The sequence below is a fragment of the Drosophila nasuta genome, chromosome 3 (assembly GCF_023558535.2).
Source record: "Drosophila nasuta strain 15112-1781.00 chromosome 3, ASM2355853v1, whole genome shotgun sequence".
Taxonomy (NCBI): Eukaryota; Metazoa; Arthropoda; class Insecta; order Diptera; family Drosophilidae; genus Drosophila; species Drosophila nasuta.
In genome coordinates this window covers 16456766-16745123 of record NC_083457.1, presented here as the reverse complement: position 1 = coordinate 16745123, position 288358 = coordinate 16456766, and the positions used below count along the sequence as shown (strand labels likewise).

Below are 288358 nucleotides of genomic sequence, written 5' to 3'. Positions count from 1 at the left end.
TTTAACAGCATCTTCTGACATCGAAAATCAATGACCACGCCTTTTTTCGATGATGTGCGGGTATAAAAAGAAGTCAAGTCAGGGCTGTACGGCGGATGACCCATGAATTCCACGTTTTGACCGCAAAAAAAGGCGCGGGTTTGAGCTGGTGTGTGGGAGTTCGCGTTGTCATGGTGCGGAATGATCCATCTTTTCTTGTTCGTTTTTCGAATTTCTACAAGGAGTTCAGGCTTACAAATTATGGTGTACCACTCAGAATTGACCGTCCTACATTGCTCAAGCGAAACAGTCGCCACATGACCAGTTTTACCGAAGAAACAGGCGACCATTTGCTGAATAGTGCTTCCTCCACGAACAAGGTTCGTTGGATTTGGCTCGTCTTCAAAGACCCACACGGTCGATTGCTGTTTTGTTTTGGGCTCATAACCATAGATCCATGATTCGTCACCTGTGACCATCTTATAAATGTCTTTTGAAGCACAGGGAATGTATTTTTTCAAAATTTCTTTGAACCAATCCACACAAGCCTTTTTTTGAGCAATCGTTAAATTGTGCGGGATCCAATGAGAACAATCCTTTTTTACGACCAGGTGTTTATGCAATATCGAATGTATTCTGGTGGAAGAAATGTCAAAGGATGCCTCTATCTCACGATATGTCACATGTCGATCTAGCATTATCAGTTCACGCACGGCATCAATGTTTTCTGGCCCAACGTCCGTTTTTGGACGACCTTCACAACCTTCGTCTTCTAGCGAGCATCGGCCACGATAGAATCCATTAAACCAGTATTTCACAGGGCTATAGGATGGCACTTCATCGCCTTATAAAGATTTAAGTTCATCGGTGCACTCTTGTCGTAATAATCCAAGACGAAAGTTGTGAAAAATTATTGCTCGAAAGTGTTCACGAGTTAATTCGATTTTTCTGCCGAGGTAAGTTTTTGATTAATCGTTTATCGATATCAAACGTGGTCGCACATGAAAAAGTTGTATGGAGCTTTTATCGGTAAAAGTCCAAATTTTTTTTGGGAAATAGCCAATTGGTCCTAATATGGCTAAAAGTGACCTAGGCCAGAAACTTAAATAGCAACCCTCGTATGCAAATGAGTTGACGCGCTTGCAACGATCAACAACGGCAGCAACAGCAACAGGAGCTGTCAGACCGAAGCAGGACACAAGGGCGTCATCATCTTGCATTCATTTGCGGTTCATCTGGATAGCATCAGACGCGCTCTCTCAGCACTTTCGAGGGTCTAGATTTGTGGGCAATTTTTGTGGCGCGTGACCTGCATCCGCGTTCGCATCCACTTTTAAACAACGAAACCATTTGAAAGCCCCAAAATAACCTGTTAATTGCATTAATTGACAGGCAATTGTGTTAATTGTTACTCATCGAATTTCTTCATTGTTTTGTTTAATCCCTTTTTGAGTGACCCTTCCGCGAATTAAAAGTTTAAAGCTTAGCCATTTTGTATCATAAAACAATTTGTTAGCCATCAATCTTTACATAAATTGATTAGAGCACAATATAATCTATTCGAGTATCAGAATCAACTAATTTAGAAGTCTAATGGATTAGCAGATGAATTGCAGAGTTTGCTTTATCAAATCTGTATATATTACATATATTTTTAAGAGTCTGAAGTGATTTTGATTAGATTTTGCCAAATGGCAATGGTTTTGTTATATTTCGAAAGTGTTACGATATCTCTATCACTCTTAGCAGATGAAAGTTGCTATAGAATAAAATTTAAAAACATTTTTATACCCGCTACCCATAGGGTAGAAGGGTATTATAACTTTGTGCCGGCAGGAAATGTATGTAACAGGTAGAAGGAGGCATCTCCGACCCTATAAAGTATATATATTCTTGATCAGCGTCAACAGCCGAGACGATCTAGCCATGTCCGTCTGTCCGTCTGTGTGTCTGTCCGTCTGTCCGTCTGTCCGTCCGTCCGTATGAACACCTAGATCTCAGAGACTATAAGAGATAGAGCTATAATTTTTTTTCGACAGCATTTGTTATGTTTGCACGCAGATCAAGTTTGTTTCAAATTTTTGCCACGCCCACTTCCGCCCCCGCAAATCAAAAAAATCAAATAACAAGCGTAATTGTAAAGCTAGAATTGCGAATTTTGGTATATATAATAACTACTATAGTAGTTATGATTCCTGAAAATTTGGTTGCGATCAGATAAAAATTGTCGAAGTTATTAAAGAAATACTTTTGTATGGGCAAAACGCCTACTTACTAGGGGTCTAATTTGCTTTGGCCGACAATCTGGTATATTGTGCCGTCTATGGTATATTTTGAATGGTGTACTATATCGATATACCAAATATACCATTTGGTATATTTTTAGTATTTTTAGTATATTTGGTATATTTTTTATAATAATACCCCAAAATATATTTTTAGTATTTTTGTAGTATAATTGGTATGTTTTGAGAATAATACCGCAAAATATATTGCTTTTATTCAAAATGGGTAGCGGGTATCTCACAGTCGAGCACACTCGACTGTAGCTTTCTTACTTGTTAACCTTGGCTTACACATCTAAGGGTTTGGTCACAAATCTAATTTAAAGAATAAATAATAAACTGTTCGTTATATTTGTAGAATATGTCGAGCACACTAGACTGTAGATTTCTTATTTGTTGTATTTTCTCCTCTACTTTATTTTCAATATATAATAATATACAGTTCCTCATACACATACATGCATCAATGGTAGAGCTTTTAAATTAACAAATTTGTACATGGTCTGTAAACTGACTTCTCACATATGTATAGCTGCTGAGTGCAAGCGCATGTACTTGCAGAAAAACGGAGAAAAATATAGAATAACCCTAATGAGAAGCAAAATATAGAATAAAAAAAGAAAACTGATATACAAATATATAAAAAAGTAGAAAAAGTTGTAGCCTAAAATTCAGAGTTGTCAGACAACAGCAGCAATCAGGCCATCGAGAGGTTAGAGAAGCGGAATCTGAACTAAGCAACTGTGGAGCGACCAATAAAGCAAAACAAATCCACTTAAATGTGCCAAGTGACGACAGCTAAAAAGCGAGAGATACACAGAGAGAGCGAACGAGAGAGAGAGGGGGAAGAAGGGTAGGAGCAAAAAAGTGACAAAGTTAAATTCGAAACTCATAAATTGGCTTATCCACTTAACTGTTAACGGGTTTTTGCCTGGCCTGGACCAAGTTTGAGCGCCAAAAAAAAAAAAAACACAAGAAAAAGTGGCAAAAAGCATTGGCTAATAATGGCGACGGCCCAAAAACTCTGTGGCCACCACTCTCATCGATCAAGGGCCTTAGTCCAGTGCCCCCCGTGCTGCACATGGACATAACTGTGCAAAGGACATGGAATAGAGAGCGGAAGGGAGGGGAAGGGAAAGACATTGCAGCTGGCCGAAGCTCAGGAAACTGACCAAGTCTTTGGTCCTGCTTTAGCTTGCTTCAGCTTCATTTGACAGGAAAGTTTGTGCTGTTGTTTTCGATTTTTGTTGTTGCAACTGCTGTGGCTACTGCTGCTGTGACTGCGGCTGCCACTGTTTGTTTGAACTTTTCGTATCATGGCCTCAATCAGCGTTAGTCACTGGCTGTCGCTCGTCCTTCAACTTTTGCTTGTAACGAGTCCTTGTGTATCGCATATCCTGTCGCTGCTTCAAACTATTTGATGACTTTCTTACGCTCGGTCGCCCTTTGAGTCATGTCTGAAGAGGCTTTAATGGCCTCCACCATTCCACCTTTCCACTAGTCTTACTCCATTCGACTGGCTGGGCACACGTGTCGTATGCGCAACTTTAATGCAGAGCTGCAACGCGGACGACACATGCCACATTTCAGCACTGCACAACGAACGCCAACGCAACACCGCTGCCATTTGCAACAAATTGCACCTCATTAGTTAAAAAATTACCAAAAAAATACACCGAACGAAGAGGAGAGAAAGAAAGAAAAATCGCGAAAGAAATGTTGAGACAAAAGCGTGAGACAGAAATTGAATGCACATGCCGCCGCAGTGTAAAAATTTTCAACTCTACATTGGACATGCACAGTGTGTTGAAGTCTGTAAGAATTGCATTAAATATTAACAAGTTATAAGAATTATAATGTAGTTTTCTATAAGGAGGCTTTGCTATTAAGTATCCTTATTGCTGTATTTATTAAATCATGTTAATCAAAATTTCTAATATTACAAAAATTTAGTAGATGCTTGCATTATATTTGTTTCCATATCGTTTTGTAATAGTTTTTTGCTGGAACAAAGATATTGACTGCAAAAATATTGATGGAAGAATACGAATAAAAACGAAGGGCGAAACCAACACTTTAAGTTGAAAAACATGAAAAAAAGAAACATATTTGGGCATTTGAGTACAAATATTTTAGAACAATAACATAAAAATATTTATTTATACATTATTTTAATTTTAATCACTATATTGTTTAAATTTCAAAATTGTTTTAATTTTAATTTTTAACCACAACAAATTTTAATTCTTTCGTCGTATTAAAGTTACAATCTGAAAATGCTCCTGGTTTAATAATAAATACATATGTGATCAAACCTTAATATGAATAGTAAATTTGTAAATTTTGTAAACTTAAGATAAAGTAAACCAACCACAGAACAACAAATAGGATTCCAGATAGACACATTTTCTACAGGTTTTCTAACCATTTTGTCCCACTGTGCATCAGCTGGTGTCGTAGACGACTAGCAAAGTCCTTGCGCAGCTGCAACTTATGTGAATTTCTGGCAAAAATGTTCAACAAAGAGTTAAGGACGCCCAGCGGAGCTGAGTGTCAATAAAAATAAAATACACCTGCCGTGCCGCACAACCAAATGCACACGCACACACACATACACACACTCATTCACTCATAGCACTTAAATGTATGTAAATACTTTCCAATGTAATTATTGGAATATTTGAATGTTGGCGGCGTTTCTGCAATGACCACAAGAAGCGCTGCTTTTGGCATAATTAATTAGAAATTATAAACACTAAACATGTGCCACGTGCATGTCGACAGTAGAACTCAATGCTCAGCGTATCTGTGGGATGAGACTCATCCCACACCAATTATTAAGGTCGTCACTTGCATAGTAACAAGTACTACTGCAATTCGCTAAAACATACAAAGACAAGCTATTAATGCTTTAATGCGTCTCTGCAGTTTCTATAATTTGAAGTAATATTAACTTTAAGCTTGGCACTGTTAATTAAGAGATTTAAAATATGACCATGAAGTTGTCACAGTTCACTGAGTTAGCCTAATAACATACTTATATTAATTTAGTCTTAGGCAAACCAACACCATATGGTGTTATTTATATCTCAAAAATTACACGACAACCAAGATAATATCATAATAAAGCTGTGCTGTGATTTGATAATTTTAAACACCCAAAAATGTATATGACAAGAATATTCCAACTACTTTAATATTAACTTGAGGATGTCAAGTGCTCATGTGTTCACATAAATATAAAAATAAAAATAATAATAATAATAAAAATAAAAATAAAAAAGGGTTTCTCTACGCGACCTTATTAGACATTAGAAACTATTGTTAGCTAGGATCTTATAAAATAAACAACAGAATTCAACTGAGTCGTTGCGTCCATTCAATGGGCATACCCATAAGTAAGTAACTAAGATGCCGCAAATTATTGTGCCGTGTAGTTGTTGGTCCTAGGCTCAAACTCTAGTCTGCTCATGTATAACAAGTAAGAAAGCTACAGTCGAGTGTACTTGACTGTGAGATACCCGCTACCCATTTTGAATAAAAGCAATATATTTTGCGGTATTATTCTCAAAATATACCGAATATACTGCAAAAATACTAAAAATATACCAAATGGTATGTGTATGTGATATAGTACCGCATTCAAAATATACTATAGACGGCACAATATACCAGATTGTCAGCCAAAGCAACTAAGACCCCTAGTAAGTAGGCGTTTTTGCCCATACAAATGTATTTCTTTAACAGCTTCCACAAGGGATCATGGGATTATGAGGGATCATAACTACTATAGTTATTACTGTATATACGTAACTCTAGCTTTAAAATTACGCTTGTGATTCGATTTTTTGATTTGCGGGGGCGGAAGTGGGCGTGGCAAAAATTTGAAACAAACTTGATCTGCGTGCAAACATAACAAATGCTGTCGAAAAATTATAGCTCTAACTCTTATAGTCTCTGAGATCTAGGTGTTCATACGGACAGACGGACAGATGGACGGACGGAGGAACGGACAGACGGACAGACGGGCATGGCTACACCGTCTCGGCTGTTGACGCTGATCAAGAATATATATACTTTATAGGGTCGGAGATGCCTCCTTCTACCTGTTACATACATTTCCTGCCGGCACAAAGTTATAATACCCTTCTACCCTATGGGTAGCGGGTATAAAAACGGTCAAGTGTAATAATTATTTTATTAATAGTCAAAAACAATCAGGCAACATGATTGGTATAAATATTGTCTTTAAAAGAGCAACAAAACGTACATATATCAGATATAAAAAAAATCTTAAATCTATTTTCTTTTGTTTTATTTTAATAACTCTTTATTTTACAATTTTTGATCTTCATTTAAGATTTTGCGTTCTTTTTTTTTTTTTTTTTTTCGTTTAATTTTTTATTTACAATCTGTCTTAAGACAATAAGAAAATTTTATGACTAATATTTACATAACAGGAATAGCAGATTTCCAGTGAAACCTGCTATTAAATATAACATCTTGTTTACTTAAAATTTACCTATCAGGGAGATCAAGAATGTGAAATCTTTTAAGTCTTCTAACAGTTGAGCTATTGTCTAAAAGAGCTAGGGCTAAATTATTTTCATGATTGTGAAGTCTGTCTGTGTATTTTTTACTATATTTCTTAATCTCTTCTTTTATAGTTGGAATATTTAAATCTCTGTGAATATTTGCATTGGTTACATAAAATGGAGCGTTAACAATTTGTCGCAATGTTTTTGATTGGTAGCGCTGAAGTATTTCAATATTTGAATTGCTAGTTGTTCCCCAGAGCTGAATAGCGTATGTCCAAACAGATTTTGCGTTCTTGGTTCAGTTTTAAGATTCTTTTTCTCGAGAAAAGATTTTCATTTTGAATTTCAAGATTGATAATCTACAATTTATGTAGAATTAAACTTCTTAGTTCAATTTTGTTATCATATAATCTTGATTTAAGATTTTATTCTTAACTTCAGCAGTTATAGGCAAAAATGCATAAAACAAAATTATAAAAAAGATTCTGTCGGTTGTGTTGCATATGCTTTGTTTAATGTAACTTTAAGACAAATATTAATCGAAATAAATGACGGAAGCAAAACAAAGCAATGATCAACTATTAACAAAGAGTGACTATGCAATAAAGAAAGTGCGAGAACGTTATTTTTGTACTCACACATTTTATTGTGATTTAAATTATTATTATTACTATTTAAAAGGTTAGTTATAATTAAAATTAATACTACGACTATTGGTAAAGCAATGGCAGTGAAGGCCTTCAGCTTAAGTGTGATTTAAATAATTGATATTAAAGCCTTGACAAGATAAAGTTGTGTTCCAATTATGTAGAAAACAGTTTCTAGATGTGCGTATACGTAATTTGTGCTGTATATTGTTTATTGGTACATTTTAGTGACTCAATAAATCAATGTGTCTATCACTCAGTTAAAAACGACTTCATTAGAATAATACAAAAATGTAAACTTATTATATAAAACTAAATATTATTTTAACAGAGTTGTTTATTTTGTCAATACTTTGGCAGTTTATATTTTCTCTAAACTCCCATTGGCAATTGTTTATCAATCCGAAAGCCCTATTTGTCTTTCAGTCTTGGCAAATTAAACAACAACAATGCAACACGAGGAAAACTCTCTGCCAAATGCAATTTTCCACTTGTACGCATTATAATCGAGCGACTTTCGATGAATACGTTTTGTCATTTTTCGCTTGAATTGAATTCAACGAGTCTTAAATGCTGGCGCTGACTCGGCGAAATTTGTCGAATCCGAGATGGGAAATACACAGTGTATGGTAGTGTGCAGTTTATTTAGAGGTTCCACTCTATCGAAGCCCATTTAAATTGACAAGTATTCTATTGCGAGCTAGCGAGCTGTTGCTGCTTAAGCAAGCAGTCCTCCAAAAACATCCAAACAGTTCTCTAAAAGACACCCACTCAACGACTTTTTAAGTATCATTAAAATAGCACGAAATTCGTGACAAACTTCGCGACAATCCCGTTGAAAATAAAAAGAAACGAAACGAAACGAAAAACACAACAAATAAAAGAGGAAAAAGCACGTTAAGAGCAATAACAACAAGAGACCGACGGGGTTGTAACTAACGATGCGCATTTGTCAAAGGGGTGCGATGCGGTGTCCCAACACCCTTTCTTCTACTTCTTCTTCAGAGTCAACCTCTTGTCCAACACAAGTGCCATCAGCTGCGAGGCATTGAACCAGACCGACAAAACCCAATCGAACCTCAACCCGAACCTTAAGTAAAGTTTATCTGATAGGCGCGTGCGACGGTCCGTAGTTGAGTTCTAATTTTTGGCCCTTAACACCTTGTCGCCACAACTCATAATTTATTTAGTTCGAAGGGATGAGAATAAAATGGAGAGACCGTAAAAGTATTTGTGTTTCGAATTTCAAGTTCTAGGACAATTGTCAATTCCTGTGGCATATTACACAAATTGAAAGCGAAAAAAACTTGTTGTTATTGGTTTAGCGATAACTTTGAAACTGTCATTTCCACCGTCAATTTGTTAATGACGAAACAAGGTGAAGAAAAGCGCCACGGAATAAATTTCAAAATTGCCCACTCAGAGCATAATTTTAATTAAGTATTCACTCTCCACTGCGATAGCTAAGCACCTTAACACACACCTCTGCTGCATAAATCTAGCTTGGCCTTGGGCTTGAAATTTAAGCTTATTTGATGGTTAATCTCGTTCACCATCTATAATTTCTATGGGGAGTAACTATAAATAATCTTTACTGAACACAAAGCTGGCAAAAAGACAAATTATATAATTAAATGTAGCGCAAATCAGCGCGAATAGCGAAACTGGAAAATTATTTATGCCACAACGAAAGGAACAGGAAAGCAGCCAGAATCTTACACAGCGGATGGGCGAACAGCAGCAGGTGAGGTAATAAGTTACCACTGCGCTAATGATGATGAAGTGTGCCAAGTAGATTGCGGATAATTGGTGTGGGGAGTTTTCCTACCTGACGGACAAAGTTTCAAGTTATCAAAATACAAACCAAATTTATTAAAGTTTTATTCATGACAGTGGGAAAGAAGTTTTGGGGGTTGAGGTTGGGACTCGAGTTGTCTAGACTAGCTGCTTGCTTAATAATAATAATTTGCCAGCCAACAAGCAAACAAACAAAACTCAAGTCATCTCATGTCAGAGGAAGAACGCGACGGCAACTCGGCGTATGCGCAATGTTTGCTGTAATTTACACCAGATCGACGCTTCGTCGAAGGACAGTCAGAGGAGTTAGGGCACCTGCTGCGTGCCATGCTCTGCATTTTAAATACATGCCATGCACATATCCCACAAAGTTGTTAGAAAAAAAAAAGCAAAAACAAAAACAAAAATAAAGTAACGCACCGAGGGACAAAGAGACGGGAAAGTGAAAATAACATCGAGCATCGAGCACTGAGTTTGGCTTTTCTTCAACTTTGTCACATTTTGCATAAGCCAAGGCAATTTTCATGTGGATTACATTTCATTTGGTTCCCCCCAACCACTTCCCTTTGGCGTTATGCGGTTTGGCTTTAAGCAGCGACATTGCGACGCAGCGTCTTAGCGAGAGACGCCATCTAGATCCAGGCGCTCGAACGGAAGTTTTGTGTGCGTGCCCCAAAAGGAGAACCGGAAGAGATGATTAATTCAAAGTTATTAGAAACATGACTGAAATTTATAATGCCCATTCAGAAAGGTGACTTGCCTTTACTTGACTCTGCTGCACTTCTTCCCTGTCCATCCTCTCATTTACTCTGTTGTCCCTCCGTCTATTTCTTGCCACTGCACAGGCAAACTGACTGGCATACTGTGGCATATTCAAACATGCAACACCTCTTGTGGCGAGAAAATTAGAAGTTGGAGAAGTGCGAGTTGAAGAAACAACAGAAAATTAAAAGCATAGATGCAACACATTTAACTTTCCCATGGTATTTAAGTTGCAATGTGAATATAATAATAATAATAATAACAATAATAATAATAATAATAATAATAATAATAATAATAATAATAATAATAATAATAATAATAATAATAATAATAATAATAATAATAATAATAATAATAGTAATAGTAATAATAATATATATATAATAATAATAATAATATATAATATATATATATATAATAATATATATATATATATAATATATATATATATATATATATATATATATATATATATATATATATATATATATATATATATATATATATATATATATATATATATATATATATATATATATATATATATATATATATATATATATATATATATAATAATAAAAAATAATATATATATATATATATATATATATATATATATATATATATATATATATATATATATATATATATATATATATATATATATATATATATATATATATATATAATATATAAAAATACAAATAAAATAAATATTGGAAGTAGGCTGAATTATTTAGACGCTAGTGTTGCCATACTGGGGACAGTAAGCGAAGCACATTTCAACTCCACTCAAACTGAGTGTACACAGACGCTATTCAGCAAATGAGTTGCAATTTTGAGTAACACTGTAAAGCGGCAGCTAAAGAGAGCGTGAATATAAAGAGAAAGTCATCGTGTTACCATGGTGAACTCTTTGGAATAAAGTGGCACAACAGAGCGAAACTTTGTTGTCGTGAGGTAAACAAAACATATGGCAGGTTAAGTCTGGTCAGAGCTACGCAATTGAACATGCTACTGTATATAAAGACGCTATTTGTGCAAAAATTTAGAGGGTTCCAACTGTGTTACAGTGATAACATAAGTTTGCAAACCTAAGTTGTTTGCTCTGAACTGTTGACCGAACTTACTGAATTTCATAAGGTTCAACATTTTTTTATGGATACGTCATTATTGCATTAGTTCGTAATTTTTTTCACTTTCACTATTCTGCACAGTTGTGCTCTTAAAAAGCGCTCTTGCGTTGCAGCAAAGAGTTGACTGCATTTGTTGCACTTCCGAAGTTTATTTCCTGCTTTCGTTAACATTTGATAGTCTCAACTGTTAAGTTAACATTCGTCAGCTGTCGGTCTGTTAAATGTTCCATAGGCTTTGCTCTTTGCTCCGCCAACATCTTCGCCGAGAACGTGTCTTCTTCTACATCAGCCGCGACCGAACATGTTAGTCCTTGCATCTAGCGACGACACCGAAAAGCGTCGTCGCTGTCACCGCCATGTAGTATGTAGTAGTTGCTAGAGAGCCGAACAGACAAAGAACAAGAACAAGAGCTGTTCGGCCGAATAATCGTTGAGTGCAACGACAGCGATGACGCTGACTGCAAACTTCGACGCTGCAGCGCAGTCGCTGGCGCTGACGTCGAGTGCAACTATTGGCGCTGGCGCTGCTTTGGCATCGTTGTTCTTAGGATAGCGCATCGTGTAGGTGGTGGATGGGGGGGAGCCACAAGCATTTAGTGTGCTCTATTCGCATAAGAAGGGAATTTCATTGCAAGCACTCTTGCTGCTGTCGCTGTCGCAGTTGCTGCCGTCGTAGTTGCTGCTGCTGCTTCTGCTGCTCTGCTTTTGCTGCTGCTGCTGCTATTGCTTCTGCTGCACCTGCTGCTAGGTCTGGCTTCAGTCTCCATTTGACATTCTCTACGTGCGGTTCCCGTTCTCGCTGCTGCGCCGTTCTCGTCGTCGCGCTTTTAACTTTATCGCCCAGTAGCAAGCAGCAGAGCACAATAGCCCTACAGACATTGCCCATTGCCCAAGCAGTCGCATTGCCATTTGCCATTGCCTAACGGAAAAAAAGCGGAAATTTTGTTATAATTTTTCGCAATCGCTGTTCTCAAGCTTACGCCGAATTTCGCCCAAAAGCTTTCGAAGAGTCGCTAGCGCAGGTGAATTGCTTGCGTTTCAGTTGCGCGCGCGTTTTTTCTAGCTTAGCACGAGATTGGTTGCCAGCCGTTTATCGCAGTGTTGCTTAGACTTGACTGATCGGAAGAAGAAAAAAAAATATATATATATAATATCGAGAAATTAAATTACAATTAAGTGAAGTTCAAATGCGGAAATAAGTTGGTAAACTTTTTGCAAAAAATTCTGAGCAAAGTGTCGTCGAAATAAATGAGAACTTGTGCATTCAAATTTTGTATTCTTATTGCAGACAAGCAAAAGGTATTCAAAGCAGTGGAAATAATTTAAATCTATACTCATATTAAAAAGAATGTTATACAATTTATGTTTATATAGCATAATTTTAATATAAGCTTTATGTGTTGCTTTAATTATTTGTGAAAATAACAAAAATTTAATATTATGGCAATAAAATCTAAAATGTTTAATCGCAATATAATTATTTTTTGTATTTTATTTTAATCTAAAAATATTATTATTATATAATTTGTTGCTTTTCTTTGTGTTGTCTCAGCGCTTTGCATTTTTGAAAGGTTATAAATTGCTGTCCACTTCACATGCACCGACATGCACCGACTTCACATGCACCGACATGTTACAAAATTGAAATTGTAATTGAAGCTGTCGCCATCTCAATATTTGGGGATTGGATGCAAATTTATTGTAACATTTTAAGTTGCAACAAATACGAAATGCGGAGTTCCAACTGTGCTTCAATGCCTTTCCCTTTAGTCCAATAACAATAGCAAAACTAACTTGGCCAGCAACAAAATGCCAACATTTGCGGAATCCGAACTTCTCATTCAACTTCTGTTGCTGCTGTGTCTAGTGCTGCAGCCACTTTTGCTTCAACCTTAGACCTTCAACCCCCACACACCGCCCCCCGCTCGACCCGTGTGTGTGTGTGTGTGTTGCTTGTATTTTGGAACCAAATATCGTAACCGAAACCACAACATTCGACGTCAATCAGCAAAGCAGATTTCAATAGCTGCAGCAGAGTTGAAAGGGAGCAGCCTTAACTTGCTTCCTCTTCTAGTCGTTGTTGTTGTTGTTGTTGTTGTTTTTGTTTGTTGTTGTTGCTGCTCTGGTGTTGTTCGACAACATTCGCATTGCCGCTGGCCCTGGCATCTATGGTAGTGCACTTTGTTGTAGCTGTTGTTGTCGAAACATGTTGCCACTTGAATTTGTTGCCTTTGACGCAGGATCAGTTCAAATGTGCCATGTGCTCCACCTGCCCCAACAACGTGCACAGCCTGCTAGCCAGCCAACCAGCCAGTCAGCCAGGCGCCTGCTGTGCAGACTCTTTCCGGCCAAGTCAGTCCTGTCCTGTCGTGTCGTGTACTGGCCTAGCTTCTCTTTAGCCATCCTCCCCTCTCCCCTCAGCCATTAGCCAGATATGGATCAACGTATAAACTTCAGCTCGCCAGTTCGATTTTGCCTCAGCATTGAAATAATCCCAATCAAAATTGTTAACTCGAAGCTTAAAGGAGAGCTTGGATAAACAAAATAAATAGAAAGTGCAGAAACAATAAAATAATTAAATTAGAGAATTTATATTGTAAATAAATATTCATTTTGAATATCGACACTTCTAAAAATATATGTGTTCATAAAACATTCGAATATAATATATTATATAATGCATTTTGGATTGTGAATTAGAAGAAACTTTAGTTAGATATAATTCAAATTAACACTAACGTATTTCTAAAGCACTGGCTACAAAAGCCTTCGGCTTACCAAATAATTTAATTAAATAATTTGTATTGTAAATAAACTTACACTCTTCAAAAATATTTCACTAAAAATGTCTGAATATAACTTTCGAATTTAATTAACACTTCATTAATGAATAATAAGAAACATTCGTTTTGTGAACTTCAAAAGGAAGTAAAAATTAAAATCAGTGTTTTTTTAATTATAAATTAACGAATAATAAATCTTTGAAGTACTGTCAAAAACACAAAACACAAATGTGAGTTGAAAGGAAAAACAAAAACTGTTTTTCGACAATTGTTTCTCTGCACTGCACAAAAGTGAAATTCATTCCCAGAGACATTTAATAGACGTAATAAACTTAAACGATTGAAATTGAATTTCCTTTATTTTTATGCAAATCTTCTTATCACCTTCTTGTGTTAGTTGAATTTGCTGCTGCTTAATGTTCGCCTTAAGTGGCAATTAATTCCCTTATGTATGCTACATCGAAAAGACATGAATATCAATTTGTTTATTTTATGACTTTTACTCACCTCGCCATTAAATCCTTCACACATTTTCGATTATGAAAATTTCGTGCAGCAGCTCCTTGGCCAAGCAGTTCGGTGTCTTATATAAATCGTCAGACAATTTAACGCTACATGTTCATAAATAACGCCAACTGCTTTGAGTTTGTAATTAATCGGCGCCAGTTGACCAGCTGTCCACCTATCGACAACAACCAGTCCAGTGACTGAAATAAACACACCTTGCCTAGTTTCCTCAGAGACAACAACATGTTTCGTCTGATATTTAGGATTACAAATATCGCATATCAGTTGACCAGATAGTTCCGCAAAGTTAATAAACAAATTAAATGGTACAACACTTAATATTTATTTTTTTCAATTCTTCCTTGTATCATGTTCATTTATAGTTTTCAGCAGAAGCCTTTAGGCAATTCGGCAATTAGAGTTCCAGATTTATTTCACAGCAGTTTATAAACCATAAGGAAACATTCGCTTGCTTAACATAAACTATAAACAATAGAAATAAATACTATATTGCTTTTCACACAGTAGCTAAAGTGCTTTTTTATTTTATACTCTATTATTATATGCTACCTGTGATCGAATGACAAGTAAAGTCTCCGCTTTTCGCTCTCCGATTGGCTGTCAAAAAAAACTCTGCTAATAATAATTGTTTCCTGCTTCTGTCGATTTTCCATTGAAACTGTCAAGTAATTAAAAGTAGCTAAAACTTGACGTGGGCTTGCTTTTAATAGGCAATTATACATTCGATTTCGATGCTGGCTACTGTGCGTATAAGTAACTTTTGCATGGATAACGACACCAATCGAAATTATATTCGAAAATTTGACACATTTATTTTGCTTTAATTACAGTATTCTTGGACGCTTTAGTTGCTCAGGTAAGTTGTGATTAACCAACAACACTGAATGTTTTTCACTTCGATTTTCATTCGGTTCTCTCGATTATTTCTGTGAATCCGACCAACTCGGGTAAAAATTGAAAAAAGCGAGATAGTAAAAAAAAAATAGAAGAGAGGGATTGCAATGCGCTTTTATGATAAATGATTTGCGATTTGTGTGCATTCGTTTGAGTTTTATAGACGTTTCATTACCAGCCAACAATTTCCCCAGCGGCTGTTTGTGAATCGCATAAAAAAAAGGGAAAAAGACTTTTTAGCAGCACAAATGAAAATGCATGGAAAATTGCAGCAACTGCCGAGGGATTGATTCCGAATGGTTGGGTGAATGGGAGGTGGGAGTAAAAGGACGAGCAAGAGACTGCGAGGAGGATATTTGCATGCGTTTTTAGTGCGCACTAGGTTTTTAATGCATTGAAGTGCACTGAAAAGCGAGGAGTAGACGAGCAGACGAACAGACGAACAGACTATGTATATGGGACGACAATGTTGCCATAGAATTGGCATTGATTACAGTGGAAGCGTTCAATGTGCATTCAATATCCAGCTTCAACTCTGCCTCCAAACGCGATTTGCAGTAAGCACAGTTGAAGAGTTTGCGTCGCTTTAAAGCGAAACATTTTGTTTAATTATATCCAACTACAAGTTGGAAAGCTAAATTTGAGTAGAATGAGCAATACCCTTTTTCAATAAACGTCAAACAGTGCGGTATTAGTCTTAAAATAGATCAAATTAATAAACCAAAACAAAAATACTAACATACCATAGGCTATATTTGGTATATTAATAGACTATTACTTTCCAAAAATGATGAAAGTGAAAAATTACATTAATTTAGAAAAAATACGAAAATATAACGAATTTTATATTTGGTATATCGATATACTATTGCAATGAATTTGAACTTCAACTCTGCATCCAAGTGCGATTTTCAGTTTGCGTCGCTTTTAGGCTAAACATTTTGTTTAATTATATCAAACAACAAGTTAGAAAGCTAAATTTGAGTAGAGTGAGCAATACCCTTTTTGAATAAACGTCAAACAGTGCAGTATTACTCTTAAAATAGATCAGATTAATATACCAAAACAAAAAATACTAACTACCACTTACTTTCTGACAATGATAAAAATGAAAAATGATATTAATTTACGAAAAAGTACGAAAATATAACAAATTTCATATTTGGTATATCGATATACTATTGCAATGAATTTGAACTTCAACTCTGCATCCAAGTGCGATTTTCAGCAAGCTCAATTGAAGGTTTGCAAAGTTTTAAAGCTAAACATTTTGTTTAATAATATCAAACAAACATATTATACCCAAACAAAAATACTAAAATATACTAAATAAAAACACCGAACAGTATATTTAGTATATCGATAGACTATTAAACTGTTGCCATGGAAGTGGCAAATTATTCAATACAAATTAATATAGAAAAAATACCAAAACATACTAAGATCTATATTTGGTATATTTATATACTATTACATTTTAAATATACCATAAACTGAAAAATATATTAGATTGTCAACCAAAGCGACTACACTATATGTGTAATAAAATAAGGTTGAACTAGTTAACAAAAACCCAAAAACAATATGAAACCTAAAGATAAATTCAAATGCCAGCAGAGTCAGTCAAGGACCTAAAGGATATTCTGTTCTCTCTTGTGTTCGTGTCAAGTGTTGTCCCTGAAAGTGTTTGTCTAACCTACCTAGCTGAGACACCAAGACACCAAGACACACAGCGGAGAGCTGAGGTGGCGACGGGCGAGGAGCAACCCTCAAAAAGCAGCCGAGCGCAAATGTCACGTTATCCCTTTGAAAGGACATGCCACAGCGCAGAGTGCAAACGTGTGCTCAATGCCTTTTCAATTGCATTTAAAATGCAGCAATTAAACCGCAATTTCTATAAAAAAAAAATATATGAAAAAAAAATTACGCCTCAAATGCGAAAGAAAACAATTAAGGCGTGCAGGGTGAAGAGCAAGGAGTAAAGAGCGTAGAGCGTTGAACGTGGAGCAACATACAGCATCCAGGATGAGCTTGGCAATGGCAAACTGCGTGAAGGGGCCATGACAACAATTACGAGATCCATTTAACTTTGGCAGGATACGAAGAATGCGACTGCGAATGCGACACATGTCGCAAAACGCAGCAGGAGGCGGCCAAAGGCGACGTCAACAAAACTGGCGACATGCCGACTAACATTCGTGCACACACACACAGAGAGAGAGGAGTGTGCCAAAGAGTCACAAAAGACACGCACACACAGACAGTAGAGATAGAAGTATATTTATATGTATATATATATGTGTGTGTATGGTATTTATAAAGGGGGAAAAACTTGAATGTCGCCTCGCTAAAAGCGCACAAATCTTGGCAAACGTACCGAATATGAAACAGGACGAGTCCTGCCAATGCAGACAATCAGCACAGGATGCTTTTGCGCTCATTATGCGCCAGCTGCAGCAACAGCAACATCGTGTCACATCGTGGCACACACATCATGTCAGCGTCTTTGTGTGTGTTTTGCTGCGTCTTCACACATAAAAAACAGAGTTAAATAAATGAAGAAAAAGATGGGGGAAAGCCAAAGCATCTCTAGGCTGAACTTCAAGGAAATCTGCTAGCAAAGTAAATACGAAATAAAGGTAGAGTAGCCAAGGTGCGACTGTCTGCTATAGCAAAGGATTTCTTCTGCCGGCATGTAAATAAATAAAAGTGATGTATGTATGCGTCTCTGCTATCTAGTTAATGCACGAGTGTGCGAGTGTGTGTGTGTATCCTTGCAGGTGTAAGTGTGTTTGTGTGCATAATTGAGTTTCCCTTGATGCCTGCCTGACATTGACTTTACTCGCAGCGATGCAACGAGCGACTGCTGCAAAGACAAATAGGCACAAACACAGACAGTCGAACAATGCCAGAGCTGACACAGAGGGAGCCTGAGAAAGGCTCACATTTTATTTCATTGAAGTGCAAGTGCAAGAAAATCAGCATCAGAAGTCTCAAAAAGGGCTTAATGCACTCACGAATTATGTGAGGCATGCGAGAAATAAAGCAACAAAAACCAAGCACGTGTGTTTCATTGTGCATTGCGGCTCTGTCGCTTAAGCTTCAAGTATTAAACGTGTCAACATGATGGCTTAAGCTAAACAATTTCAGTTTGGTAATCCAACAGTAAAAGAAATAAATGAAAAAATCACAGCTGACATAAAATTACTTAGCATGATGATGATAACTATCTTAACTTTGTTAAACTAACCTAAATAAACGAAAGCATCAGACGTACTTGAAATATCACAACTGTCAGAATATGATATCAATAAATATGACATATTTACTATCTTTATAAACTTTATTTAAGAAAAGGAGCTTAAATAAAACAAATTAACATCGAACGAGCAAGCGATAATTAAACAAGTAAGAAAGCTACAGTCGAGTGTACTCGACTGTGAGATACCCGCTACCCATTTTGAATAAAAGAAACATATTTTGCGGTATTTTCTCAAAATATACCGAATATACTGCAAAAATACTAAAAATATACCAAATGGTATATTTGGTATATCGACATAGTACCACATTCAAAATATACCATAGACGGCACAATATACCAGATTGTCAGCCAAAGCAACTAAGACCCCTAGTAAGTAGGCGTTTTTGCCCATACAAAAGTATTTCTTTAATAACTTCGACAATTTTTATCTGATCGGAACCAAATTCAGGAATCATAACTACTATAGTAAATATTGTATATACCAAAATTCGTAACTCTAGCTTTAAAATTACGCTTGTTATTCGATTTTTTTGATTTGCAGGGGCGGAAGTGGGCGTGGCAAAAATTTGAAACAAACTTGATCTGCGTGCAAACATAACAAATGCTGTCGAAAAAAAAATTATAGCTCTATCTCTTATAGTCTCTGAGATCCAGTGTTTCATACGGACAGACGGACAGACGGACAGACACACAGACGGACAGACGGACATGGCTAGATCGTCTCGGCTGTTGACGCTGATCAAGAATATATATACTTTATAGGGTCGGAGATGCCTCCTTCTATCTGTTACATACATTTCCTGCCGGCACAAAGTTATAATACCCTTCTACCCTATGGGTAGCGGGTATAAAAACCACAATTATATCTTAACGCGATGGCAATGATAACCATCGCAAGTTTATTTTTAAAAACGGTTAATAAATTTGTTTTGTTGCCAATGGCTACTCTATAAAAATGGACGTGCCAACTAAACCTAAGCAATTTTTTATCTCAATAAGATAAGAAATATTTGCAAAATCAAAAATGATTTAACATGATTTAATAATGACTATCACAAGTTTAACTTGATGGCTTAAACTAAACAATTATCCTGAGCTTAAATGCGAAATATCTTTATTCATCGACTGTAGCTCACAGCTTTAATTTAACAGGATCTGTATTTACTTACATAGCATTATCATTAAGTTTAATATACAGTGTAATCAACATTAGCATTATGTGAAATATCTATGTTGATTGATATATTTTATGTTGATATATTTAGTATCTTAAAATCACAAGAAATCATTTCAAATTTACAACTTTTATAAAATTTATCACTACAATGAAAATGGCAGTTGATAAATTTCTAACTTAAATTGAGTAAGAAAATTGCGAGATACTCGCAACTGATTTTGAATAACAGCAAAACAGTGCGGTATAATTCCATAAATATACCAAATTGATATACTGCAGAAATACCAAAATATAGCGAAAGCTATAATCGGCTATATCAATATTGTACTACATTCAAAATATACCATAGACCACAAATTATACCAGATTGTCAGCCCAAGTAATTAAGACCCAATTTCAGTAGTCGGTTTTTTGTGGTACAAAAGTATTTATTAAATAATTTGTAAAATTTGTACTTGAGCGAATCCTTTTATCCATCGCTTCTTTATCTTTAATAGTCTGAGATCATGAATATATATACTTTATAGGGTCGGAAATTAGTCACTGTTAACTTTGCACGCACAAAGTTACCCTTTGTGTAGCGGATATAAAAACAAAGTAACAAATTAATGCTGCAAAGCGAAAGAAATAATTGAAAAATCGCATCTGATAATGATAACTATCGTTACTTTATTTCCGCTATGTTGACAATGGCAACTTCACAAAAAAAAGCGACTCTGTAAATCATTCAGTTTGTAGAGGAAACTCACTAATATTGATAGGTTTAAAATGCTTGCATAATTGTCGAGTTATGTAGAATGTATTGAACGGTTTACTGTCAAATGCGAATGACAAGCCCACAAATAAACAGCCACACACACACACGCATACACACAGCTGTGTGCAGCTGGCCACACAAATACATGGACAATAGAGTGCTGTAAAATAGCCACAAAATCCACACAACGCAAACACCACCCACAACACAGACAGAGACAAAGACAGAGTGTGAGATAGAGAGAGAGAATGGGAAATATGGGCATTTTTGGACTGCAGCTGAATAAGTGATTCAATGAAGTGAATAGTGATTAAATGCGAGTGAGTGAGTGAGTGAGCGAATGAATGAATGAATGAATGTACTCGCTTCAGCTTCTGCTCTTGCTGCTGCTCTCATTTTGTGTGCTCGCATCCTGTGTGCGATTGCGATTATGGATGCCTTTTGACAATGCGACAGGCGACAGGCAACAGGACGCAGAGCGTGTTGTTCTACTGAGGCGCGAGTTAAAGATGCACCAAAATAGTTAAAGAGTAATTTATCGATAGCTTTTAGATTATTGTTTGGCTTTTGAGTTTTGCTTTTTGCCCAGCTAATTTCACATCGCGCACGTCATCAATCGTCATCAGCTTGGCTCAGCGATGCGGCAGCCTGGCGAACAACATGCAACATGCAGCCGTCAATGTGTGCTCTCCTCTTCCCTCTTCCCTCTCCCTACTCTCCACTCATCCCACTTCCCTTTTGTCGCCTTCTCTTCCTGCAGTCGTGTCGCTGCATTCACTCGTGCATACATGAAAGTCAATTAAGCGTATTAAGTGCAACTGTGTATGTGAGTGACTCTCTGTTTGTGTGCGAGTGTGTGTGTGTGCTTATCATGACGTTTCTTGGCAGCAACAACAGCATCAGGCATCAGGCATCAGCATCAACATCAGTATCGGCATCAAACAACAAACGCCAACAACCCTTTTGCAACTTGGGGAGTTGCTGCAACCCTTTTGGGGTAAGCGCGCGACAATTGTCTGTCATTCGATTTCAGCTTGGATGAGGTTTGTGTGTGTGAAATGTTTGCGGCTGATTGCGGCTCTTAATTTACTTTAAGGTATTCTCCCTTCCTCCCACTCTCTCTCTCTCTCTCTCACACTCTCTGTCAGCAAGTGTTGCTCTGCAAATTATAAATAAATACTGCCAACTATTTGTGGAAAAATATTTTGCAATTCGTATTAACATATTTTGCTAACGTAGAATTTAATAATAGAATTTGTGACAGTTGAAATTACCAAGCAAGCAACACACACACACACAATTCTCTGGCTGCATGTAGCGAAGAAAATAGCTTTTTCAATTCATAGCATTTACATATCTCAATTCTCTCCCTTGTACCGTAAACAGCACTTGCTGCTGTTGCTGTTGGTCTTGTCAGTGTGGTAGACAACATCACGTATACGCAACGTCGTAAGGGGAATGCCTGCAACGTTTGTTGCACTAGCTCAATATGCAGAATAGGCTGCTCACATAAGATACAGTTGCTGTTGTGGTTGCTGTTGCTGTTGTTGCTGCTGTTGCTGTTGTTGGTGTTGCTTCTGTTGCCACCCTTAGACACAACGACGCCTGACCAAGAGCAACGCCCTGCCGCGTGTCCCTTCGTCGCCCTCATGCGCGCCTTTTGGAGTGTTAATTGTCGTATGCAAATTTTTGCGCATCCACAAAATGTAACAAAACACGATTTTGAAAGATGCAAATTGGGTGTTACTGTTGTAGCTGGCGTACTGGAGTTGGAGCTAGGACTCAGACCCTGCCCAGACCCTGCCACAGGCTGTGAGTGTCAAAATAAGCTTTAAATTACGACATCTCTGCCGCACACATACACACACACACACACTCGCATACCTCGCATTGGGTGAACGTGCGGCGTAATTTGCAACTGACAAGAGTGAAAGTTATGCAAAGAGCTGGCAAAAAGTGGCACTGCCAGGCCAACTCCCCTTCGCTCCCCTCTACAGCCCGGTAACACAATGTCACTTTGGGCCAGGATGCGTTCAGGATTCGGGCTGAAAGGCAGGAAAGCAAAAGGGAGCGAATTGCGTCCAGGCCAGGAGAGAAAAGCCGCATGCGTGATTGTGACATTTGATTAGGTTGCCTTTGTCGAAATGTTAATTTGTCTATTGAAGGTGCGTTACCAAAAGTGTGTGAGTGAACGATTGAGTCTGGTCTCAAATTGCAGCATATTGTTTAGCTGCGAGTTGCCACAAATTCCCGGATTATTATCGATTCGAAGTGCAGTTTGCAGAATGTAGAATGCACCCAAATGCTGTCATGCAATTGAAAGACTAATATCACCGAAAAGCCAAGAGTAAATTCTCGATTTGATTGCGAAGCGTTATTTTCAAATTGAGACAAATTGCCGCTCAGCATTTACTTAAGGCAATCTCACTTACTACAAAATTGACAAAAGACAAACGCATAATTGCCATATAATAATCATAATCCGCACAAAGCAAACACTTGCCTCAAAATGTTCTGCAGACTGCTGCATGGCAAAAGATATCACACTCATACACACACAAACCCTTACCCATACACTTACAGAGCTCAGACAAAGCTATTCAATTCGACAGTCGACACAAATATAGATATAGTTATAGACACAGACACGGAACACGGACAGAGTTTGAGCTTTGTCTGCATCTTCTTTAACTTGGCCACTAATTAAGAAGACAAACTCGGAGCTCGGGATACATTTTTCGAACAAGGACTCGCTTCAAGGATTTTCAGCTTTGCATATGCCTTCTCCTCCTCACTCCTCCCTTAATTTCACAGTTCTCACTGGTCTTGGCATTTTAAATGTGAGTTCATTTTGATGAACTTAACCTACGAGGTTTATTCAAAGTTCCTTTATTCAACATACATTGAATGTGGCCCATTCTCAATAATAGAAGCAAAACATATCGAACCATAATCGCATTTATTGTATAACGTTAATAAAATACTATCTTCTTTTACTATCAAAATATATGCATCTGCCCTACAAAATTTTAAAGAAATATGAAATAAACATAAATAACTTCAACAATATGTTGCAATTCGGCCCTCTGTATTTCATACTCTACTTTTAGCATATTTCCTTCTACTACTGTATTATTCTAAACATTACACATTTTCGTCATTTAAACCTTCTATATTATTATCCAATTGTTACGAATTTTTAAGAATTTGCACATGGACAATTTTATAATGTCACATGGAATATTCGAACTAATTTAACTAAAAGAAGTGAGAAAACTTTAGTGTACTTACATATATATATATATATTCATATATATCATAAACATTTATGCTGTCCACAACAGCAAACAATCGATTGCAGCTGCTTATGTATTTTTTTTTTTTGAATAGCTTTGAAGTTTTTTATCCTACCAGATATTCAGAAAACGTCAAAACAATAGATATTATTGTGTCTCTTATGCTGCATTTATTTTGATGCAAAAGTAAATGATATTTTTAGTTTTAAGCTTCACCATGTTGTACAGAACATTTTATATTGGAATACAATTAAATGAAAAGTTTATTTGTATTTCGCCTTTTCGTGCAAATGTTGTTGGTAAATAAGTTCTTGAAAAACAGAATGAATAACAAAAGTATATACATTTATTGTTTGGTATATTAGCTTAACAGCAACGTATGCATGTATGCATGTATGTTGTATGTTATATCTTATGTTATGTTAAAGTCAGTAACTATTAAAACTTTGCACAAACCACACGAAATGGTCACAATTAGTCCTATATTAATATTGATCGATTAAAATTTAAGTGAAATACTTTTAGGATAAAATGACCCGAAACTTTTCTAACTTTAAAACATTTTTTAGTTATACATTTTTGTATACAAACATATTAAAAATAACATTATGGACAGTTGTCAGATTCTACTCATTACTCACTTTTCGATGTTGACAAGCTAAAAAAACCTTTTCGCTGGTTTTTGTAGCAGATACTATATACATTATCATTACAGATTTAGCATAATTCGTAACATAATAATGTAAATAACATAATACTTAGTAAATAATCTAAATAACTTAATACTGTGAATGTATGAGCGGCTGCAAACATTACGAGAGTGAGCAGTTTTTTTAGTATATTAATAAAAGAGAGTTCGAATTAACATTAAAAATTCTTGGGAGCAACAAACATAATGCATTTAAGTGTTGCTATTTCAGTTCACTTTTATAGTATTAGATATTTATAGTATACTCACAAAATAACAATTCAGAATAATTCAAAACAGATCGAAATGAAATCAGTAATCCATTTACAAAAATTTTTCGCATATCTGAAGAGTATTTCGTAGTCGACTATAAATGTTTTGAGTGTGCTCAATATGCAACCACGACAAATTTTGACAATTGCCGCTTAATTTGTAGTTTTATCACACACACACACACACAATAGCTTCTTTGCACTTTTATTTCATAGTTCTAGTTTTGTGCTTGTTATTCTGGTTACCCGCAGAAAACGCTTGCAGTCATAAAAGTAATGTGCTGACACGCACACACACACACGCACCCACACAGAGAGACTCACACACACACACACAGACACATATGCCATGTCCTGGAGCAACCGTGCTCAAACGCCCACAATTGCCATATCATGCAGTATTTTTTATTTTATTATTCAATTTTTTTTGCAATTTCGCCAAAAGTCAAACAGAAAATTTATTTATGGCGCTGATATGGCAACGCCAGCGAAGTGCAGTAGGTAATGGTCCGACTGTGCGGTGTGGTGCGGGGGCGAAAGTTGGAGGGGTGCTTAGACGTTTTTTTTCAACTGTTGCGCAAGGCATTTTATGAGGCATCAGAGAACACCTTCCCCTAAAAGGAGAACAAAAAAAAAAAAAACAAAATGGAAAAAATGAAGAATAAACGCCGTTTGCCAAATGAGAAAAACTGTAAGGAAAAACGCATAAATTTTATTTCCACTATGAGGAACAGACTGAATGAGGAAGAGACATGAGGAATGAATGCTGGATGCTGGGATGCCGGGATGCTGGCATGTTGGATGCTGGGGCTCTTAGCTGTTGCACTCAAATAACTGTATAGACCGCATTTTCGCACAAAAAGTGCGCCGAAATTTTCAACTAAATTATTCATTGAGCGCGCTATTGAGCTGGAAATGTGCACACCACGTTTCCACATTTCAGCAAGTGCTTCTGTCTGTCCTTTTGCCGTTCTGTTCTGCTGCAGAATTGTTGGCTATTTGGCTTGCGGAAAACGTTTAAAAACAATACGAGGAAATATCATGTAATATGAGCTGCGTCATTTAACTAAGCAGGCACAATAAGCGACTCGACTGGAATAGAATGACGACGAATTTGTTAGAAAAATCAGTTGTAATGCCATGAACCGTAATTTTAGATGTTAATATGTATTTTTGTATTATAGTATTTTCGAGTTTTAGTATTTAATTGTTTTAGGACTTTAACATTTAAGTATTTAAGCATTTTATTTCGGTATTTTAGTATTTTGGTATTATAGGATTTTAATTCTTTGGTATTTTAGTATTTTATTGTAGTATTTTGGTATTTTAGTATTTAAGTACTTTGCTTTGACACGACTGGAATAGAATGACGACGATTTTATTAGAAAAAAATGGTTGTAATGCAATGAACCGTAATTTTAGATGTTAAATCTAATAATAATAAAATACATTTTTGTTTTATAGTATTTTAGTGTTTGACAATTTTAATGTTTTAGCAAAAATAATATACATTTTTGTATAATAGTAATTTAGTGTTTGACAATTTTAATGTTTTAGTATTTTGACATTAAAGTATTTTGTTATTTTAGTATTTTGCTATCTTAGGATTTTAATTATTTTGCATTTAGTATTTTATTATTATATTATTATAGTATTTCGGTATTGTAGTATTTTAAAAAAAAATTTTTAAATTCTTTAGCATTTTAGTATTTTATTATTATAGTATTTTGGTATTTTAGTATTTAAGTACCTTACTATTTACTTTATAAACAAAAAAGAAAATATCAAGTTAAATGAGCTAAGTCATTTAGCTAGAGCTTAGCAGGCACAATGCGTGACACGACTGAAATAGATTGCTGAAATAATCTGAGTTTTCTTTTTAATCTTTAATAAATTACAATGAACAAAATACTAAAATACTAATACTAATATCAACATCTTTATTACGGTATCTCTCTTATTTTCATTTAATCAGAAGATTTATTATACTCACATTCTGTTCTTCGTGTGGATAACTAATCCAGCATACACATTAAACTAAACAAAATCTGTTGATGATTTTCAAAATGATGCTTTTGCACTAAATGTTGTTCTAATAATAATTTATATGCAAATATATTACTCATTTCTAATGATAAATGAGTTTCAGTGTTAGTATTTATGGATTTTTATATTTTATTGTTATAGTATTTTGTCATTTTTTTATTTTAGAATTTTTGTATTTTTAATAATAGTATTAGCATTATTTTGGTATTTTGTATTTTAGTATTAACGTACTTTACTATTTACTACTTTTAAAAACCAAAAAAAGGGATAATACTAAGTAATTTGAACTGCGTCATTTAGCTAAGAAAGCAAAATAAGCATCAGGAATGGAATACAATGATAAAATAATCTGAATAGATTCCATTAATGCCTTTAATGAATTACAACGAATAATCTATTATATGTATATTTAGTCTGTTTATATCAACATTATCTTCTCTTTCTGCATTGACACACTGATTAATGTTCATACCTATAATACATCATTTCCACATAACGTCTTACAATGGCTCCGCGTCTTTTAAATATTTGATGTAAAAGAATGTTACGACTAGCGTGAATGCAAAAATTCCTGAGTGAATCATAGACATTATTTTGATATTACAAGTAAGCGTTAAAGGTAAATAAACTCACCTGTAAATGCCGTACAGAGGACATAGGCCAACCAACATTTATGTTCTTCACCTTCGCGCCAGTCAATCAATTGGAAAGCATTAAGTATTAAAAAGATTATATTAGCAATTCCAACGAATATAAAAAGTATGAAAAACCCTTTCAGTACGGTTCTATGGTTCTGCAAGTTAGAAGAAGATTCTCATTAAAATTATAATTTGCAAAAGAAAATGACAGTCACCATCAAAACTCCAACGAGCAGCAAAAATGCCATAAATATCAGTATAACGAATACTGCAATAGCTACCCAAATAGAAACATCGCTTTGGTCTGAAACAAAGAAATATTAATATTAAAAGAACTGATAGAAAATCATCTTCACTTACGTGCATGGATAAATTGATAAAGTATAAGAATAGCCATTACTATTTGCAAAATTGCTGCATATCCGCTTGCCCATCGCGATAATCTAGTGTTTGGCCAAATATCATCCCAAGCACATACACACATATTCTAAATAATTTTGAATGATTTAGTTGTTTAAATTTGGTGCTTGAACTGAAAAGCAAAACATTATTTGAATGAAAGTAAGAAAGCTGAAAATTTCACATTTGCTTTACATTTAAAATATACAATATATTTAATACATTCAATAAATTTAAAAACTAATTGTCTTAATGTAAACACATTAAATAAAATTTTGTAAAATATACTGGTTGTTGTATAACTTTGAGCTTTTTTTCTTTGACATTCTAAAACAACGCTAACATGAAGAGAAAGTCAATGCAGTATACAAATATATTATTTGATTTACATTTAAAATTGTAGATTTAATGGATTTAAAAATGACGTCATTTAATATTAAAATTATTTAATAAAATATGTTAAATGAATTGCACATTGAACAACTCTTTATCTGTCTTTTGTTGACTTCCCAATGTGAAGTGAAAGTCAATCTAGTATATTAAGTCAAATTGATCATTCATTATTTTCTGATCTAATGGCAATTTAATACATAATATCATAAAATATAATAGTAACACATGTAAACTATAAAATTACGTTTACAAGCTTTACTTTGGTTTGATATTTTTTATTGATCGTTACTATTACTCAATATATTTTATGACGAATAAGTTAGATGCGAATAAATGTCTAAAATAAATGTTATAGCTGTTGATTACATAAACATATACAAAAGTGGATGGAGTCCATAAATTTTATTTGTTAGTTGCTGAGATGTTTGACTGGGCTTATAGAGCTGATTCTTTGTGAGTTCGAAGATCTCTTTATCTTTGTGTTGCGTCCATTTCGATTTGGACTAGCGGAAAAAACGTTTTCCACTTTTCCTAGTTGTATAAATACAGTGTCCATAAATTTATATTTAATGCAAATTGAGTTGTATGAGTTGAAAATGTTAAGTACCCAAAGCATTTTTTAATGCAGCATTAAAATTTATTTACCTCGAGTCAACTACAGAAAATCACTTTAATACTATTAATAAATATATATAATGCACTTATAGATTTATATATATTTATGTATATGCAACTAACTCTTACTCTAAGGAGGATATGAAATCTTTATTATTTCATTGTAAGCAAACTTTCTCAACCCAAACGATATTAATAAAAACTTTGCCTTAGCACATCAGACAAATTCACGTTAGGCAATGTTTTGGATTTCTAACTTACGTTTGTGGTTTCTGCAGTTGACTTTTAAAGGGTGCAGAATTGAGGTGATTACATCAATTTGCTGTGGTCTGACAGATTGAAGCAAAAGCAGAAGATGTCATCGTCACATCCTCGCGTCCTCATCGCATCGTGGCGTCGCCACGTATCCTCATCGCATCGCTCATAACTCAGGGCTCAACTCTTGCCAATGGCTGGCCATTGGAAAATTGTGAAACTCATTTATCAAATGGGCAGGAACGCTGCTGACCTGAACCTGCGCTCACTGTGTTTGGACCAATGGCACTGCCACAAAAGTGCAACAATTTCTGTGGCGCCACTTTAGGAAGGCATGATGGAAAGGGGGGCGAAGTAGAGAAGCAAGAAAAATGCCTTCACCCTCGGCTCACTCCACAACAACCCCTTAAGCTCATGTCTGCCAGAACGCACTCATAAATCATAAAATTCCATAGCCAGAGTCCAACAACAGAAGCAGCAGCAAAAGCAGCAACAGCATCAGCGGCGCCATCGTCATCTTTATAATCTGGCAAGGCGGCTACGTTTACACCCCTCCGCAACTCTCACTCCCCCTTGGAAGTCGATGTCGATGCGGGCGAGAAGAAATCCGTTGAACATTTCGACGTGTGGGTGTAACCGCTGGACTATGATGTTGCAATTTGTAGCTGGTAAAGTGTGAAATTGCGTTGGCAACGCGAATTGTTTTTCAGTCAACTGTCTGGAAGTTTTATTTGTAGTTCCCCCCGCATCCAGCTCATACCTTTAAAGGGGAAAGCTTATATTTTATACTTAAATTCCGAAATGCAATTGGAAATTTAAAAAAAACATTACGCAGTTACATAGTCTATTCCCTGTTCTTTGAGTTTCGCAAATAAATCAATTAATATACTTACCCACGCACCTTTGTCACATCTGTGAGCTAGCTCAGCTTTCCATTTCCTTTTTATCCTGCATCACCCAAGTAAGGACTCAGCATAAGTGTCCGCAGCCCAGTGTATCGCGTTGTAAACTGTAAACTGCTCGCTCGCCTCTTGCCGTTGGCAGACGGGGCGGCTAATTGATATAAACGACTGTCTCCTACGGTTTACGCTTCGCAATACTAACAGGAAAAACGCTGCGCAGCTTTCACTGACTTTGTGGGTTTATTAAAATTTATGTGATGCCCAGCACTATAAGAGTTGCACTTTTCCCTTTATTTTTTAATAATATTTATTGTGTTTTTTAAGCTCAGCCCGTGGCATTTTCTGAATCTTACTCTTACTGATCTCATTCAATCCGTCAGCGTAATGCAATTCACGGCATTCATTTACACCTGCTACCAGATACCAAACGTTAACTGCAACAGATTGTGGCAGAAACGGCTGGTATATCTAAATTAATCTTACTTGATATGACAACTTTGAAAGGCGACAAAATTGTGCATTATTAGATGAACAGGAATATAGCATTCGTCTACAATAGAATTATTTCTAAGCACAAATAAACCTGCTAAAACAAGTAAAGCAGAAAAAAGAAAGGCGTATAGTATTTATTTATTGCAAGTTTTGATGAACAAAGAAATTTGACAAAACATAATTTTTATAAGTCCAGCATACACTAATATGATTTTACATGTTGTTCTAAATATAATAACCTTTATAAAAAATATATAATGTAAAATAGTATTTAGTATTAGTGTTAGTAATGGTATTTTTGTATATTGGTATATTATATTTTTAGTATTTTAGTGATATTTTAGTATCTTACTTTTTTAATAATTCAAAATTATAATACTTTAGTATTTTGGAATATTAGCAATTTGACTTTTTACTAAAATGCTTTTAGTATTCGGGTATTTTACTATTTTGTATTTTTCCTTTTTTTAATATAATATTTATTGTGTTGTTTAAGCTCAGCCTGTGGCACTTCCTGAATCTTACTCTCATTCAATCCGTCAGCTTAATGCAATTCACAGCATTTATTTACACCTGCTGCCAGATATCAGCTACAACGTATTGTGGTAGAATTGGCTGGTATATCTTAACTATTCTTGCTTTATAGTGTTATTTTTAGTATTTTACTATTTTTATATTGGTATTTTAGTATAATACTTATTTAATTTTCTAGTATTATGATATTTTAGTATTTTAGTATATCAATAGTATTTAGTATTAGTAATAGTATTTCAGTATTTTTTATATTTTGTACTTTGAAATCTTAGTATTTGTTATATTTTAGTATTCTATTAGTAGTATTATTATATTATAATATTTTAGTATTTTTATTTATTAGTATTTTAATATTTAAGTATTGCACTATATAACTATTTTGGTATTTTTCCCTATATATAATATTTATTATGATTTTAAGCTCAGCCTGTGGCACTTCTTGAATCTTACTCTCATTCAATCCGTCAGCTTAATGCAATTCACAGCATTTATTTACACCTGCTACCTTGATGCCTTTTACCTGTAAGCCGCCAGTTGCCATCTGCTAACTGCTGGCTGCCTGTCTAAGCCTAGCGAACGACTGACATGCAACAGAATTTATAATCTCACTCACATAGCTGTTGCTGCTGCTGATGCTGGCATCTGCAACTGTAACTCCGACTCCAACTGCCCGATAAAAACCCACAAATTTTGCGTGTGATAGTTTTAAGGGCGTTGTGTCACTGAGTGGGCGTGTCGATTGCAAAACCCTCTCCACCACACTCCCTATCTCCTCTGCATGCATGCACGCTGTGCATCCATCGTTGACGCTGTCTAGCAAAGTGCGTGTCTCGATTTCTACATAATTAAACTACATCAGCCATGCCACTTGCCGTGGCTGCAACGACGCTTTCTCCTGCAGCAGTTGCCACTGTCACTGCCATGGCTTCAGCCCTGTTCCTGGCCCTGACTCATCCCGGCTTTTGGGTTTCGTGTGCGTGGCACATGCCGCCATCACCACTTCCGGTTTGCGCCGGTTGCGTCCGGGTAACAGGCAACTGGCATCGGTTGACGGGCAGCGGGAAACGTGCAACGGGCAACGGGCAACGAGGACCCACAACTTTGGCGCTAAACTTTTAATGCACGTGCCGCATCCACACATAAAGAACAAGGGAGAACGGGGGGAGTAGCGCAGAATAAGTGGGTGAGAGAGAGATGGGAAATGCGAGTGAGAGGGACAGACGTTAGCTGCAACGGATTGTGGTAAAATCGGCTGGTATCTCTTAACTGTTCTTGCTTGATATGGCAACTTTGACAGGCGACAAAGTTGCTCAGTGTGTTATATATTTAATAGACGAAACACTTTTAAAGATATATAAAATAAATTATAATATAACGATTTCTAAACATTAATATCTATATTAGCTCAAGTAAAGTTAAACAAAAAGCGGTAGTGTACTATATTCATTTTGTATTTTTTTCAAGGTTTGCTTAACATTTAACTTAATTTTCTACTCCTTTACTTCACATTGTTATATAGTAAATGTGAAAAGAATTTCGCCAGGGAACCGACTGGTTTAACGTATTACTTTGAGTTGCTCTATTGGTTAGTAAAAATATTGCAGCTTTATATTTGTATATTTTTTATATACCCATTTATTTGATGTATAATCTATCATACACATATCTAAATCAAATCTATTGATGCCTTTCCATAAGACTCTACAATTTATAATTCTATAATTCCCAACGGACATACTTTTGTTGGACATCTCAAATGTGAAGTTGACCAAAATACCTGAACGCAAATTTCAAATGTTATTATAATAATATTAATTACCCATGTACAAATATATAATATTATACATTTGAAATATTAAATAGTATTAAGGAATAGTGTTAGTATTTCATTGTTAGTAATATTTATGTATTTTAGTATTAAAAAATTTAGGTAATTTACTATTTCATCATTTAGGTATTTTATTAAGTATTTTATTTTATTTTAGTTGTTTACTTTTTTGTCATTAGGTATTTTAGTAATTTACTATTTAAGTATTTCCGTATTTTGTAAATATGTTTGCAGTATATTTGTATTTTATTATTTTATAGTATATTTTTAGTATTTTGGTATATTCGCAAATTTATGGTGTATTTTTTAATTATTTAAGTATTTTACTATTTTGGTATTTTAATATTTTGGTATTTTAGTATATTAGTATTTTAAATGTTTTACTATTAAAGTATTTCAATATTTTCGTATTCAAGTGTCGGCGGGGAATTCGAATGTGACATTCTTGCAGGTTGACAGAATATTTCACGTGCAATGTACTTTGCGTTTACATATGCGTGTTGGTTTGCCTTGCTTGTGTACACTGTACAGTGTACACTGTTATTGTTGTCTTTGTAGTTGTCGTAGTTGTTGTAGTTGGCAAAACTGCGTCTGCATCGTTTGCAGCAAAATTTGTTGGAATTATTTCGAGTAGTTCTAAATTTCGCAATAACGAGCCGCATTTGAAGGGTATACAAATTGCATTCGCCTCTCGCCTCCAATTTTACTCCACTTCCTCGTCCTCGTCCTCGATCGCATCCTCCGCTTTAGCGTTTTGTTAAAGCCATGTCAAGAAATTGTGTATTTGTGTGTGTGTGTGTGTGTGCTTTCAGTTTCTTGGTTTCGGACTGACTTAGTTTAACATTTTGGTCGGCCCGCTGCAGGGCAGCCAAGTTTTGCTTGGTTGCCCGGTTGTTGCTGGTCGAATTTGGCCAAGTTGCAGATAGTACATAATTAAATAGCTCTAAAATGCCACCATGCTGAAAACATGATAGCCGACAAAACAAACAACAAAATAACAATCATTTAACTTGCGTTCGCCATATTTTCGTCTTTGCCAAGATTGTGTAGCTTAAGTGGCAAAATATTTGTGCAAACTTTTCAATTTTTCAGCAGATTTTTTTTTGCTCTTCCATCCTCCTCCTTCGTTTTTTTATTGTTTTTCACATTGTCCTGTTTAGCTTCTTTTTTTTCTTGTGTTGTGGCAATCTTTTCGATTTAGCTGCGGAGCCATTAACACGGATTGATTGCCCCACGGACCAAACGACGCCAAGGACAAAACCCTGTGTGCTGCTGTTGCTGCTGTTGCTCATGCTTTGAGGCAGGATGTTCCTGCCTGTCGATGATTCAAGATGATTTCTGATAAATCGAGAGAGTGTGGGCGGAATGCCTTTTTTTCGCTCAGCATCCGCGGGCAAAGAAATTGAAAAGTTGCCTCTCGTCTATCTATTTTGCGCACAGCATCAGCTACATCTTTCCTACGATATGCGTACTTCAAACTGTTGAGGTGGTTTTTCTTTTGCTGCCTCATTGTTTCTCTTTGTGCGCTGACATTTATCAACTGATTTGATCTAGGTCTTCATGCAGATGATGCAAATTAGCATTTAGTGCTTATTGATATAAATTTCGCACAATTCAATGCGTACTAAAGCTGCATGGCAATAAATGGCATATTCGAAAGTCTATTAAAAGTCTCTTAATAGCTCCATAAGTAATTCAATTAGCAAAACAAAAAAAGAGGAAGAAATAACATTAGCAATACGAGTTGTATAAAAAAATTTTACTGTAGGCGTTCGGTGAGGTTTGACTGAAGTTGGCGCAACCATAAAATATCTTTTACCGGCAGATTTTCCTTATTTCCCCAGTCTTGTTAAAGCATAAAATAATATAACGCAAATCGTAAAACGGCGCTCAGCTGGAGTTTTACAACTGCAAATGTATTTTCATTATTATTAGTCGTTAGTTTTACGAATGTAATTGAATTATTCAGCAACAATTTTACACATTTGCCAAAGGTGGTAATTTGGCACAATATTGATTGGCTATGGATGGAATTGTAAATGTTTGTCGGACATAAATGGTGCACCGAGGTAAAGTTAATATTAAAAACTTATCGATTAAACAGTCGTCTCAAAGAAAAGGCCTCTGAACCCGTCTCAACCTGACTCTGCCTCCCTCCTCCCCCGTTTGCTTGCCATGCTAATAAGAAACGCTTTGTTATGCATTTCCATCCGCTTACGTGGCCTGACTTAAGGCGCATTTGCAAAATTGAAGACGAAGTGCAAGTGCCAGCAAATTGTGGAGCCTCTCTGACGGACGGAACCAGAACCAGAAACTGAACCATAACCCGAACAGCAGACAGGAGACAGCAGTCGGTAGTCGGGAGTTTTGAGAGAAGGGAGAGAAGGTAGCCAAGGGCACAAGCCTTAAAAACGTAAATTGAAAACTTTGCCCTAGCTGTTGTACCACACTGTTTGGCAGTTGGTTTTGGGCGTGTGCGTGCTTTGTCAACATAATTCAGCAGTTGATTGAATAGAGAGCCACGGGGGCGGGTGGCAGACCGAAGACCAAAGAGTGAAGAGAGGAGAGCGAGAGTGCGAGTGCAGAGAGTTGGCCATAAAAACGCCAGTCGGCGACATAAAATACTAACTGAGTCGATGGCCCGTTATCCGTTTTGTTAGCAACTTTTACGCTGCGCCAGTTTTAAAATCAAATGCCTCATTTGTACGGCTTACGCTCTTATGGACATATTCGGAGTCAGAGTTGGAGTCGGAGTCAAAGCTCTCCCAGTTCCGGTTGCGCAAACCACAAAGATTAATTTGTTATTGCTGAATGTCGTTGTCGTTGTCGCTGCTGTTGTTGTTGTTATTGTTGTTGTTCCCTCTATCGCAATGTTGTAGTTGTAGGTCTTTTGCCAGCAAGTTGTGTGTCGACGCTGGAATTTTTAGCGCAGCACTAAAGGTGCAAAGGAATTTAATTAAATGTTCTTCTTACTGCCATGGTAAAAGTTTTGCAGGCACTGCAGCCTCATCGCCTCATCAGCCTTACATTCGGCCGCACAATGTAAAATTTGTTGTTTTGGCTTAGGATGGCGGCATTTTTGGTTTGCCTTCCGCCCCCGGCCCCCGTCCTGTGAGGTAAGCTGTCCTCAAGCGCGCAGCTCAATAAAGTTGACAAATTTGTATAGCCCTAGCCTCCGCTCCAAGTGCAGTTCCCTTCAGTCTCTTTCCCATTAAGTTACTAACAAGACGTGAAGGCCGCTTTGACAGCCAAAGTACTAAAGAATAGCGCAGCTATGTGAATCACTTAGTACCAAGGAACAGTGGACCAACAGTCGATTAAAAATGCAAACTTGACTGAGCTTAAGCGTAGAAACCCTTTAAAGTTCAACCATACAAGTTAAAATTGAGAGAGAGAGATCATTTTAGTTAAAGTTGGCAGAAAATCGAAATCAGATTTGATGTATTATTGCATACTAATATCGAACGCATACACAGGACGAGCCAGACAGCGTTCAAAATCTGGGAAAACAAACTGATCAATGGCATAATAAGACAGACAGTGGGCGAATAGACAGAGCAAAGACCAAAGGCAGGACAGCTGGCATGAAAAATTGTTTACTGCAAGAAAAATCGCATGCAACATTTTTGCACCGAGGACGAACAAAGAGCCCAGTCCCAAACGGCAGGCTCAGGCTTTAGACCGGCCGAAACGATTATGTGAGAAGGGAAAGCAACGTATTGGGATTGGGATTGGGATTGGGACTCGACTCACATAGTAAGCGTGAGCGGGTTATGGTAGCCAACGATGACCAGGGACGGCTGTCGGCAGTCGGCAGTCGACAGTTGGCAGTCGCATGATGAAGTTACCAATGATGATGATGGGCCATGGTCAGAGCAGAGAGACTGAGGGACTGAGAGACTGAGAGACTGAGAGACTGCCAGACTGTGAGACTGAGAGGTTGAAAGACTGAAACAGTGAAACACTGAAAGGCTCATGCTGATGCCGACGATGACTATGCGCAGGCGACACAATAATGCTGCCATTAATCTTCTGGCACGACTGATTTGTTTGACTTACGGCTCACGGCGACAGGCAGAGGCAGAGTAGTTTGAGCGAGAGATGGATAGACAGATAGACATATAGATAAATGGAGAGTGGTAGCTGGAGCAGCTTTAAGCCTGGCCAAATTCAGCAACATCAACTTGCCAAACGCACATTACAAAATAATTTGTGTAAATCATTTCTGGCATTATATAAGTAAAGCGCGCCTTTCGTTGTCGTTGTCGCAGTCGTTGTCGCTATCGCTGTCTTCGCAAACCTCTCCAAAACTTTAATTGTGCAGCAATCAACACCAATCATCCACAGTTTCTGACAATTGTCAACGATGTCAACGTATTTCGGCAGAGTAATAATTCGCATCTAGTTAATGAAAGGTTTACCTATTCATATCATACAAGTGTCACTGTATGATTTTGCTTGCTTTCAAAATGACAATCTAATTACACTGGTCAACAAACAATCAAGATATATTTCCACGAACAATTTGCAATGTATCTGAAGAAAAGCTGTCGATGGTTTTTCAAAAGATAAGATCAATGCAGATCTGTCTGCATTTTTGTTAAACAAAACAATTGAAGTGTTGGCAGGAAGTGCCAGAACCTCAAATTAATGAAATTCCATGTACAAAAATATATTTCAAATTTATAATATTTAGATTTATAATATTTTAGTATTATATATATTTTGCTATTTTAGTCCATATTTTAGTGTTAAGATTTTGGTATTTTAGTATTTTCGTATTTTAGTATTTTCCTTTTCAGTATAATAGTATTTTTCTATTTCAGTATTTAGATGTTTTAATATTTAAATATTTTACGATTTTTGTATTTTAATATTTCAGTATATTGGTATATTGCAATTTTAGTATTTTGGTATTTTCAAGTTTAAGTGTTTTAATATTTGGGTATTTTAATAATTTTGTAGATTTGAATTTCAGTATTTTGGTATTTTACTATTTTTGTATTTTAATATTTAAGCAGTAAAATTAAAGCCAAAAATAATAAGACAGACAACTGAAAATCGATATCAATCTCTATGTCTATTATTTGTTTATAGACATTGTAAATAATAGCAATAATTTTCCAATATGAGATATCTTCTATGTATATACTATATATACATAATTTCGTAATTTATTTATTAATTAATTGTATTGAATAAAATAATGTTTCATAATGTTAGAATAGTTTTTCATTTCTTTTAAATTCTCATAGTTCGATCCATAGCATAACATTTTTTAATTTAAATAATCAAATATTTGTGCTCAAATTTAGATATAAATATATCTATTAAATTAATCATAAAACAATTTCTTGTAGTTTTACTTCAAACTCGAAGATCAACACTAAAATATATACTAATCAAATTGTGTTAACATATTATTGCCATGTATTAAAACTCTGGTTGGTGTTACTCAGTGTGTGTCTAAAGTTGTCTACAAAAATGTTATAACAAATGTTTACCGCAACCATCATTATGTCATGTGCATCGCCCCGTCCCCGTCCCTCTCCCTCTCCACTCCATTTCCATCTCCCGCCTCTGTCTCTGTCTCCGTCTCCCGTCACGATTAGCAATCACTCAGTCGCAGTCGTTGCAGTTCCAGTTGCAGTCGCAGTCGCCGTTTCAGTCTCTCCACTTGAGGCTGAGAGTTAGAGCCGCACAATCGGTGTCCAATACAGCGTCGAAATGGACTTGTTCAACTTTCGATTGGCCGTGCTGTGCCGTCAAAAGCGAAAACTTTGGCAGATGAATGTGTTAGGCTAGCGGGTAGAGGGGGGGGGGAAGAGACAAGGTGCGAGGAAGGGGAAGCCAATTCAAACAACGACCGCAAATTACTCCACTTGAGTGCGAAAATTGCATGGAGCCAGAAAAGTCAGTCAAGTGAAAACATTTTTGCAACTTCTCTTTCGGTGACTAAATCGCCAATATTTGGTTTTTGATTTGGCCATCTGATGCATTTTCGGCTTTGGCTTCGACTTCAGCTTGGACTTGGACAACGTCAGCGTCAGCTCTGAGTGCAGTTCATGTTAGCTCACTGGTGATTGCGTAGTGCAAGAAGATGAGTTTGAAGCCAAAAAGACAGCCAATTGTGTGTATCATCTTAAAGCAATTAAGTTATGTCACGATTGGTCAAGATACACTTTCAATTCTTGACATATGAGGATTGGTTTTGAAAGGTTTTTGGATCCAAATATACCGCCAAAGACAACAAATTTATCATTTCTCTCAATGCATAACTGAATATGGAAATGCAGAAAGTGCGTGCTTAGTTTTTTATGGCTCATAAAATCTGTCATTTGGATGGACGTCACTCACTCAAACTTCGAGCTCTAAATCCACCGGAATTACGAGTACAAGCGACTGCGCTCTGCCACTAAACTAGCCAAGCAACCACTTAACTAAGCGCAATGGAGTGCGGCTCCCGAAATGATGTTTTTGATAGTGCTGCATTCAAATCATCGTTAAATAAATTGCACGTAATTATCGCCGAAATTAGACTGCTGCAATCTACCGTAATGCAAAGCGACGTCCCTCCGCAATCCATTTGTCTAAGTCCGTTTTTTTTTTGGCTAATTTTGTAAATTACGTATACGCCCCAGACGGAAAAGTGGTCACAAAACTAAACCTCAAGAGACCACTGAAATTGTTGAGGTTTTTATACCTTGTAATGCACTTTCTACATTGTCCACAAATCATAATTCGTTCAATTTTTGGCCTCTTTGACCGCCTTTTTGATTGCTAAAACTACAGAGTGTATTCAAGTCGATCACTTTAATTTAATAATTACATCACTAAGTGGGCGGCTTTTCGACATGAAATTTTGTTGTTCATATTTTTTATGAATTTTATTTGATAAATGAATAATAATTTTTAGCGCGATCACGCCAACAAAATCAGCGAGAGGCCAGGCTGGTAGTTTTACTTCCTGCTCTGACAACTGATGAGTGAAACCGATTTGAGTTCTGTTCAGCGTTTATGGTACATTTCATAAATTTATGAATGCTCTTAATAATATTTGGAGATGCCATAAAATGGAATGACCATTTACGTAATAATCTGAAATCGTAAATATAAAGTTATTTGTCCTAAAAGGTGATTAGTGACAGGCTTTCAAAACTCCACGTAAAAAGTTCATTCTTTCTCAATAATTTTAAAGAAAATTTAAGGCGCTCAGTAAAAAGAACATTTCTTCTTTCTGTAGGTATAAATACCTACATAGATCTCTGGAACAATGCTCTAATTTGATTTAGCTGTGTTACTGGTTATACGCGCTATCCATAGGATAGAAGGGTATTATAGCTTTGTGCCTGCTGGAAATATATTTAACATTCAGAAGGAGTCGCTCTGACCCTATAAAGTATGTACATATGTATATTCCTATCCATCTGTATGAAACACTTGATCTCAGACGCACGCAGCGCAAGTTATTTTTCAAAGTTGTCACGCCTACTTCCGCCTTCTCAAATCGAAACAAATTGAATAATAAGCGTAATTTCGAAGCTAGAGCCGATTTTGGTACATATATCTATAACTACAGTATTTAAGATTCCTGAAAAAATTGTTGGTTTGATCAGATAACAATTGTAGAAGACATATTGTGTAAGAAATACTTCTGTATGTTAAAAAAAGGTGGTTGCTTTGGCTGACAATCTGGTATATTATGCAGTCTATGGAATGTTATGAATATAGTAAAATGTCAATATACAAAATATAGTATTTTTATATTTTATAAATATATATTTTTAGTGTACTTTTATAACAAGGCTTTACTTAATATGATTAGCAGGTACCTAACAATTAACTTGTTCTTTTTTTACTACAAGCATGCTTGCAGCTTAAACACTTAAAAAATTTGTTATGCTTATCTCTTGAGTCTCTTTGTTCAGCGTACTAAACGATGTGTGTATAGACATTTAGACATTTCCCATATGTGCAAAGAGAGACTATAATTTTCACATAACAATAAAAGCTCATCGAAGACAAACATCTTCTACCGTTTTGAGTATTTAATAAGATATTTTTATGATGTTGTTGCAAGTTAATTTTGCAATGCAAAAAAAATGAAACAGCCCCGATTGGTTCCATAATTTCTTCCAAATTAATACCTTTTGTTAACGACTAAAATGATTAGTCAATTTAAATTTGTTGTGGTTAATTTGAAATTGCAGAAAGCCAACTTAAATTAATGTATTTGTGGCTTGTCTTGACAGTTTCCGACAATTAGATTGAATTTGTATGACGATTCAAATTGAAATGAATAATCCCATGCCAATAACTATAAAAATTGTTAGAACAAGCTTGTATTCTATTGTTTGTATTCGTGTTCGTTAATAATTTCAATTAGTCAGATGCCAATATTTTGGAACTTTATTGATGAAAACGCAAAGGTGAAATGATCCATTTATTGCGAAACTGGTAAAATGTGATGCCCCAAAATTTAACAAAATAATCAAAGGTTCCAATTAGACAAATGCAGTGAGTTGGTCAATAAAACGTTTGTGATGGAAAGAGTCAGAGGTGAAAGAAGTGTTAAATTTGTCGAAATTGTTGTTGCAACATGCCATGGCATGGATTTGTTTTGATGTTTTATTTTTTTGTTTTTGGGTTTTTGGTTTTTGCTTTTTACAACAAATTGAATATTTTCATTGAATTTAGTTCTTTGGTGCAAGGACAGCAAGAATTATACACACATATGTATATATCGAGGCACATACCATACAATAAACACACAAAACAAAGAAAATTCGAGTCCAGACGATGGCGCGACGTTGTTGGTGTTGGCAACGCCAGCAAATCCCGTTCGATAGAGTTTTCTATTGAGTTTTGCTCGCTGGGCACATTCAATTGTAATGCCCAGGAGAGTGATTCAATTGAATTTGTTTGTTTTAGTATACGGTTCATTTATTTGCAAAAACGAATGAAAAACAGCCAGCATACGCATCGACATACACACACACACACACACGCAAACACTCATACCCACACATAGCACACACACGAGCCGACTTATGCTCCACTGTGTGTGCGCATATAATTTGAACTTTGTCGAACTTCCGGTCAAATGGCGAGCGCTGCTTGAATCCTCTTACTCCATTGGCAACGGCAGCAGCAGGTTTGCTTTATAACATATGTGTAGTTGTGTGTGTGTGTGTGTTTTGGGGGGCATACAAATGTGGCATTGTTCAAGTGCTGGAGTCAAGTATGAACTCCTGAATTCAGGGTGTAATTCTGAGTGTGTGTGTGTGTGTGTGCGAATGCGTGTCTGCAGAACTTCTTACATCTCTGAGTAAGTTGCTGAGGCCTCGGGGGAGCGCTTAAGATTTCATTGTGTAAATTTACTGCGGCTCTGCTCATGAGATTCACTCGCTTGTGTTCGTTGCTCTGTGTTTGCCTCAGATTGTTGTTGTTGGTGTTGCTGTTTTTGCTACTGCTGATAAAGCTGCATATAAATGCAAAAGAAAATTCAAATCGCGAGCTGCTTAAAAATGAACAACAAATGAAAGTCCCATAGGTAGCAAACGATGTGCCCCAAGCATGGACCCATGTGGCGTATGCGCAACTTGCAAATACAAAAAAAGAAAGGAAAAGAGGAAAAACGAGAAACGCAAAATCGAAACGAAACTCTTCATTCGGCTCGTTGTTAGCGTGGCAAAAGTTTTACTTAACTGCAATGCGTTGCTCACCTGTTTCTTCTTCGTCTGTCTGTCCGTCTGTCTGTCTCTTGATATCCCGTCTTTTGCTTCGCCTTTACTCGCTGAGTATCTTCTAACTGCTGCGATGGGGAGCGACGGCCCATCACACAGGCAACATTTAATGTCATGTTTGTAAGTTTCTAGACGATGCCAACATGCTGCCTCAGCCCGTCGACTCAACTCAACTCGACTCCGTCTTCTGATTCCTTCCGGTCGCGCCTGGCACTTTTCCATTTTCACACTTTGGTTCCATGGTGGCTTTTGTCTTGGTCCTGATCCTGCTCCTGCTCCATCTCCTGCTGCTGCTCCTCACAGACTGTTTTGGCCTGTCGCCCGTGTTGGCATTTTGGACTTGAGGTTAACTTGGGGTTTAGGTTATAACTCGCTTTGCTTTTGCAGTTCAACCCAAGATGCTTTAACTTTCTTCCTGCAATGTTTAATTCAATGAGCCATGAGCTGGCTTGATTTGTAATAAAGTTTTTCAATCTCATAATTTCATTTAAAGATTTCCTAGACTCTTGCAACTTTTAACTAGAATCTTATCTTTTATACATTCCTATAAATATTTCTAAACTTGATAGTTAATTGCTCAAGAGTTGACAACACATTTCCCTCTCTCTTAGCATGTGTGCTTGATTATTTCACCAGCAATCCTATTAATATTGAGCAACAATACGTTTAGAAATGCAAACTAACAAGAGGAACACATCAGCTTAAAGGCTATTGTGATGAGATGGGGATGGGAGAAAGATTACACATCAATAAAGAAAGGGGAGAGAGATGGAGAAAGAGAGAGGAGTGTAGCTATGCATAACGTTCTCTGTCTTATGACTAGATGACAAAAAGGATTTACCATTCGCTTGTTGTTTTCGATGCTAATAATGCTGATCTGATTAAAGACAGCGACAATGAGCCGCAGGCCACGTTACGAAAGAGGCGGGGGGAAAACTTATAAGTGATACACACACTCGCACACACACTAACACACACAGATAGACATTCTAGACAGTAAGAGATACATTTACATAAGTTTCAGACACTGCGCATAAATTATGCTAAATACAAAATGAAATCATGAACAAAGACCAAATGTCTGAACTGCCTGACGGATTTCCAAGCTTATTGACATTGTCTTGGCAGGCAGACAGCCAGAGAGCGAGACTTGCCTCATTAGCCCACAAAATATGTGTCATAAGTTGGAAATTTTGAAGTAATTAAATTTAAATTGAATTCAGAAGCCAAGAGATTTTAACCAAAAGAAAAAACACATAGCAAAATAGCTGAGAGCAGGAGCAAAACTTTTTTAATCCATTGCTCATTTGTTTTTTTCTTTTTTCGGCTGCGCAGAAGGCAAAAGGTCGCAGTAATTGTTAAAGAGTGTTGCTCCTGGCGCACATAAGAGGAGGTTACTCAATTTTCTGCAGTCTGTGTAATTCCCAAAAATTTAAAACTTTTAACGAGAAAGTTTTTATGCACTCGCATAATGCTTCATACTATGCTGATTAACTTTATTCCACATGCTTTCAGTATTTATATATTTCGGAATCTTAAAAAACACAAAGCAAATAAAATAAGCAAGAAAGCTTCAGTAAAAGCAAAATAGTGCGGTATTATTTTTAAAATATACCGTATAAATATACCGAAAATACTAAAATATACCGAATGCCGTTTTTGGTATATCGATGTAGTACAACATTCAAAATATACTATTCTAAAATATACAGAATTAATATATTGCAAGAATACTAAAAAATACCTCAGGCCATATTTGGTACATCAATGCATTTCTACACTCAAAATATATTATACGGTATAAAAATATACTAGAGTATACAATTTACTAGTCAAAACAGCAGACAGACAGACTGACATGGCTACATCGTCTCGGCTGTAGACGCTGATTAACTTTATTCCACATGCTTTCAGTATTTATTTATTTCTTAAAACACCAAAGCAAAAAGAAATGAATTGTAAATTGGTAAATTAAATGATAAATCATTGAGCCTGTCTCTTTCGACGTGGCTTAAACAAATCACAGAAAGGTTTGAGAAATGGCTGCAACGTTAAAATATTATAATTACAACCAGATAAACGACGTTTAGCTGCTAAAATAAACACACATATGTATGTATCAATATACTATTACCATACACCATGCCACATTTCCGTCTTCCCATAAACACACACACATAGATAACATATGTAAGAGCGTATCGAAAATAATTTCATATAAATTGCATCCGCTGCGGTCGCTCCAAATGACTCACAATTAAATGCGATCCGCATGAAGAAAAGTAATGCCAAGCGGCCGCGGAAAGCGAAAGCGAAATAGTTAGTTATTTTGCCACATGCAACCGCAACAACAACAGCAAAATCGACTGTGGCGTCTCGCAATAATTGCGAGCAAATATTACATGAAAGCTAAGACATAGTCGAAGTCGAAGTCGAAGTCGCGACGCGACGCGCTTGAAACTTGTTGTTGGTGGCCAAAAGCGTCATTCGGGGACTGGCCTCACCCAACACACTAACTGCACATTATCGAGGCTGTCGATGACGATAACAGCAAGTGCATTAGCCACAGCAACAACAACTGCCAAGGCTGACATCATAATTATTGTTTGAGCTGCTGCCGCAGGCTCCAGTAATTATGCCAAAAGCGCGTTTGTTATGTGTGAGTGTGAGTGACTTTTTGTAACGAAAGCAATATTAAATCAAAATGGAAAAGTTGAGGAAAGACGTGAGCAAAATTGATCAGTCTGCACTCACAATTTATGGTAAAACACTTTCAAATACTCTACAATATTTATTGTAATACAATTTGTTGTACATTTCTTATTGTGATTTACAAAATATTCCGCATAGAACCGCATAATCTAATAACGTTGCCTATAAATAGGTTTAACAAATTGTGCAAATAGTTTATGGTGTCCGGCAAAGAAAAAAGAAAAACCAAGCAAAAAAGTGGCGGCAAGAGAAAAGTGGAAAAAAATTGCTGCTAATACTTGAGCTTTGGTTTTTAGAGCGTTCAGCGTCAACATGTTTGTGGCGTGTTATGAAATCGATGGTAACATAATTACACAAGGCAACAACAACAGCTGCACAACAACGCTGGCAACGAAGGAAAAGAAAAACAAATTGCAAAAAAAAAAGTAGCAGAAAAATGCAACAAAGATAATTACACCATCATAAGTAATTCATATTCCTAACAAATAATAAATGTAAGTTATATATAACTCGATTATGATTTTTTTTTTTGCACTTTAAGCGGTAATTATAAAATATTTAATTTAAAAAGAGAAGGAATTCAATAATTATGTGAATAATGGGTTGTATGCGTTAGGTAATATTTTTTATACAATATACAATTGTTCAGATGTTGAGTCTGTGCTACTTATTATGTAGTTGCTAGCAAAGTTATAGTTAATTTTTATTATAGTTGTATATTTTTAAAAAAACAATTTTATAAATAAATAACCTATTTTATTTTATTTTTTCATCAAATATTTCTTAAATTTTCTTTCTTAAAAAAGCACTTCGAACTTTCAATTTTAGAATGTCTTTATCAAATTGCGTTTCATCTCAGGTTCATTGAATCATTGCATCATAGTTTCATCTGCCATAATATCAGAGTGATGGTAGGAATAATGGTCCACAGGTTATAACAAAATTGTACAATCGCTATTCCTGAGTTTTCAGGTGGTCCTTCTGTCATTGGGATTGCCTCATCTCCAGCCATGATAAAATAAGTTTCGAACTTAAAAAAGTCTTGATATAATTTTATGATAAACTGAACAAATTATATTCATACATATATATTGACCTACTGTCAAGTTTTGAAGTTCAATGAACAGGTTGCGTAGACAAATTCTTTTTGTTGTTAACAAAGCCAGAACTAAATCTACAATCGAGTGTGTTTAACAGCCATATACACTGTACCGATTTTTAATATGAGAAAAACAATGCGAAAGCATTGAGAAGTGTTATCAAAAATAAGCAGGCGTATAATTTTTAAAATATACCGAATAAATATACCGAAAAGACATAAATATAAAATATACCGCAATTTATATTTGGTATATCAATATACTACTATTTTTAATATACATATATCATAGGGTACAACATATATACCACATTATCAATGAAAGAAACTAATATCCGACTGCAGCAGTCTCGGCTGCTGATACTTTATATGATAGGTTCGGATATGTTTGATACTTCCTGTTACATTTCCTGCTGACACAAATTTATAATACCCCTTCACCCTATGGAAAGCAGGTGTAAAAATATATCATTATTGGAAACTGATGAAGATTTTCGCTTTCAGAGTAAATAGATCGAATGTTGACAACCGTCACACTGTGCTAATTGACATATGCATTTGGTAACGCACGCTTCCTCTCCCACTCTCTCTCTCTCTCTCTCTCTCTTACTTTTCCGGCTCTTTCTCTCACTATTTCCCTCTGCAGATTGACAAACATTCAGTCGAGCGGCCATATATAGTATGTGGTATGTATGTACGTTTGTATGATAGCTGTCGTGAAAGCGAAAAGTAAAAGATGTCGACCAACGGGTGAAAGAGTGGCGGGAGAGAGAGTGAGCGAGGGGAGGAGAAACAAACACTGTGACTGGCTTCATTTCATGTGATCCAGTTTCCCGTTATCCATTGCCGCCGTTGGCAGCGATTTTGCGGCGTTTTTGCCCCTCTAGCATGACATAATGACGCGCGGTGCGTTTGCGAATTTGATTGATTGATGGTGCTTTGGTTGTTGGCTGCCTGGCTGCCTGCATGTGCTCTGAGGCTACGCAGAGCTGAGCTGAGCTGAGCCTTGGCTGAGAGCAAAAATTGATGAGGTGTCAACCGGTTGCCAAACGTGTTACAAATTAATGCAAATGCAGTGGGAAATAATATTTATGTTTGACCGGCCATCAAGTCTGCACTCGGCATATATTTACAGATTTGCAAACTGAGCTCCACAACTGGTCCACAAGCTTCACCCATTTGTTTGTATATTTGCCAAGTCATTATCACGATGTCTTCATTCAGCATCACGCTAAGCATGTTGATATTGTATTTACCATTTGTCACTCGTTTATTTAGGTTATGTTTTTATGCAATTATAGTTTGCTTTTTTCTGTACCAGGTTAATGACATTTGTGGCAATGTAAATGAAAACAAACACTTATGTAATTATACATTTCGTTTATTAATATTTTTGTAATTTGTTGCATTTGAACTTGCAAAACCCAAAACGAGTGAAGATTTAGAAAAACAAGATAATCATTTATGCATTGTGCTAAATGCAATTTTCAGTTTCTTCGCATTTCGGCCTAAATTACATCAACATCCAAGACTTGCAGCTTCGATTCAATCTGCTCCTCTTCCGGCAACTGCGATTCTTGCTTCTCAGCAATCTCATCCTCATTTTTGGATTTCTTTGATCCCAGATTACGCAATTTTAGCCACAAGGCACGAGTAGAAAATGCAGCCACAGCGGCGGCAGTTAGCCAAGCATCAGCTTGGAAGAGTCCATGAGCACCAGAAGTGGTCGTCTTTGGTGGTTCTGGAGTGGCAGCAGCTTCATCACCCATTGTTGAATACTATAGAAGGAAAACTGATTTCAAATTAAACTTGAATTTCAACAAGAAAGTTTCTTTCAGTTTTCCACTCACTTAAAATTGGAAAATGGAAGAGAAATTTATAAAAATTTGATTACGTTGCTTTCAGATCGGAGTACTGAATGGGAATGAAAAAGTATTCTCGTAACAATACCAAAACCAAATTCGAATCATAGGAAATGCTTACTTAGATCTACTATTTTGTTTTTTTTTTGTGAGTGTATTTAACTTTCACAGCAAAATTTCTGTCCCTTTGTAAGAAGTTTCCGAAAAATTCCTCTCAAATTGATTTTCTTATGGGTTGCGCAGCTCCGCTTCTATCTAATTTTGCAAAGCGGTATAGTTAAATATATGTTTATGTACGTATTTATCTTATTTGTAATTAATCAAAGAGATCCCCTAGCTATGTGATCGTCAGCCTTGGCAGCTGACACCTGTGTCAAAAAAAAACACACAAAAGGTGCCAAAGAATTGAAGAGAAGTAAAGAATGGAATACCAGGATTATCAAAACAACAAAATAAATAAGAAAGCTACACCAAATAGATATACTAAAATATACTGAAGGTTTTATTGGGAGTATTGACATACTACATAAAAAATATTACAGAACACAAATTAATTTAATTTCTGAGATATGAACCCAATTAACTTAAAATTGAACGAACATAACAAAACTAAGCTTGTTATATAATCACTAGCTGTTTGGATTTTTAAGCTGCTTTCAAATTTGAACAGCTATAATATACAAATGAACAAAAATCAGCAAAATTATAAGTTATATGTATTATAAGATTAAGATATTTACAAGAATAATCTTTAATGCAAATTTTTTTATATTACAATTAATTTTTAGAATCATTGGTTTATCAATGCATACAAAATGCTTTTATCAATTGAATTTTTTATCTGCATGCAATTATATCAATGCTTTTATCTAATATAGGTAACATTGCATTTAATTTATACAATAAAATAAAGTAGCATTTATCAGCTTTAAGCTGAATTTAGCCATTTTTGTTCATCTATGTTAATGTGGCGTAGATCTTAAGACTACGTCACACAATAGTAAAATAAGAATAAGAATGAAATAAGCGTTTTCTCCATATACAAAGTGAATGCCACTCTTAATATTTATTTATCAGCTTATTATGTTTGTTCAGTTTCTACACCTCACTTGTCATCGCAGCACAAACGACATCTCAATTAAACAATTAGGCAACAGCAAAATTTAAGACAGCGTTCTAATAACTTGCGACCCCCCTAAAATCGCAAGAATTCCAACGTGTTTTTTGGTCTTCCATGTCATCAGTGTCCTTATATACAATGTGTAGGTACGCAAATGTGTATTGTTGTGTTGTGTTGAGTGTAATCCGTTTTCCCCGCTACATGGGACAGACGTCAACGGTCTGAATCAGACCTGGAGGCATCGGCTGCTCCTCGAGCTCCAATTCATCATCATCAGCTTCATCCTTTGATTTAGTCTTTGCCGCTAGCAACTTGCGCATCTTCAGCCAAAGGGCACGAGTCGAGTAGGCAGCCACAGCAGCTGCAGTTAACCATGCGTTGCCATGAATGAGGCCTTGAGCTCCCGAAGTCGTGGTCTTCACTGGGGCAGGAGTGGCAGCTGCTTCATCACCCATTCTTGAATATTAATACTGAAATTAGTGTACAAAACAAAGTATTTGGAATTAACTTAAAAAAAAAGAAAAGAAATATTTTTCATACCGAAAAATTGGTTTAGTAAATTTGAAGTTGAATTTGAATCTTGTATTCCGTACGAGCACAAGGAAACGAATGAGGAATAAGAAAGAATCTAGCCGGAAGGTTCAGACTTTCAAATCCATAGCCAAGTATGATCTAGAATAATGACTGACAAATCGTTAAAGCTTCAAGCCAACTAAGATCTAGCATTTGTTAATTCTAAAATAATAATAACTGACAAATCATTAAGGGCATCAAGTTGATGTTCTCATGACTTGATTTCACATTTGACATTAGAGTCCATTAAATTAGCTGAAGTGTATGCAGTCTGTATATAATTTATCTTACTCTGTCCACGCAGTGTGTGTGGGACAGAGTCGAGGTTATGTATATTTCATAAGTTTATGAATTTTGTAACAAGTTGTCGCATTTGAGTGTACGAGCTCTGTCTCCAGCTAGCTCGAGCTACGCATCGTCAGTGCTGCCAAGCGACAAATGACACAACGCAAACAAATGCAATTTGCATTTGCATTTCGTCTACGTCTCCCTCACTCTACTGTCTGCGTGACAGTGTATCTGTGTGCGAATGTGTATCTAAGAGTGCGCTTATTCGTTTGAGCTCACACATGTCACTTGCTGCATGGTGTTAATTTCATGCGCATACATACGCAATCTGCAACCCACATCCGTATCAGCTTCAGCTAACAGCCAACAGCTCACAGCTCACAGCCAACAGCTACCAGCAGCAGCAGCAGCAACAGTAACAACTCCAGCTCTCAATGTAAGAAACTGCTACTGTTCCACGATTTTGTTGGCTTTTGGATTTGCATATGACCACAAAATATGTACGCTTCTGGCGGGAGCTGAAGCTGAGTTTTCTGATTGGGCCACAGAGCTCGTGGCTGCTCAAGTTGTTGTCAGCACTGGGATTGAAGCAATTCGCAGTAAATCGTGCAACTGTTGCTTTATGAACTTGAATTTTCAACTCTTGGTGTCTGTGTAAAGATTTAACAACTAAAGCTGCATTTTAAACCAAACTAAGTTTTTCTTTATGCAGCTTTTTCGGCCATAACGCTAACATTCTGCTAAACAAACATTCTCAAAGACGTTTCTCAATGTTATCTAATAACTATCGATAAGAGTCTAGTTCAAAGTTTACGAGCCTTAAATAGAGAAGTAAGTAAGAAGTAAAGAATAATATAATATATTCAGTGCGTTTGCATGGCTGCAACATATTTAATAACATGAATATCAATGGACTGAAGAACATCGAATTTAAAGAAAATTATCATTTGTGATATTTTGAAAATAAAGAATGCATAAAAACTAAATAGTAACTATTTGATCAGTAATAATGATACCGAATCACTACCTTTTCCATTCATCAGGTAAAATTTGCGACAATAAATCAATTAAAAAGTTGTTTGGGTACAAACAAAAGAGTATTAAACAAATAGTCCTATATCTGATAATAAATACTGCAATTCGAAGTTTTCATTTTCTAAATTCGATAAATTCAATTCCGATTGAGATTTCTGCATAAGCGCATTTGCTTTAAATATTATTTTTAAATAATAATTTAAAATATATTTCTATCATCCCAACCAATTGTTTTATTAAAAAGTGGACCCATAGCTTGATATTTGAGGGTATTTATTAGCTATTTTTCGACTAAATAAGTCATGATTTCTGATTATTATTATCTATTGAATTCCCTTTCGCTTATTGTTCTTTAATGCTTTGAACATTGAGCAATCAATAATGTGTGTTCATATGTCCCAATTAAACACTGGGTAATCCGAAAGGAATTAATTTTTAATTAATGATTCCAAGTCTGATTTGGATCACTATTCGTTCCAAAATTTCATGTTTAATATAACATACCCAAGTCCAAGTCAAAACTAAAATCCTTTGGGCTTCCACTTGCCACTTGCAAGTTTCGAGTCTACAAAATGCCTTTCAGATTTAAAGGCAACAAAGGCAAACGCTTTTCTAGTGAAACACGATTTTGTGCAGAGCGCTTCAAGCTCAATACAGCAAAATTTCATTGTTTTAATGCATTTGCTATAGCAATCGTGCACCGCCCGAAAGTTTTGAGGCGTTGCAAAGGGGCGCTGGCAGTGGGCGTAAACTTTTCGTTCGCTCCCACTGCCAATTTTCATTGTGTGCAATTGGAAACTTTGTGTAACAATAAAATTTTATGCCAGGCCTCGGCAAAAATAAAATGAACAAAAGGGAAAACGACGAACAAAGCGACCAGCGAGCAGCGAGCAGACAAAAACAAAATGCAACTTCGTGTCTACTATAGCCTACTTATGGGCCCAACAAAATGATGCTAGTGGCGACGAATGCGAATGGGAATGACGATGGGGTGTGAGTAAGGATTGTTGGAACAGCCGCCACGTTTAACTCACTGCATCCGTAGCGACTTCCGTCGTAGTAAATTATGCCCAATGTCTCCTTTTTGTACCCTGTACTAAGGAGTAAATGCTTGTCGCAAGGTTTTGGTAGAAATTAAAAATAATACAAATACAAAAAATTAAAAAGTCGAGTGAACTCAGTATTATGTTTTAAATATACCAAATTAATATACCAAAATACTAAAATATACCGAAATACATGTATGTATGTTATTTTGATAAGAGAAGTGCTCTCAACAAAATTATATAATTGCACTGAAAACATACTGAAATATACCGAAATGTTTATTTAGTATATTGATGTCACAAGTGCTCTAAGAATGGCATATAAGTAGCAACAGTAATAACAAGTAAGGAGATTCAGTGTGTTACCTAAATATACCAAACTAATATACAAAAAATACTGAATTATACCGAAATGTTATTTGTTTATTTTTCATAAGAAGTGTATGCATGGTATATTGCTGTCACAAGTCCTCTAAGAATACCATATAAGTAACACGCAGTATGAAAGTCGATTGTGCTCGCTATTATATTTTAAATATACCAAAAAAATACTGAAATATTAGAAAATTTATTTTTTTTATTTTGATATAAGAAATACGTTTACCAACATTATTCAATTATACCGAAAAAATTCTGAAAAAAAACCGAAATGTATATATGGTATATTGCTGTAACAAGTGATCTAATAATAGCACACAGGTGTTCATATCACATGTATAGAATCAAACATAAGTTTCAAGTGATATTCTCCTATTCTCCTTTTGTTTACAAATTTTAAATATATTTTAACCATTTTAACGCAGGGTATTCGATTCATCGAGTTCCTTAAGAACGCCATTATTTTTTTGTAGTATTACTTTTTTACTTTTTATTCCTCTTTTGAAGCTCATAATTGTTTTTGTTTGCTTTTGTTGTGGCCATTGCCTTTGCAGGCGCCTAAAAACAGCAACAACAGTAACAATAACAACAACAACAACAATGGGAGTAAGAAAAATGCAACTGCAGGCGCCAAGGGTTTAATTTATGAACTTTGGCCAGCGTGCGTTTAATTTATTGAGTTGCTGCTGCTTGGGCGCAAGTTTAATTAGCAGGCAGGCAATAAATTTTGCATCTGACCTTTTGTGAAATGCGAAATGCGAACAGCAGCCAAATGGCGGAAGCCAAAACCATGTCTACAGCTGTAAGCGCGATGATCGATATGCGGCAACAGGCTGCCATCGACCATCGACCAACGACCGATGCAATTGTTGTGTGCAACATTTCGATTTGAGTGACATTTTGACATATTCAACACACTGGGCACAGATGACAAGAGAAATATGCAGAAATGCAAACAGTTACCAGTTACAAGATTGCAATATTTATAGTGAGAAATGAGCATCGATCAAATAGAAAACGATTTAACATAGCGAATTGCAGAATGAATTACAAATACGTCACATTAACTCGCTGTAAATAATCCGTATTTCTAATGTCATTAAATTTACATAGTATACAAGGCAATTGCACGGATTGACATACGCCATTTGCACCATAATGTTGCTCTAGTCCTTCTGCCAGCGACGCGTGTGTGTCATTCGATGACGATGACGATGACGATGACGATGACTAAGACACACGCGCCTCATTAGCTATCAGCAGTCATCACCTCAACTGCTTCGGAGTCCATTCGATCCATTTCGATTTATGGCCATTCACTGCTCAACTTTATCCATCGCCCTAATGCCATTTTAGTTATCAACTTTTCCTTTCATTTCGCTGCAGCAACAATGCTACACGCACACACACACACACGGAAAAACCCAATGAAAACGTACAAAGCACTTTTCGCACGCAGTTTTTTTTTGCTTTGCGTTTGCGTTTCGCTTTTGGTTTGGGTTTGAGTTTGAGTTTGAGTTTTATGCCTTAATGCCGATGTCGTTGCGTTGCGTCTCCACGTTGTCTCGGCGTCTTTTGCCTTGAAAGCGCCATAAATCTTTTTATGATTTTTGTTTAGCACCAAATGACTTTGTTCCTTGTCTCTTTTGGCTCTAACTGTGACGCATACAAATTTCTATGTGTGTTTGCTAATACGAACGCGTCGCCTCGCGTCTCTCTTGCATATTGTAGTATACTATATATGTACATATATTACTCGTAGTTTATTTAGTTAGCTCGCTGAAATTTTTAACAAACATTTTGTGGCAGCACGCAACGCCATTTTGGCGACTGCCATCACGAGCACAGCACGCGACCTCAACACACACACACACAAATACAGAAACAGAAATAAAAACAAATACTAATACTACAAATACTATGTATATATATATACATCGCACGCATTCACTCAGAACCTGGGCTGAGACTGGCTGGGCTTTTCCAAGCATGGCGCCGCAGAGTGACACCGCCGAATGAGGCAGCAAACCGATGTGATGACGAGCGCGCCACAGTTGGTTTGGGTTTGGCATAAGTCAGGCGCCAGCTAAGTTGTAAAATTTCCAAATGGCATATAAAAATCGCTGGAATTGTTGTCGTCAAGCCAACTCCCTACTGTTGTTTCTCCTGCAGGGCCAAAGAAGTCAACACACTCACTGTTAGGGGGCTAAGCACGAGCTTGCTCGCGATATGTACGCGGAAAGGAAACCCAAAGCGGAAGTGTGGCTAAATTTCCTTTTCCATTTGTAGTCCATTGAACAAACTGCAGTACACTTATATAAAAAAAAACATAATTACAGGATTATTCAGACTCACATTTTAAAGTCACTAAAATTAACGATGCCGACACAACAAAAATTTTAAATATCCCACATTATAATCACCTTCTATTTAAGGAAATGGAATGCTTTTATTTTAGTCATACAAACACTCGACTTTAATCTTACAATTTCAAACATCGCATTCTTTTAATTTCCAAGGATGTAAAACGTCTAAATCATTATTAATTGATTAATAACTATTAAATTGTTTTCTTAGTTAGTTACTTTAAATATTAGAAATAGCTCAAAAATTCTCGTTATCATTTCTTGTTTATCAGTAATTTCACTGGCACTTCAAATCCTTCGAATTTTATCACTTTACTCTCTATATGTCAGATGTGAGCAGTATACAAATAAAACTACATGTGATAAAAACTCTACCTTCACTTTAGTTTCCTGACTTCGTTCTACAAAATATGTTAAAATTCGAAAAAGCCATTAAGATTATTAAGATAAATCCTTTAAATTTATTAATTTGTAAATTAAGTTTCTAAATCAATTTGATTTAATTTTCATTTCATTAGAAAATCATCAAAGGTAGTTAGCAGACAAAAAAATGATAAGATGTTTTGTCATTGAAAACCTTTTGGTAACTATTTACTTAAAGCGTAAGAATGAAATTTTAAAGAAAATGGGAAAACTTTTGTTAGCACCATTTAATAGTAGTGGAAATTAATTTGCTTCGAATAAATTTTGGCAATCACGCATCGTGAACACGAAAAGCAAAGGAAACATTATTTGTCTTCATATACAGAATTATGAAAGTCTATGAATTTTGGCAATTATCATATATAAAAGAATTTATTTGTACACAAAAATGAAATATGCAATTTTATTATGATTTATGATTTATTTATTTATGAAATTTTCATTATGTATTTGTTATTTATTATCATTATTTTTCATTTGTATTTGCATTTTTCGCTGTTTTGTTCTAAGATCTTGTAAGAAGTCTTATATTGTGTGCAATTAAAAACAAAAGAATCCATCCGGATCTACTAAAACTAAAAGGATTAGTCTCATCATTTAATAGGTAAACTAAAACAGAATCTATTGTAAAGGCTTCCCCTGTGAATTTTGAGCACTAACCACATTCATTTTATTTTTTTAGGATATACATTAGATAGAAGCTATATATGCATATCATACATAAGTATCTACATCTAAAAATACAATTTATTGATTTCACCATGCACCATTTTTGTAGAAATGCATGCACATGAAATGCATACATATTGTATTTCTTGCGTTACATAATCAATTAGCATCTATGCATAGTTAGAAATAATTATATTGATTACCAACTTCAACTTTTCATGCTCTTAAAATAATTTGCTGCTTTAAAAGGCTTTACACTTACCTTGAGTGGCCTTGGACTTTAACGTCACGCAATTAAGGTCAATGAGTAATAAAGTTGTGAGTTTTCTCCGCCAATAAAAGTGTGCTAAAATGTTGGAAAAAGTTGTTATAAATTGTATTACATAAAGCAAAGGATACCGAGGGGGGAGAGGGGGAACAACCCCCGTTTGCCGTAAGTAAAATGCGAAGCTGACACAAATGACAGCACACAAGAGTAAACGGGCGATGACAGCGGCCACTTTACATATATGAAATGTACATATGTATATACATAATGTAGTTATATATGTGTACACAATGTCACAAACACTTTTACATACAGACCTCTGCTATACAAGAGAGACTGTCAGAAGCCAGCAATGCAAATTAGCGCCGCGTTTTATGCAATGCCGTCGAGTCATTAACACATTGACATAGGCGTACTATGCGTGTGTGTGTGTGTGTGTGAGGGAGGAGTGTTGGAATGTAGGTGTGAGCTCCGCAGACCTGTGTGTGTGTGTGTGTGTGCTTCGCAGTAAGCATTAGTGTCATCATCATTTCTGCCTGCACATTAGCGTCACCGGGAATTCACTCAGAAAGCTCAACGCTCTTTGGCCCATAATTGAAATTAGCCAGCTCATAAAAAAATGCACAATTAATTGCGCATTGCCAGGGATTTAAATCCAGGTACAAAAGCATAAATATTAAGTATACGACACAGAGGTACCCTGGATTCCCCATTTAATATTTATTTCAAATACACACATGAATGCTTTTGTATCGGTATGCCAATATTCATATTGAATAAAATTCTCAACACTGTTATCCATGTATGACAATAATTAGACTTTATAACTTTTCCAGGATAAACAAAGTAAATAATGTTTCGCATTACTATACATATTTATTTGTTCAAAAAGGTTAGAAATGGTTAAAATTAACACTAACTTATTTCTAAGTGTCCCACTTTTAGTGTGACCGTTTTTTACAACATTTGTGCCTTGGCAATGGTAAAAAAACAAAAATTTTATGGCCACACCAGAATTATTAAAAGAACCCAATAAACTCACATACTTTGCCCATTTCTATGGTGTCAATATCACAATCAATTTTATTTTTTGTCCCGCAACTGCATAATTTTAATTAATGATACTTTCTCTACACGAGAAAATGCCTCCACCCTCTTTTTTATTATTCGTATTTTGCACGTGATCGCTTTGCCCATATCATTGCGATTTTTGTCTATTATTTCGTCTGTGAAACAGCTGAGTTGACATTACAGTATCAATACCCTTTATATATTTTGTGCTGGGATTGTAACTACGAATTTTTAAGATGAGCGTTTTTTGTATATGGAGTTGCGCAGAAATATAGCGTTTTAGTTTATCTTCTAAGAAGATTTTATCCATCTTTAAAATTTACTCTCCTGCGTTCTCTTAAAAATAAAAGTATTTTATTTATTTTTCAGATTCTGTTGTATTTTATTTTTCTCTCTATTTCCTTAATTTATATTTCATATTTTATTTTAATTTTATTTTTACTTGGCTAATATAGCTTTTTCATTATTTTTATTACTTTCTTTTTTAAAAGTCACTCTTAAAGTATAGGTAAAACGGCAAAAGCTATTTTCACTGAATTCACAGTTTTGTTTAGCATACCCTATACTCTAAAAAGTGTTGTCAGTATTCACCAGCAATGTGGTTATTTTTATGCCTTGCGTCAGAATTGAAATTTGAGCACATCATTATCAAGAGACGGCAAGCCAACAGCTCGGGGAGCACAATACCTATTGAAAAATGGAAGCTGAAAACTCAGCACCCGCTCTTTGCTCTCCTCGCTCTCCTCACTCTTCACCCGCTTACACACTCACTTGAACACACATTTAAAGTTGATGTCAGTTTTGTGAGGTAACTGCTGCAGAAGTGCATGGCCCAAATCCGGCTTCAACTTAATCCTAGTGCTTGGCATTGCTTTGGATCAACTACTACTGCAACAACTACAACTGTAGTTGTAGATGTAGATGATGATGATGATCATGATGATTATGTGGAGAGAACGACAACGTTGACAATGATGCCATTGAAAGCACTTTTCGTTGCATTATGTGGCAGCGCCTCTAAGGCACTGTTTACAGTTGAGGCTGTGAAGGAGATTGAGGATGAAGGCATGAGGAGGGCTTCGAGCAGCGACTGCTTTCGGGCTGGCAATCAAAAAGTCATCAAATATGAATTTTACGCTATAATTTTTCACCTGTGCATGTGCGAGTGCCATTTTTATGGCTTTTTTCCCCCTGACATGTACACACTTTTAGCTTACTTCCTTCAAGTCAATTGCATTCTTGCGCATTTCTTAAAGCGAAGAAACTTCTCGCTTTGTTTTTTTTTTTGTAGCCTTTAATATATTACTTTTTGAACGGTTTTCTTTCTTGAATATGGTTCAACAGAAATGTAATGAGCATAGAAGTTTAAGCTATACATAAATGACATCGAAATTTAGGAACAAGTAAGAAAGCTACAATCGACTGCTATTACTTGACTGTGGGATACCTGATACTCATTTCGAATTAAAGTTAGACAGTGCAGTATACATTTTAAAATATACCAAATTAATATACCACAAATAAATATACCGAAGTATATATTGATTTAGTGGTACATTTCAAATATACCATAGATGTTTACCAACATGCTAGGAATATACCAAGGCCTTTATTTGGTATATTGATATAGTACTACATACAAAATATACCGTAGATATTTACAAATATACTAAAAACATATCGAAATTGATCTTTGGTATATTGATATAGTACTACAATCAAAATATACCAAAGTTATTTATCAACATACGAACAATATACAAAAGGCCATATTTGGTATACTGACATAGTACTACATTCAAAATATGCTATAGATATTTACCAAAATATTTAGTATTTTCGTAAATATCTATGGTACATTTCAATATACCAAATAAAAACTTTGGTATATTTTTAGTATTTTGGTAACAACTATGATATACATTGAATATACAGATATATCAAGATATAAAAAATAGCTTTGTATTTTGGTAAATATCCATAGCATATTTTGAAAATATATACCATAGATATTGTTATTGATTCAAAATATACCATTGCCTTACTGAAATGCCTTCAGCGTAAAAAAATGCATTTATTTTTTTATTAGAAAAGTCGAATATAAAAGTCTATCAGAAACTTCAGAGACTATTTCTTAACTTATTCCCTCTTAATAAATGTTTCTAGAGCTTTGGCACAGTCCATTTAACTATAATTATTCAGATATGAAAAAGAGCAGCTTCAAAATGTATCCAACTATTGCTTTGGCATTGCAAATAGACTCTCAATTTAGCATGTACATAATTTAGTACTTTAATGCCACCTGACTTTCATTCAATGCATTTCACTTGAGCTGCCTCTAATCATTTTCGACACTTCAAAGAGCAAAGTCTTGTAGCACACAAACAAAGCTCATGAAGTATTTTGAGTTAGAATTGAACATGTTTTTCTTACTTTTCCACCATTTTTTGTATATACAATTTCTTTGTTTTATTTATTTATTTTTATTTTTGTGCTTTTCATTTTCCCTTTGCTGTTTCATGTGAAACGCTGTTGTGCTCTTCGCCAGTGTTCGGTGTGCTGCAAAATTAAATTAAAGTTTATGCAAGCGTAACGGCAGCAGCAAAAATCATTTGCCACAAAATCCACTAAAACCCAATTTTGTGCAACAAATAAAATGAAACACGCACAAACAAGGAGCCAAGAAGCAGCAATGGCAGTGGCAGTAGCAGAGGCTGAGTCTGAGTCTGAGGCAGTGGCAGCATGTGTGTAGAATGCGCAACGTGCAACGGAATGAGACGCAGGGCAAGGACGAGTCTTTCAAGTCTCTCTCTCGGAGGCAAAACTAGAAATAAAGGCAAAAAACATGCCTCAAGACGATGCTGCGAGTCTGCAGCTGGTTGGATCGACCATATCTGGTGTGTCTCGGGCTGGCGAGAGAAGTTGCTGCCTGGATGCTGGGTAAGGGCTTGCAGCTGTGGTGCAGATAAGCAAAGGCAACGGCAACGGCAAAAGCAAAAGTTTCATTCTTTCATGGCTGCAGTTTGCATGCAGTCCTTGCCAAGAACATCCTTGCCATCGTTACCGTCATCCTGCGGCAAGTTCTTGAGCTGAAGTTGATGCCAAATCAGAGCTGAGAAATCATGTCATATGGCAGCAAACGCCGCAACATTTTGCCGCCTTCACTTTTAGCCAACTGTCAGTTGGAGTACTCAGTCTTTATGCTCTGTCCTTCCCTTAGTTATTCTCTCTTTTTCTCTCTCTATCTTAGCTGTCGCTTGTTGTTCCACTGGCAGCGACATAACAAGCTGTAATATGCTCTTTCTCTGTCTGCAACATACTCCTCCGATTGCCGAAGCGAAACTTACAAAGATAAAACTGATGGACAAATGCCACACTCTGAGGTGTCAACTACAAGTATATTACGGAACAATTTGAGTGGATTCACATGTTAAAGCAGTTCCCTTTTCCCATTACGATTACCCAACATGGTAATTAAAAACGATGCTGCGCATATTGAAAGCATACAAAAAAGAAAGTAGCCAACAAGCAATGCAACTCCGTTTCGCTTTGATAATAACGAAAGTCGAAGTCAGGCAGCAACCCGACACCAACTCACAGAAAAGTTAAGGTTAAGGTAAGCCTAAGTTGCGACTGCTGGAGATAAAAGTGTAAATGTGACCAAGGAGGAAGGGCTGCTCAGTGCTCAGTTCGTAAGGCGACACTCTCTACACAAAGAGGGAAGAGAAAGGCAAAGAGTAAAAAGTAGTGTAAAGAGGGAGAGAATGAAAACTCAAAAGACTGCGCTGCCCTTTGGCCAAATGTCAACGACTGTCTTCGAATGACTTTTGCACCTCAAACACCTTCAACTTTCGTCCATTGTCAATCGCTTTTGCAAAACCTTTGACAGTCGCATCGAACTTTTGCTTGACTTTGACATTGCACTCGATGTTCGAACTAACAGTTTAAGGAAGTGTTCTACGCTAAGACAGCTTTCTTATATGTTTGTTGAGTTTTGATTTGTGTCGCATTATTTCATCAAAATTACTCATACGTCACGTTGTTCAGAGAATGAATTTTAGTTGCATAAAACAGACATTGATGGGCCAACAATAATGATGCTTATAAAATTCTATTGCGTAAGCAAATCTTTTAGTATATAGAACATAATGCAAAGTTAGTTCACATACTCCAAGAGCTTCTCGCTGGCATCACAAGTGTAATTCATTTCGGTTATTAAGGAAGTATTAGACGCTAAGTCACCTCCTTAATACATTGATTGCATTTGGTTAAGCGTCATATTATTGCTTCAGAATTGCTCATACGTCGGGTTGTCCACAGATCAAATTTAATATAAATAAAGCGAATTGTAGAAACAATTGGCTCACAATAATTCCTCTGATGATATTTTATTCAGCATATGAGATCTTGTTGTATATAAAACAAAATTCAATATAGAATATAATGAATATAGAATTTAATACAAGTTTAGTCGCATACTCCAAGAGCATCCCTCGCATTTCAGCACCATTCTTATAAAATGAAGTCACTATTCAATCTATCAGTTTTATCAGTATGCTAAACCTGTTAAGTTTAACTTCTTAGTATCTTAATTGCATTTGGTGTATTGATTAGTGTGTTATTTCATCATAATTACTCATACGCCACGTTGCGCAGAGAACGGACTGAGTTTCATAGATTAGATATTTGATGAGTCGACAATAATGCAGCTGATGATATACTATATACTATATACAGTTGAGCTTGCGTTCTTAATATACTTATTGAGATTTCTTTATAGTCATATTACATCATTAAAATTACTCATACGTCTCGTTATCCAAAGTTAGAATATTATCTGCTTAGACATATTAATGTGATGATATTGATACTGCTTCTGATGTTCTATTAACTATATGAGATCTTTTAGTAAACAGAATGCAATTAATACAATGTTAGTTCACATACTTCAAGAGCATCCCTCCCATCTGTTCGCTGCTCTCATTTTCTCTGTTAGTTCTAAAATCGACAAGTCTACTTCATTTCACTCATTAAAAGTAATAACTATTCGATCTATCAACTTAAGAAATTATTCTATGCTAAGTCAGTTCAATTAGAGGCATATTATCTCATCACAGTTACCCATACGTCGTGTTGTACAGTGAACGGACTGCGTTTCGTAGATCCGATATTTGATGGGTCAACAAGGATTAGTATGCTGATATTCTAGTGACAAAAAGCCAGTTAAGTTTGCGTTCTTAACATTATTATAGAATTTTGTTTGGAGTTAAATCATCACAGTTATTCATAAGACCCGTTGTCCAAAGATTGAATTTTATATACATTGATAGGATGATATTGATACTGCTTATGATATTCTATTAACTATATTAGATCTTTTTGTAAAATCGAATGCCATTTTTTGCTCACATACTCTAAGAGCATCCCTCGAATTTCTGCCCCGTTCGCTGCTCTCATTTTCTCTGTCAGTTCTGTAATCGACAAGTCTACTTCATTTCACTCATTAAAAGCGCACTCAGTGACTGCCTCCCGGTAAAAGGCAATGATGAAATGCCGGCACATCCACACCCGGAATTCAATCAAACTCTCTCTCCCTCCCTCCTCTCTCTCTCTTTCTCTCACTTCCATCGCATCCCGGCAAACCTCGAAAAGAGAAAACAGACCCCTACACAAACTCATCATAGGCAAACAAGCAGCCATTAACGCGTGTGGGTAAATTTAATGGCATGCGAGCATTTTTACAGGTACGAGAACGATGTATGTTAAGCATGGGCCTCGTCATCTGCTTTGGCAGATGCCCTAAAAAGGACTCGGGCATTGCCTGGAAGCAGCAGAAGTTGCGAACGAAATAGAAGGGGAAGACTTATTCGGTTTGTTTGCCTCGTTGTTGCCAATCTAGCATCGCTCGATGTCTGTGTTTGAGGGCAGCTCTTAATCACAGCGATTATTTAGCCAGAAAATTGAGTTTGTAGCTTTGTCTAAGAGTTGGGGCACTTTAAAAAGCTTGCCACAATTATCACAATGTGATTGTGAGAAGCAGAATCATGTGGATTAGATTGTAGTTAACTTTTTTTGTACGTATAATTTTCTAAATTTATTTCAATTTGTAATGAAATTATGTACATTTCATTTGATAAGATTCACAAAAGGGCCTTTATCTACATTGATAAAAAAAAATAAAATCAAAAACCCTTAGGTGAACACTTTTAAAGTTTGACAAATGTTTTAAATTTCTTTTTATAGATCTGAAGAAAATTTCCAAAAATGATTAGAGATCTACGGTCGGCAGCTCCTATCTATACCTTACTTTTGCATTTTCCATAGAAACAGTTTATAAACACTAGATAGATTCTGATTTTTCGCCTTATTTAAGATGAAACATAATTTTCACTGTCTCAAGTTTCACTTAAATATAACAGGATAAAAGAGAAATACGTGCTTAAATATTATACGAGAATAATGAATTTTCCCTCAACTTTCTCAATTACGTTGCATATATAGTTTATTTTTATAAATCTCTTTTTTGCTACCTGTAGTTTAGCGAAAGGCCAAAGCAGCCAGCGCCAGTAAATTTATGCTAGGTTATAAATTAATTTATAGTCTATGCCTTTAATAAATAAATAAATACATGTAGTTTTGGGATCGATATATTTGAAAATAGGTATTTAACATAGTTCCCTCTTCCTGCTTTGATCAGTAACCCGAACTCATATTTTAATGATCTTTTACATTCTACTAAGTTTGGAGCAGCTTTCTATGGCTTTCTATGTAGCTTTGACTTTGACTTTCAATGCAGCACTTGGCCAACTATAAAAGGCAGCTGCATTTCATTGTTGCAATCAATCAGAATGAACTTCCTATTCAAATTTTTGTCTTACTTGTGGCATTTGTATTTACGTTTACTTAATATATTAGATGTTATTAAACTTCACTAACAAACGTTTTACTTATTAACTTTAAGGCGCCAATAAAGGAATTTGAAAAATTTTAATTTTGTAATTTGAAATGTGTAAAACGCAGTTTAAAAGAAGTTGAATGTAATATTTGAGAGCTGTTCTAAAACCTTGTAAATAAATACACTAAAACATCACTAAAAGCAATGTGAACGTAAATTGTGCGAATGATATTGGGTATCCGATCACTTGGCTGTTTGATAGGCATTACAAATATTGCATTGCAAATGACATTTCATGGTTTTAATCTGTTTAAATTCGTTTTATGTAAGAAGTGTAACGTAGATGTTAAAAGGCATTCGTAAGAGTTCGATTTTACTTCAGTTCTAAAGCAATGGATGCTTCACTAGTGCCGTACACAGGCTTAGCACATGTGCCCCAAAACGCGGAGCTTCCACTGTCCGTGCCATCCGTATCAGAGTCGCAAGGAGAATTCGACTTTCAAGAAGAATTATCACCTCCTTGTGCAGCAGATTATATTTGGAATGATGAATCATCCGAATGTGTGCCTCAAATTAGTGCGCGTGCACCGAAATGTCCTCATGGCTTTTCATTGAATACGCGATTGAACGAATGCAGACGAGGAAAATACGGTGCAGGGCCGCAGAAAGACGGAAAAATCAAGAAGTGGTGGGATAAACATATTGCCAAAACTAAGGCTAAATCAGTTACCAAGGCTGCAACAGTAGCACCCAAGACGTCAGACTATACCGATGGATGGTTTGGCTATGGCTACGACTTTGGCAAGAATAATCCTCGATATTGATGCAGGAAGCAAAAATGATTGAATTTTTTTCTAATAAGGATCTGACATGTAATTGAGATGTGTAACAAATCTTATATTAAACTACAGGAAGTCGGCATTAAAATACAAAAAACTCTTTTATTTTATTATAAAAAGTTCATTAATAATACGTATTTAAATGATGTATGAGCGAGAGCTTAATACCTGCTTTGATTGCTCCTCATAATCGAAATTTCTGTTAAGTAAGACTATTATTATAAAATTCTTGTCGAAGTATAAAAAAGGAAAAGAAATAGACAGCGGCTTAGGAAAATGTTAAAAAAAAAATCATCAAAACGATCAATTTGACTTCTTTGTATAGAAATATGATATGATGATATGAAATTTCTGTTAAGTAAGACTATTATTATAAAATTCTTGTCGAAGAAAGTGCGATATCAATGAAAATCTGCTGATTATTGCACTTGCAAATATTAACGTCTGAATATTATTTTAAATTACTTTCTAAAGTATAAAAAAGGAAAAGAAATAGACAGCGGCTTAGGAAAATGTTAAAAAAAAAATCATCAAAACGATCAATTTGACTTCTTTGTATAGAAATATGATCATTGGAGAGCAAGTTGCTTATTATGATGTAAAACGGAAATCAGTAGAGTCAAAATCATGAATAAAATTTATATAAACTTATACTTTTTAAATGCCGTCGTTGAATTTATTATTGCCTTTAATATTCTTCTTCTTCCTACAAAAATTTCGTGTACTTTTTCACCCTGAAACAGGGATTTGGGTGATGCGACTTTTGTGTAAACACTTGCATCATAGAGTCGCATCTTTGAAGCAGATGCACTTGGTGTAAATGGGCTATAATAAAATTCGTGTTCTTTCTTCGAATTTTTGCTTTGCAGTGACGCTTAATAGTCGAATCGATCTTTCCTTAATGTTTAACATAATGTTGGTTAACATAGAATAGATCAATATATCTGATGTTATTCTCCATTTAATATTTTAAGCATTAATTAAGTATTTTTCGATCAATAACATTAATCAGACTCTATTTTGTTATATTTCTTGTACATTGCAGGTACGTTGCGTTGATTTGCCATCAAAAAAGTGAAGAAAAGGTAAGAAAATAGGAAATAGTTGCCAAAAAAACAAAATGTCACGTAAGACAACCTTACAAGAAATGCTTTATTTATTTTTTTTGTTTTTATTTTATTATCTTTTCATCAGCGCAAAGCTAACACATAAACATATTTGGCTACACTTTTTCTCGATTTTTTCGCTTTTCCGCAGTTTCTGTCGTTTCCTTTCGTTTTATTTTTCTATTTTTTGAGTTTATTTTTAGTTTCTGCTTTAGTTACCTCGACTTGCCTTCACTTGGCCCATGAAATTAGAAATGGGGACTAGAGCGAGAACGAGAATGAGAACGAGACGCAGGAACCGAGACCTCGTGTGCAGCAATGCCAAACGTAGAGAGAGCCAAATCACGTAAGTCGCAACTTGGTGGCTTAAGCTGGCAACGTGTGGCAAACGTGGAGCGGGGATGAGGGATGAGTCATGTGTCTACGTTTACTTTGCTCTGATTACAAAGCCAACAACAACGACAACAACAGCAAGAACAACAATAACAACAAATGCTAGACGCGATTTGTTAACGCCCAAGCGGCAACAAAAATTTTTCGCCATTTTTCGAACCCCCCCGTTTTTGCCTTTGTCCTTGTCATGTGCTTTTTCTCGGCATGTGCCAACTTTGTTTTAAGTGAAAATTGAAACTCAGCTCAGCAACTGTCCATGCAGGCATTCGCTTTTTATTTTCTGATTGCTTGGCCGGCCAAATCTTGTAACTGAAAACTCAAAGCAAACTCTAAAGTCTACGTGACAGGCAAGTGTGTGTGTGCCTCATCGCAAGCTGAAAAGGAGGAAAACATGGTCAAAAAAAATAAAAGAGAACCTCTAAAAAATCAACTGCCCAGCTACTCTAGTTTCTTTTACCAAACTCACATATCTGTCTAATGAATATTAAAACTTAATCATTTATATTCAAGACCTTTTTAAGTGTCAACAAAATACGCATTACATTATTTCCGTTTGAAGACCAATAAAATACTACACATTCTTAACTCAATGGAGTCTTTCGTTACAATTTTAATTTACTAAATAGTGATTTCTCCAATAGCTCAGTTAGCAGTAAAGTCTTCGCGATTCGGTGATTAAGTATTTCATAAGTAATATTTGAACAAATACATTAGTACAACTGAATATGATAATTTTCAATAGAAAAAGAATAAAATACATATATAAAGCAAAAAAAATACCATTTTTTAAAGGATCCTTTTCAAGTGTCACCGAAAACAAAACATAAAACAAAAGTACCAGAAAAAGTGTAGCCTGAATTTTGGAAGTATAAATTGATGATTACATTGTTAAATTAATCCAGTTTTTAGTATAGAAACTATAGATTTTGGGACGCAAAATGATTTATTTAGTAATTTGCTCTTTCGTTCATAGCTTAGTTGGTTAAGCTGTCGCGAGTCTTTCATCATGTGGTCTGAGGTCCTGGGTTCAAATGCTGTGCGATTCGGTGTCAAGTATTTCATAAGAAATATTCAAACAAATTCATATAACATACAATAAGTACAACTGAAAATTATAACTGCCAATTGAAAAGGAATAAAATACATGTGTGCATATATAAAAAAAAAATTTTTGACATTTTTTTTTTTAATTGGTTTTTAAAAAGCATGAAAACATCTAATTACAATTAATGACAATTGCATAATAATAAAGATATATGTATGTAAGGCCAAAAGAAAATAAAACAATTTTATGCTTTCTTTTTCAAATATCACACCGTTTTAAAAATACTATATCTTTTTAAAAAATCGAGTATCTTCATCGTACAATGAAATAAATTTATGATTATCCAGACATAAAAATCTCCTCTTAAGGCTTAGCTCAGCGTACTTATTCCAGATCTTATTACTACTTTTTCTATGCATAATCAAATTTCGAAATTAAGACTCATAGTTAATGTTAAGTTAAGCACACTAAAATTTATTGAGACATTCATTAGTTGGTACAGGGAAATAAACTAGTCTTCAGTTCCGTTTGGAGCGCCTTTTGGAGGTCTTTAAGGTTGACTCTTTGCCTTGTATGGAGCACCGCTTTCCCTTGCCCGTTTGCCTTTGGCTGCGACTCGTTTACTTGATCGTTTCACTTTCGATCGAGTAGAATACTTAGGCGCCAATAAGCAGCTGCATTTGGAATCGCTGCAGGGAATTGAACTTGTGCCGAATTCTGGATTCCTATAGACAACCTCAGCCAAGCAATTGGGTAATTTATCCTTTTTGGTTGGAGGTTTGCAAAGTCGTCGTATAATGCTTAGCTTCAATATTTTCCTAGCTCGAACATGCGGCATTTTCTTCTTCATATTTGAACTCCGCATTTTGCGTGATTTTCGGATCATGTTCGTCACTTCCTCCGGCTGAACTGTTTCATTGTTCATTAAGGACAATTCGGCAATGTTACAACCAATCGCAAGATATTCATTGAAAATTTCTGTCACACTTCTAGCCATATTGCGAATTTTATTATGAAGTCAAAAAATAAAATATTAAAATAATACAATTTTAACTACGACGTAAAGAGAAAAGTGAAGCTATTGCCAAGATAGATTTACTTACTTGAGTTTTATAGCCTGCTTTGTTTTTGGGAAAATTAAAAATGTAGAGTAAAGAACTGTAATTGATTTTCGATCTATGTAATTGCAAATTAAGGAAATATGTTAGTTATGATTAAAATTTCTATTTGAGTCAAACAATCAAATGTTCTTTCCACAGTGAAAATGTTGCTTTTTCTTTTCCAACATCTTTAAAGAATGCGCATTATTTATCAGTGTTAAGTGTCGAGACTTTTCATATCTGTTTACATAAAAACTTCAATTAAAAGCACTTCAAAAGTAAAAGCTATGTACCAAATTTGTATTTTTTTTTTATTTTTTATTTTTTTTTTTTGTATTAATACTTATTTTATAGAGCAACAATCTTTCATTAGATCACTATCACAAATAAAGTCTATTTTAATTCTTAGTATTTCAGGACAAAAATATTTTTAAAAAAAATGAGTAACAGCTAACGTAATTAAAAGCCGACGTCGTTAAATTTACTAGGCAAAACAGCTTTTAATTTGTATAAAGTTATTCCGAAAATGATTATATATTGCAATAACCGAGTGCTTCAGCAGGTCATAGATTACCTCGCTTAACATTCTGATATGTATTATATATTCTGTGGTATATTTAGTATATAATGATATACCATATACCAAAAATACTTCTTTTTTAGTATGTCTCATTTACATATTACAATAACCGAGTGCTTCAGCAGGGTATAGATTACCTCTTTTAATATTCTAAAATATATTACATATTTTGTAGTATATTTAGAATATAATGGTATATACCAAAAATACTTTTTTTAAGTGTATGTGTATATTTTACATATTGCAATAACCGAGTGCTTCTGCATGGCATAGAATGACTTGGTTAACTTTCTGATATATTTTATATTCTATGATATATTTTTAACTTTATGGTATATACCAAATACATATTTCTTTTGTATATACATATTTTAAGCCTCACGTCACTTTTGCATCATTTAAAAATGGGTATCCGGGTATCGCAAAGTCAAACATTCTCGACTGTAGCTCTCTCACTTGCTTTAGTTTATTTTTGTAAATTGCTTCCAAGTGTTTTATTTTTATTTAAAGTAAGTAGCGTGTATCGTTAATTATCGACATGTAAATACTTCGCTTTGCTGCGATGCTTAAATTAACAAAGAAAAAAACTATCAAATTTGCATTTTTTCGGCAATATTTGAATATTTAATAAGAACGCGACTTTCAATCTCAGATGTCCTTCGATTAGTGGTTTAACTTTCAACTTCAGAGCAAGTTTGTGGTCACTTATGCGTCTACAGATCCAAATAGATTTTCACGTCGACTATGTTTAAGGAATTCCAAGTGAAATTCAAAGGAATGAAGCGGAAACTTGGAACGTGAGGGATAAAAATGTTTTATGCTGTGCACGGTAAAAATTCACATAATTGCAGTTGGAATTCAACAAACAACAGCAGCGTATATAGAAAGCACAAAGTCAACAAAACAGTGGAAAAAATAACAAAAAAACAAAACTAGAAATAGAGAAAAATACTTGCTGCAATTGGGCGGGGCACACTGCAAACTCGAAACCGTTAGATATAGAGAGGGAGAGAGAGTGTGAGAGTGAGAGAGGAAGACAAAAAGAGCGACGACAACAAGAGCAAGCAAGCAAGCAAACAAATAAATGGCCGCCATCGTCGCTAACCTTTAACCCGACTTCCACTTCAGGTGCGCCAAGTAATTGCAACTGAAACTGAAACTTGGTAAAGTTGCAAAATAATCAAAAAAACAACAACAACAAAACCAAAAAGAAAACAAAAATAAATAAATAAGGAAAATAGAAAACTACACAGAAATGAAATGAAACGAATTGCAACTAAAATTGGAGTAGCAGAAGCTATTAAGATAGGGGTTACACGATGCTGGTAAAGTTACCGTCAGTGTTGCCAGTTTAGAGAATTTCAAGCTAAATCTAGCATTTTTTAAAAAAGGAAGTTTATTGTTTATACCATTTTCTAATTAGTATATTTAATATATAAATAAATTCTGCGCTTTAAGATCATAAGAACTTAAACTATTTGAAAAAAAAATTTTGAAGCAAAAAAATTTGGAAAACAAAATTTAGAAAATTTTGTAAAAACTTAAGAACTTAAATTAATTGAACAAATATTTATATGCAGACAAGTTAGTAAAAAAAAATGTTTTGAAAATGTAAAACTTATGCATTTTTATACATATACACATATATTTTTATTTTAAACTGACTTAACTTATTTGTAGTGTAGGAAAGCAAAAATTTGGATAAATAACTAGCAAACATTATTTATAAATTTATTTATTCATAAATCAAAATTGCAAAAAAATTGCAATATATTTAATAAATTAAATATAAAGAAAATTCATAATAGAACCTCTTCTTTCCCTACAAATGTTTTTTCTAAAAAAACAGTATAATCATGTTCCCCGCTTTAACATTTTTTGCAATGAAAAATAATTAAATCATATGTTAGTATGATAAACAACGTTTTTGAATATTATTTACAAATACAATTATTTATGTGATCAACAAAAAAGGTAGAAATAAAAGTAAATGCTATTTTTAGTTTCATAATAATTTCATTTTTATACTCTATAAATTTGTGTTTTTGATTCCTTTAGCTTGTTGATATTGCTTAGCTTGTTTAGATAAGTAATAATAAATATGATATATAAAAAACTGAAAACAAAGGTAAATATTGCAATACATTTTTAATTCGAATTGCATTAGCTAGTTTCCCGTGCAGATCTATTTCAATTGCGAGTTCGAGATATGTCAACACTGCTTATCTGGGGTGGCGGGGCGTATACGCAATACGGTAAAATAGTGGGGGAAAAGCAATGCCAATGACCACACCAGGAGGAGGCAACAGCATCATTTCGATGCAGGTCAACGCGGCTAAATTAAAAGAAATCGACCGGGTGTCACCTTACAATAGCGTTGACAATTTCAAGGAGAGATAAGGAGCAGCTGGAGCGGACTTTGTGCACCGGAATCAGCGCAACTCGTAACGTGCAACGTGCAACTTGCAACTGTCCTCGCTGGCTAGTCTGTTGTTGATTTTAATTAAAATCTTTTAGCTGCTGCTGTTGCTGTTGCAGTCTTTGTTGATTATTAATTATAATGCAACGGCAGCAGCTGCAGGTGATAACCAGTTGGCCAATGTGAGTGATAAGATTACACAGATTATTAAAGCGTCCTCTCGCCAACTCTTTCTCGCAGCCAGCGAACGGTAACTCAATATGCAACCTCTTAGTTGTCCCGTGATTAGATTTGCAACATCGCTAGCTGATTATGGAAATGAGTAAGGAACAAACGTTGTAACACCTTTGGAGGTTAGATAAGTTTTAAATTAAAAAAACAACTGACTAATAAACACTTCAAAATTCCATTCCGTAATAATAATCAAAAAATGCTTTATTGAGCGACAAGTTCAGCAAAACATGTAATTTTGTAGATTTATAAAACTTATCCGTAGTTTAATGAATATATTTTATATTTTTGAGTACTCCATAGTTACAGCAAATAAGAGTTGACTCAAATGACATTCTTTGGGTATCTCATTAATCAATGTAATCCAAATATGCTTCATTTAAACAAATTAAAATATATTTAATAAAAAATGTATTTCTAGGCAATAAAATACTTTTTACCCTTGGAGTATTTGTCTCAATAAATTCAAACAAAGTTAATAGATCAATTCGCTAATTTGGAGTGTCTGATTTTTAATCAATTTCGCAGCATAAAAGGGAACTGTCGAACTCCAAACAACAAAATATACATTTTCTTCTATGTCACATTTAAATATATGGAAAACTATCCACCTTATTTACAAACACGCTTAGAAAGATGAAAAACAAATAAGCTACAGACGCTCGAATAAAAGCAAAACTGTGCTGTTTTATTTTTAAAATATACTAAATAGTATACCGTATAAAATGCTAAAATATACCGAAAGCCATATTTGGTATTTCGTTGAACATACGATATATACCACAGAGGTCAAAATAAACCAGATTATCATCGAAAGTAGATAAAAACGAATGGCAGTAGGCGTAATTTGCCATACCCAATTTTTATCCGATCGTAAACAAATTCTCAGAAATCATAAATACGTCAGGTATTGTAGGTACCAAAAATCGCCGCTCTTGCTACGTTTGTTATTCGATTTTTCTCGATTTTCGGTGTAGCAAAAATTTGAAGCAACCGGACAGACAAACAGACAGACAGACGGACAGACAGACGGACAGACAGACGGACAGACAGACGGACAGACAGACGGACAGACAGACGGACAGAAGAACGGACAGAAGAACGGACAGACAGACGGACAGACAGACGGACAGAAGGACGGACAGAAGAACGGACAGACAGACGGACAGACAGACGGACAGAAGGACGGACAGACAAACGGACAGACAGGCGGACAGACAGACGGACAGACAGACAGACGGACAGACGGACAGACAAACGGACAGACAGACAGACGGACAGACAGACAGATGGTTAAACATGTCTAGATCGTCTCGGCTGTTGACGCTGATCAAAAATATATAAGCTTTATAGGGTCGGAGGTGGCTTTTTTCTGCCTATTGCATACATTCCCTGCGGGTATTAAAACGGAATAGGCATTCACCAGAAGCAGGGGTTAGATATATGAACTTTAACATATATGTATTATTGGTATTGTCTTCAAAATGAAGCACTGCGAATATCATCTTATTAACTAACTTAACTAGTCTATGTATTTCATATTATCCAAAATGTTTTACTATTCAACCCGATGGCTAGAAAGGATTTACAATTAGCTATTTTTGATAAATTCCAAGCAAAGCTGCATTTTAATTTAATCAAAAATTGATGCAGAAATAATAACAGCTTTTCACAAATAGTTTACCTTTCAATGCTCAATAAGATGGCAAGCAAAATGTTATTTATCGAATTTGCCCTACAACTAAATTGTGTTAGTTCAATAAAGAGGATATCAAATATATATCACAGACTAGTTCAAAGTGAAAAATCAAATATATCAATTATGTGATGGTCGAACACTTTTGGCTTACACTTAAAAAGGTTTATCGAGTTTGATTACTAAACATTGTGAATTGAGATCGAATCTCTAGTTTATTTATTTGTCTCGTATTTAGTAAAAATTCAAAGTGAGTAAATTCCATTTGAAATTGAGCCCGACTCATGAATCATGATTACTTAAAACGATTGCAATTTTCAAATGGAGGAATATTGAAGTTGTATGGCGACAGGTCAAGAGAGAGAGAGAGAAAGATGGAGAGTGTGCGAGAGAGTAAGAAAGAGAGAGAAAGAGTGGAGTACAGACTCAATTTCAGTTTGCTCTATTTGCAAATCCATTTTGCAAATTATCAAACGGCACATTTGGCCAGATACCAGATACCTGATATCTCCTTTTCCTCCCCCTTTCCTCGCTTCTTTCCAGTGCAAAAGGTCTTTTGACTTGCGCTTGAATGGTGGAAATTCAGAACTGGAGCTAGCGGCTTTTTCACTTGGACTTGAGGCCAGAGCAACTGCATTTTGTGCCAATGGCCAGCAACAACAACAACATCCGCAACGTTTACACACTCATCTTTCAATTGTTGTTGTTTGTGTTGGTGAACTTCTTTTTTATACCCGCTACCTATAGGGTAGTATGGTATTATTACAGGCAATAGGAGGCATTTCACACCCTATAAATTATATACACACAACAAAATATTAGATCGTATTCAATTCGTAATTTAATAGGATTAATATATTATATTTAAAGGCTATTTTGAATTTTATTACATTTTTCTTTTAAAACTGCTATTTCAATGTACTGCAGACTTTTGCTTTTGTTATTATCCATATTTTCTAAAATTCTGTGTTTCAAATGCAAAAATTTTTGAATTCTTTAAAAATAAATACATTAAATTCTTATAACTAAATTTTTATCCCGAAGTTGCGTTTATAATACTATTGAAGGCATCTCAGACCCTATAAATTATATACACATAACAAAATATTAGATCGTATTCATTTCGTATTTTAATAGGATTAAGTTATTTTAAGGCTATTTTGAATTTTATTCTTTTAACACTGCTATTTCAATGTACTTTATAATGCAAACTTTTTCTTTTGTTATCCATACCCATATATTCTAAAATATTATGTTACCAATAATGGAAAAGTTGTTGAATTGTTTAAAAATAAATACATTAAATTCATATTACTTAATTTTGTCCAGTTGCGTTTATAATAGTATTTTGCAATTTCTAATGTGTGATGCAAGTACTGCTATTTCAATGTTCACAGCTGCATATTCTTGATCAGGGTCAACATCCGAGACGATATAACCCCGTCTGTCTGTCTGTCCATAAGAACAAAGACCTACGTACTACGAGTCTTAGTTGCTGAGAATTTGGTATATTTTGCAATCTATGGTATATTATTGAATGTTGTACTATATCAATATAGTATTATTACATCAATACACCAAATTGAATCTTTGGTATATTTTTAATATTTTTGCGGTATAATAATTTGGTATTTTTATATACTATATCAACACACCTAATTTAATCTTTGGTATATTTTTAGTATTTTTGCGGTATATATTTGGTATTTTTGTATACTATATCAACACACCTAATTTAATCTTTGGTATATTTTTAGTATTTTTGTGGTATATATATTTGGTATATTTTAAAATGAATACTGTACTGTTTTGTACTTATTCACAATGAGTAGCGGGTATCTCAAAGCCGTGTATACTCATCGGTAGCTTTCTTAGTTGTTTTTTTTTTAGTATTTTGTTTGCTCAAATTCTGATATATTCACGTTTTGGCTTTTTGGCCACAGTTCTTGCCACGTTTGCCTCGCTTTGGCAACCTTTTAACGCTCGTTTTCGCCATTCGCAATTTTTCGCCTGTGGCCCACACACACACGCACACATACAGACACAAACATAGGCCATTGAATACACACTCGTATATTTTTGTTTTATTTTTTGCCAGCTCCATCTGCTCTCTACTTTTTAGACAGGAGGGAGGGGGGGAGAGGGGCAGTGTTTGTGTTTTCCGAGTACTTGGTTATGGTAATCGAATTTCAAATTATTGCCATGAGCTATATGCATGTCTGACATGCAGAATAGACAGGACAACATACAGGACAATGCTGCACGCAGGACACGGGCCCATGTCAACTTTTTTTTTCGTTTCGTTATTTTCACTTTTTTTCTCGTCTTTTTTTTTTGTTTTTTGTTCATTGTTGTTTTTTCTAACGCGCCATTTTCCTGAAGCTTCTGACGCTTTCCCTCTTCGTGCTTTCGGGCGAAATTTTCTGGCTCTTTGCGTATTTTCATTTTTACGATTTTCTCAGCTTTTTGAACAGTTCAGTTTTCTTTCTTTTCTCTTTTGCGCTGCTTCCCCTTCCCCGCTCCCTGGCTTCATCGTGTTTCTGTTTTTGCGGAAGATGAATTTGTTTCGCTTCGTTTTTTATAGTTGTTGTTGTTGTTGTTGTTCCCCTCAGTGTTGTTATCGCTGTTGTTGTTGCGGCAGCGTGTGTATGTTTATATTGTGGGTTTTTTGTGTCCGGTTCGGCTTTCGGTTCGTCCTTGTGTCCTTGCGTCCACCGTCCATCGTCCATCGTCCATTGTTCATTGTTGTTTACATCTTGTTTTTGGCGCGTTTTGAATATTTTTGCGGTGCATGTTTTGTCATGCAATAATTTAATTGTCGGATTTGGCAGCTTAAAACACACACACATACAGACACACATACTCCCTCCTCACTAACACACACACACTCTCAAACACTCTCAACTTGCGGCCAATGAATTTATGAGGGCGTGGCAGGTGGACTATTTTTCTGCTTTATGTTTTTATATTTCTTTATTAGTCACATGTAAATTCGTTACCATACTCGTAAAGTGCTACTGCATAGAAGCCCATAAAGAACACAGAGTGTGTTCTCCTAATACGTCTTCAGTGTTGTTTAAACAAACTTTCAAAAAAATATGTATATTCTTGATCAGCGTGAACTTCCGAAACGATATAGCCATACCCATCTCTCTGTATGAAACTATTGGAGATAGAGCTAAAGTTTGTTTTAACAACCATCATATACCAAATATACATTTTGGTACATTTAAGTTTTTTTTGGTATATTTTATGCCCATCTCAGTCAGTTGGAAACTTTTAGATATAGTAGTATAATTTGATTTGACAGCCCCTGTTATATCATATACCAAATATACATTTATATTCTAATATACTAATTGGGTATATTTAAACAAACTTTCATTCTTATTTTTTCATGACGCAGAAGAAAAGCGTTTTGGACCCAATGAAGTATATATGTATATTCTTAAACAGATACAAAACCCAAGATGATATAGCCATGCCCATCTATCTGAATAAAACTATAAGAAATAGAGTTATAATTTGCTGTGACAAACCTTGTTATGCCATAAACCAAATATGGTATACATTTCGGTATATTTCAGTTTGACGGTATTCTAATTTAATATATTTAAACGAGCTTTCTTTCATGTTTTTTCTTCAATGACACTTTTTTAGCCGCTAATCATAGGGTGGAAGGACAATATAACTTTGTATGTAATAGGAAGACCCTATAAGGCATATATATTCTTGATCAGCGACAACAGCCGATACGATGTAGCTAAGCCCATCTGTCTGTATGAAACTATTGGAGATAGAGCTATGATTTGTTTTGAAAGCCCTTGTTATATCGCATACCAAATATACATTTCGGTATATTTTCCATTTTTTGTATATTAATCTGGTATATTTAAATGTTAATACCTCTCTGTTTATATTTTATTGGAAATAGTAAATGGTTCGACTATAGCTTTCATTTTTGTTTTTTATTGACACTTTTTTAATCTAGCTCTTCTTTTGTATTCAATACTCTTTTTAAATTCGCATATTGATACTTATCCATAACAATTATACTCAAGTGCACTTCTGACAATTAAAATGTATTCAAAGTGAAATATGGAAAAGACTCTGTATAAATTAAAAAAGTAAATATGAAAATATCAAAATTAAAGTATTGAATTATTTTGCTATCTTTATTTTAAATGATCTTGAGCTAATTTTAAGTTAAAATTTAACATAATATAACAAAAAAAATTTTAGTTAACTTTTTTAATCCGTACTTATATAATCTCTTTAATTAAAAAATTACTTATAAGGGAATATCATTGAATTCATAAATACTATATTTTTGAATTATCTGAAATTTATAATTTATGATGCCATTTTATTATTATTATTTTATTATAATTTATGATTTATTTAATTATTACTAATTTAACTTTTTTGATTGATATTAATAATTTTTTGTGGTTATTTTTGGTAAAAGATAAAAGTTGTAGGTTTTTTAAATTCAGACAATAATAGAGAAGTTTGTTAAAAAGATAAAGTAAATACCATATTTTTAATTATTTGAAATTTATAATAAAACAAAATTTCTTGTGCAATTTAATTGAAATATAATATATTTAAATTAATTTCTAGCTTTTGCTTCTTGAGGTCTTCTATATCTGATGTTCTTATCAGTTTTTTACGTCGCACACATCTGAAGATTTTTTTTTGCTAGCGTCTTAGACACGATTGAAGTTGAAATCTTGGGTGAAATCAAGTTTTTAGTTACTCTCTTTTTGTGTGTTCGCTTTGCTCACTCCGCAAAGTGATTTCAATTATAGCCAATTAAGCGAAAAAGGATTCGCGAAAAGAAAAACAAAATCGAGAACAAAACGAAAACAAAAGCAAATGCAAGACGGAATTACTGCACTTGCATTGCAACATTGGCAAAAGCCAATGGATGCCACCAGCTGCAGACAATCAATATGCCTCCCACCTCCCCCTCCGCTCCCCCTCCGCTCCTCACCCCGCACACTTTCACCCCCTCGGTGTTTGCACCTTGACTGCGTTTTTAGTGCCTTCCGGGAGCCGGAGCGCCGACAACGAATAAAACTTTTTATCCACTTTCCACTTTCGGTGGCTCTTCCACACCACCCCCCCACCCCTCCTTGCCATCCCCTGGAGCCGTATTTTAATGCGGCAATGTTAAAGCAAACAAACAAATAAATTAGTGTTCAATCAGCGTAATTTCTTCAACTGTAGCACGAGGCATGTGGCATGGGGCAAGCTGCAGGCAGCAGGCAGCAGGATTTAGCAGACGATATGCGATTTTGCTATTTACGATTTGCTGCTAACTTGGCTTCAATTGCACAACGCATCGTGGCAGCTACGGGTGTGCGGGGAGGGGGAAGCAAGTAGGGGGCGGGACTGTTTGGGGTGTTTGTATTGACTATCCAAACTTTTCGCCCACTTGATGCCGATAGTTGTAAGTAATTAAGGCAACAAGAAGCAGACAAAAGGAGACGAAAGATGAGCGCCGCAATTTTCGGTAATTTGCTTAATTTGAATTCGAGCGCAGTTTTCTAATGAGGGCGCCGAGAAAGTTTCAAGTGTTTGATAGCTATGTACTTTAATACTGCACTTTAAGTATTAATCAATTACTATTAATTTACTAGTTAATAGATTAATTGTTAAAATTATACTTCATTAGCTACAGAAAATCATTTTGTTAACACTGGGAACAGTTTTCAATACGCACTGTTCCCACACACACTCGCACGCACTCAGTGAGCGAACGGCGAGTGAACTTTGCGAGTTCCACTCAAGAGCAGCATGCGGCAGAAATGTCACTCAAAAATGAGCGCAGTGTGAAACTTTGAGCGTGTTGCTTTCATTCAACGATCTCTGATCTCTTTCTATGGGCGGCAGTCAATTTGGGTGCACATGTGCGAACAGCAGAAGAGTAAAGAGAGTTCAAAAAGAGAGAGAGAGAGTGATCTCGTGGCGTCTGGAAGCTGACTCACATACTGCACACATGTGAATGAATGTTTTGCATGTGTGTGAGGTGCATATGTAGATATAAAAAAAAAAGTAGACGGCGAGGACGACGTCATCAACGTCTCGCCTGGCCCGTGCCACAAGCTTGTTATTGCTTCTGTTATTCATTCTGATTTTGTTTTTGGCTAGTTCTCTCTCTCTCTCTCTCAGTCTGTGCATTCGAAACAGGTTTACTGCGACTTTTGACTTTTTTTACGCAAGTCCAATTGATATGCAGGCGATCATTTAGCCGGTCTCTTTGCTATCGCGCGTATGCCGTCACCTAATGACGATTTGCACTTGAATAACATTAGCAGCGAGCATTTACCGTTAGCTTCCAATTAGAATTTATCTGCTCTTCTGTCTTGAAAGGCGTCACCCAGAATCTCGCTCTCACTCGCGTATTCTCGCTCCCTGTTCTGCCCGCCTGAATAGCCAATCCGTGAACACCCGTTTTTGATCTACCTTTTGCGACCTCCTTTTCCTTTTTCGGTTGTACTCGAGCACACACATACACATACACACGCACCCAAAGACTCAGAGACACACAGACACACCCTGTCAAAGCCTTGAACACGTTCTTGGAACAGGCACAAAAGGTGCAGCGCAAAACGGGTTTCAATGGCTGCTGCCGGTCAGCATTCGAGTGATATACTTTTGTGCCCAACTTCGACTTCAACTTCAGCATCAACTTCCACTGGAAACGCAAGCAGCATCCAACGATCAGCAGGCGAAACTTTTGCTTTACTTCTCAACTCCTTTAACGAGTTGTTGTTGTTGTTGCTCTGCTGCTCTTTCAACTACGAATACACATATTCAAACTTCAGTTTAGCAAGCAGCTGAGGCGAAGACTAAAACGGAGACACCGAGACAGAAAAGTCTTGAGACGTCGGCATCTGCGTCGGCGTCGGCGTCACCGTCAACGTCAGCGTCTGCGCGCGCAACTTTTGATTTTGCCTGAAACCGGTTTGCCACCTCACTTCTCAATTCCCAGTTCCAGTAACCGTCACGATGCAAAGCGAAGTGCCGACGGAGTCTGTGTCTATCTTAATATTTGAATATGTATTTATGTTTGTATGTACATACATACGTATCTACGACTGACCCGCTGATCAACCCACCACAACATTAACATAGCTGACAGCCGACAAATTTGTGGTAAATGATTATTAGTTGGTGGGCGTTTTTGTAGTTTGAAGAAAATCCTTATAATCAAATGTTGGTGATAGCGATATAATATAGAAATTATCGTATCATTATTTGATTTTTATTTTCACAAAATCTCACATCTTGAATGCACGGAGGCAAACCAGTTAAAACCCAGTTATTCCAGAAATACTTTTGGCAATTGATCTTGAAATCGAATCGTCTGAACAGCTTTGCTGCCTGGACAAGCAGCTTCCAAAAAAAAGAGCGCATGTGTGTTAGTGTGTCTGCATTGAATGCTTTTGAGTCTGAGGCGCTCCATTGTACTCCACTTTCTATGCATGTGCTTGCGTGCATAGGTGTGTGTGTGTGTGTTTGCTCTCATGGCATGTGCCCAGCAACAAAAGTGGGATAACAAAAATCTTCGCTCTCTTTTATTTTTTCTTTCGATTTGCATAATGAATAAGAGTGCATAGGTGGCCTACGACACACACACACACGCATACGTATGCGGAAAATAAATATGTGTGTATGGGTGGCAATGCATTGAAATGTCGAGTTGCATTTGAGCTTTTGCTACACACACATACATATCCATATGCTTGCATGTACACAGCAAAGACCAAGAGAGTGAGACAAAAACCTTTCACTTGCCCTCGAGCAGCAGCCGTCTCATTCCGTTGCCCGCCCAGCTTCCATGTGGTCCGCCACAGCGAACTTAAATTTCCAAACGTTTTTTATTTAAAAATAGCGCAGACACACACACACACACACACACATACAGACACAGATATGTATATGCGTGCATGTTTAGAAGAAACTTCTAATAATAATAATAATGAAACTAGAAAAGCAACAGCAGCAGCAGCAACAGCACTAAAAATCATTGCGGGGGCGTTCGATCTCGCTCTGACTTGACTTTGCTGGAGCTCTCTTTGTATTCTATTTCGCCTGCTTTCACATTGCCTCTGTTGTGTTGTTGTTGCGACTGCTCTTTAAATCGCGTGCGGCTTTTCTTCTTCTGCCCCTCTTTTGTTTTTTTTTTAGATCTCTTCTTGTTGTTGCTTTTCTAATCCAATTATGTATATACATTCACCTTTTTAAAACCTCAATAAGTGTGTTTGTGTGTGTGTTTTTTTTTATTACACTTCCTACTAGGACTTGTTCTTTGTGGGGGAGAAATATCGATTAGGTGTTAATTATAATGGATTCAATTCTTTAAAGACACTTTTTACAATGCAGCCCACTCAATCTCTTTTTTCGATCAAACTTAAATATAATTTCTCTAATCGACGATTATTCAAATTCTTACGAGCCCACAGACATCTATCGAATAAAACAACTATCGATAGTTGCCCGCCTCTAACACGACCAAATAAAAATACGTTGGGCGGTGAAGATGCCAAATTTATGACATAGAAATGTCAAAATTTCTATGCACCAAAACACCAAAAATAAATGATACTTTCAGTCATTTGTGCTATTTTTGGGTTGCAAGTCGATTTTAATGTGCATTCAGTTCGGATATTATGAACAAATTTGACCAATTTGAAGGTGACTTTGAGGATATTTAAAATATTCAGACGCGAGGCAAAATAAATGTCATTACAAGCAAGTATATACAAATTTAAAACGAGTTTTAATTGTTTCAATTTGCTGTTTAAGTTTAATTCAACACTCAATGCAATTTCGGCTACTTAACCCTAACTGAATTGCCAAGACAGTTTCTATTAACCCCATGTATTGAAAGTCAAGCGCTCAACATAAGTTGAAAAACACTCAAAACATATTTGAGAGACTCAACAGGAAAGTGCTCAAACGATATGAGCTCAATGTTAACAGCTCTCTCGCTTGTCGTCGTCTCGTTCTGTCGTTGGCTCGCTCACTCAACAACAAAAAACTCCAGCGGCATAAACCAATAACAACAACAGCCGCCACTGACTCAGAGCAGAGCAGCGCAGCGCAGAGCAGAGTAGCACAGCTCAGCAGTGCTGAGCAACAACAACAGCCGATGTCGCGACGCGATAGCATGGAAAGAGCGTAAGAGAGAGTTGCTCCCTTTGTGGCTGCTAGCTGCTGATTGGAATTTTTGGTGCATAACAGCGGCATAACAGCCAGCAAACAGAAGTAAAAGCAACACCGAGCAAGGCGGACGTGTGTGGCGCATTTTGTTGATACAATTTTGATTATAAGAATTTCTTCTGTGTGAAATCTAATAGCAACAACACACCAATAAATTATACTAAAAAAAAGAAAAACAAAATTAAAAGAAAACAGTATATCGATAAATCGTGAATCAACTGTCAAATTGTATCGTTCGTGCAGAGTTGCCTTATTCCGTAACAATAACAATAAATCGAAGTGTTGCAAACAAAGTATGAAAGAGAAGCAAAACAAATCAAGTAAAAACAGTTAAAAATACGCATAAATTATGCAACATTATTACAAGGAGTAACGAACAAACAGTGAAAATCGCGCGCGCAACAGCAACAAACAGCTGTCAACAAAAAATATCTCGTATTTTTTATCAACAGAGCAAGCGGCGAATTGCCTGTCAATTTTGACGTCTACTCCTCTCCTCCTCACATGTGCATGTGTGTGTGTGCGGCTGTGTCCGCCTGTGAACGTGTCTCATTCTCATCATTGTCAATCTCGTGCTCGTTCTCTCAGTGTGCGTGTCTCTTCTTGTGTCAGTCAGAAATAAAATCGCAAAGTTCGAGTGTCCAGTAATCCGGTGTTAAGGAAGTGTTAAAGCTTTTCTGCATACACACATCCACATACACACATATATTTCTACCTACCGGCATATTAATGACGTCACGTCACGTCAGGCAGCAACAGCAGCATCAGTATCGGCAGCCATCACAATAACAACAACAACAACAGCAACAACCACAACAACGCCCGCGCAATAAAAGGCTAAAGAAGCGACAATAATAACAGCAGCAGCAGCAGCAGCGGCAGCAACTGCAAAGTCAGCAAAGTCAAAGTAACGCCACAAAAGAAAACCAAAAAAGAAAAAATAAAACAAAAACAAAAGCAAAACGCGTCTTTTTCGTCAGTTGCCATTACGTCTTCGTTCGCTTCTTTTGCTCTCTCAGCTGTGCGCGTGCAAACAAACAACGCAAAAGAAGTTGAAAATTACTCCAACGACAATAACAACAACAACAACCACATCAGCAACAGCAACGACAACAGAAAAAGCTACAGCTACAACTACAAAGACGTGTGAGTTTTGTGTATGAGTGTGTTTGCATCAACAACAAACAAACAAACAAGAAAATAAACAAAAGCAGCCTCAACAACAGCAACAACTAAATGAACATCCCCCCTCTCCCCATCAGCTGTAGCACAAGGTGTTTATCTAGTTTATAAGATATTTGTACCAGCTATGTTAGTATTTTATTTTTCGACTACTTGACATTCCAAGGAAACTTTCAACATTAAATATTTATTTAATGTACTTCATACGAGTTAGGATATTTTTCGTCATCAATTTGAAGGCTGAATGAAGTATTCACAAATCTTAATGACCACTTGATTATTATATATTGACAATTTCTTATAGATTTTAAATACTTTATCGCTCCAAGTTATGGTCATTGTGGCCAAGGCCAATGAACCGCAGACCATTAAAATGTATTTTTTGTGTGATCAGCAACAAAATATAATTTGCAAAAGTTACCTAAAAATCGCTATCCACAATTAGTGCAAACGAATAATGATTAGACTTATAAAGATGTTTGTATGAAGTCATCTCTATAAGTCTCTGAACTTTGGTGATTAATTAATCTCGTGTATTACGAGTGTTTACGTATTAAAACTTCCATTTCTGACATAACTTCGTGTATGAAGCGCTCTAGAAACTGTCGAGAATTTTAAGTTGGGGCCCCACAAGCTCCTCCAACAAAACTCATACATGTATAACGACGCCCACATTTACTTTATACAGCACACACAAACACAAACGCAAATCATGCTTAAATTTAATGCAAATTTAGCAATTTTTATTCCTAATGCCAGACAAGGCCTAGGCAACAAATTCGTCTTGCCTCTACTCCTCCCTCTCCCACTCCCTCTTCTTCTTACTTTATTTTGCGCTAGATTTAAGCACAAGATATTTTTTAACCCCCTCATTCTGTTTTCTGTTTGTTATGAAAAGTCACGTTTTTTTTTCTTAAAGCCGGGGGCTTCTGTCCTCAGTTGTCGGAATCGGCTCGAGTTTAAACTTGATTATCGGGCAACATTTCTTACTTACGTCATTAATATAGAGTTGGTTTATGTTTTGGAATTTGTTTTGCATAGAATTGCAATCGTATTAGCTAAAAAAGAAAGCAAGAGTTGAGTGAATGATTGCATGATTGACAATCTTTCTTCTTTGGGGACTTCGGTCCCCAGTTTCGGAATCAGTTTTAACTTGATTATCGGGCAACATTTCTTACTTACGTCATTAATATAGAGTTGGTTTATGTTTTGGAATTTGTTCTCCATAGAATTGCAATCGTATTAGCGACAAAAAAAGAAAAAAGAAAGCAAGAGTTGAGTGAATGATTGTATGATTGACACTCTTTCTTCTTTCGAGACTTCTGTCGTCAGTTTCGGAATCAGTTTTAACTTGATTAGCGAGCAACATTTCTTACTTACGTCATTAATATAGAGTTGGTTTATGTTTTGGAATTTGTTCTCCATAGAATTGCAATCGTATTAGCGACAAAAAAAAGAAAAAAGAAAGCAAGAGTTGAGTGAATGATTGTATGATTGACACTCTTACTTTTTTGGAGACTTTGGTCCCCAGTTTCGGAATCAGTTTAAAATTGATTATCGAGCAACATTTCTTACTTACGTCATTAATATAGAGTTGGTTTATGTTTTGGAATTTGTTTTGCATAGAATTGCAATCGTATTAGCTAAAAAAGAAAGCAAGAGTTGTGTGAATGATTGTATGATTGACACTCTTTTTTCTTTGGTTACAAAACAAACAGCAAACAAACCGAAAACCTTACGAAAAGCAACTGTCAAAATTTAATAAATGAAGCAACGAAATCGCTTGGAAAATGCCACATAAATTGCCATGTCTCTGTTGAATGTCGATATTCGTCTTACAAACGCCACTGACAAGTCATTCGCTTTAAAAAAAAAAAAACAACTCCAAAGTACCAAAAAAACAACTTCAACAAAAGCTCACACAATGAACCCCAAACACCACGAAAACCAAAAAAAAAAAAAAAAAAACTCAACTAAAATGTGAGAGGTGAGGCCAAGACTTTTGCGCTCGGAAACCAAAACTGAAGGCTGAGGACTTGGCATGACTAATCGATTCGATTTTTCGCCCAAAAAGTCATGCCAAACTCTCGACAAAATATTGGTCGGCAATCGCATTTGGGGCTTTTTGCGTCTCGTTGATCTCTTCTCTGGTGTCTTGCTTCTCTCTTCTCTCACGTCAACTCTCACACTCCCTACGTCAATAAATATAGTATATTGTATGTAACCCTACATACATCGATAGCAGCTTCAGCGTTTTGTCTTCGCCGCCTTTGCTCGGCTCAAAAAAACATGAAAGTCACTGGACAAATTTTTCGGAATTTTCAAGTGCCAACGACGACATTTAAAAATGCAATTGGAATGATGCGCCAACAGCGATGAGTGCAGAGCAAAAAGTTGTCAGAGAGGTCAGAGATATTGCAAAAAGAAATCCGAATGAAAGGAAATAATAAATAAATATACATATCTTTAAAAGTTAGTTAACATATTATAATAACATATGAGCTGATGTTTTTCAAGAATATCTTCTCTATAATAATAAAAAAAAAAAAACTTTTCATTGGTTGCAAAAAGTTGGCTCAATTTGAAAAAAAAAATCCCAATGGAAGCAAATAATAAATAATAAATAAAAGTTAGTTAGCATATTAAAATATTCTTATGATATAAGCTGAGGTTTTTCAAGAATATGTTACCTATAATAATAAAAAAAAAATTGTCATTGGTTGGAGTTACAATGGTGATAACAGAAGTTGCAAAAAGAAATTCCAATGAGAGGAAATAATACATAATAAAATTTATATATATATCTTCAAAAGTTAGTTAACATATATGAGCTGATGTTTTTTCAAGAATATATTCTCTATAATAATAAAAAAAAACTTTTCATCGGTCATCAAAAAGTTGCCAAGATGTCAATTTGTAAAAAGAAATCCTAATGAAAGGAAATAATAAATAAATATATATATATATCTTCAAAAGTTAGTTGGCATATTATAATATTCCCATGATATATACTTAAGGATTGAATATTAATATTGTTCCTATAAATAGTAGTAAAAAAAAGAGTTATCAAAGGTTTCACTTACAAGAAATTCAATAGATACTTTAATTATGTTATCTTATTAAACGTGAAAGAAATAATCTGAAAGCGTGAAGTGAAATAATGCGAAATAATTGTACAACGAATGGAAATACTTTCAAGTTCCCACGTTATGATATTGCGGAATTCAAATGCAATGTTTCTCAGATAAATATTTCTTGATCAAATCCACAAAAGTTCTAAATTCCCAATTCAATTTGGAACTGCAGCAGTCGTTTAATATCAATGTTCGCCTTGTCGAGAGTTTTTGGTTTTTTTGTTTTTGTGTTCCGCTTTTTTTTTTCTGGTTCGGTTTTTGGTACATAAACATTTTGTTTCTCTCATATTCATGTGCTGTTTCCTTCTTAATCATTTTTATTTTTATATTTTTTTCTTTCAAATTTTCGTTGTATGCTTTTTGATTTGATATTTTGAAACATGTGCTCGTTCGTTTCTAAAAATATCACAAAATTTTGCCTCTCAACGGCGTGGCAGCAAAAGAGTTTATATAGTAGACGTGAATGTTGAATGCTGAATATTGTTTTTCTTTTTCTTGTTTTTTTGTTGTTGTTGTTTTTGTGTATTTTCTTTTTACTTTTCAACGCATCTGGAAATGAAAAGAAAAAAAGATTATTTTATTTAGTTTTGCATTAATCGAGAGTTAAATTCGGATTCTACTAGTATTTGTTTAAAAAGAAATATGAAATTTAACGAACGCATCTCTCTCTCTTTGTCTCTCTTCGTGTCCCGTTTCTATCATACTAACAACGACAGCTGTTGTACATTTCTGAATGTATCCGCAGCTGTGTGTCGCATCGCGTTGTTGTCCAAGAGCCCCAATCCCCCAGTTTTCATTGGCAGCCAGAAGCAGAAGCAGCAGCCGCCTTTTGGGCCATCATCATTTCGCCCATGGTACACAGACATAACGGTTCTTTCTGTATTTTGGAAACGTCGCCACCGAAAATAAGTTTTTCGTGCATGAAATTGTTGGCAGGCGTTGCAATCTGTGACATCAACAACACAACACAACGCAACAACAACAACAACAACCTTATTTACATAAGAAGTGCAACGTTAACCCTTGGCTGGTGCAGCGTATTCAATGCGGGACGGCTGTCGCCTTAACCCCCTCGCTGTACCGATTCAATGCTAAATTGAGATCAATTGAAAGAGAAATTGATTGTTTAACCTTTTCTCTTGGGCAGTTAGTTGGCTGCCTGGGTCAATAAGCATTGCGTCTGCTGTCTGCAAGCTGTTTAAACAAATTAGTTCAGAGTTTAATTTCATTTGCTGCTGCTCGCTGTCTCGCTCTCGCTCTCGCTCTCTCTCTTATTTATTTCTTCACTTTCCAGAGAATGTGTTTTGGCTATTTTTACATAACAGATTATTACTATTAAAATGTATTGTGCACATGCAAAAAATAGAAGAAACACATTAGGCTAAAATGTATTCACAATTTTGTTCATTTCAAATTTATGCCGCTCTCTCTTTACGCTCTTCTTTTCAAAATCCCTCTCTCATTCTCTCAGTTTCTTCTTTTTTCCGCTTCCTCTCTTGCGTTGCCTTTGTGTGCGTGAAAGTGTTTTTAGATAAGCAAAGTTTATGAATATGCCGAAATTAATTATATGACTACATGTTTCATAAGACTTTAAAAGAGGCGAGAGACGAAATAAGCGTTCGACTCTTTTTTCCCTCTCTTCAGAGTTGTTTTGCTCTTTTCTCAGATGTTATTTGTGTGTGTGTTTGCGCCTCCAAAACAGATTTTAGACTCTGATATAATTAGCTGCCTTGAAAATACTTATTCAGTAGCTGAATTTGAATATTTGTTTTGTGTTTTGTGCATTTTACTAATTGAGAAACGTGTCAAATGGAAATATCAAAAGACTATTTCGAATATATCAATTTGAATTTAGAATATCATCCGATTAGATTGTTTATTTATCTGTGCAACATTAGTGTGAGCTTCCTGCCCCCAATGATTGAATTCTAATTAATTATTTCAACTGATTGCAATTCGAAATAGTCAGAATACAGATAAACCTCTACCATTGAATTAATTAAAAGCCAAAGCACATTTCATATAATTTTCAAAACGATATTTCACAGTTACACAATTGATATGATGAATATAAACAATTTCGAATTGCTCAATTGACAGAAGTACATTAGGAAATCAATATCGAATTATAAAACGCCCAGAAATTTGCATTTCCAAGAGTTTTACGCTTCACTCCATCAAAGCTCATAAGTCTTTTGGCACGTTTTATTGGTTTCTTCCAGTTTAGTGACTATATAAGGCAAATCTATTGATTGATCAAACACTTTTGTGTGTGCGAGAAACTTAATACAATTTATTCATAACGCAAATGCTGAACGACTTTCGAATGACTAAATACCAAAAAATAAAAAAATGGTTAAAGTAGAACCTAAAATCTGAACATAATGAACAGTTATAAAAAATATAACCTTAAATAAAAACAAAATATATAATAAAAAGTAAATAATATAATATAATTTAAAAATATAATAAAAATAAAAAAAAAATACAACATATTTAGTTACAAAAATCTTATATTTTAAAATTTTAAAAATCTTGAATTAAAAAAAAATAACACTTAAATAACATAAAATCTGAATCATCACAAAAACATCTCACTATAAAAATAATAAAAATATATTATACTTAACAAATTTTGTAAATCTTAAAAATAAATAAAATCATAGTAAGAATAAAAAAATATTATATGAAAATATAATAAAAGTAACAAAAAAATACTACCTATTTAGTTACAAAAATCTTATATTTTAAAATTTTAAAAATCTTGAATTAAAAAAAAATAACACTTAAATAACATAAAATCTGAATCGTCACAAAAACATCTCACTATAAAAATAATAAAAATATTTTATACTTAACAAATTTTATAAATCTTAAAAAAAAAATAAATAAAATCATAGTAAGAATAATAGTCATAGTCATATAATTTCTTAAAATTAGAAAAATCGAAGCAAAAAAATTGTTAAAGAACATTTTTAAACCTGATCATCATAGAAACATTCCATTAAAAAAAGAAATATATGTATAATACTGAATAATTTTTTAAATTTGAAAACTTAAACGTTAAATTCACCGTTCTGCAACGTTGTAGCGGTTAAATCTAATAGACGTCAAGAAATCAGTCAGCGACACAAAGAGATTTGACATAACGTTATAGCCTGACAAGTTTTCGAGAGATTTTAGTGCAGCCTACGCTTTGTGAGATGCGAAATTAATTATGCATGTCAATGAATGACAATCAGAATTAATTAGCCTAAAGTCAACCGAATATTTAGTTATGCTACAGTGACTCACAACAAGCTATGCCCACGAAATGTCACCTGCGAGTTCAGGCCCCCAAAAAGGGAAACACTTTAAGATGACGTTGATGAGGAGGAGCAGTAATATAATGATGATGATGATGATGATGATGATTGTGTACCTGAGTCACATAACATTTTATCAGTTGCCATTTATAGAGTATGGTTTCCTACATTGCATAGAGAATCGAGTGTTTTGCTTTAAGTTGCTTATCAGATGTTGTGAAAGAGAGAAGAGGGGAGAATTCTCAATTCTCCGTTCAGTCTATTGCGGCAGCCATACGAGTATAAGCTCTGGTGTTTAACTTTTATCTAATCGCATTTATTGATAGCAGCCAGTCGAAGCCGAAGCTCGAGTGTCGAGTTTTCCTCACGCCCTTTCTTCAGGGGCTTCGATGTTTGAGCTTTTTGCGTTCGCGTTTGCATTTTGCTTTCACATTTTACTATTATTTTTTTTTATGGGCGCTTCGTTTAATATATGTGTCATACTAAGGTGGGTCGGTGGGTTCACTTAGTCTCAGAGCTTATGTTGTATACTGTTACAACAAAAGCGGTTACTGACCGACCCACCTATCGCCTTGCTACGGCTTCCAACTCAGAGAGCGTGTTGCGTGCCTCTTGCCTGAGTTGCCACACGGCATTTGCCTCATAGGTTTCCCATTTTTGTTGCTATTACGCGCTTGTTGCGATTATGTGAGGGCTTTAAAAATAGCCGAGAGCAAAACTGTCAACAGTCAACGAGTCTCTCGGAGCAACTTTTCGCATAGGGGCTATTCGGAAACCTGCAATAGCATTGTTACTCAGCTTTATGGTTGCGCCTGGAGCTTCGACCCGCCAGCTAATCATTTGCCAATGCGGTTCGAGAACTGTGAAGAGAAATATACATACTGTGTGCATATCTAAACTACAATACACATATCGTTTGGCCATTAAAGTATATATACATATGAAAATATATATATAACATATATACGACTTTTTACAGCAAACTGTGAATTGTTAGTGAATGGCGTAAGCGAAGAGCGAGGAGCGAAAAGAAGCGAGGGGCCGCCTTATCAGCTGAGCGTTCTCAATAATAACAAGTGGGGCATGCGGGTTAAGCGAGACAAGTTATGAAGTTGGTTGATAGAGAAAGTTTGTTTTATATATTTCGGGACAATTCTTAGCAGTCTAAATTCCAAGTAAATCACTCAGAATAATATTGCTCTTGTTTGCAATATAAATTCAAGCATTTTTTTACTCTGATTTCTGACCACAAACTTGAGTTGTGACGTCATCTGAGTGACCCAAGACCTTTTGTAGAAATTATTACCGGTTAATTGTCCTCGTATGCGAAACAATTTTCGATTCATTTCAGCAGCTGCTTTGCGGTTGCTTCTGTTTTCTTTGTGTGAACTTGTTAGAACAGCTTCGATAAATATATAAATACAATGTCGAGTATGTATCATGGGCAAATATTTGGCGATTGTGCTAACTGTTTATGAAAAACTAACAGTTTTCGATTTCAATGTTTAGTATTAGCGGCAGATGGAACTCTCTTCCTCTCTCTCTCTCTGTCTCTTTCTTTGTCTTTCTCCTTCTCTCACTCTTTGGTGTTTAGCATTTGCGTTTAACCTTCACAGCTGAATAAAAAAAAGCGTTCACAAAATTTAATACCTGACCAAAAAAAAAAACTTGTGGAACTCGTTTGGTTTCTTTTTTTGGATTTAATGAATTTGTAGTCTGCGTCTAAATCAATTTGCATCTTCTTGTTTCGCTTTTAAAACTAATTTTGATATTATTTATATATTTCGTTGGAAGCACATTTCAAATAAAATGATTGTGTTAATTGCAGTACAGACTCAATTAGCAATAAATTCTATACAAGTGCACATAATGCATATTTTCAATAATTACGAGCATGTGTTGAAGGATGTTTGTAGGTCACTCAGAAGCGGATGTTAATGTCATCGAGAATCGATAAATCGCTGAAAATCGCTTCGATTGTTTTTGGCCCACATTCGGCACTTAGTTTGCGGGGGCAAGTTTATTTTTGTAAACGCTTTCCACACTACATTCGCTCGCCTCTGCCCATAAATTTTCACTCGTTGCCCATGTATCCAGAACTGCGTCAATGACACGACTATATGCCTAGCATTAGATGTGTATCGTAATCTGTATATATACGTATATATAGATGTGTGAATAACTATATATATTTTATCCACATTCTGGTCGGTACTTCTTCCATGTGTGGGTGATGGTTGTAGCTCAAAAGATGTTCAATGTGTGAGTGGGACTAGAAAATGTTTCTCAGTTCTCACCAAAAACAAAAAAACCAAAAAAAAAATAAATAGAGAGACGTACAGGAATTATTTAAATACACGCTATAAACATTAGCTGCAACCCACACACATATCAACAACAACGCTTTTTTCTTTTTGAAAAATCCACTAAGAAATTAATTTAGAATTTATACGTTTTATTTAGTGTTTTGTACACCCGCTGCGCAAAGGGAAGCAGGGTATTATATCTTTGTGTCAACAGGAAATAAATTATATATACTATATATTCTGATCACAACATTTTTGGTTGCGATGGGATGTAAAACTTGTCGAAGACAATTTTTCTGTTCTATAGATTTGCCTAACAATATGACCGTGTTTAGTATATTGCATACTGTGTGGTATATTATACTTTGGTATTTTTTTTGAGTAGTAATCAAGTTGTTTAAACTTGTCAAAGAATCTTTAGCAGCTCTGTAGCTTCATCTCACAATGTCACCATGTTTAGTATATTGAGTACTCCGAGGTATATTTTATGGAGGTATATTTTTGTGAAATGATGAAGTCGTTTAAACAAGTTTAAGAAACTTTTTCAGTTTTGTAGCTTCGCCTAACAATATGACCGTGTTTAGTATATTGAATACTGTTTGGTATATACTGTGGTATTTTTTTGTGTAGTAGTCAAGTCGTTTGAACTTTTCAAAGAAACTTTAGCAGTTATGTAGAATCGTCTAGCAATATGACCGTGTTAAGTATATTGAATACTGTGTGGTATATAGTATTATACTGTGGTATTTTTTGTGTAGTAAAAGAATCTTTAGCAATTTTGTAGCTTCGTCTCACAATGTGACCATATATTGAGTACTGTGTGGTATATTACTGTGGTATATTTTTTTTCAGTGAGCAACTCGTTTAAATTTGTCACAGATACTTCACTGCTCTATAGTTTCGTCTAACGATGTGACCGTGTTTAGTATATGGAGTACTGTGTGGTATATTTTACTGTGGTATGTTTTCGTGTAGTGATCAAGTCGTTAAATACTGCAAGTAACCTAGTCTCAATACAAGTTAAGGGTATCGCAACGTCTTGCAAACTCGACTGTAGCTTTCACACTTGACTATTTATTTTTTTTTTTGGGTATCCAAGTTGGATATCAACTTGAAATACGGAAAAGCAATTTGCAGCTGACATCATGCAAAACCGACCTCAACAGCATTTCAGAGACAGAGACTCTCGGACAAGTATACAAAGTTTTATATCCGCAGATTGTCTATGCGGACAGCAGCAGCAGCAACAAGTTGAAATATATACAAAATTTATAAATTTATAAATGCGTTTTGTTCTTCATTTCTATTTTTAATGGCATTTGCTTTTGTTTTTATCTTTCGAAAATAGCCCGTAGATAATTTACTGTAAATGTATTGGCATTATATACTATATAAATACTAACAAGTGTGTATATCTGGCACACTAAAAGATAGGAAAAAGGCCAGGCCAAGATAGCACATTATGGAATTTGGTAGGAAATTTAAAATACTCTATTTAGATATTGCACATTCGAATGTTGTTCAAGGTTCTGTGTGGGCAAATCTGAAAATGATTTCAATCATTTCATAGTTTTCTGTTATATTTATATTTATGAAATTATATTTGGTTATTTCTAGCTTTCAATCAAATTGAGTTACATCAAATTATTTGGAAATAATCAAGTACTTGACTCTATACATTTATATTCGTTTTTGATTTCTCAAACATCATTAAATTGTTTCGGTTTGCTTTTGAATGAAAAAATTGATTCATGTACGCGGTTGATAAGATAAGATTGTGTGCCTTATGACAACAATAAGTAAAATGCCAAAATGAGAGAGAGAGAGAGAGAGATAAAACAATCAAACAAGATAGAAAGCCAGGCAAAAAGCAGAATATCAAACGCTAAACGTTAAATTTGTGTGGCGTCATCGATGATTGAATCATTTGTGGGTTTTCTTAGTATATGCCACATAGTATATGATATAAATAAATATTGGCGCGAGAGCATTGCTTCCATAAGTATTTTAATTTACACAATAACAAAATGAATTTTATTACGTGTCAAAGTTAACATCTTACTAATATCAGTTTTTTACAGTACAGTATTTGTTGAAATGTAAAAATTCATTAAACAAAAATCGTTAAACTCAATAAATCAGAGAGCGGTAAGTGCGTTGAATTCTTTCTATTCGCTTTTGCTAAGGACGCGTAGAAATACGATAGAAATATGAAATATGAAATCGAAAGCATACAATATAATCTCTATAAGCCATTTGCCGTGCAATCAATTAAACTTGCTCTAGTTATGCCATCAACAAAAGTGAACAAAACTCCAGTTCCCCCGCGGTCTACTATCTACATATGTATATGTGTCTCTTATTTTATTATCTATTTGTCTATGTTGCTTCTGCTATTATATGAAAAAATAATGCATTAGTTTTTAGTTTTGTATAATTATTTTTGATTGTTGTATTTGAATGCTACAAATCCAAAATGCAGATGAGAAAGGCAATCCCAATGGAAATACGAAAAACGAAAAAAAACCAAAAACGCACTTTATTTGTAGTTTTCCTAAATATGAACCGTGTCTTGAATGGAAATTGCTCCATAGGCTGTGGGCTGCGGGCTTCGCATTATTGTGGCTGCAAGATGCTCTGTTACTATATACATATATATATATATATTTATGCTATAATTTTGCAATGAGCAGCGAGCACTGTGCGGACTTTATAGCATTAAATGCATATTCTTTTATGTTGTAGTTACCTTTTTAAGTTAGGTTAGCGATAAATACAAAATACTAGAAAATTATGGAAACATGGCAAACACTTTTTAAGCTTAACAAACACCTAACACATTTTTTTTTTTATCACACTGAATTCGAATAACAAATGCTCTTAATAATTGCGTGCTACTAATAAACACATTTAACCATCATGTCCAATCACACTTACACTCACACTTTATACTCACTCGTGCATATGGTATTTTAATATACTATATCTAGTATTTAAATATATGCATAAAATGCGCTGTCTTCTGTCTCTGTCTCTGTCGCACTATAGCATATTTGATCTGCCTCTTTCTGTCCATCCCAGTGTGTGTTCTGGTCAATTATTTAACGATTTGTACGATATTTCAATACTTCTGCAATGAACCAAGTATTTGGTATAAGCCTAAACGTCTATTTCTCTTTTCTATTCTCATTTCAGATAATGTAAAATCAGCGTATGCTCAATAAAGAAAGCTTACCCAAAACATAAAGCCGCTAAACTTGCAAAAAACAAAAAAACAAAAAAACAAAATCAATGAAGTTATAGCAGCGTATGTGCAAAATACATAATACGTATCTATATATATTTATATAAACGGTCGTTCCAATCAAAATTACAAAAAAACAAAAAAAAAAACCCCAACTCTTGGCCAGGAAAGGCTTTAAGTACCCAAGCTATCAACTATCAGCTATCCCCCAGCTTTGCAATCCTCAAATAAAAAAAAAAAGAATACCAAAAAAATAAAACAGCAGCAAAAAATACGCTATTATTTATGCTACATTGATCTGTATACCTTATACATAGGTGCTGTGCTCTGTGCTAAGAGCTGTTGAATTTTTGTGTGAACCAGAAGCGAATCGCAAAGTCTAACACTTATAACAATAATAATATATTATATACGTATAAATATATTTGAAAGCCAACGTCATACAGTAAACGCGCAAGACAACACAACACATCTAGTCGCCAGATAAGCTATCTATAAAGCATCCCCAGCTAATCGATAAAAGATATACATACTACTACTACTATATACTATACTCTATATATATATAGATATATAGTTTAAACTAGTACCACATACCGCATATTATACTACTACTACCGCTGCTGCAATGGCCAACGTGGTGAACATGAACAGCCTGCTCAATGGCAAGGACTCGCGCTGGCTGCAATTGGAGGTTTGCCGTGAGTTTCAGCGCAACAAATGCTCGCGTCAGGATACGGAGTGCAAGTTCGCCCATCCCCCGGCCAATGTTGAGGTGCAGAACGGCAAGGTCACCGCTTGCTACGATAGTATCAAGGTCAGTATCCCGTCCAGTCTCCCAAGTATCGAAATATACCTTATACCAAAGTAAACTAAAACACATGAGTTCATTACCAAACAACCACCACAACTTTGCTTTTATCGTGTCCAAGAATATGGAATGTAGCTTGTAAGCTTTTACTTGTACTCTTTAATCTGTAATCCATCATGACTCAAATACTATATGTATATGTATATCCTTGCCTCCCCTTACCTTCTCTCTGTGTAAGACCAAAAACCTTCCAGCCATCTATCAAATTGCATCTGAGGACAAGCCCGATCAAGTATTTACTGATCTCGCTGCGCTTCTGCTGTATGTGCTTTTGTGCTTACCTTTTATATATATTTTTTGTTTGAGCTTTTATCTAAGTATAGCTGAAGCTTAGTGGATGCTTTCTGTCTTTCTCTCTGAACCACTCGCCCCGCTTGAGTGTCGCCTATTATTATACTATATATATTTAACTGCCTTATAACCAACACTGCATTGTGCGAATGAGCTTCCAACGAGCTTTCACCTTAAGCGTAGCAGGCTCAACGCTTGAATGTGAATGATTTTTTCTATTTTTTTTTTTTTTTTTTTTTGTTGGAGTTGTGTTCGAAGTAGACAAAGCGCAACATCAGAGATTGCCAGTATATTGCACTATTCCAGGGATGTAATACAAATTATATATAACTAATTGAAAACGAACGAAACGAATCGATTAAGTAAAATAAACAAATAAATAATTTAATGTCACATTTGAGTGATTCTAGGCGACGCTTCAATTAGACATGGATAACTTCAAGGTAAACCTAAAATATTAATAACACTTTGCAACGTAGTATAATTACTTTATTATTACTATGTGTACTTTTACAATATACAATATACAAAATTCGTTCTTCCTTTTTGCCATTCAAGTCGTGCCCAACTCGCATCCAACAAAGTCCTGTTCATTGAACAGTTCCACTCCATTCAATGCCCATTTCGATGTGTCCTTTTTCGATGTCCCTTTTACCATGCAATATTGAAATTTTCCTCTTCTGTAGGCAGCCGAAAAAAAGTGAAACTGTGTAAATTAGCCTCCTAGTGGAGCCAAAAACGAAGCAAGTAACAAAGCAACAGTCGAGTGTGCTCGACTGAAAGATACCCGCTAACCATTCGAAGTAAATACAAAACAATGCAAAAATGGTAGAATCGTCAAATATGTTACATTGTTCACATACCAGAAAAATACTACGTTATACCAAAATCTGTATTTCGTATATTGATATATAATTAATATACCAAAAAAATATTAAATTATACCAAAATCTGTATTTTGTGTATTGATATATAATTAATATACCAAAAAATATTAAATTATACCAAAATCTGTATTTCGTATATTGATATATAATTGATATACCAAAAAAATATTAAATTATACCAAAATCTGTATTTCGTATATTGATATATAATTAATATACCAAAAAAATATTAAATTATACCAAAATCTGTATTTCGTATATTGATATATAATTAATATTAAATTATACCAAAATCTGTATTTCGTATATTGACTCGCTGCTATTTTGCACATATCATAAAAATATTTCAAAATAATATACTTAAAAACTAAAATACACCAAATATCCTATTTCGTATATTTATATACTGCTAATTTGGAAATATGAGCTTAGAAATTGTCAAAATTATATACAGAATATACTAAAATATACCAAAAACTGTATTTCGTATATCGTTATATTACTACCATCAAAATATGTGATACCCTTCTACGATATGTATAGCAGGTATAAAAGCGAAGCAGAATAGCAAAAAAGAACTTCGATGACTGCGACGCAGCTCAGATTTTTTCCGTTAGAATTACGACTAAATTCGCTGTGGCGTCAGAAACAACAACGCTGAAACAAAATATCTAGACAATGTGCGGAAAAATTAAGTTTCCCAATTTTTTTTTGGTTGCTTTCCAAAAGCTTTTCCTTTGTGTGTGTGTGTGTGTCTCGGTGAGGACATTGTTGTCAACGCAAACAACGAACGAGGAGCAACTATGTAAAATGGCAACATGAAGCAAAGTATTTTACTTATACTTGTGTTTAATATTGACAAAATGCCGCCCCCATTATCATTATAATCATCGTGATTAAGTTCGTCATCATCACCAAAATTGCGAGGGAATAAAAATGATGCTTGCTAAATTTCGTAGCCGCCTTTTAGGTGTCCGTCGTTGCCACTTGTTTGGTTAACGGCTGCGGCGAGTGGAGAATGGAGAGCGGAGAGCAGAGAGAACGAAGAGTAGACAGTAGCGACTGGCGGAGACTTTTGTTATTTTAACAAAACTTTAAAGCGTGAAGGAATCGAGTGGGGAATCTCTCCGAGCACATCCCCGCACTGAGTTCCTGGGTCCCTTCGAGCTTCGAGTCCTTCGCTCTCCTGATGGGAGATTGGCTGAGTGTGCAAACAATAGTTAAAACTGATGTTTGTAAGTAGTTCGTTGTTATTGTTACTGTTGTTGTTCTTGTTGTTGTTGTTGTTGCTGCTGTTGGGGTGCCTCTTAGTTATTGTACTTTTCACGCCTGTCCGCATGAGAGTGGAGTCCTTCCTAATTGAGCCACTGCCTATTGTCCTATAGTCCACATCCTGTTTCTTCTTTTTTTCTGTTTACTTTGACAGACACTTTAATAAAAGAATTTCTATTGGCTTTAAAGCGAGGATTTTCAGTTGTTTCTGGTTTGACTTTAGCTCAATTTTAACCCATTTCGAGCGGAGTGAATATTTTGTAAAATGTTTAATATATTGTCTGAAGATTATTATTAATTCCAGACACCGACCATACACAATTGTGAGTTTGTAAGCTTAATTTACCCCATCTTGTTGTAGCCATTAAATCTCTAAAGCCTTCGCCAATTAGGGGATTTGAGTCACAGCTGAGTAAGTTCTTGGGCTTGGGCTTGGACTTTGATAGTAACTACATAACATAAAGTGGTCAAAAGATGAGTCAGCTTTAACCCTGTAACAGCTGCGCGATGGAAATGAAAAGCGAAAGGCAGCGGGGCAACCACATACATATTCGGTATACTGAACGTTTTATAGTATAAAAAAATATCCTTCAGTTGCTATGGGAGAAAGTTTTTGTTGCTCATGGTCGGTCGGACTGGTAAATAAAGCTCAGACATTCATTGCCCACAAATTAATTGTGTTATCCTATTAATTAACTATGCAGTAAAGTTGCCAAGCAATTTGGTTCGCTGAGCGAGTTTTTCTGCCCCAGCCGCATGACGTGCACAGTTTTCCTTTTCTTTTTGTCGTTTTTTTTTTTCTTCTTGTTTTGTTCGCTCCTCTTTATTTCCAGGCTTTGAGTGTTGTAATTGTAGCTGAGTGTGTTTATACTCATTTTCACCTCTTTTTCCCTAGCGAGTGCGTGTGTGTGTTCGAGTGTGTGTGTGCTTGACACACAAATCGGGAGGCGTGCGGCATGTGTTGGGTTTAAATGTATAACGAACTTAAACGTGCAAGTAACCAGCATATAATGGACGTCAACCAGTTTAAGGACACGAGGCCTACGGGTCCTTGCTTGATACGTATACACACCCGCCTGTGCCTATTCAATGTGTGTGTGTGCACACCACGACACTAATTTACGAGCATAGTTGAGTTAGAGACTCTCTATTGTAGACGCTCTAATGAAATTTACTTTGGGGTTACGAGCAAGAACACAAGTGTGTTTAGAATTTCAAGCCTAGTTCCATTTAAACTCAAATAGTCGAATGATTACCGAGAACCTATTAATTGTCCTTATTTAGGAGATCATTTCAGGATTACGCAACTCATTCCTCAACCCCATTCGTTGTTGACCTTTTTCGCAAACGATTTAAAGAAAAAGGCACTCGGAAAGGAGTAAGGCAAAATGCAATGGGCCCAGCGTAAAACATTTTCCGCTTTATAATTTTCTTGTCACAACCATTTTCACGCTATGCTTTGGCGCTGCCAATGTCACCGCTCTCTCCCCCAAGAGTCGCCAAGAGTTAGCCTGGTTAGTTGGCTGCCTGGCTGGCTGGCTGGTTGGCTGGTTGGTGCCACTTTATCCGGCTGGCTTGGCCGCATTTTGCGTCCTTTTGCCTTTCGCGCGCTTTTGCTACTTAACCAACTGTAAAGCTCTCGGCCATATTGTGTGGCACCTTATTTTTCTATTATATTTTCAACACTGCCGCTGGAATGAACACAGCACACACTTTCCACACTTCTCGCCTCCTCTCTCTCTCTCTCTCTTTCTCTCTCTCCTCTTCCTCTGAAGTCTCTGGGCAACAAAAGTCAAGTTCCATGCCATGCAAATTATGAGCTCGTACTACAAAAATGAAAAAAAAATACAACAGAAAAAAATGAAAACAACAGACTGAAATATAAAAAATAATACGGCAAAAAAAAACAAGAATATGGCTTCCTGCAAAGAAAATGAAAATGGCAACTCTTCCGCCACAAAGCGTGAGAAGCGCGTCTCGTAACGGAGAAGAGAAGAGGAGTGAGGGGAGAGATGAGAGGTTGAGGAGATCAGAAAGCCAACAATGTGCGCCACTTTGAAGTTATTTTGTTTTAGTTTTCAACGTTCAGCGTTGTTTATTTCTATTTCATTTTGTAGTTGACGCTTGAATTTCCTGGCGCCTTGCGGCTGTTGTCAGTCGGAAATACTTGGGTAATTAAATTTGAAAGACAACCGGAATCCTCGAACAGAGTTTCGCTCTCGTTCTCGTTATGGTTTCTATTCCAGCTCTTGCCTTGGTTCTAACTCAGTGTTATCAAATTATTCTTAATTATATCTGCTTTTTACAACATCCCAAATTATTCATAAGTATTAACTTATCATATTTGTCGAACGAAAAGCAAAACAGCAGAACTTGCAGCAGTATTGAATTTCAGTTTAAAATTGCGGTATTATTGATAAAATATACCAAATTTATATACTAAATAAATTCTCAAATATACCAGAAACTATATTTGGTATATCGATATACCGAATATGCCATACGAAAGAAATACTAAAACACATCAGAAACTATATTTGGTATATCGATATACCGAATATGTCATAAGATACTAAAGTATACCAAAAGCTATATTTAATATTGAATTCTAGTAAGAACTGCGATACTAAAGCTAAAGTATCCCAAACTGATATATTGAAGAAATACTAAAACTATATTTTGTATATTGATATACCGAAGATACTAAAATATACCAAAAGTTATATTTAATATTAAATTCCAGTAAAAACTGCTACATTGTCGATCAAATATACCAAATCTATATATTGAAAAAATACTAAAATATACCGAAACCCATATTTGGGATATATTTAGATATGCCGACCATGTCATAAGATACTAAAATATAAGAAGCTATAGTATATTTAGATGAATTAAATTTACAAATAATACACAAAACTCAACTAAAAACGGGTATGAAATTTGGAGTTTCTTATATACAATAAATATATTCTCATTATTAAAAAGATTGAAATTCTCTTACTCAACATAAAGTACAACTCTATACAAAGTATTTCTTATAAATAATTTAATCAAGAATCTATTGCTTTATTCATTTTGAATAATCAAAGTATAATTTTAAAATATAACAATGTTATTTGTCTTTTAGTGGAATAATTATAGATACCCTTAATACCCTTAAAATAAACACATTATGTGGTGCAAATTGAACAATGTTGACTTATTTTTGATTTAAAGCATCTTAAATTGGTTTCTTTACTCTTCACTCTGCTGTCTGCATTCACCATAATCCTTGGGTATTGGCGACACCTTTTAAGCACTGCGAAAATCTGTGTTCAAGTGGTCGTTGGCACGCAGGAGTTGTTGCTAATTTGTTATGCCTTACACACGTTGCACTTTGAAATTCCGCAACAAAATTCAAGTCAATAACTCAGAAGCTGGTTGGTTGTCAGGAGCTTGCAGGAGCCAGCACTTAATGCATTATGCAGCAGCAAGTTGTGGCATGTCCTTGCGCAGCTAAAATACGACGATGGGTTGCCTTTCGGAATGGGGGGTTCTGCAATTGGATTGCAGCTGCAGCAAGTTGCTGGAGCACATGTGCAGTCGCAGTTGCTGAAACCTACACAATTCATTCGTCCTGGCTCTGTGTCTGTGTGTGTGTGTGTGTCCTGGGCTGCGTCCGGAACGTGACTGCAGCAATGTCGGCGGCAAATCGAGCGGGCATAGCATGTCTTAAATAAAATAAATGGCACATTATCAATATAAACAAGAGGAGGACGTCGCGTACGCGAGCTGAAAGCGTAAAGTTGTTAAGTTACTTAAGCCAACAAATGAAGCAGCCCAAGTCGAAGTCGAAGATGAGACCAGGGTGCAGGGAGTGTAGAGAGTGTAGAGCGCAGCGAAAGACTAGCTAAACACAGTCACGAGCCTGACAAATTGCTGTCTGACTGCAGACATCCAGACAGCAGGACTTGCATCTCTAAATTCCACTCAAACTTCTCTCTCTCTGTGTATGTGTGTGTGTGTTGTCCTAACCAACAAACAAACGTGGCTCCTCTGTGGCGCCATTTCTTTTCATATCGTATTGCTGAACGTGAACTATCATGGGTGCAAGAAACTTGCCAAGCAAATAAAAACTAATGCTCCACAGCGATGAATATGAATGTTCCGACTTAAGCTCAACTCAACTCAACTGAACGAGCAGAAAAAAAAAAAAACAGGAATGGAGTAACTGTAAGTAAGAGAAATGCGACAACTTCTCGTATTTCTCAGCGAAAATGTAAAGTTTTAATTTGCTGCCACCGATTGACAAAGAGACAAAGTGTCAAAAGTTCATATAAAAATAACTTGATAACTTTTTTTGCAGGCTTTCTTTCACTTGTCAATTGCGAAAAATGCATTTACTTTATGCTACGTGTAATTTATTCATATGATTGTCAATCAAAATCGACTTGTGATTTATGCCAGTCGACAAAAGAGAGCCTGTCAAATTTCACAAAGCAAAAAAACTTCCCTATGGATTAAATGCAATTAGATTAGCTCGAAATTCCTATGAATCGCAGGAATCTGCTGTGGATGATGTAATAAGTAAATGGATTTATGAAAATCAGATTAACAAAAATCGATTCAGGTTGCCTGCAATTTTAAGATTGTTTTTTTTTCCTGCCTCGTTTTTATTTCGAACCGCAAACAGCTTTCATTGTCTAACAATACTTCCTGCAGCCTCTACTCTGCTCTGCCTACTGTCTTTCGTCTTGCGACTGTCTAGAACGATGGCCAAGCGTCAAAATGGGTAACTTTGTGGTGGAAAAGATGGGAAAAGCGCTGTGCAGAGTGCAGTGCTCAACTGAAATCGGGATCAATAAAAACGTCATTCAATTTATTTTCAATTTTGCGGAGCGTCACGGAAAATGGTAGCGAGAAAGGAAAGGGAAAATATAGAATGGCGCCTGAATCGTGGAGGGAAAGGAAATCGAAGCGTGTGGAGTCTTCCTTACAAATAATAGCAGTATAGAAAACCCAATAAATTTAAAGAGGAAAAGTATAAGAATTGTCTGAGTCTATGTCTGTGTGTGTGTGTGTGTGTGAGCAGTGACAAAGTGCCAACGAGAAAAGAATTTTTCTGTGTGTGTGTGTGAAATTGGAGTTTAGGTATATCAAATAACTTTGACTTTACACATTATTAAACCGCACTGTCGACAACTGCAGCAGCAGCAGCGAAGAAGAAAGAGAGAAATAAATCGAGACAAACAAACAAAGCAGTTGCTGCACATTTGTAAGGACATAAGGCTCAAGAATTCGCATTCGCATTCGCAGGACGAGCTCCAGCTATTCCTGTTGCATTCAATGTCTCGGGCCCTGTCGCCAACGGCGTGTCGACTTTTTCTACTTGACAAACTCAACAAACAATTGTCAGCCTTGTCGTCCTTATTGCAGCAACAGCACAGTTCCTTCGAGGACTTGCATTCATGGTCCTGGCTCTTGAATTTTTGAGCAGAAATTGATTAAAGCGGCCAAATTGTTTGCAATGAAACTTTAAGTTCACGCCACGCCATGCCACGAGTCTTCCTCTCTTCCTTTCTCCCTCTTTAGTCTTGCTGTTGCTTTTCTTACATCGTTTTCCTCGCTTTCTTATGCTTTCGTTATATCAGCAGCGACTGCAGCATTTTCTTTTGCCGCTGGCGTTGCGGCAAAGTCAATGAGTGGCAATATGCCACCAATAATTCAGGTCACGCGACTTGTCGTCGACAACGACGTCTTGGCCTCTGGCACAGTGGGTCACAATTGCATTTTCGCTGATCGATAATGCAAATGGGGAAGCGTTATGAATTTCATTTTCAATTTAAGTTGTTTTTGAATTATCTTTACATAGTTTGAGTAAATCTTTCCATTACCGGATAAATTTAGTGTTTGCTTATGCTCTTTATTGTTCCACTGTGCCGCTCTCTGGCTCCACATCAGCTCCGCTCTTTCCTGCCACACACTGCGGGTATATTGTGGAATTTTCTATTGCCTTTTTCTGGAGGAGAGTAAAGCACGCTTTCGGCCTGCTGCCTGCCTTCTTTAGCTCCTCCACAATCAACATCGACAACGACAACGACATCAACATCACAAATACACACACACATACACACTCACACACACGTTGTGTGCTCGCCATTGTGTGCTGACATCGTTAGGCTATTCCACAACGTCTCCTACGGCTCCTTCTTTTCATTTTGTCCCAATGCTGATGCAATTTTAATGAAGCTGCGGCATGCGGCAGTTGCACGCGCTATTGGCGCAACTTGCGCTTTTTATGCTTCATTTTTGCTGTTGACATACTAAAAGAGGCCTCTTCTCCCATTCTATTGTGAAATGGGCCATACATAAGAGAAAAGCACGAGGTCGTAGTCTAAATAATCCAGCGCAGCTAAATTTGTAAATACCTCCGATACGAAGGATAAACTCCAAATTTTGATTGGTCAAAGTCTGAAGCTCGAACTCTGTCTGTCAATAGGGAGTTAAGTTTTAGCCTAATAAACGAATGCATGAATACAGACAAAAGGAGGAGGAGGAGGAGAAAAAGGAGGCAGTCCAGGACATTCGACAGACTGTGTCTGTCTGTGCTGGTGCCTGACCAGAGAGTCATGTCTGACCAGTCTGCAACTGAGCGGTCAGGGTTTGCCTTTGAATAAATGCCATAATTTATGGTCAAAAGTTTGCTTCTGCACACATTTTGTGGGGATCACTTGAAGCGTAGCTATTTAGTGAGCTTTCTCTTCTCCAACTACGAGTATTTATTGATGCAACTCCTGCTGTTACTCCTCCTCCTTCTCCTCCTCCACCTCCTTCTGCTGCTTATGATAACATGATGATGATGATGATGATGATGCCCAGATCCTTCAGTTGCCTCAAATGCCAATGCCCAGTGCAGTTCATTTGAAAACTTTGCTCGGTTACATTTCGGTGTCCATTAGTGTAATTTAGAACTCCACTTAACTTGCCTCAGACTGCAAAATATTGACTACAAATAAGAATAACTGAAAAGCATAGACAGAGCTTTTCAATTTACTTAAGAGTTGAGAGAATTCAATTACACAGCGACACATTACATCGACAGGTGTCGTTGTCTAGGGATGCAAATTAACATATTCATAGCCAAGAATTTTAAGTCGAACTTCCTTTATCCGCTTTTTATCACTCCAGCAAAATTAAACACAAATGTAGCCAAGAGTATTTAGTTCTCGGCGTTTTAAAGCAAACTCTACTTTCATGTTATTGTTTGCTTTCGTCTTCATTCTAATGAAAAACGAGCAATCGCACCACACAAAAATGCTAATCAACAACGAGATCGATAAATGTTTGAATAAGTGTTTGAATTTTGTTTGCGAGGCGACAATGCACACAATGGATTCGAAGCTCGAGGCCAGACCAGGCCAGGGAAGTTGTGGCTTTTGCCAATCCAATTTGCATATTATGAGAAAAGTAGCCCAACAATATATACAACTAAAAGTGTCGATGTGTGCGTGCTGTGTGTAATTGGCAGGAAACCTGAGCTTGTGGATTTCTTGTTCGTCTTGATAACGATGAGTCGAATTTTTATACCCGACATCTATATGACAAAAATTATTGCAGCTATTGGTATTCTATGTGTATATTTTTAATGTAGTAGTATAACGACAAACGTAGTCTAACTTTTGGTATAATTTTGGTAACCTTTCAGTGTATTAATTTTAACGAAGCCAGAGTTTGTGATTTGATTTGATTTAGTGTTCGTCTTGATGAGTCGAATTTTTATATCCGATATCTACTTATATGACAAAAAACGGTTGCAGCTGCAGGTATTCTATAGTATTTTTTAAATCTTGTAGTATATCGTATATTTTGGTATATTTAAAGTATTTTTTATATATTCAGTTAGTAAAAAACGGTTGCAGCTGTTGGTATTCTACAGTTTTTTTTTAATTTTTAGTACATCAATATCTTTTATTATATTTTAGTATTATTGGTATCTGAATTCGGTATATTTTAGCGATAAAATCGTACTCCTGGTATTTCATTTACATTTGGGAACGTTTAAGTTTCGGATAGGTTTCGTAATCTTTAAGAATCTTTAGATAACTCTTATTCTTACATCAGTTAATCCGTATCCTCCCCCTACACATGTATTCACCATATATCAATAGCATTTTAAGCACACTCATCAGACCAATGACAAACAATTTTTACACGTGCCTGTGGAGCAGAAATCCAGTTGATAGCCCCTAGATACGAGAGTTTGTATTCGCACACACACACACACACACACACAAGGTTTCTCTTTCTTTTTCTTTTTGGGTAAAGGACGTGCAATCAACGGATTACTTCCGCTATGCTTACTCAGATGGCCAGCCACGAAATAGCAACAATAATTTTAGCTAGGCAAACAGAAAAAAAAGGACAAAGCAGATTTTACTTGTTGGGTGCGGGGGCGGGAGGGAGTGTTTATATGTTTATGTTGTGTGTGTGTGTGTGTGTGTGTTGGAGGGGAACGATATGAAATCAATATGCTTGTTAACTAAGCCAAAAGCAGACCATCATAAGTTTGTCATGGCAAAGCAACAAACAACTGCAAATATATTTATGTGTTGTACTCTCATAGAAACAATAGGTATATAAATAAAATTGTGTACATCGGTTGTTGAAAATTGAAAATGCGCGAAGCGAACGAGCGACTGTTCAATTGATATCCATCAGTAAAGTGGCACGACAAAATGGCGAGTCTACACAGTGTTGATATAGATATACTATATACAGACTTATATCAATATATATATGTATATTTGTATGTACTATATAGAAAAAGTAGAAAATCAATTCAATCACGCTTATCGGAGGCAACGAGCTGAGTGGACTACACAGCCGGGGTGGAGGGGAATGGGTGAAAATTGGGGGGTGTTACAAAAGCGAGAAACGTCAGCAACAGCAGCCGGGTAGAAAAAAAATTACGATTCAGTATGTTTACTGTCGCAGCAAAGTAGGGAGAAGTGAAGAAGCATTCTTCAGAGAGACAGAGAGAGAGCGAGAGGGGAGAGACGCCAGTGGGAAGTGACAACAACAATAAAAATTGAAATGGAACTCGAGTCAACGTTTTGATGATTTACGGCTGGCGCTTGGCAAGAGCGAGGAGCGAAAAGCGAAAAGATGTTTATCCTTTTTGAATTGTGCCATCAGTTTTTTGACAGTTTTACTGTTTATAACTATGCACAGTCCGCAACCACTAAACTATATAGTATATCTAGCCATATTCCTATTCATCAAACTGGCGCCACACAGTCGCTGAGTTGTCGCCAACAAAAAACACACAAAAATAAAACGCAAAGATGGCCGCTTATTTATATCCCGCACTGTTATTGTGTGGGTGCCAGAAACGCATTAACTTGGCATTGTTGTGACAGCGGCTTACTTAAATGTTGGCTTATTGATTTCGTTCTCTCTTCTTTCTTTTTTTGTATTTCGCTTTTGTTCTCTATTTTTTTTTTTGTGGTCTTTAAGTGCGTCATGAGCTGCACTTTTCAGTTGATTGTTCAAGTGTGTGTGTTCAAGTTTCGAAGCTGCCTGCTATAATACTCGCAGCAAACAGCAAAACGGCAGACAGCTAAGCTGCCTGCTAAGTAACTGCACAAACAGCAATGCAATGGAAGTTACTTGATATTTACCATAAATAAACAACAAAGTAGAATGATTCTGCAGCTTTCGAGATGTATTATTGAATATCTGAATACGAAGTGTTTCTTTCCATTTCAATACAAGATAGATCTGCTCACCATCGATAACCATTTTCACTCTCACATTTTAGCATATGCTAACTGGCTGTCAAGCTGGTTACACTTCACTGACTCATTCACATTGTGTCCCTATCTCCTCTCTGTGTATTATAGCCCAAGTCCTATACACGTAACGAACAGCGCTCTCTGTGCTATGTGACGTCAACTTTTCAATCACTTTCCAAGCGATTAAACAATCAGCGACATTATAATCTCTGCGCAAAGAGTCATGTATGCAGAGTTGCATCGCTGTAACTATGTATGTCTGTATGTGAGTCTCTAACTCATGTGGATAGCTCATTTGTTTTCTTTTTTCACGTTTTTTTCCTTGCCATTTTGCGCTGTCAAACACGATTTGCATTCGCTTGTGGCTGCTGGTGGGGATTGCGTCTTTAGCAAAAGAGATTTAAGATTAGCTACTCTATGATTTCTAGTTTGATCCGCTTGTAAACTTGGTTCGCCAATTAAAACATGCTGGTAAACAGGAAAATTATCAATTTGGCCAAGATTGTGTGTAAAATCCAATTTAATTTTGCATCTTGCGTAAAGTAATGTCGCTCGATAATTCATAATCGCTGCAAAACTGACTTCCGGCTTTCGATTTCAGCTTCAGTTTATTATCTAATAAACGCATATTTACAAATGCGGCCAAATGTTAAGTGTGAGTTTTAATTCAAGTGACTTATTATGCATTCATTTAAATGACATTTATTGTTGGGACGCCAGACACGAAGCTCACGTGCCCATCTACTGGCTGGTGGAAATGGGCTTAAAAAGCCATTACTGTCAACATTTATAATAGTTTCAAGAGCCTCGAAACAGTGGGAGAAGCAGAGAGGCAACTGTGTCCTTTTCTTACCTTTCCTTTTCTTCTCTCTCGTTTCGTTTCCTTTCCTTGACTTTCCCTTCGCTCTCTCTCTCTGGCATTGTGTCTATGTTTGTTTACCTTACACTCGAGTGGCATAAAAACAGTAACACATACTCACTCACACTCATATGTACAACTTACACGTTCGTAGATGCAAACACCTGCTTTCAGCCCCAGACAGCCTCAAGTGCCAGACCGAGCTCTCTTGCGGGTTGAGCTCCCTCATTGAAAACAATTTGGCCTATGCTGCGTATGAGTAATATATGAAGTGTGCGTTTGTTGACTGCCTGCACAGAAAGAGGAGGAGAAGAGACAGAGCAGAGCAGAGCTGGCATCATAAATGTCAACAGCTGCGCGTGCTTATGCCATTGTGTATGCTCGTATGCTGTGTCGCAGATGCCAACTGAGGCAATGAGAACACTTTGTTAAGTCATTTTACTTAAAATGCCTTACTCAAAGATTGAAGTCCCTGTGGATTATTTCTTTTTTATCGATTTCACAATACAATCGGTACTATGCTGTGTAGGTTTCTATACTACATATGATATTTTTTGAGTGTAGTAGTATATTAATATACTATACTGGTATATTCTTAGTATTTTCGTTATATTAGTATTTTATTATCTTCGGCATATTATTACAATACAATCCGTACTATACTATGTAGGTCTCAACTACATAGGTATATTTTGATTGTAGTAGTATATTAATATACCGCATATAGTATATTCTTTTGATATATTAGTATTTTATTAATAATTTATTATGTTCGGTATATTGTTACTAAATAATCTATATATACTATATTGTCTAGGTTTCTATACTACTTATGGTATATTTTTAATGTAGTAGTATATCGATGTATGCAGTATACCTTTTGTGTATTAATATTTTATTAATAATTACCTATTTTCGGTATATTATAACATTCCTTACCGAACAGAACTACATTTTTTTCAAATCTCTCATTATTGGCATACCTTCGCAGACTTATCTTAAATAGGCGACGATGTTTACGAATTAATTTCAGCATCACAAATTTGCAGCCATCCATTAACAATTCCATTCTATGGCAGCTTAATACCCATTGGTCTATCTCTCTCTCTTTCTCCGCGACGCCTGCTCCGTGGTTTTACTACTTTCGCAGTCACTTTGACAACTTGTGACAATCTGTCTCTCACTCATAATTATTATTATTATCATTATTTTCGGCTTAAATCCTTTCGTCGACTTCATAGCGCACAGCTTTGAGCTATAAGCTTAATGGCAAGCGTCAACAATTTGCCCAAGTTCGTTCGTTTCTCGCCCCTTTTCCTCACTTCCCCTCCCACTCTCCCATTAGACGTTGATAGCGGCGTTTGTTTCTTCTCATTCCTCAATCCTCCTCTTTTTAATCGCACTTTTTAATTACTTTCCTTTAATTTTGGCAACTTTTGCTGCTATTTATCTTGTCACATCTTTTTTTTTTTAATTATTTCTGCACTTTTATTTCAACATTTCACATTGCGAACACACACACAAAAAAAAAATGTAATAATAATTACATCGAAATGAGGCAAGTGTCAAGCGAAGGAGAGAGAAGTTGACATCTTTTAAACACATATGAAAAATACGTTTAAATAAATCTGGAATAGTTTAAATATTTGTGATATTTTCAGTACTCCTGCAAATTCTATTTTAATTGCATGAAATTGCCTGTTCATTCATTTAGAGGGGAGTCCTTAGGGACCTCAACTGGAATGTCCCTCAGCCTACAGTAAAAATAATTTAGGTCTTGCACAAAATGAAATTTAATTGTCACATTAAACGTCACGGAATTGAACGACAGGTCCCCAAAGATGCCAGCACACACACACCCACACATTCCCACTCACACCCACACATTCACACCCACATACACTCACACATAGTCTCAGAAATTGTAAGAGTAAATTCTCCTGTGCAGCTGTCGCCTGTTTTGGGGATATTGTGTGTGCCCCGAGGAGTTGCGACCATGCCAATGCTTCTCATGCGAGAAAATTTAACCTATTTACACAGTAATTTATTTGCTTATAAACATAAAACCACTTTCGCTGAACAATGGGAGCATATGTTAGATGGGGAAAATGAAAAGCAGAAAGGAAAGCAAAATCAAGAGCAAACGCAGAAGGAAAAGGGCAATGGGAAAGGCAGTTACTTAATTTAATAATTTTTACATTTATTGAGACAAAGCGGAGCAGAAAAGAAGCAGCAGCAGCAGTCAAGGGAGCAACAGATCGTGTATAGACGAGGCAAAAACAGAATAAGGACTTTGTCAGGCGTATCCTTTTGCTTCATTTGTGTCGGTTTTTAATTTTGCTCAACAGATGTAAGACTCTCTGTGTGCGTATGTGTGTGTGCATGGGTTGCAAACATACTTAAAACTCAAATATTTGCATACACTCGAGCATTGTTTGCATAAAAATACCAAAAAAAGAGAAAAATAAAAAGGCACAGACGGAGACGGAGACGGAGACAGAAGCACAAAATGAAAGGCAGTAAAAGGCAGCAGCAGACGAACGAAGTTTTGGGGGGAGGAGTAGCACACTCTGTATAAAGAGGGGGTATGGGAAGGCGAAGGCAAGGGGTCTTTGTGCAAAGGAACTGAAGCTGCAATCCCCCAGTTGTTGCCTTAGACCAAAGCAAATTTATTATCACACAAAAGGCAAAAGACGATGCAGACAAGCAAGCCTCTCTCTGCTCCGCTCTGCCTTTGCCACTCTCTTCTAACGTCGGCAATCTATAAAAAGTAGCAGCCCAAGCTTGGCAGCTTTGCTGCTTGCCTGTTTGCCCGCTTGCCTCTGTCTCTCGTATCGAAATAGTAGCAAGAGGGAGCACAAAATCAAACGAAATGAGGCAAACATATACACGATGTGGATGTGGTTCTAGATGTGGATGTGGATGTGGATGCGGATCCTGGCGCGCAAGCTTTGTGCAAATAAAGCATTTTAATTTTCCAAGACTGGGAGCAAAAAATTTTCGACTGAGGGTAGCTCTAGGGGACCGAACCGTACCCGAACTTGATTGTAACATTTGCCAGGGGGTAATGTATGCCAATGCCTCATGAGACCAGAGAGAGAGTCCTTGCCTCCTCACATCGCTCGCCTCCAATCACACGAAAGTGGAAAGTGCTCGGCAGGTGTGCCATAATTTGCATAGCTCTAGCAACAGCAGAGTTGCCCTCGCTTGCCTTGGTCATGCTCATGGGGAGAAGGCTCAATTCGGTTGGATGGGGCAGATAAACAAAGAAACTCATACAGAGTACATTGGTAGCAAAAGAACGTGCCACGGCAGCAAAATAGCAGCAAACAGCAGACAGAAAAGACGATAACAACCAAGCGAGCGAGCGAGCAAAGAACACGTTAAGTTTAGCGCAAAATTAAACAATCTTATTACCCGGATTAGTGACAAAAATATGTAACAGCCGAGACAACAGCTCCAGCTCGCGGAGGGTGTGAATACTGCAGGTGTTTCTATTGCCAGCATTATCAAGACGTTAAGTGTGACTGGAACAGGAATACAGGAACACGGCTATGGCAATTGTGAAAAGGGATTCAAATTAAAGTTTGAAGTTCTATTTAAACGAGGGATTGAAAGTGAGGCAATATTTGCTTAACATGTTAATTATACAACTTGAGTGATGAGTCTTGAGATTTTGCAATAAGTATCATTGATCACGCTTCCGATGTGTGGCCCTTAATTGAGTTTAATTCAAATATTTAAGCGCAAAATTTAACGCTCAATTTAAAATATAATGACACACACACTTACACAGACACAGATCGCAAGCAAAGAGGAGGCAACAATAATTACACAAATTACTTGGGAGAGAGAAAGCAAAAAACAAACATAAAACACCATGCGATGCGATAGTATCAGGCAAATGTGCTTCTCATAGCTTCCACTCGACATCTGCAGCTGTCGGAATTCGCGTGCTGCTGCTGGGCCAGAAAAGCTGAAACGCTGAACGCTAAAAGCGGAAAGTGGAAAGCGGAAAAGTGCATAAGCTGTGCGTTGACGTTGCGTATACGCCGCATGTTGCAGTGAACATAACTTGCGACTGATGAAAAAACATTGGCAAAAAAAAGTGTCAGCCAGCTAAAAAGAAGCCAGGAAAGTGGCCCATGGAGCACGGAGATGTCAGTGCCGCCTGCGGTTTTCATTTCCTTGCTGCCATGATACGAATGCACACTCGAATGGCCAACCTTTACTTCCCTTCCCCCTCCGCCTCACCCACGCACCCACACTTTCTTGCTCTTGCTTCGTGATTTAGTACAAAACATTTTTCTTGATTATTTTAGTTGTGCAGCGTTTCTTGCGTGTCTGCCTGGCAGCCTCAGGCTGCCATCTTTTTCCTGGCCAGTCTTGGGTTTCCATACTTATCTATGTGGCCCGGCATCTCTTGCGCTGCGTGAGAAGTCATAAAGCGATTTGTCATATTTATACAAGTTGATAAAATTATAAACAGCGAGCGTCGTCATAGCAGGACACCCGGTTACCAAGGCTCTCTGATACATCCTGAGTTCTGTCTGCGGTATTCCAAACTCAAGGCGTTAAGCAACTTAATGTCTGAGCTGCGTAAATAATTTCGGTATTCCTTGAAACTATTTGGAAGTCTTTTTTTTTGTAATTGGAACACCTAAATCTAAGGACTCTAAAAAATAGAGCTTTGATTTTCATCTGACAGCAACTGTTCCATCAATATACCAACATTTCGGTATATTTCAGTATTTTTTGTATATTAAACTGAAAACCACAAGTTTTGCTTTTATTGTTTATTCATAAGCAGAATACTTATCATATTAACATACTAACTATACATTTCGGTATATGTCAGTAATTTTGTCGGTATATTAATTTGGTATATTTACCAGATAATACCGCACAGTTTTGCTTTTGTTGTTTATTCATAAGAAGAGCAGTTGTTAATATACTAAATGTACATTTGGGTGTATTTCAGTATTTTTTAGGTATATTTTAATAATAATACCGCACAGTTTTGCTTTCATTGTTCATTCACGAGTAGAGCACTTGTAATATCAATATAGTAAATATAAATTTCGGTATATTTCAGTATTCTGTGGTATATTCAAATGATAATACCACACAGTTTTGCTTTTGATGAGAACGTTTAGCGGGTAGCCTTCCTACTTGTTTATTCATAAGAAGAGTCTACTTTACTTAATGGAACATGTTTAGTGTCCTTTCAAGTAACTAGGCGCATCAAATCTTTAAACAATTTTCAGTACCCAATAAAGACTTCGTTCCTACTACTGTAAGGGACATCGCAGTCGAGTTGCTTCTGATTCGAAGCAGAGCAGCAATCAAATTACATGGAAAATTACTGTCAGTCCGCTTAAAGCGTTTACGAGAAAGGCGACCCGGCGACATTTGTCGCCCATTCCACCTGCTTTTGGCGTTCATCTAGCGTGTCTGCCTGTCTCGCATAACAAATTTTATTTTAATATTTATTGTTTTTCACGGAAAGCTGAGAAAAGCACAGCGCAGAGTGAGCTCTTTCCCCCCTCAGGTTTACTCAGTTGGCCTAAGCAGCAAAGCTGCTAAAGAACCGCCTGCCGCCTGGTAAAGACAATGACAAAGACAGCGACAACGACAACGACAACGACAACGAGAAAGACAAAGTCGATGGCGATGGCGATGACGATGGCGATGATGAAGCGAAAGGACACGAAACAAGGCAACCGACGGCAGCCAAATTGAAAACGAAAGCAATGCCAAATAGAAAATGTTTTTCGCGCCCAGTGCTCGCTACACCCTCAGGGGGTATCCTTCCCCCCTCGCTGCCTCTTCCTCTGGCCTTCTTCCTTTTTCGTGTTTCGTTCTTCTACGCTTTTTTTCTGGGCACAAACGACATTGTCAGCATTGTCGGCATTATGTGCTGGGAAAATTTGAGTTAACCTGCGCCCTGTCTCGAGCATCCGGCTTGCGGCATGCGGCATGCGGCATGCGGCAGCCTGTTGTCTTATGCGGCGCATAATCATTGCCGTTTTTCGCACATTTGTTGCTTGGAGGAGTTTACTGGAGAAGTTCTTTCCTCCTCTCGCCAATGGAATGGGTGAGACAGCCACATGGAACTTATTACTTTCATTTGCCTGCCACGCCTCCCTCAAACGCTACATAAATTCATAACAAATTCATTGCGCGCAACGAAGCATCGAAACAATGCTGTGGCAAACAGGACAACAAAACAACAATACAAGTCCAACTATATCCAACTGTCTAGCCAATCCCTATTTACGCAATAATAATAATAATACTTCTAACATAATTATATTTATATATACGATGGCATAATAGCTTAGTGAAACCCCAAAATGTATTTAATTAATAGATAAGCATTATTGATAATTCTTTCCTTACGATACACTAAATACTGATGTAATTTAGTGACTAACTTAAATAAATATGCAAGAATTCGTTAAAAAGTTTTTCTTCGGTCGAACTGCTATTTTAAAGAGCACATCTCATATATATTTGAGACTCTTTATTAGTCTAAATTTGAAAAGGTAAAGTCGAAGTTACAAGATTTGAAAGCGCAGAACAAGTTTGACATTTAACAATCTCGTAGTCACTAATCATAAGAGTAAAGGACAATTTCATATAAGATGTGTTCTTGCTCTCTTAAAGTTGTTTACTGCTCTATATAAATATATCTAACATGTTATAACACGATATTTTAGGGACTTTTCTTTGACTTTAGCAATTTTGGTACCTATTAAGAAAATTGGAACAACAATGTCTTAAATATACTTACTTACTTAACTCTAACTGCTTATTACATTTCAGAAATTCTTCTACTCTAATAATATTTACTTATATGATAATAGAGAATTATCAATTTAAAGACTCTTATACTTTAACTTTCAGTTAATGGCATAAACCTATAATAATTATAATTATATTACATATACTGAACTCAAGACCTCTTGCCACTTAGCTAAGCGCAACTTAAGTAGTAAAATTTATTAGAATTACCCAAAAGCTGACAAAACCAACAAAATTCATGAAATTGCTGATCTCGCATCTTGCAAATGACCAACCCCAAAAAAAGGCGATTAAGTCTCCTCCTTCTGTGTTTGTTGTCATCCTTTTTGCTGCTTCCATTACACACCGAGTTCCTTTCGGTTACACGCCCCATAATTTCAAAGTCGAGGCCATTTCTAACGTCATCTGCTGTTGTTTATTATTATCTCAGACGCTAATTCAAAATTTGAAAATATTCTATTTACTATTTTGTGTGTGCAAGAAAGCAACAATCGCATGTTCTCAACTGGTTGATACCGAAGCTGAACTTACTAAAAAGAGTAATTATCTAATTTTAGCTCAAATTTCGAGTATATATTCACACTACAAAGAGTGTCAACAACAAAATAAAATTAATTATAATTAGCTTATTATAAACCAATTTAACAAGTAAAACAAAAAAAGTAAAATTGGTAATAATTAGATAAATTGCGTATAATCAATACGATTATTAAAGCAATTATTAAAATTATTAAACTTCTAGTGTTACAGATTCAGAGTGAATGTCTGCAATATTACACTTTTATAGTATAACCCTTTAACGCTTTTCTACCGGGTATAAACATGATTGTAAGCAATTTCATTTCCGACTTTGTCTCCTTGTCCGTTTTCTGCTCTCCACACAGCGTTGAAAAACTAATTACAAACACATAAAACTCAACGGGAGCTCAAACTCAAAATAATCCTCAACTAGCTGGGAACATTTCGGTGTAGTCCCATAAATGTTGAGGGAGGAGATACTTACATATAACGCAGGCAGTTTGGATGCCAGATGCAACATGTGACGACGGAGTTCCGTTATTACCATTACCATCGCCATTGCCATCGGGGCGGCGTCTGTGACACGCCCACCAAACTAAATTACTCCGAACGGAATTGGGCGCATAAAAACCAAATGCAGCTTTATCTAAACTGTGAACTGAGATTCCATACACCAACAGCAGGAGAATTCCAACCCTGTAACATTGCGATGAGTTGCTCATCAATTTGTTAGACGTTGAAGTTCAAGTCCTTTTTTTTCTTGGATTTTTCTTCTTATTTTGCTTGGGGGCACATTAAGACAATGCACGCCACAAAATTGCGTTTTAAAGTGTGCCCAAAACTTTGTTGTTGAGTTTTGATGCTCGACTGAGTGGACGTTTAACTTTTTCAGTCTGTTTTTTTGAGTTTAAGTTTAAGAAAAGGTATATGCTTGTGAAAGATTTAAAAAGATTCTTAAGTAAGCCTTTAATAATTATTCAAATTATATTATAAATTTTCCATATTAAGTTTACTCTGCAGAATGTTGTAAAACTCAATAGAAAAGTTATTTAAAGGATTGATTTAAATTGATTTAAATATTACTGATTTCAATTTTGTATTTCAATTGATTGCTTCTGTTTGTCATTTAACCCTGTACCACATACACAAATCCAAATCAAAAGAGAGACTGAGAAAGTGTGACCAGACTTTATTTCTTTAAAAAATACTTAATACATAATATTAAATAATCCTATTCTCGTTTATCGATACAGGGTATACTAATGTTCAGTTTATTTTCCAACATTTAAAGCCATTCGATTTTTATGACAGTTCTTAAAGTTTTCTCAAGTGAATTTTGCGAAAGTAAATGCGAGGCGTGGCAAAAGGGCGTATCAAATCTAATGATTGACACCTGGGTGGGGGGCAAAAGTTGGGCAACTTTAAATGGCGCTCGAAAATATGCAACGCGCGCGAGAAATGTCATTAACGTGGCCCACTAAGCTGAACTTGCTGCCATTATTGGTCTGTTTTGTTGCCCCCCGTTCCTAGCAACATTTATTAACGGTCCCAAAGATGTTTTGGGGCTGCTGCTGCTGCTGCGGTACTTTTATATATATATAGTATATATATATGAGTGGGCTATGCTCTGCGCTTGTGTGTGGCTGGGTTTGAGGGCGGGGAATGTGGCTGTGTCTGTGTCTGCTGTAGCCATGTTGTGGAAGTCGTTGTCGACAGCAGCGGCATGTGACCGCAGCAATTACCAATTTTCTTGTTACAATTTAAAGTGAGCGAACTCTGGCCTAGTTAAGCACGGAGCGGACAGACCGCTAGATGAGCGGTATAGCGGGTACTTGAGGCTTTAAGACCCAAATAAAGAATGAAGCCAAGTCGCGTTGGTGCTGATGACAGCAGCAAAGAAGTCAAGGGATAAAGGGATATAATTTATATAGATGCAGCGTAGGAGTTTAATGTGAAATTAAGTCAACATGCAAATAAACTCTAAATATTATTTCAAGGCATGCTAATTATGGGAATTCTTAAATATTGATGGTTTATATCCATATGTATATTTCAGATTATATATAATATCTAAAATAATATAGAAGTGTTTATTTTTTTATAACGTTTGGGAAACATATTCAATAGGTTTTAATCTCCTTTATTCCCTAAAATTTATATACACACTGTTTTATTTTCTCAAGACAATGATTTATTTTACTATTTTGGTTAAGAAATGTAATAGATTACTATTATAATTAGAAACTTGTTCTAAAACAATTTTAAAATAATGTTTAATATTTAGTTTAAGATTATGAATTTACTCAACTTTTGCTTTTGATTAACCGATTCTTCCTCTTTCTTTCTACTTACAGGTATGTTATGCATCCAGCAGTAAATATAAATATCGTAAGTCTATGACAATTTATTAAGCATACGCCACGTTGGTGGTGTGAGGTAGAGACACTCAGTTGAAAGCAGTTGAGATGAGTCTTAACAAGACACGAGTGCAAAGTGTGAACAACGAAACTAATGAAGGAGCAAGTAAAAGAAAAAGACTCCATCCAGTATGTAAGTCCTTTCAGGCACCGAACTGACTGCGACTATGAATGGGCTGGGTGTAAGCTGGCAGTGCAACACTTTGCAGCATTTCGAGTAGTCGTCAAAAGCTGTCAAGTTTGGTTTCTCTGCCTTCGCTTGCATCCTCGCTTCACTTTCATTTTTGCTTTGCTATTTTCACTAATTAATTATGCAATAAAAGCAAACAACAGCAACGACAACAACAACAACAGATACAGCGGAAATAGCTCAGACAAGTGTCAGGCTGTCGTTCTCTAAGGACGTCTCGTGTGTCAAGAGGAAGCGCGCAGGGTTTGTCTGTATGACATCACAAAAATGTGTGAATTTGTGTGTTTGTGTTTTTGTGTGCATCTTGTTAGGTCATGTTTACAAGCTTCAAATAGCGTAGTTATCATTTTCAATTATTATTACTACTTATATTATTGAAGTAATCAAAAGTAATCAAAAATGTCAAATCCAGTTATAATAAGCGATGAATAAGCTACTCGGTTTTTAGGATTTAAATATTTGAAGACCTGTGAGCAGTAAAAATGAATTTAACAACGTCTAAGCACGAAAATCTTCTTTACGAGGACTAACGAGTTTAAAACACACACAAAAAAGTTGTAAAAATGCTAATTAAGTTACAAAAAATGCGTCTACAAAATGATGAAAGCGATAGACAAAGGAAAGATTGTTGAAGTCTGTGGTGTAATGTGTGTGCTTCATAATAACACAAAAGCGAGACACAAACGTTTTTATTTTTTGTTTAACTTTGCTCATTGTTTTCAATCTTTATTCAGCTCACGATGTGATAGGTGGCAAAGGACATGTTTTATTGCAGTAAAATGTTTTAAATTTAACATGAAAGAAAGCTTAATTTGAGTGTGCTCGACTATGATATAATCGCTACTCATTTTTCATAAAATCAGTGCAGTATTTTTCTTTAAAATATACCGAATAATACTAAAATATACCAAAAATATATTTATGATTTCAATTTGTATTCATTCAAAATTGTGCAAAATATACCGGATATATATTCGGTATATTGATATACTATTACATTAAAAATATACCATAAAATATAAAATGTACCAGATTGAAATCAGATTTGGGCACGAAACGATATATTCAATTTGTTTAATATAGGTAGAGATATATAATACCGTATAAAAACAATTATTTTTAGCTTATAGGTTATAAATTGTGATCTTACATAGATAGACAGCAAAAAACGAACATTGTGTTGGCTAAATTAATGGGAGTGAGCATTGACAGACTGAAACGAATTGAAAGCAGGTGCATCAATTTCTCTAATTGCTTGGCAACCCTTAAGTATATTTGAATACTGTCAATTTCGATATTCAACATTTATTAATGTTTGAATGTTTGGAAAAGCGAGTCCTAGAGTCCTCTTTAAAGAGCAAGGGCGAGAGCGAGAGCGAGAGAGGTAAACAACCCTCCAGTGCAATAATTTAAAGCTCTTTTGCGGTTGGACCAAAAACCACAGACCATTGAAAACAACATACAGGGAAAATTGAGGCGACTGCCGTTCTTTTTTTATTGCGTTTTTCATGTGTCTCCTGTGGTTTACTACAAATTGATTCTATTATAGAGTACACACATTTAAACATATACATTTTTTCCACGACTCTTCCCCCCCAGATAAAAACCCCCAATATCATTCGTTTGCTGTCGCATCGTTTGCTTTTAGGTTTTGCTGCTGGCGATTTGAAAACTGAAAACTGATTGCAAACACACATTCACATATCCTTCCTCCCTCTTCCCCGCCATAGGCCTAAGTTGACTGCAATTTCCGTTGGTTATAGACAAGCAAGCAACCGAGAGAGGGAGAGAGAGAGAGAGAGAGAGAAAGTCGAACACACAAAACGAGAGAGAGAGAGAGAGCGAGAGAAAGAGTGAATTGTTGTTGTGCATAGAATTTGCAATTACAGTCACATTTGTTGCCGTTATGTGGCTCCAATCAATTGTTTAATTAATTTTATAATGAGTTAATTTCGCAAAGCGCAATCATTAAATTTTTGCTTGCACATTTCGAAAAATCCATTTATTTAATTGTTGTTGGCCGCCAATACTTGCCACTGATTTTATTCGCACTAAATTATAAGTCGGAACAGAACAGAATCGAACTGAACGCAACAAAATAAGCCAAACATCCTCCGCCTGTGAAATTCAATTATAAAATGCTTACATTGCATTTACATATTTGTGGTCTGTCTGTTTAGTTTATAAATATTTGGCACGCTCAGTTAAATGCTGCCTAATTTCATTTGTAAGGTCGCTGCAAATTTAGTTCTCCTCTGTATTCTCATTTCTCATTTCGTGTGTAAAAAGGTCTCTTTTTATTCTTTTTGGTTTTGTAGTTTCAAACAACCAACAACAAATACATATTTGACAACATGAAATACTTAACTGAATAAATTCGTGTCAAATTATAGATCTCTAAAGTCAAATTTCTTGGCTTCAAGCCAGAGATGGGCGAAAAGCCGACAATTTGTTTGCTTTATTTGCATCTCTGTTGTATGTTGTTTATAAATACATTTCGTGTCGACAATTTAAGATGATTTTCATGTGTAATTGGCAAACAAATGGAGACATACAGTTGGCATTTTTATTTATAAATATTTCAAGTTACAAAATTTATTTCATTTGCATTTTGCTGCTTTTTAAGCCGCAAGAACTTAATGAATTTATTTGGGTTCACACCGAATGCGGAAGTACATTTAAATAATATTCTAAAAAACCCTTTTAATGGCATAGAAATATGTACATCGCATCTGCAGTCTTAACGCTGCCAAATTCCAATTGTCATTTGGAAGCATTTAAGTGTTGTATTTACCACAGAAGTCACGCCCACAATGAAAAGAAAGAGGGCAGCGGAAAAAAGCGGCCACACTTAAGGAATTATTGTAGTTGAGGAAAATGCTGCAGGCTGCTGTCTGCCATTTGCTTTAAGCGCCATGAAGCATTCCACAATTTTTCATTTAGCGCTGCTGTAAATTCCAGATGCTCTGAAGCTCTCTCTCTCTCTCATTCCCTCAGTAGCCCGAAACCTAGCTCCATTCTTTCGGAATTTTTGCAGCCAAGCTGTGGATGGGGGGAAAGGAGAGAGAGAGAGGGCAAAACAAGTCGGTTACAAACTTGGTCCTTTTGCACCGTGCGATTAATGCGACAAGCGCAAGTAGAAGAAGAAGAAGAAGCAGCAGCAAAGAAAGAAAGCAAAAGGCGAAGACGTTGCTGGAGCAACTTTCAACCATGGGATACCAAATTTGGAAGCATTTCTTGCTGCAAGCTTGCGCGGTAATGGGTGTGTATATATGTATGTATGTGTGTGTGTGTGAGAGTGTCTGTGTGTTTTTCTTGCTCAGTGTGGAATGCCTTAAGGTGTAAAATTGAATAATTGAAATGAAGCGAGGAGCTACGACGCTCAACGTCGTAGACTCAGCAGGAGCAGGAAACAGTGGCAGCCGCAAGGATACCAAACTTGAGAAAATTGTTGCAACAAAGTTTAGTTAATTGTGGTTAATTCTGATGGATTTGCGCGTAATTAGTGATTAATTTAATTTCACTGTTCTTTATAAACTTTTGTCTAGCCATGCGATACAATTAAACCAATTTTCGTTTTGGATTCTATCTATTTGAGCATTTGTTTTCGTAATTTCACATTTTGAATTGCCATAAGATGTTTCGATAGTCTTATTAATATTAAATTATATTATTTATTTATTTGTTATATTATATATAATATTTGATTTTCATATATAACTACTTTGGGTTTCAAATTCCGATACTTATAATCGTATTTCAAAGGCAATTCTTGGTATAGTTTTCCAGTCATGACTTACGAATTTTGCGCCTCAGAGTATGCAACACAATTTCTTCACTTGCCGCCAAATCTTATGCTCTCTTTTTTGTTCATTGGAACTTGATAATTGCAGCAATCAAATCTATTAGTCAGTTGTGAAATAGTAGAGTCTAAACTGCAGGTCCATTAGGTGCTAATGCCAAAAAAATATCGCAAAAAAAACAAATCCAGTCTTTGACTTTTTCCTTTAAGGTCAAATGGTTTGTACGACATGAAGAACAGGAAAAGTCGCGGAAAAATTAAAAAAATCTGTAGAAACTAAGAGAAATGAAGACGCAAATGAGTTCAGCAAAAAGTTTTAATTAAAAAGTTTTTCTTAAATCTATGAATTTGAAATGATTTGCCTCACTTTGAGATAACTTTTCGGTTATAGGTAAATTGCATTATTCGGTAAGGTCAGACAATTTGATCTAATACATATTTCATATTTATTTTATTCCTTTTAAGATATGCGTAGCTTTCATCTAGTTACTTTAAATTTCAGGGCATTGGACGTAAATTGAGTTGTTTGTGTTTTATTTATGAGCCATGGGCAGTAAAACTCACGCAAACAAGCCAAAATCCAAACAACAGCATCAAGTTTAAATGCAATTGTTTTCCACACACATACACACACATAACACTTTAGTCCGCCTTCGTCCCCCAGTGTCGCATATAATATGCTTGCATTTCACGCTGCGCTGACATGCCGAGGGGCTGAATTGTCCAATGTGGCGTATGCGTAATGTACGCAACTAGCAAGGAATTGCTGTCCAGTGCCAATGCGATAAAGTGTGAGCCCGCCCATCCTTCGCTAATAAATTATTAAACGCATGCAATAAATTTCAAATTAATCGCTGATATTTATCTCTCAATAAAACGCCAGTGCAGGCCGAGCTCGCTCTGCATATAATTATGTTGTCCAACTCACACCTTTCCACTTCCACCTTTGCTCTTCTAACTAAAGAGCAATTGCAATTTTAATGCAATTTAAGATTTAAATCAATGCTCCAGACATATGTGTGTCTTTTATCGAAGGAATAATTTCAGAATATATAGTATTTTATAAATACTGACATTCAAATGTAGTGAGTTATTGGTACTTCAGTTGTACATTAGTTCATTGTCGAACGAATAATAGTAGAGTAGAAGAGTATGTAGTATTTTTAAAATACTGAGTTTGTCTATTTCATAAGATATTGGCTTTAGTCGAACGAATTATAATAGTGGAATAGTAGAGTATCTAGTATATTTAGTATACTGATTTTCATTTAATTTATTCCAACTCTCTAGTAATTGCATTTTAGTGCTATTTAAGATTTTAATTAATTCTCTATACATAAGTTTGTCTTTCATCGCAAGAATAATACTCAAGTGGTAGAATATTGTATTTTGAAAATACTAATTTTCATTTCACTTATCCCCATATTTTATTTTGAACAAATGATGATTAGAATACGAAACAAACAAGCAACAAATAATTCACATTTGTTTTTTTAATTATATCGCGCAAAATGGCAGCAATAAAAACTTTGTGGCAGTTGTCATATGCCCCGTAAATTCAATGGGCATACATATGGCCAACAAACACACACACACACGGACACACAGAGGCACAGAGAGACACAAAAACACACACACAATGGCGTCTGGTAGCATCAACTTGCAAATTAACACAATAATAGCTGGCCAGAGCAGCATCCAGAGCACACAGCACACAACACAAGCAATAAAATCAAAAAAACCAAAAAAAATACAACATTGCCACATATGCAAAAAGCATAGAAATTGACTGTATTCTATTTTCCGCACAGAGTGAGAAAGTGAGACCAAATAGATACAGAGCGAGTGAGAGAGTGAGAGAGAAAGAGAGAACTGTGGAACGAATATGCTTGCATATAAATTATAACACCGGCGTGTCTATTAAAATGATTGTATCCGCTCGATTATGCACACAGAAAATGATAGAAGGAGACAGACCGAGAGAGGGAGAGAGAGCGATGGCGATGGAAAGAGACGAAAATATGGCAAAGTCTATGGACAAAATGAACCTGACAACTTTTTGACTTTAGAGCTTATACAGATACCAAACTCTGATACAGATACAAGAGATAGAAGAGGAGATAGACACTGGCATGTAATTCGAATGTGTGTTTTGTTGACTTTTCTTCTTCTTCTCGATACATATGTAGGTGTATGTGTGTGTGTGATGTACTGGTTTTCGATTTGTTTAATTTTGCAGAGTCAACTATTCGTCCCATTTCTCGACTCTTGATCCTCCTTGCTGATTAAACAAATTGTACACATACACATACATATATGCAATGCTTTGCTTGTGCAGTATTCGATACAGTTTCTGGTTATTTTCCTCTCAATTATTGTGCGTCTATTTGTCGACTGCCGACTGCTGAAATGCAGTTGATAGTCCGTAGTCTGCTGTTTTGACAGCTAATTAGTTGCATTTTAATACACTAATGTCAGCCAGTCGGACAGCTGGCAACGTGGATAAAAAACACAATCTGTCATTTAAGAAGTTGCATGGTTTACAAATTTACATTTACGCTTTTGTGGGAAGCAAGCAACTGTGGAATATCTGGCAACGCTGTTCAACATTCAAGAGATAACTGCCAGGAAACTACGCAATAAAACGATATGGTAACGCTGCTCAGCATTCGATACTGCACATAACTATTGACAATCGGCGTCAAAGCATCGATAGTAATAACTATCGAGAAAGGACTATCGCAATGTAAAGTATTCGATAAGCGATGCAATTAAATTGAAATGAATTCTAGGACATTTAATTATTGTAATTTCTCTATAATTACCTTTTGCCTAAGACTACACAATATAAAATTCTATAAAATGAATTTTTAATTACTCGCATTGAAGATGTAGCATAAAATTGGGGACTTAAAAAGGTTTAAAGCGTTGTATCTATTGTGCGTAAGCAACCGCGCTGAAGGTATTTAAGATACCCCATATATGAATGTGTAGGTGAAACTGCAGGACAATTGTGAAGCTGCTTCAGCTGTTGCAGCAGCAATTGAAAGCCACAACGCTTGGCTGTTGGGGTGTTCGGGTGTCTGGTTGGGTGGCTCGTCAATTGTGGGCCAATTTAAATGGCAGCTAATAAATTTGCAGCAAGCAACCGCAAAGTGCGAGATGTGCTCGGTATAGATACCGATAGAAACGACAGTTAAGATACGCACCTAACTGCATCAGCCAAAGATGTACATATATATATATATATCTTCGATATCTACGTATGTGTGTGTATGCGTTAGAAGGTAATTTAAGCCATTTATAGCCAGAAATTAATGTTGCAAGCGTAGAAACTCCTGGCTACGTAGCCTGGCCGCAAGTGCATCCACTTGCCAAAGCTGCCATTCAAAATAAATGAGCTAAATAAGCAGCCTGACATGTCAGACACCAGACAAAAACTACAACAACTAAACAGCAACAACAACGACAGCAAGGAGGAGAGAGGAACCACAACCACAGCTTCTCCTATCACAACAGACATTTATAAACAAGGACAGAGCAAAGTTTTCAGTTTTCTATGTGCGTGTGCGTCAATGTGTGTGTGTCTGTGTATGTGTATTGTTTGGCGTTTGTTTTAACTATCAATTAAAGCACCCGATGCTAATTATGTTTCATGTCGCTGTCTCGTTTACGCTTATTGCAAATTCCATTTTCAACTTACCACCTACTCCCACCCACCATTTGTTCGGTGCTGTGCTGTGTCTGTTGTCAGCAGCAGACAACAACAGAAAACAGAAAACAATAACAACATTAATATATGAGCAGCTTGTGAATGAAGTTTACTTGGTCTCTTGTCCTTTTCACGTAAGATTCAATTTATCTGTCTATCTATCTCTATCCGTCTATGACAATTCATGTTTGTGTATTTTATCTGCAATGCACCCATTAATATATGTATATATATCTCTTTATATCTATATCTATATCTAGTTGTTGTTCTTGAAATTGCACAAATACTATTTGTGTACTCGCCTCTTCTGTTGTTTGTTGTGTCCGTGTCGCTCAATAATAGTGGATGTCTATTTGTTGTTGTTTTCGCTGTGGTGATATGCATAAATCAAATGCTCAGAGACAACCGAAGAGGCACAGAGAACGAGAGGGGGAAATAGATAATCTCGCAAATCGACGCTTTGCTCTTGTAATGTCAATAATGAATAGACAACACGCATATGTTAGTTTATCTGATTATCCTGCAAATAGAGTGAAATTTACAGAGAGACAGATACTACAATTAGACACAGCAATCGAGCAATGGAAAACCAGTTTAAATTATTTCAAATAATTAGGATAATTAAACACAACAAAAGCCTGTTCGTTAAATTAAATGCACATTTGTTCGAAATTAAATATCTGCTCATTTTAAAGTGCTCGCTTCTTAGTGAACTAATCACTGTTTATATGTGAAAGAGTTCTAACTGGGTTTGGGTTGGGTTCATGAACGAACGAACTAAACTATTCAGTAAAGCGTTTTTATGCACTACTTCACATTTTATAATAATAACAGTCATTATGATAATTGAAAATTTTATTGCTATCAGATAAAAACATAGAAATTATTAAGAAGATCATTTTATATGGCATCAGAAGGCAATCTGGTAAAATTTTGACTGGTATATTTGAAATATTTTGAATTTATAAGTATATTAGTATACCAAATATGGCATTCGATATATGTAAATATGTTTCGGTATATTAGTATGTATATTTTAGGAGTAATACCATATTGAATGAAGAACTATATATACATATACTATATTAGTATACCAAATAAAGCTTTCGGTATATTAATTTTTATATTTTAGGAATAATACCACATTGAATGTAGAACTATATCAGTATACCAAATAAAGCTTTCGTTATATGCTAGTATTTTTTTGTATATCAATTGGTATATTTTAGAAGTAATACAATATTGAATATAGAAGTATATCTGTATACCAAATAAAGCATTCGTATTTTTTCGGTATATTACTTGGTATATTTTAGGAATAATAATACCACATTGAATTTAAAACTATATCAGTATACCAAATAAAGCTTTCAGTATATGTTAGAATTTTTTGGTATATCAATTAGTATATTTTAGCCGTAATACAATATTGAATATAGAAGTATATCAGTATACCAAATAAAGCTTTCATATTTTTCCATTACATTACTTGGTATATTTTAGGAATAATAATGTACTGCTATTTGTAATTGTGGGAAAACACTTGGGTCGGTGTTTAAAATTAAATTGAAATGGATCATGAAATACGAGAAGCAAATTCAAAGAAAAACTCAATTTAAATTATTGAACATGATTGAAAATATGATAGTCTGACTTTAATAAAATGCGTCTAATTCTCTAATCCACAACCAAACATTTGATGTGTACTGTGTGTTATTCTCTCTCTCAAATTCTGACACTGCAGCAGCAGCAACAGCAACAGCAGCGTGACATAACAATAACAACAGCTATGGCAATGGCTATAGCTATAGCTATGGCTATGTGGCTATGTGGCAATAAAAATAACAACAACTGGAAAACAAAAACAATGAGAGCTGTGCGTATTATGTGCGAAAGGCAACAAAGTTGTGCGAGAAACATGCGTAAATTTATGCAAAAGCAAATTGTTATTTAAAACACTAAAACTAAAGTCAGTCGAGGATAGTTGAACACAGTTTCACAGCCAGAGCAAGTGAGACAGAGACTGAATCAAAGCCTGTTGGTCAACAGTGCGTGCAACGTACAGTGTGTGTGTGTGCGTATGTGTGGCTGTGTGTGTTGTAAAATATAAATGTACATCATTTAAATGATTGCTGCAATGGCAACAGAGCAGTTAGCCAAAAGGATGGCCAACCATAACCAGGCAAGCTGCAAGGGAGAGGTCAGACTGTGATGAACTGGCCTCTGCAGCTGGCGCCGCAGTCGCAGCTTCGACTGCTGTTGCTGCTGCTGGTGCTGCTGTCGTGGCCACACGCAATGATCTGATTAAACATGGTAATGAAGTAGTCAAAATGTGGTGCTCCATGGCGTATGTGTAATTTCATAAACACACACGCACACACACAGAGAGACACCATTGGATGTGCCATGTGTGCGTGTGTGTGCAAGTCTCTGGTGTTGCTGCTAATTTAAATTTACGCGCATCGGCTGTCCACTGTCCAATGTCCTGTGTCCTGTGTGTCCACATTCACTTACCAGAGAACCGAAATGAGGAGGAAAAACGAAATCCCAGAGGGCATCGTCACAAAAATAAACGAATACAGTTTAATGTGAAATGCAGCTTTCGGATTTTAATTTATTCAAAAATGCATTAAATTGAAGAAAAGTGTTGGCTTTAAAGAGCGGAATATATGTTGTGTATATAAATCTTGAAAGAGTATTTCACGGGATGCATATTTAATTCGTTTTTCCTGTTGTGTGTGGATGTCAAATACTCGCATCGTATTGTTTTATGCATGTGATGTATTGATTTTTACAATTCTGATTTTTTTTATAGCATATGCTATGGTCAACTCTTTTGTTGACTTTATTATTTTTCTATTACGTATGAATTTCAAGTGCATTATATGCCGATGTCCTTAAATCTCGTTTCAATGTGTCTGTTTGTGTTGGGTTGGGAGTGGCGTTCGCTATTTGCATTCAACATCCACACACACACACCCACACACACACACGTAGCTCACAATATTTGGGAATACGGCACGTTATGCCATTATTTGCTTTCGCTGATTGCATTTGATTTTTTGGTAAACGATTGCCGCTTGTTCTTTGGCAAGCAAACCTGCAACGTGGATAGAGAGAAAGAGAGAGGAATCATCCCACTCGCCTCTCTAGCTTATTGACTTTAATAATACCACATTGGTCGCAGATAAAAATAAAATAATAAAAACCGAATTTCATATTATAAATCTGTATATATGTTTCAAATAGAGTGCTTATTAATATACAATGGTCCAGAACAACATGACTTAATTGTATGGACCCCAACTATTTTATTGCAGTCCAGCTTTATGGCCAAGTGTACATTTGTGGGCAGCCAAAGCAGGCTTCAGTTAGCCCATAAACCAACTAATTAGGCACATGTGCTGTTGCTGACCCACAACCTGAGTGCGCTCCACAAATGTTGACCCAGGCAGCTGCTGCACATGAGTTGCCATCATGGCCATAAGGTCAATAAGTAAAGTTAATGCTAAAGTTCGGCACGTACAGTTGTAGTTGCTAGACTTGGCATCCTGGCAGGCCAGTCGACACCCTCAGTGATGCCCTTTGCCAGGTTGCCTTCACGTAAATTCGCAATTATTTAGTCATGCTATTAACTCGGGTCTTCACTTGATATGATTAACCGTTGCACACGTTGCTTATGTGTTGATCTTGGACTAATTTGATTTGCTTTTGCGGCGACCTAATGCTGCCTTATTTCCAAATTTGAATATCACCTGTGGTCAGTTGTAAGTGCGCGCTTGAGTTCACTTTGTTTTTATTGTGGTAAACTGTGGTCTCATATCCATTTCTTGCTTCGATTTCTCTTTTATGTTTATAAGCCCCGAGGAATTTTTTAATATTCCTGCAAAGCATTTTTTTCTTTCTTGGTTTTTTCTATTCGTCTCTTCTTCATCGCTCTCGAACCCCCAAAAGGGAAACAGTTTTCAAAGCAGTCAAGTTAAAACGACTTCACGAAATTCGCTTAAAGCAGCAAAACGACAAGAATAATGATATTTGGCCAAAATGCAAGCCACAGAAGGGATAGCAAAAAAATAGAGAGAACCAACCGACAAAAAACATAGAAAAAGAAAGAGTGTAGACATTCGACGACGTTGCATGGGGCGAGGTGTGAGGTAACTCTTAAAAAAAGGACATGCACCCCAAGGAAAACTTTTACTGCTTTTACACACGCACATACACACACACAAACACCCACTTACGCACACACACTCTTAAGTATTGGTTATGCTTGTGGAGGGGTGTAGCAAACTTTGCGCTGATTTTCTAGGAAGAACAAAATATTTTTTTCTTCTGCGCAAAAGTCACGAGTGCAAATAAAGAAGAAGGAAAAAAATAAATGTATAAGTATGTATGTAGAAAAACATGTTGTAGAAAAATGGCAAAACTTTAAAGTAGATGAAATAAAAGTGGCAGACATTAAGTTGCACATGGAGCCAAAAAGCATTAGCGAAAAGTTCATAAGCAAAACTTTGCCCCTCAGGCAAAGGAAGAGACGGGTGGAGGGAGTGCGAGGAGGGGCAGAGGCAGGGGGCGAAGGCCATGTTTGGGGAACACGACTCTTAAAAAGATGGCAGTTGAACTTTTTGTCACATTTTGACAAACTGCACATTTTGCTGTTTTTTTTTTTTTTTTTGTTTTTGCCTTGCTGCCTTTAACTTTTTATAAATTTTAGACTCCAGCCACACATTCTACATACGAGAATATCGTGTAACACACACACACACACACATTCATCTCTTCAGTGAGAAGCATCCCTTAATCAAAGTGACGTTCTTACCGTCATGCTGCATACTTTTAATACATTAAGTGAATACATTCGATACGAAAAGTTATGAAATCATTTTACTCACGCACGAAAAAAGTTCAACATATATTTCTACCTTTCCTTATTCATAAAGTAATTTAATGGTAATTGGAAGTGCATTTCTTCAGTCGAGAAATGCGGCTTCCTTTTTATTGAAATTAATGTGTTATACGAAAAGATGAGACTTTTGGAAATGATGTAACTAAGTATACGAAGTATGTATATGTGAGACCATTTATCAAAAATGAAATAATTATTATAATTGAAAATTGTGGAGTGTATTGTGTATTCAACATGTGTCACGTTCTGACAGCTGAAGCAAGTATCATTGTAAATTACAATTGCATCTCTGTAGGAATGTCAGATATAACAAGTGAGAAGGATTCAGTTAAAAGTGATTGACTGCGAGATACCCGCTCATTTTGAGTAAAATTTTATCAATAAAATATACCAGATAAATATACCATCAACTGAAGTATATACCGAAGAGTATAAAATATATAAAACACAAAAAGGTGTTTCATTAGATCATACCAAATATATTTATCAAAAACCTTCTGAAATATATACCAAATAGTGTAAAATATACCATAATAGCTGATATTATCAGCAAAAGAAAAGCATCTGATTTTCACCACAATAAACAACACAATAAAATATATATTTCATGCTATCATATAGACCAATATACCAAATAAATATACCAACATCCTCTGAAGTATATACCAACGACTATAAAAAATACTATAATTGCTAATTTTATCAAGAATAGCAAAAATAAACAATCCAAATATATACAATATATAAATATTTCATGGGATACCATGAAAATATACCAACATCCTTTGAAGTATATACCAAAAAGTGTAATATATACCTCAATCGGTCATCTCTTCAACATAAGCAAAAACACTTGATTTTTGCCATCTTCAATAGATTTGCTAGCCAAAATCGACAACACAAAAAAACATATATACCACGGGATCTGTCTCTTATATTTCATGTTGACACAAATTTACTACAACTTAGAACTTTTTCCCCATTGGTGACGGCCATAAAAAGCATGACGTAACATAAGAATTCATATTTGAGTAGCGTACTAGAAATATTATTGTAAATTTTGATTAATTGTGCTGCCAAAGAAAAGATGCCTTTCCATTTCTGTAACCATTACTAGAACGTGCCATTGAGAAAAAAGGAAAATTCGTGGGGTCTTAACAGTTAAACGAGTTGACGGTTGAAGTTTTGAACATTTTCTTGGCATTCTCGTTTTTGTTGGGTGACAACAATTTAAAAATATTAAAAAAGTTTTCACTTGACATGTTATTGACTTGTTAAAATGTTTTCCTCGCTTGCTTAATGTAATTTCTTTTCCCTTCTTCAGTTCTCAGTTCTGCGTTTTGCTTTACTGTTTTTCCCGACTTTACCCCAAAACGAGTCTATTGAGAGGGTAGATCTAAGCTGGCCTTTTCATTGTGCTGCCTCGATGGTTGGTTGGTTGGATGGCTGGTAGCTGTCGGGTTGCTTATTTATTTATAATGTGAGACATACTTGGATATTCGAGCCACGTTTTTGCGTCATGCACGAAAATTGCATTGCCTCATGCTCCCAGCTCTCTGTTCCCAGTTCCAGTTGCTCGAATTCAGTTTTATACTGGGGGTCGCAAAACGGATCAAACTGTGTATAATTCATGGAGGGTTGCGAAATAATGTCGACTAGACTTTTATTAGACAAGCTTCTCTGCGTGTTTTTTCGTGTCCTCGTGCCCAGCATGAACCCCAGCACTATGCATGTATATGGCGAATTATTTCGCTCTTCGAGTCTTTGAAAATTGGCAGTAAGTAAAGCGAAAGCTTGTCCACAAAAAATTGAAGAAAAAAACATAAAGAACTGTAACCTAGGCACGATTTTCTTTCGTCTAGCCGTTGAAAAAAATGCTCCCTTTGTGTGTGGTGTGTGCTCCCTATGCAAATACATTCTGTGTTTATTTGACAAAGCATGAAAAATGCATGTAGATTTAGTGTGATCAGTGGCTTAGGCTCAGAAGGATGAGCTAATGATGCATGTAACTTTAACTTCAACTTCAAAAAGCACATCGAAGTTTCTAATTCATAAAATAAAGAATGGAACTTAAATTTAAATTCATATTTTTAAAATCCACATTTCTTTGCATACTTTTTTTTTTTTTTGTTAGTTTTGCCAAGCTGCAATTCAGCTTTATGCTTGTCAACATATTTTCTAAGCCACTGTGGCAACAAAAGCTGCCAACAGAATGGCATCTTATGGCACTCAGAAGGCAACAACTGCACTAAAGGCGGGCGATACCATAAGTGTTATCTAAAGCTTTTTGTTTTGCTCCCAGAAGCACATCCAGTATGGTAAATGGAAGAAAGAAAACCGAAAACAATACGAGGAAAGACGTGGGGGAGGAGAAATGTGTAAAAAAGTAGTAAATTTTGCGCGCATTATTTAAATTTACTTGCGTCTAATGTAAATTTACATTTGTGCTTCAAGTTGTGCGAAAAGGTGAAAAATCCCTTCGAGTTGCAAAGCTTCTTTCACTCTGATGTGTGTGTGTGTGTGTTTTGGCCACAAGGGGCGACTAGTTGAGGCTTTGGATGTTGCATTATTTTGCCTCTGTAGCTTTTCTCATTTTTTTGTTATACACACACAAAGACACAGCAAGCTAGAAGCTAGAAAAAAACGATAAGAGCAAATAAAATACAACTAAGCAAAACAAATCTCCCGAGACTTGGGTAAAAGGAAATGAATTCAAGTGGATGTATTTGCAGGCAAGAAACAAGCAAAATCGCTTCACTCGAGAGTACTTGACTATGAGATACTGTGTGCTAATTTGCTAAGAATCAATGCATCAAAAGCTCGAGGAGTTGTATTTGTATTTTAGATTGCATTAAAGTATATGATTTAACAAAAATATCTGCTTACATAACGAAGCAACCCACATTTTAATTTAAAGTCTTATGTTTTCAAGTTGTCGAATGATTTGCACAACTTTGGAATACTTTCTTTGCTTTTTCTAAAAAGCCGGGTATAAATACAATACTCATTTTGATGTACTTTACTTACATACTATACGAATACCTCATCATTGGCATCGTACTTTACTCATTTACCTGTTTTGGCATATTCTTAAGATAGTTCTAAACTTACTCTTGTTGCTGACAGGAGTTAAAAGCAAGTCTTTCTGTACTTATCTATTATAAATTTACCTGAATATCAGTGCACACAATATACATATATATTTATAGACAAGTACGAATGTATAAATTAAATTTATATCCCATAATTTATATACTATCGATTATTCTAAAACACATTTTACTTCATTTATAAATTATGTCTCATATTAGAATACAGTTTATTTCCATTTAAATACCCTTGAATAATGTGCTTCAAAAATATATTAACAACTTGTCTAGGGTACTACAAAGTGTATCTCTTGATTTTATTTGAAGCTGCTCGTTCGTATGCTTTTTCTGTGTTACACTCAAACAATATTGTAAACGATGGATTCCTATTACTCAACCATGGCTCGCTCCCTCTGCCAGGCAGGCACAATTGCTGATTGCTTTTTTCGTGTATTTATTTGGCATGTCTACGTACACATTAGGATGCAACTGTCGAGGGTCATTTCAGCCGACGAAGCTGTCATCTTAAAGCCCCCCCAAAACAACGCAAATTTCGACTATTAACAATTCAAGTGCGGTTGGAGCATTTGGCCACACAGCTCACCATAAATTCTAATAACTCAGAGTTTAACATAAATTACCAACCAGCCGCATAATTAAAATACACACACTCTGTCTCTGTCTCTGTTTCACAATAATTTAGTTGCAATACGTATGTATGCAAGTAGTGCAGAGTAATTGAAATTAAATGACATGAACATCAACATCAACAGAAAAACAAAAAACGGGGAAAAAAGAACTATAAATAGCAGTTGCCAAAAAACCCCAAAAACCAACATTCCAGTTGCATGTAATCCACACGAAAAATAAAAGTAAATTAAACTGTCATATGTTCAAAAGAGACACTACGACATATGGCACACACACACACACACACAAGGAAAAGTACTGCTGGACAGAGCAGAGTCTATAGTCTGCAGTCAGAACTGGGAAGAGAGTGGACAACGGAGTTGGAGTCTGTTTGTCTGGATGTTGACTGATCTGTCAGTGTGGTGGATATGTTGAACTGTGCGCTGTGCTCCGTGATAAAGTACGACGAGTGAATGCACTGTCTGTGTGTGTGTGTGTGTGTACAATATCTGGGAAAGGGTCAGGAGCGATGCGCAGGTAAAACGGCGAACATCTAAAGCGTCGCTGTGTTGAGGAAAGCTGAAAACTTGCAGTGCAAAATAACAAGGAAGAAGCTATGTTACAGTTGAGAGTGTTCGACTTTGAGATATCCTTTAAACTTATTAAGAGTATAGATTATTTTTATAAATGCTTTGCAGATGTTATTAACAGAATTTTAACATTGCAGAGTTGAATGTTATTTAACAGAGCGGTTAAACTTCTTTTGTTGCTAGCCAATTATTAATATTCAACAGTTGAATATTATTTAAGAGAGCTGTTAAACTTATTCTTTTGTTATTAACAGAGTTTGAACATTAAACAGTTCTATGTTATTTGAGAGAGCTGTTAAACTTAATACTTCTTCTTAAGGACTCTTTTTCCCTAATAGAAAGTGTACTTGATAGCTAAGTATAAATACAAAAATAATTTAAAACGAAAAAAATGCACTAAATGGCACACCGACAAACGAGAGTGTGAATACACCAAAAGTTGCATGTCTGCTCCAACAAGAGACAACAACTTGATTTGTTGAGTCATCGTCAGTCGCAATTTCAGTCGCATTCGCATTCGGAGTCCGCAGTTTCAGTTTTCTCTTTCGCTGTTCACCGCATTTTTTAGCTGCTGCTGTGGGCGTTGAAACCAGACATCAGCACTTTTTTAAATGCTATTACGTGTTTGGCCACTAATGTTTATTTATCTCTTTAATTATTTTGAGAAATAAGAAAAGAAAAAAAGAAATTTGTCTTATTTTGAAATTACCTTTTTTAAATTACTAAATTTGTTCACTACGAAAAAGTAATTTTGCAAGAATATTTATTATTTCAATGCTGATTGAACAAAAGTTGATAAGCAGAAACATATTGTATTTAACGATACTTTAAATATAATATTCAAATGATTAGGCAATTTTAATAAAATTGTGTTTTATAAACATTTTCTTAAGGCTACTCAAAAAAAAAAAAGATTATTTTTCTTGGTCATTAGAATAGACGCATTTCAATTCTAAAACAAAACATTTCATCGGTGTAAACTTTTTAATATTCTCTTCCATAGCTACTACTTACACTTCGATTAGCTAAAAAATTAAGAACTGATCATTAAAACTTGATTTTAAGTCTTTTTGATATATTTAGTTTTAGGCTTCTAAAACTATTCTTCTTCCATTTTATAAATGATTGGAAGTCGCAATAATTTGAAATCAAGGGAGTCCCCTTGAAATTCATTTGAAGTTGGCATGTTGCCAAAAAATCAGCAGTAGCAACGTCAACCACAATAAAAGCCAAAACTGAGTAAACAATGGTGGAAAATTAAAGAAAAAATCAATCTTGTACTCCAAATAAAATAGACAAGAAGTGGAATAGAAACTAACAACAAATGAGACATTATCAATGTCCAACTTCTGAAATTGGAACACAGACAGGATTGAACCTGCATTTTACGTTTCTTTAGTTGAAATTGTAAAAGCGAACAATTATAATAATTTATCGATGAAAAGAATAAACGAGGAAAAGTAGAAGCTTCGATTTGCAAACTTATTTGTTGCCATTGCTTCTTTAAAGCTATCGAACTGTGATGTGAAACTCAGCTCTGCTTCCCCAATAGCCGTGCGCATACTTTTGTAAGCCAAAAAGTACTCTTGACATTTTTGCGCGAAAATATTTGAAATGCGAGAGACCCCAAAGCCCAAACCACAAAACACTTGAGAGTACTGGAACCAGAGACAGAGAGAGTGAGAGAGAGCTGAGAACTTGACTGAACTTCCTCTGTGATGTTGTTGCCTATGCGCCACAGCTGCTTGGGCTTTATAATAACACAGCAGTCATAGCAATACATAGTAATAAAGCAAAGCGTTTGTGCAAATAAATATGCAGAACTCGAAAATACTTAGGATGAACTGACTGACTGACGATGACGACGCCAGCGATGTGAAGTAGTCGAAGTTTAAGTTGGCATTGCCGATGGAGGGGGAAGTGGAGAAACAGTACAGAAAAGAAGAAGAGGAATATCTAAATAACGCGTTGCCTGACCCAAACTCAATTTTCACGAGCCCGCAACTCAATTGTCAATGAATAAATTCACTCGCTGCTCGCTGCTTGCTGCTCGCCATCATCATCATTGTCGGTCGTTGTCGTCATCGTCATCGTGTTGTCCAGGAGCGAAATTCCATTATCCTTATCAGTGGGCGGCCATCGGCGACTCGTTCGCGAAACTTTTGCTGCTCCATTATTTCCTCGCTCTCTCGCTTACTGAATGCCATTCGATTGGTTTGAGCTTGTGGCCATGCCTTTTTCCAGTTCTCCTGCTCGTATTTTGTGTTTCTTTTCCTTTTTTTTTTTGTGTTCTCCCCGTTAAATTTTTGTTCTCTTTTGGAAATTAATGACGCAAACGGCCGGAAAATTTAGTAACTTTTAGTCATGGCGTGTGGATGATTCGCACACGATATACGACGATTCCTCTTTCTCCATCTTTAGTTGTCTTCCTCCACTCTCCCCTCCCCACCCCTCCGATCATTGTCCGATAACCATGAAATGTATGCGTTGGTAATGAAATCGATATTTATGACTTTTCGCCTCGTTGCGAATGCTTTGTCCATGTGCGTGGTTGTGTGTATGTGTGTGCGTTGTGTGTGCATTTCGAATCTGATTTCGGGGCATATCGAGTCTCGAGAGGTTAATAAATTAGGCTAACGAAAACTTTTGCTTCTATTAAAAAGTTTAGCTTTGAATTTGTGTTTGTCTCGCATTGTATTTCTTCTGTAGCAAGGAATAATTTTATTTGTTCACTCTGTTATAGTTCATTGATAATGTACAATGCTTACCTTATGAACAATACAAGTGTGGAGTTCAGTTCAACTGAACCGCAAGGCAAACATTGCAGTTTAAAACTCATTACACACAAATGAAGAATGAATTGACCCACTCGCTGCACCCTTTGGTAGAATATCAAAAGCCAATTAGCATACCGACCCGCACTTGGCCAAATCAAATAAGACCAAAAATGTTCAGAGCACTTGAAACGTATTCATAGCGTCCACAAACAGAGACACACACACACACATCCACCTTGATGACACCCTCTCATCATCCATTTTGCAGTCCTTTTCCCAGTCACAATATTTTGAGTGGCGATGGCGACATCCATGGTTTGTCAACAAGAACATTTTCATTCTGTTTGCTGAGAAGCGAGGAGCGTAGAACAAGGGATGAGGGGCGATGGCATTCACAATGTTTATATATACGATTGTAAGTGGACAAGTCAGCTCAACTATTTCTGCTTCCCATCTATTTGGCCATATCAAATTAACAAAACAAACGCAGAAGGAACCCAAGTTGTGCAGAAACTTGCAAACTACTTCAAGCAGCAAAATAAACTAATAGGCAAAAGGAAAGAAGAGCACACTCTTCTTGTCCTTGCCAAGTTCAACAACATAGCACAGCAAAGCAAAGCACAAACTATAGTGAGGCAAACAGACAACAGGCAATGCGCCACGCCCACATTTCAGCGTTAGCTTTTGGCACCCAAACAAGCTGGTCGGCATCATCTTAATAAGATAAATAGGCACTTGAGTGCAACTTCTGTTCCGTTGTTGTTGCTCGAGCAGGCGACCAAAAACGAGAGGAAAAAAAAACCTCAACTTGAAATGTAAGCCACGCTCTCTCTATGAATAGTAGTTCGGGTATTCGACTAGCATCCTCACTCCAGTCCGAGTCGAGTGAGGCATGTTCAATATTTTGTTTTGTTAATGATGAGCAAAGTTTGCTTTGGGATTCCTTTTGACTCTCTCTCTCCCTATCAGCATGTGCAAGAATAAGCAAATTTGTGTGCTCCCTAAATTTGTTGAGTTTGAAATTTTCAGGACATTTGGGTCCTGAGCACATTAAAGTTCTGTGTATTCTGTACGTTGTGCACAAGCACAAGTGAAATGTAATATTGCCAGGCTCTGACTTTGATTTATGGCCTATTATATGTTGCAGAATTCGTGACTCTCTCTCAGAAACTAAGTGAAAAGCTTAAATATTTTCTGGTACAGCTCCCAAAAAATAATCATTAAATTTCAAGTTGTTAATCAGGAAAATACCTTAAAGTCGTGTTGGTTGAGGAGCTTCTTAAATATCAATATTCCATTGCAAATTGTCACTTCAGTTCGTCTGCTCTGCTTCTTTTTCAATTACAGATGGACGCTGCAGCAAATTGCCGTTACTTTTGTGCTGTGATTTACACTTCAAAAGCGGCTGTGAAACCCATGAAAGCGTTTCTTACTTATTGCACGCTTTATTTCACTTGCTTTCCTTCTCTGATTCTTACTATCTCTCTTTCTCTTTCGTATCGTTTCCTTGTCGGCCTTTGTCAATTGCATATTTTCCATTGATATGCAACGAACATGGCGGAAAAATTCCACAAGAGAAAGCATCATTTCACTCTACAGCTTCAGAAGTCTATTAAAATCAGACAAATGTGATAGAAGTATATAAATATTTCTCAAATCTGCATCAATTAATAACACAAAATACCTTAAGTACAATTTCTGTTTTATTTTGCAAGTCACAACCCAACTCTAAGGTATTTTTCTCTTCCCAAATCCAATATTAAGTATACGACTATGTGCACAGTTAAGCATGAAGAATTAAATAACAATTGCGTATAAGAAACAAAGTTTAATAGAAACTTTCGTAACTTAGTTAGTGCACATGGATAGAAAAAAGTGTATGTTCTCCAACAGTCAATGGTTGATTGAAACTTTTTATTGATGCTAAGACAATTGGAATCTCCTCTTTTTGGGGGCAGATTCTTTTACTAGTTAATGGTCAGAAGATTGTGGTCAGGGTCGTAAAACAGAGTTTTGTGGAGCGGGCGGCAAAGTAGTTGCAAAAATATTGGCATAAATTATGAGGAGCATTTCGTGCCGGGCTCGCACGAAGCCAAAAGGCGAAATGTTTCCGCTTAATAAGGCTTTCCGTTTCCGCTTGCGTTGCGCTTCCGCCACCGCCTCCGCCTCCGCTTGCGCCTCCGTTGTTGCCTTCCACGCTGCCACGCTTTGCCATGTGGCCTGCTGGCCGCTTCCTTCCGCTTCGTGCACCAACAGCATCTTCTTCACTTCCACTTCACTTCAGCCTACTTGCTATGCATCGCGGCATCGTCGGCTTTGTGGCTCGTGGTTGAGTCTCTGTGGCAGCGACTGCGACTGTGGTTAGAGAAACCCAAAGAGAGAGTGAGAGAGAGATTGAGGCGAGTTTAGGTTTGAGTACTCTCTCTCTTTCTGAGTGTCTGTGTGGCTATTGTTAAGCTCGTTGTCAGCCCTCTGCAATTGATAATGATTATAATGGTCGTCGCTTGTCGCCAGCTAACCCCCATCCTCATCCCTGTCTCTGTCCCTGTCCCTGTCCAAGAACTACTTACATTACAATGCAAAGGAGTGTCCCTCGCTCTCACTCCACTCTCATTCTCTCCGCTGACACTCCCGCAGTGAGCCAATTTCTTTGGGCACCCATTCAAAGCGCATGCAAATGACTTTGGATTTTAATTAAAAAAGCAAGTGGCTGTGGCTGTGGCAGTGCATTTGATGAACTGAACTGAGCTGAACTGAACTGACGTCGTTGTGGCAGCGCGGCTAAGAGAATTCACTGGCGGGATGCTCTCTATCTCTCTCTCTCTCTATATATATCTTTCTGATATCCCGCTGCCTTCTTCGGCTTCTGTTAGTTGCTTCTGTTCCTGCTTCTGATCCACTCTGTTGCCACTTTGTTTGCGCTGCGTGTGTCAAAGCGTTGAAGAAAAAAAAAGTACTTTGCATTGCTTTCCTTTGTATTCATTGCGAGCCTAAATGCTTCCAAAGAGAAGTCAATGAATTTCCCCCCTTTTTTTCGTCTGTGGGCAACTCTTTCATTTTTTGAATTATGCTAGCAATTATGCATCAACAATGAAAAAAGGTTCTGTTACATTCCGGCCCCTTTCTATCTGCCATCCTTCTGCAGCGAAAGGCAGCAAAACTGAGGTCCTTATTCGGTGGCACTCAACAGCCGACGCTCGGTTTATTGAACTTGTTTAATTAGGCGTAAAATATGCCATTATTTGTCAGTTTTGTCGCAGTTTGTGCGACCAATAAATATTTACAATTAATATTTGGGTATTCCGGAACTGAGATTTATAAATATTTTTTTTGTTTATGTTTTGATATTAAAGAGATGTTTATTTTTATATATTTTTGGGAAAGGAAATTATTTTTATGAAGTTCAATTTGTGGGTTAATCTATCTTAATAATATAAAATATGAATCTTTACGAATATATATAGATATGTATAATAATTTTCCTTTTTCTCTTCTTGTTTCAGGTAAACATATGTTAACAATATATATTTTCACAAGGTTTTTATAAAGCGCATACATATATTTATATGTTAAGTACGTAAGTTTTAAGAAATAATAAGAACAAATAAACTAAAATTTCGATTATGTCTGCATTATACTGTTTATATAACTACGTAGCATAAGATAGGGCGGAAGGAGGAAATTTATTTGGATTATATTACAAACAGGCAAAAGTTATCCAAGGGAGAGCATATACTACCCTTAGGGAAGAATAAATTTGGGAAACTCCCGAACTTTTTGACTGAACTGCGAATGAACTGAATGAATGAAAAATCACCTCTGAAAATTGGTCATATCCAAAAGAGGAACATTGAAACCAGCTGAATCTTAAGCTTCTATTGTTGCAAAATGCGTTGCCTTGGTTTGGTTCAAAGCAGAATCGTTAGGAATCATATCCTATATCTAGATGATACAGCAAACCTCAAACATAATTTTAAATGCTTTAATTTGCACAGGCAGATAACTATAACTGTAGCTTTCGAAGTGATATAATAAATTGAATAGTTCTCACTAGGATTTTTCCCCTCACATACTAACAATATTATTATTTTAGTAAATACATATAGTATCATAAGAACGAGTTGGTATTTCCAAAACAGGACTCTCACAGCGAATTGCCGTGTTGACGTTGTTGTGGTTGTTGTTGTTGCACTTTATTGCAACGCGACATGCGATGCTGTGCTTTACCGACCCCAAAACACACACACACACACACACGGTGGTAGAGTCAGCATTTTTCTGCAATAAATAAAATTAAAGGCACACGCGACTCCTGCGAAGTGAGCGTTGAGGTGAGGAAGGAAGGGAGCGAGGGGAGGAATCCGCAGGAGTTTGCAACGTAGATCGACTCTGCATAGCTGGCAAAATGTAATTAGAATTGTACAGTGTGGTTAATATTTCCGTCTACTTGAGCCCCTCACTCTGTGTGTGTGTATGCGAGGGTGTATGTATGTGTGTGGTGGTGCGGTTTATGAAACAATGTTCCTTGTAAAATGCAAACACGTCGCGTGTCAAGCGCTCGTTTCAATGCCACTCTTACACTCATATAACACAACGCACTTGAGTCCAGACATTTGCAGCATTTCTTTACTCCGCTTGATTATACCCTACATACATACAAAAATGGAGCAAAATTATGGTTTACCGTTGGTGTAAATAATTTGCTAATTTCTCTTATGACTCACTGACTACAGAGTGACTTGCAGTCGAGCATTCCTTCTTCTTTTTTTTTTATGCTGCAAATTGTTCTCATTTTCGTCCTTATGCTGACTTCAAGACTTAGGACTTTGGTGCTCTTTCGGTTCTGGTTTCTGCTCCCTGTTGGTGTATAAAATTAATTTTATTTACGTTTCTTTTCTTTCTTTCCTTCTTTCTCTGGCTTTGCCTACGACCAGCACTTGCCCTTCAAGTAGCTACTTTTATTGTCGTCTTTGTTGTTGCTGCTGCTGCTGCTGTTAATTTCGGTGTGTGTGGGCACGTAATTAGTGTTATTTTTCTCAGACTAATTGGAATATTAACATATGAAGTGTTTGTTTTTATTGCATTAACAATGGAGAGCATCAAATAAAAGTATTAAGGCAAAAAACAAACTCTTGGCTAGAGGGAAGTTTAAAAAATGTTAATCTGCATTGACAGTTGAATCGCATTCAATAAGAGGAAATCATTTCGGAAGTGTTAAAGAAGGTGTTGAAAACAGAAACTAGAATTGATTGTTTGTGTTAATGAAGGTGTTGAAAGGTTAGGTTTGGCTAATGACTGAAACTAAAATTGTTTTATTGTCAAGACTTTAAATACTTGATTATCCTTCATATTATAATTAGATTATTAAACTCTTTTAGTCATTTAAAAGCACAAGTGCAACACTTTGATGTGTTCTTAAGTGAGACCAAATTATATATACCTTACACAATGTTAGAAAGATTCCATCAGAAGTTGGATTGACTCAGAACTTCAATAATGATCCATAATGTAGATTACATACTTTTCAAGGCAATAATGTGTTTACATTCTATTTCAATATTATACAACTAATTTACCACAGCTCTAGTTTGTTAAAGTTTTTATTTGAATTTTTTAATAGAAATTCCTTTTAAATGTTTGTATTATAAAAATACAAAAATGTGAAAGAACATCTTCATGGCTGCAGTTCCTCTATCCGTTTGTCGTGTCTAAAATATACAATTTCTTGTTGCGTCGAGTTTTTTTTTCTCTGTCTATTGTTCTCTCTATATCTCTCTATCTCTGCGGCATTTTATCATACGCGTTCTCTTGAGAGTTTGCAACTGTTGTTGTTGTTGTTGTCGTTGTTGTCGTTGTTGTTTTTGTTGCTGTTGCGGTTATCATACTTGTTGGCAGTCGACGACATTGTCTGCGGCATTTGAGTGGATGCTGTCCATAGACCGCTAACCACACATCCTCGCACCCGCCACACCCACCTCGTTATTCCTTTTGTATGACATTATATAAAGCAAATTTTTATGAAGAGCAACAAGGCGACAGTCAACAAAATGACAGCTAGCTAAGCAGGAGGGGAGGCAGGGCAAACAGGTAACACATTTAGGAATTTAATGCTCTGCACAGAATTTAATAAGAAAGCAACCGAAAGTTGCGACTGCGACTGCGGCTTGTCCATAAAACACAACGAAGGCGGTAGGCAGAGCTTTTGCCTAGCTATTCCTTGATATTTATTGGTCTACTAAGTGGGCTCTTACTTTAACTTATGCGTTGAGTTCGTTTCGTTACGTTTCGTTTTGTTTTATTTCGCTTGTTTGCCGAGCGAAACATGCATAAATTATGCGACACAGGTCATTTTAGGCACATTAAAACAGGTTTACGAGGCCAAAGGCAACCCACTTGTCCAATAATCGTCCCCAGGATGCTTAGAAAGTTTCGCCGACGCGTCGTGTTGGCCGGCCAACAGGGCCTAATAAAATCAAATCAACGTGACGACATTTCAGTTTCGACTGCTTTTCGGGGCTATTAGGTCCAACTCTAAAACAGGCCATAAAACTGAGGCATTTGAATTAAAAATCAATTGCTTTTTTTGTATTGTTAGTATTATGGGAAAAAGAAATCGAGTAAGAAGAGACTATTAAAAAAACAAGTGAAAGACACGAGTGTAGAATATATGAAGACATTTCGCTAAATGCATTATCAATTCGTTTTTAAGAGCACATGAGAAAACAAGTAAAACAGCTACAGTTAAGTGTGCTCGACTGTGAGATACACATTAGAACATTTTTAATTAAAGCAAAAGCAGTGAAAGATTATTTTTAGAACATACTGAATTAATATACCAACAAAATACTATATACTATTTATATATGTTATATACAAATATACCGCATAATATATTTAATAGATTTACATATGTACTTCTGAATCCAAAATATATCATTAAGTAAAAAAGTATTCAAAAAATATACTTCTGCCTTCAACATATACCATAGAGTACAAAATATACCAAATCTAGACTCTACCCTTACGCATTCCGTGTTTATTTATATATGCACTTCTGCAGTAAATATATGCCATTTAGTAAAAATACCAAAATATACTACTGCATTCAAAATATACCATAAATTACAAAATATACCAAATTCAACTTCTACCCTATGTGTAGTGGCTATAAATAACATATATACGTCAATATATACCATTTAGTAAAAATACCAAAACATACTACTCCACTCAAAATATACCATAGAGTGTGAGTATTGGGAACAAATTACATCTTGCCCATTGTCCTTACGCATTACGTGTCACATAAAATGTCAGAATAGATTCTATTTGATCAGTGTGAGGCAGATGAATCTAAATTTGATTTTGTCTTAAATGCCATAGATATTTATTCGCTGTCTAGCTGACTTCATCTACGTGTCTTCAGCATTTGCCGCGACTGACAGTTGTTAACCGTAATTTAATGCACATTTAATTTAGTCGTAAACACTGGCGAGAAGTCGCAGCACAGTTAGTAAAAGTTTGACACTCATCTCACCGCCCCCCGCAACGCGACGTTGTCCATTACACGTCGACCAAATGATACGCGAGGGAGCTAATTTTGGTTCGCTTTGAGCTCTGTAAGACATAAAATTTGAAAAGTCGCCATTGGGCGAGGAGCTCCGCCCGCCCGCAGGATGCTTTGTCAGTAATTAACTAAACACAGCTTGCAAATGGGCGGGCGTCTTTGTGGACGGGGGCGTGTCTCACAATGCGTGTGAGTGTGTCTGTGTGGCTATTCGACTGGACTGGAGAAGAATTTACGCACATGTGCAGCATAAATCAAAGCTGCGGGCATTTGTTGATTTTTGTAATTAAAGGCAAAAAACAAGTTGTCGGCCCAAGGGTGCACATTGAAAGTTCATTAGTTTGTGTGTGCCCAAAATCGATGAGTGGACTCATTTCGCTGAATTATCAAAAGCACCCCAAAAGCTGGCTAATTGCCATGATACTTTTGCACCCTTTAAGAAATTCCTCTCCTAAGCCAATTGCAGCTACTATATACGAGTGTGTTGAGACTGTATCATCGTTGTCGTTGTCGTTGTCTTCGTTGTCGTTGTGCTTGTCGTTAAGTTTCTTGTCCTTCGCTACTTTGCTGGAGGCAAATTAAAGAAGCCGACGACGTGAACAAGAAGAACATGGTCAGAAGACAGGACATAGTAAAGGGCAAGGCGCCAGCTGGCAACTGTTGCCGGAAGTGCCGGCGGATGTCCTCGCTAAACCGAATGGCATCGCCGCCTGCCAGGAAATATGGCCCAGTATGAAATTAAAATGCTGAACAGCAGCCAACCCCGAAGAGAAGAACATAAAATGTCCATAGCAAAGATTAGATAATTCCCATTCACTCGAATTGTTTAAGATTAATGTTGTTTATAATTATATTGCTTTAATTTTTCGAATATTAATTTATTACATGATTTTTCCATTTTTCTCCCCCATTTTCACATTAGTTTGGTCTGAGCTTTAGTTAAGCCGCAGCAAACTCAATGAAAGGAATTTGTGTGAGAAGCTTGGTTAATTTCACCTGAGCTCTTGAATCAAAAAAGGATTATTTACACTTGCTCAGTCGGCTCAGTCGGCTCATTCATATTTTATATTAGCTGATAATGTGCATTTTACTGCCACAAGGTGTGTGTGCCTCAAATAAAAAGTGTGTGAGTGTGAGCAAATGTGTTTGTGGGAATTCACACAAGTGACGGAAATTGCTGCATAAAGCGCGCTTGATTGGGTTGACAAGTTGTAATTTCGTTGCCGGGCGCATTTCATCTGCCTTCCACCCGCTCCCGCTGCCCCCGCCCATGACTGCGAATGCGAATGCGGTTTGAATAGCGGAGCGGAGAAGAAAGACTAATGAAAATATGGTAGAGCTGCCAGTGGGTTTGGTTGGTAGCTCTCTTGTGGTGAACTAGCTATGCGTGTATGTGTGTGTGTGTGTGTGTGTGTGTATAGACTGTGAAATTAAAGTAGCATCTGTGGCCAAAGCCGCAAGTGTCAGGCCAAATGGCAGCTCAATTTTACTAGAGAAATTCAGGTAATCCTCGGCAATGATGCGAGTCCACAGTTCGTTATCTTTTTTCACGAGTAACAAAACGCAAGCAAAAATTTGACTATTTCTCTCTCTTAAACAAGTACATTAAAGTCAATTGCATTTCGATGAAATCTTAAATTTTAAGGTATATACGTTTAAAGATAAATTTAAAACAATTTAATAGAATATTATGAAAAATTTTAAATAATAGTGAAAAAAGTTGAAAGGAGAGCTTAAATTTCAAAACAAATTAAAGTAAAAGTAACAAAATGATAACCAGAAAAAATACTCACTACTCATTTTTAGTGAAAGCAGAACGGTGCGGTATTAATTTTAGAATATACCAAATTAATATACAATCAAAATACTAAACATTTTATAAATGCTACATTTGGTATATTGGTAGTACTAAATTCAAAATTTACCATAGAGTGCAAAATATACTAGATCGTCAACTTAAGCAATCAAATCGCCAAAAAGATGATGATGAAGTCAGTCTCAAAACTTATGTTTGATCCACATTTATGTTTTGCATAAGATTCTTCATTAATTAAGTACTATATAACACTTAAACTAAGTTATTGTTATGTACTACTCAACTCTTAAATCAACTAATCATTGTGTATTACTCAAGACTTAAAATATGTTATTATTACATAACACACACATAAAAGGAAACTATTGTTAGGAAAGGGTAGACATTAGAAAATCGTCACTAAATAAGACCACAAATTAATAAAATTAAAAAAAAGAACATAACGAGAAGTAATAAAGAAGATCTTCCTTTTCACTTTTTTTTATTCAATCAATCTGTGAAAATATTATTATTATTATAATACTCAAGCATTTAAGTTATTACTAGATTTGGAATACATTACGTACCTTTTTTTTTTTTGGATATTTTGAATGTGCCAAAAGGTATGAAATTACCAAGGTCGCATCTATTATGCTCATTTTCATAAAATTTGTTGTGAGGAAGTTTCGCTGCTGTCTTTCGATTTGCTTCGCTTTGTTCGCTGAACAAAAGTTCTTTGAACAGGAAGCACCTGTTTTGCAGCAACTTACGCAGAAATCAACACTTTCGCTTATGGAAAACGAAGAGGTTTCTAAGGGCAATAGAGAATATGAACAATAAATCCGAAGCAATAACAAAAAACACAAAAAAAAATTCAAAAAAGGGGTTCTGAATTCCGATGAATGCGCAATGCTTAAAGGTTTCCATAACAGTCGCTGCCGTTGAAAGGTAAACGCATAAACAATTAGAGAAGCAGACTCTCGATTATTTCATTGGACCAAATTGATTTACTTTGCTTGGGCCACTTGTCGGTCACGCAAAGGAAGCTGCGGCAACTGTTTAATGTCCTTTCAATTTCTGTGCTACTCCCTTTTCCCTTTCCCTTTCTCTCTCTCCTTCCAATCCTTTCCGGCTGCGGAAGCTTGGGCTTTGAAATTGACAGCGGATTCTAGACGAACAGAAATTAACGTGCTTTGCGCTTTGTATTTGCGCAGAGAACTTTAATGCTTTAAACTCGAGCTTATTAGCGAGATATGATAGGATTTCCATATCACATAGCAGCTGCTTTTGGGCAACAAGCTATTTAATTAGCCCATTTGTTGACTTAAAGTCGCCTCATATTCAATTTTTGTGTGGTGCCAGTTTACAAATTGCGCAACACATGTGGCGAGTCCCTTTTTCCTTCCTTCTCCCCCCCCGTTTGAGGAAGTCAAAGTTTGTGTTAACATGACGCATGATTTATGTAACCCTCATCTGAGCCCAAACTCAAGCTGAACATTTTAAAAAGAACAAGGAAAAAGTCTTGCATCTCTCCAACGAACTTTATAACAAACAAAATTAGCAACATGTTAGAGCGCCAATAAACCAACTTAAATTTGTTGCTACACAAACATACACACCATATATGTATGGTATATACATATATATTTTCTTCTTTCTTTTTTTTATTTTTCCTTTTGTGTTGCCTTTTTTTTGGGCGATAAGGGAGCGAGTGGCGATTGAAGCCCGCCGGCACTCAACACAATATTGTTGTGTTTAACATATCCTATAACCCAGAAACTTATTAAATTAAACTTCTACACATGTTTTACCCTGGCGCCCTATCGTCTCGAATCGCATCGCATCGCATCGTATCGGAGGATTCATTTTGGCCGGAAATGCTCAATGTATTGTGCAAAATGTCCATTCGCTACACTTATCCGAAAGTATTGGAGAAAAAAAGGACTAAGACAACTCAAGGACCCCAAAGAACGCAGCGTTTCAAGTTACGCTCTTCTTGCGTTCATCGAATGGAAAATAAATCATTTTTTCCTTCTTCTTTGTATATGTGTGTGTGTGTGTGTGTGTGTGCGTGCAGCATTCATTGAATTCTCAAAAGTGGTCACAGATTATTACGGCACACAGCCTTTGCTTTGCTTTGCTTTGCTTCGTCTCGCAGTCACCCAACTCTCACTTCTTTTCCGTTCATGTCTTGCGCTTTTATTTTCCTCCTCCTTGGTTTGGTTTGGGTGCTGTAAATCTTGTCATTGTCAGAGGGTTTCCAACTTGGCAATGCGATGTTTATCGAGCACGAAACACAAAAAAGAAAATATATATAGAAAAAAGTATAAATAAATAGACGCAATGTTTATCAAGAACTTGGATTGTGGCTATCAAGAGTATTTCTTAAAGATGCGAGACTATTAATGAAAGTGTAGTAATGTTATTTGTATGTGGCACAATGTGCAAAGAAGTCATAACTTTAAGCGGAGCATTCGCTTTATTAACAGCAAATAAACACGGGGCCAAGCGAGGGGCACACAAATGACACTCAACACTATTATTTGCAACAGCACCAACCCAGAGCGTATTGGCTTAGGTACACACTATTCGACATGTAAATGTATGTACTACGTATATACCATATAGTATTTTATATAGTATGTGAAAAGGATACAACAAACGCCACATGCTACGCAAGTAGACAAAACCCAAATCGAAAGGGACGCCAGACGTGGCGACATTATGGCGCCAGTCACTCATTTTATTTTATTTTATTTGCATGCCTGCGAACGTTCGAAGGGGGGAAACTCTGTATGTGTGTGTGTGTGTTTGTGAGGGGAAGTCGTAAGTCTGTCTTTTCGACGGGGTGGAACACTAAAGCACTCGGCACCGTTTGCCCTTTGTTGGAACACGCCAATTCTGTTATTTCTCCTCTTTGTAGTCACAACAGGTCAAATGGCGTCATTTGACTTGCTGGCGAACCTTAAAAGATGGTTCAATAAAAGCTTTTGCACCCATTAGATTACAGAACACAACTTTTGTATAACTTCATAAAATTAGTCCAATGCTATAAATGTATTATTATTTATTCTTGTGCTAAGTTAATACTTCTCTTTGCTATGTAATTTGTAATGGGTAGGTAATCTATAATTTGCTGCAATGCGGTATCAGAGTTGATTTTCTGTGTCATCCCTAAAGGGATTTTGTTGTTTATTGTCTATTTTTAATGGTATATTATGTATTCTTTGGTCAATTTGGAATGTAATGGTATACCCATATACTAAATATAGTTTTTGGTATATTAATTTGGTATTCCGATTTATTCTAAAAACATAAAGAGACCTATTCTATTCTATCTCTAATATAGAATATAGTATATCCATATACTAAATATAGTTTTTGGTATATTAATTTGGTATTCTGATTTATTCTAAAACTTATAAAACATAAAGAAACCTCTCGATTTCTATTCTATCACTAATATAGAATATACGATTCTTCCTTGGTACATTTTGAATATAATAGTATATCCATATACTAAATATAGCTTTTAGTATATTTTAGTGTTTTTTGGTATTCCGTCTAATTCTTAAACGTAATTTTTGTGTATCTCGGTTTCTATATTCTTTACCATTGAGTACATTTTGAATGTAATAGTATATCGACATATGGCTTTTAGTATATTGTAGTATTTTGCGGTATACTAATTTGGTATTCCGATTTATTTCAAAATGTAATATTTTAAATATATAAATTATTTGATTTTTAAATAACTCTTCTCTTTTATTTCGCATAGTCAAACGCTTGAGACAGAAACGTTGTTCAATGTTTTTGTTTTTTGTAGTTAAACGAGGGTAAACGAATGAAGTATATGGATAAACAAATATATATGGTAGATATATATGTGTGCGTTACAAGCTATGGTATATAAGTATGTCCTTATATATGTATTGTTGTATTATATAGCATATGGTTCGGCGGGGATCTGGTTGCGCTGTGCCTGTCGCGGAAATGTACCGCAGACATGCAAACAAAACTTTTTCGCTCCTTGGACGAGACACGCGAACTCGTTCGAGCAACAGCAACAGCAACAATAACTAGAACAACAACAACAACAACTGTCAGCATTCGGGATCCGGCTGATTTTGCTGTAAGAAATTGCTATTTGCCTGCCAGCCAAGAGAAATAGAAATAGAGAGAGAGAGCGTATTTTGCTCGCCATTTGGCTATGTTTTATTATTACTTTTCTGTTGGTGTCGCCTCGCACCACTTAATGCACACTTGTTTATGTACGTGGCAACGTCCTTTTCCATTTCCAACCATCACATCGCCTTCTTTGTTTAGCTGTTGTTGCTGTTGTTTCTGTTTCGTCGCGGCTTGGCTACTTTTTTGCACTCACTTTTGTTGTTATCGTCGTTGTTGTCCTCTGCTGCTCTGGGCTGTGGCTCTGTGTTAGGTGTGAGCTCCAAAGTGCTTTTCCGTTTTTCTCCTGAATTATAGTTTAATAAATTTATATTTTTATTTTTGTATGTTTGTGCGTTGTTCTTCTTGCTGCTACTTTGGGTAGCGAAATAATCAAATGAATAAATTGCACTTAGTCGCCAGCTTTTTGTCCATAATTGGAGTTATGGCTCTTTGTTCTATTATTTGTCGTATGTTGTATATTCTATCTGCTGCGTGTGTCTTAAATATGCCAAAAAAAAAAAAATGAAAAGAAATAGCGAATATTCGAATTAAAGCTGCATGTCCAGAAAACCCTCGTCAAAATTTTTGTTAATTGCATTCTCGCCACACTTATCTGGCTATAAATAAAATTATATAATTACCTTGTATTGTGTGAAACAATGCCTGCAAATACACACCGCCCTTTACACATACACACACACACACACACACACATACACATTCGCCCAATCCACTTAACGGTTTTGTGTGACCCATTCTTTTGGCATTATTTAACGCGTTGCCATGACAAAGTTGGCCACAACACGAAACCTGCCACACACCACCTTCCTCCACCTGCCACCTGCCACACTCTCGACACTCGGCACTCTGCAGAAAGCTGAGACAAAAGAGGCACACGAAATGCGCACAAAAAACTAACGGTTGGCCCAACAGTAGATAGAGAGGCAACTCAGTTGCCAGTTACGACGTTTGTACTACAAAACATAAAGAAAGAGCATGCCAGACTCATTTTGCCACCTCCCTCCCACCCCCTTTTACTGCTTTGCATGTGGCACAGCGCTTTTCTAGATTTTTATCCTTGTAGGCCAACAACAATAATGGAAAGCACAAACAAATAAACAGCCACAAACCAACAAAAAACCAAGTGAACAAAAAATGCGCATGCGCTTCTTCCTGGCGAAACGTTGAAAAGTGCCGCAACAAAGCTCAGTGTTCATTTTGTCAGGTATTTTAATTCGAATTAGGTCTGTGCTAATCACTCTCCATTCAAATGCTGCCAGCATAAAGATTGATCAGATAAAAAGAGAGGAGAGAAATTAACAAATTCACTCAATGTGGGAATTTGAAAATACGAAATACGGACAAAGCTGCTGTAATAAAGTCGAATCAGAAATAAATTTGTTACCTATTACACATAGGAAAGAAAATTATTAAAACTTTGTGTCATCTTGAAAATTTGGTTGTGATCAAATAAATAAAAAACGGCTACTGTAGTCATGTCTTAGTTAATTTGGATGACAAAATGGTATATTTTGAAAGATATAGATATACCAAATATAGCTTTTGGTATTGTTTTTAGTATTTTGCGGTATATTAATGAAAATCTTATATGTTCAATGTTATAATATATCGATATATCAAATATAACTTTTGGTATACTTTCAGTATTTTTCGGTATATTAACTATTATATTTATAGACTAATATTTTAAGCTTACTATTCTATTGTGCTTTCATTGAAAATATGTAGAGAGTATCTCACAGTCGAACACATTCTACTGTAGCTTTCTGACTTGTTTTTGTCAAATTTAGATTTGTTAAGAGACTGAATCAATACAACCAAGTTACTACAATAACAACCCATTACAGTATACACATATATTTAAGTGAGTCTCTTTTATATACCATATTGCTTACATACCACTATAGGAAATTTGACCACTTTCTCTGGCCAAAAGTCATTTTTTGAAAGTTGGCAGATTGAACTAATTTTAGGTGCAATGTGTTCACAATAGATCCTTCATCAATGTTGCATACCAGAATTTTCGATAGATGGCGCCACTCAAGAAATATCAGCTGATAAAAAACAGCTGTGTGAATGGCAGTTTACGTGTTTTTGCATATTGCATTTTTCTTGCAATTTTCCAATTGTTAATAGCGAAAAATTAAAGCACATTGCTAAAATTTTTGAAATGAGTTCTATCCACAGTAGTTTGTATTATGTGTTTGTGCTTGTCAAATGAGTAAAAAATTCGTGTTGTCCCCTGAATAGATTAAAATTGTTAGTAACCTAAAAAAATTGATATTTTTGATGGAGTTTCATTTTTCGAAAGCTGTGTAAAGTGAGGGCACCCGAGGGACTCGATGAAATGTTTTCTATGTTGTAGAGTATTTCATTCTTGTTCAAATGAGAGTAATTAAAAAGATCACAAATAACCACAAACCCCTTAAATTTTAATTTTTAGAAGGTAATCTAACTGCAAAAATTTAGAGTTTTAGGTTAAATGAAAATTAATGTCGAGAAAAAAAAAACAAAATTGATTTTTTTTGTTAACTCTTATATGTAGTATGTGATATAAGTAGGAAAAAAGCGATTTTACCACAAAAAACAATGAAAAATATCAAACAACAAATTGCATGAAATTTTTTTTTTTTGTAATTTTTATTAAATTACGGCGTGCCACGCCCACTAATGTTACAAAATATATAAAATAATTATTATAGAAACATTTCTTGTATATTAAAATAATATTTTAAACATTTTCGCAAAATTGCTTAAATTAAAAAAAAAAAGGGGGCGGTGCCACACCCATTTTTTTTTATTATTTCAATAGATAATGGTTGTCTTAACCTAATGCAAAAAACCGATTTGAATTATCTTGCTCCGTTCTTGAGATATTAATTTTGGCCAGAGAAAGTGGTCAAATTTCCTATAGTGCATACTCTCCTGATTGTGCAGTATTTCTTACTCAAGCGAACTATCGAATGAGTTCTAAGACTATCGATATACAATCTTATTTAGAACTGCTTAAACAGCAATAGTACTTACATACTACAATATTAAAAACCAAACTTCAAACTTGAATCATGAGAAGATTCCATAAGAAATGATATATCCACAAGTTTCGTTTATGCTGAAAAGTGTGCTAGCATTTGTTGCCTGTGAATTGCTGTAACAGCTACATGGAAGACGCATTAAGTCGTATGTTGTATGTCCGCCTGCAGCATTTCTTGGCCTGGTCATAAAGTGAAGCAACCACCACAATGCAGTTTAGAGAACTCGTATCCTGTTTGGAGGCACATCAACTAAGTGATGTGAATGTGCCTGGCTACAACATACATACATACATATATGGAACTCTATACTATACTTGATAATATGCTGATTTCCATGGGGAATACGACACATGTGCATGTCTCCACAACGAACATATTTCTCTGTATGTGTGTGTGTGTGGGTGTATATGAATGTGTAGCCACGTCTCTCTACTCAATTATTTATGCAACATTTTCTATTTTCTTTCATTTAGCAACAAGCTGCACGTTTTTTATTGCACAATTTTCCATTTGCTATTTTAGTGCGCAGCTCTATTTTTTATGGCGACTTCGTGTTTAGCGCATTTCAATGAACTTTAAGTAATTGCAAATTGATTGAAGGCCGAAAGTGGCTCTATCTCTCTCTCTCTCTCTCTCTCTCTCTCTCTTTCAAGTATCCTTGACTATCGACATCTACACACACAAATGGCGTGCACATACACATATAGACATCAAACACGCTTCTATATTGTTTACGTTTAATGCTTTCAATTAATTTAATGCATTGGCAATGCAATTGCAAATGGCTCTCTCTTCTGCTACTCGTTTCTCTACACTTTGTTGTCGACTGATATATACGACGATAACAAGCCGCTTTTGCAAGCATCTATGCCCTGATGTGGTAATATATGTATATGTGTTTATTTGTGTGTGTGTGTGTTTGTGCACTGCGCACTTAATTGCTTGTAATTTGCGCTAATGACGCCGCCAATTACAACAACTACAAGATTCTTATGGCTGTGCATGTCATTAAATTCGAATTATAACAGCGATTCCTATATTTTTTTTTTTGTTATACCTTTTTAGGTGAGCGAGCTTTTGTATCCTGGATTATTCATGCTGCTCCGAATAATATGAAAATCAATAGACTGCAACTTACGTAATTCAATGCTCCCCTCTTTCCCGCTCTTCTCTCTCTACCTAATTCTTTTTTGCCACTTTTCCACTTTGCCACTTGTGTTCCTCTCTCACTCGCTTGTACTGTAACTCAATTAAAGTGGTAAGCGAAAAGAAATAACCAAAAAAGGAAGAGCGAACGAACGAAAAAATAAAACAAATCAAGCGAAAAACTACTTAAAATAGCGGCAAAAATAAAACTCCACTTTTGCAAACTCTGTGGGCAAGTCCGACACGGTGCAGTGTTTATCTCTTCTCTGTGTATCAAACTCCAACTTAAAGTTCAACTCTTATCTCTCTCTCTCTATCTTCCACTCGGCGTCTCGCGTCTCTGTCTCTGTGTCTGTGTGTCTCTCTCCTTCACTTTCTCTCAATTGCTTTGCTATTTACGCCATTTTTAATTGCTGTATGAAAAAGTAATTACAAATTTTCTGTGTGCCGGTCGCGTAGTTTTTGGTTTGCAGTCTGACCGAAGGCAAGCAAGCAGTGCGGGGGAGCGGGTGGTTTTCTGTTTGCCCTGGGGTTTAGGGGGCGTGGCATTGCAACTCAAACAAAATTATAAGCAAACACGCAAAACTGCCACAAAACTTGAAAACTGCACGGCCGCAGCACACATACAAATAGAATTAAAAAAAAGGCGAAAATATTTATGAAAAAAAAAATGGCAGAAAAACGCGAAATGTTTTGAATGCTGAGGCTGCTGTTGAAGGTGGTTTGGGGCAGTGACGGGTAAATGAGTGCTTTATATGAACTAGGCAGACTTTCCATTGACTTCATTGCGGTCTCGGGTTCCTGCTCTCGGCAATGAGAGCTCCCATTGCCGTTGTTTGTGCAATCTGATCAGAGTGCGAGTTCTTTTGGCCAGGGGAACGAGCAATGCTTTCTAGTTGAAAGCAAATAAAAATAAAGGAATATGGTAAACGATTTGACTTTGCTATTTTTAGTATACTTATTAAATTTCAAAAGTATTCTAAATTTAAAGTAATACTTTAATATTTGCCTATGAGTTACGCATATTAAATGTTAGGTTTTTGATAAATTTGTATTTAAGTGCGTCGATAAGCGGCTTTCGCATTGTTTGCAAACACACTTTTGTGTGAACTGTCTGGCAACGCCGAACGTGGGCTCTATCGATTACAGCAGCGATACTCCTATCGATAAGAGGAGGCACGAGTATCGATCGTGAGATGAGGCACGAGAAACCTTTGTGACGATAACAAGAAGCAAATATTAAAAACATTCGCATATTAAAATGAATTAAAATAAAGTATTTATTAACATACTTTTATATAATATATTTGTTGTGTTAAACTAAGCTGACATTTTTACTTACATTTCCCTAACTTTTGTTATGTGTCACATAACACTGTAACTTTATTATTAATTAGTAAACGAGCAACTTGAAAAGGCGTAAATCCATTTAGTACTCATTAGTTTGAGATGAATAGTCGTAAAGTAATTTACGACGAAGATACCTGCGTTGTAATTGACAAAATTATAAACAACCTACTCTGTGGTTGCGAGTAGTGAAGTAAATTGAATTAGAATAAAGGCACGGGAGTGAATTAAAATAGGTGAACTGAACGATGTTTAATAGACAAAGTCGCAAGTAAATGAAATTCTTCTCTGTCTGTCGAGCATTCCGTATTTATGAGCAAACTCTGTCGTTGCAGCTTCCCTTAGACCGAACACTTGTTGTTTTGGTTAATTACGAAAATCCTCTACAAAGAGCCAAAAGCATTGCTGTAACCGAAAATTAAAAATAAAAATGCACAAAAAAACTCTTTCCGGAAATTGTGGCGGAGAGTGCGGAGTTTGCGGAGCGAGTGGTTTACCATATTTTCGAGCTGCATTGCGATGATTGTGTGCTTCCGGCTAATGCAGATTGCAGTCACACATGTGCGCACCTTAAAGCCAAGCAAATGACAACAGTCGTTGACAGCTTAAAGATAATTCAGGCCAATGCGCAATTTGAAATAGACTCTGCTCACTGATTATTTTGCTTTGTCAGAGAAGCAACAGCAACATCAAGAGCAGGGCAAATAGTCATTGACATATTGTTAACTATAGAACGTACAACAGCAGCAGCAGCTGGCGCTTTGTGAGGTTTTATCCCGTGACCACAAAGCTCCACTAATAACTTGCATAACTCCGTCCGTCGTCCGTCTGTTGAGCTCTGAGCTCCAGCAACCGGAAGCTGCACAAAAGTGCATAAAAAACTTTATATTAGTGATATAATGAGTAAGAAGCGGAGGCAGAATGCTTTGACTTTTTTACATAATGGACCCGTGACCAAAGTCCTGTGCTCTCTCTGTGCTCCGTCCTTAGTCACTGCTAATTAACTTGTTGCGTTACGTTGTATACTTAGCCAAGATAAGCGAGAGAGAGAGAGTGAGCACAAAGAAAAAAGAAAACTTTACGCTTAAGCGACTCGAGCTTTTGTTCTCCTGTTTTATATATTTTAGCTCGTATCTTGTGGTGCGGTGCATCTAAATTATAAAAATTATACAAATAGCAAAAAGTTGTTTAATTAATCGCCAGTTACTTGACTGCTGCTGCCTGTCTGTCTTTCCTCCCTAATTGTGGACCAGCAAGCAAAGCAAAAGAAGGACAACAAAATTGCTGTGGAGAAGCTAAAAGCGAATGCAAATAAATTTAGCTGTAATATTTATGATTGCCAAATGAAAAATGCAATTTTCAATTTGCACAGCTGACACTTGGCACACAAATCGAAACTAAAACTGAAACACAAACACAAATTATGAGCGAGGCTAGCATAAAAATAATTCGGCAACATTTCGTAATTAAATTGCCCAAAAAGTGGAGCATTCACCGATGATGATGACGATGACTAAAGCAAACGAAGAAGCGACAGTTGTCATGTGGATTGCGGATTGGCAGGGGTTGATGTTAGCCTCCTTGCAGCTTGCTGCTTGTATAATTTAATTCATTCGTTCATTTGTTCATTCATTCATTCATCCATTCATATGCCACGACTATGGCAGTCAAGTCAAGTAGTCATGACGCCTTCTCTCCGCCGTGTTGGCATTCTATAAATAATTGCAAGCGAATTTGTCAAGCACACGCCAAGCGACAAACGACAGGCGAAAGACGAAAGACGGCAGCAGAGTTGCGTATACGAGTATCTTAAAGATGCATCCTCTGCATCTCGACTAGAGCTTTGCATGCCACGCGTTAAGTGCAACACAACGTGAGTGCAAATGTCGCCTTATTATGCTCAATGATGAATGAAAGTATCTATGGCAAAAGTATCTTTAGTAAGAATATTCGAGTAGAAATTGAGTTCGTTCTTGATCAGCATGAATAGCTGGCATATCTATGAAGACAATACTTGAATTAAAATGTTCTTTTAATTCTTAAGACTTTATTCAATGATTAATGAAAGCACAAGTATGTTGAAGAAACTTAAGTTCATTCTTGATCAGCATGAATAGCTGACACATCTTGTAGATTCTTGAGTTGAAATGTTCTTATAATTCTTAAAATGTTTACCTTTGTTAACGAAATTCAAGCATGAATGAAAGTATCTATGGCAAAAGTATCTTTAATAAGAATATTCGAGCAGAAGTTGAGTTCATTCTTGATCAGCATGAATAGCTGACATATTATCTAAAAAGACAATACTTTTGTAATGCCTTGAGTAAAAATGTTGTTTTAATTCTTAAATCTTTATTCAATGATTATTGAAAGCACAAGTATCTTTAAGAAACTTAAGTTCATCCTTGATGAGCATAAATAGCTGCCGCATCTATGAAGACAATATTTTTGTAGTGCCTTGAGTTAAAATGTTCTTTTAATGCTTAAATCTTTATTAAACTAGTTCAATTTATTCTTGATCAGCATGAATAGCTAACACATTTTGTAGATTCTTGAGCTGAAATGTTCCTACATATCTTAAAATGTTTACCTTTGTTAACGAAATTCAAGGATGAATGAAAGTATCTATAGCACAAGTATCTTTAAGAAACTAGTTCAGTTCATTCTTGAACAGCATAAATAGATGATAAAATGGGCTTCTAGGTTTCTATTCTTCAAATGTTTACCATTGTGAACATAAATCATATATTTGTGGTAATCAAAGTTGACTCTAATTCATTTTAAGTACTTTTGAGATTTCTGCAATCTAATCAACTTCACATTCCTTAAGTGTGGCTAAAGATTTGCCGCCGTAGACTGATTAAAATCAATTTAGGGTATAGTTTTAATATTGTTAAGCCAGCTTTTCTCATAAGGCATCAAACTTTTCCCCAAACAGACGCACACAAACAACACAACACAAAAACAAAACAAAAACAAAACAAAAACAAACAAAAAGGTTGTGCCAGCATTTTCATCCACACGCATCTGTCGCAGGTTTTGACATGTGTCAGTATTTTGTATGCGAATATGAAGGCGGAAAGTGGATTGAGCAGGGGGAGGGGGAGCAAAGAGTGCTGGATTGCAGGTAACCAACTGCAGCAGGTGAAATTCTTGCCTGGGCTAAAAAGTTGAAAAGCGGTAAGCAAGCAGAAAATGTCGCGGCTGTCAAAACTCTGGGGCGGAAAAAAAGGATGTTTCGTGCTGGCTAAATTTCGCAGTTCTCTCTCTTTCTCTCGTTTGCTCTCACTTCTCACTCTCGCTCTCTCTCTTTTTCTTAGATACAGATTCCTTCATATCCTGCTGTTGAATTCTTTGCAAATGTCTGTCAAGTTTTGCTTGGCATGGAAAGTGTTGCTGCCAATTTATTGCAGCAGTTAATTTGCATGAAATATAAATAAATGGCAAACAACTTGAGACAGTTTCGTGCACTTTTACTAAATTTGAGGTAGATGCAGGAATCCCTATTTCTTCCCGTTCTCTCTCCTCTTCCACTTCTTAGGTATGCCAAATTTAAATTAAATTAGAACTTATCTGGCTCCTTGGGTCTTGGTCTCGGCTCTCTCTCGTTGTGTAATTTAAAACTATTTTACATGCTGCTAAAGTGCGTTGTGCGATGTGTCAGTGTGTGTGTGTGTGTGTGTGTAAGTGTGTGTGAGTGCTGTGCGCTCTGTACGTGTTTGAGTTAGATAAAAAAAAAGGTATTTTCGCAAGCTTTTTGAGCTGCAGCCAACTTAAACTTGTTAAGCTTCAGGGAATTTCATCTTCGCAAAACAGCAAAAAGTGCTAAAAAAAAAAAATATCTAAAAAGCGAAAAAAAAAATTCTAGAATATTTAAACTTGATATGCGCCTGGGAGCTTACTATGTCTTCTAACTGTCTGTCTGCGTATATGTGTATGTGTGTGTGTGTGTCTGTGCGTCTGTGTGATTTATAGTGAGCTGGGATTAAGCTGCGCAAGAATGTTGTAGAAAATTTTTAGTATAATGCACATAGGAAAAAACGAAGCCGAGGCCCTTTCCATTGCCATCGCTTCTTGTGTGTAGGACAAGAACTTGGAATTCCCTGAAGCGGAAGTCGCAGACATTTGGGATTGCGATTGGCATATGGCATATGGCAGGGAAAGGCGATTGCGATTGCGATTACGACGGCGACTGCAATAAGGATAGCTCAATAGACTCATAATGCATATGGCATTCAATGCTGTTGGCCAAATTGATGGGCATTCGCTTTAAGAGTGAAAGATTAATTAGTTATTTATACACAGAATGATCTCAGTTCAATGCACTTTGCATTAGCTTATTAGACATTGAGACCAAGCACAGTGCGTGCAAAAATCAATATTAAATTAAGGAATTAAGCAGAGCATGCCAAAAGCACAAAAAAAAAACCGAGAGAGAGAAAAGTATGACGTTGCTTGGTAATTGGCAGCCGGAAAATAGACTGAGGGAAATGAAGAATCAAAGGCGATGACGTCGCCGCCACCGCAATTGTTAATAGGATTAGGAAGCACAACAGCCAACCAACTACGAGAACTAGTACTAACATAATACGTACTACTAGCGTTCTCTTCTTTCTCTCTCCTTTTGGCCAAATCCAATGGCGTTAGCAACGACAAGATCCCACAGCAACAACAACAATAATTAAAAGCAAATCACACTCACATACACCAATCCATTCTGTACTACTCGTACAATAAAAAAAATAGAGAAAATCATTTATACTCGTATTGTTGTGAAGCGAGAGACATAGAAAAGAAAAAGGCAAAGCGAGAGCAAAGCAAACAAAAGTAAATTAGATTGTGTGGCCCATTAAGGCATTAAGATTTCATTGCTGTTGCTGTTGTTGTAGCTGTTACTGTTGCTGTTTCTTTCTTTGCTTACAACACAGGAGTGACGGCGCATGAGACTCTTGGCATATGGAATATCACTGAAAGAAAATAGTTGTGAATACAGAATTGAATTTGTATTTGTCAACAAAGACAAATAAGGAAGCTAGAGAATGGTGTTGAGTGTGAGAGAATTCGTTATCAATAAATCAAAACAGGCATTTAAATATACCGGAAAAATACTGAAGTATACCGAGCTGCATACATGGTATATTAACAGCTACTGCAAACAAGTTCTGTATCAAATTTAACTGTTAGTTAAAAGTGTTTTTTGAGTATAAATCAATTTAAATTCCTTTTGGATTTTGGCCTTTTTCCCAGTGAATGTGTAACTACCCCCAAAGGTCTCTTAATTGAGCACTTAAAACGTTTGAAAGTGTGACATATCGGCTACTTTTAAATATGCCAAAAAATATACCGAAGATAAATTAAAATTTATCAGTATACCGAAGATAAATTAAAATTTATCGAAGTGTATTTTTTGTAATAACAAGTGCCCAAAAAAAGTCGTGTATTAAATTTAACTATTAGTTAAAAATAATTCTTGAATAGAAATCCATTTAGATTTCTTTTGGTTTTCGGTATTTTTTTTCACAGTGAATGTGTAACTACCCCCGACGGTCTCCAAATTGAGCACTTAAAACGTTGCCATCGCCGTCACCAGGCCAGGCACTTCAAGGGTTTCTCTTAAGACCCCTCCAATGTTTTAAATAGTGGGTGGAGATGAAGGTGGAGGAAAGGAATAGGCTGTGTGCTTCTGTAGTTTGTGGTCTACACGCATCATACATAACACTGCTTTCTCAGTTGGGAGCACATGAGTAGTTTGCTCTAGACTTGTTAGGACTGGCTGGCACTTTGGCTCGACTTGTGTCGCCTTAACTTACATCTCATCGCATCATCTCATCTGGTATCACGAGTCAGTGGATACGTGACTTTTTGAGGTTGACTTGGATTTGACTGCTAAAAGTGCTAAAAATTGCTGAAGCTGCTCTTGCTTGCTTCTCCCCTCTCTGGGCTGAAAGTCACCTATTTTATTGTGACTATTTGGTTGTTTGAAATGAATATCGAATCTGGCGGATATAATTATTTAGTAGGCCAAATTTAATATTAAATTTTTGTGTGAAAAGTTGTAAGTGTCCTTTTTGAATAGTCGTGGTTACAAGCACACTTCTTTTCAACTATCAGATCAAATCTGTTAATGAATTTGATAAGCGTCAGTAATTTTATATTAAACCGTGTATGAAAACTGCAGTCATAGGTGCTCAAAACACATACCTAATATACTGAAATGTACAATAACAAGTGATCAGCATAGGTAATTGCAATATTATAGTAACTAAAATATTATACAACAAATACTGCATTATATACTGAATATAGCGAACAAATACACTAAAAATACATTATATACAACAAATATACCAAACTGATACCGAAAAATACTACAATATACTGACATGTACATTTGGTATACGGTAATTCTTCTGAAATCTAGGCGTACATATGGACAGAATGACAGACGGACATCGCCTACTAACAGTGAATAAAAATATCTATACTTCATGAAGTCAAACAAGGATTCTTCTGCCAGTTAGATTCCCTGTCTATAACCTCTTAAATATACGCTTTAATTAAACTTTGTCTATGATAAATCATTTACTAATACATTTATTTATGGTCTATCTCTTTGCAGGTAATTATTCATTTTCCTTTTATGCATAAAAGTCTGCTTAATGCATAACGAATGACCGTAAGTAATTTCAAGTAGGAAATAATTAAATTCCATTGATATTCTCACACTTGATAAGAAGGGAGATGACAATGTCAGCATCTGCCTTCAAGATAACACACATTGAACGGTCAAACCAGAATTGTTTATAACATGAAATTTCGATGGTCTATAGAACAAACACACGCATAAATTCCATAACAAATAAGCCAAGCCTGCCTGCCTGCCCACAAATTGTTTGGGGGTATATTTACCATAAACTCTGATCATCATTAACGAGCCCAAATTGAACCCTCGGAGAAAATCAAACTCGGCGAGCAAGAAAAGTAATTTATGTATGTGAAAATGCAGCATACGTAAGAAAGAAAGGGTTGTGAATACGTTTTTTGGGGAAAACTAAACACCAAAAACATTTCCAGTTCTATGGCCTCAAGATGCTGAGTCTGGACTGGACAACTGGACGACAACACATGAAATCATTAATATGCTGAGCTGAGCAGACCTGAGCAGCAGAGCTGTGCATGTGACAAAGGACTCTCAAACAGAAGGCAGTCGTCAAGAGCAACAACAACAATGCATTATAATGTGCTTATAAATATATTGTTGTTCCCGCCGATGATGTTTAGGATGTTTAGCATCTTTGAGGTTCACTTCGGAAGCATCCCGAAGGGTTGCTGCTTGGATTTCCAGGCGAAATTTCACGAAAAACTTGTTTAGAATTCCATCGTTTTTTAGGTTTTCTTCTCAGCTTAATGTGCTTTGTGTGTTGATTTGCGTTGATAACAAGTTCAGAGTCTCTCAGTTGTTGAAGGTCAACCGAAAGTCGTTCACACGTTTCACAATTAGCAGCTGCCATTGAACGCAAAGTTCATAGAAAGTTATTTCATCGACTTCTAACTACACCATCGACTTATCTCTAGTAACTTCACAAGCAATCCACAAATATATAAATATACAAAGTTAGATAGATGGAGATAGATGTGTACACGCATGTGTTTACATAAATTAACCCATTGCAACCCCAAAGTTCATAGAGCAGATCCCCTATATGGTTTTTTTATGCGCTGCGAAACTTATTTGATGTCAAAGGCCAACAATAATTCCGAAACGGGACACGCGCCATCCACACACTCACACACACACACTTATTGGGCAACCCTCAAGCTAGATTTTTATCTCTGTTTATGCAGTGTCTGGGAATGGTCGGAACTATGCTAGAACTCAACTGAACTGAACTGGATTCGAGCCTACACATATTTTATAGTTGGCGGATTTGCTGTGTGGATATTTCACATTTTATTGAGATGAATTACATGAAATATACGTATAAATGAGGGTCAGCCACAGTCTCTGTCTCAGTCTCAGTCTGAGTCGCAATCCCAAACTCAATTCAAAATCGACGTAGTCGCAATAAATGCTCTGTCTCATATGTATTAATGATTTCGGATTTCACTTGATGTACGGATGTGTTCGTCAAAGTGGCTTAAGTAGGAACTCAGCCCAAAGACCCAAACTCAAACTCAAACTCAATGTCAAAAGAACACAACACATTCTGGTCAGAATCAGAAGGAAGTTCAGTTTCGAAGGTCACTGATGCTAGTGGCGCACAATTTTAATGTACTTTTGCTACGTTCATAAATTTTTATTATGTAATTGAGTTTATGCGCTCACCCCAAGCGAGCGAGCGAGGGGCTTTATGGGGAATGGATGTGTTTGGTTTGTCTTTTTGTTTTTTTCTATCATCAGGATATCTTGCAGGGCATTGCCATGTCTCCAAATAAAATAATAAAAGCAAATGGCATAATGGTGAAATGTTGAAATATGAAAAGGGGACAAATTAATAAATAAAATGGGGTAACTGACAACAATTCGATGTGTTGCATTTAGGGGGTGTTCTTGCCAACGTATAATCATATACAATGCGAAGATACCGTAACGCGATCAATAAATGTAAACACAGCTGCAAATGTCCTGTAAATGCTGGAATAACAATTCAAATATTTGTAAAACTATATTGGGCATGGAAATTGTTGGATCAAACTCAGTTTTTTCTATGTAAAAGATTTCCTTTTGAGTTTAGGAACCAACAAGAAATGAAAATAATTAGATTAGTGAATGAAATGTATAAGTTCAGGAACGAACTAAAGGTCAAAACAACAAATGATGTAGAGTAAACGAACTCATTTAGTAAATTGAAACAATGTTTACACAACACTTCTGTTCTTGTCTACATATAAACTTCGACATGTGTTTCAATTGTATCTAATCTATTAGAGTTAATTATCTACTATTAATAAATGGAGCACATATACTTTGAATATCAAACTCAGTTTGTTTTATGCAAAGGACTTCTTTTTTAGACTCTATTTTTAAGTCGTTTTCGAGGAATCGAACAAAAACGAACATATTTATTAAAATGAACAAACCGAATAAGTTCATAAATGAGCCAAAGATCAAATTCTAGAAACTCAACAAGAACGAACTAAATATCTAAAGTGAACCACTGAACAAAAAATAACCAATTAACTTATCCATAAATTGAACTATGTTTACCCAACACTATTTCCCATCTCAACATACAAACTTCGACATGTGTTTCAATTACAGTCAAGCTATTGCGGTTTACTCTCTATTATTAATTAATTGGGTATTAGGACACTGAACACGCGCCAAAAGTGCTCCGTCCCAGGTCGAGATAAAAGCACAATGCTCGCATGAATGCAAATACTTGTAATGCCTCAAAATGCGCAGCAATTCAATAAGCATAGCGAATGAAAGGTAGAAACCTGAATCTGAATCACATGCGGCACGCTCCAAACGTAACCCGAAGTTTGGGCTTACTTTCAACGGGATCTATCGGATAACTGATGAGAAAGAGAGGAAGAGACGGAGGGACAGGGGTAACATGTCCCGTAAATAGACGCCGAAGTGTTCGCAATTAGCATGCCAAAGAATCTGCCTACCAACCAAGAAAAGAATAGAATGATAAATAATATGACAGAGGCATGAAGTCGGACACACGCCCATAAATCTTTAGCTCTGCCTCTTGACACCTCGGTAAAGTACCGGTTTGGTGTCCCATATCCGGAGGAACCCTTCTCAGGTATTGTTCAACTCGGGGCAAAGACAACAGAAGCGCTGAACCGGTGAAAGGTTAAGATGTCATCCTCTTTTCTACTTTTCTTTTAGACTTTTCTTATTTTGTTTCTTGTATATTTTTTTTATCAACAATCAACAAATTTGTTGTACTTTCCTTTTTACATTCTGACTGCTTTCTGTTATTGACAAAGGAATGTTAATAATTTATGTGATATTTTGTGATAATAATTTCTATTTACTTTACTCACTTTTACAATTATATTTTGTCTTCATCTAATCTACCTTTCTAGAACGCTTCTTTTTTTCGATTCTATATTTTCTATTGCCTCCAATTATCTATAATTGGAGTTTATTCTCATTTATTATTGGCCTGTCAGTTTTCTAATAGGTGAATTATGAGTCACACCAATTAGACAAACTGACGATCAACCCTTAATTCCCCTACTCTCTTCTCTATGCTCTTTTTCACCCTTTGTATTCAACTCAACTCCCAATTCTCTTTCACTCAATCCAACACTCAAATGCAAAATTATAATACTCTTAAGAAAACTTCCCCGCCACTCACTTATTCTCTTTCTCTCCCTCCTTTGTTTAGATATTTTATTGGACTGTTAGTGATACGCGTTTCTTTGCCACATTTCTTCGCTTTAAGTTGTGCATAACCTTTGCCCCAACGCGCGGCGTTAAGCTGACGTCATCATCGCCCTTTTGCGAGACACAAAGTCACCCTCTATAAGGACAAATCCCTCGCTAAACGCAACAAATTCAACCACTATCCGATTTCAGACCCTTTTTTCTGACCGCCGCCCACATAATTGCTTCCTGCAGATTTTGGTCACTGCACAAAGTCTAGAGGCTAGAGTGAGTTCCATTCGTTGTTGTTGTTGTGTACTGCATAATTAAACAGTCGACGGTATTTTAAACCACTTAAAATTGGCAAACGGAAGTCGCTCGACTTGTCACGCCCCGCAGTGAACACCTGTCAGGTTTAGCTGGCAAATGCTAAAATAAGAAAACAAACAGGCCAGTAAAATGGGACCAGCATAAATCCAATCACAAGTGTACGACGCAGTCCCCAATGCCAATCAATCAAGCCAGAGGTGAGAGAAGATGATTTGCCTGCTTAGACTATTATCTAGCTCTGTCTCTTGCCTTGGGGTCGCAGGTCAATCGATATAATATTGTCATTTCATTCATTTATAGGCATTACTTATTTGCCAAGCGGCTGTCTAAATGGATTAGTGGGAGGCAAACATGCCTACCTAAGTGATTCCACCAAGCAACGACAATAACAAACCAAGTGTTTCACCTGACTGAGTAAAGCTAAGAAATAAACGCAATTCATGACGATGGAATAAGAAAAATATTCTTTCTATATTGACTAAGAAAAGCTCAGAAATATAGATATATAATATAGAAAAAATATTCTTTCTATTCTCTTTAATAATCAATAAATAAGTTATATTATTATTATATATTAAATTTAGTGGAAATAGTAAATGAAATATCAGTGATGTGGGCTATAATTCGCATTATAACTTCCATTATTAACGAAACTGCAATCATATGTCAAGCCTAACGAGTGGACACAACTTGAGCTCAGTAATTTTGGCATTTTTAATAAAGTTTCTAGGTCGATCATTAACATAACTTAGTGCTCGTCATCATTAGGATCAACTTTGCCTTTTTAAGCGCCAAAATGTCGACCCTCAACAGATGTTGCCTGCTCAGCAGCATCAACCTCAGTCTCTGAACTACCCTTTTGAGCGACCAATGAATGAAGGATACTTGTAGTGAACCGACATCCTCCCTAAGGTCAATACTCATTACATATAAATATCTTGGACTATTTATAATATCCTGGTGAGCAGTTCCTTTCCATTTTTCCACCTTTCGCTTGGCAAGCTAACTTCTATTTATTTTTTCTTTGTCTTTCCTTTGCTGCCCTGTCTGCAGAAATTATGCAGATTAAGGGGTCAGTCCCAAGTCTAACGTCTGAAGTCTGAAGTCCACAGCTGGCGGCCGTTAAGACTGACTATACTTCTTCCATACAGCACCTGGCTGGCCACTGTTTACCCTGCTAGTTGCTTTGACTGTTCGTTTTTTCGAGACCGCATATCGTAAATACAAACAAAACACAAATGAGAAGGGAAAAAAATGCATTGCATAAAATTTACATAAATTTCGAATTTGTAATTTGCTGTTCTACTATGTGTAGTACTTTGTACTACATACTATCTGCAGGCCTTTAATTTTCCCCTTTACTTATTTGTTTATGTTACTTTGCTTTTACGTACGCGGAGAATGCTAGCCATCTATTTAATTGGCTAGGCTTGGGCCACAGCAAAAAGTTTGTTGCATAGCATTAGGCGTTTTCAAATTAGTTTATTATAACCACTGCTAAATGGCAATTTACAGATGGCGCTGGCGACCGATGAGTTTTCTGGGTCACATGTGTTAAACACAAATGCTTAACTTTTTGCCAACTCACGCCCCTTCGCTTTCCGCAGATCTGCAAATTCCGCCTCCATCTCTAATGCTGAAACAACAAACAAAACTTTTGCACTGCTTCCCAAAATTCATGCCACACTAATATTGCAATTTGCCAGCTGAGGCTACAGAGAGAGAGAGAGAGAGAAAAGCTCTTTGCCATCGTAATTTTCGCTTTCCTATAACATTTTGGCTCGCAAAATGTTTTAGGCCCTTTTCAATGCCAAATGAGAGCTTTAATTGGTGGTCCACATTTTTTCTGGCGACTATTAGGCTTATCAGCTAAATGTAGATTACGGTCACACAGTTAGTGTTTGTGGCCGAGCATAAAAATTATTTCTGTTGGTTTGTTCTTAAATATCATCATTATGCAAAGGGCTTTAGAACAGAACTATAACTTGACTATAAATGTATATAGAAAGATCCTCAAATTATGTTGAATATTATGCTAATACTTAAGTATATGGGCACACTGTTTTAACGGTTCTATTTTCGGTATGACTATTGTTAGTGCTTTTTAATTTGATCCATCTAAAATCTCAATCTTTTTTGCTTATCTTAAATGATGAATTAAATACTTACAGTAATTATTAACCATAAATATTAAATTTCGCAGTGTATTGTAAGCATCGAGATTAGTATTTTTTTATATATAAATTGTACTATTACACAATTTGATATTTGCTCGTTAAACTCTTTAAGATGAAAGTGAATAAGTTTTGGGATAACTCCATCGACCTTCAGATTGCTTTTTGTGTGTGTGTTTTTTGGTTTGGTTTATTTTTGTTTCATCCAACAATCCAATCGAAGCACTTGCGCACACTCTTATCTCCAGCAATATGCCAACTGGATACCAACAATAGCATCCAACGCATTTTGTACGGTCACATACCGTATTTTCCATTTTCTGAATGCATTTGCTCTGCAGATACAACAATTTTCTACACACAAGCCACATAAAAAAAAAGCCAATTTGAAATGCACGCTAGGCATTTTGACTTATCTGCTATTGCTTTGTTGCTGTTGTTGTTGCTATTGCGTTATAGTTGTTGCTGTTGTTGTTGTTGTGGCTGCTACTATTGTTATGCATTCCATTGTTTTGCACGTTTTTTGACGTAGCATAAGGCAAAAATGCGTCAATGTCAGCAGTGTTCAGTGTTCGGTGTTCAGTGTTCAGTGTTCAACGAAAATAAGAGAGAAGAGGAACTGTTTCTGTTTCTTTTTGCTATTTTCGGCTGGTTGTTGATAAATATGACAATAAAATGGACACATCAGCCAATAGCAGCAACAACAACGAGAACTGCAGCTATACAACATCGTTACCAGATTCAAATAAACGAAATATTTTCGAGTGCTCGTAGTACAGTTAAGCTGAGCAGACGTCGAGTATAACAGTATAACATCGGCATGTCTGTAACGTGTGAATATGCTGACAATAACCGCAGCAACTACAACAACTACGTTCAAAACTCCCCCTCGAGTACAGTTTTCGTGGCAAGTTTTTAGAATGAAGCGCCAGTCAGCAAAAACAACAATAATACTTTACTTCTTTTTTTTTTGATATGGCGCCATCTGCAGCCTGCAAGTGTGTGTGTGTATGTGTGTGTATGGTGCCAAAACGCACGTGATAAGCATATGAATTTTTATGGCAACTCTATTTGTTACTTTCACTATGTGTTGTCGCGAGTGTATGTGTGGGTGGGTGTGTGCGTGTGTGTAAGCTACAACAACTTTTGCTTTGCAACTGTCTGTCCTCTTACTCCTCCATGGCCTGCAGCCAGCTGTCAGCCGACTGTTCCTGTCTCTGTCTGCCACTTTTGTGTGTGCGCTGACTTGGAAAATACTTTTTGTGATAACATTTTATGGCTTGACAAGCAGCAGCGTAAAGTACACGAACATCTCCTTGCCAAAGAAAAATTTTTAAAATGAAACTTATAAAGAGAAAGAAAGAGCTTATGCGCTGCAAGCTGGAATGCCAAAAAAAAAAAGTATTACATTGTACTACAGGTACTCGTAGTTAAAGTGCAATTTGTCAGTTATCTTTAAATACCAACTAAGATGACAGTTTCTGTTTTTACTTGATCAATATTAAGTGAGGCTAATGCAAATAAAATATGTTTGCATAAATGATTTTAAAATGCCACATCTAGAGAACACTAAAAAAATGAATGCTTCTCATTATGGTTTCTTGAAATATTTATTATTTCACTGTGTGCAAGGAGCACAACAAGACACTGCGCATTTTTGACAACCGACAGAAATAAACACGAATGCTTATGAGGTCATCAACAGTCATTCCGTTTTACTGAGACGTAAGAGCAAAGCTGACATTTTGCTGCAAAGCGAAGCATGCGAAGACCGCGAAAACGAAGAACGAAATGAATATATGGAAGGAATGGGAACGAATAAAGGGGGGAAATAAAAATCAACAAAGTGTTGGTCTCTCCACTCTCCACATGGTATTTGTGTATGTGACTATGCATTTGTGTTTGTCATTGTCACTTAGACTTATTAGTATGTGCGGCGAGCAGCAGTCGTCCCTCTCTCTCTCTCTCTCTCTCTCTTTCTCCCTCGCACACTGTCACTGTAAAGTAATGAAGCTTACCACAAAATAAGTAGAGTAGAGTGCCATACTGCATGCATGCACTGAGTTCGCCGCTCAAATGTATGCTACCCTTAACACGACTCGACTCGACTCGTCTGCTTAATGTAAGCAATGCCAAATAGAATGTAATATTAAAAATGTATATATTGGAATGGGAGCAAAGAGATGGAGCAACACATCAGACAGCTTTTTGCAATAACTATACATTAAAAGTTATAACATTCCCCATTTTATTTGCAATATGTACATTTCTGCCAGCTTTATGTGATATGTTAACTAATCTTGATGTGAATGTGTTTGTTCTGCGTTTTACACTCGATGCCGAATCAATTTAACAAGCATAGGAAAATATATTCGACGCTATTAAAAGAACTATAAAAGAACCAAAAGTACTTTAAACTTTGATTATTAATTTCTTAATTTATATTTAAAGATTTCTGTATACGTCAGCAACTAATGATAAATTAAGTTATTAGTGACCTATTGAAAGATTTAACAAAATCATTTCATATAGCACGAAATCAAAGCAATGACAACTAAGCAGTTTTTTGCAAGCACCAACAAACCGAATCCATTTCATGGTAATATGTATTAAATTTTTAAATAGAATGAAATCAATTTTTACTCCGTTTTGCCTAGAAAACAATTTGTAAAAAGCTCTCTATGCTTCTCTGATGTTACTAACTTTTCGCACCCTTATCCGCTATCGAACAGGGTATAAAATCAGCTTTGGCGGCAGGTAAAAGAAAAGCAATAAACACATGGGCAAGCCTTTGAAATCGAAAGCATTGGAAACGAAACCAAGTGAAACAAATCATAAAAAATATTCGATAGGTTATGGCTATACGAAGAAGAATGTGAGGGAGAAGGAGAAGGAGAAAAGGGAAAGCGAACAACGTTGATGTTGAGGATTTAAGGTTTTGCTATGGCAAGCCATAAAAATAAGGCAAAGTGGCGTGTAAGAAAGCCAATAAAAAATACTCGAGAAATGTGAGACAAGTGAACAGCAGGAAGCCATAACAAACTTAAGACCTGGGGGGAGGGAAGCGGGTGGGTGACTTAACTTGCTCCTATGAGGATTAGTCAGCGGATGGCCGACGCACAAAAGCCAATGACTTTAATTGAGGGTAACGATTTAACTCAATAAAAATCTGTTAAGAGCCCTAAGGCTGGAATAAACACAATGATTTTTTTTTTAAATTATACAAATTTCTCAAGTGAACTTTTTCCAACCTTTTGCTGACTTAAGTCAAGTGCTGTCGTTTATCAATCCTTTGGCACCTGTTATAGTGAGGAGTCCCAAGAGTCCTGCTGGGTGGAAGTAGCGATCCCGAGATGTCCTGCTCAACAGCTGCTAACTAATAACTAGCCTCATTTGGTGTAAATCGATAAAGTTGTTACTCTTATATTATATGCACGTAGTTCTCACTGCCCACCCAATAAAGTTTCGTGCAAAAAAGTTTTCGCCTCGACAGCTGCCTCGTTTCCGTTCTTGAACTGAAGCGAGCAACTGCGAGTGTGGTAATAAAAAGGAAAAAATGAAGAAATACATGAGCACCAGGGATGAATAGCGGCATTATTCGAAACTAGACGCTGAAGCGGGATAAAAATATTATCGCATGTTGCCTCGCTCAGTGTATGGACAATTGAATTATTTAGGTGCCTTGTTGGACGATGACGACGATATCATCTTCCCACTCAGTCTCCACGCAGTCTAGGCTGTCTGTGTTTGCCTTTTTGTTTGCGAATTGATTGAATCCTTTCGATGCCATGGCACTCACTCTGCTTAGCCCTCAGCTGTGGTTCCTAGTTCCTAGCTCCTGGTTTGGCTTGGCTTGGCTTGGCTTGAGCTATTGTCATATGCGCTTTGTGCACTTGATTGGCGATTACATTTATTCTGAAGAGAGTATGGAATATGGACAAACCTCAATCATCTCGTTTTGTCAGCTACAAACGAGACGATGGTAAATCGAGCGATGATGCCACATCACAATCACCACCCAACCCCCAAACTCCCAAGACCAAAACTTCACTGGACGTGGACTGCGACAGCGTTGTTTGATTGTAATCGTTTGTGGAAATTTGATAAGCGCTTTTTGTTCGCTTCCCTCTGTCTCTAACTTTGTCTCTTGCTTCTTGTTTGGATTGTTGTGCATTCTTCCTCTTCCTCTCTCTTTCTCTTTCTGTCGCTTTAGTCGCCTCTCTTGTTGAACAGATATGTTTGCTCATATGTAGTTTGTTTGCAGCGAAACTTTTCCGGTTCGTGCCAGGTTTTAGTATCTCGGATCTTTTTAATAATGCGGGTTATGTGATGGATTTATTAAATGCTCTCCTCTCTCTACCTCTCACTTTTGCGCTGTGAAGTGTGCTTGGTGTCTCCTACAGCAGCATGGCTAACAACTTATTTTCGACTTTGTCCTTGCGTTTCCCCCCACTTCCTTCCATTCCATATGTTTGGTATAAAAGCAGCTCTACCTGCTTTCAAGCTTATACAAGTGTTGGATAATTTGCAGTACTCCTTTCGAATGAGTCACAAAAATAGAATTATGAAAAACATTATCATAATACAATTTCAAAACGAGCTTAAGATATTTCAATTTATGGAATACCTCAAATAATATTGTCTTACTCGTTTATAACTTCTTAGTTAAAATTGTTATCTGTAGTTGGCTTGATGATGTAAGAGCACATATTCCTCTTTTATTTTGATAATAATATAATATTATGAATTGCCTAATTTATATTACACATATATATATAATATATGAGCGAGAGCGAGAGAGACGCTAAATAGTCAATCGGTCTATCGATAAAGTTGTTGGTTAATATAAAAAAAGAAAAACTTATGTTTCAATACAGAAGTATTTTTGAAATTATAAAATAATAATGATGGCAACATACTTTGTTAAGTGATTTACATGTTCGATAAACATTGCATAGAAAAACGAAGAAAATAACAGACTTGTTCACCAAATCTATTTAAATTCTTGTAAGTCAATAGATTGACTTTCGTTATATATATATTTAAATGACTTATAAAGATTCAGTCAAGGTTCGTTTGAAAATAAAACTCCACAAATTTAATGCAGTACATGGGCACATAACAAATTATTTGACCGCAATGGCTGCAAACACTTCAATACGACGCAGCAGTCGCGCTTTTATTTCTCATTTTATGGCCATGTAAATGTCGCAGAGGGCATAGGAAAAGGAAAAGCGCAACTCACGCGGATTCGGCGCCAAAAAGACGGCAACATATGCCAAGGGCGCATGAAATTAAATTAATTTCCCCGTAATCTGGAAATGTTGCCGACCTTGCCGGCTTATGCGAAGCTATAGGTTGTTAGACTTCATTAATTTGTGAGCACATGCGTTAAAGTCCGACCACGGAATCGCAAAATATTCGCAGTAAATGGGAAAAGTTCTAAAAAGAGAAAAATATGAAATGCAAAAATCGAAAGTAAGGAAACTGAAATATGAAATCAACTTAGCCATACTTAAACTTCGAGATTTAGTTATAGTTATTTAATATGGATATTGTTAGACTTCGACTCAAAAACCGAACTAAAGTATTGTATTGTGTTGCCGCTTTTAAGGGAACAGAAAGATATATTACATCGCCTGCAAAATTGCAAAATTTATTATATTCTATCTGTTATGTGACTTTCATTTTGATTGCCTGTAAATTATTATACCCTAGTACTTTATGAGTACCGGGTATAAAACGGGAGCCATTTCGCTGGCAGCTTTCACATTAGCGTTCACTTTGCTCACTGACTCCCTTTTCATATAACATTATGATGATGATTATTTTTATCGTCCCGTCACGCGATGTTGTCGCCACAATGCGGCAATGCCGCACTGTAAAATAACTCGCAGGAGGTTCGCGTTCGCGTTTGCGTTTGCCAAGAAGGCAGCCATATTAGAGGCGATGGCAGCAGAAACGGAAAAGGAAACGCCACCAAAAAAGTGAGTACGTGTATTCGCATGTGTATGTGTACGAGTATGTGTGTGTGTGTGTGTGCGTGTGGATAGGCAAATATTTAGCACGAATGAGAGTGTATGCGCAGTCTGGGCAAATAACGGCAGTTAAAAAGTCATCAATGTCTGCTAAAAATGAAACTCGCCATTACATTTTTTGCGATTTTCTTCGATATACTTAAATATGTATATACATATGTATCTATAAATATTTGCTTATGCGCATACTTTTTGCAACTGGCGATTAGTCTTAGATAAGAATAAACTTCCACACATTTGTTCCATATGCAAAATTACAGAAATTCTCTTATGATGAGTCATAAGTACCAAGAATTTCGCTTTTAAAACCAGAAATATGTTTAAAGAAGCTTAGTTTGTTACTAAAATTTAAGGTTTTTTTGAGAGCAGTTGGTATATTAATATACCATATATACATTTCTATATGTTTCTGTATTTTCCGGTATACCAGTTATACATTTCTGTATATTCCTTAAAGAAGCTAAGTTTGTGACAAACTTTTAAGGTTTTTAAGAGCAGTTGGTATATTATTATACCATATATAAATTTCTCTATGTTCTTGTATTTTCCGGTATACCAGTTATACATTTCTGTATATTTCTGAATTTTTTGGTATATTCACTTGGTATATTTTAATGATAAATTGGATATCAGTTTGTTATATCTATATTTAAGTATTTTTTGGTCAATTTGTCATACCAATATTCCAAATTTCCATATATGGCAGTATTTTGTCGTATGTTCTACTTGAATTTAAATGAAAATATTTTTTATCAATTTGTTATATTAATATACTAGTTATACATTTCAGTATAATATACATTTTAGTATAATATACATTTCAGTATATTTTATGGTATATTCACTAGGTATATTTAAGTGATATATTGTTGATCAATTTGTTATGCCAAAGTTTAGGAAACACATTTTTTCTATTTCAGTATTTTTTCGGTATATTAACTTAAAAAATTTATAAATCATGAGGTATAAAGGTGCGGTACTTTTTGCTGGTATATTGATATTAGCTGCATCATTTGTCATACTTTTATACAGCATAACTTAGTCTTCAAACTAAGTTTTGTTGGAATGAATATAATTTGAATGCTAAGGAGACGTCGCCTGGTCAGAACCCAGCATGTGGTCAATTCGTATCAGAGAACCTCACAATTGAACTGGAATTACAATTGTTCCTGGTAGCATTCCCATTCCATGCATGTATCTCCAGTTGGTCATAGAAAAAATCAATGTGGCTCAGGTACACATACAAAAATAACCGCACTCGGGGCAGTTGCAGCCCTGCAGCACGCAACCTTTTGTAATGTGGAGTCCAGCTCGATGGGCGGGACCAAGTTCGGGTGGAGGTAGGATCGGCAATTCAAACCTCAAGAACGGGTAACTGGGAACTAGGGACTGGGGAGACTGAGGGGCAGTCGCACAGTCGCCATGGCGTGCATTATGTGACCGTATGGACGCCTCTTGGCCGGCGCATGAGTTTGTATACAAATAAACACTGCAATGCAAACATGCATCCGCCCAGCACAGCACAGCACAGCTCAGTTCGAGTAACGAGGAGTGACCACAGGACGAGGACGAGGACGAGGCAACCACGTTGCAGCGGGCTGGCCTGCATTCGGCTTACCTTTAATGCCTCTATATATTGTTGCCTACTTTTAGGTAGGTACACCAACTGACAGGCTATGCATTCTGCTCTATGCCTTTTGGGCCAGTCTTCTGCCCTGGACCTTTTTAAAGCTGGATTTAAACATGGCAAAAGTTTTGCATATGAGCAGACTGTAGCATACGTTGCCATTTTAATGGCAATAAGAACATATCTATGAGAGGCAAGAGAACAATGGAAAGAGAAACAGATGGTAAAGCGTAACGGGTTATTTCTCTATTCATATATACATTGTAATGTTTGTGAATTGAAATTTGGAAATGTTTTCAATTGGTTTGCAAAGCGGAAATTAATTTTGGGTGTAAGGGTTGTGTAGATTGGGGATCAGGAGCTGACACAATATAATACGATGAAGAATATGATGTAATAATAGAAAGTACATATAATTAAATTTGTTGATGCATATATGAATAAAATTCAATTCATTTTAAGGATATCTGTTTATCTGAAAAAAATAAAATAATTGTGAGATTATTGCTTACAACAATTGCAAATGAAATCAGGCGACAGTCAAAAGCACTCGTCTGGGATAAACTCTCTATTCAGTTGAAAGAATACTAAATGCTAGAAATATACTGAATGTAATATATATCTAATAGAAAAAAGGGAAATAATTTATATATTATTGCTAACAACAATTGCGACAGTCGAATGTACATAACTATGAGATACTTACTTTACAGTTGAAAACATAAAAAATACCAAATACATACTGAATATACTCGTAATGCCTAAATATTTGCGAGAGGAATCACAGTGTTACGTGGCTGGTGGCACAAAGCATTGGAATTTTAAATAGAGAAAACACATTGCCATCCTTCACCTGCTTCCCCTCTTGTGTAAAAAAGTGTTGGAAATCCCGAAAGTGTACATGGCAATGGCAGCCATTAAATGAATAAACGCGTGATTGAAAAAAATGTATACTCAAGCATATGCACACACTCAAAGGGATGCAGCAGGCAGTTCATTGTTTTACACATACAACAGCAGCACATTGCCTGATTATTTGAAGTTGCAACCGAGTTCAGTGACTGCCGAGAGAGAATAAGCTGGCTGCAAAATGACGGATGCACGAGCTCGAAGCGACTCGATGTCCAGCTGGCCTGGGGTTATATTGATTCAGCCTTTATGATTCTCATTGAAAAGTCACAGCAACTTTAATTCAATTCGTATACTAAAGCTTACTATCTTATTGCGTAGGATATCTGTGACACAAATATTCCCCACTGCGACTTTTAAATATGGAAAGTGCATTGACCGTCACGTTGCCTCTTTTTTATGTCCATTCATTTGTTTTGCTCCTGGCAAACACTTTCCATTGCCTTGCTTTCTATGCATACACAAATATTGACAATTTGTTTTAACCAATTCGTTTGCAATTGCCAAAAAAAATTTCATTTCCATTTTCATTTGCCAGATGCGCGTTATCGAGTAAAAGATTTACGTCCTGAATCAGAAATATCCTCTAGTTCCGTTTTGCCTCCGCCTCGAATTTTATATTTATTTATATTATGAAATTATGGAAAATGCAAATTTTGTACACAAAATTTGTTACCCTGAAGTTGTGCAAAGGTAAAACGCAATAGCCGAAGAGCATAAAAAAGAAAAATATAATTGGTAGGATATCTGCGAGTCGATCACTCTTTAATTTCAATTATTAAAGTTAAACGATAGCGATGAATATATAGCATGTGCTCACTTCGTTGGCTTTAGTGGGATTATCGTTTGTATTTTAGGCTTATTTGTGGCCATTCTTATAGATTTTGTTGTTATTTACAATCAAAATTGTTTTTAGATATTTTCTAGCCTAGTGTCCAGTGTAAAGACTGCAATTTAAACAAAGGGATTTACTCCCTGCTGTAAATCTGCATGTATGAATATGAGTGTCTGTGTAAATTTGATAGACTGAAGTGTCTCTATGTAACACATTTGTCATCTAACTACCGAAGCTTTCTACGGTGTTGATTTGCATTAAATAAACGACATAAACATGCCACAAAAGATTACATTTTTTTTAAATATATCATTGAATTAGCATTGGGAACAACCTGTCGGGTCTTGAATACTTTGGTTTTTCTCTATGATACATTTTGAAGGTAGTAATGTCGATATATATGTATTTTAGTATTTTTTCGGTGTTTAATTTGAAATTTTTTTAAAGACAATACCGATAATCATGATTGAAATACATATTGTAGAACATGCAAATACAGTTAAAATAATACTTCCATTAAAATAAGTTCCAAGTATTGTTATACCCGCTACCCATAGGGTACAACCTGTTGGATTTCAATTGCCTTGGATGACAATCTGGTATATTTGGATCTTTATAATATATTTGGACTGTAGTAGTATATCGATATACCAAATATAACTGTTGGTATATTTTTGTATTTTTCGGTATATTAATGTGGCATATTTCAATAACGTCAATAATGATTTATATGGTCTATGTTCGAATATTAATTTTCACATAAATTCGGCCTGTTTTCGTGACATAAAATAACATTTTCCTGCAATATTTATTTTCAAAATTTTGCTAAAACGAATTGTTCGTAGACAAAATATCTTTCTTAAAGTTTCTAAGTGTCCACACAGAATGTATAAATGTGGTCAGAGATTTTTTATACCCTTTATCATACGCTTGAGCAGGGTTTGGGGGAAACCATTTGCATTTTATGGCAATCTCATTGTTTAAGTCTAACCCTCTGGCATTTGTAATGCATACCAAGTCAGCCGCGAAGCAGTATTTAATTTGCATAGAAAGCCATTTTATTAACATTCAAAGGCGATTTCTATCGCCGTCAATTCGATAAGGTGGTTGGGAAGTACACAGATCGGGAATATAAAACACATTAAAATAGTGAGAAGGAAAAACCAAAACGAAAAACATGTCGTGTAAAATGCTTGCAAAGTGCAAGAAAAATTCCTTTGCACTCAACAAAGAAGAAATAAATAACTTTCGAGTCAGATTAGCCAACTTGTCACGAAATGCAAAATGACATTTAATACCCCGAACAGTGTCGTCGAGAGAAAGGCAAACGGCGTAGAGAATTAGGGAGTGAGCGAGAGAGAGAGCGAGAGAGTAGAGTAGAATGTCTATGCCATCATTGTCCTCTAACTCAAACTCATCTGCTCGGCTCTCCCCGTTTGAGTGCTCCTTCTTAGGACTAGAGACTAAGACGCATGTCGGCAATGCGATACGATGCGATGCGATGCGAATGCCCCGTTCGTTATACATGACTGGACTTGACTTGCACTTGGCAAGAAAACATGTAAAATTCCTTAGTACCCATTGCGACGGACAGTCCACGGACTCGTAACAGCACACAGCGTTCAGTTGAGGGACCGTTGTGTGTCGTGTCGTATCGCAACGTCAGAGGACGACAGCAACAGCAGCAACAGCGACAGGCAGCAACATTGTTTCGAGCGTAGCGAACAAGAAAAATGGCTGTGAAATGCCAGGCCAATGCCAGCTTTCAACTAAAAACTAAAAAAAAGCAAAGCAAAGGAAAAAAAAAATGAAAAGTAATCATTACAATTTAAAGCGGATAATCTGCGAATTGGGCTCCAGCAGCGACAACAAAAAATTGCTCTAAAATTGCGTCGAGGCTAAAGCTGAGTGGGTGCGATTCTGTAAAAATGCAATGCCCAAACAAAAAAAACGGGGTTTGAGTCCAAAGCTGTGGGTGGAGTTCGGTAAAAATGCAGCGAGAATGACAACGCGACCAGAAGCAACGCGCACAATGCAAATATGCTGTCGTTCTGTCTGTCTCTGTCTCTCTCTCTCTCTCACTCTCTGTCTCTTTCTGCCTGTATGTCTCTTTTTTAAATCTCCATTTCCATCTTTCACTCTCTTGCAACTGGTATTGCAGTGTGTGCGTGAGTGGACACCATTTGCAATTTTCACACTCGCTTTTCGTACGTTTTTCTTTTTTTTTTTTTTTTGTTTTTGCAAGTTGCCTCCCGGCCGCTGGGTGAGTCCATGGAGAGGGATCCAGTCATGCAGATTACAATCGAAATGACATGAAAATGTCTAATGTGGCAGAAGTTGCAGAAAACGAAAACGAAGCAAAAGAATCGAAAACAATCCAGCAAAAGAAATTGGCCAGCGGGCTGGCATTCGACTCCAGTCGAGACTTGCGCTAGAGATAATGTCCGCCACGTAGCCATTAGAAGCGACAAACGCTTAAAAGAGTTTTACCGAACTTGGCTCTTGCCATCGGCTTTAGACTTTAGTCGAATTCAGCTTCAACTCCCAAAGCGGCATTTCTTTAATACACTCTTGAATTTTGAAGAACTAACTGAAGAAAAATTCCATCATTTATAATAGTTACTCTTATATTATATTTAAAACAATAATTCAAAATTGTATATTCACTTTTTAAAGGTTTAGTCTAATTATGAACCCAGTTTTATTAGTAAATGAAATTGCGCAATATTTGCAAAATTCTTGTTTTGTTTTTAAGAATTATTTTCATTCTCCGCCATAAATTATAATCATCGACCTCAATTGAGTGGCTAGTTTGTAATTTTTATATTTGCTTGCAAAATGGAAACGAACACTAATTACTAAAGTTTGTATTTAGATTATAGAGACGTAGGGAATAAAGAATCTTGTCGTCGAGCAATCTCAATTAAGCTGTTCTTATTTGCTTTTAACTTTGCTATTTGACAAACAGTGAACTCAATTTATTTTATTGCATGGACACAGAAATTTTCCACTACAATTATTTGTTACTTTGAGCTTAACGAGTATATTTTTATTCCACCATAAATCTTGTCGGGAGTTTCACGGCATCATAAATTCTAAATGCCAGGATAGATGTGAATATTTGTACAATGCACTTTATCGAGTTTTTTCGAGTCAAAAGAAAAGAATATAGATATATATATACTAAATAACAAAGATTTTGTTAAACCAAATAAAACTTTTAAAACCAAATGGAGTATTTTAAATCCTACAAAATTCAGCAAAACATTGAATTCAACATTAACATCAAATTTAATTAATTTTTCAATCCGAAATCCAGATATTTAAAAGTATGTGAAAGTAGCCTTAAAGTCTGATCACGTGGTATTTCAGAGAGAAGCCGGATTACTTATTTGTACATTTTATTTTATTTTCTGTATTTTTAATATTTACGGTCGACCATGTGACACGGTGCTAAATGGCCAAAGGCCTAGCTTTGTGATGTCCTGATGTCCTGCTGTAAATATTTGTTAACTTCATTTGTTCTGAATTAAATATAATATACAGCGTGTATATTTGCTCAACTGTCTACGCACCCAATATTCACCTCATTTTTATGCATACCTGAACTCACACACATCTCACTCCGCTGGCCATCGGGTATTAGCCAGGCTCGTTATAATTATTGTTGACATTTAGTCATAAATTTAAAAAAGGGTTTCGTGGCTGAGCCTAGGCCTTAATCCGCGACCATAATTACACGTGCTAATGAAGTGAAATTACTTTTTATCGATTTAATGTACACTTTGGTTGTATGCATGTAAATGCTTACTTGCTGTTTTTTTTCACTTGCTCCAAAAATATTTTCGATAGGAAGCCAAACATCGAAACTGATGTTTGACATGCAAGTGAAATGCATCATGTTTGCAATATTTCGACTATCGTGCAGTTAATTATTTTATTTATTTTATTTTTTTTTTGTGAATAGTTACTAATGATAGGTTGCAGCACGACTGCTATGAGTCATTTTTAAGGTCTGTACGTAGCTCCATGAGTAAATTGTATTTAATTTGGTATAATTATTTTATTAGTTGCAAGGATGTAGGACCATGATACTTTTTTTTTTAGCGATGTGTAAATGTAACGTAAGAAAAATTAATATAATATAATGTAATACAATGCAATAACATTCATAATTAAATACTAGAATAATGTTATTAATCAATACAATGTAAATGCGACATTATAGCTTAAATAGATATATTAAATATATATTACAACGTAAATGTATCGATAAAATACTAAAATTCACAAGGCAATACTCATACAATATAATAAGAACTTGAAGAAAATGAAACCTTTTAAATATATCAAATAAATACTTAAAATACTTACTAAAAATACTAAAATATACTGAAAAATATTTATATAATATAATAAGGAATTGGATACTAACCAAAATCTAAATATCATATTATATACTACATACCGTTTAGTTTACTAATATTTATTTTTCACATTTGTTATTAATATCAACACACTTCTCATTTATTACAGGGACGTTGTAATCGTGATAAACCTCCGTGCAAATATTTTCATCCACCGCAGCATCTGAAGGATCAACTTTTGATAAACGGTCGCAATCATTTGGCCCTTAAAAATGCGCTGATGCAACAAATGGGCATCGCACCCGGACAGCCGGTCATATCGGGCCAAGTGCCAGCTGTGGTAAGTACTCGCAGTCTTCATAATACTTTAATTGAATCCCCTAAGCGGTATCAACTATCAGCCATCAGCACTGACTCTGCCCTCCACCCCCCTCCACTTTGGAAACAGTTTCCACAATATGAATATTTATAAGCAGCTATTCTACTTGAATTTCTATTTGCTTCACTGCATACGGAATGGGGAATCGCAACCATGTCTATGAATATCACAGCACCCAAAAATATTTCATTTTACTTTCAATGTAAAATGTGCGACAAATTGATAGCACTAGAAGTTTTTGTCCAGTTAACCTCATACATTATTCATACGCGGAAAGTGAATTACACCCGCTCAATGCTTTCTTATTTTGTCGGAATTGTTATCTTTATGTGCACAAAAAAAAATTATTATAATTTAGAAGCGAGTGCTCGAAATCGTACTAAAATAGGGATTTATCGTTGAATTGTACAATAGACTCATGAGTTCATTCAGCAGGAAATTCAGATCAGATCAATGCGATTGCGGTATTATTGATGAAATATACCGAAAAAATACATACGTGTGTATATAAAATATACATATAACTTAAATATACTGAGAAAATACTGAGCTACATTAATATACCGTTAAACTACACAAATATGTGATTAAAATTATATACCGAAAATACTGAAATATTTAAATTATTATACCCGAAAAAATTGTAATATAATAAATTTAAAAAAAAAATAAAATGTGTCAGTATTTTGAAAATAGTTGGTATTTATTAGGCTATAAATATATACATAACCAAAAAATACTGAAATATACTGAATTAATATACCGAAAAAATACTTGCATATATATTTGAAATTAATATATCAACAAAATACTGAAATATACGAAATAAATATACCAAAAAAGTACATATGTATTGAAATTAATATATCAAAAATACTGAAATATATAAAATTAATATACAAAATTACTGACATATAAAAATATACACAAATTGGATCGCCACTACTCATTGCTTCATTGAAAAGTTAGTCGGTATTTTTAAAAATGTGGGTATATATTAGCTGTTAGCTGATAGTCATGCAAATTAAATGATTATTTATCTGTATTACCTGCTGAGTGCGTCAACGAGCTTGAACATTTTATAGATTATTCTCGTTATGAACTTCTACACTCTTAACAAAATCTAATCACTACACACCTAAATTTAATTCTCGCACTTGCAGGCAACAAGTCCCTACTTGACTGGCATACCAGCCAACACATACAGTCCTTACTATGCAACCGGTCACTTAGTGCCTACCTTGCTGGGACCCGATCCAACAGCTGTTGCCTCTCAGCTTGGCCCAGTGGTGCCACAAACCGTTCAGGTGGCACAACAGAAAATTCCACGATCCGACAGATTAGAGGTGAGTCACAGCTGCTCTTCTGCTGCAGTGTTATTGCATTATTTTCTTGTTGACTGAAAGACATGCCAATATAAAGTGATTACAATAATGATTTGTGCTTTATGTTTTCGCTTATTTTATTTATCATTAATTATGTCGACATAATGCCAATCAAGGTGTCGAATAAAATATTTTTGTTTCAATTGAATTTGATTTCATTTGATTTGACTTGAATTGACTTGATTTTGATTTTGATTTTGTGAGCATGCAAATTAATTAAGTTTATTGTGTTTATTACTTTGTCTTAAGACTCGTTAATATTTAAACTATGTATAAAATCGTACAACTAAAATCGTTTACAGTGTTTTAAGTTCTTTTTAGTTTTGCGAACACGAAACAAAAACCAAACAAAAAGAAATATATTTTTAAAAATTATGATAATAATATTAATTCGCTTATAATAAAAATTGATTTGAAATGATGACAACACACACTCGTATTTGAACTTTTTGTCTAACATCGCAACATAGCATTAAACAATCGTTTATCATATTGTATATGACCATTTTTGATATGATCATTTCCAATTCCTTTCGATTTTTTTCTTATTTTTTATCATTTATGAATATAAACGATACTCTATGATTTATTGATCTACAAACAAATGTCGATTTCCGACATTAAGGTGCGCCACATAGCAGCTTCTACCCTGCAAAAGCTTACAACAAGCGCTTCCTGAATACTTTCCAGCTCATTTGAAAACCAAAAACAAACTCCGAATTTGATTGCACTTTTTTCTACAATGAGGGTAATTGTGTTATTTATTACATAGACTTCATTTTCGATCGTTCTTATTGCTTTAGAATTTGTTGTTTAGTTCCAAACACTGATTATGATTTTCGGTAAAAAACTTCCCCTTGTAAATAGGACACATAATATTCTTAAGTGTAATAGAAGTTTATAGAAAAACTTTTATATAGTTTTCCATTTTCATTTTTAGACTTATTTTTTGAATAGCCAGATCCAAATATTCGTAGACATTTTCCAGCTGGTTTATTCTTATGGAATACGTAGAGCATTTTATGTTGTTGTATATTTCTTAGGATATATTCGTTCTCAAATTCAGATAGATTTGAAATCCAATAGAGTCCCACTTACCGTTTATGTTTATCATGCGCAAAGCAATGTATGATTCTCATTTTTGTGGTATATATTTGCATTAACCTCTAACTCAATTTTTGCCTTATTTTGCGTATGTGTTTTATTCACCATTATCGGGCGTTCTCAAATGCAAAAACACAAAAAACTAATCGGCACGCTGAAATGAACCAAAATTACCAAAAAAAATAAAACAAAACATGTGTCTAATTCCTGCTGCTTGATGTGTTCAACTGCTGACATATATAAATATATATATATATAGTATTTATATATGTGTAAAGGGAAGCATGCTATACAAGCAACTTATACTACAACAGCTTTCAAATCGGCTCTAATCCAAAACTTGCAAAATAATAAACAAACAAAGCAAACATAAAAAAGTTGTTGCGTTCCGAATACCTAACTTTTCTTTGATGAATACTACAACAAAAAGGAAAAATGAAATGTTACTGAATATCCTTCCATTATTTCCAATACACACACACACCACACACACACACACACAAACAATACACAAATCTGCAACTTTTATACCACCAATATAAAACAAAACAACAACACAACACACACAAAAAACAAAATCAAAATAAAATGAACAACGAACAAAAAACAACTATGCTCAAATACACATACTGAACCACAACTGCTGCCACTTTTGCTATTGCTGCCCGCCAACAACCAACCAACCAACAACATCTACAAACAACAATCTGCAATCAACTGTACAACCAACACAACCAACAACTACTACAACAACAACAACTACAACAACAACGTCGTATCAAAAACCAAATCCAAACCAAAAAACCAAACCAAAAACCAAACCAAAAAAAAACAACAAACCTAAAATGTGTTTCCAGGTCTGTCGCGAATTCTTGCGCGGCGCCTGCAAACGGGCCGAGTCTGAATGCCGGTTCGCGCATCCGCAGGAGAGCGTCGCAAGGCACGACGATGGTTCCATAACGGTTTGCATGGACGCCGTGAAGGGCAGATGCGCACGTGACCCCTGCCGCTACTTTCATCCCCCCCTGCACCTACAGGCACAATTAAAAGCGGCCCAAACACGCGCCACCGCTGTCGCTGCTGCAGCTGCGGTATGGCTATTTCTATATTTACTTTATATTTTCTCTTACTTTATCCCCCTCCCCCCCAACTTATAACCACTCCACATCTACAGATTCCCTAACCTCTTCCCTCTATATATTCTATGTGCTGTCTCGTTCACTCACACTGACGTTTGCAAAGTGCATGCGCGAATGAGACAGTGTTGTCTCTTTCCCCTCTTATTAAGATGACAACTTTTGAATTTATTTTCGTTTTCTCTGTGCGCCCGCCCGCCCAGCTGTCTTTTGAGTTTAATTTTCAAAAATAAAAAAAAAAATACAGTTATTTACGATTTTGATTTATTAGTTTCGCTTAAGCATCTTATACTTTTGATTTTAGGCTACTCACATAAAACACACATAAACAAAGATAAACTAATTAAACACTTTTACTACTAGCACTCCACTTAACTAACACGCGCCGCAAAGTATGCAACAACTTTTTCCACTAGCAGATTCTTCACTATGCAAATTACTCTTTACATACAACAAATATTTATAGATTTCAGTTTTACATGGAAGTGTGACAAAACTTGAATTTATAATAAATAGAGAAATTCCGTTATCACAAATATGCCAAAATAAATATTAAATACTTAATGTGGCATGTTTACCTCTTGTTATCTATTTATAATCACTCAATTGCATACACAGAAATCAAATCTATTAAATATGAAAACCTGCAAGAATTTCTATGCTTGGCGTAAACGCTTAGGCGCATTTATCTATACTCGCTCGCATTTTACACTATGAAGACAAGAGCTTATAATTAGAATTTTTAGAATATCCGTCTTGAATAATACTATTACTTTTTTTTTTGTTTTATTATACAGTATTCTTTCTTTCGATTGTTTTAATTTGATAGTTTTCATATAACTTAAGAATTAGCTACTTTTGTATAATATATTTATGCATATAAGAAAACATTTCGATTGAGATTTTGATGGCCACTGAATCTGAAACTATTTTTAAACTTAACTTAATGTGATCAAGGAATAAAACAACAAAAATTATGCGAATAAAGATATGTCTGTGTGTGTGTGTGTTGCAGGATTATAAGCCTGGCACACACACAGTGAGAGGAAGAGAAAGAGGAAGAGAGACTGACAGGCATTGGCGTTACAGGCATTCAACAACATGGAAAATATGTTGAAGCTGCACATAAAACACGCCATAAATGTTGATTTTCGTTGGGGAAAATTAACATTTATTACAACGCGTTAAAACTTTGAACACGCAACGCAACGCAACGTAGCCCAGTCAGGCAGGAGTGTACACACATACACACACACACATACATAAACATACTGGCACACGTGAGCACACGTTCATGATTGCCCAACTCTTGTTTGCCTCTGTATATGTGTATACAAGTATATGTGTGTGCAATTACGAATGTGTGGGAGAGCATTTTGCAGCCGCCGGCGCTATTGGCCCTCGGGGTCCTGGCTATGCGCCGCACTTAATTCGCGACTTAATTGCTTTCGGCTGAAAATTTATTTGACGCTGCAAACAACGTTCTCGTTCTCGTTGTCGTGTGTCCTTATAGCCATCCTCCTATGGCAGTCGCATGTTTCGGTCTGCTTGCCCTCTCCAAACATGTCACACATAATTGCAGCATAATATCGCATAAAGTGAAAAATTGTTGCAGCATTTTAGGCGTAATTCAATCGAGCCTCAGACCAGGCACGACAAACGTGATTATTGTATCAAATTGTCCTTTGAAATTGCACAAACACACGTTACAGCTTGCTCTCTCACTCTCTTCCTATCTATCTGCGTCTCTGTCTATCTCGAGCATGCACACACACAGCCTTAGCAAGGTATAATTTTATTTATGGGACCAGGTTCAAGTTTAATGTGATTATAAGCTCGGAGAGGAACGCAAAAAACCGTATGGCATACATATACTATGTAAATTGTTGCAGCAGAACCGAAACGTTTAAACGCATATAAAAGTAATCATTTATGTCGCATTTAATGTTGTCCTGATATCTTATTTATAGCTAGTTAATATATCAATTAGCAACTTTACTATTCAATATGTAAAATATGCAGTCATACCCTTTCATTTTAACTTAAAACTTAAGTTACTTCTTAAGTATTTTTGCTGCTTGTAAACACCTTTATTAAGAACAATTCTTAGACTTAACAATTATATTTTCCCAACTCAGTCCATCATTTTTGTAGTAAAATGTATTGATTGAAATAGAAAGTGTTTCATAGATTCACCACAATAAATTACTCTCTAAATTACGAAAACTAGTTGATTTATTCGTAGAATTGATATTCATATTAATGTATAAAATATATATATTAATAATGAGTTAGACCAAGGTTGATAAATTCCGATTGATGGAGTCATTTGATGATTAGCTCAGAGACGTGAAATAATGAATTGTATTGGACATAGAAAAAAGCTTAAAATTCAAGAATAAACTCGTGAATAAATCGTATCAAAACTGAGCAGAAAATTTTAATATTTTAAAAATGAAATTCATAGAAAATTTTGTTGTGTCAATTTAGTTTTTTAGAGATGTATTTTAGAAACGTAAATTTCCAATCTTTCTTTTCCTTAGAATGTAATTTTTCTCTCTGTGTAAATACTTGTATTTATATTTTATTCCATATTGATGCCTTATGACAAAACAATACACAACTTCATTCGCAAATAAGTCCACAACAAAACAAAACACCAACAACACGTTTAAAGCCTTTTTTCAAACAAAAAAAAAAGAAACACACACTTTTCTGTTGAATATTTTTTCATTATGTTTACTTTTGCTAATATTTGGAGAATATTTTTACTTGTCCTGCACTTCGACCACGACGTCTGGGGATTTGGACGATTTTAACAATAAGTAATACCGCAATAAAATAAAACGATTGCCTTAAAAAAAAAACTGAGCTCAACGGAAGGGTCATTCCAAAATATGTCAACTGTCCAAACGGTTGAATGTAGAGGTGTGGCTCCCATCGCATCGCATCGCAACTCCTCGTACCACATGCCACATGCCACCTGCCACCTGCCAGCTGACTCCTGGTTGCTGCCACTGCCTCATGCCATGACACAGCCAATTCCGACTCGACACGAACTATAATCCCCATGTAAACGAGGCCAGCAAGACCACAGCAAAAAATTGCAGGCTGTTAGACAACCCCTGTTAGTTTTTCTGTGTTTTTTCTATTTTTGTTCAACAAAAAATGTAAATGTCAAGCAGAGCAAGCAAATAGGCTGGCAACCAAGGGAGACAGAGGCAGGATACGCTGAATGACGACACGGATTAGTCGGCCGGATAACGTTTGAACCGGAAAATTAACTAAGAGCAGTGATTTCCATAGGAAAGATTCATATAATAACAAATCGACTGCATTGATGCTGTGCGCCAGTTCCTCTAACATATAAACAGAGATGTTGTTTATATTCTACCCAGTAAATTGCTCGCATAAATTGAGAGTATTGGAGCTGCTATTTGAAGAGTATTCTCTCTTCGCCTTAAGCAAGCTGTAACTTGTCCTCAGCCTCTGTTGACCTCAACAAAACATAACAACAACATGCCCCTACGAATTAATCCATTTATAGCAACCACTGACGGTGACATTTCCCTGGATGCTCAGCAAAATAACAACTTGAGTCACCTGTGCGTTTCAAAGGTTACACTGATAACAAGGATGGCCACAAAACTAGTAAAAAGAGAGTCGAATGTGCTCGACTGTGAGATACCCGGTACTCATTATAAATAAAAGCAAAATAGTGCGGTATTCATTTTAAAATATACCGAATTAATATACCGGAAAAATATTTAAAATATACCAAATGCTACATTTGGTATATTGATCAAGTATTACATTCCAAATATACCATAGATTGCAAAAATACCAGAAAATATACCAAAGGAAAATATACCAAAGGATATTTTAGGTATATAAAAACAGTAATACATTGAAAAAATACCATAGTGTGCAAAATATACCAAATTATTAGCCAAGGATACCTCCTTCTGCCAGTTACTTAGGTATTCTGAAGACACAGTTAGAGTACCCTTCATGCCTATAAACAGAAAGTGGTCGATTATTAGAATGCCTCGGAAAATCATTAAAAATCTGGCAAATTGTTCAGACTTACATCCACAAATATGTGTTGCTGATATTTTTAATGATTTGGTGCCAAACTTCAAATTAATAAAATGCTCGTCATGACTATTTTTGAATGAGTATAAGAATCAACAATAATAGCAACCAACATTATATGACACATTTGCACATATTTCACTTTGTCCCAAGTGTGCAAACAGAAATATATTTTAAGTTTTATTTTAAATTTTGTACATTCAAATTTTGTTTTTTCGCTGTTACCACAAACTAAAAATTAAATACCAATCAAATTTTCAGACTTGTTTTACGCTGTTTAAGAACCAAGAAAGCTTAAAAAGCACTTCTTAAAAATATGATAGTATTTTTTTTATATTTTGTATGAATTACAATCATTTAAAGCAAAAAGCTTTGCTGTTCAGAATACACCAATATTCGTTCTTAAATGTGTGTGTGTACCTTCAAATCAATTTTTATTACAAGTGTTAAACTACGAATTCTACTATAATTGTAGGCACAAATTGATAATTTAAGAAATTACGTTACGTCTCGTATAAATACATACATATACATATTATATATAAAAATATATTTTAATATTATGAAGATGTTACTCGAGTTAAGGACTTTTTGCTGCTCGCTTATGCCTTAATAACTATGCGCAAAATTACATATCAAATAAATTAATATTTTAAGTATTGATATATTATTCACAATTCGCTGCAAAACTTATTTTCACATTTTTAAGTTTTTACTCTTTATGCTTTTCTCTCTACATTAACCATTAATTGTCTATAACACTTTTTTTAACTCTATCTCTTTGGAGATTAATTTACGAATAGGTATTTTACAAGTACATATACACATATATTTATTATTTGAATAATGTGGAGATATTGGTTTAAATTGACTTTGTTTTGTTTTAACTATCATTTTATACTTATTATAAAAAACAACTCGTACTCTTCTACTATTATTATGTATTTCATCTGTTCGCCTGTGCCACACTGTAATTGCTTCTACGATGGATGGTATCTATGCACACACACACACAAATACACATTCACACTTCATCCTTACACAATCATAAAAAATACGATATACAACAACAAAATGATATATACAACAAACAATTTTGAAATCTGTCAACACCAATGCTTGAATAATTCAAATCGAATTTATACATATTTAATTGACGTATAATTTAAATGCTTGATCTACAATAATTTCTGTAAATTTTATTAAATTTTTCGTATGGGGAATCATTTCGATTGTTTCTTGACAAAATTCACACACACACACACACCCCGAACACCACTCATACACACACACACTCGCACACACACACATACAAGCAGACACCATCTCTTGCGGCCCACCAACAACACCAACATCTGCAACAACAACACCACCACCAACAACAACAACAACAGCTGCAGAGCAACAACAACAACGCCATCCCAACGGCCTGCGGCGTCGCTGCTGGCGCAACAACAACAACACCAACAGCAACAACAACAAACAACGCTGCCGCTGCCGCTGCTGCTGCCGCCGCCGCTGCCGCTGCTGTTATGGGTCATCATACTCTGGAAGTGGGCAAAAAAGCGGGCAGCGGATCCTGAAATGTTTCCACTGGTATTTTGTTTAATTTCTTTCTTTCACGTTCTTTTTTTTATAGTTTCGATTCGTTCGTTTCTGTTCTGTTCTGTTCTGTGATTCTGATTTTTACTTTTATACTTTTATATACATTTTCTGTGCATTCGATTTTGATTGAGTTATCTGTTTCAATGTTTTTTGTTCGTTTTTCTTTATGTTTCCGCTTGACTATTTTTAGTGCATGTAAAAAAGCAAGCAAATACAAATTACCAAACTGGTCATATAGCATAAATATAGTTGTTAGGATAAAAATCATTGTGTCCAAATCCAAGTATTGATCTTCTTTATGCGATCATTATTTTTGACTTATCTATGAATTTCTAACCCTATCATGGAAGTCAAACATCTCATTTAAACACACACTCGCTAACCGATACTTAGAAAGTTGAAGGGATAATTATTGAAAGTAAGAAAGCTACAGTCGAGGGTACTCAACTGTGAGATACCCGCTACCCATTTAATAAGAAAGATATACCAAATGCTATGTTTGGTATATAGATATACTAACTAATAAATTATAAAATCAAAACAGTATGGTATTATTCTTAAAATATTCCAATGCAATATATCAAAAAAATATATATACCGAAGCTTTGTTTAGTATATACATAGATATACTATTACATTCGAACACTCTCGACTGAGATACCTTATACCCATTTCCAATTAAAAGAAAACAGGTATTATTCTTTAAATATACCGAGCCAATACACCCACTAAAAATATACCGAATGCTATATTTGGTATATAGATTTACTATTACATTTAGAATACACCATAAAGTTCGAAGTATAGTAAATATACCAAATATGCTATATTTGGTATATGGTTTACTATTACGTTTAAAATATACCACAAAGTTCAAAATATACTAGACATACCAAATATATATACCAAACTAAAAACTACTATTTCATTTAAAATATACCATAACGTACACAATGTACTATATTGTCAAAAAAAAGCAACTAAGACGCGAATATATCAGCTGCAAAGTTATAATACCCTACGGGTAGCGGGTATAATTAATGTAATATCAATCATATAGAACAAGGCAAACAGTCTTCACTAATCAATTTGGCAATAAATTACACGATGGCTATTTGACTCCATCATCAGGAGCAGCTTCCACTTTCAATCATCGTGCCTTACCCATTTTCTATTGACGTGTTGCGTGCCTCATGTAGACCCCATTAAGAGGATAGTTAACTCGTATGATAAATCACAATTACATTTACAATCACTCACACACACACACACATATCCATATACATTCACATTTACCTGGTAAGTGTTAATTAAAATGATTTAACTGATAATTGCCCATGCACAGAACGCACACACAAAAACACACCCTCGCACACACACACACCATCACACTCATAGACTATCGGACTATTCAACGGCTTGGCTTTATGTTCTTTTATTTCACCGGGTGTTTGCACCTCACACACACACACACACACATACACAAGTATGTTGTTGCAGCAACTGCATTCAATACTAGTGCCAGCTTACGATAATTGCTTAAGTGCTTAAGTGCTTTTCCAGGTTAATTAGCTGAACATGCATTCTGCGGCCGTGTCCCTAAATGGTAGAGCACCCATTATTTGGCCTGGCTTTTGCTACGCATTTGATTTAATCTTAAGTCTGGCAAGTTTTGCCTGCCTGCTCGATCTATCTATCATTATGTATATATACCTATCTATCGAACCTTACCTTAATCGTATGTATCATATTTTATGTATTCTTAGGTTAGAGTTTATAATAATGCAATAATTATGAATCCATCACACACCCACACTCTCTTATAATGCTAATTTAAGTATTTTGACTTATGTAATTCCAAAATACCAATAACTAAGCTAAATACTATAATTCACTAATTTCATTTGTGTTCTCTTTCTTCTTCATTTGTTCTTTTCGATCCAACTTTCGTTTATGTTATGTGTGTCTCTGTGTTACTTGTTGCCAACAACTCAATGTATAATTATTACGGATATAAACATCAACTACAACTACAACCAAAATGTCTGCTAACCCCAAAAAATCCAAATCAATGAATGAAACAACCTTAAACAACTACAAAAATACAAAATACAAATCGATCAATCAACATTCCGAATCATTCGAATTAACTATGATTCAATTTTGAACAATAATGAACAATTACTAATGCTGAACTCCATGACTCCATGAATGCATCGAATAATAATATCAATAATAATACTTCATAACATAATTATCATAAATGTGCACAATTCTGAAATGCCAAAAAGATGGATGTTAAAACGGTTGGTTCATTTTACTATGAAAACTTCGTAAGTACTCCCAAAAAGTATATCCAAATAATATGCCAAATAAATCAAATGACTATCCATCAAATATTCTACAATAAACATTATTGAAAATCCAAAAAAACAAACAGTATATTTAGTATATTCAATCTTAAGTAGTTCAAACACCATTCATAATTGATGAATAAACATATTTCTACTCCATACTTTCTCTACAATAAAAAAAAGTAGATGACACCGTAAATAACACTTCATTATATCTTCAATCTAAAATAGAGTTTTAAATTGAATATTAACATTTTTGTATTGATTGCAATACAATTACAAATTTACATAAGACTACGCTTTATAGATTCTTTTAATCTAAACTTTAGATTTTCAAAGCGAAAATAGAACTTGAACTTTTGATTTATTAAATGCTTCGTAATATTTTTATTAAACAAAATTCAAATAATTTCATCACATATATTTAAATACACAATTGGATTATAAAAAGTAATATATTTAAAAAGAAAAAGTGCTAACAAAACGAATCATTAAATAAAACTAAAAGCACACGAAAATTTCAAATGTGTGTACGATGCAATTAGATTATCATGAGTCAGCTTTTGGTGCGTAACTAAAATAAATAAAATATGAACATAATAAAATTGCTCCATTTAACAGAACCAAAAACAAATTATTTTTAGTGAACATTTCTTAATTTCAAAAGCGGCTTTTGTTGCCTTTTTAGAAAGCACTTTAATCGCTTGCTTGCAAAACAATTTCTTCTTTAGTTTTGTTATTATTTTGTACTGTTTTTATGTTTTGTATATTATTATTAGTATTATTGTTGACCAACATTGATTTTTACACATTGGCAAGAAACAAATGGCTTGACTTGAGTTCGGGTGCAAGCGAATTATTTTGTATAATCATATAATGATAATGATATTGCATAGTTGCAAGTACGAATAAAATTAGCTACTCGTATCGTTCGCTGAATATGAGAGAGACAGCTTTACTAATCCACTTTAAATTTGATTCTTCTCTTTTCTCATTGGCATCATCATCATCATCATGGAAAATAGCAATTCTCTGGCATGGTACCGTTCAAACGTCCAGCTGCTGAAAAGTCGGGCATTCCAGTGTATCAGCCCGGTGCGACAACCTATCAGCAATTAATGCCGCCTTACGTGCCAGTGTCATGTGAGTATCCCCCACAACAACAACAACAACAACCACAAGTTGCTATAAGTAGCGCCATAACAACAACAACAACAACAACTACAGCAGCAGCAGCAACAACAGGCAGTAATCATAATAATAATGCTGTTACTGTAGCTGCTTTAACTACCAATACCAATACCAATACCAATACCAATACTACATCAAATACAGCTACTAATAGTTATATCGTTGATCGTGATAATCAAGTGCTAGCTAACGATTATGATGATACACACCATAGTCAAGAGAACAATAATAATGACAACACACCAACAGCAGAATCAACACAACCCACAACACCAACAGCAACAGCAGCAACAACAATAAGCACAACAAACACTGCTAACGATTGTAATACAACACAAACAATTAAAGCAACAGCAGCAGCAACATCAGTAGTAGAAACAGCCACCGCTGAGAATGAAACATCAGGCACAATCTTTGACACAGTCACGTCCCATTCCCATTCCCCAGCCAACAATGGTAGCGGTAAAAGTAGTCCCAATCACGAGAAATCCCCCTCGAAAGAGCCAGAGATCCTAGCCAACGGCAATGGCAACGAGTTGCCACATAGCGTAGACAACAACCACCCGGCAGCAACTGCAACAGCTGATGCTGAGTCGGTTTCCGTTTCCGTGCAGCCAACAACTCAGCGTCTCAGCTATCAGCTGTCGAAACAGAATGGCAGCGACTTCAGTAGCTATCAGCGCTACACTCACAATGGCCACAGCACTGGCATATTGCCGACACCCACCACCAGCAGCAGCAACAGTTGCTCCTCGGTTATCACAGCCTCCTCGGCCTCGATGCCACAGCTGCAGCGCCTCAGCTACGCAATGCCAGCGTATAGCTATGGCAATCTGTACAGCGGTTATACCAATGCCACGCCCATTGTGAGCATGAGCAGCAGCAACATGCAACCTAGCTATGCACAGCAGCAACAACAGCAGCAGCAGCAACAACAACAGCAGCAGCAGCAAGTCGCTCAGGCCCAAGCTCAAGCTCAGGCCCAAGCTCAGGCTCAGGCTCAAGCTCATGCTCAGGCACAAGCTGCCTACACCCAACAGGCTTATGCTGCCTACGCCGCTGCCACAGGTCTGACTTCGGCAACCGGCTACTATTCCGATCCGGCAGCAATTGCCAAGGAAGTGGCCCAGAAGAACTATGCACTCAAAGTGGCCAACGCCGCTGTGAAGCCTGTTTCGGCCACTTCGGCAGCCGCTTTCACGGGCATGACCCTCAATAAGAGCTTTGTTGCCGCACCGCCGCAACCCGTGCCCCAGCCACAGATGCCCCAGGGTCAGCCCATGTCCATGGCAACGCTTTTGCAAATGCAAGCGGCGCAGGTTCAGGCTCAAGCCCAGGCTCAAGCTCAAGTTCAGGCACAAGCGCAGGCTCAAGCTCAGCTGCGTCAGTACGCTGGATCGCTGTCCAGCTCGGGTCTGTCCACTCCCGTGACCCCTGGCACCCCGCTGCGAACCCCCACGCCAGGTGCCTATCTGCCAGGTGCCTCTGCGGCTCTGTTGCGTGCCCCAAACACAACCGGCCCCATGCCCATGGCCGCCAGTCCACAACAATACGCGGCTGCAGCTCAAGGTTACTTCTATCCAGGCGTCATGGCTGCAGCTCCTCCGGGTGCCACCGGAGGCTATGCCTACGCCATGCCCGGGAGCCAGGCTGCAGTGACTGCCCAGCACTATGCGGCGGCTGCTGCTGCCTCTGCGGCTGTGCCAAGTGCTGCCCAGAGTAGTGCCATTGCACTTAATCCCTATAAGAAGATGAAGACCTCTTAAACAGTTTTAAAACAGAGATCGAAGAACGAAACCCGTACTTAACAACTATTGTGTTGGTCCAGATAAATAGATTTGTAATTGTAGTTTATAGTATACATCGAAGACGTAATATTGTGTGCCTCAGTTTTTGTCTTAAAGCATTAGGTTTAGTTACCATAGGGCTCGATTGTTGAAATAGTATTATTTTTACAGTTCACTGGGTCGCAAATCCGAAACAAACACCATGACAACATTTTCAACTAAAAAAAAAAATCACAGATATCGAACAGTGCCTGTAGAAATGATTAAAAGTTATTTAGTAACTGTTTACCAGCTATTCGTTCAATCGCTTTTCAATTCTCTTGCCAAAAACTAAAAAAAAAAAAAAAAAAAAAACAAGCATTAATCATCGAATATCGATATTTTAAAATTTTTGTGAGTTAAGTTGTTGCCATTCTATATAAAGGTTATAATGAAAAACACTGCTTTTGAAGCCATAACAAATATTTTATATAATTTGTAAGTTTAGTTCCTTTTCTCATTGCAATCATCAGTGAGCGTTTAGTTATTAGTTTTACTTACAAGGGTAGAATGAAATGAAAATGCAACCGAATTAGTGTCCAAAATTGCATCTTGGAATAACAAAGTACTGTGATAGCTTTGCACAATACAAACACAAACAAATAACCTTTATTCCGCCCCCCCCCAAAAAAAAGAATATGCAAATTATTAGTCCATCTGAATGTGAAACTGCGTGTGTTTATGGCTATAAAATACTTATGAAATGAATATTCATAATAGATATGTATTAGTTTCAACCCATTTCACAAGCTATCATTGTTATATTTTGTCGTCTACCTAATAGATCTTTTACACTCTCTCTCTCTCTCTATCTATAAATGTATCTGTCTCAGTCAATACCTTACCTAGGAATCAGTATGTTCTTCATAATAGTTAGCTATTTAGTTAGCAGTGCTGTTGTAATTGAAATTGTTTGAAATTGTTCAACAACGAACATGCGTAACGAATATTGCTTAAAATACAACAATTATATATACTATCATACTATATACAACAACCACAAAAAAAAAAAAATAAACAAAAAAACAAAACAAAAATATATAAATACACAAAAACTATGCTATACATGCTGAATGCTAATATATATATACTTAAACAATATAGTACTACATACATAAACAACATCCAACACTATGTACTCTAGCTGTTTACTCACTTTCTCTCTCACAAAACCGAAATCCAATCCAACACAACCAGAACATGACAGATATCGATTTATATATAAATCTTATAGTTATCATATATACATATTCATATTCGTACACACTTAGTTTTTAAAAACGATCATCCCAAATCTATCAACAACTATCCAAGCAAAACCAAAATCACAATCACTATCGCTATCGCAATAATGAATCACACTCATAATCCCAAACACCACTTACATTTGATCAATATCATCAAAATTATTATTATGTTACCTGTTAGCGTTTTGTTCAAGATTTTTACGTGTCTTGTTATGTTGACAATTTCGAATTAAAACTTTGTAAAATTTTAATTTTCTTCTCTCGATGTATTATATAACATGTTGATTTCTTAATATACTTAGTTATTTATATACGTAATTTACGTACAAGTTATATATGCTACAAAATAAAAACAACAAATGAATGTTTATAAAAATAAAATCGATTACTGAACTATGTTATTAATACATATTAGACATCGTGTGATTATTAATTTTTTTTTTAATTCATATTTTCTATGTAATTTATATTTTATTTATGTATGTACTTACAATTTACTTTTATAGTTTTTATGTATTTCTCGTCCGTCTAAAGAATGAGAACTCCTAAATCTAAATTTAAATTTAAATTTAAATCTAATTGCCACTGACTTGCACATCTTAAGACTTAGTCACATATTTTTGCCGTTCTCTGCTCTCAAAGTAATCATATTATTATTACTATTATTATTATTATCAACGCTATTATTATTTTCTACGTACACCGACACACTTAATAATCTGTGTAAAATTTTGTTTTATGTTTAATTTACGTTACATCAACACAACAATATTAAAAGTATTTAAGTTTAAGTGTTTGCCACTAATTCTAATGAAATTGTCGATAGTTTCTATTAATGTTTATTTTGAAATATCGTATGTGTTTTTTTTAAAAATATAGTTTGAACATTACGAAACCAAACAAAACTACTTTATTGCGTTATGGAATTTATTTTGGTATTATATATTGATATTTCTGTTGTGCTGCTCTGCTTTCTTCACTCTTACATATATTCTATAATTTCCTCTTAAATTTTACTCGCCTTCGGAACACGACTTTTCAAAGAATATTAAAATTATTATTCCGCCTCTAAGACACATACTACATATGCCATTTTTTTAATCGAAAAGCTCAACGCTTAAAGCAAAGAAGAAGCATTTACTGCCTTTACACATAATTTCTAGCTTTCTTTCTATGTTTCTGCTATATTTGCGCATTTCCAAGCTTTTTTTCCTTTAGAAAGCCCTTAATATGTATGAAATTCACACATTTACATATATCAATCAACAAACACACATTTTGCCTTCTGTCTTAACCGACTTAAATCCGCTTTTTGTTTTTTGTTTTATAGCTTATACATTCCCTCTACCAAAACTAAACAAATAACAACAAAAAACAAAAAAAATAAAAGCTATATATTTGGAATATGGAAAGCTATTCTATCTCTATATACATACATAAATGTGTAGCTAGTAGAATAATGGCAAAAACAAGATGAATACGCTTCCTATATACTATTTTGGTTAAATGGTAGAAAATAGCTGTAAAACAGAATAACAATGCATACATATAAATATACTATATACATATACTATATACTATAATATTGCTTGACTTGTGGCAGGCTTAACTCTTACTTACATGTAGTATAATACTAGATAAGAAAAATGCTTAGTTAATATCCAGCAACTAGCGATATAAATAGGGAAGATGCAAAATCTCTGTTATACCAACATTTGATACGTCCTGCTTTAAATACTTACTTATGTTATTTTCAATCTATGTATGTTCCGTTCTCTAGCTGTCTATTTTATTTGTTAACATTGTGGAATTATGACTGTTTGGCAACTTGGTAGTAACAATCCAATCTTTCAGATCTCTGTGCAAAAACATATTTTCAAAATGCGATACCAGTAAAAAGACATCATATTTGTTGTATTGCAGTATAAATTATGTTGAAAATCTAAGATCTTAAAAATATGAAGATAATAGTATTCAAAAATTTAAAATTTCAAAATATTACTGGTCAGCGCATATTTTCATTCACTTTAAACTCCTTAACAGTTTTAATATTATCACACTCTCAGCTGCTTTAAGTTTCCTCGGCTTAACCAAGAGTTCTATTCAACAAATTTGTAACCTAATTAGGAAAGTAAAGTACCGTCCATAAAAAAAAACAGAAAGTCTATTGTAGTATCGCACGTCCAAAATTCAAAGTACGTTAGACTTCAAGCTTATATTTAAACTTGTTATGATATGATGATAAAAATAAATACAAAATAGCAAAGTGTGCACAATTTTTTTGAACAAAAGAGAGAAACATACAATAAAGACAATTACACAACCCTGAAATAATACCATTTACTCGTATCAACACCAACCAATCTTTTGACTTAATGTATTGCTATAAGTGCATCCGAAACGGTGACTCTTTCATTTTCCATTCCATTTGTTTTAGCTTAAAAATTAGTGCTGATAATAAAGTATATTAATATAACAAAAAAAAACAAAACAAAAACCAAAACCAAAACCCAGATACATATATCTGAACTTCTGAGTAAACTATTGCATGTATGTTGAGCAAAGAGAAATCTAAGTTGAAAACATTTGAAAGATATTAAGATATAATATAATATATGTTTTATAACATAACTATATACACAACTATACAAAAAAGCAACCAATACAAATAAACACTTTACTGAAAATGTTCTATGTGCTATACAGATAAACACTTTAAAAAAAAAAACGAAAAAAAAGACAAAAAAAAAGTGATTAGTCTTATGAACTATGAGTTATTATAGATCAATAAACCATGGAAACTAATACACAATAATATACGAAAATTAACAAAAACAAAACAAAATGTATGGAAATTATATAGATGTTTTATTCTAAAAAACCGTAAAAACTTGTTGCTTCTTTTATTACTCGTACAAACAGCCTGGAAAGTGCTAAGTGGCTAATCTAACACTAATACTAATCTGCGTAATTTTCTCTCTCACTATTAATGTTCAATAATTATTAAAATTATCATTTGGTTTCTTGATTTCTTATTGCTTAACTTAGTCCGAACTATTTTTATGTGTTTCCATGAGCTCATATTATTTGCTATCTTCAGTTCTTGCGCTTTCTAATAAGATTTGATTTTATTCTTTCTAACTTTCGGATTCACTGATACTATTTGTTGCGCATATAGTCGTATAATTGTACTCTCTGCTCGGTCATTCGTTTGTTATCTAAGTATAAACACACATACTACATACTTATACACACACCCACACACCACCAGCTAAGAATTTTCTGTAGTTCTTCAAAATAATATTCCACTGCGAGCTCTCGAATGCAAATAAGTAACTCTCGTACTTCATGGTTTCTTTGATTTACCTTTAACTATTGCTGTCTTTCCAAGGAAACTAGTTATTTTAACTACAAACATATGTACATTCTAGCAATACGTATACATGTACATATGAATATGCGATTTTGTATTGTTCTCTTCTTTACTTGTTTTTTTTTTTTCCTTTGCTACAGTTTCTATGTTTTTACCTCTTTCATCTTTAGTTGTTGTTTCTTGTGTCTTCTTCTCTTCTTAATGCATTCGACTGACTCAATTGAGACCATCTACAATTCTCTTGCATGTCGTGCGCTGTCAAAATATATTTTGAGCCTGTACCAACCAACAAAAAAAAAAAATAACAAACAAATAAATAGCTATTAAAATCGTGCTTAAATAATGCGGAGCTTAGATGGCAAACCTTCTTTCAATTCATTACAAGAGTATCGTATCCATCGAGTGTCCCTGCTATTCAGCAACTATTTCAATGTTCTTGATGTGTCCCCTAATTCAAGTCGCTCTTTTGATCAAGTCCAGGAAAACCAAATATATCGGATGGGAAGCGCATTTTTTCTATATTTTAAAACAGAAATTCACGATTTTCACTTTAATGATATGTTTTTATTTTCTTTATCATTTACATTTATACTTCTGGAGCGTATTGTATTGCAATTTTCAGCATGTAATCAATGAAATAAGAAATTTTCGTAGCAAAAAAAGATCGAAAAACCAATCTGAAACAGTACGCCAACCTTTAAAAGTTGCCGGTCGTGTTGCAAGTGGCTGCCTCTATGTATCATGCTAACTGTGATTGAAATTAAGAGAATCCGTTAATTATATCACGTTTGTTTACTATACTCGCATTTGGCTTCTGAGGCATGTGGTATGATGGTAAATGAGATACAATACTCGAATATGCTAAACGCACTTCTAAGGTAAGCTGGTGCACTGCCCAATTAGCTTCGTTACACCCGTACGTATAACTCGTATGTTGGATATACATATATATTATAATCGTATATAAATTATGCTAAGTACTCGTAATTATTATGTTTTTGTTGTTCATTCAAATATCGCCATCGAAAGCTAAAGAGCTAGAGGTAACCGATTAATTCAAAGAACACCAAATTATAAATGATTTTCAAATATCTATTTTCTAGTAACTATTTTGAGACTTCTGTAAATCTTAAGTTATCTCTGGTTTTTTTACTAAAATGCCACACTCATAAATTGTAAAGTTCAATTTCTATCTCTTCTGTTTCTTTCGCTTCTTTCTACATTAAGTATTTATTCAAGTTGTAGTGTATTGATTTATTACACATGCATACAGTCAGCTAAAATGTCAAATCTTTACATTCGCAAAAAAAACATAAGAAATTATTAAATTCCTTCTTCCAATTTCTATTGAATTCCATTTTGAAATACGCGATTTTCGACATTTAATATTTTCAGAACACACAGATCTGTTATTAACAGAACCTGTAACATTAACATAGCAGACATGTGACAAGAACATCCAAAGATACAAATAAAATTTATTAAATTCAGAGAAACATCTATTTGTTTATGCTTTAAACTTTTTATCCGATCGTAATTGGAGAATTATAGAATCCTAACCTGATTAAAGACAGTTCATGCTTACACAAACACATTAACACATTTCTAGTTATAACAACAAACAAACACACATACACAACCATGTATTTAAATGCAAACCTATATATTTGATCTTACAACTTTTTGTGTATTTACTTAATGTAGTAAGTATTTATTTATGTTCAATGTTTTTGTATTTTTTTATTTTCTTCATCAAGTCTACTGCACATATGTTAGTATATAAATATTGAAAACAAGTATCTAAAATTTTTATTTTTTGTTTAATTACAGCTGAGCCAGTTGCTATTTAAAAATGCGCTTCAAATACAATTTGCTGCCGTTCCACATTTATTTAAATACTAATTCCTTTTTTTAATTTACTTTAACCTATTACATTTTCCCAATGCGATAACTTTTTTTTTTTCAGTGGCTGCCAAATTCGCTTTTGCGCGTGCTTTTGTAATTTACAATTTTTATATTTTTTACAGCCTCTGGTCACACTTAATGTAGCTTCAACATAGATGCTGAAATGTGCACTGCTTGCCAGCTTTTCAAATTACTACTACACTTAAATATTACGCCTAAATTATGTTTTGACTAATTTACAATAGTATTAACAGCGTTTTATCATTTTCATATGCTATTCAACAGTATTTTTGGTGCTTTCAATGTTTAAGATTTCAGAAATTATAAAAATTAGGGAATATAAACTTGGTAACTTAAGAAGTATTTGTCTGTCCCTTTGTAATGGTAAAAATGAATTGTAATGACACTTTAATGAGCTGGTATATTTAATATACAACATTTGGTAGATTTTAGGTATATTTTTATTGTATTTACATATGTTGTTATATCCGTCAATCTTTATATTCTGTCGAGCACACTCGATCATTTGCTTCCAAACTTGTTCGCGCTTTTCATTATTGACATTTTTATTGTATTGCAAAGAAAAACAACAACTAAATCATATAGGAGACATTGAATTTCAATGTTGTTGAATGGCAAATGAAATACGAGCTTAATATTAAAGCTTATATCATATAATATTTTATGCAAGCCAATTTATTCTATTTTAAAAATATTTCTTCTATACACACCTATATTTTTGTTAACTAATTTTGTTTTTTATCCTTTTACATGCAAACGAATATGTGTCAAAATCAAATAAAACTTAACAAAATGTATTTCACAAATTGCATGCGATAAATATTATTTTTTGAAATCATAACAACAATCACGGATCGGGATTAATTATGGCAAAATGCAACAAAAATAACTGACCAAACCACATTACACAACATGCATGCAAAATGCTGAATGGATGCCAAACTTTCAACGAACTCAAAACAATATTAAATCACAAAACAAAAAACAAAATAATAAATACCTATCGAAAATGCTTCATTTCTACTCTGCAATGCCTTCAATTTACCAATAAAATGTTTTATACTTTTTTCCTGTATGTCATATGATTTTTACATTGCATGCATATTTTTGCTCATCGATAACTATAGCAAACACTAAAATACCACCTCTAAATGCTTCCTGCGTTATCTACACCGACGCAAGTGGACAGGTACAGTCTTTGCATTGGTGACAGCTTTAAAGCTAACATACTGTTAGCAGCATGCTAACCCGCTGTTAGCCGCATGCTAACCCGCTGTTAGCCGCATGCTAACCCGCTGTTAGCCGCAATGCAGCTTAATTATCAACATTCATTACGCATATATACAAATACATATAATATAATTTTAATATTCTTAAGTTTAAGAACATATTTCAAACACAAAGAAAAGCAATTAGTAGTAAATACAAAAAAATTCCAATTTTACTTTCAACGTCAAGTGCATCGAAGTAAAATATGATTAGAGCAGCAAGTATTTATTATTGTAGCGTTTTTTTTATTTTCAAGCATAGTGCATTAGCATATTGTAATGTACATAAATGCAAACATATTCTTGATCTAGACCAAGACGAAATCTCTAATACCATAGTTAAATTTAGAGACTTACAATGCCTTTCATCTGAGCTGAACACTATTGAAAATTGAAAAAAAAAACCTTTTTGAAAGTCACCTGCGTTTGATCCTTTTCATCACTGTCAATCAAGCCCAATAACATACACACATACCATTAAATGTAGCTCGATTCTATGGGCAAGTGTATTCAGTTACAGTGCTTCACATTTCAACACTCATTGCGTGAATTGGGTTAATAAAATTTAATACGCTGCCGCGCCAGATGGTAAAATAATGACTCTAGGCGACAGCCACAGCAACAGCAGCAACAACAACAAGTAGAATTAGAACAATTACACTAACATTATTATCACCATCAACAACAACGACGACAACAACGACAAGAAGTAAACAAGCACGACGAACAAATGTTGACGACCATTTTTGAAGGCGTTGGCAACTTTGTCATCGATGATGTCAGCAGCACTATGAAATGGACACACCTTTGAGTGTCAGTGCTGTTAGCCACTGTTTGCACAACTGTTTGACCCACTACGCACACAAGGATACGCCCACTTCCACTCCTATACATACATACTAACACACACACACACACACGTTAAACTACGCACACCCTCACGACAATTGAATTGAAAATGGCAGTAATAGAAGAAAGCTGAAAGACTATATACGTATATATAGAAAATCAAGAAAACAAATGAAAACTCAAAAAACACTTTAACTTAGCTAATCCACAATCAATATTCTCTTTATTTGACCTTATCACAGCCCAACCGGAACGGGGCGTGTTATACACTCAGTGTCCTTTGTTAATGAACGGCATATTTTACATAATTAGGTAAAAACCGGAGTATAATTCAATTTTATATCTACAATACTATATACAATATGCCATTTTCACTCTTTCTCTATCTCTCTCTTCTTATCAATCATAAATGTTTTGTGTGCTTTGGCGCCTTTTAAAGACACTTTACGTATACGTAATTACCCTTACTTATCTAGTCGATACAACATTGCAACAACAAACTATCAGAGAGCTTTTGTGTGCTTTATCTTCCATATTTAAAAGGCGATGGCTATATTACAGCTTATGGGCTTATCGGTTTTAGTTAGCTTAGCAGTTTTTTGCGCTGTAATTAATTTTTTCCTATTTGTTTTTGTTATTAGTTTCTCAATTTCAATTTGTTCAATGTTTCTCTGAAAACATCAAACACAGGAGATACTCTTATGATACAAAAAAAATAATTGCGTATTGTATTACGTTCTCTTCTCTTTTTTTCTTATATTTCTAGTGCCGCCTATTAGGATATGTAACTGTTACTGCATAATACAGCCCACTAGAACTTAAGCAAAACAAATAAATATGAAAATCTTTTCTTGAAATTTAGATACAATACAATAATAACTCTATCGCCATAAGAGCGTAAACAAAATTCTTATTAAAAAGTGAGTGTTATAGTCCCTTTCTCGATCTCCTACTGTTTCTACGCAGCGCTTGAAAGCTTCTTGTCATCTCCATATCCAGTTGTCTCTTTTGTTTTCCAATACTTGCTGCTTTAAGGGTATTTTATTTCGTCACTTATTTACACATCGATTAAGTTCTCTTTTATACCTTTTGTGGCAAACTTTTTATTAGCATAGCAATTAAGTTTCTTTGTTATTGACATCATTACGATTTTATTAAGTAATATTATTTATTATATTGTATTAAATTAATAAATTACTTCGTCATTTTCAACACTCTAGACTGAAAACACATTTATCAGAACGGAAATCATTTACATCTAACTATCGAAAACAATTTTAAAATCATTTGCACTTTCATCTTTTTTAATTTTGTTAATCTAAGAATATTTAAGTGAACTCTTAGTTTAGCGTACAAAATAAAGTATCATAAATAAAATAGGAAGAACAAAAACGAACAAAAAATAATTGTACACAGAAAAACTGATTATGAGTACATAAACAGCAAACTAAATATTGATTATTGAAATACGTACAAAGAGCGTTTCAAATCTAACAGCCATTTACAAATCTAGTATATCATATAATTATAATATGAATATAACTAATTTTTTCTCTTTTTCTTTTCTGCTCTTCTCTTTTTTTTACCCAAATCCTACAAAAAAACAATCTCTGAATATACCAATTAACAAATAAAAACTATATTTATTATTTATCGATTGGTTTGTTTACTACGTTTGCATCCTGCCATACTCAAAAAAAAAAAAAACATAAAAAACAATCTCATGTTTATGCGAATAAACAAATCAAATCTATATAGTTACTGGACACCCTCCCGGTGTGCCAAGATTTCAATAGATCTATGTGCAGTCGGTTAAATTGTAGATTCGTTCATTTAACTGAAGGTAAGTGCATGTGTTTTTTGGTTTTAGTTGTGAATTAGTATTTAGTTTTGTTGCTTTTCTTACATAGAGAGTGCTATACATGAAAGTTGATTTTATTTTTTTGGGTAGTTCATTGAACATGGAAATTGTGTGTACCTACTTTTACGAAATTGGCAATATTTTCATTAAACCTTCTCTTCTATTTTCTATTCAATTGTTTATTAGATTATTATTTAGTTCTGTCAAATTACAAAAAAATAAAATACACGCATACAGATACACAAACTAAAAAAATATACATAATACAAATAAATTGGATAAAATTTCGATTTTCTTTTTATAAATACAAAAAGATCTAGAGTGATTAAAGATCAAAATTCTCAACTCTCCCTCTTCATTTACACGATAACATATGTATTTAAATATATTCAATTCATATTGCCTACAGCAAATGGAGTATTCCAACTCCGAAATATAAATTTGTGCCCCACTTGGAAAGCACCTCTAAAAATTTAAATTTTGCTCAAGATCGAACAAAGAAAATTATAAATTATTTTTATAATTGCTTTCACTGTTACCCTAAAATTCCTTTAATAAATATCCATATCTTCACACTCTAAAGTTTTTTATTTAATATTCTTTGAACAGATGACAAAGTCGAGGTGCTTGATCAACGTGTCGCTGTTTGTCGGGATCATGCCAACAGCCAATGTCGCCGCAAACAATGTAAATACTATCACATACCGATTGTATTGCCGCCAGCCAACATAATGGCCGCCATGATCACGAATCCCAGTGAGCAACAGGCGACAGCGGCCAATGGTACTGTGGTGACAACAACAACCACTCCAGGAGCGGTTGCTGCTGGCTACAACCACAACAACAGCAACACCAACAATTTGATCATCATAGAGACTCAGCAGCAACAACAACAGCAACCACAGCAACAGTTTGGCTATCACACCAGCAATAGCAGCAACAACTACTACAACAACAACACTGCTGCAGCACACGGCAACAACGTGTATCAGCAACATCATCAGCAGCAACAACAACACATTACTTATCACCGTAGTTCACCGTATTCGCCGTCGTCAACTTCGTCATCATCCTCATGCTCGATAGCCACATCGCCCACATTGTCCTCGGCAACAACACTCTCGACCACTTCGACAGCAACCATGCCCACACCGCAGCAACAATACGCTGCAGCCGCGGCGCCGGCTGCCACATTTCTCAAGGCGCCCGCCTACTATGCCGACTCTGCACCCACTCTGGTGCTGAGCAATGACTACAACTCCAACTGCATACCAATCCAGGCAGCACCGTACATCTCGCTACCACAGCAACATGTGCTGAAGTACACAGCACAGCCACGAGCAACCAACCAACAGCAGCAGCAACATCACAGCCTAATTCATCATCAGTTTATGGGTCATCATTTTCCGGTGGTCGCAACTACAGTAGCTGCTTTGCCCGCCACTACAATCACAGTGACACCGGCCAGTATAGCCACACCCTCGCCTTGCATCTAGTTAGGAAATTAGAAAGCATTTTGGCGCATACACTTACCCCCAACTCATTACTCACACCACGATAGATACATACATACTATACTAAAAAAGAATAAAAAAAATTGAAATTTTTTGATGCAAATAATTGGTTGACATGAACTATTTACAAATACAGCGTATATTATGGGGAAAAAAACAGTTGTTGGTAAGAGTAAAAGTAAAAATTAAAAATTTAATATAGTATATATATTGAGAACTCTACAAACAAAAATTTGCAAAATTTTATGAAATTGTATGTTAAATTTACACAAAAGGCATGCATAAACATTTTGAGTGACTCCACAATATTAGGAATCTTTCGACAAAACAAAAACACACTAACTATATAAAGACAATACAAAACATACAGCTGTGACCATTGAAATAGCAGTGCAGACGACCTACACATTTAAAGTTGAAAAATATTATTATAAACACAACTTCGAGACAAAATTTGTTTATAACAGCTTAATATATTTAATTTGCGATAATTAAACATATTTTTCATTTTGGATAATTCAATATTTTTCCGAATGTGGATATTAACATATGAAAATGTCCGTATTATGAAGATCATTGAAATAGCAGTGAAAAAACAAAAATGTAATAAATTTCAAAAAATCTTATAAATAACTTAATCCTTCTAAATTTCGAGTTGAATACGACCTTATAATTTGTTGTGTAGCCTTTATTGGCTATTAGAGCCTCACAGCTACGTGGCATGGAGTCCACCACGTCCTCGCAACGCTTGCAGGGATTCTGGCCCTATACCTCCTGTACAACTTGTCAAAGGTGTGGCTTAGATGTCGGGGATTTCTTGGCAACATAATGCTTGATGTCCTCCATCAGTTCCCAATCGGATTTAAATCCGGGAACTCTGCTGACATGGCATTACATCAGTTTTTTCATGACCAAACCACTCCGTGACCAGTTGGCCGGTGTGTTTAGGTTTCGTGGCTCTGCTGAAAAGTCCATATTGAAGGCGCATTTCATCCTGAGAATACTTCAGCATGATGTTTCTTAATATATTTTCAAAGATTTCTTGGTCTATGATCTCATCGATCATATTTATAGGTCCCACACCACTGTATGAGAAACATGCCCAGATCATGATTTGAAGACCACCATGGTTAGCGGTCTTAAGGGTATGGTTTAGGTCATTTTAGGTGTTTGGTGGTCAACAGACATATTGTCTTGAACTTTTCTAACAATTAACACCAGTTTAGACGCATTTGTCCAAAGGATATTACGCCATTTGGAAAATGGCCAGTTCAAGTGGCGCTTGGTAAACTCCCACCTCGCTTTGAGATGTCTATAACCAAGTAATTGCACCTTTTCTGGACTTCGGGTATTCAAATTTGTATCCACCAGTCTTCGGCCAATAGCCACTTCACTAATTCCCCAACTCAGCCCTGCTTTAATATCCCTACAGGATGCAAAAGGATTAGTTTAGCTGAAGAGCACTATGCATCGGTCCTCTAAAATTGTGGTTTTTTGTATCACACTACGGTTTTCAGGCTTTGATTTATAATTTATGTCATTGAAAACCATTTTGGTAAAACATTTTAGGCGACACAGAACTTTTTTATACAATTTTGCTCCTTCCTAAGCTCAAGAAAGGACCTCCTCTCTACATTGGACCAGTTAGGTCCTTTACACACTAAAATTAATTTTTTTTTTTATAGTTATAGTGTATTGTCGTATAAACTACAATAATAAACCAGATTAAACTCACTTTTCATAAAATTAAAAGCAATTTCGGCTTTTTTAGTGGAAGAAAAGAAAAAACTGCTATTCTAATGTTCAGCCCAAAAGTGGTGCACTTGGGTAAAAATATCAAAATTTCAGAAAAACTGATCAAATCTAACGGGGTTTTTGCTGTTTTCTTATCTTTATGCTTCATTTTACAAAAACAATGTGCTAGCGATCAACTAACAAAAAGGAATAACCAAAAAAAACGGTTACATAGTCTTTTCTCTGTCGCACTGCTATTTCAATGGTCACAGCTGTATATGTTTTGTGTTGTTCAATTAAAAATAAAAATAAAATATAATAAAAACAAACTTAGCAAGCAAAAAAATGGAACTTTACAAGAACGAAAACCAAAATTTGTGGAAGAACGTATTAGTTTAAAACTATTTTAAACTCTAGGGCTCCATATTTCAAACTTAAATTAAACTATAATATTAAAAACAATAACAATAATAAGAAATTAGTAAGAAATGCTTATATTAGCAAAAAGGTAAGTGTAATCGAAATATTTAACAAAATACTTGGAAAACAGTCAAAATTAATCAAAACGGAAATGTTCACAAGCCATAGTTTAGCAGCGATTATACAACAAAAAACAATACAAATATGAATACGGGAAATGCAAGTGTATTTAAAAGATATAAAATAAAAATAGAAAGAAAAAGAGAAAAAGGAAAAAACAACTACAGTCACGTCCTATTTTTGCAACAACGATTTACTACAGAACTTCAACAGATTTAAAATACAAGTTAAAAGAAAGGCTAAAATAATTCAGACGTTCATTTTTTTTAAACAAAAATCGTACACCTTTTTTTACATTTTATAAAGATGAACAAATGAATCAGACAGAATACAACAAAGCAACCAAAATGAAATTTAAATAAAATATTTTTTTATATTGAAATAATAACACACAAAAATATGAAACCAAAATGACATTAACATCAAAACAAAACAAAAAAAAAACGAATGAAAAAAAAAACAAAAAAATATAATCAAATGTAAACTTTAAGCATTTTTGCAAAAAAAAAAAGAAAACAAAAACAGAAATAGAAAGATTACCTATAATATGAAATTGAATGAACATTACACACTACATTTTTAAGGAGTGTCTCACTAATTTAGCTGAAATTTCTAGAAATAATTTTAAAACAATCATTTCATATAATACTTACCTACAGATAGTCTCATACATGAACTTAGACACATGAAAACCGACAACTAACACAAAAAAACAAAAACAAAAAACAAAAACAAACAAAGATTGTTTTAGCGTGGAAAAAAGGGAAAACGAAATGGAATAAAATAAGAAATATACTGTATCTTCCTATGCCTAATTTATAATTGAAAATACCACTAAATAAATATACAATGTGGAAATGATCGGTTTTAGTTAAATAATTGATTGATATGATTTATACTTTGATCTGTTATAAGTAAATTTAATTTTTGATATATATAACTGAATCATAACATATAGAATAACAACAACAGAACATTACAATTACAATAAATACAAAATGGAAAACTACTTATTATATACAACATACATGCATATATATTTATGTATATACACGTATAATACTTATATATACATATATATTTACTAATGGCAACTAAAACATGAAATGTGATCTTTTAAAGAAATAAAAATAATAAGAGAAATCAATAAATACTAAATAAAGAACAAACGGGAAATATATATATATATTAAATACACAAAACTAAAATTATTCATTTGGTGACAAAAGGTAAATGAATAAATGTAACAAGTTTAATATATCTACATACATATATATATATATATATTAAATGGTAGCAATATATATTAGAAATGTTTCTGAAAAACAACGACAAAATGCAAAATAAACATTTTATTTGGAATTGATTCCATTAATAACGAAAAAAAAAACAAGATAAATAAATAAAAATGAAAATAAAACAACACAAACTAATGACGAGAGAATCTCAATCTTACATAACAAAATAATCGACATAACCTAAGATCGTTCAAAGTTTTAAGTGATACTTATACTTTACAATACATATGTATTTAAGGGCTGATTATAATACACGGAAATTTAGTTTTATATAATTTCTCACCGTTTTCAATATGAAATCCTAGATTTTCTACTTTGCTTTCTTCTTGCTATACATACATATATTACCCATCTAAAACAAAGATAAAAAGATTCACACATTCACTCTCTACGCTGTTGTTTCTTGACTCCTATTCACCTCTATCAAACACTTTTGTCAAACTATAACTAACCGTTTATAAAGATAATCCTCATAGATACACAGACACTAAGCAAAAATCAAGAATAAACAGTAACAACTCCAACTCAAATGCCTAATAAGTTTCCGTCCATTATAAGCAGACCTTAAATCTATATGCAACCACAACAACAGCAAAAAATAAACAAATAAAAATAGATCAGCATATGGATCGATAAAAGAAAGTTGTATACAACATAAAAATAAAAATAAAATAATAAATAAAACATTTATAAAAATTATATTAAATACATATTAGTAGGAACTTAAAAATATGACGTTAAAATAAAAAACATTTTAAAGAATTCTTAAAATTACATAAAAAAAAAGGATTGGCAAAAAAACAATAAGCTGAAAATGGCAAAAAAAAATTGTGTAAAAACCCAAATATAAATGTTCTACAAAATAGAAAATAATTAAAAAAAAGAAAAAAAAAACTTAAATACATAAATTGGAATACATGGACTCTGTTTATAGAAAGATGTTCACTTAAGCAATTCTCAATTTCAATAGACAAACGAATTAGAGTTCGCTAGTCATGATTGGAAACACATGAGTTATTTATAAGGCACCTGTGTAGAATATGAGGAACTCTGCCTCAAGTGTATGTAAACTAGGAACGAAACTTTTATTTGCCTTACAATTTTATCAAAGCGAATGTAATGATCATGTTCGCATATCAATAAATATTTCGATTGGACTTAGTTAATATAATTTGTAATTAATTCAGAACAAAACCTAACATAGATCCCCCATAATATTTCTTAATACTTAACGCTTGTATATGGCGCATTTGTAATTTCATTTTGTAATCGCAGAACCAGTAAAATATGAATTAGGTTTAATGAACAAATACATAAGTACTATGTTTGAGCATAAGTCATAGGTATTATTGTTATTTTTAGTTTATATTTACACCTATACATAACATATATACTATTAGATTATTATGATTATTAATTGTGAATATGATGTGATGTGTTTATTAAAAAGTAAAGAACAAAAAAAATTCAATGTTGCAACTTAATGAAACGTAAAGAAATTTGTTGTACTAGAATACCGAAAGATCGATCGGTCAAATGAATGAGTAAGAAAACTAAAGTAACTAGAAGTGAACAATTTTAGTGTGCGAATATTATAATCTAATTATAATTTATATTTAACGCAAATTCGATCTAATAATGCATTACACATACTTATAATAGTATATACTTACAGTATATACACACTTTGTATAATGTAAGTAATTTTTCATTTATGTCAGGTGATATCAACGAATTTTTCTATGTGTTTTATGCGTATGGCAAGCGTATTGTTCTTGAGATGTAGTCTACCTACCTATTTTTTAAGCGCCTTTATTATTTTTTTTGAATTTACGTTTAATTTCAAATATTTTGCACCTTATTTATTATTGATACTATATATTATATTATGTTTTTGTGATATTCAAAAAATGTTGTTTTTTGTTTTCATATTTGTTTTATTCATTTTGTATATTTTCTCTGGCTTGTTTTTATATACATACATAATTGATGTGTAATATTTGTATTCAGCATATATACTTATTATATATTAATAAATTAATTAATACATTTAATTACCTATACTTACATATATACAAAATACAAAACAATGATAAATTGAAAAAAAAAAATAGTTTTTAAGGCGTAAGCAGTAATGTAATGAACGATGAAAATGATTAATTAAATAAAGCTGGGGAGGAAGTAAAGTAAACATTAAAAAAATATGAACACCACGTTTACAGTACGTTTGAAATCGATGATAAAAGTAATGATACAAAAATATGATGATATTTATACTCCTAAAATTAAAATTTTTTAAAGATATTTAATAAACAAATCATTATTAACTATTATTATATTTATTATTACAAAACAGGTTTAGTTATTATATACATACATGTAAAAAAAAAAAAAAAAAAAAAAAAAACAAAAGGAAGAAGAAGAAGAGTAAGGATGCACAGCAAAGAGCAATTGTTGCAATCTAAAAATCATGAATAAGCTAATTAATAATAACAAGTTGTATGAAGAATTATGATATAGAAAATACAACATTAAAAGTTATTTAGCAGTAAAGTAAAATATAAAAAACTAACATCAACAAACAAAAACAATGAAATACAATAAAAACACTTGAAATAAAATTTAAAAAATTTACAAAAGTCTTTTATTCCATATCAGAGGGATTTCAATTCCAGATGAATCGCAGTGTGTCAGCATCAGGATAAATGAAATTTCATCATTTTCAATAAATAAGAATTTCTGTAGATACAATAACTTATTGGATAGGCATGTGCACTCTCCCAAGTACAACTCTTATTTTGAAACTGAAAATGCAAAAGATACTTTTGTGAAATTGCTAATACTCGTAATTAAAATACATATGTACGTGCGATGGTAAGTAGTAAGTATGAAAACGAGATTGAATGTTTATATCCGCTAAAAATTGAAGGGTATTATAACTTTGTACTGGCAGGAAATGTACATATTTAAGAAATCTTCGTGTTAAGCGAAATCGTGTTAAGCGAAAATTCGCAAAATTCAAATTCAAATTTTTTTATTGTTCAAATTTGGTATGTTTTTATTAATGTTTCATTACAGTTTTATTATTTATTTACATGTTTTTTTTTTTTATTGGCTCTTTATAAAAAAAATCTGTCATTTTCGATTGTTTGGTGACTTTTAAAGCTTCTTTATAGCACTCCTTATAAGGCAAAAGTATTGTTTCCAACTCTCTATTAAACTTACATAAGTCGTCGTTCGATGACCGGATCTGAATTTAAAAAGCACGATTCCAAGCTGCTAGCATATGCGAATCCTTCTTGGAGTTTTTCTATCGATAAACTAATTTGATCGGTTTCTTCAGAGCTGCTGTCATCTGATTTCGAATTGTTTGCTTCATTCACATCAATCTCAAGCAATAATTCGTCATCAATTTCTTTATCTTCAAACAACTCTTGCAAATCATCATTTGCCATGTCGTCGAAACCTTCAACTTCAATCAAGTGAGCAAGGTCCAATATATCCTGGAATCCACGTTTTGGCACTTTTATTTCAGAACTTTTAACTACCTCTGGCCATAATTTTCTCCAGCATATATTTAATGTTGACACCTTAATCTCTTTTAAAGATAAGTTTACCAACTCAAGGCTATCTTTAATACAAAACATCTTCCAAGCACTCGATGGAGTCGGTTTCAGTTGTATCCAAAATCCAGCGTATAAGATCTTCGCACCTACTAAAACACGCTAGCAGATCAAACGAGGGATTCCCCTTTTTCGACAATCACCCCATGCGTAAGACACAAGCACAAAAGCACAATCGCGTTAATTGACTGCAAACAAAATATACACATATCGATATTTTGCAATCGTGTAAGAACGAGAATTTTAGCGTGTTAAAAGGGAGATGGGAGCAAATTTGTAACCGTGTAAGACCGAGTTCGTGCTAAAAGAGTCCGAGTGAAGCGAGGGCCAGGTGTATTTAAAACATACTTTCGTTTGGGAAAAACAACTTATACAATCAAGTATTACTTGATTTGACTGACAATCTGGTATATTTTTCACTTAATTGTATATTTTGAACGTAGTATTATTTCAATATACCAAATATAGCCTTCGGTATATTTTAAGAATAATGGTTTGCTTTCATTTAAAATAGGTAGCGGGTATCTCGCAGTCGAGCATACTATATATACGACTATTGCGATTTTCTTATTTATTTTACAATAATACAAATGGAAAGTGATTGAAATGAAATTTTACCATTTCTTATTATTGTTATCTTCGACAAAATAATGCAATGTTGCAATGGGGACAGACCGAGTATTATCAAGTCTACTTATTTGAGTTTCCCGAAATATTAGGAAATTCCTTTTAAAACCATCTATTGTCCTGTAATGTCATTTCGACGTGTTATGCTAACCCCATGCTTGCATCACGTTATAAATATTTTCTTCAGCTTACTGCTCTCTCACAATTAACATTCTAAGAGCCAACTTTCGATCAACTCTTATAAAAGATATATCTTTAGTCAAAAAATAATTAGTAAGAACAGCCAAGGTAAGTATCTACGAAATTGTTTTTTTTTATAAAACGAGTAATACATAAAATAAATTAAAATTAAATGTTGACTTAATACTAACTGTATTATCCATAAATGGCAAATATGGCACCCAGAACTTTTCTAAACGCAAGCCAACTACTAATTATGTTTTAGCAGAAGACAAAGAAAATCGAGTTGTTGGAACAGACCACAAACTTAATTTTGCACTAACCAAACGATTGAATTAACAAGAATAACAATTTACTGCCGTTGGCAAGGAGCAATAAAGGGGGTTGAGAGGATTCAAAGAAATAGCAATGCTGGTTAGGTCAAGTGGCCAAAAAGCGGTTCCCTACCGTGCAAATGCCCTAAAGTTTAGTTTGCTACTAAATTCTGGTAACTTTTGACCAAAGTTTATCAGAAGGTGGTAAGAAGTGAGGAAAGTTATTGGATGCGAAACTTATTCAAGAAAAATGCGACATGCAGAAAGAAACTTGAATTTTATTGCCTATAAAGACGCATTAACTTGTGTGATTGCAGCATAGGCTCTAAATTGCCAGCGAGCGATTTAGAAAGTGAGAAATGTGCATGGGCACAATTTCAAGACAGATGCTAGTTATCTGGAACTTGAATACAAAATCTCCAGCTAATGCCAAACAAATGGCTTACATTGCACGCACGGAAGGCGAAGGTTAACAAAGATAATCCAACTTCCGCTGAGATAATAAATTTAAGTTTGTTTCAACATCTCGAATGCACTTTGAAGGGACTTTTCTCTTTAATTGTTAAGCTATGATAAACGTTTTTCAAGAAAAGAAGAACCAAGCGGGAAAACTTTCCTGCTTCCAGCAATAAAAGCAAAACAGTGCGGTATTACTATTAAAAGTATACCTTTTTATTATACAAAAAATACTAAAATATACCGACGAATTAATTTGGTATATCAATATACTATTACATGCAAAATATACCAGAGAGTACAATTTTTTTAGACGATTTTTAATAAAGATATATATCATAAAAAAAAGGAAATCAAAAAATCATTTTCTCACTTTTCCGTTGCATACTTTGCGGCAATTCCCCCGAAATGAATGCTTCCGAATACGTCCAGAACAATAATTCGTAGTGTGGAATGGAATTTGTTGCTTTCAGTGCGGAAAACTCCTAGTGTATAAAAAAGTAGAAGGGGGCAAAAGAAAGAAACGAATAAGCGCTGAACTGACTAAATTAACTGACGCTGGTGAAAAAGTTTGTTTGCCTTCAGACGTTTACTTGACTGCGCTTGGCTATGGAAAAGTAGAAAATAAAACAAGTAAAGCTCAAAAACTTGACAAATGAAAGAGCGCATTGCTATCGCGAAGCAGTTAAAACTGTTTGATTGTTCACAAAAGATTTACGTTAAATATTTGATGCTAAAATTATGCAACGTTGCGTTGGGTAATCGGCGAAATGCACAAAACCGTTTTAGTTTTGACTTCCATCGTGCGCCCAGAGGTCATATCGGTTTGAATGCGAAAAATTTAAATCAGAATTATTGAGAGCACAAAATAATTCAGGTAAGGAAACGAAGGTAAACCTTTTCATGCAACCAATTTAACATATATATTATATTATTAGTAGCCAATAACTTTGTCCGCTTTGCATTTTGTTGATGTCAATCATAATAATTAATATGACAAAGTTTTTTGTTTTTTGCTATTTACCAGCTTAGCAAATACTACCAAGCAATAGAAAACTAAACATAAGTGACATATTAAACAACGAAGCTACAGGGACACTTCGTGGTTAAATTTAAATATTATCTTTCTTTTATAATTATGTCAAGGTATACAGATATGCGCTCTCTTGTGATGACTTATCATTCTCACTTCTTTCTTCGTAAGTAATCAAAAATTGAGTTTCTTCGAGTACTGATCCCATTCATTCTATTTGGCAAGCTTGCCGAGTATCCACAGATACCAAGCCCACTGCTCTTCATTTTATTCTCATCGTTCGTATCCCTTCTTCTGCAATTTAAAATCCAATGCATTAAAAAATTTATAACAAACAACAAACTATATGCAGATAAGTCAAATATTCAATTTTTGATCTTTCACAATACATTAATATTCATTGTGTGCACACTATGAATCGGTTTTTCATAATTCAAACTGCAATTGCATTAACAGTATAATTCAACCACAATAATATGTTACTTAAAATTAATTAATTACTCCTCTCTCTCTCTTTTATTTAAAATCTGTCTTTTTGAACTACAAGTAAATTGTTTAATTAATATAAACTTAACAGAAATAGCAGCTATCCGATGAGGTCTGTTATTATATATATAATATTATCTTTTCAGTTTCTTGGATTTATCTATCGGGGAGATCGAGTATGTGGTATGTTATCTTTTCAGTCTTCTTATTGTTAAATTGTTGTCTAATAGACTTAGGGCTAAATTATTTTCGTGGTTATGGAGTCAATCGATGTATTTCTTACCAAATTTCTTTATTTCTTCTTTTATAGTTAAAATATTAAGATCTTTGTAAATATTTGCATTAGATACGTAGAAAGGAGCACTGACAATTTGTCGCAAAGTTTTTGATTGGTAACGCTGAAGTATTACCTAATTAAAATGATTATTTCAATCATTTCCGCTTGTTCACCTACTATTGATATTGACAATCCTAAGTTAAAAATTTTGTTGTTTCCTACAACCTAATAAAATAAACGTTGAAAAGTTAAAAATTAAAGATTTCAAAGTCTAAGCTACGATAGAATCAACAGAATCTTTGATGTGTTTGTACGATCATAAAAATAAAGAAAAACATCGAAATCTCTGGTATACTGCTACCAAGGTTTTATTTCTGTACCTCTTACAGCCTCTAAGCTACTCAACGGCAAAACCCTACAGGAAAAATAATTTGTAATGTTTTGATAAAGATCGGTTATGAATTTCTAACATCGCCTATGGCTTTCGAAATTACTTTTAAGCTTAAAGCACAATATTGAAGAATTGAGACTCAAGAAAAAAACATTATTGGAGTGTCTTTTATATTCTCACTAATTTTGAATAGTTTAACTTAAACTTTAACTTAACTTGAACTGCTATTTAACAACCTCGAGTAGCTTTATCTCAAGCATAGATGACACTTTTAGGACTTCAGTCTTATCTACAACTCGTTTTCCGAGCATTTACGTATAAATGAAACAAAACCAACAAAATTTCAAGACAACATGTACACAAAAGTCAAAGAAAAAACGTTTTTTTTTTTTCATACTCGGTGCAGGCCAGCGGTCAAATTAGGGCAATGTTCATACTAAAAGGCGCTCGAATGCAATAACAACGAATTGTTGTCGTCCTCGAGACCGACGCTGACAATGACGTTGACGTTGGCGCTGACTCTGACGCTGACGTTGACTTTGGCAGCGCATCTTAGCAGGAAAGTCAAAAGTCTACGCTCGAAAGCGTAAGGTACTGACTTTGGCTTTTAGGTACAATTAATCTTGTTTATCCGTTGTTGTTGTTGTTGTTGTTGTCGTCTAGCGCCCAACGCTTCTGTTTGTCTTTCTGGGCAACAACAGCTCCTTGAATGCGACAGGAGCTGCCCAGCTCTATCGTAATGTATTTAGAACGAGTTTAATTTGCTCACAAAACATTTTTCTTTTGCCTTATACAACCTGACCAGGCCCACACACTCCTTGCACACTCCTTGCACCGAATTTGGCTAGCCAGGTTAGCTATTAATTTTGGGTTGTGAGCAAGATTAACGACTCCTTGATTGCTTCAAATTATTCAGGCAAGGGACAAGCTTGCCTAATAGTTGGTGGTAAGATGCTTAACATACTTACGTTCACTCTGATGGAATTATATTTTGTAGTTAAAATATTCGTAGTTAAAATAGTAAAACATGCATTTCATTTTTTGCTCTGTTTTTGATTCCATTTCCAAGCATTTCATGTGCTGGCCACTCGAATTCGATTGCCACACAAATCACCCATAGGCAATGGGCCAAGCTCATCAACAGTAACAAGTGGTAGCAGAGACCCAAGCCCAGACCCAGCCCAAAGTGCGTCAAAACTAATGGCCACTGACAACAAAGTAAATGAAGCATAGCTTCAGGCGCGTACTCCATACCAGAGGATTGGACACAACAAAGATACAAAGAGAGAGAGAGAGAGAGCTGACCAGACAGCAGGTAGCATGTCCATGTCCATGTAACATAGCAGGAGGGTTGCAATTCAGTGCAACAATCGGACGACCGACGGCCCCAACACAACTGAGTATCACAGGAGCAGACAACAAAACAAAAAGCGACCATCTGGCAGTCCTGTAATAGGCAAAATTAAAAATCTATGGAGTTAAATGAGTGAAAATCAGGAAAATGCATTAATGAATGAATGACAACAGGCATCGTCGACACTGGCGCTGGCTCTGACACTGACACTGGCATACTGGCATGCTAAAGACATTGGCGAGAACGTAAACTGTCCCCCCCATTCCGCATCCCTAAACTCCTCTTCCTCATCTCCTATCTCTCCATGCTCTTATGCATACCATCGTTACTGACGCAATGAGCAGATGCAGCAGCCCGTGGGGCTTTGTGTACATACGTGAGTGAATGATCAAATGTGGACGCCTGGTAGTTGGGGCCATTTGCAACCTGTGCCACGTTTCAGCTGGCTCTTCTTGTTGTTGCTATTTTGATGGGGGCTTCTTGCATGTCTTATTTATGAATGCAAAAACCTTTTGGCATTTGGCAGGCCTTGATAAGGTCATTGGATTATAGCGTGCTCCATACCTAATGCAATAACCGACTTTCACCATGTTGTTTATCAAAGACTAAAATTCAGCAACTCTTCTAAGCTGCTAAACATATTTCAACAAATAAAAATATAGAAAATACTACTGTGGGCAAAAAGTAAGGTGAATTTTCAATTTAAACTTCGCGGGCCTAACAATTCGGCCTAATTCTTTTTTTCTTAAGTTGGCAAGACTGTTAATGACATCTGGGCCAAATTTCATTTGAATGTCATTATCAGAAATATATTTACGCTTGTGTTTTCCAAACGACCAAGAGTGCATTTTTCGATTTTTTACAATGTCTGAATGAGAAGTGCCATCAAATTTTGTTTGCTGAATGAAATTTCGGCTGCGGAAACGCCGAGTATGTTGCGGAAGACCTTTGGTGATTCTACCATGTCACAAAAAATGTTTTAAGTGGTACAAAGACATCAAAGAGGGTCGAGAACGTGTTGATGACTTGGAGCGCTCCGGACGACAATCGACGTCAACACATGACCAACACGTCAACAAAGTGGAGGCAAAAATCGTCGGTTGACTATTAGAGACCTTACTGATATGATCGGAATATCAGAAAGATCTGTGAAAACCATTTTGAAAGACCATTTGGGCCTACGAAAAGTCAAATCTCGTTTGGTACCAAAACGACCAATTTCTGTACACGTTTTTCTTGACCATTTCGCAAAAAATTCGACGCATATCGTTCCAAGACCACTGTATTCGCCTGATTTGGCTCCGTGTGACTTCTGACTATTCCCAAAACTGAAGAGACCACTTCGGGGAATGCGTTTCGAGTCGATTGAGGAGATAAAAGCTAAATCGAAGAAGGCACTGATGGCTATACCGAAAAGGGACTATTTGGCATATTTCGAGGATAGGAAAAAAAGTGTGCATAAGTGTATTTTATCGGGAGGGGATCACTTTGAAGGGAATGATATTGATTTAGAAGAATAAATAAAGATTTTTCATTTTACAAACAAATTCACCTTACTTTTTGCCCACAGTAGTACATAATTGCATTAATTGATTTTTGAAAAGATTCTGCTTAGACTTCAATAATTTCCGTTTCGTAAAAAAAAGACAAAAATATCTTTACAGTCATGCTATTCGAAGTAGATTTCACGCTTTCCGCATTATGACATAAGCACATAAAATCAATTCAATACTTTCTGTGAATCGGATCGTGTTAAAAAATGGGTATAACAATAGGTAATAGATGGGTATACAAGTTTTCTTGACAAAATCTTAAATTAATTTTGGTACAGTAAATTATTAAGAATACTCGTATATCATTTAAATAGAGGTATTTTAAAGTCATGTTCATAGTTTAAGAAAAGCATCGGAGTCTCCCATATAAAAAGAAGGAAATCCGAAACTCGTTCTTCACTTTTCCTAGTGATTCTAAATCGAAATAATCTCAAGATGAAGTCTGCACAATATACATTTATATTTTTTGCTTTTGCTCTTTTGGTAAGTATTAACCCTCTCTAATATTCAGATTGATTTGTAAATTTGAAATGGAAATCTCTTCTGCTTACAGTTGTGCGCTCCCTATAAGCCCGTTGAGGCTGTCATAGATCTTGAGGATACCCCACCATGCGTACATGTTGTGTTAGATGCCGTGGGTCAGACATTGTCCTACTTTGCCATACCTACCGTAAAAGAATTGGCTACATGTATGAACTTCGTTCCTAGGAAGACTCAAAACTTGGACGCTGTGGATTTAGTTTTGCTAGCATATGAATTCGTTATTCGAGCTAGTGGCGACTTTAAGTGTTTATCCCAATCACTTAATTCGCTGACTAAATCGTTGAAGCCATACGCCAGGAAGTGGAATAAGTTGGGTTGCAACCGGATCTTTGTTGATATTGTTCCCAGGACTAATAACGACTTGGATGCTAATAAAAAATAAAAATTGCAATGACCCTAGGCTGCTACTCTAACATCTCAAACATTTTGTCCTTAAGGGTATTGGTAAATTTAAATACAAAAAAAAGGAAAATAACAAAAAACTTTTAAATATATTTGGTATGTGAAACGAGTTCTGCCATATAATAAATATGCATAAATAATTCATTATTGCTGATACTAAAAAATACAAAATTGTTCTATGAAACTAAGTTTAAATAATAATAAAACGAAATATATAAAAGTAAAAAATCGTAATGGAGATGCCGGGGATTGAACCCGGGGCCTCTCACATGCAAAGCGAGCGCTCTACCACTGAGCTACATCCCCAATTTTGATTGCCAATTTTGTATATAGCATTTTGAAGTGAGTTCGTTAAGAGATATTACTGAAACCCTTTTCGACAGTTGCAACTACATACCATACTACCACAATATTGTTGCCTAAGATCTTTCTCTAGTAATGTAGTAACCATATAAATATATATTTATTTTATACGGTTGGAAATGGATATGCCCTAATTTTAATTGCATTTTGTATATTTCTTATTTATCTCTTACGTACATAATTTCATTAGCTACTTCCATGTGAAGTAGTTTTTATTACTTACTGGAATTATTTATTCCTAATGTAATTCGCTTTAACTTTAAAGGAAATTTCTTGAAACTCGAGTATTAAACATTGTATTACTCTTTAGTCTGGAAGTCAATTCACACACAGTTCCCCAAGTATGCAAAGATTGTGTTACTCTTTAGTCTGGAAGTCAGTTCCCCACGCACTAAATCTCACACGACGAATCTCCCGCTGGTGTAAGAATTTTTCGATTGCGAAAACGTTGTCGCATATTAACGTAATTAGAACTCGGCAAACTGCAGCAACGGGTAACGCAGTAGCCACAGAAGTATGGGAAGCGGGGGCAATCGAGTGAGGAGCAAACACATTGCGCCTCCAAATTGAACCCATACTTCAGAGCAGAGACATTCCAGCATGATGGGCTTTTGCTACTACATAGGCACACCGAGTTTGCCTGGTGTTCCTCTGTTGTCTTTTCGATGTTTGGGAATTGTGGAGGGAATTATGATGTCCAGGACCAACCGATGCTCAGCCCATTAAGCCAACTGAAAGGACGGACTGTTTTGCGTACGTACTTTGCATATGAATATGGCCAGAGTGAGCTGACGTGGCCTGAAGAGGTAGCGGGTTAACTTGACTATGTGTGTTAATTGAAACATTATTGTCCAGAGTCAGTCTCTGTTTTGACTGACTTTGGTTAGCAGCTATTTTGCTGTTTTTTCGCCTGGACTAGAGTTGGAACATCATTCATTGCTTCGTCCTTATTTGATACTTAGAGTATAGTTTAGGTTTTAATTGGACTTAAGCGAATCCAAAAAATAGTTAATCAGTAAATTATGCACTTGCGAGAACTTTACTTTGCTTTGCTTCACCTTGAAAATCGAATTTGTTAATATTAATATTTTTAAATTCCACTCAAACTTAATTTTGATTTTTGCGTAGAAACCTTTTTTCTAGAATAGAAGAACTTCCAGAAGCGAGAATTTGAATTATAGGAGCTTGAAAATTATAATGTTGTATCTAAAAACCAAATTAAATACCCAAAACCATTAAATACCAAAAAAGTCGAAATATAGCTTTAAAAAAGAATTAAAAAATTCAATATTGAATTCACAAGATCTTATTAATTATTGTATTTTATAGGTGCACCAAAATTCTTCATAAATTATAAAATCTTGTTATTTTGCACATTAAGCAGATCAATGAGTAAAACTTGAAAAAGATAAAATAATAGTATTCTTGCACACTTTTGAGCTGTCACAAAATTGAGGCTGTGTCACATGTTTAGATTGTATGATAAATTTTTAAGCATCCAGGCCATAAACCATATTCGTGGCTTTGTGATTGCAATTGTTGGCCCATGCGTATTTAGGTAATAACATAAATTCTTAGTGACACTTTCGATTTGTATTTTCTTTTATTTAAGACCATCGAGTCCTTCGAGAGCCTCAGACATGCAACACTGTATGAGTACTTGTGTGGTGTACTGGCCAATTGTTATTTAATATTTATTACACTTTCAAATATACATATATACACACTCACTCCAAGGGAAGCAACACACAGAATGTGACAAAAACAGACATCGACGTGGTAATTAATTTCAACATACACAAAATTTGGCATTTATTTGGAGCTTGACGTAATTAAATTTATGTGCTGCGTGACAGATGTTCTGGTCCTTGCAGATTTTTGTTCGTGCTAATTGATAGGCAATGTGTTCACATCTTATATGACATTTGATATGTTATGCAGTTGATTGACATTTTAAGACCTAAGACCAAAAATATGTAAATATTCGAATTCTATAGCAAAACTTAGCATTTTCAAAGAGTACGGCGAAGAGTATGATTACATTAGAAAAAACAAAACAATTATTTGATGAAACAAATTTGCAAAAATGAAAAAAAAAATTGAGATGGAGATGCCGGGGATTGAACCCGGGGCCTCTCACATGCAAAGCGAGCGCTCTACCACTGAGCTACATCCCCAATAACGGCAACGAGGCACAAATGCAACTTAAGCTAAACATAAGTTGCTTACGAGACATACGCAAATAAAGTACAATTCAATGAATGTTGTATAAACACATAAAAAACATAATAAAAAAACATATAACATATAACATTTTAAAAATTAATTTAATTTTCTATTACTTGATTAATTCAAAAAGAAATTCACTGTCATAGTTATAAAATCTCATTTCAAATATCAAGCATATCTAGTTAATGTTTTAATTATTTTGAATTTACCCTTTCACCACTTTACCCAAAGGGAAAAACCTACACGTTCAGTTTGAGTTAGAAATGTGCTAGCAGCATTAGCAATGCAGACTGCTTAAACCATGTTGCATATTTAGCGACGGAGTGCTCAAATGGGGATGTAGCTCAGTGGTAGAGCGCTCGCTTTGCATGTGAGAGGCCCCGGGTTCAATCCCCGGCATCTCCAGACGACTGCTTTTTTTATTAATGAAAAGTACTCTGCCGTATTAAAATACGACATTCGTTCTATGCATTTCAACAGCTTTTTGCCCAGTTTTGAGAGTCAGTATGACTTTCGCGTTGCTCGCTAGTCACGATCTTTACCTTGGGTACAATATTCCGATTTAAGATCACAATCGATCGCATTTTTGCTTCTTCATTTGTAAAATCGATAAAGTGATCCATGTGATTAACAGGGACGCAGTAGTTTACAAAACGCAAACGATTCAAAGAGCTCCATCTCTTTATTTGAATTTTTGTTGTTGTTTTGATACGCCCGCATGATCGTTTCACAGTACAAAACTGTAAAATGCTCTCTATGCATCGAAGTGAGACAGAAGCATTAAACTGGCCAAGCATACAGTAAACCAGTCAGAGCAGCACAACCCGATGCCTAGAACTGCCAGCAAACCAAATAAATTGCGTTGTGAACACATGGGTGTGTTGTGTATACATATATGTATGTATGGGAGAGTTATCACGCTCTCTTATGACGACCAATGTTTTCGTCGTCTTCACGGGTATTCGCTGCCAATTGAATTGAATGCGTCAGCTGCACAGTTTTCTCTTGCTGCTCGCCTGGTAACTTACTTAAATGATTGAACGATTTTTGCACGGTTTTTTAAATCAAGTCATTTCGGTTCCTTTTTCGTTCTCTTTCTACCTCCGTAGGCAGGGTTTGCTTGTATCGTATAGTCAGAATCAAATGTTTAAAAAATTTGTGATTTTTGTGATATGCCTAAATTGAATTGGAATAAGGAAAATAAATACAGTGAAGTTCGCTCTACTATTTACTATTTTTACTATTTTCCTCATTTCCACGCAACTTTGGCTTATCACCAAATTCACAGTAATTTATTCTTTTTTAAGATTTTTTCCTTTTGCAGAGCACAACTTTTTAAGCCGTTCTCTGGGCAAATACCCAAACGACGTTGCACTGTTTTCATTTTCTGTTTGCTGCATATAATTTAAAAGAAAATGCTGAGGTATTTCGCTTAATCTTAGCAGTTTTCATTTTGCCGTTTTCACTGCCCATGAGACTATCCCTTATAAATATGCATGCAAAAAACGGACTAAGCGCATGGATAGTTTGCTGCTAGAAGTCTTACTGTCAAGATAAATACGTGGACTCTCCATTTTATTTAAAGTTTAATTAAATGCACTTCAATATAAAATGCAACTGTATTGGTTTCAAAATTAAATAGGGAATTTAACCAATTGCATTGCAATCATTGCAATGATTATTTCGATAAAGATTCTACCAATACTTTAAAAACGTTATTTCGTTTGTTTCAACTAATAGATATCAGAACTTGATATGTAGCATACAGAAGGTAGAATTAAGTTTGAAGCGGACATGAGGTTCTCGCGGAAATTAAAATATTTTATGGCTTTTGACAATTCTCGTTTTTCTGCTTAAAGTTACATGTGCATCACAAAAACGTCAGCTACTTCTTTAAATAACAACTGTCAAATGACAAAAAAGCATGTGATAACAAAAACTCTCATTTCACTAACCAAAATAATAATAATACCCAAAAGTATTCAACATAAAATATACATAGAAATTTATTTATACATACTTTGGATTCAAACATTGCTATTATTTTTTTGATTGAAAGTAATAATGTCAAGAAAATACATATCATAGGCATAAATCTGTATCTTAGATGTTTAGATAATGAAAATAACATTTAAGATTAACACATGAACTTTTAAATTAATTATGTAAATTTGTTTTATTTGGAGATGCTTTTGTATTTCGTATAATATGCACTAGGCACATATTGCACATTGTGCAACACTGATCATTTTAAATTTTTGAGCCTAAAAGTATGCTGTAAAATGTCTTGCGAGATTGTAGCTTACACTCTGAATCGCACGAATTCATTCGTCAGTTACCATTCTCTCGATCGCTTCTCCCTCTCTCACTCTCATTTCATGTTTGATGCTAGAGGTGGCAAACTTTAAGAATTACAAAATTAAAAAAATTATACAATTTTACTTAATGTTAATAAAATTAAAAAAATAAGAACATTCACATGTATTTAGCATGTTTATTTATATTTATACGATAGTTTGTTAATACGATCCCATTGCGATATTTTGTGCTCATCTCTATGTGCTTTGAGCTTACCTGTGGCTTTTGTGACTAGCCCTCTTATGTTTCGTCGTTAGCCCGGTTACAATCAGTAACAATTTGCCCGCGAAAACGGTTAAAACGTTGAAGCGCGATAACTTCGACAGCGTTACGGGACTGCAAGTGAGCGAGCGAGCGAACGAGGTACATACGAAAGTATAAAAATAGAAGTGGAAGCAAAACAACAGCAACAAATTATTTTACGTGCGCATGCGCCTCAAACTTTATCTTCGCAATTCGCCTTCTACGACTCCGTCTCCGTCTTTGTCTCTGATTCGAGTCTCTCTCTCTCTGTCTATCTCTCTCCCGTCTCTCGCGATACCTCTTTTCTTGGTTATTGATTGATTTTGATTCGAGACATCGCCTGTGTGCTTGTGCGTTTGCATGTGAACACATATGTACATTTGTACATTCTATATACACTTATTTGTGATTGCATGCAAAAAAATGTTACATTAAATTAAATGCAATAAAACACAATAAATAAAGCAAAAGTTAAAAGTGGGCACCAAAATCAAGCTAACAAACTAAAGCAATTATATATCAAAGTGGTAATTGAATCAGAAGACTAAATTCCGAAGTATGTGTAACTTGATTATCAAACTGTGATGCACGATTACGAGTGGCCTCAGCCTTGGCACAGTTTTAATTCCAGGCACAGTTTGAGAAGCATGTGACAAATTTGAAAGAGAACTCGCTAAATAGAAAGATCGTATTAATACTCTCTTCAAGGCATAACACATCTTAATCGCTCAAATTGGTGACATTTGTGTGTTTTTAGAATTGTTACTATATCAAAGTATATTATCCGCTTATAATGAAATTATAGAAAAATCTAGCCAGCATCGAGGAAACGAATTTAAAAAACAATGCAAAATAAATGAAAAAAAGGAACTAAAATACCGTGAAACATTTTCGTATCGTAATTATATTTATATACTTGCATGAATTTTATATTTGCGATTATTATTGCTGCTCACAGATGTGAAGCCTGTGTGCAATGAAGCTCAAAATCCACACGCTAAATAAAGTAAATAATAAGCATTTAAACATTTTGCCAAAGCAAAATATGTTGGCCCGTTAACTGTTTTTAATGGGCAGCAAACAGCAGCAGCAGCAGCAACTTGCATAATAATTGTTGCTATTTTGATTTACTTTGCCAGTCTTTGCTGCCACTGTATGCGTTAGCATGCCGCACACAGACTGCTGGCTAACACTGTCCGCCTTCTCCCCAGCGCTTCCACTTCCAGTAAACAGCTTAAGCTATTACATAAGGCCAATTTCATTTCATCGCGTATATTTTTCAATGCGACATGCATGCGATTTTTATTATTTTTATACCCTGCGGCAGATCCAAATGGGTTTTTCGCGAACTCGCATAATAACTAGCAAACCTTCTCAGTGTATAAATTTAACCATCATATAAACTTTAATGTGCTGTTGTATTTATTTAATTGCATTGTGTGACTTTAAATATAATACTGATAGGGTATATCGTAGCCCTGCATTTGTGTGCAACACGTGAACTGGGGGTTTTTCTATTTGTTCACGTCACTGTCGCTTCAGGGTTCCCCCCGCTCAGCTCCCAAGCTCCCACTCTTTGCTATGAGGTAAATCCAGCTCTGTGGTGGAATTTCAACTATGTCTCAAAGCAGGTTCGATCGACGCATTTTTTGTATGGGCATTTCTATTCATTTACCTGTTGACTACACCTGCGATTCATTTGTGCAGTAGAAACCCGCTTATTTCTGGATTTCTTACGAATTCACAAGATCTTCTGGCCATTCTTTGCTAATTTCATAAATGAACTAGGCTCGATCAAGTTTATCATTTATCGTGATACTGTTTTAGACCACCTGTTTTTTGACACATTCCTTAGCGTGCTAATAAAAAGTTTACCTCATTAGCAAGTTTATAAAGCGTGTTGATCCCATATATTTTCGACTATTTTACAGTTCCCATTTTAACACGAAAATTGAATTTTAATACAAAATTTTATCGTACAATTACTTTGTATATATACTTACTTCATAAAGTATATACTTATAAATATACAAAGTAATTGTCAAGATAATTTCCCAATTTTATCTTCAATATTCATAAAATTCTCAACGTCGTTGAGCAAAATTTCGCATTGCATATAATTCATTGTGACTGACATGTGAAAATGTTAAAGAATTGCATGGAAGCGTAAGACAAAGGCAATTCCCATGTAGGGGGGACGTCAGGAGCACAGATGCATATACTTTATATATAAGTAGCTACTTCTGCCACCTTCAACTCGGAAATATTAAATTATCTCTAGTTATGAAATATTTGAGAGAACAAATTTTCAGATTTGTAGTCTTTGTTTGTAGAAAGTTTTTTAATAAGATGGATGCACATACTATATAAGAAGATACTTATGCAATAGCTGAATTGTAGGCTTAACATTTTTCTATCAATGATGCTTTTGTCGCTGTCCGCCGGGAACTTTCCAATTTGTTATTTTTTTATGTTCATTTTAAATATGCATAAATTATTCAAATATCTATTTAATTAAAAATGGATCGCCACAATAAACGAAAACGAAAGTTGAGAGAAGAAAAAAACGATCTTTTCAGATGATACAAATTATTAAACAAACATGATCTCCGTCTATTGTCATCACCAATATTTATAGTCACTGAAATTTAGGAAAAACATATGACTGGCAGTTAAGAAGCTTCATTTGTTTTGCTTGCCACTGAATTGTCACACCCTTATACCCATCGGGTATCGGGTATAAACACAGATACTCTCACGCTTACACTGAAAGCTAACAGCTAAAACAGGTTCTAGAATCAAATTTTATTCACAAGCTAAACCAGAAAAAATGATCCCCGACAGACTGAATGCACGAAAAATTTGAGGCAACTTCAAAATGAATTTGGTAAAACCGAACCGAACTCACAAAACAGAGAGCAGCTTGTCGGCCAGCCTGTTTGATACTCTCAGGGTCTGAGGCAAGCTGCAGATTTCAGACGCAGACACAGATACAGACACAGACACAGACACACAGGTACTCAGATACACACAGCTCAGATATACACGCCCATACCTTGAGCACTCGTGTTATTTCTAAGCATCTCTCTGCACTGCCGGTTTTTTTTTCTGTTTTATTAACTAAACGATTCTCTACCTAGTCAATGTCGAGAGCTTAACATTATTTATACTCAAATACCTGATTTGTGCAGAGAACATCTGAAAACTTGTATAAGAAAATAGAAACAATTTATTGAAATCAAAATTATTACAGTAAGTGATGTGCATCTCTAGTTATGATCATCTTCTAAAAATAATATACAAGTTTGTGAAATAATCGTCAAGTGTAAAACAAAAATAAACTTGGAATTCGATTCACATGTGAAACAAAGATCGTAAATTACAAAGAATTCGATTTTAATACAAATCTATTATCTCTCATTTATTCTTTTAAATTCTTCAAGGTTTCTTTGAAAGTATAGTATAGTAAACAATATAAAATAAGTAAATATTAGCGTGCTTAATTTACAATTGATTTATTTTTAGCTCAAGTAATGATCTCATCCAATACACCTTCAAAGCTTACATAGTGACTTGAATTGAAGTTCGTGTGTGTATTCATTTATTTCCAAAGTTCACTTCATTCTTTTGTTTATCAATAATTAAAAATAATGTCTACAAAATGTGAGCGCAGCTTGTTTAACATTAAATACTAATGACGTTATCAGTCCGGTTGCGCAGATTCATCTTTGTTTTTTTTTTTTCGTTTTATTATTTTAGAAGCTAGTTTTGTGCAAGTTTTCATACTCTCTTTGCAGCTTGTCGTTGATAAGGTTGTCGGGTCACTCATATATGGTTTCTTATTGAGGCAAGGAAGGGTTTGAAAGTGAAAGTGAATGGCTAAAACTAATTTTCAAATGTGAATTGATGTAAATAGTTTTCGGGGGAATAAAAATTCAATGCATTTCAATAAGAGATGTAGCCAAGACTGGCCTCCAAGATTCGCTTTGCTCTACGGCAAAACACAATAAACATAACCAGTTTTTCAAAGTTTCCCAGAGTGACAAGAAAACATTGCTAACAATTCTGAGTGCCCGCAGCGACAACGGCAAACCTCTCATTCAGACACATGGAATACTCTTCGAAGATGAGAGACACATACATATACAATATATATGTGAAGTATGTGTGTATTTAAGAAATGAAGCCCTCGACTTGGTCTCTTCATTGGTTGCACCATATTATGAGCTGCTAATGATTTTTTCGTTGCCCAGGGCGCAATGTGTAAAGATCTTTGTAAGTGAATCATGAAAGTGACTGCGAGTAATTTTTCCAAGTTGGCACAAGCAATTATTAAACAACAAAAAAGTGACACTCTATCATAAGTGACAATTTGCTTGTTTGGTATACAGTCGATAGCTCTATCTATGCCGACTCTGTTATTGTAAATAGGAATGTTAGGAAGGAACTTTAGCAACGAAAAGAATCAAATAGATAAGATTACTTTATTTCACTGCCCGATCGATGGTAATTAAAAAGTGAACCTCGAAGAAAATATTAGTAGACAAATATGAACATTTTCTTTGCTGCTTAAGCTTCGTGCCATTAAAATTAAAATGACTCTTGGTCAAAAGTTTTATTGCTAAATACTGAAATAAATGGGTTTTATGAACTTTTTGCGAGTTAACAAAACTTTATATGGTTTAAGCTGCGACAGTGAAAGTTCTCACTTCACCCAATGGTCTTTTTTTTATCGCACCTTAATAAAAATCACGACAGAGCAGCCGAAATAAACGCTGTTACCAAAAATTTAATGAGTATAATTTACTGTGACCACTCGAATTTTGTTTGTTTTAGCTAGTGTGCTTATCGGTATTATTTATGTAGCTATTTCAAAAGCATTTTTATTCGGATTGTTTTGGTCATTGTCTTTAAATAATGTTGTGTTCATTAATGAAATGTAACTGTCTTTTATAATGAGTATCCATGAATGAAACTTGCTTTTAAATAAAATTAAACAAATAGAATAAATAACAAGAAAAATAATAATAATAATAATAATAACAATAATGAGAATGATATTAATAATAATAATGATAATGACAATGACAATGGCAATGATAATGATTATTATAATGATAATGATAATAATAATAATAATAATAATAATAATAATAATAATAATAATAATAATAATAATAATAATAATAATAATAATAATAATAATATAATAATAATAATAATAATAATAATAATAATAATAATAATAATAATAATAATAATAATAATAATAATAATAATAATAATAATAATAATAATAATAATAATAATAATAATAATAATAATAATAATAATAATAATAATAATAATAATAATAATAATAATAATAATAATAATAATAATAATAATAATAATAATAATAATAATAATAATAATAATAATAATAATAATAATAATAATAATAATAATAATAATATTAATAATAATAATAATAATAAAAATAATAAATAAAGTAATAAAAATCAAAAACTTAATATTTCTAAGCTTAAAATTATCATTAAAATGAATTTATTTGTTGAGTAATCTCTCAATTATCACTACTTTTTTGTATGAGGATATAAATCGCATCAACTAAGTAGTAATGAATCCATACACATACGTATACAAATGTAAAATTGATAAGTGTTATTATAAAATATGAATTTGAATAACTGAGTCATAAGTCCTCACTTCTAATTAGCACTAAACTGACAGAATTCACACAACATCTAATTTCACTAATTCAGAGTATTCCGCTGGCTGTTGCATACTATTATACTTTTTATTTATCTACCAAGTACGAGTGGAACGGATATATATAATATGTATATATACTATTTTGAAAGTTTTGCAAAGAGCTCCCTTATCTACGAAATTCCGAAACTGCTTTGGTTTCTTGGCGCTATTTGTTTTTCGCTTGGTTATCAGTTTCAATTTGTATTTCCATTCGTGAGCATGCTAATATTTGATGTAGAAAAGTATGAAACATTGCCAAAGTTAATTAAATTATTCTCTACGATTTGTGAAATATTTATCGAGTCGTTTGTATATATAGTTCATAATATAAGTTTGGAATTACGATAACAGCAAATAAGTCACCAAATTTCCGTTTATTCGTGCGTCAGAAAATCCAAAAACGAACAAAAAATAAAAGCAATTTAACAATAGTTTTTTAACGGACTCTACAAAAGCATACAACTAGTTGTTGTAGCATCGTTGTTGTTGTTTATTATCGCGTTTGACATGTGTGAAATACCCGTAACAGACACCGGCACTGTGAATCGGAGACAATGTACACACAACAAAAAGTCAGACGGACAGACATCTACCTACATGTGTATGTACTCAGCTAGCTAACGGCTAATTTGTTTTAATGATGAGAAACCGCTTAAATAAGGAAATCATACAACGACAGAAATAACAATAACAAAAAGCACATACAATAGAATCAGTCAGTTTCGTGGTCCAGGGGAAGTTCTAGCTTCTGACTGATAAAAGTTGTATAGAGAGAGAGAGAGACGAACTTCATGCTTCATTGCAAATTCAATTAAAGTTTGCACAAGTCTGACGGTCGAGCTTCATGAATGAACACTGAATGGCTCTGGCTATACATAGTAGAGACTCATATCAGCAGCATCAAATTAATAAATAATATGGTTAGCATTATAATAAGTACCTATGATTGCCTTTTGTTTCAACAAAACAAAAACTAGAGTTTTGCCAGTTTCACCATTTTAAACATTTGATTTTTACAATCGGAAACAGCTCGTGGGATGAAGTGAAGAAGACATAAATAAATCGAGACAACTCGACAACTAATAGAGTTTTGTTTACTATTGACGTTTTGAGGTGTCAAGACCTTCTACCGTATTAATTAATTGTTAGCTATTACGGGAAAAGTACTTATTATTTATTTTTTAATTTGTTTCTTCTCAAATTTATTTATGACGCTTTCAAATGTCAGTTCCGCTTCCTAATACGACAAAGTACTAAGAACACACACATTCACTTCACTTTGAAATATTCACATTCACAATTAATTTATTATTGTTTTTTATTATTATAATTTTGCATTCGTGCCGCTTTTCGTGTACACAACTGTGTACATACATATGTATGTACATATGTATGTATATAGTTGCTTATTTTCAGGCTTTTTGCGCCGCATTGTTTACTTTGTTTCATTAAAAATCGCTTACTATTGAAATGTACGAGCTTCAAACTGTTCTCCAGCAGTCAAGGTCGTCTATTAAGCGCATCTTGAGAGCTAAATAACAACAATAATATTGTTGAATAAATTGGGTACTGCCGTGAGAGCAGGTGACTCTGAATCTGACGCTGATGTTGATCATCAGTTCAAATTAATGGGCACGGCTACAATTACAAGTTTTGCCAGCGAAGATGCCAGCCATTAATCTTATATATGTATATATTATTTTCTTTTTTTGTTAGCAGCAGATGAATCATAAAGTAAGCATGCGTATATAATTTTGATTCGAACAAAAACCCCTTTCAATTCCACAAATAATAATGTAAGCAAATACAATCTCAAAGGTGAAGCTAAACGAAGCACAATATTCAGAAACTTCAAAAACGTACGCAGTATATTGAAAAATCCTTTTAACTTTTCAAAGCTTTAAAATAATATTTATAAAATTTACTGTAGTAATTTATTTTTTAATTTTTATAATACTTTATTTACCAAAAATTTGCAAAGAAGGTATAAAGAAATTAATAAGTAAATTAATAGTTAAATTATAATTGTATTTAATTCGCAAAGTCTCATATTCAGCTCAAATCAGGTATTCCAAATAAATAAAAACACATTTTTTTGAGCTCCTTTATCTTTCAAATATGTGTTTTACGGCCGTTTGGTCGAATCTCGTGCATTTCCCGTTCCAAGTTACGAGTAACTGGAACGTCTAAGAATGTGAAAATACTCACGTTGCCTGACGTAACGAACCAGATAAGAATGCTATGAATTCGTGCTGTCCCATGATCTCATGCTATTGGAATTCCTGTATGATATGCTTAATGTTAAAACAAACTTTAGCCAAATAAATGAATTGTTTCATTAGTCATTTGATAAACATTAAATATGTTATTCTTCAAAAACTAAGCTTGAAGAATAACTTTTTCAACATTAATAAGGATTCCTCTGATAGTCTTGAGGTTGTGTGTTGAACAACTAACTATACAACAAGTTATTCTGAAACTGATTATAAGTAAATTTAACCCTTTTCTATTATTCTAAGTTTTTAAAATAACTCTAAAGTTTTTAAATTTTTTAGATATATTTAGAATATTGTACAAATTTTTTAAGGATCAAATATTGTTGATTATACTAAACTTTTCTTCAGAACAAAGACTATAAAAAATATTCTATAATAATTCAAGTTTGTTTAGGAATCAATAAAATAAAGTCCACAACTTCTTCGTTTCATTACTTTACTTTTATTAACGTAGCATTATGCTACAATCAATGAATTAACAAATATATGGCGCTGATATAAATACAATTACAATCTAATAATATTTACAACAGTAGTTATGCCCACCCATAAACCCATTAGAAACAGTAATTCCGTAGCATTGAGAGCACGGTTTTACTCGATGTCGAGCACTCAAGATAAGAGTGAGAAATTATAGCACCTCTATTTTTAACATTTAATTGAAGCGATTGAATACAAGTGTGAATAAGAGTGAATTTTTCGAAAATAAACTTGATCTGCATATAAAAATAATTTAAAAACTTTATAAAGTCGAAGATAGATAAATGATTTTGCAGCATAGCTAAAATAGGAGCTGTTACTTCAAAATGGGAGATGCAAACATATTCAAAAATATCACATTCTATGAATTACACTTTGTGTTAAAATTCTTTATACTTTATTTCGCTCTTTTCATTTTCCTTTTCTACTACGAGCGCCGAAATAAAACTTTAAGAGGTGTCGTATAATTTGAGCAGGAGTTAATTATATTTTTTTTCTTCTTTATTTACAATCTGTCTGTTTAGACAATAAGTGTAATATTTAATTAAGAGACATATCAGTTTTTCAATGAGCGCTGCTATTTTTTTTCATGTTATACTTAACCGGGAATATTTAAAAACTTTATAGATGACTCCAACCAAATAAATGCTTCACACATACCCAATATACCCGCTTTTCCCATTTCAATGGAAGCAGAGTACAATAAGAATATTTACAACCTTTTATTTACCCACAATACTTTATTCAATTGCAGCCATGTCAACACAAAACACACCCAAAATGCCAACGCCCCCCACATTGCCACCGGGCGTCACTAAAACGTGTCACATAGTCAAGCGAACCGATTTCGATGGCTACGGCTTCAATTTGCACTCGGAGAAAGTGAAACCAGGTCAATTCATTGGCAAAGTGGATGCCAACTCACCAGCAGAGGCGGCTGGCCTGAAGGAGGGCGATCGCATTCTGGAAGTCAACGGCGTATCCATTGGCAGCGAGACACACAAACAGGTGGTGGCTCGCATCAAGGCCATTTCCAATGAAGTGCGACTGCTGTTGATCGATGTCGATGGCAAGGCCATTGACATCAAGTCAGACACGACATCTGCATCTGCATGCGCATCTGCATCGGCATCCGCATCGCCATCGGCATCACCAGCAGCATCTCCGACTCTGAATGGCAATGGCAGCAATGGCAACAGTCCACCCAGCTATGAGGGCACAAAGCAAGAGCTTCCAGGCGTCAGTGCCAACATCAGCAGCATTAGTGTGGTCAGCACAAAGCGCGTCTCGAATGCAAGCAGCATTCAGAGCGGCAGCACAATGAACGCCAGTGATATGGATGTGGTGGACAGAGCCACGCCCGTGACACCTCCGGCTGTTGCTGCTCCCATCTCAGCCACGCAGAATGGCAACAAATCTCCGCCGGCAGTCATCGGCGACAACAACAACCTGATGATGAGCACACCGCCGCCTCCATCGGCCACTGTGGCCAATATGAATAACAATGGCAACATCTACAACAGCAGCAACAGCAACAGCCACAGCAGCCCAACAAATCCCACCAGCAGCATAACAAATGGTAGCACAAATGCAAATGGCAATATCAGCAACAGCAACAGCACCAACAACAGCAGTGCAACACCATTGACAACAGCAACCAATACGGGAACGAATCGGGCGGGAAGTTTGAATTTACCGCTGACAGTTGCCGAGATGAGAGCCAAATTGGCATCGAAGAAGAAATACGATCCGAAGAACGAAAGCGTTGATCTAAAGAAGAAGTTTGACATCATTCAAAAGCTTTGAGAGTCCGTCGTCAGTCTCAAATCCAGATACAAACTAAATCCAATCCCTATATCATGCACATTCCATTGCAATCACCGTACTTGTTATTATTCTACACAAAACTCACAAATCGAGAAAAACCTACTTGAAATGTTGGCTGGGAATTACGCAGTGTCCAAGAATTCAAAAATAATAAATTCTTTTTGTTTTTGTATTTCACTTCGGCTACGGCAGGAAAATATAATAATTTTACAACTATTGTACGCAGCAGAGTCACTTATGAAATAAGCAAACTTTTAATTATTTTAGCCTAAACTATATAAAAATCTTTCCTGGATGAAGATTACAAATATCAGCCGAAGCGAATATAAACGTACATACTATATAGAGCCATTTAAAGGAGAGTTTAGTGAAATGTAATTAAAATGGAAACACCTTGAAAATGTACCATAATGAGCAACCAACAATAATTATTTGCACATTTGTTTTTATTATTATACTTTATACACTAAGATTTTCAGCTGGTTTAATTAAAACTCGTTTAATTTGTAGCATACATATGTATATGTACTTTTCATCTTAAATAAAGTAAACAAAAATATATATATGTTTATGTTGTGGCACGTGTTTTCTATTTACATTATCCAATCTCCCAAATAAATTTGCAATCAAGCTAAAAGCCGAACATATTTTTGGTATGCACGCATTTATTTATTACAATTGTTTCGTAAAAAGTATAAAAAATATGATTACTAATTATTTTACAATTTGTTGAGGGTTTTACAATGCCTTTAATGTTTGTAATTTGAACTCATCGTTAATAGTTAAACGGCTGGACAAATAGATCTTAATAACGGCTTTAAGCGGCAGAACTGTGTTTATTTGAATGTACTATAAATATGACGAAATGACGCAAGCCAAATAGCCTTAGAAAATATATATTTTAACTTTAAAGAGTCCGATATGATGTTCCTCCTGTGCATACCAAGCACAAATCAGCTTAAAATCTATTTACAAACGCTAAATTGAAGAAGTATAAAAATTATAACTAATTCGTAATGCTTTATATAATCATTTAGTGATACAACCTTAAAACAGGTGATATTATTTACAATTGTTATACTCGCTACCTATAGGGAAGCTAGAGCCTAGAGAGATTTTTGGAACACAATGATAACTATGATTTATGATTCCTTAAAATGTTGCGATCAGAAATTATTTAAGGAATACTTTTGAACGGCAAAAATCACGCTTCGGTATGTTTTAAGACTAATACCGCTCTGTTTTGCTCCTATTCAAAATGCACACTCAACTTTCTCACTTGTTTCCTCACTTTCTTACTTTTCTCTTCAAAAACTACTGTTGCTGCAAATTACACAAGGCAGCGGCTACAATCAACATCTCATTTAGATAGCCCAATAAAGATGTTTGCTTCAAGGCACCATGATCTAACATTTTGAACTCTCTTAATGCATCTACAGTCCGTCGCATCTGAGTCCGGCAAGCGGGCTCGTTGACACGCAGCGTCGGCAATTGAATGTTTGTTGCACGTGTTGAGGTCAAAGTGCCATCTGACACACACAAAGATTTCATGTTAGCCATTTGGCCTTCTAACCGTTGTTCATTGTATTTGCTAACAACTTTCTTTGCTTCCTCCTGCACATCATATTCGGTTTCCGAATCGTTTTCTCTGCTCTTTGGTCTCGATGTGCTATTCGTCCGTCTAACAGATTTTCCTGGCTCTGCACATAGCGTAAGATATGTGGGTATTATGTCTTTGAAATTGCTGCTCTCAAACAGTTGAAGATCATCACAATCACCTCGAAATGCATCGGACACATAGCTTATGATGCCTGCAAAACAGTTTATAAATAAAAGTATGTACGGCGGACGAATCACTCACCATTGGTGTTGAGGCAGAGAATAAATTTGTAACTGGAGCAACCAAAATTAAGGGTTTCACACACATCCGTCTCTACACATTCAATGAGCGATCTAACGTGCAATAGATTAGATCTGTAAGCCAAAGGCATGTGCTTCAATCGCTCCGAGTAATGCTTAGCATCTGGCCAACAGATAAGCGGACGCAGGCAACGCGACAGCCTGAGAATAGTACGTTTAAATGTTTCTTTGACCACAAGTTCACTAAGATCAAAAAGTTCGGCAAGCAACGCAAATGGCTCATTGAGACGCATCTTCCTTAGAGTAATGCAGCAGTCGAGATGAGTTAAATTCCCAAATTTGCATATGTTACGTTTGAAGAGAGGCAAATGCTCGCTGGTCACGCCAAGGTGGAGAGTAGATGCCATATCAATAGCTCCCAAAGTCATACTACGCATAGTGCGTTGCGGCACTTCTCGGTTAAGGAATACAGCTTGGCGCACAGCGGATGCGACAGCCGGTGCTGCTGCTGGAGTACTAGCTGCTATACTTGGGGCATTCACGTATCCTGATGCAGACGCATTGCTACTCGATGCAAGCGAAGGTCGGGTTGTTGCCTTGATAATCGTATTGGGCGGTAGAGAACTGATCGCATCGCCAAGGGCTTCCTTTTTTACGTCAGCTACTGGAGTAGACGTTTGCCAAGATACTGAAGTAGGCGTAATTCCGTAGCCGGCCGACTGCAAGACAAATTTCGGAGTCTTCAGCAGTGGAGTGCCTGTAAAATTGCACAAGTAATGAAAGTCGGAACAAGAGTTGGCGCTGTTTTAACTAATATTATTTACCTGAAGTGGTAGTGATGGCAGTGCGTTTCATACTCGGTTTTATTATGGCTCCCGCTGGTAGTTTACCAATAGCGATTTTATTGCCTGCTAGCTTCTGGAATACATTTTTAAATACTTCAAAGAAAATGTACACAAATATTTGAGGGGTTTCTGTTCAGCCACATGGTCTCGGCGTTGCCACACCGCCTCAGTTCGCTAAGAAATCAGCTGTTGAAGTAAACATTGAGTATACCCACACAGGCACACAGACAGTGGTGCACACACATACATACTGTACATACGATGTATATACCTTTATAATTTGCTGGGGCTGCACTTGCATCTTGGGTCTTAGCACTACGGAAGGTGTTATTGGCACAATGCCTTCTGGCGTCCTTCGATATTTTACAATTGTTAGCGACATTTTGTGCTTGCTATGAGATTTTCACACACTTTGAATTGCACTTTAAATAAATATTGCACTTTTGTTATTTATGCGATGTTTGCATAGTTTTGTTACTCAGAGTGACTGCGAGCTACATTTCATAATATCCTACTTTATGACAACAAATATACCAATATATACCAATTGCACAAAAAACTGTCAGCCATTATTTTATTTGGTATGGAACTTGTTTATTAGGTTTGAATTAAAATTTAAAAAATCTGTAATTTAATCAAAAGTTTTATTTCGTTTTTAAACATTTTTTCAATCTCTTGTATTAGAAAAAGTTGTTGGCAATATATTCCAATTGGAAACATATTTTTGGAAGATTCAAATAAGAACGGTATTTTTAGCAACGAAGATTTTTCACTGGCGTAAAATATCATATTTTGAAGTCCCGCTTGCGGTCACCCTGGTTTAACCGACGCGCCTATTTTGCTTTTTACTGTGTGTGTTTATTTCACTATTATCGCTCGACTGCTTTAAACGCGAAAACGGCAACGATTGAAATCTGACTCAGGCGGTCGTACAACTGGCTTTAACTTCCGCGTAAATGTATGTAATTGGTTTGAGTGTATTGTTTCTGTAATTACGATAAGATTGTTTTATAATTAATAGAGCGTGATTTTAAAAATGAAATCGTTAATTTTTTGCACTTGCTTTTGACCAATAATTTAAAATTAATTTGTATGTCTATGTGTGTGCATGTGTGAAAAGCAATAACAATCAACAATAAAAACCCTGAGCCAAAACTGTGACCGTGAATATTCAGTACCAATACCCCAAAAACACAGAATGAATACATCGGTAATTAAGCTATTTTCATGCACCTCAGCTCGCGGCTAATTTTTCTACTTGTGTTGGTACAAAAGTACAAAAAAAAAACCGAGTGATCGACTACTAGATGCCCTGTGTCCATTAATTTGTATCACAACACGCTATCGCACCTACCCACATATAATTTTCTTGTGTATGAGTATAATTCTTCGGTTTTGCTACTCAGATACGGGATATTTTACGAGCATAAATTATATATTGTTATTCGGAATCTACAAAAAGAAGTAAGTAATGTTGGATTTCCGTGGATTAAGGACAAAGAGGGCAGGACTGATTTTAAATTTAAAATAGGAAATTTCCTCATGGGGAATGCTAAATATCTCTTATAATCTCCGAAACCCACGCACTCATGCTGTAGATGTTATTTTTTATTCTTTATTGGGTCTCATATGCACATTATTTTGCCCGTTTTCAATGGGCACAACCTATTGTCAACATTAAGTGCGCATCTGACAACAAAAGATAAACGAGAGTGTGGGTATCAATGAAATTATTTCTCTGATAAGAAATAATGGTGTGGCTTTAGCATTTATTGATTCAATTATTGCTTAATACAAATAAAGTAAATTAGATAGATAAAGTCAACTGGCAAAACCTGGTACGCATTTTTGATAATGCAATCTGAATTTACTGAAGATAATGATGATTTCGCATTGATAAAAATCTTCTTTATTTTTTGTTTCATCAGTGAAGTTAGTTTTTGTTTAGGGATCGTTAGACTACGATTAGTAATACACGTTGAATGGTATACAAGTATCGATCATATAGTGTGTAAATTGGTAAAATGTTCTTGTACATGGGATAATTGTTCTTTCTATACGATCAAAATCATACGATTTAAAACGAATGGTGAAAAAGCTAGTTCATGTTTGGTATAACTATGATGGGATCTCCTCTATTCAATATATGTCTAGATTCGTGACCTTTTAACGTTGCGCGTCACAAATCGCAAAGTTTTATATTGCAAGTTTTATATTGCACTAATTTCAGTAATTTTTGTTACTGCTCTAAACAAGACATCATTTATCTATAGCAGGTGCAAATCCCTATAATCAACAGTTTATAAGTAAACTATTTATAACAAACTGGTTCATTATATTCTCCCTCTTTAACTATGTAGTTGCACTACAAGTGGATGAGTTAGATTTTAGTTTAATGAATTTCTCGATGATTCAAGTTTGGTTCGTGATGTTGCAGTTACTATTTTTAAGGCCGCCCCCACATAGTATTAAGAAAACTCCACGTACGCGTCGCTTTGCTATAAATATTTTACTTTTATGTGGTCATTTTTAGAATGCAACGTAGCTTGGCTTACTAAGCCGCGTTATTTTATGAAAGAGAGTATATTATTGTTGTACAGCGTATAAATAGAAACAATAGAAATGAAAAACAACTAAATGTACTTACTTAAAGTAGGCTGATTGAGAGGCGCTTCAGTCGTCTAAACAGACATCGTCATATGAATGTCTGAGTAAATATAAGTGCATAATAAGATATTTCGATTGGCACACCTTTCGATAGAGTACAACATTTGTAAGTCTTAACTTACACGCTCGAATTGAATGACGTAAATTGGTCAAAGCATGAGTATGGTCTAGAATAAAAAGTGCATAATCAACACCGAGAGTGGTTAATGATCCTAAACACTCATTTTTAGCACTTGCGGCTAATTGTAGTTACAAGTAATTCAGTAAGCGACAGCTAATTTTGTTCGCTAATATAAGGTATTTGTGGTGGAATTGTTTTTGACCTGTATTTGTAGATCGCTATCAGTTTATATTTATTTTTTGAGAGAGCTTGAGAAATAGATCTGTTCGTAGCAAGTTTAGATAATGTTTGCGGTTTTCATACAAACCTGTGTTTAGTATTATTATTATTTTAAATACACAAAGCTTCTTAAATGTTTTTTTTTTTAACCGATTTATTTCATAACTAACTACAAGACTCATTTACTCAATAGTCTCATAATCTATAGAATAGATCTTTCTTCTAACAAACATAATTCATGCTGAATTCTCCCGATTGAAAGATTGCGACTCTGTCCCTTGAAAATATTCACTTTGGGGAGAGGATCCGAACGATGAATTTCAGCTTCATTTTAACTCTAAGGTTAGCCTCTTAAAATTTAATCAATTTAGTGAATCAAGAAAAAACATTATATATTTAGATAGATCATTACTAAAGCTTCTTAATCATCAAAATTATTTATTGATATTAGTTAGCTACATATTATTGAGGCACGTAATTGGATATAAAATGAATATATTTATTTGATATATTTTTGTAAGAAAAACAATGTCATTACGATTAAATTAATCAGTCAGAAATCTTAATCAAAATGCGCGAATTGTTTGACTTGGACTAACTAAGAGCAAAAAGCAAACAAATGTAAATTCCGAAGTAAAATGGTGCCAAGCTAAGTGATGATGATGGAACTGAGGGGAGGTGCTTCGGTGTTCGGTGGTCCATTCGCATTGCCATGTAGCGCCTGCGTAACTGTCAACTGTTGTAAAAAATCAATAACACAAATGTTAACATGCTCAAATAGCCATATAAAAAGACATTGCAGCGACTTGGATGGGACAGGTACTGAGCAAAGCACACACAAAAAGACAAGCAAGAAGTCTGCAGTCGAGAGTATTCGATTGTAAGATACCCAGTATTTAAAACATTAGGAATAACAGAAGTTGAAAGACTTGTGCTGCTGCAAAAATTTGATATAGATTATTATATTATTTTCACTATATCCTAGACTAAAATGTTTAGGCTGTTGATGCAGATTAATATAAGACTTTATACAGTTCGAGTTCGAACATACAATTTCAAATCTATAATACCCTTTCTCCCTATTTGTGCCGGGTACAATAACTAAGTTAAAATGCCGACAACGTCAATGGAGGCCAATAGAGAAAAACACACATTATGCTGGTATGTGCCAAAAATGTTTTGAGTTAGTTTAAACCAATGACGATTGGAAACTGGATGCGAATACAAAAAAAATTCAGGCGACAGATTTGGTTAATAAAAGCCGCTAATGAGACCATTGAGGCGTGACTAGTGCGATTTGCAATTATTATTAGATGTATGTATTTCGATTGGTCAATAGGAATTTAATTTACTCATTTATGAGAGAAGGAGTGAATCAAATTATGACAGTCAATTTAAAGTATTAAATATATATGCTGCTCTAAATCTATTTATACAACTAAAATTGAAGAGTAAATATAGATATATATCTTAGAATTATTTTGAGAAACTCTAAATATATAATTCGTAACAATATTGAAAAGTAACCATTAATTAATATTACGCATTCTAATCATTAAAAACAGAAAGCTGTAAAGCGACTCAATATGAGGCGCAAGATATAATTATTTATCCGTAGTTGCTAAATTGGGCACCAACTAAGAAGTCGCTAAGTTAAGCAGTACAGAAGTAAGACATATGAAAATAGTTGAGACCTGAAGCCAAGAAGCTGTTTGGTAGTTTCTGTTTCGGAATAAAAAGTGTTGGCTTTCGGCTTAATAGTTGCTGAACCCGTAACGAGTATCGACTAAACACAGTTAAGTGTCAGTTGGTTGACTACAGATATGTGGACAAGAGGGGGGATTGGACGATCAGGCAATCTGCGCTTAATTTATGTGCATCAAGTAAACATTTTGCCTGCCATTTGCGACAAAGATAAAGTAGTTGTTATCCATGCAGCCGTTGAAGTAATTGTTGTTGTTATTGTTGTATCCGAACGAACACAAGCAATGTTGCGGCATACGTGTCGATTTTATTAATTAGCTCTGCGGAGGCCCAAAAGCTAACCATACGATGTATTTCATTTTTTACCAGGCACCCATCTGTTGTAAAAGCTTTGTGGAAATGAATGTACAGTGTGTGAGGCAAGCAGAGGGAAACATCTCCTATATCGTGAATTATAATCATGACGAACACAAGATATACATATATGATAATTTATAGACGTACAACTCCACTTTTCGATTATATTGAGGAAGGGACTTTTAAATGCTTGTAGTGTTACCATTATGTCATCCACAATTTCTCAGTTACTAATATTAAAAAAATTGGTATTAAATTTATGTTTGTTTTCTGCTTACAATATTTATTTATTGTTGTTAAAACATTACAGTCTAGCGTAAGACATTCGCTCGAGCTAAACACATGTCATGTTCTTAGAAAATCGTCAAAGCAAATATAAATTGTCAATTTACATGATAAAATTCGGTATGTTTGGAACCCTGCCCCTTGCAGAAGTTGAACCATAGAATCTTCCCACTAGAAACCTATAACTCTACTCCTACACTCTTAACATTTCTACTTTATTTGTATTTAACTAACATGCCTACTTTCCGCAAATGAAAGTTAAAATTAAATTTCAAGTCCGACTAATATTACACAAGGTTTTTAAACCCATTAAAGTATGTTGTGAACAAATTTCAGCATCTTAGCTCTTACTGCCTAGGATATATCTTGATAGTTCAATCAGCCCAATCAGGAATAAGTTAATCAACTTTAAGTGCAAACATATTTAGAGAGAATATGCAAATCTGTCTATTAAATTTCGTAAAGCTATGTGGATTTATTTGAATTATTTGGGACAATACGCTGTTGAATAATCTGCTCGCTCTCAAAACACTCAATGCGCATTTATGCACATATAAGGAGGCTTTTCATGTCACGTACTTACCAAACACTTTGTCTAATAATTATCTCAATGTCTACTGAGACTCCCATGTTAGATTAGATCGGCAAATTACTGCTAATTGGATACCATTCGAGCTGTCAGCGTCGGTTTAACTGCCCGAAGCAGCGATACTACAATTAACATAACGGCACGGACAGACTGCAAAAGACCTGTTCACATTACAAACAAACATATACATACATACTAATGATATATGTAGGTTATTTAGTATTATTATTGTACTATAGATAGTACAATTCAATTATAATGAAATTGCCCACAAACTTTGTCTTACAATTCAATATTAAATTTAATTTGGTATGTTTTATAATTATGCTCCGATTAATATTCAATTTGAAGTGATTATTATTATATGAATATTTTTTATGAATGGTCCGATAAATGTGCAATTTGGAGAGTAACTTTTGAATGTAAAACCTTGCCCGAATTATTTTAAAGATACAGAGCATCATGTATCTGCATACTCAAAAACTTTAAGCCATTTTACTTAACTTTTAAAAGCATTCGCATAATCATTAAATTGTTTTCTGGATGATTCTTAAAAGTCGTAGTTTTAGTATTTGATATAGAAAGATGTTACATAGAATATAAGTATATTTGGTATAATTATATACCACTATACTTCAAATATACTGCAGTTGTAGAAAATCTACCAGATTGTCAATCAATGCATGACAAATAAAGTAATTTTTTTGGCAAAAAAAAAAGGTTATTTCTTGAAGATTTTCCCAAAATTGTTATTTAATTGACGAATTGCAAAGTGCAGAAAGCTTAAAGGCAATTTGTATTATATTTATATTCTTTTTTAATTAACTATATTGTATATAGTAGTATATACAAAACTTATTTTCAAAAGTGAACAGGTCTACAAAAGCCTACAAAAAGTACCGATGAACAAAGCCAGAATCCAAAGCGAGTGTCTCGCTTGCGTACTTGGTTTCATTAAATGTGCTTCAAGCGTGAAAACGTGCAACAATTTCAGTTTAGAGCCATGCCATAAACATCAAAGTTTGCAATTCTCGAAATACGCTTAGTTTGGAATTCAGTCGCCCATTGTATTTTGAGAATTGCTATACATTTGTTTTTTGTTCAGAAGAATCAATTACAAGTGGCATGATCATGAGCAACGCATTATTGAGTGTTTATTTTTGTTTTAGCTTAAAATTATAAATAATTTGTTATGCTGGGTTTTAAAGAGTTGGCCAAGACAAACGCCCAAGTATTATAAATAAATATTTTTTTTGATGTTGCTTGAGATTTAGATAATACCTAATAATTACAAACTGAGATTCTGAATAGTTATGTAATTTTAATTGATTTACATTTTCTATAATAAAGTTAAAAACTGGCAAAGTTTTTTACTTATTTGCGGAACTTGTAAGCCGCGATTATAGCCACTCCCAGCAGTAGCACCACCATTCCCAAACTCCCAAACAATGCTAAACTCTTCGACAGTGTAGCCACATTCTCATTTTGCAGTAGACCCTCCGAATCTGTGTCAAGCTGTAAGTCCTGTTCCATGTTTGGCATGATTACTCTAAATTGAACCCGCGACATCTCGGATGCCTCTGTTGCATTCCCTTGTATCCTGCTAGGACCAGCATTTCGACGACGTCGCTGCGGTAGACCTGGCTGACAATCTTGGACCGTCACCTGACAGTCTTCGTGCTCCAGACAACCCGTAATACGCATTGACATCACCAGCAGATCTCCGCTTAACATGCCCGGAAACATGATGGCCCTGAAGTGCAAACGCTGACCGAGAGGTGGCTCAAAGTTGGGCTCATGAGCGCAGATGCTTTGCATGGCCGGATTGAGGCATCCGCTAGAGCTAATTAACTGAGCACTGTTTAAAACCTCCCCAGCTGGAGACAAACGTTGAAGCTGCACATCGCTGAGCTTAGTGTAATTCCAACCTAAGAGCAGATGACGAAATTCTAAGTTACGTAGCTAAAATAGATATTCATCGTATCCTTACCATCGCCTGAGAGAACATGCGCCCGCAGTAAAAGATCTTCGCCCAGTTGTACGGCTCCGTTGGTCTCCAGGTGTCGCGTATATCCATTGGTGCCGCGCCTCAAGAGTTCAACGTGTGTACGAAAAGCATTTTGGTTACCTCCTCGGGCGTAGGTGCCACTGTTTCGTGACTGTCTAAAGGGAGATACTCAAGTTAAGTCCTTGCTAAGAGTTACGGCATGAATACTGACACGTCATTAGCAACTCCCATTTTGAGGGCTTGAACTTTGGATGCCACTCGCTCTTGTACTTTGCAGTGCAGTGTTAAAATGGAATCACTGGCTGTGCGCAATCCTCGAATGGCTGGGAAACGAATTCGCAAACACAAATCCTGACCGCAAGCATGAACACCACAGTGATCAAAGTCAGTAGCCGCTATATCCAACAAAAGAAAGCTGCGCGACATTTTCAACTCGCAATGTCGATCCTTTTCATTCTCGCTGTCATTGTCCAACACTGGTGTAGCTCCCAAGAAGTTATCCAGTTTAAGTATGGCTCGAAAATATCGCGACTGCAGGCAACGCATGTCTTTCACGCGAAGTCGCAACTGCTGCTGTTCAGGATTGCTCGCAACTGGTGGTAGATAGACAGGCGACGGTTTCGAAGGGGTCTGGGGAGGCGCATTGTAGTCATAACCTAAGAAACCCGATTGCTCAACCTCATTCACTTCGTTGGGATCCTGAACAATTATCGGTCGTTGAGTACTTGCTGTCGTCGGATTTCTTGTCGTAGTACTTGTGCTGGGCTGCGGATAATAATAGCCAGCAACCTCATCGCTGCAGAAACAAAGCAAAATTAATGAAATGGGAGGGAATTAATACATTACATTGCCCTCAAATACCTTGGCTTAGGAGCTTCATAGTTGGGTCGCTCGTCTAGGGCAGGAGGCAAATAATGTTGACTGAGAGGTATGAAATTGTTGCTTCGTTGACTCAACCCCTTGACGTTGCGGTTCTCCACAATCTCCGGCAAATTGAACTCAGTTGTTGGTGACGCAACCGGCGCAGGTGTAACGGGATTGCTAACCACAGGTCGTCCATATAAAATCGATTGCGATAGCGGCAGCTGAAAGGAGGCGGGATCAAGCTGATTGTAGCTTCCAAAGTCCGCAGGTGCAGCAAAGAAATGAGCCACATCCGCTGTGGATGATGAGATTGAAAGCAGCAGTAGAAGGGAGCTTAAGATTATCGAACACGTCCAATTGGTTGACATTCTGTCAGATCACTAACTGATTGAACCGATCGTGGGTGTGTTTTTATAAGGTAGTGGCCTCGCAATCGTGATTAAAGCTGACCCAAATGTCTGCCAATAATCGGATTTACATACGCAGAATACTCCAACCCGTATGTTCACGATTTTGTTTTGAAAAACTTTCCTCACTCACGATACACAGTCGCTTTTACTTGTATTGGGTCAGGTTATGTAAAAAAAAAGACTCGCGTTAGTGTTCCCTAGAGGAATCCAGTTTCAACACCCGTTGATACAGGTAGTGGAGTATCTATGTCCAAGATCGATCGCATCCTGTTGCAATTCTCAGGGGACAATGGCAGTCAGTCAAATCTACAAATCATTTGCCATTTGACAGGTCGACTAATGACAACACGTATTCTCAACTCAACAGCAACATTTTGGACATACTGCAGATATCCGCTTGGTCAAAATCAAAAAGACGCCAGCGCCAATCAAACTTAGCAAACCATATACGCCAACGATGTGTCGTTAATTTGCCCCAAGATGGTCAGACAAAGTAATGTCAGTCGCAATATTATATATTGGATATTTGACGTACTAACGGCAGTACCATTAAGTGCCCAGCGACACCAAGCACGGGCTTGTTAACGCGCGGGAACATGAAAAAGCAGACGAAGCATAATTAGTAGGGGGAAAATAATTTAACTTAATACTAAATAGACAATATAAAATTAAAATTGTATGTTGAGGAATATGCACAATGTTGTCACAAATGCAAATTACAATAGATTACTGTATACAACATATATACATAAGAGTTTACGACTGGCTTAGCTACTATTACAAAAAGAAATTAACAAATAACAAAATAGAAGTCTTGCCGATCGGAAAAAGAAATCTTAGCAACTCCGAAAAATCATTAATTTCATTTGTTAGATTGTCTATTGCTGTCGTACCGATATACCAAATATTGTGTGTCTATATTTTATCATATCTGTGATCCACGAATTTTCACAGACAGTTGCACAAAGCTTGGAACCCTTCTATCTATTTTCAAAGGGCAAAAATAATAAAGACAATGAACATACTTAAAACATTTTTGCCATTTTCGAAATGCCGAAATGGAATGTCTTCTTTTAAATTGAGTTCCAACCCTAATGTGCATGCTTCTCAAGATCTATGTAACATATAGTTAGAAATATCGAAAATGCTGCTGCATTTCGTTTTAATATTCTCAAAGCAATAAAGTAATTAATAACTCGAAACAGAACAAACTTGAGGTAATACTAGAGTAGCTGTTCACAAAGCAACTACTTTTTACATTTTTTAGCAAATTTCTTAAGTTCAATCATTGTGACACTTAAAGCTTTTCGAATTTCAAAGTTTTATTTTCTTTTATTAGGTTTTTGTTATATTCAAAAGTAAAAAATGCATAATAAACGTAATTTTATTTTAACACTAGAAACTAGTAGTATATCATATTATATATATTAAATAAATATATATATATATATATAATATTAAAGTAAGATTCATGTTTAATTATCAAAATGAGTAGTGTATCTTTTTATGTAAATATATCATCGTCATTGTGAAGCCAAAAATAAAGTGAAAGACGTAGATTGCGATAAAAATGTCCCACGGTCAACCTCCAAAAGATTGACAACAACGGCCAAACACTGTTAATAGAGGCTGAAACGAATGCCAAATAATTGAATTAATGTTAATGGTAACATTGGTTTACGTATTGCATAGCGGAATGATTTATTGATCATTAGTTGATAATAACATTCATTTTAATTCAATAAAAATATATTTATTATGACAATAAGTTTCTTTACCCAATTTTATTAACTCTAGTTGTTCATACAGGTGTTCTTTGTTGGATCACGATGCCAGGTACCTCGTTTCCCTTCAATAACGATAACTTTTCCTACGGCTTTCCCACGGCAACTACACAAAGCGAACGAATGCTCCAAGCACAGAATCGCCGTAAGTTTAGCTTTCCCGCCACACTTCACTCCGCAGCGCTGCTAGAGGTGGGACAGCGGGAGACGACGCGGAGGCGTCTTAGTAACGTCAGCGATGTGGTTACTAGAAAACTTTCGTATACCATTGGCTGGAAGGCTGCTCAAATACCTGCCCAGGACATTATAACCCAGGTAATCAAGATTTTTTAAATACTTAGATCATATTTACAACAATATCCATCCTTAGGGACGATGTCTTTGTGGTCACTACATAAAACGACGTCTGCGCCGTTCAGGACTATTCAATAAGAAATTGGGACTGCAGCGCATTAGAAGCATTTTGGGCAATAGCAATGCATCATTGGGCATAGTCCGAGATGTATTTCCAGCGGTACAAGTGGTAAGTGGAATGCGGATTTTAAATGAGAAAAAAAGTATTTTGAATAAAGTCTATTTCCCTTGCAGTTGGGTGACGAACTAGAACGAATGCATCCGCGGGTTTATAATGGTGTCGCTCGACAAATTTGTCGAAATCCCGGGGGGTGAGTTTCACACACCAGATGCTGTGAGTTTGCTTCTCGGAGCGGTTGGTCGAGAACTATTTCGAGCTGAAATCACTTGGAGCAAGGTAATCTCATTGTTTGCTATAGCCGGTGGCCTGTCAGTTGATTGTGTGCGACAAGGTCACCCCGAATATTTGCCAAAACTTATGGAGAGCGTATCCGAAGTAATAGAGGATGAACTCGTTCCGTGGATAAACGAGAATGGTGGATGGGTAACTTATATTTTGTAATACAATGATAAAACAAATAAAAATTGTATGATATTTTCATTTTAGAACGGCATTAACACACACGTATTACCTACAACCAGCAGTTTGAATCCTCTGGAATGGACAACTCTAGTCATCGGGGTTGTATTTGGTTTGATTTTATTCTTTATGTTATTACGTTTTATTTTTAATACATTAATTCCGAAAATATACCAACGATTTACGCATTGATTGCAAAACTTACAAAAAGTGATTTTCTTTTTACGTAATAATCCCTAATAATTTTAAATAATTAAGTTTGGAATGCATTTTAATGTTGTCAAAGGTCTTCAAATTATTGACGAAGAACATTGTTATTTCTATACCAATTAGTTAAAGAATAGGATATTATGACTTTGAACCAACAGAAAATTTATGAAACTGGCGTCTCCGATCCCATAAAGTACATTTATTCAAGTGATATTAGTCCGGACAACATTTTATATATTTTTATACCCGCTACCCATAGTTTATTTATGAAATTGCTCTCACGCAATGTAAGTCTTTAATCTAAAGTTTTTGATGGTACAAATTTATTTGTCTAAGCATTGGTCTATTACTGAGTTGTCGAATTGATTATTGTACCGGAATAAAGTGAGCATTATTATTGTACAATTATAGGCTTAGTTTCAATAATTTTATTTTAAATTTTGCCCATAATGTAAGTATGTATTTTGACTATCTTTCTCGCATTTGTTGGTTCCGCAGTAATAAAAATGTCAATAGAAAAATTTCAAAAGCAGATATCGTGTCAACCAAAAAAGAAAAACAAAAAATGAAAGCTTTATCGCAAGAAATGTTCCCTATCTCCACATTTATATCATATCGCTCATTTCATTTTGGTACACTTGGTATATTGGCACATCGTTGGTCGCAAATGAGACAATAGTAATTTTTTGTTTTGTCAAATTGGGAAACTTTTAACTTTCGATGGTGCTAAGATTTATTTCGGGCAGTTGTCAGATTCCCAGATAATGGTATATATTGAACAAATTATTTAAGTGCTAATGATTTTATAAATTTTAATAATTTAATTATTTTATTTTTTAAATTGGACATTCAACATGCAGTTATTATTTTATAACTTTTAAATTAGCTGGTCAGAACGTAAATAAATTTGGGAAACTTAAAAAATAAAAATCCAACAATAGGGCAATTTGAATATCTTGGCGCGTGTAGTGTGGTGGTGTTGTGTTGCTGTGTGGTGAATTACGTTTGGTTTTCACCTCGAAATATATCGCAACACTGAAAAAATATACTGAAAAATGTCCGATATTTTCACACTTCTCACGTAAATAAAATACTTTTTTCGTATAATCTTATGAACGTTCACACTCAAAATTGATGTGGAAACGGAAAAGTGGCATTAAAAAAATATGTAACTGAAATGCTCTAAAGCCAAAAAAACGAAAAAGGTTTTTAATTAGAAAAACTCTCAGTTCACAACACGCAAATATTTATTTATTTTAACTTCCTTAACTCGAAATATCGATGGTAACTATTTATTTTTTAATGCTTTGTGGTTAATAAAAAAAATTATACTTTTTCCTATGAATCTAATCATGATCATGCAAATTAAATTTGGCGCCAAACTGTGTGTAACGTAACCAACTGGCAGGCACATTGAGCAGGTACTATTGCCGTCCCGCTTTAGTAAGCTTTCATTGCGTGCTTTTTTGGAGCTCGACCCCAAAGCAAGCAAGCAGGCAGCGCAGTCATGCGAGGAGAAGCAGCAAACAGCAGCTGAGTTGACGGCGCACACTCTCACGCGTAGAACATCGGGGCCGCTAAATTTTGTGACCGAGACGAAGCAGAGCGGCAATACCCTAGCGTTTGCACAACATTTTGCCTCGTATATTCCCGGTTAAAAGTTCAATGCAAAGTGAAGCAAAACAACAATACAAAAAAATACACGCGCTACAGCAAAAGGTAAAGGCAACAGCAGCAGCAAAAACAAAAGCGAAAAGAAAGCAAGAGGCAGCTTTAAATTCAATCGCTAAGCAGCAGCGCAGCAGCAACAAGTTTTTTTAGTTGTTTTCTTTTGTGTGCGCCGTTCGTGTATGTTTGCTTGCTCTTCGTCTGTTTGCTTTGTGCTTAATATTTATTGTCAAATTTCGTTTGTTTTGCTCACTTTATCAATTCAATCGACAAACTGCATCCAAAAAAGCGCAAAACAAGTTGTGTTAATTGCAAGGCGAATTCAACTGTAATAATAAAAGCTCTACTTTTCCAAAACTTACATCGACTTAGAGCTAACAGGGCAATTGAGAAGGCCAACGCGGAGGCGGAGACGAGTGCTAGAGCTAGAGCTAGAGGGAGCAAGCAAGCTTGATTCTACTTTTGAGCCGCACAAATGACAATGTCGACCGCCGCCGTTCCAACATCCAGCAGCACCCCCAAACTGGCCAAGTTCAAATCTTCGTCATTGGACCACGAGATATATACCGCCAATAGGCGAAGCACTATCGCCACCTCCGGCACCGATTGGAAGGCATTGCGAGGTTCACTCAATGGAAGATCGGGGCATGGGGGCAACCTAAATGGAGGACACATGACCCGCGCTGCCTCCACTTCATCGCTGGCCAGCAGTACGCGCACCATAACCAACTATCAGGAGTACAAAATGGAAATTATTAATCAGGTAAGCCAGCGCGAAACAAAAACGATAAAAAAAACATCAACAATAATAGTTTATCAGCGCGAAAATACCCTCGGGAAAAGGTTTGAAAATATTCCGAACTAAAAGCAAGAGCTGAGGTCAGATGGTCAGTCCTTCTATATGTTTGCATCCCAGCTAAATTTGAGATATCATGCTAAATTTTAGAATTACATACAGATTAGAATTTAACTACATTAACTACTATTTAATTTTTTGAACCATTTGATAACGATAAAAATAAAACAGTTTTATAGTTCGATTTATGTGGTTTAATTATTTTGGCCTTGCTACTTATTTAAAGTTAACTAAAATATAGTCTCATTTTTTGTTATATGGAGTTTTAAACCATTCAGAATAATTTCTGTCGAGCAGACTCTCAATCTTTCATTGTCTACTTCTACCGCAGCTGTGTAAACAAACAAATTTCATATAAGTAGATATAAATTTAGATAATTAAAACCAGACAGCAAAAGTTGAGTGATCTTTCTATGATATAAAACAAACTCAATATGAGACTTAGGGTATCTTGATGTCGGGTTCGCTTTCGTTTGACTTCTATTTATTTTTTGTGATTTGTTTATCTCAGCTGATAGCAAAGTTAATAGAAAATGCACCCATTTATTTTACATGAAATTGTTGACATTTCTCAGTTGTCATCATAAATATTTTTTATATTTACTTGCCTGCAGTCATCGTATACTTAGGAACAAATTGTAGTATCATGTTAGATTTTTAAATCAAATTAAACATCTATTCCCTGGCATGCATAAATATAAATATACATTATTTTCTGATGTGTTAATGAGCAACTCATCTAATGCAAATTGATTTATGTTTTTTTAGAGAATTAAAACATAGTTGCAAGTTTTATCTATTTGTAACTATTGTTGAATTTGTTACTACGTTTGGAAGCGTTGTCTGTTAAGATTATTTAATTTATTGGGTCAGAGATGCCTTGTACACTTATTATATACACTCTAGGCTATGTATTAGCTACCAGAAGATATTACCTAATGATAACATTGAAGAAACAAGAAGACTATACCAATGAAATGCGAAAAATAGTTTATACAAGTGCACATAATGCCAATGGATGATGGATTCCTTGAAAAGTCTGTTCAGAATATTTAGATCACCAAATGATAATAATTATATCAGAGCTGTTCAAACAAAGCTGATTGATTTATGGATGAAAGAGTATATAGTATAAACATAGTTCGCAAGTAGATAATTAACCGCTTGGCAAAAAAGCACGAAATAGTTAAATGTTACTTATTTTTCAAAAGTCTGTTTAACGCTTCAATATCAGGGCAAGGCCAACATTATTTTGTTTTTGGCGATCTCTAGCGTGCAATGTGCAGACATACATATGTATATGTTTGTGTATAACAACTTGACAATTTATTGATTGTTTCTCAAATTGGTTGGCATGACGAACAGTAATTGTGCAGTTGAAAGTATTAGATGAGACTATAATAAATGTGAGCGGCGTGACATTGTAAATTAAACGATCAATAATTATATGCGTTGATAGTTTAGTCAGAATAACAGGCTTGGAATAATAAGATAAGCAAAAATAATAAAATTTGTGTATTACATACACACGATCATTTTATTAAAGAGTGTTACTCTGTCAAATGTTAAAATACCTATGTATGTTTTTAATCAAAAATGGTATTTTCAATATTACTTTATAAACAAATAATAAAAAAGGTTTTTAATCATACCCTAGGGATCAAGATTGAAGATTTATTATTCATAATTCAGAGTGGCAAACTTTGATAGATGCTGACCAATTTATTCGATTTTTGTTTTGTTTTGAGACTTTTGACTTTTGTTCAATTACTCAATAAATATCTATTTGAAAGGCTTTTTTTCCAGTCGCAAATTAAACCTATAATTAGTAAACGCTCTAATACACCTTTCGTTGAGTTAATAATAATATCAAAGTGGTCCTAACAACATATATGTATGTATACTGGGCGTTTATAAGTAAGATTATCGTACACTTCTAATCTGCTCAATCTATACTATCCAATATATTATGTTCGAGTACACATTCTGTTTGTATTATCTTGGAAGAACTGTCTTTAACGCTAAACTTTAGCTTTCGCTGTTACACTATAGTATATACTAGCATCTGAAATGTGTGAATGAAATTTAGCAGATATCACTTATACCCAGAAACTCAAAAGCAAAGGCACCCCACTACCATAAAACTTTTGTTTAGACAGATACCCCACCGATATTCGTAATGCTGGCGATTTAATACTCTTTCATTGAGATATGTAATATTACTTAGCTACACGTTTAAGTATTTTGTTATATGTATTCATTTTTATTTTATGTTGCTAAGAATTATATTCCTACAGAATTAGCAATTCTAATATGATTGAATTTTTACATTTTCAAAGTACAGACTATAATACTCTAAGTAAGGGAAACACTAGCAAAAACAGCTATAAATACATTTGCAATGCATACGTCGAATTCGATAAAAGAGGAAAATAGAAAAAATCTTAAAACTGTTTCCCGAGTTCATAATTTATGATACCGTGTGCCCGGAAATTTTGACCAGTGGTTGATGTTCAGATTGAACACTTTGTTTGTAAATTGGCATTGATGGGCAGCCGGGCAAAAGATCAAACCAGCAATTGAAGATAAGAGTTGATATAATTGATTTTAGTATTTATTAATTTTTGCCTCTTTACGTGTACTCATCAGGGCAAGTGCCTGTGTGGACAATATATCAGGGCACGGCTACGTCGAGCAGGTGTTTTGAATCGGAAGGTGATACAAAGACTGCGCAATATACTGGAGCCATCATCCCATGTCGTCTACGAGGTGTTTCCAGCCCTCAACAGCGTAAGTATTCATAAGAATAGGATAGCTTTTCATATACCATATTTCCTTACTATATTTCTTCATTATCTCTACAGATGGGGGAAGAACTCGAACGTATGCATCCACGCATTTACACGAACATCTCAAGGCAACTGTCACGCGCACCTTTTGGGGAACTGGAGGACAGTGATATGGCTCCCATGCTACTGAATCTGGTCGCCAAGGATATTTTTCGAACAAGCATCACCTGGGGCAAAATTATATCGATATTTTCGGTGTGTGGCGGGTTTGCCATTGACTGCGTCCGTCAGGGTCACTACGATTACTTGCAATGTCTGGTCGACGGTCTGGCCGAGATTATTGAGGATGATCTGGTTTATTGGTTAATCGATAACGGCGGTTGGCTGGGACTTCAGCAACACATACGGCCGCGAGTCGGTGAATTCACATTTCTTGGCTGGCTGACTCTTTTCGTGACCATCTCGGCTGGCGCCTACGTAGTATCGAATGTTTGCAAGCGAATTGGAAGTCAATTGTACTCGTTATTATTTTAGTATCGGGTCGCATTAGCTAGCTTTAATTGTACTGTATAGTCAGTGAGACATAGTTTCAATCATTCCTCCTTACAATTTTTATTAGCATTTAAAGAATTATATTTAATGTTTAATATTGATACTTGTTATATTGTTTTTGTATATAATGATTACTTAGTGCCAAACAGCGTAAATAAATTACAATACATTTGATTTGCATATTTCATTTTAAATACTGCGGCAATCATCAGTAATAAAAAACATCGAAGACGAACTATCAGTGCATCAGGTGTGACCATAAACAGTTTCTAAAAACGTTGAAGACATTTCAAATCGAAGAAATCTCGATAGGTGTCATTTGGATATTCTTTATTTAATATTTGGAGGATGTAAAAGCATAATACGTCTACCGACAGGAGTCTGTTTCTTCCGTCCATGTAAATGAATGATTTAAAATATGGTGGCCTATTCTTAGAATATCATTTCGAAAATATTGTTACACAGAATTCGCCTATTTCAAATTTTCAAATTGTAAACAAAGCAAAAACAGCTGATAATCAGGGTTGCGTTTACGCTTCCAGAAAAGCGGTCTTTATATAGTCTATATTTGCAAATATATATATGTACATAAAGCAGTTTTTAGTTTGGTTCAGTGAAATTTTACTATTCCCTTTGCTTTTGAATATTTATTTGGTATGGTTGATTACTTCACCGATTACTTAAAAAAATTTGTATAAAAATATCGATAGTCCGGATCTATCGATGAATGTCCAGCTCTAGAATATCATTGAATTTACACTCATGACATATGTATATTGTGGGTGCCAAAGACAGATATAAACAAGTGCTTAAATTATAATAATGCCATGTCAGGTGCGTATATCTTAAGACCTTACCATATTAAATCTTTTAGTTCAACCATTTATTTGAGTATTTTATATTATTATAGGACACTCTGGGAAAGGCGTCGCGACAACTCCGTTGCAGTCACACGTGGAGGTGAAAAATCAAAGCAACATAGATCATTTCATAATTGATTCCTGCTCCGATGAGATCTATTATTGTGAAGATTGTGGCAACGACTTTGACAGCATCGATGCGTATAACAGGGCACACAGTGGGCCCAACAGTTGCGTTGGAGTCGCTGAAACTGGATCCCTTTTTACGGTCCACTCTGTTGACGACAAAGATGAGCCCTATTTGGGTGAAGACACAATTGATAGCGACGCCGTTGTGATTGAAGATGAAGCTATCGAGGAGCTTGACAATGTAAGCGAGCCGCAGCTTTGGGAAGTGCTGGACGATAGTGAAGTGGTGCCAGTTGTAGAAACTGAATCATATGCGGAAGGTGATGTTGAACTTGAGGAGATTCCCAATAAATCCGAGCGCTACTTTTGCTTTGATTGCCACAGCATATTCGAAACGCGACAAAGCGCCGAAGAACACAGCTGCCCTCAGGCAGAACCAAATAGCGAACCAGGCGCAAAGCAAAACAACGCATTATTTGCCAAAACGCAGACGCCAGTGAGACGGAAAATAGCTAACAACGCTGCAACTGAAGGGAGTAGCAGCACGATATGCAATATTTGCAGCACCCAATTCAGTTCGGCAAAGTGTCTGAAGTTCCACATGCGAATCCACAACGAACGTGCCTCCAAGTCCATACAGGACGCGTTGCCCGTTGGTGCGCATCAGCAGTACAGCGAACTGGATCAATTCTATTGCGAGATCTGCAATAAGAGGTAAGTGGAATTTTTGCGATTCTCAGTTCTCAGCTAACGTCTAGTGATCTTACAGCTTCGAACAGAATCTGTTGACGGTTCACAAACAGATGCATCAGAGCGAGAACAAGTTCTCTTGCGGCACTTGCAATCGCAAGTTTGACAATATCATCAACTATGAGATGCACCTCAAGATTCACGAGCGCCAATCAAAAAAGAACAACAACAGCAGCAGCAGCAACAGCCGAAGCAACAAAAGCAACGATATTGCCAATGGCAATGCGAAGCCAGGATTTCCCTGTCAATACTGTGAGCGTGTCTTTTCACGTCCCTACGAGAAGGTGAAACACGAGCGTGTCCACACCGGAGAGAAGCCTTACAGCTGTGAAGTGTGCGGCAAAACCTTCCGCGTCTCCTACTCCCTAACTCTTCACCTGCGGACGCACACCAACATTCGTCCCTACGTGTGCACGACCTGCAACAAACGGTAAGAGTGATAGATCCATTACCTGTGGCTACTATGGCTAACAATCTTATCCCAACAGATTCAAATCGCATCAGGTTTACTCGCATCATTTGCGCATACACAGCTCGGAACGCCAGTATGTCTGTGATAGCTGCCCAAAATCGTTTCGCACCTCGGTGCAGCTGTATGCCCACAAGAATACGCATACAAAGCCGTATCAATGCGCTGTGTGCAATCGACCCTTTGCCTCGCTGTACGCTGTCAAAACTCACATGGCAACCCACCGAATTAGCGACGCGAAAAGCATCAGCAATGCGGCAGTCAAGAGTCAGCAGCTGACGAATAAGTATTGGTGCATCACCTGTGGTGCAGAGTATGAGCGTCCTTTTGCCCTGAGGCTGCATATGAAGGCGGCGCACGGACATCCCGATGACGCGGACTCCCGTCTAGCCAAGGTGCCACCCTCCATCGATGACGACAACAATGAAGTCATGGTACCGGACTCTGAAACGGCTGTGCTGATTGCGGCGGCTAATGCGGATTCGGCGGCATATTTGGATGCAGGCGATGAGTTGGATGTGGTTATTGCTGAGCCAAAATATGAAGAATGCATCGAAGTCTCAACTGATGCGGTGAGTGTTGCAGTGTAAACGCGTAAAATAGTTTACTAGTTCTTTTTCTTGTTCAAATGAGTTAGCTCATTCATATAACAGTAGTTGTGCAGTGGACCGTCTAATGCATCGCTTTTTCTCTTTCACTCTTCTAGTTTGATGTGGAAACCTTTCACAGCGAAGAGATCATTACAGACTGGCTAAAGTGAAAATAAAAGCAGCGTGTTTTACTTGTGAATATTTATTGCTGGCGTACATACATCTTGCATATAATAAAATAAGTTAAGAAAATTCAAAATGGATTCTTGATTACAACTAATTGCATAATATAATATTAATAATATATGTATAATGCTAAAAGTACAAACATATAACTGTATTTATTGGTAAACAGCATTCTAGCATCATCAACATTATAAACTATTCTTGTTCCTCCGTTTTCTCCGACTTATCGTCGCCATCATCTGCTTCGCATATTTCCTTCAGTACTTCAACCAGATTGTTGGCCTCGTCGAGTTCTTTACGCATTATGTTGATCTCCTCCTCCAGTCCCTCGATTCGCTCGTGCAAATGGCGATTCTCGTTCAGAGTGTTTTCTAGTGCAGAGCGACGCTGCTCTGCCAGCAGTTTGTAGTAGTTCTCGCCAGGCTCACATTGGCTGGTTAAATCTTCAGCGGTGATTGGCTTATCAGCTTCGTTAACTTCAGCTTCAGTTTGTGTGTCAGCGTCCTGCGTGGCTATTGTTGTGGTTGTTGAACCAGAGTCAACGCATTTGCGTTTACCATACTTTGGCGCTACATTCACGCCAGCTTTCAAGCGACTGAGCTGATCCACAATGGAAACGCGACCAGATCCCGTGAGATTCTCCTTATCGTTGGCGTTTGCCTGCAAAGGCTTTAGAGTTTTGCGTTGTTGCTTCAGATGCTCCTGTTGTTCGGCCTCACTCTCAACTTGAATGTAAACTCGCGCAGCGCCTGAAGACATTTTCAAGTCGTTTCGTTAGTCGCTTTGATAAATGTTGTGCTCGCGCTTTGTTTGTTAAAACATTAATAACCAAGCGTTTTGGCTCGCGTTTCTTCCTCGGGTTTATGTTTGCGTTATGATGGCCGCCAAAATGATGCCGCGTGCTGCTGTACAGCACTGTTTTGTATAACATTTTACAGCACTACGGCATACAGTATTCGAAATATCAACCACGTGCAATGGTCACACTCTGGTATATTTTTGCGGAATCTGGTTTGCCAGCCCTCAACAGCTGACTGCAATCGCGCTTGCAAACGTTTTTGCGGCGTTTATTTTGTTGTTTTTATATTATTGGAAAACAAACAGAAAAATGGTTGAAAATACAACATCGGCGCTGCATGTTGAGCTTAAATTTGTAAGTATGCCGTCAGCACTTATACGTATTTGATTATCTAATTCCATACTTATGTATTTACACACACACAGGATGAGGAGGATGTGCCGTATGAGGAAGAAATTCTTCGAAATGCATATTCAGTAAAGCATTGGCTTCGCTACATCGACCACAAGGCTAAGGCAGCCAACCATGGAGTGAATCTGGTCTACGAGCGTGCTCTTAAGGAGCTGCCAGGTAGCTATAAGATCTGGTACAACTACTTGCGTACACGCAGGAAGCAAGTGAGGGGTAGAATTCCCACGGATCCCATGTACGAGCAGGTGAACAACACGTTCGAGCGGGCTTTGGTGTTCATGCACAAGATGCCACGCATATGGATGGACTACGGTACATTCATGAGTTCGCAGTGCCGCATAACGCGTACGAGGCACGTCTTTGATCGCGCATTGCGTGCGTTGCCCATAACGCAGCATGGCCGGATTTGGCCTTTGTATCTGAAGTTTGTGCAGCAGTACGAGATGCCCGAGACCGCGCTGCGCGTTTTCAGACGCTATTTGAAACTGTTCCCTGAAGATGCCGAAGAATACGTTGCGTACTTGCAGGTAGGAATGCAATATTCATACATTGTATGTAAATCTAATGTTTTACTATTGGTAATTGTAGGAGGCAGGTCGTCTGGATGAGGCAGCTCAGCAGTTAGCGCACATTGTGGATAATGAGCACTTTGTATCGAAGCACGGCAAATCAAATCATCAGCTATGGAACGAACTCTGCGATCTAATATCGAAGCATCCACATAAGGTGCATTCACTCAATGTGGATTCGATCATTCGTGGTGGCTTGCGACGCTACACAGATCAGTTGGGGCATCTTTGGAACTCCTTGGCTGACTATTATGTGCGCTCTGGTTTATTCGATCGGGCTCGCGACATATACGAGGAAGCTATTCAAACTGTGACTACAGTGCGAGATTTTACCCAAGTTTTCGATGAGTACGCGCAGTTTGAAGAGCTGTCGTTGAATAAGCGCATGGAACAAGTAGCCAATGATGCGGATGCGAACGAAGAGGATGACATTGATGTGGAGCTCCGCCTGTCTCGCTTTGAATACCTCATGGAGCGTCGATTACTGCTCCTCAACAGCGTATTGCTTCGTCAGAATCCGCACAACGTGCACGAGTGGCACAAGCGTGTTAAATTGAACGAGGACAAACCAGAGGAAATTATCAACACTTACACTGAGGCCGTGCAGACTGTCCAGCCGAAGCAGGCGGTGGGTCAGCTGCACACTTTGTGGGTGGAGTTCGCCAAGTTCTACGAGACCAACGGCCAGTTGGAAGATGCTCGTGTTGTATTTGAGCGTGCAACTCAAGTGGAGTTTGTCAAGGTCGAGCACTTGGCGGCAGTGTGGTGCGAATGGGCCGAGTTTGAGCTGCGCCAACAGCAGTTCGAAGAGGCACTCAAGTTGATGCATCGTGCCACAGCCGTGCCAAAGCGGAAGGTGGCATATCATGACGATACGGAAACGGTGCAAACACGTCTATATAAATCACTAAAAGTGTGGTCAATGTACGCCGATCTCGAGGAGTCTTTTGGCACGTTTAAAACATGTAAAGCAGTCTACGAACGCATCATTGACCTTAAGATTTGTACACCGCAAATCATCATCAATTATGGCTTGTTTTTGGAAGAGCACAATTACTACGAGGAAGCCTATCGTGCCTACGAAAAGGGCATCGCGTTGTTCAAATGGCCAAATGTCTATGACATTTGGAACTCGTATCTATCGAAGTTCTTGGAACGTTACGGCGGCACCAAATTGGAGCGTGCACGTGATCTGTTTGAGCAGTGTCTGGACCAATGTCCGCCAGAGCATGCCAAATACTTCTATTTGCTGTATGCCAAGCTCGAGGAAGAACACGGACTGGCGCGACATGCCATGGCTGTTTATGATCGCGCCACTAGCGCCGTGAAGGTTGAGGAAATGTTTGATATGTACAACATTTTCATTAAAAAAGCAGCCGAGATTTATGGTCTTCCGCGTACACGTGAAATCTATGAGAAAGCTATTGAAGCGTTGCCAGAACAGCACATGCGACACATGTGTGTTAAGTTTTCCGAGTTGGAGACCAAACTGGGCGAAGTGGATCGTGCCAGAGCAATCTATGCGCATTGTTCGCAGGTAAGAATAAGATTTGAGCAAACATATTTAGCTTAACTAATATTCTTTTCTGTTCGAAAGGTTTGTGATCCTCGAATAACCGCCGATTTCTGGCAGACATGGAAGGAATTTGAAGTGCGCCACGGCAACGAGGACACAATGCGAGAGATGCTGCGCATTAAGAGATCCGTGCAGGCAACCTACAATACCCAGGTCAATATGATGGCTGCCCAATTCCTCAACAAAGGCACTGCCGCTGCTGATGCTGGGGCTGGTGCCGATGCTATGCGTCAGCTGGAGGAGAAGGCGAGGCAAGCGGCGGCTGAGGCAAAGCAAAGTCAACCAGAGAGAGCTGCTTCGAATATTATGTTTGTGCGTGGAGAGACGCAAGGCGGTGTCAAGGATAAGCATAACACTGTTGTTAATCCCGACGAGATCGATATTGGCGACAGCGATGAAGAGGATGAGGACGAGGAAAACGCAGAAAATGAGGAAACGTCAAATGGAGCAGCAGTCACAAAAGCCGATGAGGACGGTCTCGCAATGAAGAAGCTGCGATTCGAGCAAAAAACTATTCCTGCTAAAGTCTTTGGTGGGCTTAAGCCCAAAAATCGTGAGGATTCGGATGAGGAATAACAAAAATAACATCAAACTTTTTTCTAACATTATTATTTGAAACACGATTTAATTGGCAATATTTTATATTACTTCTACAATGAGTGTCTCTGAAAAAATAAATCTGAAAGCTGACAATTTGGCAGCTATATTAAAAAAAGGAAAGCATTATTTCTAGCAGGCGCTGCTTTAGACTTGGCACTCAGATTAAACACAGCAAAGATAAAAACACATTTCACATTCACATTCACATTACAAATACATTCAGACGAATTTCGAAACAGTAATTACGAAAAAAGCTCTTACAAAATAACCGAGATAATGGCCAACTACATTGCAAATGCGCTGAACAAGAGCAAAAGGATCTACAAGGGAGTGCAATGCTTGAGAGCGTTCTCCCAAGCTGGGGCGACAAGGCGATCTTTTGGGCGTCTATTGCCAACTTATAGCACGACAGGCGATCGGCAAGTGCGTCATTATGCCATCAAATGCGAGGAAGGAAGTGTGGTCAAGGGCGTTGTTGTGGGCGTTTATTCCAAGGAGGGTGACAAGGAGGCAAAGCTCACTTCCAGCGGGGAGAAGTTCGACGATCGTGCCCAGGGCAAGATATCGGAGCTGATAAGGGAGACGGGCATGAGGGGCGACCTCGGCAAGGGACTCGTCTTTATGAATGTGGACGCCGAGTTCAGTGCAGTTGCTGTCGTTGGCCTGGGACAGGAGGGTGCGGGATTCAATGACCTCGAGGTGATTGACGAGGGCATGGAGAATGCTCGTGTGGCCGCTGGAGTCGGAGCGCGTGCTCTGCAAATGCAGGGAGTCACCGATGTGTTTGTCGACTCCATGGAATACCCAGAGCAGGCGGCTGAGGGCAGCGCCCTGGCCATTTGGCGATACAACAGCAATCGCCGCAAGCAGGATCGCACACACATACCCAAGCTGGAGCTCTACGATTCGCCAGAGGTTGATGCCTGGACGCGGGGTCTCTTCAAAGCCGAGTCGCAGAATTTGGCCCGACGTCTGTGCGATTCACCGGCCAACCAAATGACACCTACGATTTTCGCACAATCCACTGTGGATGCGTTGTGTCCCTGCGGAGTTAGCGTCGAGATACGTTCCATGGACTGGATCGAGGAGAATCGCCTCAACTCATTCCTCATGGTCGCCAAGGGCAGCTGTGAGCCGCCAGTCGTGCTGGAGATCACCTATTGCGGAACGGCGCCCGAGGATAAGCCCATCCTGCTGCTGGGCAAGGGACTGACCTACAACAGCGGAGGACTTTGTCTGCGTCCCAAGGATTGCATGCACATGTATCGCGGCTGCATGGCGGGCGCTGCTGCCGCTGTGGCAACGATTCGGGCAGCGGCTGCCCTGTCCTTGCCCCTCAACGTGAGCGCTGTGCTGCCGCTTTGCGAGAACATGCCATCGGGCATGGCGGTGAAGCCGGGCGACGTGGTCACCCTGATGAATGGCAAGACCCTGGGCATCGTGGACGTTAGCAAGGCGGGAGCGGTGGTCATGGCGGATCCCCTGTTGTATGCACAGAGCAATTTCAAGCCCCGTCTGGTGGTGGACATTGCCACACTGGGATATGGCGTCTGTTGTGGTCTTGGAGGCAGTGCGGCGGGCATTTTTAGCAATTCAAATTTCGTTTACAAGCAGTTCGAGAAGGCCGGCAGCTTGACCGGCGATCGCGTCTGGCGCTTGCCCCTCTGGAATTACTTCAAGCAGCTGGTCACACCGAACAAAACATTTGACATTAGCAATCGTGGCCGTGGTCCTGCCTCCAGTTGCATAGCAGCTGCCGTGCTGCACGAGCTGGTCCCATGCGTCGACTGGGCTCATCTGGACATCCGCAACGTTGGCATGATGACGCGATACAATCCGTTGCCATATTTACTCCAGGATCGTATGACGGGACGTCCCACACGCACCATCATTCAGTTCCTCTACCAGATGGCCTGTCCGGACACCAAGTAGAATCTTTTCGGCGTATCATTTGCTTTTTAAACAATTGGCTCTCAGTGTTTTTAATCGTTTTGTGTGGGAATTTCATATTTCATATTTGATTGCAGTGCAACTTCAAAATCTACTTGTTATTTCAAACTGTTCAAGAACGCGCAGAAGGTATTTTGCAAGATATTAACTTTTAAGAGAATGGACGTGAAGTGAAGGAGTAAATCTGCCGAGTGTATTCGTACTTATGCTAGAAAAAGAGAATAATAAATTGTGAAGCATATCTGAAATTTCTTGTTCCCCGCTCTAGAGGGATTTGTAGACCCGAAAGTCTCTTTATACCTGCTCAGTGGACTCATCATCAGTTGGGTCATCTCTTCATCAAGCATGTCGCATATTTCAGATGTTATTTAATTAGTTTAATTGAGCAAAAATGGTAAATGTTGGGCCCAAAAGTGATGTTAAATATCGAAGTGGTGATGGGATGGGGACAGAGAAGGGGACACGGCTTTCCTTTCTTGTCCTTTGCTTTTTTGTAGTCTACTTATGGGCGGCTTATTAGGCTAATTGCATAAAGTTGGCTTTAATGAGTTGAAAAACGGTGCCAAGCCTGGTCACTGAAAGCCACAAAGTATAATGTCAGTTCATTTTTGTTCATGCTTTTGTTGTTGGTTTGCTGCTGAATCTGTTGTGCTGCGGACTTTGAATTTATGACACGGCTTTAATGGGTTAACTAGGTTAATGCCCATCCTCCTTGCCTTCTTTCATCAAACCTGCCCTCAGATGGTTCGCTGGATCTAGCCCTTAAATAGTTTCACCCTTGCAGTGCCAACATAAATTTTGACAATTAAGCAAACATTTTGTGCTCAACTTCGCCAAATTGGCAGCCAAGAGAGAGACGGTGAGAGAGAGAGAGAGAAGCACACACTCCAGATTTGTGTGCGTCCCAAGAATCCCCTCAACACCACGAGAATGTGCACAAGTCATTAGGCCACAAAATTATAATTTTGAATCATTTTTCCAATTATCCGATTCGCTGATACTAAGAATACTCTGCCAAAGCCTTGCCATAAAATTGATTCTTTTTACAAAAGTTATTTCTATACTTTGCGATTAAAATTAATTATCGAAAGAAGACTAATTTGCGGATTATAGAGTATTCATTAGTGTACGCTTTCAGTTAATTTTTGTTAGCCCTTAGCACTCTCGAGTTATCTGTTTGGGACATATTAGGGGTGAAGCTTCTAGCTGAGGGCTCGTGCTGGAGTGCAGCCAAATGAATTTACTAATGAGCAATCAGGCCTCAAGAATATAAAACATTTTTTGGGGTTTCGGTGCTCTTTAAAAACCTTATTGGAATGCCAACAGATTTGGCAGTGGTAAAGTGAAACGACCAACAGAAGTTGAGATTCTTTTTGCGCATCGCATATTCAGCAAAGTGTTAATCATTAGCAACGACTACACAAAGCAGAAATCAGTGAGAATTATGATTGTAAATTTAAAGTACGTCACGTTCGTTGTCCAGTTGCAAACGACTATTTGCAGAGACGACTTTGAACCACCTTTTGGGTTTGGCTTCCACCCAAAAAATCCTTTGACGGGTCTAGAAAGAATAGCAATTGTGATAAAATTCAGCGTTGCTAATGCCGACCACAGCAAAATGCGATAAATTGCGGCTTATGATTTTTATACTCTCTCCACGGGTTGCATCACTTAGTCATAACAGTTGAATCTTTTTATATATTTATTTATTTATTTTTGTACGCTATGTACCTCTAACCGAATAATGCTTTAAAATTGTTGCGATAGTAAGACAAAATATTCTTTCATAATACCATTCAATTCATAATAATTTCCTAATTTTTTACAAAAAAAAAATAGACTTAAAAAATTAAGAATTTTAGACTTAATTTAAGCCCGTAATTTGATGTACGCCTTTTAGATTAAATGGACAAAGAATACATTTCTATAAAAGTTGAATCTACTTGTTAGAGTTTTTGGTCATTCTTCGTGTGGTCCTGGGTTCAAATGCTGTTCGATTCGGTGACAAGTACTTCTTAAGTAATTATAAATAAAATACATTATTATGTTAAAATGAATATATAATATTAAATGCTAATAAAACTATGTAATAAAAAAAATCCTATACTCAAATTAAATCTTTCTGGCACTAATAAAATGAAATAAATTCGGGATTATGCAGATATTGACAAAGTTGCGTTCTTATATTATTTATTTATACCTAATTTTATTCTATATCTGTTATAATAATTTCAATTTTTTATGATTTATGTTTAATATTCGTTTTCGAAGTGTAATTTAAGGGGAAAACATATTAATTTAACTAAATCTAAAACAATTTAACTGTAATAGTAAAATGCGTTTTTCTTAGCGATGAATTAATTGCATAGAGTATACGCTTGTATCCATCAGAATTTCACAATTCTGCTCGCTCAATCACTTTGTCTTTCCCCCTGGTCTATCTCTCTATCTTGCTATCATTATTTGTCTGTAGGACAAACGCGGGGGAATCTCTTTCTGCGGTCGGATAGCTGCTGGCTAAAGTTTGGCGACTGTTTTTATTAAATTTTTTTTTTTTTTTTGGCTTTTGGGTTTTTCGATGTCGCTTTCTATGAACATTTTTATAGCATTGCGTCTTGCCTTGTTTTCCGACTGTGTATAGAAAAAAAACACAGTTGCTGGAAATGATAATTTACACTTGAGCGCACACGTGAAAATGGGAAAGGCAATGCGATGCGATGCGAAGTGATGCGATGCGATGGGATGCGATGCTATCCATGGGCTGGGACGCGCCTGTGCTGTGGTTTGGCTAGGTTCTGCTATAAATTGCCAATTAATGGCAGACGCGCTGCGGTGGGTTTCATTTGCATTTTGCTTCGCATTGTTGCTAATACATATATACACCCAAAAAAGCGCACACATCTGTCTATGTCTATGCATGTGTGTGTGCGAGTTTATTCACATTCACATTCACATTCACCTTCATATTCATCCACATCCCCAGCCACAGCCACACAATGCTTTTGCGATTGAATACCGAACGAATTCTTTTTATCCGGCAGTCGCCCACGCGACGTATGCTTAATTTTTGGCGCATTCTTTTCTATACGTTTTTTTGTTGTTGTTGTGTGTTTTGACTGTCACACTTCAGTGGTTAGCGAGCGCCATTTTATTTTAAATTGTAGATGCGGTGCTCTGCATCCAAATGCAGACAAGTCAGATAGTTTCAGCTCCAGCTCCATCTCCAGCTCCAGCTTTATTGGCGCCCTCTTGTCCAATCCGGTCAAGCGTCATGCTAAATTCGTTGTGGTTTTTCTCGTTTCGCTCGTTGTCACAACAAATGCAAGAAGCATTCGGGCATATTTAGTTCAATTCAAAAAAAAGTAGAGCAAATGCAGCTAACGAATAATGGAACATGCGGTGAATAAATGTTTTACGTATAAATATAAACGGGAGCTCATTAAAAAAACTAATTGAATAATTGGTTCATTGTTGTTGTGGAAATTAAACGATATTTGTACGTCGAATTGTTTTCACTATAACTTTACCTTGAACACTAATATCATTTATTTACTTTTGCGTTATTTATTTATTATTGTAGAAGAATGTTCAGCATGTGCACAAATCGCAGACATATAAAATATATTCATATCAATATAATGACACCTACTACGCGTGGTCTGCATGAATGGTTCGAACTGTAAATACACAAATATATATATGCATATGCAAATAATATTGTCTACGAACATGCAAATCAAATAGCCGGAAGAAACATGTCCAATATTTGAAGCTCTAGTCATGTCCCATAACGAATTTGTTTTACTTTCGCACTGTAAATGTGGACTTGACCTGGAAGGATGTTTACATAAGCATGGGTGTGTGTAAATATAATTTAAACAAAGATGCACATACATATCTAACATTTAATGTAGATTCTTCAGGAATTTTCAATTAACTTGTAGGTTGCAAAAAAATGCACTACAATTATCTCCATTAGTGACTGTCAGTGTGTCAAAGCTTCATATATTGCAATCTGTGAATTGACTGGCTATAATTACTAGAGAAATTTATATCGAAATTGAAAACTGTGCAAAGAGCATAGGTCCAGAGTTTCTAAAGTTGAAATATTTATTGAGTGTTGATTCTGTTTTTTCTGAAATGGTACTACATTGCGTATGTGTTATTTCTTGGAATTATTTTTTCACATTTTTAACAATTTATAAATTATATTTATAATAAAATGTATTATCAGTTGAACTAGAATAATCCGAAATATGTTTCTTTGTGTTATACGGCCTGCATATAATGAAGAACCTAATATTGAATATACACCTGGCCCTCGCTTAACACGGGGGTTACGTTCCTAGAAATCTTCGTGTTAAGCGAAATCGTATTAAGCGAAACATGGATTCAGTACAAAATAAGGAGTTTCGTTCGCAAAATTCAAAATTGGAAGCAACAAAATTTTTTTATTATTTAAATTTGGTATGTTTTTATTAAAGTTTCATACATATGTTCAAAATTAACCAAAAGTTATTATGCATATGCCTTTAATAAATGCATAACGTTCATATTTTCAAAACTAAAAGCTGGTATTTAGTTAAAAAAGTTGCTTCATATAATAATTTAAAATCTTTATAGAAATTTAAAAATGTTAAAAAGTAAGGAGATCATATGTTTCTATTCATAACAAGTTTGAAATGCATTTGGTGGTATTTATAGCCTTTTCTCATTTTGATGGCTCCTTATCAAAAAATCGTGTAAGAACGAGGTTTTTAGCGTGTTAAAAGGGGGATGGGAGCAAATTTGTAACCGTGTAAGACCGAGTCCGTGCTAAAAGAGTCCAAGTTAAGCGAGGGCCAGGTGTAATATAATATTAAAAAATTCTTTACAAAACGATATATACAAAAATGAGAGCCAACATTGGGGATGTAGCTCAGTGGTAGAGCGCTCGCTTTGCATGTGAGAGGCCCCGGGTTCAATCCCCGGCATCTCCATCTCAATTTTTGCCAAAGCAGTTAGCGCTTGTAAATACATTATTTTATAATATAAATCAAAAATAAATAATAATTAAATAAATCTTTAATCATTATTCATAATAATGCCGGTAAAGTTCCGCAAAATTGGGAAGTTACTATTATTTGAGTATTACGTTTTTTTTTACACTGATAGAGAGAGAGTATAACGTTCTAAAAACTAGTAGAAAAGAAAAACCCTGAGATTGAGAACCTCCTATGGAGATCTTAAAAATTTTTTATTGAAACAAGATGAATCTAAAAAAGCTATTGAAATCGATAAATTTGCTTTTTTTTTTAAAGTATGCCATTTAATTAAAAATATCGAGCATGAGCTCAACGCAAACATCTTAAAACTAATCAATCTACACAAAGCTTATGTTGTACTTCCCTTCGGATTTGTTGATTTCGAATTTTTATTTTAATTTTGACTTTTTTGCTATCTTGAAATTAAAATATATTCTTACATTTCAAACAGCAAATCTATTATTATTTTTATTTATCTTGATCTTGATTTACGAATACATTTTCTGGTCTTAATTTGAACATGATTTTATTTATGTTAATACTACCGAATCAGAAGTTTTGGCAACGAACAATGGCCAATATTTTAAAATAATGTATGACAGTGAAGTAATTGAGATAAACGGCATTAACCAGTAAAGAGCTATAATGCTACCTTATTATATGCTTCTCAATTAAATAGGGTATAAAATCGTTTGCAATGTGTGCGTTAATATTGTCCCTCAAAATGGCACAAGTTGGCAATGAGTTGGTTTACATTCAAGAGTAAATAATAATATTAAATATTGTTTTACAATTAAATAAATATGAATATAAACACACAATCGTTGAATTGTCTGTCTGACTGTCAGTATCGCCCCACACCTCTCATCACTCAATACCAATTGGACTCACAATTGAGCTGCTTTGCGTGACCTAGCCGCAGAGCGAGGAATTAAAATTAGTTTATTTGAATGCACTGGGCCGGCTAATGGACGTTGGACATTACCAATCTCGCACATTCAATTTACCCTACCCCCCTCTGCTCCAGCCTCCCACCGGGGGGCTTCCGAACCAACTTTTTAATTGTTCAATGCATTCGTTGCTCATACACAGCCAGAAACAGAAACAGAGCCAGAGCCATAGCCATAGCCCCATCACTTTCAGTTTATCGGGTGCATTGTTTGCTTTTTGGCCACGTTTGCCAGCTATCTGTTTCCCTGCCCCTCGCCCCTCGCCCCACGCTCCCTCTGGCCTGTTTGGCAACCTATTATTATGCTGCTGCTGTCTGTGACAATATTTTACGGTTTGTTTGATTTACTGTTTATTTATTGTTATTATTGAGTTGAGATTTTTCTGTTGTCTGGCATTGGCAACTCGATTCACGCGAATGCCAGACAGACAACGAATTTAAAGTCTGATAAAAGAATTGTACAATTCGCATTGATAAAGATTTAGAAATGCTTTTAGGGGCATACTATTTATATACTATATTATTCATACATTGTTAGCAAGTAAGAAATGGATAGCTTTTTCACTTTCAATAAAATATAAAACTTTGTGGTATAATTCCTTGAAGATACTAAAATAAAGTTCCGAAAAAATACTAAAATATACTGAACGGTATATTTTGTATATACTATTATACTATTACATTGCGGTATTATACAAATACTCCTGAAAGATACTAAATAAGTATACCGAAAAATACTGAAAAAAATGTCGGATGGTATATTCGGTATATAATATTATATTATATAATACTATTATAATATTATACTATATACTGAAATATACTGGAGGGTATACTAATATATACTATACTATATTAATATACTATTACATTCAAAATATAGTATGTTGCATACTTACTATATTTCTCTATACTCTATACTACCACATTCAAAATATACTACAGAGCACAAAATATACCATGTAACATACACTTCCTGTAGTCACATACCGTGTATAAAAATTTTAGATCATTAATTCAATTCGATAGCTACTCTCGTTATAAGCTCGTGTACGATGTGAAATACAGCATAAAAAAGTACTGCCATAAATTCGCACAAACTTGTCAAAATCAAAAGCGCGGAAATGTCATATTACTCAGCCAAAAGTTGGACGACGTTGTGGAACACAACAAAAGAGGAAATATATAGATATAGACTTCAATGTAAAAACTCAGCTACATGACTCTTTGTTGACGTTAACTAAACAAATTGCAATTGCATTCGCCAACACCTTCCTGTCCCTGTTTCCCTTTCTAGACATTGATCAAAAAAAAAAAAAACAATATTTTCATTTTTATTTGACAATAATAAACATGTTGAAAACACCGTAAAAAGCGAGAGCCAAGCCTAAAATGTGGTTCCTTGTTGTTGTTGTTGGTGTTGAGCCAACGTTGCAGGGTATGAGACCCACCTTGGAGGTGCAGACGCAAGCTTCCACCTGCATGCCCGTTGAATGTCTTTGACGGAAGCAGCCATTGCTGCTGTTCACCTTGGCGCACATGTAAGTTATGTTTTGGACTACATTCAAAAGTAAACAGAAATTTATCAGAGTTGGAATCTTGTATTTAAAGCGGAGACTGAACTTACTGCCGCCTTTGAATATGTAGGAGTATTTAACGCAAGAGTAGCCGGGTGACATTTGACACAGATAATGCTCTCGATTCAGGGTATTATTTTGCCAAAGAGCTTTCACATCGGGCACCGTATCGTTTGCTAAAAGATACGAGGTTTGTTTTATTTGAAATGCATATTTTATGGTGATACTCACTAGTTGCTACCAGCGGCATTTCACAAGGTATTCCATTAAAGTCACCGACTCTTGACTCGCAGTTTTCTTTTGGCAGATTCGATTTGTTCTCATATGGCCCGATCCAAGTGAAATGAAAACATTGCGGCACTATTAAAAAAGCAAAAAATTAGTCATGTTCTTTTGTTTTCAGTCGTCACACTTCACCAACACTCAGAAAATACATCCATGCTTCTAAAAAGTATTAATAATAACATTAGCATTAATTTAAATGATTGCTGTGGCATTTTCGATATGCTATTTTCTTAATTAATAATCAATAATCGAAGATATTAATTATTTTAAAACTGCTTTTGCCACTGCCAGAGACGAACTGATATCTTGAAACGCATTGCAATCGTACGACAGTCGATCTTCTTATCATTTTAAGATATGATTACTCATTCAGTTTTGTATTTTTTCAGAGGGCAACATCTTTTTTGCTGTATATTTTTTTTTACTGTGGTGCAAATGATTTTAATTTTATTATTTCTTTAGTAGTTTTTTGTCTCTGAATACACAAGCCTTGTTTTTCTGCGATTTTATTTGTGTGGCAATCAATCGAATAATTCTTTAAGTTCCTATTTAAGTTTTAAAAGTTAACATAGTACTCGTACCCTTTACTTATATTTATTCGATAATCGTGGAGATCATATTTCCTGTGAAGAAATTTGAAACTGAACTTACCTCAAGGGTCGGCATTGAAAAACATTATGTTTTCCCACTTAATATGTTATAGCTAAATAAAATAATCTCTTTGAATATAACACAAAATATAATTTAGGTAGAAAGAAAATAAGTTTTACAGTATGTGCACATATAAACACAAAATATATCAAAGGCTACATTCTAAATATATCAAAGAGTGGAAAACATACCAAATTGTTAAGTTAAATAGCTAAGATTCGTAGTAAGTTGGCGTTTTGCCCATACAAAGGTATTTTTTAAATAACTTATACAATTTTTGTCTGATCGTAATCAAATTCAGGAATATAAAAAAATTTTTGTATGTACCAAAAACGGACATGGCTATATCGTTTTGGCTGTTGGCGCTGATCAATAATTTATATACTTTATGGGGTCAGATATGCCTTCTTCTGCCTGCTTAATTTTTACAGGATGACAGAAGTATAATACCCTTCTACCCTATGGGTAACAGGTATAACAAATTTGATTCATATTTTAGCAACATTTCTACTTTATCAACACATTATTGTGTTGTTGCAAAATGAATAAGAAAATCAATTTATTGTAATTAAAAATAGACATTCGTCTATTTGCCTTTAAATAATGGTGAATGATAAGCATCTTCTCATTATGATATTGAAAATGAGTTTTGGGAAAAGTTAAACGTATATAAATGGAGAAAAAATGCAGAAGGATAAGGGACTCCCTCTTATGCAAATGTTATTTCATTAAATATTCAAAGATAGAGAGCGGGAACGATGAAATGAAGGAGATCCGAGGAATACTCGTAGATAAGAGTTGGCTGGCAAACAATTAAATAACAGCAGTTGCAATATTTTTTAACTAAAGTCTGCAAATTGTATTTGTTGTTAATTGTCCGGTTGTTGCGAGTTGTCCGCTCGTCGTAGCCTTGCACGAAATGAGTTTGAAAACAAATAAAAATGTCAAACGAATGAATAAAAGTTGTCTAATTTAATTTGTTTAGCAGGAGCGGCATTTGGACAGCCAAAATACACTCAACAGACTCTCGCATACTAACAGGGAGTTCTCTCACACTCACACTCACACTCACATATTATACTCACGTAGTCAAACAGTTGCCGAAATTGAATAAAAATAAAATTTTTCCCTCATCTCCCTCTTTACGTAAATATTTTTTTGAATTACATTTTTAATTGTTCAAAACAATTAAAACTTATTTGGAAATGTAATTGTTGTTGTTCTTCTTCTGTGCAAAACTTTCACAGCAGCTGTCGACCAACTACGTGCTTTAATACTAGCTTCTAAATTATTGCCAATGAGTTGGAGCATTGAAATCGCTTGGGGTAACATTCTCGTTCATGTTCTCGTTTACGTTCTCGTTCTTGTTCTATTCACATCCATCAAGCTACCTTATCACACTTACCCTAGTCAAAAGCATCGTTCGTTCATTATCAGAAGTGAGGCATTTTATATGTGGCACAGCTTCGATTCCATTAAAATGATTGATCATTTTTATTGACATGAATGGTCATTAACCCTTGGCAAAGTCAAAATAAAAAATGAAGAAAACAACAAACATACTTACGGAAATTATCGTTAGTCAGGTATTTTGCGTTAGCACAAAGCAAGTTGTGCTCCATCACAATCCCGAAACAATCGATGCACGAAATGTATTATAAACCAGGCTCCAATCTTCAGAATTTAATATAGCCCTTGCTTTAAGTAATGACTGAACATTTTTAGTAATACTTTTCAGTGACTTGAAGAAATGCACAATGGTAAGGTGAGAATCTACTTAATCCCCGAACATAGCTTAGAAATAATCCCTTATGATAGCAATATACAATATATGGCTTGTGACTAACACGACTAATCCCGATGTGATGCCACTTAAGGATTTCGTATACAGAGCTAACTGAATTCCATTCAACTCATTAATTATGCAAATGTTTTTTGCTCATGTTTGCTATGGGTTCCATTCATTTGCGAATACACTACGCACTTACCACAAATTATGTCACTAAAATGCAAATATCACGACCAGAGTTAGGAGTTGTATTGATATACTAGTATTGGAGTGGGTAAAAGGGATTTTTGTTTATCGCAAGTCAAACCTAGGGCAGAAGAAAAAGTAGTTAACAATAACTAACAGCTAGTTGGCAAACAAAGAAGTTTATTCCATTTAGGGATAGTGCGGAGGCCTGCATAAAATTAGCATACGATTAAAATCGTTAGAAGTAATAGAGAATTTGGGAGTGAAGAAAGCATCAAATAACTTTGCAGATTGGCTCTCAAGTCTAATATTCGTTGTCAATGCCTTTAAAAAGAAAGTGATTATAATTTAAAGTTTTTCTATTAAAATATTAAGATACAAATGGTAATAACAAGTAAGAAGGCTACAGTCGATTGTGCTATGACTATGATATATCCGCTACCAATTGTGAATGAAAGCACAACAGTGTGGTACTAATTTTTAAATATACCAAATTAATAGTGCCGCAAAAAATACTAAAAATATGCCAAAGGCTGTATTCGGTATATTAATGTAGTAATAAACTCGAAATCTACCATAGAGTACAAATTGTCAGCCAAAGCAACTAAGACCCGTAGAAAGTATGGATTTTTGCCTTTACAGCATTTTTTCTTAAAAAACTTGTACAATTTTTATCTGATCGCAAGCAAATTTTCAGGATAAAATAAATAATAATAATAAATAATAAATAGATAAAATAATTATAATTAAAATTTTAATTACTACTGTACATACGCAACTCCAGCTTCAAAATTACACTTGTTATTCGGTTTTTATAGACACAATAACAAGCGTTGTCAAAAAAAAACAAGAGATACCCGCTACCCATTTTGAATAAAGGCAATATATTTTGCGGTATTCTTCTCAAAACATACCAACTATACTACAAAAATACTAAAAATATATTTTGGGGTATTATTATTAAAATATACCAAATATACTAAAAACACTAAAAATATACCAAATGGTATATTTGGTATATCGATATAGTACCGCATTCAAAATATACCATAGACGGCACAATATACCAGATTGTCGACCAAAGCAAATTAGACCCCTAGTAAGTAGGCGTTTTTGCCCATTCAAAAGTATTTCTTTAATAACTTCGACAATTTTTATCTGATTGCAACTAAATTTTCAGGAATCATAAATACTATACTTATTATTGTATATACCAAAATTTTAGCTTTACAATTACGCTTGTTATTCGATTTTTTTGATTTACGGGGGGCGGAAGTGGGCGTGACAAAAATTTCAAACAAACTTGATCTGCGTGCAAACATAACAAATGCTGTCGAAAAAAAATTATAGCTCTATCTCTTATAGTCGCTAAGATCTAGGTTTTCATACGGACGGACGGACAGACACACAGACGGACAGACGGACATGGCTTGATCGTCTCGGCTGTTGACGCTGATCAAGAATATATATACTTTATAGGGTCGGAGATGCCTCCTTCTACCTGTTACATACATTTCCTGCCGGCACAAAGTTATAATACCCTTCTACCCTATGGGTAGCGGGTATAACAAAGTTATAATACCCTTCTACCCTATGGGTAGCGGGTATAAAAAATTGTCTCTGAGATTTTGGTGTTCGGATGGTCGGACATACATTTTGACAAATTTAATAGACCTTTATACTTATTACGTATATAAATGCAATTCTTATTTTGGTAAATAATCATTATTTTTTATATAAAACAATGATTTTTTATTTTTTTTTAAATATACATACTTTAAAAGACTTATTTACGATTTTTTTTATTTTTGTGCAAATAATTATGATTACTTAAAAAAATTAATCATTGTTAATAAAGATAACCATAAAAATGCATACATCACCATTATTCCGTGATTTATAAATTAAGTCTTGTAATAATCATGCTTTCTACTTTTTATTTCTTGCAGACACTTAAATACTTGTATCATATTTAGCCATGTAACTGCCACTTTGAAGTGTAAGGAGCTAATGTTTGTAAATTTAATAAATCCATCTGGTCTGGCGCCACACGGCCTGTGTTTTTAGGAGGCTGTGCTATTCTTTGGCGCCAGCTAAACCGATTTGCTAAATTACAAAGTTGCCAGGACGAAAAAGCGCGTCCCCTCCTACCTCACCTTTCGCCGAGTCTCCCTAATTACGTGTCAGCACTGCACGTCCAAAGTGGGGTCATTATGTCACCTGGACGAAAAATGGTGCACGTAAGCCGGAAACAAGAAGAGTCGATGCGGGTGGAGGGAGAGGTGGAGGCGGAGAGCGAAGCGAGAGCCAAATGGCTCATTGTGCGGAAATCGCATTTGATGTCGATAGCAGCGACAGCGACAGCGGCAGAGGCAGAGGCAGCGGCAGAGGCAGAGGCAGAACTAGCAGCGTATCCTGAGAACACCTAACTAACGACCATCTAATACGATTAGTGTCATAATACGAGGGACTTACTGATACTTAAGTGTGTCAATAATATGGCATTTTATTCACAGCATTTAATGCACGCTTTCACAGCGTTTGTTGCAATTTTCAGATCAAAAACCGAGTAACGATGATACGAGAAATATTCGGGATTTTTGTAGCATTCACACTTTCCAGCATTCGGGCCCAATATTTCCTTCTTATCAATGGGTCTAAATATTTTCGGCTTAATAAAAGGTGGAATTTTAAACGCGTTCGTTTCCAAACGTTCTGGCTCATAGCAAGCGGGAGGATCATGGCTATGATTTGGTTTACCTCCAATTGGACATGGACAAGTCGGTTGGTTTTTCTTTGAATATTGTCGAGTTGCTCCTGTTCCCATTGACTGGCGATCCTTGAACTGTACCACAAGCTTGCCAATCAAGCCTCTCATATCCCGTGCCATCATTTTGCAAAAAAAAAAAAAATAATTTATCTGTAATAATTTTGATACAACCAAAAGAATATTGAACTATATAACATAAAGTCGAATTGTTGCTAAGTTATGTCCTATTACCTTATTAAAACAAAAGAACAAAGTTATGAGTGCACTGAAAGTCAAACTACTCTCGTCAATAAACTTATTCCTACTTCCAAATTCACAAGCATTGTTGTTTTCTTAGGCACGAGTAATTGAAGATGAAGTTGCTGTCCCACTTATTGGTTGCTTAGCTAAATGTTCAATTGTCCATGCGCTAAATTCCTCATACTCGAATTCATCTCTTCCCAACTAGAAATCAAAGTTGTAAAAACTAAAATCAATAATGATGAGAATGGTTATTGCTACAGTTGAGAGAGTTCGACTTTATTATACCTGCCAAATGAAATGAATCATCTAAGAAGCTGTTTGTTCTAATTTAATGTGCAGGTGTATTTAACAATCATAATTCCATTTGGAGGCACAATTTATTAACATTAAAATGCATAATACAAACACTAAAATGTTTGTGGGCATATAAAGATACACAAATCATGTAGTTTTTGACATTTCTTGTGTGTTTGCAATTATAAATTATGATAATATAAATTTTAATTCGGCTTCTTCACTTTAGAATTTTTAATTTACGAGAATAATAAATAACAAGTGAGAAAGAAGAGAAAAACAATGTGATTGCAGTATTATCTTTAAAATATACATAATCAATATACCAAAATATAATACAATATACCGCAGGCCTTATTTGGTATATCTGTAAACTACTTGCTTAAAAATATATCATAGATTGCAAGGAATATTGACAACCAAAACCATTTTGCTTATTTCTAATTTGAATAAATTCTAAGACTTTAACTTAATATACATTTACACCTTTTTTGACCATGCTCGAAATGTCGGCAGCTTGAAGCTGACAATATAAAATATTGGTTCTCTTGAGTGCCTTTTAATACCCCCTCACACATTGGGGCCTGCCACGATACACTTTCGATTGTCTCTATAACAATGGTGTCGACACCTCTGTGGCTTGTAAATGAATAGTTTGGGCAAAAGAAAATCGCGTTGGTAAACTTTTAAATTTATCTTTGAGTGTGCGACAAGCGGCGCCCGCACAATCTGAATCTGAATCTGAGTCAGAGCAAAACAAATGGTAACGACGCCAATGTCATCTAATTGCTTTTGTTTTGGTTGGGAGTCTGAACTTCAGACCCGTACCCCAAAGCTGACCTCAGAACAGTTGTGTCAAAAAAAGGTTACGCTCGTACAGTTGCGGAAGTCCTCTCATTGAAGTAATTTTCCACTATAACTTGTAAAATTGTGTAGCGAGCGGTTATGGGTAGAAAACTGTTGAAAGTTTTGTGAAATTATTTGTTGGTTCCATTCGGATGCGAACTCAAAAAGTCATATTCCATTTAAAGAAAGAACAACTGTGCATTTCGAGAATAGAATAACAATTGAACAACAGAATGGAAAGCGCTCTATTATCAGGAATATATCTGAATTAATCCTCAGATTAAATTTTGACTTAACACTTGCACTATTAATATAAAGGGGAATTATCTACCGTATCTACACATGCTGTTATAATGAATCTTACATTGTTCGGCCCAAAAGTATCAAAATGTTCGCTAACATTTAGCTTTTGCTGGAGTTTTAACTATATGTAGGTGCTTTATGCAAATATTGCGGAATTTTTGGGGCTTAACATTGTAAACTTTTCATTCCTTTTGCCTTTTTCAGTTTTCACTAGTTCAGTTTTGTCCTGGCATTTGAGTTTGCTGTGTGGTTTCGCAGTGACAGCGATAATGATAAAGATAATAACACAAACAAATAACGGAGATGAAGTGGGGTAGACTTGACTGTGGAATACCTGTAATTTATTCTAATTATAATAGAATTAAACTTGCAAAATGCTTTCTTAAATAACATCCATTTTTCTTCGGTTATGTGGCTATGAAAATGTAGCTCTCAACTTTCAAAGATGTTAGCTATACATTTTTGAATACTTATAAAAGTAAAATAATAATATAAAAATATACTAATATGTAAATATATTATTATACTAATTTATTAATATAGTAATATACTTTTATAGTAGTATACTAATATACTAATGTACTAACTTACTAATAAAATACAATACTAATATACTAATATGTAAATATACTCTTATACTAACTTATTAATATACTAATATACTTATATACTAATATAATACTATATTAATATACTAATATACTAGAATACTAATATACTAATATACCAATATTCCAGTATACTAATATACTGATATACTAAAATACTAATATACTAATATACTAATATACTAATATACTAATATACTAATATACTAATATACTAATATACTAATATACTAATATACTAATACACTAATATACTAATATACTAATATAAAGAACATAATGATTAGACCCTTACACTCTTTGGCTACCGGGTAAATCAATGGCAATTCCAAGTTTTGTGCGAATGAGAATTTTGGCTGGTTGCTTAATTAAAATGCGCAAGCAGTGCGAACGCTTCATTTGGCTGGGTGAATC

General features: G+C 35.6%; 16 protein-coding genes, 1 long non-coding RNA gene and 4 other non-coding genes across 45 annotated transcripts; 11 read left to right on the top strand and 10 right to left on the bottom strand.

Moving 5' to 3' along the window:
- Positions 1-11887: 11887 nt before the first annotated feature.
- On the top strand, positions 11888-67207 carry LOC132791603 (uncharacterized). Its single transcript, XR_009632920.1, has 4 exons — positions 11888-12446; positions 15289-15314; positions 66345-66384; positions 66609-67207. It is a non-coding gene; the product is annotated as an uncharacterized LOC132791603 (long non-coding RNA).
- LOC132791225 (uncharacterized) lies at positions 27220-28193 on the bottom strand. The gene is made up of 5 exons (XM_060800065.1): positions 28086-28193; positions 27852-28023; positions 27707-27795; positions 27487-27646; positions 27220-27424 (listed from the first exon to the last, which is right to left on the bottom strand). Exons 2-5 carry the CDS (start codon positions 27973-27975, stop codon positions 27354-27356), a joined length of 444 nt encoding a protein of 147 aa, XP_060656048.1. The 5' UTR covers positions 27976-28023; positions 28086-28193; the 3' UTR covers positions 27220-27353.
- Positions 47827-48426, bottom strand: LOC132789979 (uncharacterized). 2 transcript variants are annotated; one of them, XM_060798358.1, is made up of 2 exons: positions 48317-48426; positions 47827-48258 (listed from the first exon to the last, which is right to left on the bottom strand). In XM_060798358.1, the coding sequence occupies exon 2, from the start codon at positions 48233-48235 to the stop codon at positions 47975-47977; it is 261 nt and encodes an 86-aa protein (XP_060654341.1). In that variant the 5' UTR covers positions 48236-48258; positions 48317-48426; the 3' UTR covers positions 47827-47974. The 2 variants fall into 2 exon arrangements, with proteins under 2 accessions (XP_060654341.1, XP_060654342.1); XM_060798359.1 differs by having other exon boundaries at positions 47827-48244; positions 48317-48425.
- LOC132791602 (uncharacterized) lies at positions 49358-50130 on the bottom strand. The gene is made up of 2 exons (XM_060800603.1): positions 49989-50130; positions 49358-49918 (listed from the first exon to the last, which is right to left on the bottom strand). Exon 2 carries the CDS (start codon positions 49901-49903, stop codon positions 49646-49648), a length of 258 nt encoding a protein of 85 aa, XP_060656586.1. The 5' UTR covers positions 49904-49918; positions 49989-50130; the 3' UTR covers positions 49358-49645.
- Positions 67208-83107: 15900 nt separating the features above from the next.
- Positions 83108-218451, top strand: LOC132791599 (protein muscleblind). Of its 22 annotated transcripts, none has more exons than XR_009632918.1 (9): positions 83144-84377; positions 96226-97091; positions 97847-97879; positions 185524-185694; positions 186897-187079; positions 189080-189313; positions 194848-195049; positions 197350-197391; positions 198438-198535. XR_009632918.1 is itself a non-coding variant. In XM_060800585.1 (8 exons), the coding sequence occupies exons 2-8, from the start codon at positions 96903-96905 to the stop codon at positions 200367-200369; spliced, it is 2757 nt and encodes a 918-aa protein (XP_060656568.1). In that variant the 5' UTR covers positions 83139-84377; positions 96226-96902; the 3' UTR covers positions 200370-203065. The 22 variants fall into 22 exon arrangements, 18 of the variants coding, with proteins under 18 accessions (XP_060656577.1, XP_060656568.1, XP_060656567.1 ...); XR_009632916.1 differs by having other exon boundaries at positions 194773-195049; XM_060800585.1 differs by lacking the exon at positions 194848-195049 and having other exon boundaries at positions 83139-84377; positions 197350-197364; positions 198438-203065.
- Positions 218452-226667: 8216 nt separating this feature from the next.
- On the top strand, positions 226668-227422 carry LOC132790176 (uncharacterized). The gene is made up of 2 exons (XM_060798636.1): positions 226668-226816; positions 226887-227422. The coding sequence occupies exons 1-2, from the start codon at positions 226769-226771 to the stop codon at positions 227256-227258; spliced, it is 420 nt and encodes a 139-aa protein (XP_060654619.1). The 5' UTR covers positions 226668-226768; the 3' UTR covers positions 227259-227422.
- A 90-nt stretch (positions 227423-227512) lies between these two features.
- Positions 227513-227584, bottom strand: Trnaa-ugc (transfer RNA alanine (anticodon UGC)). Its single transcript has one exon. It is a non-coding gene; the product is annotated as a tRNA-Ala (tRNA).
- A 2162-nt stretch (positions 227585-229746) lies between these two features.
- On the bottom strand, positions 229747-229818 carry Trnaa-ugc (transfer RNA alanine (anticodon UGC)). The gene has a single exon. It is a non-coding gene; the product is annotated as a tRNA-Ala (tRNA).
- Positions 229819-230203: 385 nt separating this feature from the next.
- Positions 230204-230275, top strand: Trnaa-ugc (transfer RNA alanine (anticodon UGC)). Its single transcript has one exon. It is a non-coding gene; the product is annotated as a tRNA-Ala (tRNA).
- A 2192-nt stretch (positions 230276-232467) lies between these two features.
- Positions 232468-242896, top strand: LOC132789423 (Na(+)/H(+) exchange regulatory cofactor NHE-RF1). The gene is made up of 2 exons (XM_060797431.1): positions 232468-232591; positions 241736-242896. Exon 2 carries the CDS (start codon positions 241738-241740, stop codon positions 242785-242787), a length of 1050 nt encoding a protein of 349 aa, XP_060653414.1. The 5' UTR covers positions 232468-232591; positions 241736-241737; the 3' UTR covers positions 242788-242896.
- Positions 242897-243440: 544 nt separating this feature from the next.
- Positions 243441-246022, bottom strand: LOC132789422 (uncharacterized). Of its 2 annotated transcripts, none has more exons than XM_060797429.1 (4): positions 245785-246022; positions 245493-245586; positions 244670-245425; positions 243441-244619 (listed from the first exon to the last, which is right to left on the bottom strand). In XM_060797429.1, the coding sequence occupies exons 1-4, from the start codon at positions 245893-245895 to the stop codon at positions 244123-244125; spliced, it is 1458 nt and encodes a 485-aa protein (XP_060653412.1). In that variant the 5' UTR covers positions 245896-246022; the 3' UTR covers positions 243441-244122. The 2 variants fall into 2 exon arrangements, with proteins under 2 accessions (XP_060653412.1, XP_060653413.1); XM_060797430.1 differs by having other exon boundaries at positions 245493-245583.
- Positions 246023-246207: 185 nt separating this feature from the next.
- LOC132789425 (bcl-2-related ovarian killer protein) lies at positions 246208-257659 on the top strand. Its single transcript, XM_060797432.1, is given in 6 exon segments — positions 246208-246471; positions 256547-256836; positions 256892-257044; positions 257110-257178; positions 257180-257419; positions 257483-257659. Coding segments are annotated over 5 exon segments (897 nt in total). The 5' UTR covers positions 246208-246471; positions 256547-256566; the 3' UTR covers positions 257648-257659.
- LOC132793322 (uncharacterized) lies at positions 252585-255307 on the bottom strand. Its single transcript, XM_060803132.1, has 4 exons — positions 254325-255307; positions 253675-254259; positions 253446-253618; positions 252585-253383 (listed from the first exon to the last, which is right to left on the bottom strand). The coding sequence occupies exons 1-4, from the start codon at positions 254693-254695 to the stop codon at positions 252830-252832; spliced, it is 1683 nt and encodes a 560-aa protein (XP_060659115.1). The 5' UTR covers positions 254696-255307; the 3' UTR covers positions 252585-252829.
- A 1410-nt stretch (positions 257660-259069) lies between the features above and the next one.
- On the top strand, positions 259070-263635 carry LOC132791770 (bcl-2-related ovarian killer protein homolog B). Of its 2 annotated transcripts, none has more exons than XM_060800820.1 (4): positions 259070-259086; positions 259706-260096; positions 262839-262979; positions 263054-263635. In XM_060800820.1, exons 2-4 carry the CDS (start codon positions 259809-259811, stop codon positions 263510-263512), a joined length of 888 nt encoding a protein of 295 aa, XP_060656803.1. In that variant the 5' UTR covers positions 259070-259086; positions 259706-259808; the 3' UTR covers positions 263513-263635. The 2 variants fall into 2 exon arrangements, with proteins under 2 accessions (XP_060656803.1, XP_060656802.1); XM_060800819.1 differs by lacking the exon at positions 259070-259086 and adding an exon at positions 259154-259384.
- Positions 263636-264255: 620 nt separating this feature from the next.
- Positions 264256-266585, top strand: LOC132788811 (zinc finger protein 624). The gene is made up of 5 exons (XM_060796414.1): positions 264256-264364; positions 264441-265233; positions 265289-265699; positions 265758-266310; positions 266445-266585. The coding sequence occupies exons 1-5, from the start codon at positions 264358-264360 to the stop codon at positions 266496-266498; spliced, it is 1818 nt and encodes a 605-aa protein (XP_060652397.1). The 5' UTR covers positions 264256-264357; the 3' UTR covers positions 266499-266585.
- On the bottom strand, positions 266515-267415 carry LOC132788813 (geminin). The gene has a single exon (XM_060796416.1). It carries the CDS (start codon positions 267271-267273, stop codon positions 266710-266712), a length of 564 nt encoding a protein of 187 aa, XP_060652399.1. The 5' UTR covers positions 267274-267415; the 3' UTR covers positions 266515-266709.
- Positions 267416-267520: 105 nt separating this feature from the next.
- Positions 267521-270562, top strand: LOC132788810 (pre-mRNA-splicing factor syf1 homolog). Its single transcript, XM_060796412.1, has 4 exons — positions 267521-267667; positions 267739-268251; positions 268313-269830; positions 269891-270562. The coding sequence occupies exons 1-4, from the start codon at positions 267623-267625 to the stop codon at positions 270443-270445; spliced, it is 2631 nt and encodes an 876-aa protein (XP_060652395.1). The 5' UTR covers positions 267521-267622; the 3' UTR covers positions 270446-270562.
- Positions 270563-270644: 82 nt separating this feature from the next.
- LOC132788812 (cytosol aminopeptidase) lies at positions 270645-272667 on the top strand. The gene has a single exon (XM_060796415.1). It carries the CDS (start codon positions 270746-270748, stop codon positions 272399-272401), a length of 1656 nt encoding a protein of 551 aa, XP_060652398.1. The 5' UTR covers positions 270645-270745; the 3' UTR covers positions 272402-272667.
- A 4659-nt stretch (positions 272668-277326) lies between these two features.
- Positions 277327-277398, top strand: Trnaa-ugc (transfer RNA alanine (anticodon UGC)). Its single transcript has one exon. It is a non-coding gene; the product is annotated as a tRNA-Ala (tRNA).
- Positions 277399-279726: 2328 nt separating this feature from the next.
- Positions 279727-280376, bottom strand: LOC132793853 (uncharacterized). Its single transcript, XM_060803973.1, has 3 exons — positions 280201-280376; positions 280020-280145; positions 279727-279950 (listed from the first exon to the last, which is right to left on the bottom strand). The coding sequence occupies exons 1-3, from the start codon at positions 280217-280219 to the stop codon at positions 279727-279729; spliced, it is 369 nt and encodes a 122-aa protein (XP_060659956.1). The 5' UTR covers positions 280220-280376.
- A 4985-nt stretch (positions 280377-285361) lies between these two features.
- Positions 285362-285875, bottom strand: LOC132790359 (uncharacterized). Its single transcript, XM_060798858.1, has one exon. It carries the CDS (start codon positions 285771-285773, stop codon positions 285387-285389), a length of 387 nt encoding a protein of 128 aa, XP_060654841.1. The 5' UTR covers positions 285774-285875; the 3' UTR covers positions 285362-285386.
- Positions 285876-288358: the final 2483 nt, after the last annotated feature.

Excerpts from the sequence above, each read along its gene's own strand:
- LOC132791225 (XM_060800065.1), bottom strand. The coding sequence starts at position 27,975 with ATGTGTGTATGTGCTTGGGATGATATTTGGCCAAACACTAGATTATCG. Across the intron at positions 27,796-27,851 it reads TTATCAATTTATCCATGCAC|ACCAAAGCGATGTTTCTATT; the intron begins GTAAGTGAAGAT and ends TCTTTGTTTCAG. Across the intron at positions 27,425-27,486 it reads CCTCTGTACGGCATTTACAG|GAATTTTTGCATTCACGCTA; the intron begins GTGAGTTTATTT and ends TGATTCACTCAG.
- LOC132789979 (XM_060798358.1), bottom strand. The coding sequence starts at position 48,235 with ATGGGTGATGAAGCTGCTGCCACTCCAGAACCACCAAAGACGACCACT.
- LOC132791602 (XM_060800603.1), bottom strand. The coding sequence starts at position 49,903 with ATGGGTGATGAAGCAGCTGCCACTCCTGCCCCAGTGAAGACCACGACT.
- LOC132791599 (XM_060800584.1), top strand. The coding sequence starts at position 96,903 with ATGGCCAACGTGGTGAACATGAACAGCCTGCTCAATGGCAAGGACTCG. Across the intron at positions 97,880-185,523 it reads TAGACATGGATAACTTCAAG|GGACGTTGTAATCGTGATAA; the intron begins GTAAACCTAAAA and ends CATTTATTACAG. Across the intron at positions 185,695-186,896 it reads CGGGCCAAGTGCCAGCTGTG|GCAACAAGTCCCTACTTGAC; the intron begins GTAAGTACTCGC and ends TCGCACTTGCAG.
- LOC132790176 (XM_060798636.1), top strand. The coding sequence starts at position 226,769 with ATGAAGTCTGCACAATATACATTTATATTTTTTGCTTTTGCTCTTTTG. Across the intron at positions 226,817-226,886 it reads TTTTTGCTTTTGCTCTTTTG|TTGTGCGCTCCCTATAAGCC; the intron begins GTAAGTATTAAC and ends TTCTGCTTACAG.
- LOC132789423 (XM_060797431.1), top strand. The coding sequence starts at position 241,738 with ATGTCAACACAAAACACACCCAAAATGCCAACGCCCCCCACATTGCCA.
- LOC132789422 (XM_060797429.1), bottom strand. The coding sequence starts at position 245,895 with ATGTCGCTAACAATTGTAAAATATCGAAGGACGCCAGAAGGCATTGTG. Across the intron at positions 245,587-245,784 it reads AGCCCCAGCAAATTATAAAG|AAGCTAGCAGGCAATAAAAT; the intron begins GTATATACATCG and ends AATGTATTCCAG. Across the intron at positions 245,426-245,492 it reads TGCCATCACTACCACTTCAG|GCACTCCACTGCTGAAGACT; the intron begins GTAAATAATATT and ends GCAATTTTACAG.
- LOC132793322 (XM_060803132.1), bottom strand. The coding sequence starts at position 254,695 with ATGTCAACCAATTGGACGTGTTCGATAATCTTAAGCTCCCTTCTACTG. Across the intron at positions 253,619-253,674 it reads ATGGGAGTTGCTAATGACGT|ACAGTCACGAAACAGTGGCA; the intron begins GTCAGTATTCAT and ends ATCTCCCTTTAG. Across the intron at positions 253,384-253,445 it reads GCATGTTCTCTCAGGCGATG|GTTGGAATTACACTAAGCTC; the intron begins GTAAGGATACGA and ends ATCTGCTCTTAG.
- LOC132791770 (XM_060800820.1), top strand. The coding sequence starts at position 259,809 with ATGACAATGTCGACCGCCGCCGTTCCAACATCCAGCAGCACCCCCAAA. Across the intron at positions 260,097-262,838 it reads AAATGGAAATTATTAATCAG|GGCAAGTGCCTGTGTGGACA; the intron begins GTAAGCCAGCGC and ends TGTACTCATCAG. Across the intron at positions 262,980-263,053 it reads TGTTTCCAGCCCTCAACAGC|ATGGGGGAAGAACTCGAACG; the intron begins GTAAGTATTCAT and ends TTATCTCTACAG.
- LOC132788811 (XM_060796414.1), top strand. Across the intron at positions 265,234-265,288 it reads TGCGAGATCTGCAATAAGAG|CTTCGAACAGAATCTGTTGA; the intron begins GTAAGTGGAATT and ends GTGATCTTACAG. Across the intron at positions 265,700-265,757 it reads TGCACGACCTGCAACAAACG|ATTCAAATCGCATCAGGTTT; the intron begins GTAAGAGTGATA and ends TTATCCCAACAG.
- LOC132788813 (XM_060796416.1), bottom strand. The coding sequence starts at position 267,273 with ATGTCTTCAGGCGCTGCGCGAGTTTACATTCAAGTTGAGAGTGAGGCC.
- LOC132788810 (XM_060796412.1), top strand. The coding sequence starts at position 267,623 with ATGGTTGAAAATACAACATCGGCGCTGCATGTTGAGCTTAAATTT. Across the intron at positions 267,668-267,738 it reads TGCATGTTGAGCTTAAATTT|GATGAGGAGGATGTGCCGTA; the intron begins GTAAGTATGCCG and ends ACACACACACAG. Across the intron at positions 268,252-268,312 it reads AATACGTTGCGTACTTGCAG|GAGGCAGGTCGTCTGGATGA; the intron begins GTAGGAATGCAA and ends TGGTAATTGTAG.
- LOC132788812 (XM_060796415.1), top strand. The coding sequence starts at position 270,746 with ATGGCCAACTACATTGCAAATGCGCTGAACAAGAGCAAAAGGATCTAC.
- LOC132793853 (XM_060803973.1), bottom strand. Across the intron at positions 279,951-280,019 it reads CTACATATTCAAAGGCGGCA|TCCAAAACATAACTTACATG; the intron begins GTAAGTTCAGTC and ends TTTTGAATGTAG.
- LOC132790359 (XM_060798858.1), bottom strand. The coding sequence starts at position 285,773 with ATGATGGCACGGGATATGAGAGGCTTGATTGGCAAGCTTGTGGTACAG.